This window comes from Bos javanicus, chromosome 2, assembly GCF_032452875.1.
Source record: "Bos javanicus breed banteng chromosome 2, ARS-OSU_banteng_1.0, whole genome shotgun sequence".
Taxonomy (NCBI): domain Eukaryota; kingdom Metazoa; phylum Chordata; class Mammalia; order Artiodactyla; family Bovidae; genus Bos; species Bos javanicus.
The window spans coordinates 133,158,648-133,390,378 of NC_083869.1; the positions used below are offsets into that span (position 1 = coordinate 133,158,648).

At 53.7% G+C, this 231,731-nt stretch overlaps 3 protein-coding genes and 1 long non-coding RNA gene across 11 annotated transcripts; 2 read left to right on the forward strand and 2 right to left on the reverse strand.

The window, feature by feature from the left end:
- The first annotated feature begins 48,173 nt into the window (after positions 1–48,173).
- Positions 48,174–188,178, forward strand: CAPZB (capping actin protein of muscle Z-line subunit beta). 4 transcript variants are annotated; one of them, XM_061395012.1, is made up of 10 exons: positions 48,174–48,405; positions 115,876–115,965; positions 148,483–148,604; positions 153,946–154,059; positions 170,470–170,611; positions 170,941–171,057; positions 182,989–183,054; positions 183,451–183,527; positions 184,795–184,907; positions 187,354–187,442. In XM_061395012.1, the coding sequence occupies exons 1-9, from the start codon at positions 48,403–48,405 to the stop codon at positions 184,895–184,897; spliced, it is 834 nt and encodes a 277-aa protein (XP_061250996.1). In that variant the 5' UTR covers positions 48,174–48,402; the 3' UTR covers positions 184,898–184,907; positions 187,354–187,442. The 4 variants fall into 4 exon arrangements, with proteins under 4 accessions (XP_061250996.1, XP_061251005.1, XP_061250977.1 ...); XM_061394993.1 differs by lacking the exon at positions 48,174–48,405 and adding an exon at positions 49,594–49,721; XM_061395021.1 differs by lacking the exon at positions 184,795–184,907 and having other exon boundaries at positions 187,354–188,178.
- A 6,189-nt stretch (positions 188,179–194,367) lies between these two features.
- On the reverse strand, positions 194,368–212,163 carry SLC66A1 (solute carrier family 66 member 1). 5 transcript variants are annotated; one of them, XM_061394964.1, is made up of 9 exons: positions 212,070–212,163; positions 211,172–211,231; positions 206,376–206,590; positions 199,287–199,416; positions 198,560–198,647; positions 197,846–197,988; positions 197,603–197,695; positions 196,839–197,024; positions 194,368–195,337 (listed from the first exon to the last, which is right to left on the reverse strand). In XM_061394964.1, exons 3-9 carry the CDS (start codon positions 206,537–206,539, stop codon positions 195,266–195,268), a joined length of 876 nt encoding a protein of 291 aa, XP_061250948.1. In that variant the 5' UTR covers positions 206,540–206,590; positions 211,172–211,231; positions 212,070–212,163; the 3' UTR covers positions 194,368–195,265. The 5 variants fall into 5 exon arrangements, with proteins under 5 accessions (XP_061250948.1, XP_061250930.1, XP_061250957.1 ...); XM_061394946.1 differs by having other exon boundaries at positions 197,399–197,695; XM_061394973.1 differs by lacking the exon at positions 197,846–197,988.
- A 29-nt stretch (positions 212,164–212,192) lies between these two features.
- LOC133234424 (aflatoxin B1 aldehyde reductase member 4) lies at positions 212,193–218,703 on the forward strand. Its single transcript, XM_061394935.1, has 7 exons — positions 212,193–212,664; positions 215,110–215,297; positions 215,466–215,570; positions 216,419–216,515; positions 216,733–216,832; positions 217,402–217,531; positions 218,319–218,703. The coding sequence occupies exons 1-7, from the start codon at positions 212,208–212,210 to the stop codon at positions 218,478–218,480; spliced, it is 1,239 nt and encodes a 412-aa protein (XP_061250919.1). The 5' UTR covers positions 212,193–212,207; the 3' UTR covers positions 218,481–218,703.
- A 3,260-nt stretch (positions 218,704–221,963) lies between these two features.
- On the reverse strand, positions 221,964–226,674 carry LOC133234465 (uncharacterized). The gene is made up of 2 exons (XR_009732144.1): positions 225,389–226,674; positions 221,964–224,004 (listed from the first exon to the last, which is right to left on the reverse strand). It is a non-coding gene; the product is annotated as an uncharacterized LOC133234465 (long non-coding RNA).
- Between the last annotated feature and the right edge of the window lie 5,057 nt (positions 226,675–231,731).

Consider the following 231,731-nt stretch of genomic DNA (forward strand, 5'->3'; position numbering starts at 1 on the left):
AGTACATGCTGGGATATCCACCAGACCATCAACTGTCATCTCGAGACAGCCCAAGACTGACATAGCCTCCTGATTTTCTTTCCTCTTTTGGCCGCGTGGGGTCTTCGTTGCTGTGTGTGGGCTTTCTCTGGTTGCGGAGAGTGGCAGCTCTAGCTGTGGCTCAGGGGCTCGGTTACCCTGCAGCCTGTGGATTCTTCCTGGACAGGGATGGAACCCACGTCTCCTGAGCTGGCAGGCGGATTCTTATCCACTCCACCACCAGGCTCTTTCACATATCCTCTTTAATATATTCCTATAATGTCTTATTCTTCTAAGACTTAAAATTGGAAAATGATCCAAGTTGGGGCATCCCTAGTGGCTCGGTGGTAAAGACTCCGCCTGCCAGTGGAGGAGCCCCGGGTTCCCTCCCTGGTCCAGGAAGATCCCACACGCTGTGGAGCAACTGAGCCCGTGCACCACTAGTACTGAGCCCCGGGGGCTGCAACTGCTTAGGCCCAAGCGCCTAGAGCCAGTGCCCACAGGACAAGGCACCGCAGTGAGAAGCCACCACACCACAGCTGGACAGGAGCCCCCGCTCCCCTGCTGCAACGAGAGAAGTGCTCTTGCAGCCACGAAGACCCAGCACAGACCAAAATAAAGAAATAAAACTTTTTTTTAATTAAAGAAAAAAAGAAAAAGAAGCACCCAGACTGTCACCCTTAAAAAAAAAACTAATAAAAAAATAATAGATGATTAAAATTAAATGCTTTTAAAGTATATATATGTATCTAATGCCATTTTTTAGCATTATAAGTAAAAAATAGCTCTAAATGCTTTAAAAACAATGACATCATTTTAATAGATTAATAGGAAGTTGTGCAAATATCTTGGCAAATGTATTCAGGGTCCTTCTGTCTCAACTCTGCACATTTGTAAGACTTCAGTCAAATTCTAATAAGTCTAATAAGTTCTAAGGAGAGCGTGAGAATTAGGCCCTTTGACATTAACAGAGCTCTGATATTAGCAGATCAAAAGTTAGAAGTTCTGTCTTCATGTTGACAACATCCAAATGTTTGGACACATGAGGAAAATAGACTGACCTTCCCCCTGCTGGATCCAATTGTTTTGGCTTTGAGCAGGAAGTGCTTTTGCATCCATTTCAGGGTTTAATATCTGACCTAGAGCTATAACTCCTATTAACAGAAGAGGAGTTAGAGGAAATTAATGAACAGTAAGTTGGGAGGGAAGACTGAATAAAAAAGTAAAGATCCTGTGGTTGCAAGTAACAGAATGTTCTACTTAACTGGATTAGGCAACGTGTATCTGAAAATTGTTCTAGCTTCAGGTATGGCTGGATCCAGGGGCTCAAACGTACCAAGAGTAGTCTCTATCTCTTTATTGTGGAACTTTATGTAGGAAGAGTCCACCCACATTGTGGCACTTTCACCAGCAGCTCCAGGGTTACACCCTGTCCTGTCTTAAAACCCACAGGGAAGATGATGCTCTCTTTCCTTGACAGTCCCATTGACTTGAATTGGTCCCAATTTCCTCTTGTCTGAATGGGGTCACATTCAAAGCAGTCACTGTGGCCAGAGGGATGAAACAGACTGACCAGTGTAGGTCTAGTTAACATGCCTATTCCAGGAGCTGGGGTGACAGTTATGCCAATCAAGTCATATGGACCCAGAGTCGGGGAAAGGTGGTGTCCTCAAAGGAAAATCAGAAGAGAGGGAAAGTTTCAGAAAGAACAGATATAAAATGCAGGAATAGTCAAGTGACACGATGGGGCTTCAGGTCCGTTTCAAATAGTGGCAAATGCTATGAAGACAAGCAGAGCAGGGTCACGGAGACAAGAGAAGGAAAACACCCTTTCCCTGCCCTTGGGCATTTTGGGGGTTAATAGGTCAATGCCATCAGCACTGTGCTCTGTAGTCTGGAGATTCCTTGGGTGTAAAGTGAGGGAATTCAGGATCAACATTCCGGGCGTGGTGAAAGAGGTTCATTTTCCCACGATAGGGGGCTCCTGGGTCCTGAGCTTCCCAGGGGCTTCAGTGAAGCCATATCCTGGGTCAGGATTCTTCCATTTCACATTATCCATCCAGTGCCTACTTGGCTTCAGGCAAAGCTCACAGTGATACCGCAGCCCTCACAGAGTTCACTCAATACGATGAGGCATAGACAAGGAATAAGTCAACAGACTTTAGAATATGTTTGGTGATGGAAAACGACAGACAATAAAGCCGGGTGGGGAAAAAGAGGGTCACGAGGTGGTCAAGGAAGTGCTCTCTATTGAGAAGTCATTTGAACAGAGACAGAAGGACTTGATGGAGACAGCCATGCAACGCTCTGGGGGAGTAGAGTTCTGAGCAGAGGGAAGGGCAAGAGCAAAAGCTTTGAGGCCAGAGGGGCTTGTGTTATTGGAAAAACAGCCTGTAGGCTGGTGTGGCTGGAACAAAGAGAGCAAAGGGAAGAATGTAGGAGGTCAGATGAGAGAGGCAACGGAAGGACAGATCACACCCTGGGAGGCCATGGTGACAGCTTTGGCTTCCACCCTGAGTTAGACAGGGAGCCACTGGACAGCGTGAGCAGAGGTGTAGCATGATCTGACTTCAGGTCTTAAAGAATCATCCCACCCACCAATCGACCCACAGCAGAAGGAGTACTCCGACAGCTATGTGGAGAACAGACTGCATTAAGGAAGGCTGGAAGCAGAGAGGGGGGTCAGGCATCTGCTGCAATAATGCAAGTAAGAGGCGATGCTGGCCTGGACTGAGGTAGCCACAGTGCCCGTAGTGAAAAGTGGCCCCAGTCTGGATGTGGGCAAGACAATGACTGAGCCAAGCAGGTGTACCTTGAAGGGCCATATGACAATGATGGGGATATTTGTAATTATTCAGGAGAATATTCATAGACTTTTGCCAAACGGTATCCAACTCCCACCTCCTCCTATTAATACACCAAGCCCCCTCTGTTGGAACTCACTTGGCATCTTACAGGAGGGGTTATTCCTGACAGCCTTACTCACACTTACAAATGAAGCTTAGAGGGCTGGATCCTTCCACCCTCTGTCCCTTAGGGGTGGGTCCATGACATAAGCTCAGCCAATGGACTCTCCAAACACAAAAGAGTGGAGAAGGGGCTGGAAAGCCCAGGGTCATCACAGAGGCCGCACGGCCCGTCTGGAGCACAGCCTTTGCTGTTGGTCCTGTTGCCCAGCCTTCCTCAGACAAGGCCATAAGTGCATCACACAACTCCAGGGCAAGAGGCGCCATTTCTCGCTCTTCTGTCTTAGTCTAGGGTAGGAGTCCGCAAACTTTACCCACAAATGTTTGAGGTTTTGTGAGCCATATCATCTCTATGACAGCTACTCAACTGTGCTGTCACAGAGCAAAGGGGGCCACAGACAACATGCAAAGTGGTGAGCGTTCTGGGGGCAGTTGTTCTACCCGCCCTAAGGGAACAAACCAGCAATGTTGTAGAAAGAGGTCGCTCCCATAGAACTTTATTTGTAAGAACGTATGTTTGTCTCTCTGCTGCTGCTAAGTCGCTTCAGTCATGTCCAGCTCTTTGCGACCACATGGACTGTAGCCCACCAGGCTCCTCTGTCCTGGGGATTCTCCAGGCAAGAATACTGGCGTGGGTTGCCATGCTCTCCTCCAGGGGATCTTCCCAACTCAGGGACTGAACCCAGGTCTCCCATATTACAGGCGGATTCTTTACCAGCTGAGCCACCAGGGAAGCCCAGGAATACTGGAGTGGGTAGCCTATCCCTTCTCCAGGGGGTCTTCCCGACCCAGGAAGCTAACTGGGGTCTGTTGTGTTGCAGGTGGATTCTTTCCCAGCTGAGCTACCCGGGGAGCCTATAAGAGCATAAAGAAAGCGAGAATTCTGGCTGGTGGGTCACAGTTTGCTGACTCCTGGTCAAAGTGAGTGTCTTCCGCCCCAAGAATTGTACAAAGCTGACTGTTACGTCTTCAGAGGTCCTTTTGTTCCTGGCTTTCCAAGCTGGCCCCATAGCTTCCTTCTGATTCTATGAATCCCCATATCCCTGGTCTTAGTCAACTCAGGCTGCCATAGCAAAATATCATCATCTGGGTGGCTTGAACAACTGAGATTTATTTCCTCGCAGTTCTGGAGGCCACAGAGTCCAGTGTCAAGGTGCTTTCGAGATAGGGTTCATTCTTTTTTTTTAATAAGTGACCTTTTCTTTATTTCTGGCTGTGCTGGCCCTTGGTGGCTGCACACGAGCTTTCTCGAGTTGGAGTGGGCGGGGGCTACTCTTCGTCGCAGGGCACAGGCTTCTCGTTGCTGTGGCTTCTCTTGCTGCCAGGCATGGCTCTAGGGCACACAGGCTTCCGTAGTCGTGGTTCCCGGGCTCTAGAGCCTAGGCACATGGGCTTAGTGGCCCCACGGCACGTAGGATCGTCCTGGCTCAGGGACTGAACCTCTGTCTCCTGCACTGGCAGGCAGATCCTTTACCACGGAGCCACCAGGGAAGCCCGAGGTGAGGTTCCTTCTGAGGCCTCTTCTCTTGGCTTGTAGGTAGCCTCCATCCTGCTGTGGGCTCCCACGACCTCTTCCTGATGTGTGCTGAGGGTGAGGGGAGAGAGAGAGCTAGCTCTCTGGCGTCTCCCTTTATAAGGTCACTAATAAGGGCACTAATCCCACGGTGAGGGCCCCACCCTCAAGGCTCACCCTGTCCTGATTATCCCCCAAAGCCCCCAGCACCAAAATAGTACCACACTGGGGAACAGGCCTTCAACATGTGGACTTAGGAGAGACATAAACATTCAGTCCATAACACCCTTGCTGTGTATTTTGGTTTTGCTCAAGGTAGAGTCATTTTCTGTAGCTTGCACCCAAGAACTTTAATTGATGCAACACTTACTCAATTTCATTTAATTCTATGTGGCTCTTAGGAAAGAAAAGAAGAAGGGATTGGGACTTCCCTGGTGATCCAATGGCTAAGACTCCACACTCCCAATTCAGGTGGTCTGGGTTTGATCCCTGGTCAGGGAGCTAGATCACCCATGCTCCAACTAAGATTGAAGATCCCCTGTGATGCAATTAAGACTTGGTGCAACCAAATAAATAGATGCTAAGGAAAAAAAAAGAAGGGAGCATGAGGACAACTCAAAGTCCCTCATTCTCACTTCTGGAGAAACAGCCCAAAGCAGATTACCACAAACAAAAGTCATTAGTGTCATTTTGATTTATGATGCATCCATGTGTTTAAGAGTTTCCGCACTGCATAGTTGTAACTTCTACCTCTTTCCTAGAAGGTTCAATCAGGCCTGCAGTGAACAATAACTGCCTCCGGAACTAGTTCATTCATGATCCCAGGCTTCCTCCCTCCTCCTCGCCTCATCAACTGCTTGGCTGTTAGAGCCGTATGTTTCCTGTTTACAAAGAGATATGAAATATATTAATTGAAGAGTCTGCCCCTAATGTTTCATTGCTTCCTTCTGCCTCACAAGATGAATTTCACTTGGCCCTGGAGCTGTATTTGTCTTTGGAAGTAATGGATTTGATGATGTTTAGAAATTCATGTCAGTAGACGACCAAATCTGTAAGGCATTCATTCATGTTACCCGTTTGTGTTTTCTTTTTTTAAATAGTCCGTCATGTTCCAAAGAGGATTGACTTGATTCGGGCTGTGCGGAGGACTTTTTTTTAAAGTAAGCAATGGGAACTTCCCTGGCCGTCCAGTCAAGACTTCACTTTCCAATGCAGGGGGTGAGGGTTTGATCCCTGGTTGAGAAGCTAAGATCCCACAGGCCTCGCAGCCAGAAAACCAAAACATACAACAGACGAAATACTGTAACAAACTCAATAAAGACTTTAAACACGGTCTACATTAAAAAATGTTAAAAAGTAAAGGGAGCGGAGAGGGGGACTTCCTTGGTGGCCCAGTGGTTAAGACTTCACCTTCCAAAGCAAAGGGTGCAGGTCTGATTCCTGTAGGGGAACTAAGATCCCACATGCTGTGTAGTGTGGCCAAACAGAAAATACAAGCGACAAAACGCAACGCCATTTACATTGGGACTTCCCTGTGGCTCAGATGGCAAAGAATCTGCCTGCCATGCAGGAGACTGGGGTTCGATCCCTGAGTGGGGAAGATTCTCTGCAGAAGAAAATAGCAACCCACTCCAGTATCCTCACCTGGAGAATTCTATAGACAGAGGAGCCTGGAGGGCTACAGTCTATGGGGTCACAAAGAGTCCGACATGACTAAGCAGCTAACACATACTCATTTACATTAGGACTCCCTAAAATGAAATACTTAGGTATAAAATCTAACAAAATATGTAGAAGATTCATATGAGGCAAACTACAAAACTCTGATGAAAGAAATCAAATAACAACAAAATAAAGGAATATTCTTTGTTCATGGATAGGAACACTTTTGTTAAGATTGGTTCTTCCCAACTCAATCTATAGATTCACTCCAATCCCAATAAAAATCCCAGCAAGTTATTTTGTGGATATTGACAAACTGAGTTTACATGGAGAAGCAAAAGTTCTAAACAGCCAGCGCAACATCAAAGAACAAAGTCAGAGGACTGACACAACCCAACTCCAAGATTTACTATAAAGATACAGTAATCAAGACGTGTGGCATTAAAGGAGTAGACTGATCAATGGAACAGAATAGAGAGCCCAAAATTAGACCCACACAAATATGGTCAAAGGGTCTTTTATAAAAGAACAAAGGCAATTCAATAACGAAACGATAGTCTTTTCAACATATGATGCTGAAACAGCTAGGCATCCACATGCAATAAACATGAATCTAGCTACTGACCTTACACCTTTCACAAAGTGGATCATAGCTAAAAGGAAAACACAAACCATAACACTGCTGTGTACTTCCTGGGTGGTCCTAGGGGACTCTGTGCCCCCGACGTAGGGGGCCTGGATTTGATCCCTGACTGGGGAACTAGATCCCACACGCTGCAACTAAGACCCAGCACAAGCAAGTAAATAAAAAACTAAAACTAAAAAGCAAATTAAAAAAAATCAATAAAATCATATTCAAAAAGACCCATACAATTCTAGAAAGGAAAATACAGGAGCAAAGCTAGCTGATTTTAGGTTTGCTGCTGCTGCTGCTAAGTCACTTCAGTCGTGTACGACTGTGTGCAACCCCATAGACGGCAGCCCACCAGGCTCCCCCGTCCCTGGGATTCTCCAGGCAAGAACACTGGAGTGGGTTGCCATTTCCTTCTCCAATGCATGAAAGTGAAAAGTGAAAGTGAAGTCGCTCAGTTGTGTCCGACTCTTCGTGACCCCATGGACTGCAGCCCACCAGGCTCCTCCATCCATGGGATTTTCCAGGCAACAGTACTGGAGTGGGGTGCCATTGCCTTCTCCATTTTAGGTTTGCCAATAAGTTTTTTATTATTATTATTTAAATTGAAGTACAGTTGGTGTATAATATTATATAAGTTACAGGTGTACAATGTAGTAATTCACAATTTTTAAAGGCTATGCTCCAGTTATGGTTATTATAAAATACCAGCTATATTTTCCATGTTGTACAATATATCCTTATAGCTAATTTTGTACATAACAGTTTGTACCTGTTAATCCCTTGCCCCCATAGGACAATGAGTTTTTAGACACAATACTGAAAGCACGAACTGTGAAAGAAAAAATTGATAAGTTGATCTTAATTAAAACTAAAAATTTATCTGTGAAAGACACAGTTAAGACAATGAAAAGGGAAGCCACAGGCTTGGACAAAATTTTTGCAAAACACATATCTGAAGAAGGACTTGTATCCAAAACATACAAAGAACTTTTAAAATTCTACAGTCAGAAATCAAGCATACCAGTTAAAAAGTAGGCAAAAGATCTAAACAGACATCTCACCAAAGAAGATACACATGTGGCAAATAAGCATATGAAAAGTTGTTCAATATCATAGGTCACTAAGGAATTGCAGACTAAGACCCCAATATGATACAACCACGATATTCGTCTATTAAAATGGCTAAAATCCAAAGCACTGATCACGTCGGATGCTGGCAAGGATATGCAACAAGAGGAAGTCCCATTCAGTGCTGGCAGGGATTCAAAATGGTGCAGCCACTTTGGAAGACAGTTTGATAATTTTTTTTTTAACAAAATTAAATAAAGTCTTACAGTAAGATTCAGTAATTTTCATCCCCGCAATTGTATTTGTATTCACTCAAAGGAAGTGAAAAATTATATCCATGCAAAACCCAGCACATGAGTATTTATAGCGGCTTTATTTATAATTGCCAAAAATTAGAAGGAACCAAGATGTTCTTCAGCAGATTGGGTGGATAAACATACGGTGATATATGCAGACAATGGAATATTATTCGGTGCTAAAAGGAAATGAGTTCATCCAGACATGAAAAGACATGGAGGAAACTTAACTGCGTATCGCTGAACGAAAGAAGCCATTCGGAGAAGGCTGACTACTGCATGATTCCACCTCTGTGACCTTCTGGAAAAGGTAGAACCATAGAGATGGTGGGGTTCTCAGGTGGTGCTAGTGATAAAGAACCCACTTGCCATTGAAGGAGACCTAAGAGACACAGGTTTGATCCCTGGGTCGGGAAGATCACCTGGAGGAGGGCATGGCAACCCACTGCAGTGTTCTTGCCTGGAGCATCTCATGGACAGAGGGGCCTGGCGGGTTACAGTCGATAGGATCACAAAGAGTCAGGCGTGAATGAAGCGACTTAGCACGCACATAGAAGTGAAGTGAAGCCATCAGAGTGAAGCCATCAGTGAAGCCATCAGAGGCTCAGGGAGCATGGATGGTGGGGAGGAACGAATAGGTGGAGCACCAGGGATTTTAAGGCCGTGAGACTATTGCATATGACACCATAATCATGGACACAGGACACTATGCTCTTCTTAAAACGCAAGCGGTTGTGTGGGGGGAGTTTTTTGGTCTCACCTCACGGCTTTCGAGATTTTCATTTCCCTGACCAGGGATGGAACTCCATGCCCCCTGTAGAGGAGTCTTAATCGCTGGACCACCAAGACAGTCCCTCGAAGAATTAACACAAAAAGTGAACCCTACTGTAAACTATGGACTTTTGTTAACAGTAATGTATCAATTGATGATGAAAGTGAAAGAGGAGAGTGAAAAAGTTGGCTTAAAGCTCAACATTCAGAAAACTAAGATCATGGCATCCGGTTCCATCACTTCATGGGAAATAGATGGGGAAACAGTGGAAACAGTGTCAGACTTTATTTTTTGGGGCTCCAAAATCACTGTAGATGGTGACTGGAGCCATGAAATTAAAAGACGCTTACTCTTTGGAAGGAAAGTTATGACCAACCTAGATAGCATATTCAAAAGCAGAGACATTACTTTGCCAACAAAGGTCCGTCTAGTCAAGGCTATGGTTTTTCCTGTGGTCATGTATGGATGTGAGAGTTGGACTGTGAAGAAAGCTGAGCACCGAAGAATTGATGCTTTAGAACTGTGGTGTTGGAGAAGACTCCTGAGAGTCCCTTGAACTGCAAGGAGATCCAACTAGTCCATTCTGAGGGAGATCAGCCCTGGGTGTTCTTTGGAGGGAATGATGCTAAAGCTGAAACTCCAGTACTTTGGCCACCTCATGCGAAGAGTTGACTCATTGGAAAAGACTCTGATGCTGGGAGGGATTGGGGGCAGGAGGAGAAGGGGACGACAGAGGATGAGATGGCTGGATGGCATCTCTGACTTGATGGACATGAGTCTCAGTGAACTCTGGGAGTTGGTGATAGACAAGGAAGCCTGGCGTGCTGCGATTCATGGGGTTGCAAAGAGTCGGACACGACTGAACGACTGAACTGAACTGACTGAGTGGAGGGAGATGTGAAGTGTGAAGTGTTAGTCGCTCAGTCGTGTCTGACTCTTTGTGACCCCATGGACTGTAGCCCGCCAGGTTCCTCTGTCCATGGAATTCTCCAGGCAAGAATACTGGAGTGGGTAGCGATTTTCTTATTCAGGGGATCTTCCTGACCCAGGGATCAAACCCAGGTCTCCTGAATCATAGGCACATTCTTTACTGTCTAAGCCACAAACGGGGAGATGGGGTATGTGAAAACTCTCCGTAGTTTCCGCCCAATTTTTCTGTCAACCTGAAACTGCTCTAAATGATCCCTGGTGACTCAGACAGTGAAGAATCTGCCTGCGATGTGGGAGACCTAGTTCAATCCCTGGGTTGGGAGGATCCCCTGGAGAAGGGCATGGCAACCCACTCCAGTGTTCTTGCCTGGAGAATCCCATGGACAGAGGAGCCTGGTGGGCCATAGTCCATGGGGTTGCAAAGAGTCGGACATGACTGAGCAGCTAAGTACAGCATCAATTTAAAAAAATATTTATGTATTTACCTGTTTGGCTTTGCTGGTCTTCGTTGCAGCACGCAGGATCTTTAGTGGAAGCATTCAGACTCTTAGTTGTGACGTGTGATGTCCATCTATTATAGTTCTCTGAAGAGGAATGGCACCTGAGCCCCCTGCATTGGCAGCTTGGGGTCTTAGCCACCGGACCACTTGGGAAGTCCCTAAAGTCTATTAATCTTTAACAGTGTGAAAGGTATTGTGGCTAAGACAATGCTATGTGTCTTCCTGAGAAGATCACATTTCCCAGCTCCCGTGGAGTTATGCTGGGCCCAGGTGACTGGGGCCTGAGCAGAGGAGCGTGGGTACAAACGGTGGGAGTCATCTCCAGGCCTGGCCCTTCAGAATACCCCCTTCACCCTCCAGTGTGTCCTTCCTTTTGCAATGACCTTGATCTAGACGATGAGAAAACAAAGTTAAGAGGGCTGCCCAGCCCACATTGGATTCTTGTATGAATGAGGGGAAAAATACAAAACAACTTGCTATTCTCATAAGCTGCTGAGATATCCAGGATTTATTTGTTAGCTCAGCATAGCACATGCGGCCTGATCGAAACAAGTACAGAAGGCTCAGGACGAAAGCAGACAGAATGAAAAGGCAGTTCCCTCACCCGGGGCTGCCCTGCCGGCTGACGGTAAAGCGTCTGCCTGCAGCGGGGAGGCCCAGGTTCGATCCCTGGGTTGGAAGATCCCCTGGAGGAGGCAATGGCAACCCACTCCAGTACTCTTGCCTGGAGAATCCCATGGACCGAGGAGCCGGGGAGGCTATGGTCCGTGGAGACGCAGAGTCAGACACGACTGAGCAACTTCACTTCCCTTCCCTTGCCTGACCTCTCTTCACTTTTTAGTCTTATTCCCCAGAGGACCACTTTCAGTATTTTAGTAGCTTCTTTGGGCATTGATGTCTCTATTTCTACATATGATCTTTAAATTTTATTATTTATTTATTTGACTTATCCAGGTCTTTTTTGTGGCCTGTGAATACTCAGTTGTGTCAGGCGGGAGCTTGGTTCCTGGGCTGAGGACGGAACCCAGGCCCCCTGCATCAGGAATGTGGAGTTTTAGCCACTAGATCACCAGGGAAGTCGCTCTACGTACAATTCTACTTCTAATTTTTTGTGTATCAATTTTAGGCATTATCTACTGACGTCCCATTACGGAAGATGATTTTTTTTTAGCATTCTTACACAACCCAAGTACCCTGATTCTGTTCCTTGCAGTGTCACCGGGTAATAAACATGAAATTCGGGGAACTAAATCCACACTCGGTCTTGATGTTGTTCAGAATATGCAAATGCAGAACCCTCACGAGCCAGGGTACACTACCCTTGTGTTTCCTTTCTGAACACTTTTTATTTTTAGTCTCTGTTTCTACTTGTTTTTATTTTTTATTTCATTTTGCTTAGTTTTTTGTGCTGTTTCCTTTTGTTTTAGTCTATGCATGACCACTTCTTTCCATACTTTGAGAGCGGATATTTGTCATTCTTCCTGGCTGCCCAGATCTTAAACCCTTCTGTGTTTGAGAAATCGTCCCTAATGAGACTTTGTGGAACTTCCAGCACAGAAGAGGAAGATTCTAGAAGCTCACTTTCCCAGCCTGTTGCAGTTTAGGTCATGGGCACTTGGCTTGGGCTCCACCCATCCGATGCACACATTTCTTCTGACTTAGAATAGATAACTAACGACTGGAGAAGCAGAAAATTCAAGAAACCCTTTTTGGATAGAAGAAGTTGCCTCGGGGCTGCAGTGCGAGGCAATAGCATTGAACCATGCCCAGGGACCCAGCAGGATCAGATCTGCAAGATGCGGTGCCTGGTACTCGGGGAGAGCTCTGGCATCACCCTCACTGTACCACTTTAGAGACCACTTGGAGAAGCTTTTCTAGTAGGGTACATATTAACAGGGTTCTCTAACCCTCTTGGGATTTTATGGACCATCTGACATTCTTTGAATAAAGTCTCTTTCTCCGTAAGTCAACTGGAGTTGGTTTCTCTTGGACTGCACGTAGGAACGGCTATCGTTATAGTTTTTCACAAGGTCACATGCAAGGCCGACTTCCTGGGCTTTTACCATCTTGAAATTCTTTTCCGTGGGTCTGCCATACCACGAGGCATGAGGGATCCTAGCTCCTCAACCAGGAACCGAAGCTGCACACCCTGCCGTGGAAGCTTGGATTCTTAGCCGCTGGACCACCAGGGAAGTCCCACCATCCTGAAATTCTTAGTAATTTTCAAGCAAGAGGCCTTGCCTCTTCAGTTTGACTTTGCGCCAGGCTTTGCGAACGACAAGGCGATCCTGGGCGCCTGCAGCAGATGATGTGTGAATTTCCCTGTTTTTCAGGCGATCTCTGCCTTCCCGTACCCATCTGGACTGAGCTGTCTGCACGGCAGTCGTGCCGAGGCTTCCATTTACCATCAGTGTGGGAGTATCCCTCGCCTCTGGCCTGGGTCGGAGCCACTGTCTCCTGGATACTGGTCTTTGTCTTGTGTTTTTCTCTCTCTTACGGGTGGAGTTCATCATCAATCATTTGCTAAGGAAAAGGGCATTAGAGGTAAAAGTTTTGAGAGCTTGCGTGTCTGCAGCTATGTATTCTACCTCCCATCTGATTGACAGATTGGCTAGATGTAGAATTCTTTGTTAACAGCATTTTTCACTTAGTATTTTGAAGATTTTGTCCCTTTGCTTTCTAGCGCCTATGTAATTTATTATTTAGAAGTTGAAGGCCCTTCTAGTTTCCAAGTCCATAAATGTGGCATGTTTCTGGTTTTTCTTTCCTCAGTCTCTCTCCGTCTGAAAGCTTTTTGACCTCCAGGCTAATGCCCACAAGTCTCCTGGGGATGCTCTTCCAAGGTCAAAACGTATTTCCTCATATCCCATAGGGCTCAAACTGAGAATAATAATTACAGATTCTCCATTTCTTTCATTCAGCAAATGATTTCTTGAGCTCGCACTGGGTGCCGGACAGTCTGCTAAGTGTGGGTTTGCAGCGGTCAACAGGGCAACTAGAACTCTTGCCCTCGGTGGAGCTTGGGGACGGTGAACAGAGAAGGGTGTGGAACTGGATCGTACAATCGCATGTAATGAAGAAGAGAGGGTGTTGCAATGGTGACGAATGAGGGTGATCAAGGAAAGTCTCTCTGAGTTCTGAAAGATGGGAAGGGGCCAGCGTGTGAAGAGCTGCGGTGGAATGTTCCAGGCAGAGGTTTCCACAGATGATGAACTTCCTGTGCTAGCCTGTCAGACTTACTTGACCGGGATTCCTGTTTCTTCTTTCATTCTTTTTGACCGCGAAACAGCGTGTGGGATATTACTTCCCTGACCAGGGGTTGAACCTATGCCCCCTACAATGGAAGTACACCGGGGAATTCACACATCCTGGTTACTTCTTGAATCTCACCTCTGACTCTCATCTCTGGCATCCTTGCTGTTCTGTGAACATACGGGGCACGCCCCAGCTTCAGGGACTTGGAGCTCATCACTGCCTCAGCCCCACAATCCTGCCTGGATTGTTACCTCAAGCTGCTTCAAGTATCAAATGTCACCTTCTCATTGAGACCATCCTTGGCTGCCGTGTTGAAAAGGCCACTCCTCAGCCTCTCTGACTTCCTCTCAGCTTTATTGCTTTTCCCTTAATGCTGATTCTCATCCAGTTCACTTCAGTTCAGTTAGTGGCTCAGTCATGTCTTATTCTTTGTGACCCCATGGACTGCAGCATGCCAGGCCTGCGTGCCTGTCCATCACCAACTCCCGGAGTTTACTCAAACTCATGTCGATCGAGTTGGTGATCCCATCCAACAATCTCATTCTCTGTCATCCCCTGCTCCCCCCACCTTCAATCTTTCCCAGCATCAAGGTCTTTTCTAAGGAGTCAGTTCTTCTCATGAGGTAGCCAAAGTATTGAAGCTTCAGCTTCACCATCAGTCCTTCCAATGAGTATTCAGGACTGATCTCCTTTAGGATGGACTGGTTGGACCTCCTTGCAGTCCAAGGGACTCTCAAGAGTCTTCTCCAACACCACAGTTCAAAAGCATCAATTCTTCAGTGCTCAGCTTTCTTTATAGTCCAACTCTCACATCCATACCTGACCACTGGAAAAACCATAGCTTTGACTAGATGGACCTTTGTTGGCAAAGTAATGTCTCTGCTTTTTAACATGCTGTCTAGGTTGGTCATAGCTATTCTTCCAAGGAGCAAGCCTCTTTTAATTTCATGGCTGCAGTCACCATCTGCAGTGATTTTGGAGCCCAAGAAAATAAAGTCTCTCACTGTTTGCATTGTTTCCCATCTATTTGCCATGAAGTGGTGGGACCAAATGCCATGATCTTAGTTTTCTAAATGTTGAGTTTTAAGCCAGCTTTTTCATTTTTTCCTTTCACCTTCATCAAGAGGCTCTTTAGTTCCTCTTCACTTTCTGCCATAAAGGTGGTATCTTGACTCCAGCTTGTGCTTCATCCAGCCCAGCATTTCTCATGATGTACTCTGCATATAAGTCAAATAAACAGGGTGACAATATCCGTACGTCAAGAACCTTGACGTACTCTTTTCCCAATTTGGAACCAGTCTGCTGTCCCATGTCTGGTTCTAACTGTTGCTTCTTGACGTGCACACAGATTTTTCATGAGGCAGATCAGGTGGTCTGGTATTCCCATCTCTTGAAGAATTTTCCACAGTTTGTTGTGATCCACACAGTCAAAGGCTTTGGTATAGTCGATAAAGCAGAAGTAGATGTTTTTCTGGAACTCTGTTGTTTTTTCTATGATCCAACAGATGTTGGCAATTTGATCTCTGCTTCCTCTGCCTTTTCTAAATCCAGCTGGAACATCTGGAAGTTCTCGTTCACATACTGTTGAAGCCTGGCTTGGAGAATTTTGAGCATGACTTTGCTAGCGTGTGAGATGAATGTAATTGTGCTGTAGTTTGAAAATTCTTTGAAGTGAAGTCGCTCAGTCGTGTCCGACTCTTTGTGACCCCATGGACTGTAGCCTACCAGGCTCCTCAGTCCATGGGAGTTTCCAGGCAAGAATACTGGAGTGGGTTGCCATTTCCTTCTCCGGGGGATCTTCCTGACCCAGGGATCAAACCCAGGTCTCCCACATAGTAGGCAGATGCTTTACCATCTGAGCTTTTGGCATTGCCTTTTTTGGGACTGAAATGAAAACTGACCTCTTCCAGTCCTGTGGCCACTGATGAATTCTCCAAATTTGCTGGCATACTGAGTGCAACACTTTCACAGCATCCTCTTTTAGGATTTGAAAGAACTCAGCTGGAATTCTATCACCTCCACTAGCTTTGTTCATAGTGATGCTTCCTAAGACCCACTTGACTTCACATTCCAGGATGTCTGGCTCTCGGTGAGTGATCACACCATCGTGATTATCTGGGTCATGAAGATCTTTTTTGTACAGTTCTTCTGTGTATTCTTGCCACCTCTTCTTAATATCCTCTGCTTCTGTTAGGTCCATACCATTTCTGTCCTTTATTGAGCCCATCTTTACATGAAATGTTCCCTTGGTATCTCTAATTTTCTTGAAGAGGTTTCTAGTCTTTCCCATTCTATTGTTTTCCTCTATTTCTTTGCATTGGTCACTGAGGAAGGCTTTCTTATCTCTCCTTGCTATTCTTTGGAACTCTGCATTCAAATGGGTATATCTTTCCCTTTTCTCCTTTGCTTTTCGCTTCTCTTCTTTTCACAGCTATTTGTAAGGCCTCCTCAGACAATCATTTTGACTTTTTGCATTTCTTTTTCTTGGGAATGGTCTTGATCCCTGCCTCCTGTACAATGCCATGAACCTCTGTCCATAGTTCTTCTGGCCCTCTGTCTATCAGATCAAATCCCTTGAATCTATTTGTCACTTCCACTGTATAATCTCATCCAACAAGGTACTTCTTGATGTGTCTTATTTACAGTCTGTCTACCCTTACTAAAATGTAAACTCCCCAAGGGCAATGATTTGTTTGCATTTTGTTCCCTGCCAAGGACAGTGCCAAAGACGATGTCTGGCACATAGAAGGCGATTGATAAATACGTCTGAGTGAGTGAATGGCTCTGAGAGTGAAAAAGCTTGGTATATTTGGGCAACAGAAGGCCAGTGCATGGGACAGGGTGAGCACATGAGGCAGGATGGGAGAGGAGATTGGAAAAGTGGGCAGAAGGCAGACACAGGGGCCCGATGGGGCACAGAAAGGAGGGCGGGTTTTATCCAAAGAGTAACAGAAGGCCTTTGAAGGGTTTTAAATAGGGGAATGGACTTATCCAATCAGCAAATCTTGAGGGATCGTGGTAGCTGCCATGAGGGGCCTGGATTCGGAATGCACGTGTGGGTGCTCAGTCTCTAAGTCGTGTCCAGCTCTTTGCGACCCCATGGACTATAGACTGCCAGGCTCCTCTGTCCCTGGGATTCTCCAGGCAAGAATGCTGGAGTGGGTTGCCATGCCCTCCTCCAGGGGATCTTCCCCACCCAGGGATGGAACCCATGTCTCCTGCGTCTCCTGCATTGCAGATGGATTCTTAACTGCTGAGCCACCTGTGAAGCCTGGATTTAGAGCAGGGAGTAGAAATGTGGAGAAGAGTTACAGTGGCTTCAGCAGTAGTCCAAGCATGAGGCAGTGTGGATGGGCCGAGTAAACAGATTCCAGATCTGATAAGAAATCTGCGCTCAATCCTTCTCAGGATCCTTGATAAAATTCTACCTCTTTTTGTGAGATTTGCCTTCAAATTTCAAAGTGGGTTTGGTGGTTAATGACCCAACTAGACGCTAAAAGAGATAGGAAGAGGATAAATTAAATCCTGCCAACCCTGAGAAGTTATGACCAAGAACTCAGAGGAATCCTTGCCTTAACCTTCACAGCCCTTGGCATGGGCCTTCCTCCGCTCTGCTTGGCCCATGGCTGGTCATTCTTCTCAGGACCCCCTGAATCCGCCCTGCCCTGTCCATCCCCGAGGAATGAACCCTCCCTTGATCTCTCCTGCTCCCAGTTCACTGTGTATAGATCAATCTATGCTTACTGCTCTTTTAAAACAAAACAAAAACTATCTATTTATTTGGCTGCTCCACGTCTTAGTTGCAGCACGTGGTATCTTCAATTTTTCTTGAGGCATGCGAGATCTTTTTAGTTGCAAAGTGTGGGAAACAATGAGAGACTTTATTCTGGGGGGCTCCAAAATCACTACAGATGGTGACTGCAGCCATGAATTAAAAGATGCAGGCTTCTTGGAAGAAAAGCTATGACCAGCCTAGACAGCATGTTAAAAAGCAGAGACATTATTTTGCCAACAAAAGTCCATCTAGTCAAAGCTATGGCTTTTCCAGTAGTCATGTATGGATGTGAGAGTTGGACTATAAAGAAAGCTGAGTGCTGAAGAATTGATGCTTTTGAACTGTGGTGTTGGAGAAGACTCTTGAGAGTCCCTCGGACAGCAAGGAGATCCAACCAGTCCATCCTAAAGGAAATCAGTTGCTGAAGCTGAAACTCCAATACTTTGGCCACCTGATGCAAAGAACTGACTCATTGGAAAAGACCCTGATGCTTGGAAAGATTGAAGGCGGGAGGAGAAGGGGATGACAGAGGATGAGATGGTTGGATGGCATCACCGATTCAATGGACACGAGTTTGAGCAAGCTCTGGGAGATGGTGATGGACAGGGAGGCCTGGCGTGCTGCAGTCCATGGGGTCGCAAAGAGTTGGACATGACTAAGCGACTGAACTGAACTGAACTAAACTGGTGAGATCTAGTTCCCTGAACAAGGATCAAATCCTAGCCCCTTGCACAGGGAGTGTGGCGTCTAGCCACGGGACCCCCAGGGACGTCTTCTCTGCTTACTGCTCTGAACTAAAATTATTCACTGATCTGCCTGTCTTCCCACCTAGACCATGAAGTCTTTGAGGACGAGGACCTTGTCTGTTCATCGTTGTGTCCTGGCTTGTCTGCAGTGTCTCACTGGCACATAGCAGGTGCTCAGTCAGACTACTGAACTTGACCACCACAGCCCACCCTGGCCACGTCCTCATCAGGAGATAACAGAAGCTGGCTTGTCTTTTTCGGCCCCAAGCCTTCAATCTGATCAGGCCCGGATACTCTTTCCAGGCTCTTTTCCACATTGGGCAGACACTCCCCAGGGGCAAAGCCTCAGAGAATTCTCTCCAGTGAGCACTGAGACTTGGCTAGGCAGGGAAAGGATTCTGAAGCTCTCTCCAAATAAGCTGAAAGGATTAGCTCCTGTTGAAACAGCATGGGAGTTGTCAGTAAGGAAATAGTCTTTCTGAGGTGAACCCTCCTGAAATTGATAATAGAATGCTTTCAAATATGAGCTACTGACAGGACAGAAGCCTGCTTGCCACCGAGCCTGACACCCCCTTGCAGGTCAGGGATCTAGTCATGCCGATCCCACTAATGGTGGGTGTACAGCAGAGGTCAAGACGCAGCCCCCATGAGATCTCGGAGCAGCAGTGGTGAGGGGGGGCCCTTAACTGGTTAGCAGGCATGGTCTAATAACAGTAACGTCACAAGGAAAGTATGGATTCAGGTTTTCTGAATAGAGTTCAAACATTATGTAGAATGAACAGTCAGAAGCCTCCACGAGCCAGGTAAGATTGGAAAAGACTTCATTTCAAATTTTTATCAAGAATATTCATACAGGGCTTCCTTGATGGTCCAGTGGTTGAGAATGCACCTGTCCACACAGGGGACACAGGTTTGATCCCTGGTCTGGGATGATCCCACATGCCAAGGGGCAACCAAGCTGGCACGCCACAACTGCTGGAGCCCACATGCCCTAGAGCCAGTGCTCTGCAGCAGGAGAAGACACCGCAGCCAGAAGTCTGCACCCCACTGGTGCAGCTAGAGAAAGCCCCGTTCAGCAGCGAGGACCCAGAGCATGAAGAAGGGTGTTGGATCAAAAGGGATGGTGAGTTTGTTTCATCCGTTTGTTTATCTATTCATTCCGCAGCTACCCATTAAGCACCTACTGTGTGGAGTTGGGAATTTGGACCATATGCTAAAGGGCTCTTAAAGAGACACAATTATAAAGTGACACAATTATAAAGCTGACCTTCATAGAGCTCTTACTGTGTGCCCTGCTGCAAAGAACTTTAATTATCTCATCAAATCCTCCTGATTTAACCCTTCAAGTTGAGACTATTATTGTTCCCCATTTCACAAATGAGAGACTTAGATTTGGAAAAGGGAAGCCAGGTACTGTCAAGAGGCAGAAGCCTTGATTTGAACGGAAGGACTCTGACCCCAGTGCCTTACACTCCTCCTCCTCCTACTGGTCACATGCATTATTCCTACTTTAATTCTGTGTTCCCGTTATTCGATGAAGGCCCAGAGAGGTTGCGTGACTTATCCAAGCTAGTCTTGGCAGCACTGGGCTGCAAAGCCAATTCCCGAGAGCTCCAAGTCTGGGCTCTCTCCTCCACTTGCATCAAACCGAGTTCTTTTTGTCCTGCTTCCTGCAGAAGTGGAGCTAAGATGAGAAAGGGCCCCAGGGAGCTGGGGGTGGGGTGGGGGTGCGGGGAATGATTGCCCAGGCCTGGAAGCTTTTATACACTCAGATCTCCCCTTGTTGGTGGAAGAACTCATCAGCATATTCCCCGAGACTGCTGCGGAGATGCTGTGGCATTTCTGGTGTGCCTGACGAGGTGTTGCTCCGCCGGGGCCCTCGGCCAGCTGGCCTCTCCCGGAGCCCCTGTGGGGTCTGGACGCTCCCAGACCCTGTGCTGTGGGGAGAGAGACGTCAGACGCGGCGCATCATTCCGGAGCCCTCACTCAGCTTCAGGCACGTAGCTGAGACGTTGCGCGCGGACATTCAGAGCATCAGGGCACCCTCATGGCCGGAGACGAGTCCACACTCGTTATGAATTCCGTTTTACAGAGGAGGAGCTGCGGCACGGACAGGGTGACTTGTCTGAGTCTAACAGGCATCCAAGTTTAAAGTAGGTTCTCTGGGGTTCGGAGAGGGGCTGAGCCATAAATAGTTGAAGTCCAGGGGCCTGGAGTAAGGGCATCTGGAGTGGGAGGGCCTGATTCGTGGGCCCCAGGCACTCCTGTCTGTGCGCCTTTTCTTCCATAAAAAAAAATATTAAATATATTTTATGGCTCTGTTGGAATAAAGACAAATCGAATCCAGACTAAATGTATTATTTATTCATTATAATTAGATTCGTTTTTTTTTTCCCTCCTGACTTTAAAGTAAATGAAAAGTAAAACAACGTGGGGTCCCCTAAAGGTTTCGTGGATCCTATTCGATGAGCCTCTCGTGCCTAATGGAGAAGCCGCCTGCCAGGGGTCCTGATGCCCTGCCTGCTGACCCTATGGCCTTGGCAGGGTCACCTGACTTCTCTGTGCCTCACTCTCTCTCCCTGGAGAATGGGAATAAGTGACAGACTATATGGAAATGATGATAATGAGGAAGACGTGAGTAATACATGTAAAATGCTCAGCACAGTGTCTGCCCACACTGCAGACGGAACTCATCAGCCTCCATAACTGTGAGGCTCAGTCCCTCATAACCAGACAGATGAGTGAATCCATCCTACCGCTTCTGTTTCTGTGGAGAAACCTGGAGAACATGATACACTGCCAGGATAAAATTTTGATTAAAATGTTTTCTCCCATAAAATAAAAAAAAATACTTGCATATTAATACAAATTCACCAAGACAACCTTTTGCTAATATTTGGATATATTTTCTTCCACCTTTTATTTTGTTACCCTGCTTATTTAACTTACGTGCAGAGTTCAGCATGTGAAATACCGGACTGGACGAATCACAAGCTGGAATTAAGATTGTCAAGAGCAATATCACCAACCTCAGATACGCAGATAATACCTCCGTAATGGCAGAAAGCAGGGAGAAACTAAAGAGCCTCTTGATGAAGGTGAAAGAGGAGAGTGAAAAAGCTGGCTTAAAACACAACATTCAAAAAACAAAGTTCATGGCATCCGATCCCATCACTTTATGGCAAATAGATGGGGAAAAGTGGAAACAGTGACAGATTTTATTTTCTTGGTCTCCAAAGTCATTGTGGACAGTGACTGCAGCCACAAAATTAAAAGACACCTGATCCTTGAAAGAAAAGCTATGGGAAACCTAGTATTAAAAAGCCAAGACATTACTTTGCCAACAAAGGTCCGTCTAGTCAAAGCTATGACTTTTCCAGGAGTCGTGTACGGATGTGAGAGTTGGATCATAAAGAAGGTTGCACACCAAAGAATTAATGCTTTCGAATTTTGATGCTGGAGAAGACTCTTGAGAGACCCTTGGATAGCAAAGAGATCAAACCAGTCAATCCTAAAGGAAATCAACAGTGAGGCTCCAATACTTTGGCCACCTGATGTGAAGAGCTGACTCATTGGAAAAGACCCTGATGCTGGGAAAGATTGAGGGCAGGAGGAGAAGGGGATGACAGAGGATGAGATGGTTGGATGGCATCACCGACTCAGTGGACATGAATTTGAGCAAGCTCCAGGAGATGGTGAAGGACAGGGAGGCCTGGCATGCTGCAGTCCATGGGGTCACAAAGAGCTGGACACAACTTAGCAGCTGAACAAAAGCCTTTTATTTACTTGGCTACATCAGGTCTTAGTTGCAGGATGCGGGGTCTTTGTTGCATCATGTGGGACCTTTGGCTCTGGTGGGTGGGCTCAGGAGTTGCAGTATGCAGGCTTAGCTACTGCTTGATATATGTGAGCCCCCAGTTCCCTGACCAGGGATCAGACACACATCCCCTGCATCGCAAGGTGGATTCTTAACCACTGGACCACCAGGCAAGTCCCTCCTTTCACTTTTTCAATAAAAGTTTTTAACACTGTTGAGATGTCTCACTATAATTTTGTTTTCTTCTTTAAAAATTTAGCATTATGACAAATTACATCTCCTCATACTATTACACGCCTTGGAAACACATTCTTTTCTGACAGTAGAACAGAAGTGAAAGGGAAAAGAAAGTGAAAGTCGCTCAGTCGTGTCCGACTCTTTGCGACCCCGAGGACTGTACAGTCCATGGCACTCTCCAGGCCAGAATACTGGAGTGGGCAGCCTTTCCCTTCTCCAGGGGATCTTCCCAACCCAGGGATCGAGCCCTGCTCTCCCACACTGCTGGCATATTCTTTACCAAGGGAAGCCTAGCATAAAAGTGGTACATGCCTATTGTAGGGGCTTCCAGATGGCTCAACGGTAAAGATTCTGCCTGCAACGCAGGAGACACGGGTTGGATCCCTGCGTCAGGAAGACACCCTGGAGGAGAAAACGGAAGCCCTTTCCAGTGTTCTTGTCGGGATAATCCTGTGGACCGAGAGGAGCGGCGGGCTATGGTTCAGGGGTTTGCAAGGAGTCGGATGAGACTGAGCAGGCATGCATGCATACTTATTGTAGAACATTTGAAAAATACAGAATAGTGTAAAAATGAATGAGAAACAAACAAGAATGAAGGGTTTCCTACAATCCTACCAAGCATTATTAGCGTGTGTCTGTGATACATTCCAGTCTGTTCTCTCCTCACGGAAATCATTATAATAATAGATTTGCCCTACTTTTTCATATTACAATCTCATGAAATAATCTTCAAAATCTTATTTTTCAATGGCTTCATGATTGTTACATGAATGTACCATGGGATTTTTTGGTATACATATCACCTCATTTGTGGTTTTGCTTTTTGTTTCACCCCGATTGTGAACTGTAAAATATAATCTTAAACTGTAGGTTAAATGTCATAGGCAGAGGCTCCATAAATCACTTCACTATTCCCTCTGGTTGGACGTTTAGGAAGACTCAGCATATATTAGAAACACTAGATCAGATCTCCTTCCCACCAGCGTTCTGCAAAACTGGTGCATTCATCCACTTTACGCCCAGCCTCTTTTCTTCTAATTCAGTACCCCTCACTCACTTACGTACACGTGCCTCTGTGTGTAGGATGTATGAAGGGTCACAGTGGTGAGAAGTTGACTGCTCGCCAGAGGATCTCGGATCTTGGACTTTCTTTTATAGGCAACAAGGAATGAGCAAAGACTTAAATAACGGAAGGCCCTGAGCACATCAGATCTGTTTTCCAGAAAGATCAGTCTGGTAGGAAAGGCGCCATAGGTGCAGAAGGGAAATGATAAAGGTAGGAAGTCTAGGTAAGAAGGTTTTCCACTGAGAGGTGAGGAATAGAGCGCTGGAAATAGAAATGAGAACGATGAGAGAAAGACCTTACAGATGAAGGGTGAGGCATTGGACTTGTCTGGCTTTGGGTTTTGTGTTTCCACTGCTGGAGGCTCCCGTTCCATCTTGGACATGGAACTAAGATCCTACATGCCTCTCAGCCAAAACAAACAAACAAAAAAGCATAAAAAAATAAAAAGGAAGAAATGAGGCTTGGTAATCAAAGAGGAGGGAGGAACGTGGTAGAGAGGCCACTGATAATTTTGAGGATGATGAAGCCTTGTAAGTAAAACCCTGCCCTTATGCCCACCAACTTCTGGAAGGGCAAGCAGACAGACCCCACTCCCAGAAAGTTCCCCATCTGATTACAGCCAACCAGTCACAGACATCCTCAAAGTCAAGAAGGTGACGTCAAACATCTTTGCCATCCTGTGCTCTCTGCTTCGGCACCCTTTCTCCCAATTTGCGTTCTCTTCCATCTTCTACCCCCAGCCTCCCCCAGGGCCTCTGGCTTCACGTAGCTACAACCCCTTGTGGTTGAGGCTAAAGAGACTTACTTGTTTTTTCTTTTTTTCTAAAGAAACTTATTTCTATCTTACCAATATTAATAGGTTCTTGAAGACGTTTGCGACATTATCACAATAAAAGATCTGCCTTCTTGGGACTTCCCTGGCAGTCCAGTGATTAAGACTCTGCCTTCCAATGCAGGGGGCACAAGTTCCATCCCTGGTTGGAGAACCAAGATCCCACATGCCATGGAGTGGGTGCAACCAAAAATTGAAAAAGAGATCCGCCTTCTCATCTCCTTGGTGGATTGAGAATGACAAGGCGAAGAGAGAGTGCAGAACCCAGGGAAACCCATCCTGCCGCACATGCAAGAGAGGAGACACAAAAAAGATCAGGGTCAAACTCGGGTTGCCAATTTCCGTTCGATGCATTCTCTTTTGGTAACACAGGTCTTGTCTGCCAATGTCAAGGGGGCGGGGAGCGGGTTTGTTGGGCAGAGGGTGGCATGCTCTTGGCAGACGATGTTGATTGTGGTTATTGGAGCAACGCTTTTGAGTCACAATTTTTCTACCTCTAATGTGGCCCAAGTATTACCAGTGTGGTTGCAGCTATGCCTGAAGGGAAACTTTCCCTTCAAGAGGAAGCTCCACTTCCTGATTCAAGCAGTGGTCACCTTCTCTGCCAGGAGGCTGTGTCTGGGGTTCCTTGACCAGGTCGTCACTTTGCCTTATCCTTCATCAAATTGTCTCTTGCTGACCAATCTCCTTTTCTCTGGCTTCATGTTCTCATGTGGCAGGAAGTCCATCGCAGGAACAGGTCAGCGGCTTTTGGTTCCTTCTCGTATTGCTGCCCATAGGAGGAGGGGTGACGATCTGATTGCCGGGTTTGGGAGAAGGAACAGGCATGCTCAGTTCAGGGCCTTCTTCCTTCCTCTCCAGCAACACACGTCTCTGCTCCTCCAAGCCTTCGGTCCAGCAGGAGCAGGCTCTACCCCTGAAGCAGGGGTAGAATGGGGTCTACTGCCATCTCAAACTGAGTGGCTCAGTCTAATTCTAAGGTGAGGAATTAGAAGGCCCCTTCGTCAGGCACCAAAAGCCAACGTTCCCTTATCAGTTTTATTGGTCATAAAAGGTTTTCATCTCTACCTACTTGATTCTGTGTTTTCCCTTCATTTTATTCCAAATTCAAGCAGGAAAAAAGTGTCATGTTATTTATCGGGCTTTCTCCCAACCCTAATACTCCCAGAAGAGCACACCTAAGACGCTTATAATAAAATCACAGAATTGGATCTCCCAATACATAGAAATAAGACATCATTCATCTTAAGACTAACAACAGAGATGACACGTAATTCATTTTAAGTCTAGCAACAAAGCGATGGGATTTTTTTTTTCTTTTAAAGTTGTGTTCTTCCAATCTGTAGCTAAAATATTTACACGGGACTTTGGTGATATGCAGGCAGTGGTTTACAGAGCACAGCCTGTTCAAACCAAACAGTTGCTCTGTTCCCAATTTTGGAAACTCGTCAAGGAATCAGTGTTTACTTAGACAACTTGGGCCCCAAGCGGCCCTTGTGTAGGCTGGATTCAATCCAAGGGAAGCCACGGCCCGGGAACATTCCTCCTTCTCCCCTGACCATTAAATCACAGACCTCTTGGCTCTCCAGGGCCCCCTGGAGGGCAGCGGGTCCAGCCTCTAGTCTACTGTCCGGTCCCCGGCTAGACTACGGAGACTAGGTTCTTGTTTAGAATTGGCTCTGTGGCGCCAACCCAATGAGTAATCCTGTGTGCGAACGTCTTACTCATTTAACTCCCAAAGAGAGAGTGTAGGCTTGAGGGCAGAGGATTTAATGTGTAATACGTGGATGTCTTGGATTAGTTCAGAGCATCATGCAAGGGGTGGGCCAGTGGTGGGAAACAGACCATGGAAAACCTAGGAAGGTCAAGTCTGAGTGTCCAGGAAATGAGATCTGCGACTTGTACCCAAAATTAGAAAACAAGCCCAACATCATTGAAGAACAATATATATGAGCGTGAGGATCAAGAATAACACACGGAGAAAGCATGTGCCGTGGTACCTAGGCTCTCAAGAAGAGATAGTAGTTATTGTCATTACTGTTCTCTCTGAGATGATTTTGAAAAATAATGAGGGACTTCCCTGGTGGCCCAGGGGCTAAGACTCTGTGCTCCCAATGCAGGGGGCCTGAGTTTGATCCCTGATCAGGGAACTAAATCCCACATGCCACAACTAAAGATTCTGCGTGCTTCACTGAGATCAAACACCCCATATGCTGCAACTAGAACCCAGTGTAGCCACATTCATAAATACTAAAAACTAAAAATGAGATCAGCACACAGGTAAGCCCAGCGAGAGCAACAGCGGGGTTAAAGCAGTGAGTGCCGTCGTTTCTGTCAGCTCCGTCGTTTTTTTATGTGGCTGGTGACTGTCTTTTCCTGATCCCGGATGGTTCTAACAGCACCATCAGTCACGGCCTCGTCGGAACAGTGGTGGAGAGTGACTTCAGTTCAGTTCAGTTCAGTTCAGTCGCTCAGTCGTGTCCGACTCTTTGCGACCCCATGAACCGCAGCACGCCAGGCCTCCCTGTCCATCACCAACTCCGGGAGTCCACCCAAACCCATGTCCATTGAGTCGGTGATGCCATCCAACCACCTCATCCTCTGTCGTCCCCTTCTCCTCCTGCCCCCAGTCTTTCCTAGCATCGGGGTCTTTTCAAATGAGTCAGCTCTTCGCATCAGGTGGCCAAACTATTGGAGTTTCAGCTTCAACATCAGTCCTTTCAGTGAACACCCAGGACTGATCTCCTTTAGGATGGACTGGTTGGATCTCCTTGCAGTCCAAGGGACTCTCAAGAGTCTTCTCCAACACCACAGTTCAAAAGCATCAATTCTTCGGCACTCAGCTTTCTTCACAGTCCAACTCTCACATCCATACATGACCACAGGAAAAACCATAGCCTTGACTAGACGGACCTTTGTTGGCAAAGTAATGTCTCTGCTTTTGAATAGCTATCTAGGTTGGTCATAACTTTCCTTCCAAAGAGTAAGCGTCTTTTAATTTCATGGCTGCAGTCACCATCTGCAGTGATTTTGGAGCCCCCAGAAATAAAGTCTGACACTATTTCCACTGTTTCTCCATTTATTTGCCATGAAGTGATGGGACCAGATGCCGTGATCTTAGTTTTCTGAATGTTGAGCTTTAAGCCAACTTTTTAACTCTCCTCTTTCACTTTCATCAAGAGGCTTTTTAGGATAGTGACTTAGGCCTGGCTAATATTTCTTCCAGTGTGATTGGTCCCAGGATGGGGTTGTTACCCAAGTGGGCCAATCAGATCCTTCTGTGAGATTTGTAATTTCCCCACCATGAGGAACGTTGCTGTAATAGAAAGAGTATGATCTTCGGCATCCATAGGTGTGGATTCTGGCTCATGAATCTGGGCAAGTTTCTTTACTTCTTTGAGTCTCAGTGTCTTCATCATGGCTTCCCTGGTGGTTCAGATGGTAAAGCGTCTGCCTGCAAGGAGGAAGACCTGGGTTCGATCCCTGGGTCAGGCAGATCCTCTGGAGAAGGAAATGGCAACCCACTCCAGTACTCTTGCCTGGAAAATTCCATGGATGGAGGAGCCTGGTGGCCTACAGTCCATGGGGTTGCAGAGTCAGACACAACTGAGCGACTTCTGTGGTTCACTGGGTCTTCATCATAGCACACAATGGAGTCAAACTGATCCTTCAGGGTTGTGAGGATTAATAGATACAATATAAACAGTGCTTGGACATAGTAGACGTCAATCAATGGCTTCTGTTGATAATATTTATATTAAAAGAAAAAAAACCCTCTAATTAATTCTCCCCCTTCGCCCACTTTGCCTAATCAATCTTCACTCTGTGAAGCATTTTTAATTAACAATAATTGGGAAGCCTCTACCTTGTAGTAGAGAAGGCTCATCTTTAATTTTCCCTTACCCTTGAGGTCTCAGGAACATAGAAATAGGATGAGAGAGTAAACTCTTAGAACGTAAAAGGCATTGTCTGCTCAACCCACTGATGGTAAGTGGCCAGGAAATCCTTATCCCAGGGTTTAAGAAGTTGTCTTCAGTCGAGATGCTGGAGCAGTACTGCTGATAGAACTTTCTGTTCTGATAGGAACATTCTATGCCTACGCTGTCCAGTACAATAACCACTAGCTGCATGTGGCTATCGACCACTTGGAATATGGTCACTAGACTGAAGAGCTCAACTATGTGTTCACTTAAATTAATTTAAATTTAAATATCCACTTGTGGCAATGGCTCCCCTACTGGATGCAGCAGCTCTAGACCAGAGTGTGGTGTGAGTGCAGATGTGGGTGAGGATCATACTCAGAGCTGGCTCGGCCAGGAAGGCGTGCAGGAAGGGCTATAATCCGCAAGTGGCTGGGGTCATGGGGCCTTTGGGATTGGAGCAATTGGTCAAGGAAAGTCATCTAGTTGGCAACTTAAAACAATTATGCTGGGACTTCCCTGGTAGTTCAGTGGTAAAAGATGCGCCTGCCAGTTCTGGGGGCATTGGTTTGATCCCTGATCTGGGAAGATTTCACGTGCTGAGGGGCAACTAAGCCCATGCACCACCATTACTGAAGCCCACGTGGTCTAGCGTCTGATTCACAGCGAGAAGCCACCCATAAGAAGCCTGTGTGCCGCAACTCAAGAGAAGCCCCTGCTAGCCACACCTAGAGAAAGCCTGTGCACTGCAATGCAGACCCAGAGCTGCCAGAAATGAATAAAAATAAACTAAAAAGAAAATGTATGCTGAGGGACCTAGAAATGGTCATACCAAGTGAAGTAAGTCAGAGAAAGACAAATAGCATGTGATGTCATTTGTATGTGGAGTCTGAAAAAACAATGATACAAAGGAAGCTATTTTAAAAAGCAGAAATAGGCTCACAGACATAGAAAACAAACTTACTGTTATCGGTGGGGAAGGGAGGGGAAGGGATAAATTGGGGATTTGGGATTAACAGATACATACTATCATATATAAAATAGATAAACAGCAAGGACCTATTGCATAGCACAGGGAACTATATTCAGTATCTTGTAATAACCTGTAATGGAAAAGAATCTGAACAAGAATATATATATGTTTATATACATACAGGTATAAATACAACTGAATCACCTTGCTGTACATCTCAAACATTGTTAATTAACTATACTTCAACAACAAAAGAATCCCCCACAATGCATGCTGATTCAGCTACTCTGTGGCAAAGTGAAGACCATCTTAGAATTTGCTTTTAAATTTGTAAATTGCAAAGTAAGTTAACAAGTTGCAGAAAGATTAGTAACCAGAAGTCAGAAAAATCCTTCCAAATTCCACTACAGAATTGTGATCATATTTATATATTTCCTTTCAGTCTTTCACATAGGTTTGTTTATAATTCACAGGCATATTTATGTAGTGGACATACATTTTCAATTATAATCTCCATGGAGATACATTGTATACCCTACATTTTTCATTTAGCATAAGTATTAATATTTTTCTGTTTCATCAGATTCTGTATATAATTTTTAATAATTGAAAAATATTTTACTCGCTACATTCCCTATATATAATTCATATAGCCATCTACTGACTTTTGCATTTCTTTAGGATATTTTCAATTTTCTTCAGAGGGTTGCTGGGACAGGTGTCCTAAGGCACACTACTGACTCCACCCCTCTGAATCTTTTTATTTTTGTGTACCACCCCTCTGAATCTTTTTACTTTTGTGTAGCAGAAGGAGATTTGAATGTAGACAGACCTGGATTTAAATCTGGGGCCTTCATCACTTAGTAGCTCCATAACCTCTGAGGAGATCCTTCATCCTTGAGCTTCAGTTTTTTTCATCTGTAAAATGGGAATAATAATATCTGCCTTTTTGGTTGTCATCAGGTATTTGTAAATTTCCACCCATACTGTCTGAAACCAAGAAGAAGCTCATGAATTATAACACTATTATAAATATTTTAAAGTTATAACTATTTTTATTTTTCAAACTATTTTATTATCCTTATTGTTACCTTATTTTATTTTTTTGGCTGTGTGGCTTGTGGGATCTTAGTTCCCTGAGCAGGGATTGAACCCGCAACCCCTGCATTGGGAACACAGAGTCTTAACCACTGAAATGCCAGGGAATTCCCTTTAAAATTATAATCAGTTTTAGAAAGTTGAGTTTCTAGTAGTGTTTATAATCTGAGTACCTCTCAATTGCAAGAAATATCCTGATTTATGCTAATGAGTCTCATGGCCTATCCCATCGGATTGAACCAGAATCCCCATCAACTTAGATGCTGGAGGCAGAGGGATCCTAAAGCTTAGAGAAATGGGTGCTACAAGGAAACTCGGTGGGGGGCGGGCACCGAGGGAAGCGGCAGAATGGGCGGGGCGGGGAGGGCCGAGGGGGATTTGCCTCTCACCTACTAATGAACTAGGCTTCCCTGAAAGCACAGCTGGTAAAGAATCCGCCTGCAATGTGGGAGGCCTGAGTTCGATCCGTGGGTTGGGAAGATCCCCTGGAGAAGGGACAGGCTACCCACTCCAGTATTCTGGCCTGGGGAATTGCATGGACTGCGTAGTCCACGGGGTCGCAAAAGTTGGACACGACTGAGCGACTTTCGCTTACTAACCAACTGCACAAACTTCCCCTTTGGCTTGCTTCTCTCCACGGCTCTCCTTTTCCCACAGCGGTGGGTGGGGTGATGCACTGCAAACGAGGAATGTCAAAACGGAGGCGGAGGAGCAGAGAAGAGGACGCACAGGAGGCAGTGCTGCCAGAGCCGGCCGCCCTAGGGGGACAGGCAGGGCGCTGCACGTGGGATTCTGTCCCGCTGGGGTGCTCGAGTCCTGCCTGAGCCTCTGTGAGCAAACTCCTAAGACCCTGCGAGCTGGGTTTTCCTTGTGGGTTAAAATGGGGATGATGATAATAATAATGTCCACATGAAATTGAGAAGCTCCAATAATAAAGAAACCGCAGGGCTCAGCCTTCGAGTGTGGAGCACCAGGTCCTGGGGCGGGGGGCGGCGGGGCAGCTCGCACCCATTCCCTTTTCCAATGGACAAATGGTCCCCAAAGGCTGGTAACGTTATGTCCACTTTACAAGAAGGAAACCAGACCCCTGAGAGATGAGGGTTTGTGCTCAACCCGGTGCACCTCCCTGCTTTGCACACTGTAAAGCTCTGGATGGTCATAATCTGTCGTGATGACCCTCTGGAGTTCTTCCTTTTTTTTTTTTTGGCCATGCTGCACAGCACTTGGGATCTTTGTTTCCCAACTACGGGAAGTTGAACCCACGGCCCCTGCTTTGGAAGCACAGAATCTTAACCACCAGACCGCCAGGGAAGTCCTGGGGCTCTTCTTAACGCGTTCCCTGGAGAGTTTTGCTGGAAAGTTCTTCTAGAGGCTTGCAGAGTACACTGAAAAACCTGATTTGAAATATACATAAGGGACTTCCCGGCTGGTCTGGTGGCCGGGACTCTGCCCTTGCGCTGCAGGGGGCAGGGTTCCGTCCCTGTTCAAGGAGCTCCCACAAGCTGCGTGGCACAGCCGAAAAACCCCACCCCACACAAACAAGCATATATTATGCCTTGTGATGCTAAGTTCTGGGAAGAAGAATCAAACAGGGACGGGTGATTTTATACCCAACGGTCAGAGAAGGCTCTGTGATGACAGCTGTGTTCACCCTCAGATACTGAGGTCTACAAGAGCATCCTCTCCGTAAGAACAGAGCCCTGGGATCTTGCTGGTCCCTGTAGCCCCAGTCCCCAGCAGAAGTTCTGCTTCTCAGGAAGTGCTGAATAAACAGTGGTTGAACGAGTGAATAAGCAAACAGCCATCGTTTCAGAAACCTCCGCATCAGGGTAGGCACAGGGTTTTGGATTCACATGCTATCAGCTGACTCTTATGGAGAACCTTTTGAGTGCCAGCCTCCATGGCCGCAGAACAGCCCTTTCCTCTGAAGATCTTCGCTAAAGATGAGGGTGGTGGTGGTGGTGTTAATCAGCAAGTCATGACGGTCTCTTTTGCAACCCCATGGACTGCAGCCACCAGATTTCTCTGTCCATGGGATCTCCCCAGGCAAGAATACTGGAGTGGGTTCCATTTTCTTCTTCAGTGAATCTTCCTGATCCAGGGATCAAAACCCATGTCTCCTGCATCGGGAGGCAGATTCTTTACCCACTGAGCCACCACGGAAGCCCCCCAAATAAGAGTACATGCATGCTAAGTCGCTTCAGTCATGTCTGACTCTTTGCAACTCCATTATAGCCCACCAGGCTCCTCTGTCCATGGGGATTCTCCTGGCAAGAATACTGGAGTGGGTTGCCATTTCCTTCTCCAGGGGGATCTTCCCGGCCCAGAGATTGAACCCAGGTCTCGTAAGTCTCCTGCATCGGCAGGTGGGTTCTTTACCAGTAGCGACACCACCTCGCAATCTAACAGCTGAGAAGAGAGCAAAGAGAACAAGGGAAGAGCAAGGGGTTAAGTGCAGAGAGTAAGAGTTTCAGGGTCAGGAAGGAGTTCAGCAAGTGTATTGCCTGACTTTTTTTTTTTTTTTTGATGCAAAAATAGCTAGTTCTGCTTTTTGGACTGGGGCTCGCTGAGTCAGGGGTTCAAAGAGAAGACCATGAGGGTGGGAGTGGCCGATGTCATCCACAGCAGATGGTGATGCCCCAGAGACAGGCTGTGGCCTCCACCCTCTCTGGCCCAGGAATCAAGGCCAGGGCAGACAGCTAAGCTCAGCTCCCTGGGGATCCCCTCTCTGCCTCTCCACCAGGCCAGCCCATCCCGAGAACATCATCCTTGTTCCACCCTCGGACTCCACATCGGCTCAGGAGAGTCTCAGAGGCCAGGGGTGTGAGAGGAGCCGTTCCAGCGTCTGTTATGAACCGCTGTTTCCATTCCTTTGGCGCGGTTCCTCCCGAGCCCTGAAGGCACTGGGTCAGCGCTGCTTTTGGCCTCACAAAAGGGGATGATTAGCAAAAGAACAGACGTTGCATTCCATATTTACCCCAGATGACACTGCCTTGATCCCTAAAATAACTCCAGACCTCCTGGATAGAACTTGCTGGTTCTTTTTCATCTTGCTCTTATGCAACTGTTTATGGAGAACATCACCATAGTGATATTATCAAAGCAGGTCAAGTGAAACGCCAACCCCTTGGGTGGTTATTGGTTTCCCTTTGTAACTTGAAACATGACTTTTTCACCCCAGACCTACTCTTTCATTTCTTCTAAGCACGTCAGTTCTCAGCTCCAAGTCAACAGCAGTACTTTCTGATTGATTCCCAGCCGTTAAAACCACAGAGGTGGTCCACACTGGGGCGAGCGATGGAAGTACTTGGGCTGAGTTTCCAAACTGGAAACTGTATTTACCAGAAATCTTTCCTTCAGATAAAACTTGGGTCAAAGTCTCCGAGTGTTGAAAGAGGCACTAAATAAACGAAAAGTCTACAGAACCTTCAGTGCTCGCTCCAAGGAACATGACTATAGAGTTCAACAAATAAACACAGCTGGCGTGGGGAGAGCCTTTAGCAAATACTTATCTTCTTGATTATTTATTTTTTTTCATAATCATCATCTTGGCCAACAGCCCTTATTATAGCATTCTCATACACTGCTGGTGGGAGTGTGAATTTACAGGACTTTTCTAATAGAAAACTTGGCAATGGGTAGGACAAGCCTTGACAGGGTGCTCTTTCTGTGAAGCAAACGTCTGTTCATGGGTTCTGAGAAAATCATTAGGAATGTGAGCGGAGAAATTCATACAAAGGTATTCATTGCTAATAGTGGTGGAAGAATGGAAAAAGTCAAACTATACAACACAAGAGCAATGTTTTAAAAGAATCACTATCTATCCATTCGATAGATACTAAGCCAGCATTACAAATCACACCACAGGAGAATCTTTAATAACATGTAATACATTCATGATGTGTTCTCATGTAGGAAAAAAGCAGGTAACAAAAATGTGCATGCAATATGATCCCATTTTTGCAAAACATGTATGCACATGGAAAGGAAAAAGATTAGAAAGATAGGTTCTAAAAAGATGAGCAGTGATTATTCCTTGGGTAATTTTCTGGTTTGGGTGTTGTATCTATAATTTTTACAATGAGCATGTAATTCTGTAGTCAGATGTTTAAAAAGCTATTTTAAAGAATAATAAGCTGCCATGCCTTTTAAAATCACCTCTGATGGACTTTATGGGCAGAAACAGACTCTTATTCCAAGACCTTCCTTGTATAAATCTCATAGGATACAAAGTGCTCAACGATCTCTTATTGTGGTCGAAGATAATGAACGAACTGTGTGGTACATGGGGCCAATAGATATGAAGCAACCATGGGTTTCTGCCTATTTAGAGTTTAACATCAAAGGTGTACAAGGCTGGGTCTTCCCAGGGGCTAAGATTCCACACTCCCGATGCAGGAGGCCTTGGTTCAATCCCTGGTCAGGGAACTAAATCCCACATGCTGCAACTAAAGATCCTGCGTACCTCAACTAAGACCCAGCACAGCCAAATACATAAATAAATATTTTAAAAATATATACAAGGCTGACATAACCACATATAAAGCATACGATCGATGTAATAGGGCCGGCAAATGTGTTTTCAAAATACCATGACTCATTTCATATTCAGTAACAACAGTGAGGATTGCTGGGGGCAAGAGAAGGGATCATGCATAAAATCAAATACCACATGTGCCACCAGCTTATTGCCTATCTTATTTAAATCTCATGACAATTGTATGTGGCATGTATCGCATGGGCTTCCCGGGTGGCACAGGGGTAAAGAGTTCGCCTGCCAATGCAGGAGACTCAGAAGACTTGGGGTCAATAAGATGCCCTAGCGTAGGAAATGGTAACACATTCCAGTATTCTTGCCTGTAAAATTCCATGAACAGAGGAGCCTGGGGTTGCAAAGAGTCAGACACGACTGAGCATGCACGCCACACCCGATAACAACAACTCAAGGTATCACATACTCATTTTACAGAAGTGGAAACTAGGATGTGGAGGTTAGGTCACCTTCTCCCTCACCACTGCAGGGAGAAAGAAGATGCAATTATTCAAGGAGAAGAGGTATGGAGCCCAGTTGATGACAGAAATGGTTGAGATAGGAAGGGAGGGGCAGAAGAAGGAAGAGTTAGGTACCTCTGTGGCATGGTCCCCAAAATCTTTTACCAGACTGGTAAACATTTAGGTTGATCCTGCAGAAAATAATAATTTTAGTTGCCCTCCTCTGAGTACCTGGGGATGATGTTGATATAAAAATGAGGATTACAGGGTGTCATTACAGCCAACCTCACTGGTTCATGGAAAGTGGTAGACATGCTGCCGGAATATGTAGCACAAATGTGCCACGGAGTAAATTACACAGAAGCCTAGAGTCTGTCATCATGTGCTCATCACTCAAAACATCTAAACACCTCTTCGTTCAGGGTTATGTGAAAAAGGGGGTGAGAAAAGCATAGTACTTCTTTAAAGCTTAAAACTGCAAGACAGAATCAGATCAGAATGAAAAAAGTGTAGGCTTTTTGGATCAGACAACTCTGTTCACATCCTGGCTCACCTTTCTGTAGTTATGGGACCTTTGTTCATCTTCACTGACTCTACTTGAGGTATCCTGCTTAACACATTCATGGAAATCCTGCTTATAAATATATCATCCCAATCATTTCCTGCTATGTTGGAAGCTGTCATGAGTAGCTTTTTAGACCGTTATTAGTCAGGGGAGTGCTGGCTGCTGAAACAACCGTCAGTTCTTAGTGGCTTACTACAATAAACGTTTTTTTTTTCCCTTTGACATAATCTGTATGTTTCCAGTAGACTCTCCTGGATGGAATGCAAGCTTGCTCTGTCTTGGAGTCCTCTCTTGTATGCCCTGCATTCAGCTGGCTGATGAACAGAGAGAGGGAGGGAACAGGGCAGGTCCCAAGGGGCAAACCTGGAGATGCCCATATCACTTCCCCCCGCATTTCATTTGTTAAAGCCCAATCACATGACCACAGCCTAAGTCAAGGGAGGCCAGGAAATGTAGACAGCTCTTGTGCCCAGGAAGAGGAAATGGAAAAGGTGAATCTGTAGCCTGGCAGTGCCACGTATCTACAGCAGTCGTAAGTAGTGTGGGGCGGAGAACAAATAAAGATCAAGATAAAAGCTCAGAGGAACTGCCATGCCAGTTGTCCAGGCAGTGGTGCCTGACGAAGAGAACCCCTTGGTGATCAGAGTTTTCTCACGTAGGCTGCTTTTTTATTTATTTGGCTGTGCAGGGTCTTCAAGGCCACACAGGCTCTTCTCCAGTTGCAGTGAGCAGGGGATCCTCTCTTAGCGTCTCAGGGCAGTGGCTTCTGTAGCTGCGGAGCACAGGCTCTAGAGCATTGGGCCTCAAGAGCTGCAGCTCCCGGGCTGCAGAGCAGATTCAGCAGTTGTGCTGCACGGGCTTACTTGCTCCATGGGGTCCTCCTGGACCAGGGATCAAACCTGTGTCTCCTCCACTGGCAGGCCGATTCTTTACCACTGTGTCTCCGGGGGAGCCCTAGGTTTTTTTTAACGTATTTTTAAATAAAATATTTATTTATTTGACTCTGCTTGGTCTTAGCTGTGGCATGCAGTATCTTTAGTCAGGGCATTTGGGACCTGGTTCCCTGGCCAGGGATCAAACGTGGGCCCCGTGCATTGGGAGGGCAGGATCTTAGCCACTGGACCACCAGGGAATTCCTTCTCAGGTTGGTTTTAAGCCAGGCCACGCCTTACAAGATCTTAGCTCAAGTACGTCTGACCCTCCCCGGCAGCCTTAAGTTATAAGAAGGCGGCACGATGGATACTAGAAACGGGTCCCTCGCTAGCGTCGTTCCAGGCCTCTGTCTAAATCACCCTGCTGCACCATGCCCTTCGTTTTCCCCTTCACGTTTGACTCTCAGTCTGCCTACCTTTACACCTGGTGATTCGTTTTCTCCACTTGTGAGCTCAGTCGCTTCAGTCGTGTCTGACTCTGTGCGACTCTGTGAACTGTAGCTCGCCAGGCTTCTCTGTCTGTGGGGTTTCCTGAGCAAGAACACTGGAGCGGGTTGCTGTGCCTTCCTCCAGGGGTTATTCCCAACCCAGGGATCGAGCCCGTGTCTTTTAGGTCTCCCGCACTGGGAGGCGAGTTCTTTACCACTGGCGCCGCTTACAGTCGCTTTACCTACCAGACCACATGTTTACCACCGCTTCTCTGCCTTGGCCTTTGCTTTCCTTTTTGGCCAAAATGTGGAGTCTCTCTGACCACAGTGGTATTGTCTGCCTTACATAAATAGGTCACTATGTCTAGCCTGGGCCTAACAGTTAATGACCTCAACCAAGGTCCTCTCATGCTCTGCATGCCATTGGTTCACTAGAACAAAAAATAAAGCTGATACGTGTGTTTATTTACTTAGAAAGGTTCAAGCTTCTGCAGTGGAGAGAATACTATTTTCTTTCCAAAATTTTTAAAAAATCCTACATGAATTTAAATAATGCTTCACAGGGCTCTCAAATCCTTTTTTTAAAAACGTTATTTCGGAAAAACAGAATTTTCTTATTTTGACCAAATTAAATTTATCAATTTATTTTCTTTTTTTAGCTTGCACTTTCTGTATCCTAAAAAAACCTTGGTCTATGCAATGTGGAGAAGATTTTCTCTCACATTTTCTTCTAGGAGCTTGATGGTTTTAGTTTTTATGTTGATGTCTGTGATCCATTTTGTGTTAATATTTATGTGCAGTAAGGGTCAAGACTTATTTCTAGCACCATTTGTTTAAAATGCTGCTATTTCCCCAGAAACTACATTGGCCCTGTTGTCAAAAATCTTTTAACTGTTAGCAATTCCCTGGCAGTCTACTGATTAGGACTCCATGGTTTCACTGCTGAGGACCTGGGTTCAATTCCTGGTCAGGGAACTAAGATCCTGCAAGCTTCCCAGCATGGCCAAAAACAAGAAAGAAAAAAACTGACTGTCTATACACAGGTCTATTTTGGGACTAGTCTGTTCCATTGATCTATGTGTCTATGCTTATGCTAATGCCACACTGTTCTGATTTCTGCAGCTTTATGGTAAGTCATGAAATCAGATAATATAGGTCCTTTAATGTATTTCTTCCTTTTTCAAGATTCTAAGATCTTTGCATTTCCATATGCATTTTAAAATCAACTTGTTCATTTCTAAAGAAAAAAAAAACTTGCTGGAATTTTGAATTGGATTGCAATGAATCTATGGATTATTTGGGGGAGAATGAACATCGTAACAATATTTTCTTCCAATGCATGAATAGGGTATCAGTTCAGTTCACTTCAGTCGCTCAGTTGTGTCCGACTCTTTGCGACCCCATGAATCGAAGCACACCAGGCCTCCCTGTCCATCACCAACTCCCGAAGTTCACTCAAACTCACCTCCAAGGGACTCTCAAGAGTCTTCTCCAACACCACAGTTCAAAACCATTAATTCTTAGGCGCTCAATATCTATTTATTTAGATCTTTAATTTCCCTCTGGACTTCCCTAGTAGCTCAGCTGGTAAGGAATCCTCCTGCAATGCTAGAGACCTGGGTTTGATCCCTGGATTGGGAAGATCCCCTGGAGAAGGGAGTAGCTGACCACTCCAGTGTTCTGGCCTGGAGAATCCCATGAACTGTATACTCCATGGGGTCGCAAAGAGTTGGACGCAACTGAGCGACTTTCACTTTCACTTAATTTCCCGCAGCAATGTTTCCTAGTTTCCAGAGTACCCAGAATTTGCAGATCTTTCATTAAATATATCCCTAAGTGTTTCGTGTTTTGTGTTATGGTAAGTGAAAGTGGAGAGTGAAAAAGTTGGCTTAAAGCTCAATATTCAGAAAACTAAGACCATGGCATCTGGTCCCATCACTTCATGGAAAATAGATGGGGAAACAGGGGGAACAGTGTCAGACTATATTTTAGGCTCCAAAATCACTGCTGGTGATTGTAGCCATGAAATTAAAAGACGTTTACTCCTTGGAAGGAAAGTTATGACCAACCTAGATAGCATATTCAAAAGCAGAAACATTACCTTGCCAACAAAGGTCCATCTAGTCAAGGCTATGGTTTTTCCTGTGGTCACGTATGGATGTGAGAGTTGGACTGTGAAGAAAGCTGAGTGCCGAAGAATTGATGCTTTTGAACTGTGGTGTTGGAGAAGACTCTTGGGAGTCCCTTGGACTGCAAGGAGATCCAACCAGTCCATTCTGAAGGAGATCAGTCCTGGGTATTCTTTGGAAGGACTGATGCTAAAGCTGAAGCTCCAATACTTTGGCCACCTCATGCGAAGAGTTGACTCATTGGAAAAGAGTCTGATGCTGGGAGGGATTGTAGGCAGGAGGAGAAGGGGACGACAGAGGATGAGATGGCTGGATGGCATCACTGACTCGATGGACGTGAGTTTGAGTGAACTTCGGGAGTTGGTGATGGACAGCGAGGCCTGGCGTGCTGCGATTCATGGGGTCGCAAATAGTCGGACACAACTGAGCAACTGAACTGAACTGAACTGAACTGAAACAGTATTTTAAAATATTTTACTCCCAATCGGTTGTGGCTCTGGTCTTTTGATCTAGCTGGTGGGCTGCAGTCCATGGGGTCACTAAGAGTCGGACACAACTGAGTGACTTCACTTTCACTTTTCACTTTCATGCATTGGAGAGGGAAATGGCAACCCACTCCAGTGTTCTTGCCTGGAAAATCCCAGGGACGGGGAGCCTGGTGGCTGCCGTCTATGGGGTCACACAGAGTCGGACACAAATGAAGTGACTTAGCAGCAGCAGCAGGGATCTGTGATCCCCAGGCCATGGACTGGTACCGGTCCATGGTCCCTTAAGAACCAGGCTGAATGGCAGGAGGTGAGCAGTGGATGAGTGAGCGAAACTTCACCTGTATTTACAGCCGCTCCCCACTGCCTCCAGATGGGACCATCTAGTTGCAGGAAAACAATCTCAGGGCTCCTACTGATCTGCATGATGGTGAGCTGTATACTATTTCATTGTATATCACAATATAGTAATAATACAAATAAAGTGCACGATAAACGCAGTGCGCTTGAATCATCCTGAAACCATCCGCCCACTCGGGTCCATGGAAAAATTGTCTTCCACAAAACTGGTCCCTGGGGCCAAAAAGGTTGGGGACTGCTGATCTAGCCTTTCACTCGACTGGTTTTCACATGAAAAAGTCTTGCCCTTTTTTTCAGCTCCTACATCAGCTCTGCAGCTGGTTTAGTTTCATTGAGAACATTTTGTGCCTGACTGGAATGAGGGATGAGTGCCTTGGAAGAGTTGTGGGGGACCCAGGTTTCCTGGCTTCGCACTTGACGGGCACCATATTCCAGATCTGTTCTGTGATGTGAGCCATGGTCCCTGCCTCAGGCAGCCCGGAGAGTAGTAGGGGAAGATTACAAACCAAAAGGTGTCCTAAGAACAGAGTTTCCATGGGAACACAGAGAAGGAGGTCCCCAAACGCAGCTTTCGAGGTGATCGGCAAAACACGAAGGAGGAGGTGACCATTCTTCTGGGTTTGAAGAGTTAGCCTTAGGTGCACTGTTGAGGACATCCCAAGCCTGGTGGGTGGCTGGCTGGCCAGTTTAATAAACAAAACATGAATTCTCCCAACTATGCATGTATCAATAAAAACTCCAACAGCTGGCCCACATGTGCCTTGCTCTAACTCTGAGCAAGACCCCACAGATGGTCAGGATACAAATAGTTCTGCTCTAGCAGAAGGCAGCTGTGAGTTCTCCCAGGTACCTATTAGAAAAGCAAAAACAAAAGCCCCGAGAAGGTGATGTCTAATCCTCTGACAGAGCATCCCCACAGTGCTGAAGACTTGGGGGTGTGTTTAAGAGAACCAGAGTGCTAGTGGTCTGTCTACCTCCCGCCCCCCACCCGCCCCCACCGCTGCTTCTTGCTATGTACTTTCAAGCTGCTGAGGGCTGGAAGAAGTTGATCTAAGCGGTTTAGCCAAGACTGCCGCCCCTACAAACCACGTAATGTTCTGTCTACAAAGGAAATCAGCATTTGGGGGACCTCTAATCAGTCCTGCTTAGGATTCCAATGATAAGAAATTTATGAGACCTAAAAGGGGCCTGTTTTGATCATTTGCATGAGCTTACCCCAGAATGCATGCTTGTCGTGACCGTCTGGTCTTTTGCGTTTCTACTCTTCAGCATCCTTTCTTCTTCTTTTGGTAATAGTACCCTGGTCCCCCCTCATTACATTGAAACAGTCCCCCCCACTCCATTATGGGGTCCCTATCCTGCCAGCCCCAGGGGTGGGCTCATGACTGAGGCCTGCTGGCAACTCAGGCCATGGGTGTGGTGAGATTGCCTAAGGAGAAGCTGCAAGGTCAGAGGAGGCGAGAACCCCATCACTTAGAGGGTAGAGAGTCTGCAAAGAACAGTGAAGGAGCAGTCAGAGAGGTGCGACTGAGACCAGGAGAGTTACCTGATATCAGGGAAGCCTGTGGACCAGAGTGCTTCAAGAAGGAAGAAGTGGGAATTCCCTGGTGGCCCAATAGTTGGGCCTCTGTGCCTTCACCACTGGGTCATGGGTTCAGTTCCTGGTCAGGGAACTGAGATTCTGCAAGCTGTGTGGTGTGGCGAAAAAAAAAGAGGAAGCAGTGACTGACCAGTTCAGGTCAGTTCAGTTCAGTTGCTCAGTCGTGTCAGACTCTCTGTGACCCCATGGACTGCAGCACGCCAGGCTTCCCTGTCCATCACCAACTCCCGGAGTTCACTCAAACTCATGTCCATTGAGTCGGTGATGCCATCCATCTCATCCTCTGTCGTCCCCTTCTCCTCCTGCCTTCAGTTTTTCCCAGCATCAGGGTCTTTTCCAATGAGTCAGATCTTCCTATCAGGTGGCCGAAGTATTGGAGTTTCAGCTTTAGCATCAGTCCTTCCAATGAGTATTCAGGACTGATTTCCTTTAGGATGGACTGGTTGGATCTCCTTGCAGTCCAAGAGACTCTCAAGAGTCTTCTCCAACACCACAGTTCAAAAGCATCAATTCTTTGGCGCTCAGCTTTCTTTATAGTCCAACTCTCACATCCATACATAACTACTAGAAAAACCATAGCTTTGACTAGACGGACCTTTGTTGGCAAAGTGATGTCTCTGCTTTTTAATATGCTTTCTAGGTTTCTAGGTTTTAATATGCTTTCATAGCTTTCCTTCCTTAAAAAGGAGCAAGCGTCTTTTAATTTTTTAAATGACCAATAGTGTCGATTATTACTGGGCAGTCCAAGGAGCTGAGGACTGAAACACATCCATGTGTGATTCGACAAGGAGGGGTGACCTGAGGGTCATTTCTGTGCAGGAGTGACGGACTGGAAGGGAAGGGAGGAGACAGGACATACTGTCTTTCTCTGTAGCTGAGAAAGACAGGAGACAGGGTGGTGGGCTAGAGGCATCCATGCAGGCTTTTCCTCTTTTTTTAACATATGAGACATTTGGGCATGTTTAGAACCACAGTCATCCTCTAGTTGAGAGGGAATCATTCAACAATCTAGGGAGGGCGTCCCTGGTGATGCAGTGGTAAAAATAATCTGCCTGACAATGCAGGAGACACAGGTTGGATCCTTGATCCAGGAAGATCCCACAGGCCAAGGAGCAACTAAGCCGGTGAACAACCACAACCGCTGAGCTCTAGAGCCCGGGGCCACAGCCACTGAAACCCATGCACCCTAGAGCCTGCGCGGCAACAGGAGAAGCCGCTGCGATGAGAAACCTGTGACCGCAGTGAAGAGTAGCCCCCAAACGCCGCAGTTAGAGAAAAGCCTGTGCAGCAACAAAGACCCCGCACAGCCGTAAATAATAAATAATTTTTAAAATTTTTTAGAATTTTAATTTGAAAATTAAAAAATAAAAACCTATCTGGGGGGAGATGGAATAACTGAGGTTCTTAAAAAAAAGAGACTCCCCCAAGCAGGAATCTTTTTTTCTACATTTCTCAAATTTACCTGATGAGCCATCCCCTGGCTTCACTCAGTGTAGTGTTCTGCGGGGAGCATTGTGCTCCAAATTAGGTCAAGGGCCTAGCCCTAAACCCAGGCTACGTTTTGGCTTCAGCCAATCAGGCTCCTGTCCTCGGGAGCTGGGGATGGGCTCCACTCCACCCAAACTAAATGTCTGAAGAAGAATTGAGCGCTAGAAAAGACCACTAAGTCAGCTGAGTGATGGGGAAATGGAAATGCCAGGTGGTATTGCTTCCCTCCTGGGACTCTTGGTAACAAAGATCCTTGAACTGAATCCCACTGAACCTTCAATATATGGAGTTAGGATGTTCAAGGCATATGGTGTAAACTCCTTGTCTGCAGAACTCAGAGAAGTGAGGGCTTAAAAGCTGGCTAATTATAGGGTTCTCTTATATCTCCAAAAGACACAGTAAAACATCTATAACCACTTTTAGTAATGAGAAGATCCCCAACTCAGGAAGCAGGCTCTAGCCTGTTAAAATCAGAGGTGATTTTATTTTATTTTTATTTATTTATTTATTTTTTTTCAGAGGTGATTTTAAACAAGTCTCAGCTCTTGCATCAACTGTGCATTTATTAACCCGACAGTTCCAGCTGTGGAGACTTAATTGAAGGAAGAAAGAAACCACGTTGGCACATTTCTGGGTAACGCCCTTTTTGTGCGTCTTATATTCTTCACTGTTTGCTCAGCTGATCAGTCATGTCCAACTCTTTGCGGCCCCACGGACTGTAGCTGGCCAGGTTCCTCTGCCCATGGAATTTTCCAGGCAAGAATACTGGCATGGGTTACCATTTCCTCCTCCAGGGGATCTTCCCAAACAGGGATCGAACCCATTTCTCCTGCAAGTTTCCTATATTGCAGGTGGATTCTTTACCGTTGAGGAAAGCCCCAATATATATATATGTATCTGTATATGTATAGATATATGTATATATGTAGATAGATATAAAACTGGATCACTTTGCTGTATACCTGAAACTAACACAATACTGTAAATCAACTATATGTCAATAAAATAAATAAAGCAAACAAAAAAATATTTGGGGAAAAAAGGCAAAAGGACCTAGAACTATATTCAATAACCTGTGATAAACCATAAGGGAAAAGAATATGAAAAAGGGTGTGTGTGTATGTGTGTGTATATATATATACACACATATATACATCTGAGTCACTTTGCAGTAGAGCAATAATTAAGACAACACTGTGAAGCAACTATACTTAAATGAATTTTTTAAAAAGCACTCGGAACCATATTCAATACCTTGTACTAACCTATAAAAGAAAAGAATTGAAAAAACGCATATATAATAAATCACCTTGCTGTGTACCTGACACTAAAAATATGTCTTGTTGTTGTTGTTTTTTGTTTTTGACCATGTTGCATGGCTTCTGGTATCTTAGTTCCCTGACTAGGGATTGAACTCAAACCCCCTGCAGTAGAAGTGCAGAGTCCTAACCCCCAGGCCACCAGAATATTTCCCTAATACAATATTGTAAATCAACTGTTGCTGTTCAGTCGCTCAGTTGTGTCTGCAGCACGCCAAGCTTCCCTGTCCTTCGCTGTCTCTCAGGGTATGCTCGGACTCATGTCCACTGAGTTGGTGATGTCAGCCAACCATCTCATCCTTTCTTGCCCCCTTCTCCTGTCCTCAATCTTTCACGACATCAGAGTCTTTCCAATGAGTCGGTTCTTCGCATCAGGTGGCCAAAGTATTGGAGGTTCAGCTTCAGCATCAGTCCTTCTAATGAATATTCAGGGTTGATTTCCTTTAGGATTGACTGGGTTGATCTTCTTGAAGTCCAAGGGACTCTCAAGAGTCTTCTCCAGCACCACCATTCAAAAGCATCAATTTTTCAGGGCTCAGCCTTTTTTATGGGCCAAATGTCACATCTGTACATCACTACTGGGAAAACCCACAGCTTTGACTATATGGACCTTTGTTAGTAAAGTTATGTCTCTGCTTTTTAATGCACTGTCTAGCTTTGTCATAGTTTTTCTTCCAAGAAACAACTTCAATTTAAAAATCAGGGAAGGAAGAGAACATGGGGAAGGTGCAGAATTGTTGGTAGAGGAGAAGGTTTCTGTCTAACTCCATCATGTCTGTGAAGTAAGACACCAGCTCATCTGCTTAGAATGAAAGATGAGAAAGGGACAAAGAAAGAAGACTGAAAAATCGTCCTCGTGGAGTGTGGGAACTGAATACAGCAGGAAAATACAGTAGGAAGGCTAGGCAGGTTTGAGGGCTCATTTGAAACTAGTGGACATCAACTTAAAATGATGGCTGTCACTTTTAATTTTCCATCAGTGTTCAGATATTCTGATGCAGGCAGAGAGGAGGGGAAGAGCTGAGTTTAACCAGGGTTGGCCAAGAAGAAAAGAGAGGGGTAAAGGAGGTATGGCAGGTGGAAGACTATGACACGAGGTTGGGCTTTGGACAGAGGAAAGAAGAAACAGTACCAAAAGTAATGATGGAATTTGCCTCCTACCCACAGCCCCTCAAAAGTAGCTGCTTAATGCCTCATGCCCCCATGTTCATAGCAACAGATGACTGGTTAACGGGCGGGCTCTGATCTGTGGGCAGCCAGTCTGTGGAGCCGGCCAGTGACCTGCCCAACGAACTGTCATTATTAAAAGATGAGATGAGTTGACTGGATTCTGTCTTAGGAGCTAAGCTATGAAACACAAAAGAATCTGCCAGTTAATAGGACTAACTGATGCAGAGAATAAGAGGGACAAAGGTCAGCAGGATGACTCCCAGGCAGGCTGAAATGTGGAGGGAATAGGGCTACAGGCAAACTGAGGACGCCAGACAGTCAAGAACGCAGCGGAAATGGGGCCACACCAGAGGGATGGACTAGCCCGTCCCTGAGTTCTGGGTTGGTTTCCAGGCCCTCTTATTATGAGTGAACTTAACTTTCAAAGGTTTTTGAGCAGGAGAGTGATGTGATCAGACCTGGGGTCATGAGTGTAGACTCACTCCGTTCTCTCTATGCTCACCTCCTAAGTCAGCTCACCTAGGTGTTTTATGCATTTAAGTACCTCAAAATATCATTTATTAGCTGACACTTCTCATCAATTTATCACCAACTCCAAACTTTCATATCTGACTACTTGACATCTCTATTTAAACCTCTGAAAGGCAACTCAAACATAACTTACCCCAAACTGATTCTTACTAGCCAACCCCTCAAAAAAAAAAAAAAAAAAAAGAAAACCAAAATACTCAGACTTCTGCTCCACCGCCCCCGCAACCTTCCACAGATCAATAAATGGCAAATCCTTCTGGTGCTGATCAAGCTGAAAATCTTAGCATCATCCTGACTCCTTTCTTCTCATGCCCAGAGTTGCATCTCTCTGCTGTGTGACCTAGGGTTTATCTCCCCAGGCCTCTGTTATGAGGATTAAATGTTATTATTTGTAGAGTGCATAAGAGTGCCCATCACACAGGAAGTCCCATATAAGTGCTTTTGAAATAAATAACAAATGCCTTTCATACAGAAAGGGCTTTCCAATGGCCCTAGTCCCCCTACAGTCCATTCAGAACACAGCAGTCTCCCCATCCCTTGAAAGGCCAGGCCAGATCCTGTCCCTGCCCTGCACCTCTCTGACCTCACTCCGCTCCTGCCTCTCTCCGCGTGTTCAATCTGAGCCACCCATTTCCACCTCCTTGTGCCACAAACACACCAGGGACTGTCCTCATTCGGACTTTGCCCTTGCTGTTCCTTCTACCTCCCTCTGATCAAATGTTAGGCCTTCCAGAAATCCAAAAGAGAAGAGATATATGTATACGTATAGCTGATTAACTTTGCTGTACAGTATAAACTAACACAACATTGTAAAGCAACTATGAAGGGTTAGTCGCTCAGTCTTATCTGACTCTTTGTGACCCCACGGACTGTAGCCCACCTCTGTCCATGGGATTCTCCAGGCAAGAATACTGGAGTGGGTAGCCATTCCCTTCTCCAGGGGATCTTCCTCACCCAAGGATCCAACCCAGGTCTCTTGCAATAAAAATTAGTTTTAAAACAAGTTAGGCCTTCCTTGGCCCCACTTTTGCTAATCTGAGGCTGGTTCCCTCACTCTGATTTTCCTCCACATCTCCATTTTTATTTAGTACCTAGTTGTCTCCCCTCCCTTGTTTAAACTCTGCAACAGGGAACGTCTTGTCCATTGCTCTATGCTTAAGAGCCTAGAGCAGGGCTTGGTAGACAGTAGATGCTCAATAAATAGCAAGAGAAAATTCCTAAACGCCACGCCCTTGTCTGAATCCTCTTAATACAGGTCTGAATCATTCTTGGGGGACTTATCTGGGTCACTTTCAATGCCAGTGGTGGTTTTTACTTGACTGTGAGCTATACCTGAGGACGGGGCGGGCTGTCATGGCCTGGCTGGTGGAGCCCATTCCTGTCATTTGTACAATGTTCTGTAGTTTACAATCCCCTCACCAGTGGCCTGATTTGCATCTGACAAAAGAGAGAGAGAGAGGGCAAGCTAGGGAAGACAGTTATTACTAGCGGGGCTAGCGTCCCAGGCCTCCTGACTTCTAGATCAAGCGTAAATACTTGTTGAGCGAAGAGAAAAGAACATTTGAGTCCCTGCGCGGAATGAAGCAGCCCCCCTGGGCAAATGGGCGGGCGCTCCTCTTAACATGTGACGTTTCTCGTTCCGGATTTTCTCATTTCTGCCTGGGTGGTGCTGACAGCATCCTCGGAGCAGGGGAAAGATCGTTATGTCCCTTTCATCCCTGCGATCTTCGGGGCCGCACCCCACGCTCGGTGTGTGCTGGCTGCTCAGAGAGGAACGTGGCCCGAGGCCCAGTTTTCGCAGCGACTGGCTGCGATGTTCACACGCAGCAAAAATCGGCAGTGCGGGGGTTGCACTCCGGGATCGCTCGCCCCGCCGTGTCTCCCGGCTGGCCGCACCAGTTCCCGGCGCGCCGCAGGGGCGAGCGCGTGCAGGGGAGTGGGGGTGGCGGCTGACCGCTCCGGGTCCCAGCGCCTTCCGCATCCCCGCCCGCAGGACCCGCCCCTCAACAGGCCCCGCCCCTCGCAGCCCCGCCCCTCGCTTCCGGGTTTGGGGCCCCGCCCCCCCTCGCCGCGCTCCATACTTGGCGATAGCCGAGGCCTTGCGCGCTCATTGGCCGACAGCCGGCTGCGTGGGGGGCGGGCCCAGGCCGGGCAGGGGCGGGGAAGGAAGGAAGGCGGCGGCGGCGGCGGCTCGGCGCGGGGGGAGGGGGCGCTGACCCGGATGTTCACTCTCGGGCACCCGGGGAAGTGGAAGCGCCGGGCCCTGCTGCGGGGGGGAGAGCCACAGACGCCGGGACCGGGAGCGCCGCCGCCGCCGCCGCCGCCATGGTAAAGGCCTGATGGCCCCCGCCCCGGCCCGGGGCCCCGCCGGGGCTCGGACCCCTCCCGCCGCCCGGCCCGGCCCGCTGAGGGTGGGCTCCCCGGGTGGGGGAGGGGCGCGCCCGGAGCCCGGGGGGACCCCCTCCGGCTCTCGGGAGGGGGCCCGGCTGGGGGCGACCCCGGCCCCCGCCCCTGCTTCCAGCTGGACTCCACGTCCGAGTCCAGGCTGCCCTCTCCCGTAGCCCGGGCCAGACCCTTCTGGACCCGTGGTCCCGGCCGGGCACCCCCTTCGGAGACCCAGGCGTGGTCCCTCTTCCCCCCGGACCGGCCCGGCCTAGGCCCCCATACCCTGTCCCTCCGGCCCAGGCTGGGCTGTCGCTTCTTCCTCTTCCAGCCCAGGCTAGGCCTCTGTCCCCGTGCCCCCTTCTCCATGGCCTCAGTCCTCCGTCCTCCCTTCTCCGTGGCCTCTGTCCGGACCCCCAATTCTCCCCTTCTCCATGGCCTCTGCCTCCTTCTCAATGGCCTCTGTCCCCCGTCCCCCCTTTTCCATGGCCTCTGTCCCCGTCTTTCCCCCTTCTCCATGGCCTCAGTCCGGACCCCCGTTCGCCCCTTCTCCATGGCTCTAGCCCACATTTGCTCCCCTCCGTTTCGCGGCCTCAGCCTGGCTCGTCTCCTCCCTCCGCGGTCTCAAGTCTGGACCGCACTCCTGCGCTCCGGGCCCTCGCCCGGACGTCACCCCCTCCGCGCCCGCCGTCCCCCTTCCCCGGACTTCTCACCGCCCGGCCTGCGTCGGCCCCACTCTGTCCTGGGCTTGGGCCCCTCTCCCCCGCCCGGGGGCCCCCGACCCAGGTGGTCCTCTCACCTCCTCCCGGGGCGCGCCCTCCTTGCCGCCAGTGGGAAACGAAGGGCGCCCCCCGGCCCTGGTGGGGACGCGATCCCGGGGTTGCGCGGTGCTCCGGGCAGCGAGCGGGCGAGGGCAGGGCGGGCATCAGTGTGTCCGGAAGGCAGCGCGGCGCCCCGCGGGCCCTCCCCCGCGACCGCCGCCTGGGCGCCGGGGGGCGCGGGACTAGCGGAGCGCTCTGTCGGGGTCCGCAGGGCGCCTGGGGTGTGCGCGCGAGCCGAGGGGTGAGGGCGGGGGAGCCGCGGGGCCGGGGATGAGCGCACAATCGCCCTTGTGAGGCCGCCGCCTTTGGGGGGCCCCCCGGGCTCCGAGGCCAGCAGACGGCCCGGACACGATGCACCCCTGCAGACGCAGCCTCCCTTTCCCCCTCAACTGTCAACTCGTGAAGGTTGGAACTGCAGATTATGGAGGTGCCTCGGACCAGGTGAGCCGCCGCTGGCTCCGCTCTGCTGTTTGTTTTGGTAATGAAGGCAGCTGCTCGGCGCTGCCGAGGTTTCACCTAGGCCCCCCATCGGCCAGCCCTCCACTTTTGGAACCTTCTTGCCGGGCAGGCCCAGCACCCAGATTGGAAGGGCCAGAGGGCTTCTGCCTCAAGTGGCCAAGGAGCCTTGGGCGAGTGGACTGAGTGTTCAGGCTGGGGGCAGGCAGATGTTTGCATGTGGACTTTGGGCCCCAAAGGGTTTTGAGCTCTCGGTTCCTTGTTTAAGGAAGAGATGTTGCTGCTGAACTAGGGTGACTAATTCAGAGCAGCTCGGTTTTTTCTTAACGCCTTCCTGTATGGTGATGATGAAAAACGTGGTCCTTGTGATTGGCCTTCTCTGATAGCATCGGTGGAGAACTGACTGCAGGGGAGGTGGCCCAACCCCAGGCCTGGGTGGGGAAGGACTTCTCCAGGACAGTTCTGGGTGAGGACTCAGAGGGAGGTTTTGTACATTTGCTGTTAGGGCAGAGGCGGGGAGGAGGGTTGGCGTGGCCAGTGGACCTGCTCATGGCAGCATCTCTGGCTGTTTGGGGGTCGGGTGCAGTTGGGAGCAGCTTGCCTTGGCCTGAGCCCCAGAGGTGATGGAAGGATGTCTGTAATGACCCAGAAGGGACCGGATGATACTTGAGGCTCCTGAGCATCCTGTATTTGGGTTTTACTTAGATAATCTGAAAGGATCATGGGAGGAGTGGTGGGAAAAGGCCTTTTCTGGAAGGGTGGGTGGGGCTACTAGGTGCCAGGCCCTTAACCCGCCCAGGGCCTTGTGAGGCAGTTACTGTCCCCATTTTACATGGGAAGAAGCTGGGGTTCAGACAGTGGGATAACTTAAGTAAAGATGCTGTTTAGTTGACAGAGGGCTCTGACTGCATCCTTCCCATTGTCCCAGGCTGCTTGTGTGTTGAGGATGTGAAGGACACTGTTTAGAAAACAGTGAGGATGGTCATTCAGATATGGGGAGGGGGGAGCAGCACTGACTGGCTACTGACGCGGTCCTGGTCGTTTGCACAGGGATATCGTTTCATAGTGAAACAGTGATGATGTGATGCAGGCTTACTTGACGTGAACTCTCTCAGGGCAGGGAGTTTTGTCTTTTGTTTTGCCTGTCTATATCCCTGGGGCCTAGAACAGTACCTGGCACTGAAGGAAATAGCTCGCAGTGTTCCCTTTTGGGGCGTGTCTTGAACTTAGCCATTTGGATTTCATTCTCATGGTCTTAATAACTTGTTCTTAGTATCCCCCTAGGCTTGTAAGTAATTTCTGACTGCTTATTGTTCAGTTTCTTCCCTGCTTGAATATTCTGACTAATAAACCAACATAGACCAGTTGGGATAGGGCAGAAATGGTGGTGTAGGGTTGCATAATAGGTAAATTAATTAAGACCATTGTGTTTTTTATTTTCAGTAGGTTTGATGGTAGAGAAACCAGCTAGTTCTCAGTTATCTAACTTAGAAGGAAATAGCAGTTTGAGAATCAAATACTTTGGACTTTGGAGAAAATGCCATGATTTTTGTTGGCATCAGTTATAAATGCATAGGCAAATAGAATTTCTTTGCATTCTCTTAGCAGGTAATAATCTCACTATTGTAAGTGCTTTATAGTTACAGAGCACTTTTCCTTGCCCAGCTCTAACTTCTAATGTAGGAATTAATGTTAATTTAGAATTATGATTCTGGTGCTGGGTGGTGGGGCTGCAGCATGCAGGGATGGGCCGGGCCCCCTCTGGAGTTGTCCCTCCAGCTCCCACATGGTTTGGCCTGACAGGAGAGGAGAGGAGAAGCCTGTTGTACTGTGACAAGGGGAAACCATACTGTTGGTGTCTTGGCTGGTCTCCTGTAGGTGAGACACACAGCTCAGACCCCACATGTATATACAGCCTTGTTCATTTCAACCCAGCTGGATGTTCTTTGGTGGAATCCTTCAAAAAAGTGGCCCACGGTTGATCAGTTGGCTTGAGATGAAGGAGATGCTAAACCATCTGACTGAAGCAGATATTCCTGTTTATAACCCAGAACTCCTATTCTTTTATGTCCCCTGGGGGAGGGGAGGGGACAGATGACTGGCGCACAGGGAAATGGTGGCTGGGCAGGTCCTTTGAACATTGAGACTCTTGCTTCTTAGGGAAATGCATGCCATCAAGCAGAGTGGGGTGTGAGGGGGTGCTGGGAGCTAACAGGTAAGATTAATACACTGTACGCAGCATGCGTATGAGGGGCTTTCTGTGTGCTGGTCTGTGTACTGGGGACAGGATCATACAGTGAACAAGACAGACAGGTCCATGCCTTCACAGCTTGCGTTACTTGGCCGGGAGGCATGTCACTCTTACCTGAAGTTTAAGGAAGCAGAGCCTTGATTAATATAGCTGCGAACACACTTGCATGAGGTGATGTGGGAGACTTAAGAGAAGGTTGGAGCTTGTGCCAGGCTTCAGCCCTGGCCTTGGGATGTGCACCCGCCCTTGAGATGGCACTGGCCCCACAGTCTGTCCCCTGCAGACCGGAAGCTCTCCCAGCGGGCAAGGTAACCTTGTGCCCTGGAAATCCAGCCCTTCTCTTCTGGGTAGTGACCACTGATTGAGGATCTGCCGTCATCCAAGAAACCTGACTTAGGTCTTGCCTCATCCCCGGATGGACGCTGGAGAGGCTGAGTGACTGGTGTGAGTGCTGGATCTGGGACTCAGGTGTGGGTCCACCCATCCCCTGTGCTGAACATTCACTCAGTTCCTAAGAAACTACGAGCAGCAGGGACCCCAGTACAGACTCTGGTCCCGTTTTTCCTTGTGGTGGATCCTGCCAGTGAGAGAGTGGGGCGTGGACGTCCAAAGTGTGCAGAATCTCCCACGAGCACACTTGCATAAGAGCGGCGAGGGGCTTGGCTGGTGTCCGGGGCTAAGACTCCACGCTCCCAAGGCAGGGGGCCTGGGTTCCATCCCTGGTCAGGTAGATCCCACGAGCTGCAGCTAAGAGATAGTGAAGTGAAAGTCGCTCAGTTGTATCAGATTCTTTGCATCCATGGAATTAACCAGGCCAGAATACTGGAGTAGGTATCCTTTTTCCTTCTCCAGGGGATTTTCCCAACCCAGGGATCGAACCCAGGTCTCCCGCATTGCAGGTGGATTCTTTTCCAGCTGAGCCACAACGCCGCAACCAAAGATCCCGCACACTGCAACAAAGATTCAGGATCCCAAGAGCTGCAGCTAGGATCCCGGTGCAGCCAAATTAAAAAAAAAAGATCAGTAAGAGCCATGCCGTTTTTGAATCTAGGCTTTTAGAGATCAGGTCTCTGGGGTGAGGAGGTGGAGGCTTGCCTGCTGCGGGAGCTCTGGCCCTCTTGCAGCAGCCCCACTAGGAAGGTCCATCCAGCCTTAGGAGGGAGGCAGCATCGCATGCAGACTTAGGAGCCAGACAGCCTTTGGGATAACAGTACCTCCTCATAGGGCTTTTATGAGGATTAAATGAGATAATACTCTTCAAATGCTTTCCGGCACATAATTAACATGCATCATGACTATTGCTGTCGCCATTTAACAGATGGGCGTCAGAGGGGTGAGCGGTTCGTCTGTCTAGCTACTAAGTGGAGGAACCAAGTTTTCTGGTTTCCGAGGTAGACCCCTTTCCTCTACTCTTTCCAGCCTGGTGAAGGCAGATATGAAGTTTGTTTGGCTTTGGGCTGTGTCTTGAACAAAGCACGTCGCTGGCAGGGTCTGAGGCTCTGCTCCACCACAGTGGACCAGGCGCTGTGTGCTCCAGATACCACATGGTGCCGTGGCCTGATGCTGTGTCTCGGGCTCTAGATACCTGGTCTGTGCCCGGTGGAGCCCCCCGTGAATGGAGTCCGTGCCTTCTGCCACACCTGTGAGCCTGTGAGCTCCTCGAGGGCAGACACCTTGTCTGTTTGGGTCCCACCAAGAACCCACACTTCCCATGGTGCTCCTGGCACTTGGTGAGCGCCTCATAGATGCAGAATGAGCAAGTGGTGGTTGCTGAGAGGGGGCTGCTCCCCAGGACATGGGCTCTGAGGTTTGGCAGATGGGTGAGGAGTCCTGTTTCTGCAACTCAGTATGTGACCAAAGCGAGGATCGTACTCTCCTTCGACAGGCAGAGCGAGAGCCGCATTTTATAGGGATCCGGGGAGAAAGAGGTGGACATTGTAACGTGCTTAACCCATGCTTGGCGCACAGCGCATGGTCGCCGTGCTTCTCGTTTGCTTTGTCCTGTGCCCTCCACATAAGGATGTGAATTGCCCTGATCCCCATGCTCGGGTCCAGTAGGGGAGGCCAAGTGCACCCAGAGAGCTAAGTGCCGCCGGAAGGAAGCAGTGAGAGGAGAGGCTCAGCGGGCCCCGCGTCTGTCCGTCCCTGCGGGCTTGCCTTGCAGTCCGCTGCCTGCTCCACACCCTGCTGACCACACCAGGCAGCCTTGGTGGGGACGGGGTGGGCTGAGGCCCGGAGAGACCATGACCAGGTGGAGAAGAAGGGGTGGGGTGCAGGGGCCTGGAACAAGAGCAGAGGTCAGGGTGACAGTCACCTGGCGAGTTTGGGGACCAACTGCAGAGTGCACGGCCGGGGTGGGGGAGCCTCTGTCTCAGGAGGGAGTTGTGGAGCGCCTGAGTTGCTAAGCTAAGGAGTTTGCATTTGATCTGGGACAGCATGGAGCCAAGTTAGAGTTTTGACAGGGCAGGTGGAAATTGGAGGAGGCTGGCAGAGTCGTGGTATTTTAGGAAGAGGCATCTGGTGGTGGTGTGCAGCCGGGAGGGAGGCGTTTACAAGCATCACCCTGCAAGGTTCTCAGGGTCCCGGCTGCCGAGTGGCTGCGGGGAGGAAAAAGGAAGGGGTGGGGTGAGAAAGATGAAGATAGGAAAGCTGTGAGCCGTCGTGATTGATCATGTCTGGGCTGCGGGAAACCTGTCCTGGAGCTGCCCTGTTCAAGCATTTGGACAGGATGCTTTATCACTGACCCAACAGCTATTTCTGGGCAGTTTAAATCCTAGATAGTGGTGTCTGCAAAACCTTGATATCCTCCTCATGCCTGAACTGGGGTTTCGGTCTGGTTAGCCTGGGGACCCAACCGCCCAGCCCTCTCTGCCTCTGTGGTGGCACCGAGTCCCACTCAGGCTGTGCGACCCTCACGTCCCCTGCATCACCTGGCCCACCAGCCCCTGGGGCCTGAGCTCTGGGTACCAGGCGCCTCTGTCACTCGTGACTTTTTCCACAGGGTCATTCATTCCCTGGATGCTTACCCAATAGTCAGACCTATAGAAGGTGACTCCTAAGCAGAGGAGGCAGATAAAAACAGGCTGGTCTGAGATTGTGCCTGACTGGGTCATCACCTGGTCCCTCTCCCCCCCCACCCCCCGATTTCAGACAGCTCTGAACACCTCTGAGAGGAACCTTCCTCTGCAACTACTTCTTCCAAGGCCGCAGCAGCCCTGGCTGTTTGTCCACCTGCCTCGTGGCGGTTATTGTGAGGACTGAGTGAGTTTACACGTGGAGAGGGTAGAAGGTGCCCAGTACTCTGTCGGTACAGCAGGACTGATTACGTTACTAACATCGATGGTTGAGAGGTGTTTTACGTAACCTCCAGGCCGCCTGGGGGCTAAGTGGTAGTGGCCTCGGTTCTCTTGAGACCCCGGAGAGGCAGAGGCCCTCGCCGTCGCCTGGCGATTGGAAGGGCTTCCAGCCCCGTGCTTTCTGCCCTCGAAGCTCCCACCGCACCGCAGGTCGCGAGCGCGTGTCCACTGGCTCGGCCCGACCGTCTCCACCCACTGCTTAAGCCGCTCTGCAAAGCTTCCTCTTCTGGCGTGGAACTTGGCGGGCCCTTCAGAGTTAGGATCTGCTCGGAAATCCGTATTAGATTAGTGTTACCTGGACTTAGCATCTCAGAGGTTTCCCTAAGATTTGGGCGGAGGACTCACTGTAGGTACTAAGTGAAGTATCTTCAGTGTAAAAAGTGAGGGTCTGTCAAGATGCTTTTGCGCGCGCCCTTTCTGCCGGGGTCCGTGACAAGCAGCGTCCCCTTGGGAGGTACCAGGGGCTCTCCCCCTTGTCGGCGGCGGCGAGAGAGGCAGACAGGTCGGGTGTGGCTTGTTCACAGGGCCTGCTGCCGCTTGAGGCGTCTCCCTGAGTCTGCGGCCCTGAAGAGGCTTGTCTGATTCCGCGGGGACGGGCGTCCCACGAGCTGTCCTGGGCCCAGGAGCTCGGAGGACGAGCTTTTTACCTGCTGCACGCTCCTGCGGAGAAGTCTGATCTAAGACCCTGTGGCCCCCGAAGGAGCTCCTTTTGGGTTTGTCTCGGTCTGACCCGAGGCTTCATTTTTTTATCAGCCCCTCGCTTCTCTGCTGAGCATGGCTTGGTCAGCGCGCGGTTCCTGGAGCTGGATGCAAATGCAGCAGCGGCCGGGCTGGCCCGCTTCAGGCGCTTGGCTCTGTGAGAGTTTCTTTTCTTTTTGCCACATCACACGGCAAAGGCGGAATCTCAGTTTCCTGACCGGGGCTGGAACCTGTGTCCCCTGCATTGGAAGGCAGTCTTAACCTGGACCACCAGGGAAGTCTCGCTCAGATTTTCTGACGTGCGCCGTCTTTGCTTCCTTCTGTCCCCTCCTCCGGACAACTCTTGTCTCAAGATCTCTTGCAGCCATAGGGGGTGTGGAGCCCCAATAGTCCGGGGTTTTGAGGCCTCTGACTTGGTCTCGAGGAACAGGAAACGGAGGTGCAGCATCCCTCCGGTGCATTATCAGGTCTCCCTCCCAGACTCTCAGTCACAGAACCGCCTCCCTTCTGCCCTGGTTTCTTCTGGGTGCACAGTCACTCTCTAACTCTCTCAGCCCCAGCCCTGTGAGGTCTGTTTCCTCATCCTGCAGATAAAGCTCAGAAAGGTTTAGTAATTTGCCTAAGGGGCCCGGCCAGTTAGTGCCAGAGCCAGCGTTCAGATCCAGCCGTCCCGCTCCTGTCGGGTCAGTTCTGTGGTCCTGCCTGCTCATGCGTGGACCCACCACGTTTATCTTCTAGATGAGGAACCCGGGGCCGCGGGGCTCACTGCGGGTCCTGCCACGGTGGCTGAAGAAGTCTGAGTTTAGGTTAGAAGTTCAGAGGGTTGGGACTTCCCTGGTGGCTAACAGTCTGCCTTGCAATGCGGGGGATTTGGATTCAAGCCCTGGGGGGTGGGGGGAGGTGCGGGGGCAAGATCCCACATGCTACTGAGCTTGAGCACCGCAACTGGAGTCTGGGCACTGCGGTGGAAGATCCCACGTGACGCGTCTGGTGAATCCGAGTGCTGCTACTCAGAGCTACATACCGAATAAGTAAATACTTTAAAAAAAAAAATGTTAGGAGGGCTCTTTGGTGCAGGGTATAGAAAATGAAAGCAGCTGGAAGCTCCTGAGCCATGGTCTGCTTCCAGAAAGATGCCTGCTGAGCCTGCAGGTTAGGTGTGTCTCATCTGCCCTCCTTAGGGGGCACCTGGGCATTCCGGGCAGCACTGCTGTTCTTCGTGCTCGAGGTGAGCACATCCTGGTCGCTGTGGGGCCCCTGGGCTCTTCCCTGTGAAGCCCGTCCTAGCCTGGGCACCACAGACTGGGTCAGGGTGCCTGGGAACCTGCGGGGAGAGACCATACTGTTTTAGTAGTTGTATGACTTTGAGCAGGGTGAGCTGGTCACCTTCACAATGCCTGATACCTTCTGTTTCTTGTCCTCGGGAGAGAAGACAGATGCCAGTTCCGCACTCAGCTCAGAGCTATGTGTGGTTGCCATGGTCCACTGTCTCTGGCACATGGGCCATGCTTTCATGTTGAATGCGTGAATGTCTGCTGCTGCTGCTAAGTCGCTTCAGTCGTGTCCAACTCAGTGCGACCCCATGGATGGCAGCCCACCAGGCTTCCCCGTCCCTGGATTCTCCAGGCAAGGACACTGGAGTGGGTTGCCATTTCCTTCTCCGATGCATGAAAGTGAAAAGTGAAAGTGAAGTCGCTCAGTTGTGTCCGACTCTTTGTGACCCCATGGACTGTAGCCTACCAGGCTCCTCTGTCCATGGGATTTTCTAGGCAAGAATACTGGAGTGGGGTGCCATTGCCTTCTCCGGAGTGAATGTCTAGTAGGTCCTAAATGAACGTAAGTGCCATCTCCCCGTTGACTTGACGCGTGTGCCTGCGTGCTCAGTCGCATCAGACTATGCATCCTATGAACTGTAGCCCGCCAGGCTCCTCTGTCCATGGGATTCTCCAGGCAAGAACACTAGAGTCGGTTGTTGGGCCCTCCTCCAGGGGATCTTCCCCACCCAGGAATCAAACCCACATCTCCTGCGTCTCCTGCATTGCAGGCAGGTTCTTTACTCTCTGGGCCACCTGGGAAGCCCGTTTGAACTACATGCGTGCTCAGGTCACTCCGTCGTGTCAGACTTTGCTTTCCTGTGAGCTGTAGCCCACCAGGCTCCTCTGCCCATGGAACTCTCCAGGCAGTCATACTGGAATGGATTGCCATTTCCTCCTCCAGGGGATCTTCCCGACCCAGGGATTGAACCTGTGTCTCTTGCATCTCCTGCATTGCCAGAGAGGTGCTTTACCACTGTGCCACCTGGGAACTTGCCATTCTCCTAGGTCAGAAATGGCCAAATACACACATTTCACGTGGTTCAGCCTATAACAGACCAAACAAGAGGGCCGGGCACTTCCAGAGGGAGGCTTTCGAGCACGTGTCCAGGTCTCCTGTGGGACCTAAGCCCTTGGCCACACCTGGCTTCTCAGGACAGCAGCGTTGGGCTCCTAGTCGGTCAGTGTCACTTCAGGTGGGAATGACGGGAGTGGAAGGAGCCGAGCGGGGTCTGCCCGTGGGGTTGGGTCTCCTGGTGCTGAAGACTGTCTGGAGGGTCCGGTGGTGGGGATCGGGGCCGTGTGGGAAGGCGCCCTAATGCTGCCGGCATTCGCTGCGGCTCTGCGCGTGGGGGGCGCTGAGCACTTGGCCGGGTCACACAGCTGACCGTCCTTGGAGTTGGAGGCAGGCTTGATTCCCTGGAGTGGAATCTTGACCTGGTCCTTGAATCCAGGTCATCAAGGGGCAGGTTCTGGAGCTGGACTGCTAAGGTCCTGGTCCGAACCTGCAGCCTTGGGCAGCTTCCTTCACTCTCTGCCTCAGTTTCTTTGCCTCACAGTGAAATTGTGGGAATAAGAGTATTTCTGATGGGTTTTATGAGGATTACATGAGTTAATGCGTGTAAAGCCAGACGCAGGATGGCATTAACTACTATTACTAATAATACTGCATTATTATCAGTGACATGGATTTTTGGCGTGCTGTTAGAGCCGAAAGAGACTTGAAATGTGGAAACTCCCTCTGCTTTGTGTTGGAAGAAGTTTGGACTCTGTGTTTTTGTTAGTTTCCCAGAGAAGGCGTTCCTTCTCCCAGAGCTCACTGGAAACACACCCTTGTAAGCACGGGCCTTACAGGCATGCACCTGCCTCTCCATGAGCAGGTTGCTGGAAATGATCCTTTTGTTTCAGGTTATAATATAAGTCACTCCTCTGGAAAATGGCTTAATTTTTTTTTTTCTTTCTCGGCATGAGTGGCCAAGTCTGGGGTGCCAGTTACACAGAGCGTCCAGAGCCTCCAAGGGGAGCAGGGCAGGGTACTAATCAGTGGGACTCGTCGCCCCGCCCCCCATGCCCCTGGATGTTCTGGTCATTTTCTCCTTTTCTGAAGGTGGCAGGTTTTCGCAGGGGCTCTCAGCTGCCACTAAGCAGTGTTGCATTTGTGAACTTCTGCAGACCTGCCAGACGTCACTGCCTCAGGGATTTCATGTTTGATTTTTAAGGACGTGTGTTTGATTTTAAGGTGTGTGGAGTGTTGGGGTTTAGGACTATAAGAAGGAGGCACAATAAAAGAAAATGGAAGGAAAAATGATCATTGGAAGGCAGTCTGGTGTAGTATAGTGGAAGGGAGACCCCTGAATCTTGTCTTCTCAGGGACGGTGTGAGCTCGAACTACCTACTTACTCTCTGGGCCTCAACTTTTCCTCATCAGTGAAGTGGACATAATGTCCTGCTCTTCTCAGAGGAATAAATAAGAATAACACGTCGCTGAAGCTCAGGCCTCGAACGATGCCGCCTTGTTATGCATAGGAATCTCAGCTTTTGTTTTGCAAATTAGCGCCGCTCCACTGGGAAGAGAATTGCATGGCTCTAGAAATCCCTGTACTAAGGAATACCCTAAATCTAAGACGCTGGTGTCCTCATGATCCTGAGGCGAGTCCTGACCTCCAGCGTCCCCAGGGCTGGCTCTGGCTGGGCAGTCCTCCGTACGCTGGCTTAGATAGAGGATTTATTGCGCGCAGGGAGCTGCGTGAGGCCAGCCTCTCTGCGCTGAGCGTTGCGGGCACCGCCTTCTGTCACGCATGCCCGGGCCCTGGTCCTGCCCCTGTTGTGCAGTTGTGAAGGTGGAGGCCTCAGTGGTTAATGAACCTCGTACAGGATCACACAGCTAGTCGGGCAGGGGTGGCCTTTAAACTCCATCCTTCTGATGACAGCATCCTGCCCCCAGTGCGCACTGCAGGCTGGCCCAAGGGTGCCTTTTCACGTACGGGTTTTCTCCTCTGAAGATCTACCAAGTGTTCTTCAGCAGTTTTTGCCTTCTGCAGCTCAAGGCAGACTGTTAGCCAGCCGCCCCCAGTTTGGCCCATCCGCGCCATCGGCCCTGGAGCCTTGGGTGAGCGTGCAGTAGCTGCAGTCCTTCGTTTGCAGGGAGCCTCACGTCCTGCTGGGAACTGCTGGCCCACGGAAGGTGTGGCCTCCGTTTTGAGGCCCCGGGCACCGCACCCTCTGTTCCTCCCTGCACCGTCTCCTCATCCCTGTGCATGTCTAGATGGCTCTGAGATGATGCACCTGTCGTAAGCAAACTGGCATGGGGACTCAGAGCCAGCCCACCCCTGGCTGTGCCACCCTGCAGCGGGGGCCGGAGATGAGAAATGTGCTGTAACAACAGCAGTGCTCCTAGATATCCTGCGACGGCTGGGCGTGCCAGCCACGAGAGGTAAACCCGAACGTGGCTACTGAGCGAGGCTCCTGTCCTCAGAGAGCTTCGAGCGCTGGGCTGTGCTGTCAGCACCTGTCCGTCCACAGAGTGGGCAGGGTCTCCGTGACTTCGGTCATCTCATCAGGCACTAGATGATATTCCTGGGAATAGGTCCCATCTTCCAATTCCTTATCCACCGTGATCTCTTCATTCCTGCCTTTAAATAACCTCCTCCAAGGGCATTTATGTCACAGCCCGCTAGAGCAGCCTTGTCCTCTTCTGCTGCTGCTAAGTCACTTCAGTCGTGTCCGACTCTGTGCGACCCCATAGATGGCAGCCCACCAGACTTCCCCATCCCTGGGATTCTCCAGGCAAGAACACTGGAGTGGGTTGCCATTTCCTTCTCCAATGCGTGAAAGTGAAAAGTGAAAGTGAAGTCGCTCAGTTGTGTCCGACTCTTAGGGACCCCATGGACTGCTGCCCACCAGGCTCCTCCGTCCATGGGATTTTTTTTTTTTTTTTTTTTTAAGAAGGAGATTGAGCTTTTATTTTTTTTAAATCAAAGTACAATTGTCAGACAACATCTATTAGTATCAAGTGTACAACATAATGATTGAGTGTTTGCATATGGCGGACTGTGGTTTCTGAACTTGCTGAATTCCAGATGGAGAGCACGCAGCAGCTCCTTGGGACTTTACTCCGGGATCCTGCTTTTATTTTCATTCCATGGAATCTGCTTGGTGCACATTGATTGTTGAGGAAGCGTTTCTTGAAATAACAGACAAGAACTTGTTGCTGTGGTCCCCAAGGAAGGGCCCGCCCATCGGTGACTAATTACCAGAACATGGACATAGAAGTAGCATTGGACCTTTGTATGGTGAGCTCAGAGTGCTCTGTGAGGCTAGGCTCCTACTCGCACATCCTTGTGAAGCATTGGATTAACTGCTGACACTCTGTAAGTTGAATTCCATCACATGGCAGAATCTCTAAGGAAAGGAAGAAAAACAAAAAACAAGATTTCTAAGCCTCAAGTGATGGGCTGTGTATTGAAACAAGTGCAGCCAGATTCCAGGTCAGCTGAAGCATTGAGCAGGCCCTCAGAGTGAGTAAGGAAACGGTGGCAGGAACAGCTGTCACTTACGCACTTTACTTAGCGCTTGACATGCATTATCCTGTTAGTTCCCCGAATTTTCCTTAATCACAAGGTCCTGGGAATTTAGGACTTTAGGTAAGCTGTGCTGCTGCTGCTGCTAAGTTGCTTTAGTTGTGCCTGACTCTGTGCAACCCCATAGACAGCAGCCCACCAGGCTCCGCCATCCCTGGGATTCTCCAGGCAAGAATATTGGAGTGGGTTGCCATTTCGTTCTCCAGTGCATGAAAGTGAAAAGTGAAAGTGAAGTCACTCAGTCGTGTTCAACTCCTAGCGACCCCATGGATTGCAGCCCACCAGGCTCCTCTGTCCATGGGATTTTCCAGGCAAGAGTACTGGAGTGGGGTGCCATTGCCTTCTCCTTAAGTAAGTTATACGTTGTATAAATTTAGATTCTACAGATGGCTAATCAGTGGCAGAGTCCAGACTTGCACCCAGCTGCTGTGCAGTTAAAGCCGCTGGCCTTCATCTCTGCTGTGTCATGGAGTGTCATCCTTCACTCGGCGCTGGTGGCTTGTCTGGATCCCACCGTGAGTCCCCAGGCACTGGGACTAGGGTCCTCCGTCTGAACGCTCTAGAATCGACTCCACGCCCTGGAGCAGGCCATTGTCTTTTCTACCACATGAACTCAGGCCCATTTGAAAACTCACCTTTGAACGTGCTTGTCCAGTGACGCATGGAAAGACCACACTTTTCAACATGACCTTGTTGAGTTCCTGTTGTTTAGTCACTTAATTGTGTCCGACTCTTTGCGACCCCACGGACTGTAGCCCACCAGGCTCCTCTGTCTGTGGGATTCTCCAGGCAAGAATACTGGAGTGGGTTGCCATGCCCTCTTCCAGGGGATCTTCCTGATCCAGAGATGGAATCCAAGTCTCCTGTGTTGCAGGCAGACTTTTTACCACTGAGCCACCTGGGGAGCCCCAGAAAGTCAGTTAAAGAGTTGAAGAGATCTGTGGGCAGATGCAGGTTCAAACCCGGGGCCTTTTGAGACTTTCTGTTGTGTTGCAGTGTACACAGGAGATGTGAATTGCAGTGACAAAACGCTGGAGAAAATGTAGATTGAAAGATAGGAAGTAGAAAGTATTGTAGGTAGAGAGATTGAAAAACGGTGGTGTGTCTCTTCAGTGGGACGTGATGTTTATCTACACACACACGTATGTGTGTTGTATGTATTTGTCTCCCCTCCTTTTGAGTCACTTACGCTAACTCCTCAGGAGTGCGACCACAGGGCTGAAGAGGACCCACGTTTTCCTCTGCACCCAGCCTTCCCGGCACTTCGCTGTGGGAGCTGCCGTAGCTTCTGCCTCCCTGGCTGGCCCTTGGGGCCCTCTGATCTGACCGGTTGAGAGTGCTCTTTGCTTTCCTGCAGAGTAGCCCAATCTAGTGTTTGCCTTCTAGATGGTGTTGCTACCTCTCTCTCCATGTAGAACTGTTCAGTTTCCTTTGAGTTGCCTCATCTTTTCAACTTGAATTATTTAAGCGGAAGGATTTCCCTGGTGGTCCAGTGGCTAAGATTCCGTGCTCCCAATGCGGGGGCCAGAGTTCGATCCCTGGTCAGGGAACTAGATCCCACATGCTGCAACTAAAGGTCCCAGGTGCCACAACTGAGACTGGGCACAGCCAAATAAATGAATATTTTTAAAGAAAGACAAAAAAAGGAGTTATTTAAGGGGAAGCTTTGTCCTTACGTAAGTGGAAGACTAATATTAATTGCCCTGAGTAGAAAGTGCACGTTAAACAAACCTGAGTGACTGTGGTGTGGGGGGTGCAGCATCTGTAGACCAGCTGGGTTGGTGCCCACCGGTGTCCGGTGCCTTCCTGGCTCTGGGCCTCCGAAGACCCTGGGGGAGGGAAGATGGTGGCGGGCAGGGGTGTGTGCAGGGGCCCTGAAGGAGGTGTTCGGCTGGGAGCCGTCAGGGCAGGGGCCCCCGGGGAGAGGTCCAGGAAGAGAGTTCTCCTTTGCCAGAAGGACAGGGGGGCAGGTCCAGAGGACAGCAGGTGCCGGGACGCGGAAGTCACGTTCAGAGACCCCGACAGCAGCACCACGTCCCCGGAGCCAGGAGGGTGGGCGAGCTCGGCGCAGAGGCCGGGCGCCCTGTAGGGCAGGCCTGCGCGTGAGGGGGGCTCGGGGTGCCCCGTCCCTTTTAGCACCCTTTGTAGCCTGACCGGACGGCAGCCCAGCAGTCGGCTTGCTTTCCTTGGGCGTCATTTGCTGCCGGCTCCCTCCCACCCCCGCCACCCCTCAACCCAGCCTTCCGGGCGCTGGGTGCTGGGGTGGGCCCGGGGCTCAGGGCGGAGAGACAGGCGGGCCCAGCCCAAGCTGCCCGTGGGCTAGCGGAGGAGAGGGGGCCGTCTGGATGGCCATGGGCACCAGCGGCAGGGGCCCCGGGAGGCGTCCCCTCCGCTCGACATCCCTTTGGAACCTGGCATCACTGTGAAAGATTTTTTGTCCTGTTTTCTCTTTTGTATGAAAGGAACACGTTTGGGGTCCCCCTCGGGGCCCCTGTGCTGAGGACTTGGCACTTTGATTGCTGTGGACCCCTCAGTTCAGTCCCTGGTCAGGGACCAAGATCCCACAAGCTGGATGGCACGGCCAAATAAATAATGTGCTCATTACAGAAAAGCTGGAAAACAGAAAAGGAGGGAAAAATGTGCCCATAATCTTACTTGCCAACAGCTACTCCTCACCTTTTGGTATGTCCGTTCAGCAGCTTTGTCTCTGTACAGGTTAAAGGTTTTTCCTGTGATTGAGTTCATACTGGTCTGTGATATGTTTCTACAATGTCTGTTTGATTTGTGACCGTGTCGGTTCTTAGTTGTCGCATGTGGAATCTTTGCTGTGACACGGGGCTTGTCTCGAGTTGGCCTCTCACGGGCTCCAGGGCGCCAGGGTCAGCAGCTGTGGCTCACAAGCTTAGCTGTCCCAGAGCACGTGGGGGCCTTAGTTCCCTGACCAGGGTTTGAACTCGTGTCCCCTGTATTGGCAGGCAGATTCTTAACCACTGGACCATCAGGAGTTCCCCTGGGTTAATTTTATATTCTGCTTTTTTCCTTATAAGATTTTCTTGTTTATGAACCCTTCAAGAACATTTTAAATGACTAATATTTTGACTGGTTGATACAGTCATTTGGTTAACCATTACCCTAGAGTTGGACTTCCCTGGTGGCTCAGCTGGTAAAGAATCCACCTGCAGTGCAGGAGACCTGGGTTCGATCCCTGGGTTGGGAAGATCCCCTGCAGAAGGGAAAGGCACTCCAGTATCCTGGCCTGGAGAATTCCATGGACTGGATAGTTCATGGCGTCGCAAAGAGTCAGACGCGACTGAGCGACTTTCACTCTTAAGAGTCGGACACTTGGGGGTTCTAGGTTTTCTCTGTGTGTCGCTCTGCGCTGAGGGTCTTTGTCCATCTCTGTTGTTTTTCCTGCTCTGTTCTGACTGCTCCAGTAGCCTGTGTCTGAAGGTGTGGACCAGCTCTCCTTGCCCGAGTGTATACAGTGTTCTTGTTGCTTTGGGCTTTCATTCTGTAAAGTCACCACCAACACTGACTAAGCAAATCCTGAACCGTTGCTCCCAGGGGAGCACGGTAAGGTTCCTGGGATGCTCTGGTGAAATTTTTGTCGTCTGATCGTTACATAACTGGGGAAGACAAATATTGCGTAGTATCACTTATATGGGGAGTCTTAAAAGAAAAATCAGATTCCTAGAAACAGAGTAGAAAGTTGGTTGTCATGGGTCAGGAGTCGGGGAAAGTAGGGAGAGGTGGGTAAAAAGGATTTGAGTTTCAGCTCTGAGATGAGGCGCTAATGTGAAACATTAAAAATATTTTTTTTCCCCTGATTTTTGTGTGTTTCTGCTTAAGGACACCTTACTTCATATATATTGCTGACTCATCACTGAAGCCAGGGCCGACAGCTTGTCCATTGCACGTTTTCTCTGTAAGCACATCTCAGCCCTTCTATCCTTGGGACGCTGGACAGTTTAAAAACTGCGCGGGGCCGTTTTTAAACAACAGAGTCCACAACGAGGCGGAAAGTGTGCGCGGAAAGGTGTGAGAAGCGCTGCGTTTACAGCGGAGAGCTGCACCTAGAAGGGCAGAGGTCGCCTCGTTCACACTTGGCTGGGTCGGGCGCGTTGGGGGTCTGGGATTCTTCTCCACTCTGCGTGTGTCTGGGTGACCCCACCAGTGGCCCCAAGGGTTCATTTGGGGGTTCCGCATACATTTTAGCCAGTGGGTAAATTTGCAGGATGGAACTTGAGCTAAAAACAATCGCCGATTCCTGCCAGCTGCCCAGCGAGCCTGGGCTGTGGCCCGTGTTGTACCTGCCTGGGGAGGGAGATGTAGTTACAGTGAGGAGGCTTTAAAAATAAGACTTTAGTAGAGTTCTTCCACATGTTTTGATTTTTTTTTTTTTTGGTTGGTGGGTGGTGTGGAGGGAAGAATAATCCCTATGAGTATTTGATACTTATTTTTCTGCTTAATCAGTGAGTCTCAAAGTCTGATAAGATCTGATGAGACTTTGCTAGTCACCCTGTTCCCTGTCTTAGAACAGGTGTGCTCTTGTCTTAGAGGAGGCCCGGCTACCGCGTGACCGTGAGGCCCTTTGTGTCGGTTGTATTTATTTATCGATTTGCCTCTGTTGGGTCTTAGTTGCATTTGGGGTCTTAGTTCCTGAACCAGGGATTTAACCCACAGCCCCTATACTGGAAGGTGGGTTCTTAGCCACTGGATCACCAGGGAAGTCCCTCCCTGGTGATTTCAGGCGAGACCCCCACTCGTCAGACCCACGGGTGGGGGACAGATGGCACTCCAGGGCCGCCGCTGCCCTGCAGTGTTTCTGGCTGCACTGCTGAGCCTCTGGTGCTGATGTGGAGACGTGTGATCCGAATTGTCCTTTAGACCAAAGCAGCCTGGTAATTCGGGCTTTCCTAGCAGAAGAGAAAGGAGAGTCATTGAGGTGAGGAAAGGGCTCAGACACTGACAGCTGGCCCTGGGGTAGGGAGCAGAGGGCGGTCACCTTGACAGTAGTCTCTTGAGTTGGGGGGTCCATAGGATGCAGGACCTTGACTCCCCCGACTGGGCTGACACTTGATGTTTGGGGTGGCTCGACAGGAGTTGGGGGATGAGACGGGAGGAGCGGGGCACTTTGTCCTCCGCTGCAGGGCCCTGGGTCCTGGTGCAGGAGCCGGGTCACCTGTGGGGACCACAGCAGGACTCCGCACCTCTGCTGTTCCTCTGGCTTCCTCCATTTTCCCTTCTTTCTGTTTCTTCCTTTCCTTTTATTCTTGCTTGCTTTAATCTGCCCCCGGATGAGCCCAGGATGGTGGAGACGTGTTCCCCTCCTTGACTGTCTACCAGCGCAGTTTAGTATCTCTGTAATGTTTTTCTTTAAATTGTCTTGAGCCTAACACCTCAGTCAACTTGAAGCAGAAACATCTATGAAATCACACTTTTGATGTGCTTAGTTATATTTTTCCCATGCATATTAAAAATAGGTAAACCACTAAACTGCATTGGTCCGTATCCCTTCTGACACACCTTTCTCAAACCCCGCTGACCTGTATACCATGCTCTGGAAAGTGCTGGAGTGGCAGAAAGAGCACTTGCTCCGGGAGTCTGGAACCCTGACTGCATCTTGGCTCCTGACCCACTGTGTGATGTTGACCTGTTCCCCTCCTGCCTCCTGGCCTCATTTGCTTCCCATTGGACTCAAGAGCCCGGGTGCCTCCGGGCTCAGGAGTTGAAAGGATGCAGGTCAGTGGTGCCGCCGTGGTTTCCTAGCCCCTCTGACAGCAGCTCAGGACTCTGACGTGGTCATGTAATTGATTTGTTCAAAGAAGTAGAGACTTCTAAAACACTGGAGTTCGGGAACAGTTTGTCTTCAAACGGGCTTCCTGTTTTTATTTGGGTTTCGGTGGTCACTGCTCGGTAGCAGGGAGGAAGGAAGCAGCTTGTTCAAGGGTGCAGAGGGAGGGTTGTGACCCTTCCATCCTTCTGGCTCCACCTCCCTGATGTGGGAATCTAAGACCCTCCTGGCAGGGCTCTCGCTGCAGAGGAGGCCAGATGCATCGAGCCGTGTGGTGTCTGATGTGGGTTCCCTGCCCGCCCTCAGCCCACGTGGTGTAGACCTCAGTGTTGCCTCTGTCCTGGGAGCAGAGTGGTTCTTGGACAGCCGTGTAAAGCTTGGCTTCTGGAGCCGGACTGCCTGGGTTTCGGTTCTCGCTGCTCCACTTTTAGCTGTGCTGCTCGGGGCTTCGTGTGACTCTCTGGGACTAGTTCCTCATCACGGGGTCTTTTGGAGACACTTTGGTACCTAGCAGGCAGTGAGGGCTCCGTTCATGCTGTTGATTTACCCTAATGGGACGATGCTGTCCAATTGAGGAGCAGCAGCTGGGATACAGGAAGTGCCCGGGAAATGGTGGCTGTGGCTTTCTAACCTGTGGCAGGAGGCCTGGTGTTCCACCCCCGACTCCTGTTGGGTGAGACCTTTCCTCCTCCCCACCCCTACCTGCTCTAAGCCTTTCGTGTCTGTAACCCTCCAACAGGAGCCCCATGTTAGACCCACCGGCGCATCTGAGCCTGCGCACAAAGCCCTTCTCTACATTTGGCTGGAAAAGAATTGTAACTCAGTTTTGGAAAGGGCAGTACAGTCATAACCTCCAGAAATAAAAATACGTGGCTAAAACGTTGTGTGGTGAAAAATCTCACTCTTGTTCTCCTCCAGCTTGCCCCTCCCTTCCTAAATCCTTGAGCCCTGGGTAACACTGCTAATATTTCTAGGGTCTCTTGAAGGCATTATTTACATACAGTAAAACTCACCAGTTTTAAGTGTCCATCTTAATGAGTTTCATTAATAATTCCATAACCACTCCCACAGTCAAGTTACAGAACAGTCCCCCACCCCAAAAAGTTCTCTCAAAAAGCTCACACCCTCCCCCCTTCCCTGGGCAACTCTGTTCTGCCTTTTCTGTAATTTCATAGAAATGGAATCATAGTACATAGACTTGTGCTTGATCGATTTCACTTAGCATGGTTTTTCTTTTTTGAAAAATTTCCGTGTTGTTGCATATATTGCTGTTTTGTTCCTTTTTAGAGCTGTATGGGACTCTGTAGTATCCCAAAACGAAAGTGAAGTCGCTCACTCGTGTCCGAGTCTTTGTGACCCCATGGGCTGTAACCTACCAGGCTCCTCTCTGTCCATGGCATTTTCCAGACGAGTTCTGGAGTGGGTTGCCATTTCCTTCTCCAGGGGATCTTCCCGACCCAGGGATCGAACCAGGGTCTCCTGCGTTGCAGGTGGACGCTTTCCGTCTGAGCCACGGGTGGGAACCAGCAGTGCCCCGGGGTTGGGTAAGTCAGTGTGCCCGTTCACCAGTTGGTGGACGTTAGGTGGTGTTTCCAGGTTTGGGATGTTATGAATAGTTCTGTTATAAATCTTCAGGGGTGAGTTTTTGTGTAGCTATGTTTTTTTTTCTGTCCTTGTGTTTTTCAGCATGACAAATACGAATAAATTCTGTTCCTCCCCCACTTTTTATGTAAAGGGTGAACTATTCTAAAGACACTTCTGGCGCCCTGTGTTTCTTGAATGGGCCCAAATACCACGTGGGGAGATCCCTGTCCAGTCTCTGATTTGTCCTGTGTGCTGGTGTCCTCGGAACTAAGGCCGCAGAGCTGTCTTCCTGCCTCCTGGGTGGGGTGGCGGCCTGGCCTGCTGGGAGCTCGGTGGGTGTGGCTGCAGAGAGGGTGACCGTGAGGTTCTGCTGGGCCTCAACGGGGTCACGTGAGTGCTTTGGCATCAGAATTGTGAAGGAAATTAGCTTGTGCACCAATCACATCCTGTTGCAAAACCACAGATGGTTAGCAGAGGTAATGCCCACCCTTTTTTTCTGTGTAAGTGAGGCTAGATGAGGGGCTGGTGGACCTGTTTTAAAGAAAGTTCCGTTTACTAATATGGAGGACAGTGGTGCAAATTATGTGTTTGTTCGGGACTCCTTTTACTAAAGACACAGTTTCACTTGTTCCTGGTCCCCACTGCTTTCCGGACTTCAGCATCCCTCCTTCCCCCAAGGATATACTGTTGTGATTTTTCTGAGGGAGATTAGGCTCCATGGAATGTGCAGATTTGCATAAAAAAAGAAGGCTGTTGAGGTCTTTCCCTTCTTAATTTCTGGTAGTGTTGTTAGTAGACAACAGGATTTAAGAAACTAAATCCACTGTTTAAGTAAAGGTATATATTGCCAAGAAGTCTTCTGCAGCTGTATTGACAACGAGAAGTGCATCAGGGTGGTGCTGAAAGTGTTCTTTGTCTGGGTGGTGGTGGTTGTTCAGTTCCTAAGTTGTGTCTGACTCTTTGTGACCCCATGAAGTGCAGCACGCCAGGCTTCCCTGTCCTTCACCATCTCCCGGAGTTTGCTCAGAATGTCTTTGTGCTGTCCTCTAATTACTAGCCACATGTGGCTCTTGGGGCTTTCCTGATGGCTCAGCTGGTAAAGAGTCCGCCTGCAGTGCGGGAGATCTGGGTTTGATCCCTGGGTTGGGAAGATCCCCTGGAGAAGAGAAAGGCTACCCACTCTGGTATTCTGGCCAGGAGAATTCCATGAACTATATAGTCTACAAGGTTGCAAAGAGTTGGACACGACTGAGTGGCTTTTACTTTGTGGCTCTAGAGCCCTTGAAATATGTCTAGTGTGATTGGGGACTGAATATTTAATTTTTAATTTAATTTTAATGAAAACTTAAACTTCAGTAACCTCATGTGGATGCTGGCTGCTGTATAGGTCAGCATGGGTCCAGAGGAATATTGATTTCCAGTGTTAAATTTTCTTTAATTAAAAAATTTATTCTAGATAGAAATCATAGAGAATACCGTTACACTGCATCTGCTTTAAGTGATTTTTAAGCAGATTAGATGGCTACGTCATTTCATTTGGGGTGTTATTTATATCACTTCAGTTCAGTCGCTCAGTCATATCCAGCTGTTTGCGATCCCATGGACTGCAACAACGCCAGGCTTCCCTGTCTATCATCAACTCCTGCAGCTTGCTAAAACTTGTGTCCATCAAGTCAGTGATGCCGTCCAACCATCTCGTCCTCTGACGTCCCCTTCTCCTCCTGCCTTCAGTCTTTCCCAGCATCAGGGTCTTTTTCAGTGAGTCAGTTCTTTGCATCAGGTGGCCAAAGTATTGGAGCTTTAGCTTCAGCATCAGTCCTTCCAGTGAATATTCAGGACTGATTTCCTTTAGGATTGACTGGTTTGATCTTGCAGTCCAAAGGACTCTCAAGAGTCTTCTCACACCACAGTTTAAAGGCATCAATTCTTCGGCACTCAGCTTTTTCTTTATGGTCCAACTCTCACATCCATACATGACTACTGGAAAAACCATAGCTTTGACTAGACGGACTTTTGTTGGCAAAGTGATGTCTCTGCTTTTCAGTATACAGTCTAGGTTTGTCATAGCTTTTCTTCCAAGGAGCAAGCATCTTTTAATTGCATGGCTACAGTCACCATCTGCAGTGATTTTGGAGCCCCCAGAAAATAGTCTCTCAGTGTTTCCATTGTTTCCCCATCTATTTGCCATGAAGTGATGGGACCGGATGCCATGATCTTAGTTTTCTGGATGTTGAGTTTTAAGCCAACTTTTTCACTCCCCTCTTTCACTTTCATCAAGAGGCTCTTTGGCTCTTCGCTTTCTGCAATAAAGGTGGTGTCATCTGCATATCTGAGGTTATTGGTATTTCTCCCCGCAATCTTGATTCCAGCTTGTGCTTCATCCAGTCTGGCGTTTCACATGATGTATTCTGCGTATAAGTTAAATAAGCAGGGTGACAATATACAGCCATGATGTGTTCCTTTCCTAATTTTGAACCATCCGTTGTTCCATGTCCGGTTCCAAATGTTGCTTCTTGACCTACATACAGGTTTCGCAGGAGGTAGGTAAGGTGTTCTGCTATTTCCATCTCTTTAAGAATTTTCCACAGTTTGTTGTGATTCACACAAAGGCTTTAGCGTAGTCAGTGAAGCAAAAGTAGATGTTTTTCTGGAATTCTCGTTATTTATAGAGTACTCACCTTGGTAAGTGCTGTGTTGGATAATCAGAAGTTATCTAAGTCACTTACCCTCCTTGGGCCTCAGTGTCCCGTCTGTAATGAGCATATTGGACCAGATGGGCTTTTTAAAGTTCTTCGTGTGCAGTCAGGTTTATGGTTTGTCATTAATGGCAATAAGACTTGTTTTTTGCACACCGCTGTGTGCCAGCAGTTGTACCCAGGACAGTAAGTAAGTGTGTTATCTCATTTAAATGGAGTGATCTAAGCCTGTGGCCCCAGGGGAGGAGGAGTCCTAGCCTCGCAGATGAGAGCACCGGGCTCTGCAGGGTTCCACAGTTCACCTGGAGTTCGTTTTTTGGCAGTTCACTGTGGAATTCAGAATTCCACTTGGGTCTGCCTCATTCTCAACTAATTTTCAGTTAAATCTTTATGCAATGGCTGTTTTGAAAATAGATCACTTCCTTAAACATTTACAACTCTTAAGTAAAAATTCAATCAGGTTTTGTTTTGTTTTTTAAATAGTAGTGCTCGTGTTGGGAGTTTAGGAATGAGGTGAGCGGGTGGTGTGGCACAGGCCAGCTCACGTGGCATGCTTACGTGCCCCTCCACGCACCTCCATGAAAGGCCCGCCTTGAACCCCCCTCTGGATGCCCCCCCTGGTGGGGAGGGGAAGACGGCGACCTCGGTCGTGAAACATCTTGTTCCCCTGTGCCCCCGAGCAGGAGCGGCCGAGGACAGGCTGACAGACTGGAGCCGGAGCTCGGCCTGGTCTGCCACCTGCCTACTGGCTGGGCAGTGCCTCGTGCCTATCACGCCCCGTCTCTGAGCCTGGAGCTTCCCTCCCGCCTGCGCCAGCTGTACTGCTCGCGACTCTCCTGTGCGCCAGAGGGCAAGAGAGCCCGTGCCTTCGTGAAGCCTCGTTCTTTCAAAAATTGGATTGAATTTTTAAATTCACTTTTGGCTGCACTGGGTCTCCGTGGCTGCGTGTGGCTTTCTCTGGATGCGGTGCTCAGGCTCCTCTGGTCGTGGGGCGCGGGCTCTAGGCATTTGGGCTCAGGAGTTGCGGCTCCTGGGCTCAGTGGCTCTGCGGCCTGTGGGATCTTCCCGAACCAGGGATCGCTCCTGTGTCCCCGGCATTGGCAGGCGGATTCCTAGCCACCATGCCACCAGGGAGGGCCTGTGAAGTTTCATTCCGATTGCTCCATTTCCCATCCTCAATACAGGGCCGTGGATCTCGGGGACCTGCCTTTGGGGTTGTTCTGGCGAGTTAAGGAGACACCTGGTTAGCCCGGCTCCGGTGCCCCTCCGCAGAGCTGCCTGGGTTGGCCCCCGAGGCCGGTGCCCTGTGGCACCAAGTGCGTCTTTGGTCAGAGTCCTGAGCTGCCATAGGCGGCCCTGCGCTCAAGGCTGTTCCGAAGGGGCTGGGCGCCCCAGCTCAGCAGAAGCCACACCGGCGCAGGACGCTCCGCGCGCAGTGCCCCGCCCTGGTGGTCTCTGTTACAAGGCATGTCTTTTCCGAACCCCCCTTTTCCCTCTTTTTGAATCGAGAAATCCTGCCACGTGGGAACGGTGAAGTAGGGGCTGGCAGGCTGAGCAAGGAGTGATAAGTCAGTCAAAACATCTCCCATTCTCTCTCTTTTCCTTAGTGTTTTTCTGACTGCAAAAGTAATCCCTTATCTATCTGAACATAGACATGTGTAACTTGGAAAGTGAAAGCGGCCTTATTCCCCCCACCCCACAGATTTTGATAGACACACTTGTCTGAATATTTTCAACATGTGTGCTTATACGTAAAAAAACAAACGGCCCCACCCTCTGTAGATGGACTTTCCCTCTGCCTCCTTCACTGTGAGCCTTCCTGCCCTGCAGATCTTGTCTCTTGGGCACAAGGAATCAGGGTACTTCGCAGAATAAATCAGCCTTGTCCTGAGGCCAGAAAAGGGAAGCAGACGTCCTCTCAGCCGCTGGCCTGAGAAGCTGGTCGGTGAAAGGGCAGGCAGAGAGGGGAAATCAGGAGGGGACGGACTCCTCGCCCCCACCACACCCTCCTGCAAAGAATCGCTCCAGTGTTTGCTTTTACCTTCTGGCTTTCCTGAGCCGGTGAAGGCTCTCTGCCAGTTGTTTGAATTTATGGCATAGAAGTCCCATAACGGTAGTGGGTTCAGAACCTGGCCGCGTCGTTCAGAACTGGGCTTAAATATGGTGAAACTTGCTTTAGCTGTTTTTTCTATTAGCTGTTTCATATTCTTTTAGAAGGGTTTCTTTACTTTTTTTTGGATTATACAATTCTAAAGGTGGATTTTAGGCCCATCAACCCATTTACCCATGTGTTTGGAAATGTTTCTTTATATTAATATTAAAGAGTGGGTGGTGGTATGGAATCAAGATAAACATTGCAAATGTCTGACGTTATTAAAAGTTACTTGAATTATACAACTATTGGCTTGAACCGTATGAAATTGCGCTTCTTGTAGGCCAGAAATGGGTGATCATCAGCCACTTCATGTGGTTCAACACAAGCTTCAGTGGGGGACGTTTGGATCCTAGAAGAAAAAAGGCTTGTAACAAGTTGGGTTTTTTTTTTTTTTTATTTTGTGTAAGTCCGTCCTTTTTGTGTATATCTATGGTTTATGATTACTTGTAGGCTCCATATAATTTTTTATCTTCCTTTTTAAAAATCAGTATGACCAAACAGTGAGATACTACTGTATAGCTGTTCAGTTCAGTTCAGTTGCTCAGTCACATCTGCTCTTGGTGACCCCATGGACCGCAGCACGCCAGGCGTCCCTGTCCATCGCCAGCTCCCGGAGTCACTCAGACTCAGGTCCATTGAGTTGGGGATTCCACGTCCAAGGCCAAAGGAGAAGCCCCAGCAAGACGGCAGGAGGGCGCAGCCACGGCGGAAGTCAGACCCCGCACCTGCCAGAGACGTCAGAGGGCGCACACAAGCCTTGTGCGCACCAGGACCCAGAGACCCCAGAGACGGAGACGGAGCTGTGTGAGTGTCTCCCGAGGAGGTAGGGTCAGCAGTGGCCTGCCGCAGGGACAGGGGCTCTGGGTGCCGCAGACCTGGGTGTGGCACAAGCCCTCTTGGAGGAGGTCGCCAGCAACCCCGCCATAGAGCTGCCAGGACTTACACAGGACTGGGGACACAGACTCTCGGAGGGCACACACAGAACTTTGTGTGCACCAGGACCCAGGAGAAAGGAGCGGCGACCCCACAAGAGACTGACCCAGACTTGCCCGGGAGTGCCCAGGAGTCTCCGGCGGAGGCGTGGGTGGCGGTGGCTGCTGCAGGGTCGGGGGCCCTGAGTGCAGCAGTGCCTCTGTGGGGCCTTCTGAAGGAGCCGCCTGTATCTTCACTGTCCCCACCATAGTTTGGCCTCAGATCAAATGACAGGGAGGGAACACAGCCCCGCCCATCAACAGAAAATTGGATTAAAGATTTACTGAGCATGGCCCCGCCCATCAGAACAAGACCCAGTTTCCCTCACAGTCTCTCCCATCAGGAAGCTTCTTATCCTTCTCGATCAGAGGGCAGACGGACTGAAAACCACAATCACGGAAAACCAATTTGATCACATGGACCACAGCCTCGTCTAACTCAATGAAACTATGAGCCATGCCGTGTAGGGCCACCCAAGACGGATGGGTCATGGTGGAGAGTTCTGACAAAACGTGGTCCACTGGAGAAGGGAATGGCAAACCACTTCAGTATTCTTGCCTTGAGAACCCCATGAACGTTATAGCTGTTAGAATGACCAAAATCCAGAACTCTGACACCACCCGAAGCGGCAAGGATGGAACGACAGGCGCTTCTGTTCCTCGCTGCTGGGAATGCCCAATGGTGCGGCCACAAAGACAGCTTGATGGTTTCTTACAAAACAAAATACTATTAACCAAACAGGTGATCTAGCAACTGTGCTCTTTGGTATTTACCCAGAGGAGTCAAAAACTTATATTTACATGCTAACCTTGCACGCTTAACATTTGTAAAGCAACTTTCCACTCCAGAACGGCCACTCTAAATGTCTGAAAACCCCACCTGCCAAAACTTGGAAGCAACCAAGATGTCCTTCACCAGGTTGAATGGATAAACAAACTCTGGTACATCTAGACAATGCTGTATTAAGCGGCCAAGCCCTGAAAAGTCATGGAAGAACCTTCAGTGCGTATTATTAAGTGAAAGAAGCCCATCCGAAAAGGCTGTGCACTGTGGTTCCAACTGTGCAACATTCTGGAGAGACCGCACCGTGGAGAAAGGAAGAAGATGACTGCTTGCCAGAGGTCAGGGGAGGGGGAGGGACGGGCGGAGCGCAGGGGGTTCCGGGCAGCAGAGCCTGTGCTGCCGTGCGTGGTGCACGCGTGTCACTGTGCGTTCGTCCACACACAGGCTGTAAGTAACCAAGGGTGGGCGTGGAACCGAGTGATGTAAACCGTGGGCTTTTGGGGGTGACAACCAGGGGACCGCTCAGAGTGGCGGTGGGGGGTGGGCGGTGATTAATGGGGGAGATTATGCATAAGTGGGGGAGGAGTTATATGGGAACTCACGTTTTGTGAGATTTTGCTCTGAATGTAAAATGCCTCTAAAAAAATCTGTCAAAATGAATATCACTTAGGACTTTTTCTACATTATTAGGAAGACTTCGTAACCATGATTCCTTAGTGGCTGCTCAGTACTCAGAGGGGAGCAGACACAGCAGCAGCTTCTGGAACGCTCCGCCTTTAGGTCGCTTCTGGGTTTTGCGTTATAAGCAGTGATTCGGTGTCTGTGGCTCTTTTTGCAGTTTTCTTTGTATTTGGATCCTTGCGTAGGATGAACTCCCAGGAGCAGCGTTACCACGTCACGGTGTGAACACATTCACAGTTGTTGACAAACACTGCCCAGTCGTTCTCCCAGCAGTGGCGAGCCGTGTCACAAGGCCGCCAGCAGCGTGACTGTTAGCGTACTGCTTCATTGTCAGCCTGGGGCGTTTGTCTCCCTTGGTTCTGGTTTAATAAGCCAAAGGTGGTACCTTGTGTCTCTGGTGGGTGAACAGGTGTGAGTGTTTTGCCCACGCACGTGTTTGCTGGGCACCTTCATTCAGTGTCATTTCTCCCCACCTTTGAGTGGTGTGTGCTCTCTGGAGGTGGGCGTGGCACGGGAGATGACAGTGCTCTGAGCCACTGCTGGGAAACGAGGGGTGCCCAGGGAGTGTGGGTCCGGGCTGGGGGCGAGCGCCTCAGGCCTCGTGTGCAGTCCCTGGGGCCTTCAGTCCATCTCCGTGCCATCTCTCACCTGCGGCTGCTCGTGTGCCCAGCTGAAATCTGATCACATTACAGTGTGGCCTTGGAGAGAGGTCGCTCAGTCGTGTCTGACTCTGTGACTCCGTGGACTGTAGCCCCCCAGGCTCCTCCGTCCATGGGATTTTTCAGGCAAGAGTACTGGAGTGGGTTGCCATTTCCTCCAGAGGATCGTCCCAACCCAGGGGTTGAACCCAGGTCTCCCACTTTGCAGGCAGACGCTTTATCATCTAAGCCACCAGGGAAGCCTTCAGTATGGCTGAAGGGCCTAATTAGCTGTAAACCTCCGGAAATTCGAAAATTAAAGAGTCCATTAATCCCATGGCCCCTCGTCTTGTTACCAGCTCTAATTCCCCTTGGGTTTGCTTGATTCTCCTGCTGTGCTTTAGTTCCCACAAGACTCGGGTAGGATGACAGCCTTTCTGCTGGGACTTCTGCCTTTCTGGGGTTAAATGTAACCCTTTAAGCCTCCCCTCTCGCCTCCCCCCACCTCTGAGCTAATCTCCGAGTTAATAGTCTGGAATGCTGGTCATTATTTCATTTCCTGGATGAAAATCCTCCAGGGCCTTAAGGTGCCTGTAATGACCCTTAATCGTGCCTCTTCCCACCTGGTGACCTGGGTGGTGGCACCTCTTACGGACGTCGCTGTCAGAACGAAGCTGGTCCGCCTTTCCTCTCCCCTTAAATTGCCGGCGGGCTTGTGCAGGGCTCTGTCTGGCTTCCTGTGGTCTGAGCAGGAATTAGAGCAGTCAGCCCACCGCGCTCCCCCTTCCCTTCCCACACAGACTGCAGGGGCAGGTCACATTGTTTGGGGCTGTCCCAGGTTGGAGGGGCCGGGACTGAGAGATGGGGCTGGGGGTGGGGAGTGCCTGCCTTTCGGTGCAGTCGTGCCAGGGTGGGGGCAGTTCTGCACCCCTTCTGAAGCCGTGTATTTATGAGCCGAGGGGACCTGCATTTAACATTTAAGGGAACTCACGACGGGGGTCTTGAGGCTGGTGGAGTTGGAAAGATGTTCCTGTATGCCAGGCTCTGTGGAATCATATCTGTAATGTGTGTGTGTGTGTGTGTGTGTACACATGTGTACTAGCATCCTACAGAATACCCGATCCTGGCTTGGATTTGCAGCAGATCCTCTTCTGAGAGGTTTTATTAGCATTCAAAAATTAGTTTTGTATTTCTTTCATCTATTTCTTGAAGCTTTCACTTTTCTCTGTAACTCATTCCATTTACTATATCCGTTCTTTTTAAAATTATGAGCATTGTATATAAGAACCCTGTGAAATGCAGGAGAATGGGTTTTTTTAATTTTTCTTGCATCAATAGCTGGCTCTGATGCTGTGACCTCTTCATAGCTCAGAGTGTCTGGTCATCTGCGTGGTGCTAGATGTGGCTGGGGCCGTGGGCCCCTGTGCCTGCCTGCCCTTTGGGAAGAATTTCAGATGACCAGCACGTTCGGGCCTTGGGGCTGTTTTCTGTCTGTAGGGCCTCGGCGACTTTTGTAGAACAGGATTGCAAATCCAAAGGGCCACGTTGGTGAGTGGATGTCAGTGAGCTGGCCTGGCCGGAGAGACCCCAGAAGTGGCAGGGCCACGATAGATACGGCCTGGATGTCCTGCTTATCCTAAACCACCAGTGTGTCTGTGGGATACTCCAGGCAAGAATAGTGGAGTGGGATGCCGTGCTCTCCTCCAGGGGATCTTCCCGACCCGGGGACAGAACCCATGTCTCTTGTATATCCTGCCTTGGCAGGCAGGCTCTTTACCTCTGGAGCCACCTGGGAAACCCCCAGTGTGTTACAGGATAGATTAAATCATGAGCAAAGACCAGTGGTCCCAGGCCAGATCTTGAGGACCAGGCAGGGATTCCTGCTTGTCTGGACGTCTTGTTGCTGGGTAGGTCCATCAGGTGGGCATGCAGAGGCCCTCCTGAATTTTGGTCTCTCTTTAAACTTTTCTTCTCAGTTTTGCATTTATTTTATAACTGCAGGTTTGTATCTTTTGACTACCTTTGTCTGATCTCCACCTTCCCTCACCTCCACCTCTGCTGCTAAGTCGCTTCAGTCGTGTCTGGCTCTGTGCGACCCCAGAGACGGCAGCCCCCCAGGCTCCCCGGTCCCTGGGATTCTCCAGGCAAGAACATCGGAGTGGGTTGCCATTTCCTTCTCCAGTGCATGAAAGTGAAAAGTGAAAGGGAAGTCGCTCAGTCGTGTCCGACTCTTAGCGACCCCATGGACTGCAGCCCACCAGGCTCCTCGGTCCATGGGATTTTCCAGGCGAGAGGACTGGAGTGGGGTGCCATCGCCTTCTCACCTCCACCTCTGGCAGCCATAAGCACAATGTCTCTTTCCATGGGTGAGTTTGCGTTTGAAGTGCAGGAGACCTAAGGGCTGTGTTATTTCCTGCGCACAGCACAGCGCCCTGGCGTCTCTGTGCATCTCAAAACGGCCCGTGACGGCGGCAGGTCCTCCTGTCATCCTCAGCACGCACATGCACCTGGTGGTTGCTGGCTGTATGCGCCACTCTGTTAACTTCCTGTCTTTGACTTTTTGTTGCTGTTACTGCAGGATTTTTAAAAATTGGAGTTGATTTACACTCTTGGTCAGTGTGGATGCCTCTTGTTACCGGAAAGTTGCTGTTTCTTACTGTCCCGCACCTCTCTGTCCTTTCCCCAGGTAGACCGCCCTGTTTTAGAGCAGAGCTTGAGATAGGAAGTAGGGATGGGGAGTCCTGCATGCGCTTGGCGGCAGTGCTCCCCCGGCAGGCCACACGCCCCTTCGCCCGCGCTCAGCTCACCTTTGACCTCTCGTGCTTCTCAGAGGGCCGCCTTTGTTTCCTCTTGGTGGGGGCACCTGTCTCCACCTGCCGCTCCTTCCACGGTGCTCCTTCCACGGTCGGGCTGCCCTTGATTTGAGGGGGAGGGTGGTGGTCGGGCTGCCTGTGATTTGAGGGGGAGGGTGGTTGGCTGCCTGTGATTTGAGGGGAGGGTGGTGGTCGGGCTGCCTGTGATTTGACGGGGAGGGTCGTGGTCCAGCTGCCTGTGATTTGAGGGGGAGGGTGGTGGTCGGGCTGCCTGTGATTTGAGGGGGAGGGTGGTCGGCTGCCTGTGATTTGAGGGGAGGGTGGTGGTCCGGCTGCCTGTGATTTGAGGGGGAGGGTCATGGTCTGGCTGCCTGTGATTTGAGGGGAGGGTAGTGGTTGGCCGCCTGTGATTTGAGGGGAGGGTCGTGGTCCGGCCGCTTGTGATTTGAGGGGAGGGTGGTGGTCGGGCTGCCTGTCTTGGCCCGGGCTCTCTGCATCTCAGCCGCTGGGTCTGCAGTTTGGCTTCCTCCTTGCAGGCTGATTTCTTGAGTTGAATCTGCCGTTTGTACTGCCCCGAGCAGCGCCCTCCTGCTTCCCCTCCCCAGGAGCTTGGCTCTCCTCAAGGCTTCCTGCCGATGCTGGTGGCTTTTGGTCCAGGGAGCGTGCAGCTGCGGTGGGGCGCGCAGGGATCAAGTGGGAGAGCCGGGCTCCACTCGCAAGGGCTCCGGCCGGGCCTTCCCGCTTCCAAGCTCTGCTGCTTCCGCGAGTGCTTCCGGGTCACTTGGAGAAAATCGCAGCACGTTGCTGAAGCGCATGCTCGAAGCTTTCGGTGTCGTGGTGAAGAATGCACGGTTGCAGTCTGACAGCCTGGACTTCCACCCACCTGCTCTGGGGTCTGGACCATGTTCACTCCACCGTGGAGCCTCCCGGTCAGTCGGGACGATCTTGTGAGCCTCGCAGGGTTTAAGGAAGTGGAGATGGTGTGTTCGTGTGCAATGTGTACGAGACAATTCGTGGTAGCTGCTAGTAAGTGTGTGTAACTTTCCGACCGGAGCAGTAGGAACCTCTCGCAGATGTTATTTGCTTGGACAAGCAGATGTCCATTTTCTGTGGAAAGGTTTTTAAAAACCAGGGTGTACGTATTTAAGGGTGAAACAAGTGGCCTCATGGGACGGACTTGCCTTCAGAGGATCCGTCGTAGCGGCTGGCACCTCGGTGCCCCAAGGGGCTGCCTCTTCCTTGAGGGTGGGCGGGAGAGGGCTAGGCTGCCCGCCTGGCTGGGCCTTGGGGTTGCTGCCCCAACCCTGCAGTTTCTCCTAAGCTTTTTTCCAGGACCACCTGGGAGAGGCCGGGCTCGGGAGCATTCCGCGGAACGGGGGTGCCTGCGCGGTCCTGGAGCACGGGGTCAACCCCCGGGGTGGGGTCCGCGCTGCGGGGCTGGAGCTGCTCCCTGTGTCCCTTGCCCTTCTCACCCTGAGAGGGGCCGAGCTTCCAGTCTTGGGCTCCTCTCACTGCCCGGACCCCGGGAAGGCCTCGGGGTCGTGTGCGTCAGGCTCTATTCCGAGGGCGACAGCAGGCCGAGGTGCTCAGCAGGAGGACGCTGTGGTCTCATGAAGTAGGTCGTTCTGATGGCTACGAGAGGCCAGGGAGGGCGCAGAGGGAGTTGTTAAGGCATCCAGGGAGGGAGAAGTTGGAGGCGGATAGCACTGGGGCTTGCTCAGAATCACAGGACTTGGCGGTGGACATCGATTCCTATTGGGCGGCCCCTGGGTTTGTCTGGGTTGAGTGATGGACGCCTGCAGGTCCGGGCACCCTGGGCCTCCCCGTGCGCTCACGAAGACTGTCCTCCTCACAGCTCCCTGCTGCACCCACGTGGGAGCGGAGGGCCCTGCAGGACGGGGGCTCAGGCAGAGGACAGAGCCCCCAGTCTGCCCTGTGAATATTGATTCACCGTGTGTGTGTGTGCTCAGTCGCTCAGTTGCGTCCAGCTATTTTGCGACCCCATGGACTGTAACCCACCAGGTTCCTCTGTCCATGGGATTCTCCAGGCAAGAATACTGGAGCGGGTTGCCATGCCCTCCTCCAGGGGATCTTCCTGACCCAGGGATCAAACCTGCATCTGCTGCATTTCCTGCATCGGCAGGTGGGTTCTTTACCATTGAGCCACCTGGGAAGCCATTTATTCACTGACCATGAGTTAAACTCCGTGCCAGGCCAGGGTGATACTGAGGTGACCAAGAAGGACATCACCCTCACTCTCCTGAACCTGTAGCCTCGTGGGGGAGATGTGATATGTGAAAGTCAGTCAGTCGTGTCCGACTCTTTGCGACCCCATGGACTGTCCATGGGATTCTCCAGGCCAGGATACTGGAGGGGGTAGCTGTTCCCTCCTCCAGGGGATCTTCCCAACCCAGGGATCCAGCCCCGATCTCCCGCATTGCAGGCAGATTCTTTATTGTCTGAGCTATCAGGGAAGCACAGGTGGAGATGGACACCAGCAGATGGTCACTGTGCCCAGCGAGGCTTGCTGCCACGGGGCAGCGACAGTCAGGGAGGGTGGGGCTTGAGCTGAAGGAATAGCCTCCCAGGTGGAAGGAAGAGCGCGTTTAAAGGAAGGAGCAGAGAGGGCTGGCGGCTCTGTCTGTATCCCAGGGACCCTTGAAGGGTGCAGTCAGTGAGGGGTGGTAAGCTTGAGTCTGGAAAGCCGTGGAGAAGGGAGGGAGCTGGCACAGGAAACACATGGGGCAGGTGAGCCCCAGGAGTGGCTTGTGGCGGGGGTTGGTATGGGGCTGGAGAGAGATAATAATAAAATGATAATTACGGTAAGTAATAAGTTTAAATGCTTTGCAGCATTACTGACACAATAAAAGTAAAATGCTCAGTAAGCGTTAGCTGTTATTTACATGATAATCACAGGCTTTGGTAGGGGAGAACCCTGAGGTTCGCTTCACATAAATTGAGGCAGTTTCGAGTCATCCCGAGAGCAGTGGAGGCAGTGCAGTCAGGCGCACCCTTGCTGATGTTTCCGGGCTGTCCTGTGCAGAGGTGTGCTCACGCCCAGCCCCAGCCTTGTCACGGGTGGCCGTGCGGCCCTGGGCGCCGACCCCCCGGCCCGCGCCCTCCTGTGTGGAGCGGGGCTGCCGCCGCCTGCCCTGCCGCTCTGTCTGAGGGTCCAGGAACCCTGCTGGGGGCGCTGCAGGCCCTTGGGTGCTGCTCGCCTGCAGGCTAGGGTATCCTTTGATTTGGTCCTCTCCACCCTTCCCAACACGGGATTCGGGTTGTCACCACGCATAGGATTGTCACCCTGCTCTTCAAGGCTGCCGCCTGCCGCCTCGTTCAGGAGATCCTTTTTCTCTCGGCTGTAGTCCTCCTTTACCTGGCTGTCGTTCTCTCCGCCCCACCACCTGTTTCTGCCTCTGCCCCTGCCAGTCCCCTTCCTGGTGCCCTAATCCACCCAGACCCCTGTGGTGGATTCTCCTTGGGAACTCGCCAATTCCGTGAGCATTTCTAAGCAGTTCGGTGGCTGGAGGTTGATGAGCTTGGATGACAGCGCCCTTAAGGCCTTCAAGCAGAGGAGGAACAGCTGGTAATAATGAGAGGCACAGTAACAGTTGCTCCACAAGCTGACTTGCTGCCTATCATGTATCAGGCAATGATAATTGTTACAAACTTTGTAATTCGGCAGTCTTTGCTTGTTGCCAGATGAGAGCATTCCTGGCATGCAGGAATGAGTCATATAATAGCAGAGAGAATTCCTACAAATAATACACATCCCTTTCTGTAATTCCGTAGACAGGCATGTGCCGATGGTGCCAGGGAGGCTCTTCGTAACCTCTTGTGGACTCCCGGCTTGTCTTTCCCAGTCATATGTGGCGAGTGTCTGCATTTTAGTTACTTTTCCCTCCCTGGCCCCATTATCCTTCAGACCTACGAGATTTCCCAACACAGGCCTAGATATCAGCTGACGCTGCAGAAGTGTAAAAGGGTAGTTTTTGAGGGCTTTTGCTTCCACGGGGTCTTGGGCCAGCTTCTGTCGTGTTGGGTCCAGTGTTCTGGTTTGTGGGGTGATGGGGTGAACTGTGATCCTCTCCAGGCACTGTCCCCCCTCCTGCGTCAGCAGATGATCTCGGCGCCTGGCCTTTGCTCCTAGATTGTAGGGACACTCTGGAAGTGGACAGTCAGTAACACTGACTTTTTGTATGTCGGACACACCGTTAGGGTTGATATAACGAACTTTAAAAAAATTAATATTTTTTTTTAAGTGAAAAATTCTTCTGCCATATGTGGTTATTCTTGGCAGGAGGTCTCGGGGGGTGGGGGACTCTGGGAAAGGACTGGAATGCTCACCTGTTTGGTTTCCTAAATCAGGGTTCCCCCTGCCCCCACGCCAGCGGGTCAGGAAGCAACATCAGAGCCTGGCCGTGTGGCTTACTGTTCCCTCTTTGAAGGTGCCTCTTGGGAAGCTCTCCAATGTCTGGTTTTGCAAGTGGACACTTGTTCTCCACTGGTCCAGACCATAATCCACAGCAGTGGCGTTTCTGTTACCCATCCAGGCCTCCTGAGACTGAGCTTTTTGTTCTGATAGGGTGACCTGGGCAGGGCTAGTGTCGGAAGGCCAACTGTATATTAAAAGACCACCACATGACTCTGACCTAGAGTTCAAAGTACCGAACGGCAGCTAATCTTTCCGCCTGAATTCAGAGCTGCTCCTAGGTACAGCTTTTAAGAGGCAAGGGCCGAAGTGCACTCCCAAGACTTAACCAGCATCAGCCTGTCTATGAACTTGGACTGACGTAAGGATCGTTGGGGGATAATTCAACCGAGGGGTCCCGAGACCTGCATTGTAATCGTGTTAGCGTGAGGCGTGCACTCTGCTCCCTGGGTCCTAAGGAGCCTGAAATGGTTGAAAAGAGAGCAGTGGTGATGAGAAGCCCATGGTGGTGGTGGCCGCCTGTCCATTTTCACCTGGAACTTGCCTTGGAAGGAGAAGGAGATGGAAGGGGAGGGGGCCTGCAGTTGGGCAGACGTGACCTGAATCTTGGTCAGCTTCTTCCAGGCACCATGGCTCCAGGCAAGTTCCTGGACTTCATTTACTTCTTTGATGCCCTAGAGAATGAGGAAGAGTTGACTAGGCATGTATGTTACATGCCCAGTAGGGTGGGCATCAAGAAGTGGCAGCTGTTAGTAACATTTTGGGCCCCCAGGAAAGGATGTCATGATTTATGCCAGGAGCTCTTCCTGTGCTCCAGTTTCAATCCCAACAAGTCTCTGATGTTGGGAAGTGTCCTCCCATTTCATAGGTTAAGAAACGTGTGCTAGTTGGGTGGGAAGTTCAGTAACCAGCTGAGGGTTTCATTAGACTTGCTGGGACCGATTACTGGCAGTCCCTAGTGCTGGCAAACTGAGTATCTTTTTCTTTTTTTTAAGGACATATGAATGATAATAGTCACATTCTCCTCCTAATTTTGTAAATTGTAGAAAGTTAGAAATAGAGTAGAAGATGAATTAACATTACCTTATTCCCACTACTTAGACAACCCGGTTGTTACTTGGAGTGTTTCTCTCTGGTCTTTTCTTGTCACTGGATTGCTTGGAGGGTGTATCCGTAGATGCTAGAACGCCTGTGTTACACTGTGGGCGGCAGTGTTCCATGAGTCAGAAACGTGGCCTCTGGACTCCGGTTGCCTGGGTTCACATTCCAGCCCTGCCGCTTACTAGCTTTGTGATCTTTGACAAGCTCCTTAGCCTCTCTGTTCCTCAGTCCTCTTGTCTGTAAAATAAGGTGAACAGCAGAGGCTGTCTCAGGCAGGTTGTGAGGACCAAGTGAGCTAACACGTGTAAATAAAGGACTTAGAACAGGGTCTGGCCCGCAGAAGTCCCTTGGTCAGTGTAACTTATAATCACAGTTTTTGTAGCGCATCAGCTTTTCTTCTTAAGCCCGATTTTTGCTGTTTGGTGATACCGTGTTGTGTAGACATGTCGTGATGCGCGTTGAAGACCCGCTTATTCCCTCTCTCTGTGGGTGTGTTGGCAGGACAGAGATGAGGCCCCGTCCCCAGCGTGGGCAGCGTGTCAGCAGCGTGGCCATCCTGGAGCCCTCTCTCTGTGTCCATGGTCCAAGCCCGGCCTTGGAGGCAGCCTCGTCACACCAGTGCCTTGCTCTTTCTTGGCTGCGGTCAGAATTTTCAAGCACCCAGGCCCTGCTCTGTTCCTCTACCCTCCGGCTCCGGCCCTGGGATGCGTGGTCTTGCAGGCCCCTTGGTGATAGGCTGGCCCGCTCTGTGCCTGTCAGGCATTATGGCGACGCCAGGATCCGGGGCCGGTGGCCTTAGCCACCAGGGCTCCATCTGTGCCTGAAAACCGCCTGGCCAGCCGCATGGCCCAGACGGAAGCCAGGTGGAGACGTCAGAAGGGGCACTGTGCTGGGGCCTGGAGCAGTGTCTGGTGTCCTGGCCTTCTTCCGCTGCCCTGGTCTCTCCAGCTGCAGAGGGTAGCCGGTGGCCCTCACCTCCTCCACCCTCCAGATGGTTCCAGGGTATGGCGCTCTCCCGCCCAGGCCCTGGGCAGCCTAGAGGATCTGACCCAGCACCTGGAGAAGGGGCCCAGTCTCAGAGCTGGTGGAGAGGGGGCGGGTGGCTGGCTGCAGGGCTGTGAGGGTGGACGTGCTCACCACCCTGGCGAAGGAAGCTGGCAGGAAAGGGAACTGCAGAGTTACTGGGGTCCATGCGGCTCGTGGGTGGGAGAGAGGTTCCGGTGTGAGCATGGCTACGCTAGCAGACCCCGAAAACAACGGTGTCCCCTTCCCATCCCCCATCTTCTGTTGGCCAACCAGGGAGTAAAGTTGGTCAGGTCACCGGGCAGCTTGTAATGTGAGTCATCTGCAGCTGAACATAGAATGAAAAGCAGCTATCGGAAGTAGGAGACGTGAGACGCTTTGCATCTTTGTTTGATCAGTTGTCACAGGGGCCCCCAGGTTTCGATTCATGGTTCAGAGAGGAAAAGTTTGTGAGCTTTTAACCTCTGGGCTTTGTGGGTTAAGGAGGGTGCTGGAGTGGGGAAATAATGTATTTATTTCAGGCTCTGAACACCCTTCATTTTGAGCAACAAGAGTAGGAGAATATTCATCAGATGCGCCAGAGGGTGGGAGGGAGGAGGAGAGGAGAGGACACTTTCAGATTGATTGACTGCGAGGAGTCAGATTTGCTTGGACCGGGCCCCTCCCAGGGAGAAAGTGCCAGCAGAAAGGAGGCTCTCTGTGCGTTTGCTGTCGCCCCTGGGGCAGCCCCTGCGGTCCTGTCTGTGCTGGCGACTCATCCCCACCAGGGCACACTCCTCCCTTAAAAACGGCAGGCGTGCAGCCTCGATCTTAGGTTTGATCACTTGGAGACGGGAGACTTCCCATCCCTCTATAGACTGTGGCCCCCAAACACTCAGTTGGCTGATAGGTGGGTTGGCCCTTAACCCCATCCAAAGTCCCACCCAGCCCACAGCAGAGGCTCGGGTTTGCCAAGTACCACCCCCCACTCAGGGGCTTCCCAGGCGGCTCAGTGCAGGAGCCCCAGGAGACGTGGGTTTGATCCTTGAGTCCTGGCTTGGGACGATGGCTTGAGGAGGGTGTGGCAACCTAGCCCGCGTTCTTGCCTGGAGAAGCCCACGGACAGGGGAGCCTGCCGGGCTGCAGTCGCAGAGTGGGCGCATCTGAGCGCGCACACACACCCTCCCCCTTAGCTCTGTCTCCCACATCGAAGAAAGCTCATTAGCATACCGGTGAGAGGGTCCTGATTAGAGAGCAGACCTGGGGTCTGCTCTAGTTCCTTTTGTTTGTTCGTTTGCCTGCGCTGGGCCTTGCGGTAGCGGGGACTCTGGGCTTCGGTCGCGGGCGAGCACTGGCTTGGCTGCCGGGGCGTCTCTCTGGACCAGGGGCCCAATCTTTGTCCCCTGTGTTGGCAGGCAGGCTCCTGACCCCTGGACCACCAGACACGTCCTCTAGTTCTTAAATGTGAGTACACTTTGTCCTTTTACTGCAGTTCCTGGCAGATAGCTCGGGCGGCCGTGGGGCAGCCCTGGCATGGAGACTGCCCGGCGGAGGGGCAGGAGGGGCAGGAAGCGAGCCCCCACGGCCTCCAGTTGTCAGCTGAACTGCCTCTGACCCTGAACCTGGGGTGGCATCCTTGGGGCACGTCTATGAGACTCACTCAGCTGGATTGTTGTGTCCGCAGAAGACTCTTAGGAGGGCAGAAAGAGCGTGTGGTTCCAACTTCCTTCTCGGTGACGCGAGATTCCCTCAAGGATTCTGTCCGGTCCTGACCAGAGACTGTTTGGTTTTAAATTTGTCAGTATTTTTTTCTCTCGCATAAAACAAAGCAACAACTGCTACAAAATCCTTATTTCAAAAGAAAGTGACGTGAAAGTTGCTCAGTTGTGTCCGACTTTTGCGACCCCGTGGACAGTACAGTCCATGGAATTCTCCAGGCCAGGATACTGGAGTGGGTAGCCTGTCCCTTCTCCAGGGGATCTTCCCAGCCCAGGGATCGAACCCAGGTCTCCCGCATTGCAGGTGAATTCTTTACCAGCTGAGCCACCAGGGAAGCCCTGTTTCCCAAAGGATGATAGAAATTTTGTAAGTTTTATATGCTCCTAATAGAGATTATTCGAGGTGGGCTGGCCAGGTAGCACTGCTCGGAGGGCTCACGGTCATCGTGTGTGTGGCCATCAGTTTTCAATCAGTGGGGCTGTAATTTGAGAGAGCGCATTCAGGATTAGAATTTTATGTCTGGAAAACAAAGCATAATTTCTACACAGTACAAACCCTAGAGGGTAAAGTTAACAGAATCCAATTGGCAGGTGGATCATAGACTTTTTAGAGATTGAGAAATACTTTTATAAAAAATTTGGAAAGTTCTGAAAAATAGATAAAAGGAGAAAAAGAATCTCTTAATCTCCCTACCCAAAGAAAAACACTGCTGACGTTTTCACTTACTGTTTCTCTCCAGGATTTGGACATCTTTTTCTTAGTTGAAAAAGAAACTAAGAACTTTTTCTTAGTTGAAAAGCTTCCCTTGTGGCTTAGCTGGTAAAGAATCTGCCTGCAATGCGGGAGATCTGGGTTTGATCCCTGGGTTGGGAAGATCCCCTGGAGAAGGGAAAGGACTGTATAGTCCATGGGGTCACAAAGAGTTGGGCACGACTGAGCAACTTTCACTCACTTCTTAGTTGAGGTTAAATTTTTATATCCGACTTTGCTAATTTAACATAAGATAATTGCCCCATGTTTTTAAGAATGCCCTGGGCTTCTGTGATAGTTGGTAAAGACTCTGCCTGCAATGCAGGAGACCCCAGTACAGTTCCTGGGTTGGGAAGATCCTCTGGAGAAGGGAAAGTATTCTGGTCTGGAGAACTCCATGGACTGTAGAATCCACGGGGTCACAAAGAGTCAGACGTGACTGAGCAGCTTTCACTTTCACTTAAGGACGCTCTTCACAGACATGGCGATAATACATACTATTTGATCATTTTCCTGTTGTTGGGAAGTTATTTCTCTTTTTTGGCAGCAAAATGGTGGGCGTATTTGTGCATAAATGTGAGTGGTTTCTTAGGTTAGATCCTAGAAGGGCATGAGCACTGCAGAAGCTTTGGATATGTAGTTGCCAGTTGCTGTCTCTGTGAAAGGGCCTCTCCTGCGCCCTCAGGCAGCCCGCTTGCCCTTCTCCAGTCTGTGGTCCTTGTGCCTTTTGCGTGCGCCTGGCCTCCACTCCCCTCTTCCGATGGCTTGCTGTCACGTTCCTCTTTGTAATGTTGGCCCGTCTCTTCTTAGCTCCAAGGACGCCCAGGGGGTGGCACCTTGTCGGGGCAGCTCGTGGCCTCTGCTGAATGAGAGCAGTGTTCCCAGCTGTCCTGCTCTGCAGCCTCCTGAGCCCCGTGGGGCACGTGGGCGGTCGGGCCAGGCCTCTGTCTCCTCGGCCGCTTGTCTGAGGCCAGCTGGCAGCTCCACCCGAGCCCCATGAGCCGCCTTTCAGGGGCCAGTGCTCTCCTGCATCCTGTGTACACTGGGCCTGAGACACACACACACGCACATACACACACACAGAGACACACACACAGACAGCCAGTGCTCTCGTGCATCCTGTGTGTACTGGGCCTGACACACACACACACACACACACACACACACACACAGTGCTTTTCTGCTTCCTTGTACACTGGGCCTCACACAACACGCACACACGCACACACACACACACACACACACACAGAGTGCTCTCCTGCTTCCTTGTACACTGGGCCTCACACAACACGCACGCCCTGTTACCTGCTCAGCCTCCCCGGGCAGGCTGCTTGTCCAGTGATCCTGAGAGGCCGCCAGCTTCCTGTGTTCCTGCTGCATGGTCTTGCCATGTGCTCCTGAGAGGAGCCGGGCATGGAGCCGGGCGGAGGCGGGGCAGCCCTGGGGCCTGCAGACCTGCTGGCTCTGGCGTGTGTGTGTTTTCTTTTCCAGCTGCTTCATAGAGGTGTGACTTCCATATCATAAAATGCCCTGGTTTTAAGCGAATCATTCAGTTTTCCAAATTTTTTTAGTACAGAGTCATGGCACCATCTTGCAGTCCAGGGGGTGGACAGTGTTTCTATCAGCCCAGAAAGTTCCCGCGTACCATGTGCGGCTGCTCCCGTGTCCCACCCCTGCCACCACAGACCTTTCTGGACCTTTCATACATGTGGCCTCATACGGATTATTCCTTTAAAAGGAGTTATATGATTATGAAGGTAATGCCTGTTGGGGAACATCTGGAAGAACGGACGCCAAGTCATCATTGGTAATGACCTTTGGGGAGTAGTTGCCTCTGGGTGGTGGGATTATGGGAGCCCTTTTCTCTTTTTAGCCTTTATTTATTTAAGTATTGGGCTGCGTTGGGGCTCAGCTGAGGCACGTGGCTCTTCCTTACGCCCCCAGGGATCTCTCTTTGGGAGCACGTGTTCTGTAATTGAGGCATGCTGGCTCAGTTGCTGCAGAGCATTGGCTGTAAGTTGCTCCAGAGCCTGTGGGATCTTAGTTCCCCCACCAGGGTTCGAACCCTCATCCCTTTATTGCAAGGCAGAGTCTTAACCACTGGACCACAAGGGCAGTCCCTGTAGGAGGAGTTTTCATTCTCTCTAATGCTTGAGTCTTTTTACAGCAAGCCAGTATTAATATTTGCAGTCAGAAGAAAAAGGTAAAGGGAAAACGGCGCATGCTTCACGTGTGGAAAATGCAGACACCAAAAAAGCATAAAGAGGATGAAAAATAACAGCCACTCAGAATTCCCCTCTCATGGAGAAAACCACCTTTTACTCCTTTGCGTTTTGCAGCTTTCTCTAAGCACATTTTAAAATACAGCTTTCATGTTTTAAACTTTGCGCCCTGCTTTTATCACAGAAGTCTTTCCCCACTTAACGTAAAACATCTTTGCAAAACTTCCTGTTAATGATTTTCAGTGGTTCTAGTCTTAATGGTTGTACCATAATTTACTTACACGGGGTGCTTTTTACTCTTTTGCTAATATAAATAATGCTAAATCAAATGTCTGTGAACAGCTTTGTCTAAGACCTCTGCCACATTCTGGGCCAAGGGTTTTGTACCCAAAGAAAAACTTTTTCTCCCATTTTGAAACTGCTCTTGCAAAATTGCTTTCCAGAGTTCTCTGAATTTCACCTGCTCCTTGAAATGACTGGCTTCGATCCCAGCATTTCCAGGAGGTGGCTCTTTATCACAGGGTGTGACGCAGGGCCGGAAGTGTCAGGGAAGTGAATGAAGAGCCGAGCCAGGACCCACAAAGGCTGGCAGTGCCCTTAGGAGCCAGGACATCGTCTGTGTCCACGAAATGTTATCATCTGGACCAGGTTTAGGCACGTTGTGTTTTCTGTAAATAGTTCTTTTAAAATTTGTCCTTGGCTTTCAGCAGAGGTTCTTTAAAGTCTGAACAGAGGGTTTAAGCCTGGGATGTTGGAGGGCGGGGGTTGGGAGGGAATCTGTGAAGCCACCAGGTACCTTACTCACTGTGGTCTGCACGTCCTTTCCTGGGGAGACGGCCTCTGACTCGTCACTGCTTTCACTGTGGCCTCACAGAGGGCAAGGCCCATGCGGCCCTGTGGGTTTGGGGTCTCCCTCCCCAGGGAAGGTCTGGTGCACCCTGACGCCGCAGCCGCCGCGTGTCCACGGCGTAGTCTTCGCCAGGTGACCCGGCCCCGCTGCGCTTCAGTGTCCATGTTTGTGAAGAGCTGGGCGCACTGGGGGCATCCCATTCACATGAAAACGATGACTTGAATTTTCCGGCTCATGAAGTTTTTAAAGGCCTCCAGAAGTTGCCCTGGGTAACCTCTCTCTCACAGCTGGGCCCTGAATGGCGCGGAGACAGTGTGGTTCTGATACACAATACCGTGTTTGTTTTAAAATCAGGGTTGGAGGGCCTTCCCTGGTGGTCCAGTGAGTTAGACTCTACTCCCGGCGTGGGGCATACGAGGAAGGTCCCACATGCCGTGTGAAGTGGCCGGAATATACATGTGTGTATAATAATGGACGGGTTTTAAAAAAAATCCTTTGATAAGAGACATGCTCGTTGTGTAGAAGGGTACAGTTATCAGTGTTGTGGGGCAGAGGAGGGGGTGAAATCAGTGCATTGCTACACACCTGTGTGTTTACCCATCTGAACGCTGATGGGGCGAACAGATAACGAAGCCTTCTTTTAATGCAGTTGGTGTGGAGTGAGTTACCCCAGCATGAAGGAACTGTGTCTTTATGGCAGCCAAACTAAAGCCAGAAGCAATGGAACTTTCCTAAAAACAAACCAGAGTTTGGAGATTCTGGAGTGTCTGGTGGCCTCTTCACAGGAAACCAGCGGAAGCACAGCTTTCCAGGCTGAAGGGGTTGGCGATTAGCGGAGACCCTGGTGTTTGCTCCTCGAAGCGCCTGGTCTGTAAAGCTTCGCTCGGTTTCCTCTCCTCCTCCCTCGTTAGGAGGGTCTCCCTGGACCAAGTGCACGCAAGAGAAGGTCGCCCCACGTCCAGTGACCGTTAGACGCAAGCCGGCTTTGACGCAGGCAAGAGCCTGGCCTCAATGGCCCCTGGGACTTCCTGCAGGGCAGTGGGGCCTGATTTAAATTCTTAAGACACTTTTTATTATGGAAAATTTCAAGCTTATTAAATAACGAGCCCCATTTACCTGATGCCATGGCCAGTCTTGTTCCTTCTATACCCGCCCACTCCACCCTCTCCCAGCTTAAATTAGTTTGAATCAGATTGTCTAGTTTCATTTCAACAAGCAATCTGGGCCCCTCCATCCTGAGAACAGAGTTCTCCTGCATGGTGTACCGCGGTCTCATCCACCAGAGTGATCGCTGGCTTTTGTTGTTTGAAAATTGTCAGTTTAAATACTTTTTTAGGCTTTGTTGTGATTTAAGAAAACCAATGCATGCCCATTACAATTGGCAATCCCAAAGGTTAAAGCTCTCAAGCCCTGAGTAGCTGCACCACCTGGAGACGCCCAGCGTGGTTCTGAAGGGGCCCTGTGGGTGTCTCGGGCCGTGACCCTCTCTCCCTTCTGCTCTTGCCCCCACCCCCGTCGCCCGGCATCCCCATTGCCGCTGCCTCTTGGAGCCAGGGAGGGTCTGACGTCCTGTCTGCAGTGGCAGTGAGTGGGTGACACGCCGGGTGCCTGTTGTTCCGAGTTGAGCACGCCCGTCACACCCTGCAGTTGATGGCTCGTTCTTCATATGCGTGGTCGATGCTCAAGGGAGGAAGTTAAACAGGGGTGCCGTACCCCCACTCCTCTGGGGCCAACAGGGCCTTCTGTTTCTGCCTTGAAACCCTTCTCTCCCGGAACTGGGTGGGCTGAGTCCCAGAGGACATGGCGTGCTCCCAAGGACACCCCCGCTCTCCCAGGAGAGTCCCCAGGCAGGTGCCCTCCTGGGGCGCTGAGGCAGGGACGGGCAGACCCGGGCTCCAGTCTGGACTCAAGCCGCACAGCCAAGAAACGCTTGACACGCCAGCTGGGATTCTCTTTTAGAGTTTGCAGCACCGAGTAGTGTTACGTGTGTTTTCTAATTTCACTGTTCTTTGAGAGTGTAGTTTGTAACGCACGATAGCCTGCCTTCAGGATGAGCTGGAGTGCGAGGAGACTGGCATGCAGGGATAGGTACCAGACACTCATTCTGAGTCACTCCGCCTCCGGGACCTTGGCTTGGATGTCCGCAGACTTCTTCTCCTGACCTCGCCCGTGGGGTGCGGCCCACACGTCCTAGCAGCGTGGCTTCGGATCCCGGGGTCGCCGTCTGGAGCAGTTGGCCTTGGGCTGGACCAGGATTTACCCTTGTGCTGTGAGGAGAGGTTGGACTGAGCAGCCAGGGCTGGATTTCAGGAGAAATACTTCATCTGCATAAGAGAGCAAGTTGTTTTGACGTCATCTTTCCCAGCATCATTTCTAACAAATGTTCATTACCAGTGGGTCTTGTATTAGTGTGTTCCTTGAATGCTTGTACCTCGAAGTACTTTCTGAGTAGCCTGTTGGATGTGGCTGATCTGTGTTTCACTTGAGCTGTTGGGAACTTTGGCAGCCACCCTGCCTGCTGTGCTCGGGTCCTGTGCTGCTCTCTTCTTTTCTTTTTCCTGGCGTATAATTGCTCTGCAGCATTGTTCGTTTCTGCCGTGCGGCAGTGTGCATCATCTCTGTGTACACGTGTGTCTCCTCCCTCGTGAACCATCCTGCTTGCTTATGCCTGGGCACAGGGTGTGAGGGCAGCCGGAGAAACTGCCGAGGAAGCACTCGATGTTAGGACCTTGAGTCCCTCAAAGAAACTAAAAAGCCCCCCAAAATAAACAAACCCACCACCAAAAAAAAGAAAAAAAAACACCCAAGCAGACTCCAGGGGCCGAATCTAACAGGAATAAGCTCCAGGATGAGTGGTACATGGTGAGCCCTCGGCGCATCAGTGGGATTGACCCCGGGGACCCCCTGAACTGTGTCACAGGCAGGGCACAGGCAGAACCCGGAGTGTGGCCAGGAGCTGAGGAAGGACATGGTGGCTTGCACCAGGGGTTTGAAGCAGTGCTGCTGACCCAGAAGTGGCGCGTTTTTGGATGCCCGGAGGACTGGGGGACGGGCGGCAGGTGGGGAGGGCAGGTGTGCGCCCAGCGCCGCCCTGGGACGTGGGGAGTCGGCCACCGCTGACACCGATCAGGCTGAACGACTGGGTGCTTCAGGGGTTTCCTAAGAGGGAAGTGGGCCTCTGAAGTCACAAAAACTCTTGAGATTCTCGATTCTTCAAGGACCTTTGACTCAAAGACTTCGGGAGTTGATAAGCATCTTCTCCTGGGTTAACGTGAAGGTGCATGGTGTGCTCTACAGGAAGGACGCGGGAGCTAAGATGGTTTTGAACCTTTTTTTCTGTACGTGCGGAACAGGAAAGGAGGTGGATTACAGGAAGGAGGTGGATTTGCACTTCATCTCATCTCTCCGTGATGGAAGCTTTGCAAATACCTTCCACGGGGCGTGTTGTTTGCTGACTGTGATGGGCTCATCTCTTGGCACCATCACCATGCTCCGTACCTCCTTGCTCTTATGTGGTCTCGGGTGGAGCCCGCTGATGCTCACATCGTGCAAGGAAGAGTCCTGACCCAAGAGGAAATCTGTTTTCCATCAGTGATTGGAAACAGATTCCTGCCCCTGCCCCCTTGCTCTGGATTTAATCCTCCTGTGAGCATCAGCGAAGCCATTTTCCTGACACCGACCAGCTGCCTGCCCTTGGCTATGGGGGAACCCTAAAGGAGGGTGGACAGCCCTTGCTGGTGACCTTGACGGCCCCTCAGAGCCCGTGAGCCTCCGGTGGGGAGTTAGGCACCTGTCCATGTAGACTGGGAACAGCTCCGTGCATCTGAGAGCGGGGACCCTGCCCCGGCCCTGGCTTCTATGCCGAGGCCCCCTAGGGAAGCCGCACAGGGAGGCGCAGGAAGTAGGGCAGACCTGGTCCGGATTCCAATTCCATGAGTAAAAGCTGGGACGAGGCCCCGGATCCCTCGGAGGGCGTGGGAAGCCCCCGGGCCGCCTTCCAGGGCACCTCGGGGTGCCGCTTGGCATGCTCTGGGTTGCCTCACCCTTGCTACCTAATTGAATTTTCTCATTCAAACCTGCGGCCCCTGAGCTCTCGGGCGGCACTACACTCCAGAGGGGGAGAGTAGCCGGCGCTTTGTTGCTCTTCTTTTCTCCCCCGGCTTTGCTGGGCTGTAACCGAAGCCCAGGGCGGCACGTATTTCAGGGGTGCACAGCGTGATCCTTGTCTGTTTGTTTTACGATAACGTGGAACATCTGCCTCCATGCGCCCCCGTCCTCCCCAGCCCATCAGGACGTGGCGATCCAGCTGGCGGCGCTGGGGCAAGTGTGTCCGTAAGCATTCCCACGATCCCTGAAGTGAGGAGCGTGACCTCGGAACTGTGTGCGCGGGCCCCTCCCCTGAACGGGGAGGAGGTGGGCGGTAAGAACAACGCAGGGATGGATGGTCCCCGCCTGGGGCTCTGCGGGGAAGCTGAGCGTTTGTGGGCCGTCCAAACACTGGCCCTCTCCTGGGATTCACGGGTTAGAGGGGAAAGTGAATTGATTTTTCCCTTCATGTTGGAGGCAGGAGCCTAGCAAAACAGCCCCCTCTGCTTTGTTAAGCTCTCTTGTGGCGCCTCCCGTTCGTTTCGGTCTCAGAACTTAGGAGTGAAATGTAAGGAAATTGGCCAAGTGCAGCAAACATGCCTTCTCTCTGTGCCCACGAGCTGCCCCACTGGTGGGTCGAGGCTGGCTTCACTGGGGTCCCTGGTAGACAGTGTGTTCAGTTTCCCTGGGCCGGTGGGAACCGGGGAAGACGCCTTGTGAGCCGTGGAGACCTCGAAGGCCGTCTTGCTGGGAGTTTCACTGCCCAGCGTGTCTGGCTCCTGATCGCTTTTCCAGTTGCACGGATTCTCCATTTCACATCAAGCCCTTCAGACCATGCAGAAGGGCTCTGAGCACCGTAGGCCAGCTGCCTCTGCCGTCTCTATTTATTCCTGTGACCAAGAGACAGGAAGTCATGGATGTTACCATTTATTTCCTGTATTGGAAATTTAGCAAGCATCCCACTCAAAAGCTTGTTTAGGAAAGCGTGTTGCGTGAGGCTCCGCTGTGTGCTGCCTGGCTCTGAGTGTCATCTTCCTCTGTGGATGAGGACTCTCCGAGCTGGAGGTGATGAGGGTGATAACATCCTGGCCCTTGAGTCATTCAACACCTGGTCCTCAGGTTTCTCCCCATGGTGCCCTCAGAAGCACGTCGAGAGGGCCTCTGCCCTGAGCCAGAGTGATGTTTCTTGTATTTGTGGAATACCCTTACTCACTGAAGGTCCCAAATTGCAAGACTGCTTTCAGTGAAAGTGACCAGTTAGTGGATATTTGTATCTGGATGAGATACGGTTTTATCTCCTGTGGAACAGGAGAACGCTGTTCTGAGAAGTCAAGTGTTCAAAGTCATAAAGAATTATAATAAAAGCCTTCCTTGAACTTTGGCTCCATAGAGGTGTATGCTGAAATAGGCTCAGCCCAAAGCGCTGAGCCTCGTCTGGCCCTTCTCTGATCAGACCCTCAGCCCGCGGGGCCCTGCTGTCCTGAGGCCTCGCTGGCGCTGAGTTGATGCATACAAGCCCAGCCCTGTTCCTAGCCCTTGGCAGAAAGCCAGCGAAGCCTTTGTTGTGAAATTCTAGGTTATATCCATCTACCTTTTCTTCCTTCCGCTTCCCTGTTGACTTTCCATGTAGAATGCCTGCAGTGACCGTGCCCCAGCTGTGTGCTCTGTGAGGACGCCCCCCACTTGATCCTTAAAATAACAGTATGTGACGTAGGTGCTGTTTAATTAATTGCCCGTGGGTTTTTTGCTGTCATTTTGGGGGGTTTTTTGGTTGTTTTTTGTTGTTGTTGTTGGTTTTTTGTTTTCCTTCTTTTTTAAGTGCAACATGCATCTTGTGGGATCTTAGTTCCTCTATCAGAGATCGAACCTTGAAGGCCTCTACCAGAGATTGCGCCTTCAGCAGTGAAAGCACAGGGTCCTGACCACCAGAATGCAGGGAGTTCCCTGATGACGCTTGGTTTGTAGATGAGGAGACCTAAGTGAGGCACGGAAGAGTGAGTCCCTCGTCCAGGGTCACACAGCTGAGACCTGGTGGGGTCAGGGTTTGAACGCAGACCTTTCTCTCAAGCCTGTACTGTCAGCTGGAGCACCATGTCGCCTCCCTCCCAGGCTGCTCAGCTGTGCAAGGATCTTAAAACTAGTCATTCTTTCCACTTCTTTTGGATTCTTGAAAACAAAGAGGTAGCCGCCGTGGTCCTTAGGACGAGGAGGGAGCACGGTGGCAGCAGGTGACTCGGCTGCCAGACAGCACAGGGCAGGCCTTGGGGTCAAAGGCAGGCTGAAGCCCGGCCCCACCACCGTTACCAGTGGAACCTCCCAGAGTCACGGTTTCCGCATCTGCGTCCTAGGGCTTGACGTCCTGGGACTGTTTTTGAGATTAGGTGAGACAGTGGCATTTAAAGCCCTTGGAGCGATGTTTTAATAAGTTCTAGCTGTTGTTTTTATTAGTGCGTTCTGAGCCCGTAAGTCTGGTCCTGCCGTGGAGTCGCTGCCCAGCGACAGGCTTTGGTGGTGGTGACGGTGGCGTTTGCTGGCGGGGCCTCCTTTGGACGGTAGAGGGAGAGGTGGTCCTCATGGTGCTATGCAGCGTTTGAGCTTAGTCTCTGGTTTCCTTTTCCTTCTCTCTTTTATTTTTTATACTCTGTGCCCCATGGGGCGTGTGAGACCCTAGTGCCCTGACCAGGGGTTGAGCCCACGCCCCCTGCACTGGAAGCACAGAGCCTAACCATTGGACCACCAGGGAAGATCCAGTTTCCAGTTTTCAAAAAGCTGCCTTGGTGTGGACACAGAAGGGGGAAGGAGAGGGTGGGGCAGATGGAGAGAGTGGCCCTGACATATATACGCTGTCCTGTGTAAAGCGGGCAGCTGGTGGGAAGCTGCTCTGTAGCAGAGGGAGCCCAGCCTGGTGCCCTGTGATGACCTAGAGGATTGGGCGGGAGCGGGAGGTGAGGGAGGTGCAAGAGGGATGGATGTGTACACAGTGGCGCTGACTTGCCCTGCTGTGCAGCAAAAGCCAACGCAACAGTGTGAAGCAGTTACCCTCCAGTTACAAAAATATCTTAGGGTTGGAACTTGTTGCTTCCCTTCGTTTAATTATTTTTACTCATTGAAGGACTTTTAAGCTCCTCACTCAGCCAGCAACCTTCTTTAGACATAGCACTCAATGTTCAGCGAAGGATGGAAAGAAGGTTTTGAGCTCGTGAAAGCGTCTTGTTGGTGAGCTGTTCTCTAAGGAAACCCGTCTTTTGAGAGAGGAGGGATGTTTTCACTCAGAAAGGTCAGTTTGCTCTGACCCAGAAGAGGTGGCCACGTCCGGTTTGATTTTTCAGCTCCTATCCCGTGGCTGCCCACCTGGCATGCCCTCAGGTAGTGTGAAGCACAGACATGGAGAGGTGTGTGTGTTAATGCCGCGTGGGAATGCTGGAGTCGTGCGCCCTGAAGCTAAATTCTGTGGAGGAGGTTGGTGGTAGTATCTGTTGTTTAACTGAGTACTTTGTACGTTCCGGAAACTCGGCTAATTTCTTTACACACACTTTATAATGTTCTCAAAACAAGGCTGCGGGATAGGTATTATGACTAGTTTTATTTAACAGATGAGGGAATTGAGACTCTGGAAGGTGAAGGACTTTCCCAGATCTCCATTTCTAGGAGGTGGCGTTGAAAGATTTGAACCCATGTCTGCCTGGCTGCCAGGGTCTTCCATGCCACTTGCAGCCTGGCAAGGGGATCTGTTTTAGGTTCCAGATACTGAAGCTGGGAGGACCTCGCCTTTAGGCATCTCCCCGTCTGGTGGGTCCTGACAGCTGGACGAGGAGAGCCTTGTAACAGGTCTTGGGTTGGATTTGCAAATCCGTCACAGGTTGGGGAAACGTTTCATTGTCCTTCGCCGTCACCAAAGGCAGTGGAAGCTGTGGGTTGTGTTTGGGAGCGCCAGAGGGCCTGGCGTTGTTGCGGGATTCCCTGTAGTGGGATGTGCTGTCCCCGGGGTTGGTGGTGGGGTGTGGCGCCGTACGAAGGAGCTGCCCTTGGCCTGGACGGGGCAGGCAGAGACGAAGGAGCTGCCCTTGGCCTGCGCGGGGCAGGCAGAGACGGGGCTTTCCGTGCTGATTCCCACTGGCATCGGAAATGAGAGGTCAGGGACCCAGGGAAGAAGTGGGCCAGCTGTTCGGGTGGATGTGTTAGCCCTGTGTTCCTCTTTTCCTCAAACCGCCCTTTGGATGCAGGTCAGAAGGCAGCACCGTCCTCTTCTCGATGAAGTACTCCGAAGGAGGCTTTATCTCGCTCACACCCTTACGTCTTCCAGCTTTCGCACCGTGACTTGTCCACCTGAGCCGTTGGCACTTTGGACCAGTCCCCTGGGAGCCGTGTGCGGTGTGTGCTGGCGGAAACCCGTGGCCAAAATGTTGCGAATTTCCTCCAGCCCGTCTTAGAAATCAGTTTAGAGGAAGGTTTATGTGAATTGGCTGCTTCTGCCATGAGAAAGGGAGTATCCTTTCCTCAGCCTTCGTCCGTGAACACATGGATGATGTTTCTCCCCCCCCAAAAAAATTCTTTTAACTCTTCTTTGGAATACAAGGGTGCTCTGTTCCAGTCACCTTTGACTTTGGTGAAAGGCTTCTTGGATTTCTTCTGCCATCAAGGTAGAAATGGACGGCACGCAAGGCATCCGTTGAAGACTCCTTGGGATCACCCCTGCCTGTGTCTTTAACAACCAGTTGACAAAGTGGAGGGATTAGTCTCGTTACGTGAAACCCGCCAGGACCCTGCAGAGGCAGCAGCCAAAGACTCTGTGAAACATCCGTGATCGGACAGTAGGTCATGGCACCTTTCAGATCTTCTGAGGAGTCCGGAAACCATCCACCAGAGAGACAGTCTGTACCGTGTTCGAGAAATCCACCCGTCACTGACAGTGTTGTGAGAGTGGAGTCTGTGGTGCAGGGGGACGGGTTTCAGAATTTGTTAGGAGGTAGAGCTGTCCCTCGTTTGCCCAGCCCAGAATCAGAGACTCGCGGCCCCTGTCTGATTTCTTGAGCTAGCAAGTTGTTCTCCCGTCACTTGAAGTTGATTTTCTTCTAGTTTGGGTTGTTAGCATTCTCTAGAGAGATGGTTAGATGGCATCACTGACTCAATGGACATGAATTTGAGCAAACTCTGGGAGACAGTGAAGGACAGAGAACCCTGGCATCCTGAAGTCCATGGAGTTGCAAAGAGTCTGATGCGATTTAGCAATGAAACACACACACACACACACACACTGTGTGTTCACAGGAGGCAGAACACGGATTTTGTTCTGTGTCCTTCTCTGTCATGCGTGCTCAGGATCCGGACCTTTCTGAGCCTCGGTTTACTGTCTGTAAAGCTGGGGGTGACAGTGCCCATCTCACGAAGCTGCTGTGAGGCTTTCCTCCGGTGGCCCAGAACGGAAGCCCGAGAAAAGACTGTGCCTTTAGGCTGAGTGCTGATTGCGACTGGAGTGCCCGCACGCAGGATGGTCGGCAGGCTCTCTGAAGTTGCGAGCCCGGGCCGATAGAGGTGGAGGGGGCCAGAGGAGGGCCCTTCTCTGCTTGCAGAGTACCCCTGCGCTGCGCGCCTCGCTCCCAGCAGCCTCGCTCCCAGCAGGGGCTCCGCCTGAGCAGGTAGCGTGCGCTGCGCCCTTCTGCCCCTTGCGGATCCCAGTTGCTGACTCCTGGTGGGGAGTTTTCAGTGTTCACCAAACTCACCACGCTAGCTAGCTTTGTCCCTGCAGAGGAGCTGTCCCCCGGCCTGCCGTTGAGAGATTTGGGGAATGTAAACCTTGGGTATCTGAAACCTTTCCCTTCCCCACCCCATAGCCGAGAGAGCGCTCCACCTCCTGAGCAATTCGTTGTGGGCCCTTCACTCCCTGCAGGATGTGTAAGGGAGAATGAGCCGATCGCTCTAGGCGTCGACACAGAGCCTGTATGGAGGTTGCTGGGTTTTGCTGCAGAATAAACATATCAGGGGGGAGAGGCACTTGGACATCCTCGTTGCTGGAGGGGAAGCTGAGGTAACTGGGGGTCTCTGCTAGGACCGTGGCACTTGTATGTTCCTGATGGCCTCAGCTGGCCTTGGGGACAGTGTTAGAGGCTCAGTCGTGTCTCTCTCTTTGCAACCCCTTGGACTGTAGTAGACCAGCCTGCCAGGCTCCTCCGTCCGTGGGATTCTCCGGGCAAGGGTAATGGAGTGGGTTGCCATTCCCTTCTGCAGGGGATCTTCCCGACCCAGGGATCGAACCTGGGTCTCCTGCTTTACAGGCAGATTCTTTACCTTCTGAGCCACCAGGGAAGCTGGCCTTGGGGAGTCCAGTAAACAGGGAGAAAAGCAAAATGGCAGGATTATGTCTTGGTACCGTTCTGGGCTGAAGAGATGGGCAGAGGATTGAGGAAAGAAAGCTGAACGGAACCCAGGAAGACAACGAGCAGGTCTGCTGTGGGTGAACGTGGACTGTGGTCATCTCTTTCTGTTGTTTTCTGCCCAGAAGGTCTGTGCCTTCTCCCATTCTGGTTTTAGGGGAGCCATGCACTCCTTACAAACCGGGAGGAGGGTGTTGGTGGGGTGGGAGTTGGGAAGTCTGCCATTTTTTGTTGGTACTTAATGACTTGGAAACTTGAAATAACACTCCACCTGCCTTTCTTGAGACTCCTGGCAGCCTAAATGGAAAACTTGTGTCAAGTGAGCAGAAAATGAGGGAGGAAAGGGCCCTGGAGCACCCAGAAACTATTGTGTAGAAGTCCTGGCAGATAAGCTGTGTGCTTCCCAGCCCGGGAGAGCGCCAGCACCCACGGAGGCCGGCCTGCGGGGACGCCCTGGGGGCCAGACTCAGCGGCGGGAGCGCCCGGAAGGATGGAGGATGAAGGGCTGACCTGCTTCATTCCCCACCCCCCTCCCTGCAGTAAAGGGGAAGAACCACAACACGCATACAACACACACACACCACACCACACACATATACACAAACACACACACACATCACACCACACACATCACACCACACACACCACACCACACCCACATATCACACCACACACACACACACACACACACACCACACCCATATACACAAACACACACACACCACACCACACACACACATCACACCACACCACACACACATCACACTACACACACACACCACACCATACACACACATCACCTCACACACACACCACACCACACCACACACATATACACACACACACACACACCACACCACACACACATCACACCACACACACACACCACACCATACACATATACACAAACACACACACACACATCACACCACACACACACACACACACACACACACACACACCCCACACCACACACACATCACACCACACCACACACACACACACACACCATACACATATACACACACACACACACACACATCACACCACACACACACATCACACACACACACACCACACCACACACATATACACACACACACACACCCCACACCACACACACATCACACCACACCACACACACACACACACACCATACACATATACACACACATACACATCACACCACACACACACATCACACCACACCCACACATCACACCACACCACACACACACATCACATCTCACACACACACACACACCACACCACACACATATACACACACATATACACACACACCACACCACACACACACACATCACACCACACACACACACACACACACCACACCATACACATATACACAAACACACACACACATCACACACACCACACCACACACATATACACACACACACACACACCCCCCACACCACACACACATCACACCACACCACACCCACACATCACACCACACCCACACATCACACCACACCCATATACACAAACACACACACACCACACCACACACACACATCACACCACACCACACACACATCACACTACACACACACACCACACCATACACACACATCACCTCACACACACACCACACCACACCACACACATATACACACACACACACACACCACACCACACACACATCACACCACACACACACACCACACCATACACATATACACAAACACACACACACACATCACACACACACACACACCACACCACACACATATACACACACACACACACCCCACACCACACACACATCACACCACACCACACACACACACACACACCATACACATATACACAAACACACACACACACATCACACCACACACACACATCACACACACACACACACCACACCACACACATATACACACACACACACACCCCACACCACACACACATCACACCACACCACACACACACACACACACCATACACATATACACAAACACACACACACATCACACCACACCCACACATCACACCACACCACACACACACATCACATCTCACACACACACACACACACCACACCACACACATATACACACACATATACACACACACCACACCACACACACACACATCACACCACACACACACACACACACACACACCACACCATACACATATACACAAACACACACACACATCACACACACCACACCACACACACATCACACCACACCACACCCACACATCACACCACATACACCACACCACACACAGCATACCACACCCACACATCACACCACACACACACACACACAATCACACCACACACACCACACCACACCCATACATCACACCATACCACACCACACACACACACACATACACCACATCAGACACACCATACCACACCGTGCGCACACACCACACTGCACACCACACACACACACACCACACCACACACACCATACCACACCATGCACACACACCACGCTGCACACACCACACACACTACACCACGCACACACACCCACACCACACACACACCATACACACCCACACCACACCACACCCACCACAGCACACTTAATCGCACACACACACACCGTACCACACACGCACCTGGCTTCATACGGTGTCAGAGTGCTCACAGACTCTGGGACAGTGACTCTGGACCCAAGTGTTTGAATCTGCGACTTGCTCCTCCTCTCACAGTTGGGTTTTTTTCCTGTTTGGTTTGTTTGCTTGTTTCGTTTGTTTGTTCTGATTTCACAGCCCATAGCAGGTGAGGGCAGGAGTGCAGCCGGCGGCCTGACAGGAGAGGTAGAGGAATTCGGGGTGCAGAGCCAGGCCGGTCCAGGAGCGGCCGCCGCGCGGCGTCCTCTGTGGGTGAAACGCACTGACCGGTTCACGCGTCGTCGTATAGAAGCATTTTAGAGGGAGTCCCTCCCAGGATTAACGGAGAGCTGGTTTGTTCACGCCTCGGGTTGGCCCCAGGAGCCGCTGCGGAGACCAGGGTCCGCGCTTTCGAGCTGCTCACACGGGAGGCCACGGAGCTACGTCGGGCGTCTGGAAGGGCCGGGGGAGTGCGATGCCGGGTCGCTCTGCAGGGGCGCGGCCCTTGCTGCCCGCGGCTCGCCTGGCCGGCGCGTGCGTTGGCTCACCAGCCCCTCTCGGGCAGGGACCGCGTCTCAGTCGTTCAGCTCGCGCGGCAATGCCTCCCGTCTTGTGGCGGTGGAGCAGGGCCAGAGTTGGGTGGAAAGAGGGCCCGGGTGGGGAGCACGCTCTCCCCATGCCGCCTGGGGCACGTGCTGCTTCTGCTGCTGACCGTGGGACCCTGCACAGCTTCCTCTGAGCCTCACCGTCTGTCTGTAAAACGAGGGGTCAGGCTTTAGATGAACTTGGAAGGCCCATCTGGATCTAAATCCCTGTGATCCTGGCAGGACTTTTATCATTTTTTAATTTTAATTTAGTTTTTTTTTTGGCACATGGGATCTTAGTTCCCCTCCCAGGGATCGAACTCGCACACCCACCCACCCCTTCCCACCACGCTGGAAGTGCAGAGCCTTAACCACTAACTAGTCTGCCAGGGAAGTCCTCTGGCAGAATTTTTTTTTTTTTTAAAGCAGAGGCTTGTGTTTTTGTTTTCATGGTGATCAAAACAACATTGTCCCAAGGCACTGAATTGCTTTCACCTTGAAATGGTTAATTTTATGTTGAAGATGACCTTGACCCAGCAGTGAAAATTCTCAGCAGAGGCTTGGTCCGCCAGATGGGCTTCCACTGTGGCTTTGCGGAGCTTGGTGTAGGGTTTTGGAATTTCCCCTGGGAAGGCATGCCATCCACAGGGACGGCCTGTGTGTGTCTGGTGGGCTGCCGCCCTCCGGCCGCTGTCATCCACACATCCCTCGCAGAAGATTCAACCAGAGGGCACTCAGTCAGGGCAAGGAAACACTTTTTCTTTTTGTTAATCCAAACTGTGCAGTTTCCCAGCGGCCTGCAGATGAGTGGTTGGCCGGGCCGCCCTGCAAATCTTCCCCACGTAGCCCCCGGCACACATTGTTCCCAGGCCACATGGCAGAAAACAGATTCAGCTTTTAAACAGAGTCGCCTGTTGGGTCACAGATTATACAAGACAAAAACCACGGTGCCTTTAGACTCCATAAACTTGTGATAAATCAGCCTGGGCTCCAGCGAAGTTGGCCTTTGTGCTGTCTGTGAAGTATTGGCTAAGCCTCTTGGGAATGTAAACGAGGGAAGGACTTGATGAATTTAAGAACAAACTATAAAGGCCTTGAAGCTTTGGCTGGTTGTTTATGTGTAGACAGATGCTGTTAAGTACAGATCGGCCTCAACCAGTCCCTGGAGCAGGCCAGGCGGGGCTTCTGCTCAGAGAGCAGAGCAGTTTGAAGTTCCTGTGTGTCCTTGAAATTACAGTCGCTGTTTTAAAAGGGCACACGCAGTCGTACACACGCCAGTGAGGCTGCGGCATCGTCTGGTGGGGGGCAGAGGGGCCCCACTGGAAAGCTCAGGCATCTCAGACCCTTCGTTTCTAGTAGGTTCCCTTGACCTGTCTGTCCTGCCTCTTAAAGTCTTTGGCCCTCTCGTCCTCTCCAGCCCCACCCCTGGTCACATGGGCTCCCCACAGGCGCCACGGGCCTCCTCCTGTGTCAGTTACTGTTGCCGTCTCAGAACCACTCCAGAACCTGGTGACTGCAAAGAGCCGCAGTCACATGTTATCTCCATTGGTTCCGGGGGCCGGACATTTAGGGGAGAGCCTCGGCCAGGTGGTTCTGGCTCAGGATCTTGGGCTGTTGAAGCCGGCAGCACCTGCAGGCTGGCCAGGGTTCTCCCTTCACCGTCCAGGCGTCTCTTCAGGTGGCCTTTCTTCATCAGGCGGCTCTTCCTCACAGCGTGGCTGCCTCAGGGCGGCTGCGCTGGGCTCAGGCCTGAGTGTTGAGCGGGCGAGGGGGAGGATGAATGATCTTTTATGGCTCAGAAGTGACCGAGGTCAGCCCTGCTGATTGTAGGAGTCAGAAAACTCCCTGTTCCAAGAAGGGGTGGGGGAACGTGGACTCCACCCCTCAGCGGGGCAATGGCCAGAGTCTCGCTGTAAGACGGGCGAGGGGTGGCGGAGCTTGTTCAGGCGGGATTTTGGAAACTAGTCTGCTTCATTCTCTACGACTTGACAGTACTCCTCTCAGTCCTCTGTGGAGAAATCTTTGGGGGCTCCTGATCGCTCCTGGAGAAGCAGGTTTTAGAGTTTAAAGGCCGAGCAGAATGGCACAGAAGCTGTACTTAAGAAGTTGACCAGCGCAAAGCTGCTGGGAGCACGGAGGTTCCGTTCCGTTCCCTGGAGCCTGCCGACAAAACCGCTGCCCTCTGGGGTTTGGGCTGAAGCCGGCCTTGCTCTGACCCCTCGCTCCTCCTGGGGCCAGGCCCCCGTCTTTCCCAGCCTCTCCGTCTTGCTGCACCCATGGTCTCTGCGTTGGCCTGGGGCACCCTTGCTCAGCCAGTAATAACGGGTCGTGGACCCTGTCCCCGCTTTCTGAGGATCTTTGGTGGTTCCCGGCACCACTCGTGCACATTTACTCCCAAGGTGTCTCATTTTTGTGGACAGAGGTGTTTACTGCATTAAGCTTTGAGCGTATCCCCGGCTAGGACGCGTCCTGCTCTCTGCTCCCCCGCCAGGAGATGGAGTCGCTGTTGTCGCTGATGATTCCGAGCTAGTCTTTGCCCTTGGAGTCCCTGCGGCCGGCCAGGCTCCACTGGGTGCCGACGCTTGCAGCACCACCCGGCGTCTGACAGTCCCGGAGCAGGTCTCTTCAGCTGTGGTGTTTTATTTGACTTTCTGTCCCGAAACAGTATTAGCAGTGGTTTTACTTGTCATCAGGTGATGTTAAGCAATTCATGTGTTTCTTCAAGCCACGTGAGAAACCAGCAGAGTGAAAACGTCCCCTCGCTGTTGATGTCCTGAAAACACAACCGCAGATCTGAACTGACGCCGTGAGCCTCACCAGCGCAGAGCGGGCTGGCTGTCCCCTCTGTATGCCGCACCCTAACAAGGGCTCCTCTGCAGTCTTTCCCTGTGTGGATTCTGACTGCTCCACGAGCTCCTGGAGACAGTGTCAGAACCAATGCTTGTCACCTTGGGAGCACTCAGATTATTCAACAGCTAATTGAACGGGTAGAGAATTCCAGAGTGACGCGAAACAGTCATTCTTGTCCTTTTTACCTTTCAGCCTGGAAAATGCCACCAGTAGGAAGGGGGAGCCGGGAAAGCTCCTTTGATGAAGGGCAAGTGTGTCTAGGACCAGTTAGGATTTCAAAGGAACCGTGTCGTGGAGACCCCTGGTCACGGGGTGACTGGACAAAATAAAGAGCCTGGAAAGCCTAGGGAAAGAATTGACTCACGACGAGGTGCGCATGCGTGCACGCGATGTACCCGGAGCTGCCCCGTCTGCAGCTCCCGTGTCCCCTCGTCAGGGACCTCACACTCACCTCAGGACCCTGTGCTCTTCTGTGGCTGGCTCCTCGAGTGTCGGGACTAGGTTTCCTTCCCTGCGCCCGATTCAGGGCGCTCAAGGCTCGGTGGTGGAGCTGAAGCCTAGTTGCGGGCCTGCAGGGGCTGTTGAAGGGCAGGACGGTGCAGCAGCTGCGTCTGCTCTTACCCTGGGGACGGTGCGCAGCCCACCAGGGGGAGTCTTAGCATCCTCTCCCCAGATCCCAGGCCGTGCGGCTAAGACCAAAGCAGAGCACTCCTGACCCCTCTAAGGGCTGGAGGCAAAAGCCCCAAGAGGCCTTGAGCTCCCTGCCCTGGGGGAAGATCTTAAAGGGTTGCAGAGCTCCCTGCCCGCTTCCTGCCAAGCTGCTGCGGTTACCCAGGTGGTGGTTGTGAAGGGGATCTCACTAGGCAAAGGCGAGGCTCTCAGCGCCCGGTCCTGGCGCTGGAGTCAGACGCGGGGTGGGGGTAGGTTCCACGCAAGAACACCTTCCTTCTTCCCCTCCTCAGGCTTTAGACTCGGAGCTCCTTGATCCCAGTGCCTGTCCTTGCTTGCTCTTGGTTTTTGGTTTTTTTTTTTTTCCATGTTACCTTTAAAAAATATTGAGTGAAGTGAAACAGTGACAATGAAAAAGAGAACTCAGAAATCAACCTGTGCGTATATGATCAATTCACTTTGGATAGAGGAGTCACGAATGAGTATACAGTGGGGACAGTCTCTTCACTGAATGGAGTTGGGGAAATTGGACAGCCACGTGTGAAAGTCTGAAACTGGACCCCCGTCGTACACGGCACACACATCAGCTCAGAAATATTTAGATCCCTGATAGCTGTAAAGGACCATGCTAACATATGTGTAAGTTTAAGCATCCTGATACCATGAATATCTCTGAGTCCATTATTTCACGCAGGACCTCGATGAATGTCGAGTTTTATATTTCCCTCGTGGCTCCTTGTCCCTCTTCTGAGTTTTGTGTTCGTCGTCCCCTCGTCTTGGCAAATGAGAAGGAAGGCCTTGCTGTGTCAGTGTAGAGTGTGTGTGCACAGTGTGTGGAGCTCAGGGCTGCTGGGCTGTGAGCTTCTGGAAGTGGCCGCGCCCTCTGTAGCCCTCTGGCACTCGCTTCCCCAGCCCCACTCATTCTGTTTCTGGGGCCACGCATGTTGCTTGTAGCTGTGCACCAGCCACGTTTTCTTCATCCTCCTGTGCTGTTTCCTGTTTGGACCTCTAAGGATTTGGGATGACTCCCAAGCAAAGGGCTCCAGTTAACTATAATTTAAAATATTTTTGCAAGCTGTCATTAAGTTTTCCCATGTTGCTTGGCTTTATGGGAAGCTTTTTAGTCATTTACTAATTTAACGACAGTTAGATATCCTTACTCCTTGGAAGGAAAGTTATGACCAACCTAGACAGCATATTAAAAAGCAGAGACATCACTCTGTCAGCAAAGGTCCGTCTAGTCAAGGCTATGGTTTTTCCAGTGGTCATGTATGGATGTGAGAATTGGACTATAAAGAAAACTGAGTGCCGAAGAATTGATGTTTTTGAACTGTGGTGCTGGAGAAGATTCTTGAGAGTCCCTTGGACTGCAAGGAGATCCAACCAGCCCATCCTAAAGGAGAGCAGTCCTGGGTGTTCATTGGAAGGACTGATGTGGAAGCTGAAACTCCATTGCTTTGGTGAAGAGCTGACTGATTTGAAAAGACCCTGATGCTGGGAAAGATTGAGGGCAGGAGAAGAGGGGACAACAGAGGATGAGATGGTTGGATGGCATCACCGACTCAATGGACATGGGTTTGGATGGACTCTGGGAGTTGGTGATGGACAGGGAGGCCTGGCGTGCTGTGGTTCATGGGGTCACACACAGTTGGACATGACTGAGCGACTGAACTGAAGACATCTTTAGCCTTAGAAATTTGTAGTGAGTGTTTCCTATTTAGATTATTAGGATTGATTCAAAATACAAGTTAGACCATTTTGCAGTAATATTTTAATGCTTTCAAACTCAATACAGTCAGAGGACTGTCCGGAAGGAAAGCCTGCATGCTGCTGGCGCTTTGGGGGTGAGGCCGTGGTCAGTGCGTTGGAGGTGGGGATCTGTGAACAGGCTCCTCGGAAGCATGGGAACAGTGTCTTTTCACGTGGACCTTTTCTGGTCAAGTTATGTTGTTCCTTTTTCTAAATACTGAGCTTCTGGTTAATCCCTTCCGAACTTCCCATTATGTCTGAGTTAAAGATTCAGTATAGCTAGGCTTCTTTTAAGAACTTTCCCTTGTTCTCAGGAGTATTGTTAACATCTAGTTGAGATTATTTCCAAAGACCAAACGTTTCAGGGTTACGGGTAGTCTGTGAGTTAGAATTGTACGTAAAATGCTCTGTGTGTGTGCAGTTTTCCGGATTCTTAGCTTTAACCAGAGTCTGGGAGTTTGGAATTCCCCAAAACAATTCTTTTAAGCCGAGGTTTCTCCAGCTTGGCTTTACTGCCCTGTTGGGTCAGGTTGTTGGGGTCCGTCCTGTTCATCGCAGGGTGTTTGTTCAGAAGCGTCCTGGGCGCCTTCGCACCGGGTCCTCTCCTGCACAGTGATGACAGCCGAAAATGTCTCCGTACGTTCCTCACGTCTCCTGGGGGCGCTGTGGGGAGGGCAGAATCAATCCCAGTTGAGAAACGCCTGTTTATTTTTTTAGAGTGGTTTTAGGTGTGCAGCAAAGGTGAGCAGAAGCTGCAGAGATGTCCCCTGCACCCTGGGCCTCTCCTGCTGTCGGCATCCCCCGCGAGCGTCAGAGGTGACGCACCTGCCCTGCATCCTCATCACTCAGAATCCATGGCTTTCATTCAGGCTCACTTTTGGTGGTTGTACATCCTGTGGATTTGGACAGATTTGAAACGACATATCCCCCTGATCCCTGCACACAGCACGACCAAGCAGGCAGGCGGGTCAGCCCGTGTGTGTGTGTGTGTGTGTGTGTGTGTGTGTGTGTTTTCACTGAGTCAGGTCCGACTGTTTGTGACCCCATGGACTCTAGCCCTCCAGGCTCCTCTGTCCATGGGATCTCCCAGGCAAGAACACTGGAGTGGGTTGCCAGTTCCTTCTCCAGGGGATCTTCCCAACCCAGGGATCAAACTCACATCTCCTGCCTTATAGGCAGATTCCTTACCACTTGAGCCACCAGGGAAGCCCTGAATGACACATGCCTGCCATTATCACCATTATATATAGTATTGTAATATAGTTTCACTGCCCTAAAATTCCTCTGTGCTGTGCTGTTCTCATCCCTCTCTCCCTTCCAACCCCTAGCAGTCACTGATTTTTTTTTTTTAGTTGTCTGTGTAGTTTTGTCTTTTCCGAAAGGTCGTAGCAGGATTCATACGGTATGTGCCCTCTTCAGATCAGCTTCTCCACTTGGTGGGCGTGCACAATTTGCCTCCTGCGTACCCTTTCATGGTGTCATAACACCCCATTGTCTGTGTTACCACAGCTTCTTTATCCACTCACCTACTGAAGCCATCTTGACTGCTTCCAAGTTTTGGCAATTATGAATAAAGCTGCCATAGACAGTTGAGGGCAGGCTTTCGTGAGAACATTTGTTTCCAGCGTGGTTGCTGGATTGTGTGGCAAGAGTATGTTGAGTTTTGGAAGAAACTGCCAAGCTGTCTTTGGAAGTGGCTAAATAGCAACCCACTCCAGTGTTCTCGCTTGGAGAATCCCAGGGATTGGGGAGCCTGGTGGGCTGCCATCTGTGGGGTCGCACGGAGTCGGATACGACTGAAGTGACTTAGCAGCAGCAGCGCCGTTATGCGCATCCTCCGACGGTGAATCGGAGTTACTGAGGTGCCACGTTCCTTTCAGCTTTTGATATTAACAGAATTCTGGGTTTCGTCCATTCTAATGGACGTGTAATAGTATCTCATTTTGCTTTGTATTTCTCTGGTGATGTGTGATGTTGAGCATCTTTTCAGATGGTGCTATTTACCGTCTGTGTATGTTTGATGAGACATCTGTTAAGGTCTTTGGCCCATTAGTTTATACTTTTCAAGTAGTTTGACTTGATTCATTTAGGGTTTTCTCTTCTTGCCTGGCCAAGGGAATACAGAGCTATTTACAGAGTTTTGAACAGCTAGCTTCTGTTGAGAGCAATAGGAGAGACTTCTGGGTTGCCTTGAGTGGGCAGATGTTATAAAATATTTATATTTTACAATATTTTTAAAAATTGAAATATGTACTTGTACTCCCAATCAAATATATACTAGTATGGATTATGCATTTCACAAGTATTCTCTAAATCATCCTGACGACTCTGTGAAGTAGATAGTATTCTCATTTTATGGATTATCAACCTTTAAAAGTAAAATAGCTGGTTATTTTACCAGCAAAATGGACTTATTTGGGAATTGCAAAGAATTACGGTTCAGGAAAAAATAGCAAAGTGTAGCAAACAAAGGGAAGGAACCTTACTTTATAGAGAAAAAGGAAGTTGAGAAGAGGTGCTTAGAAGGAATGGCCGCTGGAGGAAGGGGAGAATTCGGGGGTGCAGGTGGTGATGTCTTCCCGTGGGCTGGGCTTGCCGCTGGACAAGGAGAAAGCCTCTTTCCTCCTCCTGGAACTCAGGGTCCGCTCTTCCTGTTGGAGTGTGTAATTGGTGTTGTGTGTCGGTGCTTGAGAGCTCCCCCTTCTGGCCGCCCGGCTCCATTTTAAGTGTAGTTTCCTTTCTTCCCCTTCACAGGATGAGTAGATGTCCCTAGAGGTTACGAAATGTGCCCAAGTCCTAAGCTAATGAGTGGCAGAGCCCAGCACTGAACAGAAGCCGGCAGCAGCAAGTTAGTTTCCGTGTGTTCTTGACCCTAGAAGTACTAAAACGTCTTCATGTCAGTGGGCCGCGTCCCGTGGGCTTGGCTGGCACAGCAGGCCTGGCACACGTGGGGAATACCTGGCTGCTGGGAAATTCCACTAAGTGGAACAAGTGCTGTGAGGTTTCCGGAGTGTGCGTGTGTCTCTGCAGAGTGCAGCCTGTTTGTTGCTGAGGTTTCCGGAGTGTGCGTGTATCTCTGTAGAGCACAGCCTGTTTGTTGCGTCTCAGAATGAATTCTTGTTGATGGACAGGGGTTTTTGTTTTTGTTTCGTTTTTACAAACAGCCTGCTGTATATGCTGTATCGGCTACCTTCAGTTAGCATATGCGTTATGTCTCTGGGTGTATATAAAGCGGGTCTTTGTCCCATAGCCTGTTTGTGATTCATGTACACGGAAGTGCAGGTGGTCGGATTCAGAGTTTATGTTTTATTACTGTCAAATGTAGCATTTCCAGGATTACCTCGTGTAGTTTATAAAGCTTCTGGAGCTTGTTGATTCAGGGCTTTCAGAACTCCTGAGATGGGTCTGGGCAGAGCAGATTAAGGCTGCGAATCAGCCGGCGCCTCTGGCTGGGTGTGTAGGGCCCCGCCCGCCTCGTGCGCTTCCCAGCGTCGCACGTGGTGGTCTGCCCCGTCCTCCCAGGCCCGCCTGTGTCACCTTACTTCTGGCTGCTGCGCCGCAGCCCTGGCTTCCCTCTGCGTGAGAGCCCACTGCGCACTGAGTTAATACCTTGCAGTCTCCCAGTCTCGCCCCGATTCAGTTCCTGCCTGCCTCCCTCCGCGGTTTGTTGCGGTTACAGTGCCTGGCGGTGGCTCTCAGCGTGTTAATACCTTTCAGTCTCCCAGTCTCGCCCCGATTCAGTTCCTGCCTGCCTCCCTCCGTGGTTTGTTGCGGTTGCAGTGCCTGGCGGTGGCTCTCAGCGTGTGTCTACAGCATGAATGTTGTTTGTCTCTTTTGGCCGTGCCGGGCCTTCACTGCATGCGAGCTTCTCTCTCGTTGCAGAGCAGGGGCTGCTCCCTGGTTGTGGTGCATGGGCTTCTCATTGAGGTGGTCTCTGTTGTTGCGGAGCTCAGGCTCTGAGCGCAAGAACTTCATAGTTACGGCTCGTGGGCTCAGTAGTTGAGGCTCCTGGGCTCCAGAGCACAGGCTCAGTAGTTGTGGCTCACGGGCTTAGCTGCTGAGGCAGGCGGGATCTTCCTGGACCAGGGATCGAACCTGAGTCTCCTGCATTGGCAGGTGGATTCTTTACCAGTGGGCCATCAGGGAACCATGCAGTATGAATATTAAATGAAGAGATGAGTGTGAGAGGAGAGCAGTCTTTATCCTCCTGGCCCTGCAGAGCACCGACCCCAGTTTCCACCCTTGTCCTCCTGGCCACCGGGAGGGAGCTCTTGACTGGAACTGTTTCTGGTCTTGGTCTGTTTTGCAAGGGCCTGGCACCTGGGAAGGTAGGCCCAGCCTCGGATGAATGACTGCAGCCGGTACACGTTGGCGCGCGTCTTGTTCTTTGCCTTTTTTTTGTCCTTGGCTTGGAGCTCATCGGGCAGCCTCACCTGGTGACATGTCCTGACGGTCATGGCCCAGTGACAGCAGAGAACAAAGCCTGACTGCTCCTTGAGCCTTCTCACTGCAGAACCAGTTAGGAGTCCTACATTTGCCAGCCTATCGAGGTGGAGAAGGAAAGTGCATGAGACTTTGAGAGCAGGGCAGCTTTCCAAACTTCTCGGCCCCCTTCCACAAACGTAACTATCTTTTGAATCCTCCACTTGAGACAGATGCTGCCGTCCTGGGGGCCCGGCCGGTCTCCCCCGGGAGCCGTGGCAGCGGGCTCGCTGCAGGCCTGTCTGCTCTCAGGACACCTGCACAACCTGCCGCTGTCGGAGTGGCTTTGAAACAGGGGGTTTGGTGTTTCTATGGGCAGAATGACTCAGACACTCCTGTTTATCTTTTGGCAGAGTGATCAGCAGCTGGACTGTGCCTTGGACTTGATGAGGCGCCTGCCTCCACAGCAAATCGAGAAAAACCTCAGTGACCTGATTGATCTGGTAGGTGCCTTGGTTGTGCACTCGCATCTGGGGCTGCCTTATTCACCTGCTCCACGAGGAGTTCAGACCACACCAGACACCACCTCCCCAGCTGGACGCCACCGCTGCCTCACGGGGCTCCTCTGGAGAGGAGAGGAGCTTCCGCTGGCTGCCACTCCTCCTAAGCGGCTGTGCTCATAAAGCCAAAGACGGGGGCTCTGAAGCAAATGCTGCGCACCTTCCTCAGCTGTCTTGCTTCCACCCTCCAGACGCTTGCAGTTAGGCTTGGGGAGGCGGGGCCGCACACACACAGCAGGACCTGGCTCCGGCTATGCCAGTCTGCTGCTGTGGGCGTTTCTCCAGCCAAAGCAGGACAGAAATCCAGCCTCCCAAGTGCCTCAGTGGCTTCACTTCTAGCTTGAAATGGCACAAAGCACAGAACTGGGCTTTTAAAGAGCTCATTGCGTCTATTTCGAAAATATTTATTTGTATGAGAACAAATGATACAGAAGGGAATGTTTTAGACAGACACTTTCTGTATTAAAAAATCTCTCACTCTTCAGCATAGGAGACAATGCAGCTTCAACACGAGATCATCAAGAATGATTTCCCTGTGGTCCTCTGTGGAAACTTTTGGGATTTTGTGACAGTATTGATGGGAGTGAAATGCAGTTCTATTTAGATTTCTTCTTTGATTAGTAAAACTATTTTTAAAATATTATATGTATGCACTTAACTGAGATATCACAAAATGATTATTTTGTAATGAGATTTCAAGGTAAGTAAACACGTGTATCTTTTTAAAAAGCATTTGGTTATTCATGTATATATACATACATGGAGTGACTGGCCTCTGGTGCCAGAGAGTCACTGGCACCATAATGTTATTTGAAAATGTTTAAAGTGTTAAAAAAAAAACCGTATGAAACTGTGAGAAATCATGCAAAGAAGTCAGATAAGATCAAGAGACAGCTGAGGTACTAGATCATTTGGCCGGTGGGTTCTGGCCCTGGGTGGCGACCGGAGCCCACCCCGATCAGCCCCTATTCTTGTCACTGTGTCCCCCCGGCTTCTCAGAGGGATGATCAGTTGCCAGCTGTGGCTCATTAGTAGCTTAAAGATAGTAGCTTGAAAACTTGTTCATATGCTGTAGTGATATCTTTAGTTCCACTGTATGCATTCAGAACAGTTTTACTGGGGAAGAATGTTACTGCAGGAGATGTGGGTCACTCACAGCTGAAACTCTTGCCAGCAGTCCGCAGGGTCCATTGTGCAGCTGTCAGTCTACAGAGACACAGGCTCCAAGAGAGAGGCAGCTGTGTGGACAGAGGCAAGCTGGTGGATGGGACTGTGAGCTTGCTGCCTTTGCTGTGTAATAGTTCTGGAAGGAAGGAAGGGGAAGGGTTCTCCAGGAATAGATGAGAAAGCCCGCTCTGGGTGCTTGTGAGAGAAACGGGGCAAAGGTGGCTAGAAATGGCGGCAGGTCCTGGCCGGGCCGTGAGTCATTTCAGGTGTGAGGGAACAGAGGCTGAGTTGAGATGCACGAAACCCACCGTGTGCTCGGAACTGGGGATCCCACACCCTGCACCTGGCAAGGGCCAGCTCCAGGGCCTAAGTGGCCTTGGTGTGCTCATGAGGTCTGGCCAGCGTACCCTTTGCTCCTGTTGCTTCTTGCCCTGTGAGCTCTGATTCTCTGGGGCTTGTTTCCAGATTTCTCTGGGAGTGCCGTACATTGGGAGTTCTATGTGAAAGATCCTAATTTTTAAACATTGGCTCAGACATCGGATGGGCGTGTGAAATGTGAGTCAGAGAAACGATCTTTGTTGGGAAATGATGAAACATAAAGTTGGATGGGTGGGAGGTGTCCTTAGAAGTCATCAGGAGGGCTTGGATTTGACGTGGCGTCGTCACCATCGCCCCATCACCACCACAGCCTTCTGTTCCCTCACGCTCATCTGAAATGACTGCTGTCCCTCGTGGGCAGTACGTCGTGCTGAGCGCTTTCTCTGGGTGGCCTCGGTCACCTGTCAGCAGTCCCATCGGGTTGCAGCGTGAGAGGCGGGCTGGGCCGTGCTGCATGGCTTGTTTTCCTTGGAGAGCTCTAGCTGGCCAGCTGCGGCCCGGGGTAGGCAGAAGCCGAGGGTAGGATCAGGCCCCTCGGCTGGTCAGCTAGGAGGCCACGCTGCTGCTCCTCCGCTGGGCGTCACGGTGTGCCCGGCTGCGTGTCGGTTCAGCTCACCAGTTTAGTTATTACTGTGTTTTAGAGACAGACCAAACAGAGAAGTCAGAAGTGATGAGCAGATTTTTTCTCAGTGGAGTCTCCTTGGTGTTTCACAGGCTGTTTTGTTCTTATGGCAACGGAAGTGTTTTCCTACAGCTGTGTCCTGTCTCAGTGGCGCCCTCGTCCCTGTCGCAGGGATGTGTATGTAGCCGCTTTGGTGGAAACCTGGTCAGTGGGTTCCTAAGCTGCATGGGCCAGTTCTCCTTGGGCTCAGCAGGGACATCGCAGCGCTGACGGTGAATGAAGGAGTGAGTCACATGCCATCCTTCACCTTGGCCAGATAACAGCCTGCCTCGGGGGTCAGTTTGCAGGACAGCACTGGCCCAGGTGGGGTCCCATGCTGTGGGGCCCCTGATGGGCCATGGGGAGGAAGCGGCACCCCAGAGGTCGCTGTCAGGGGGCACTGTTCTCCCACCTCAGCGTAATCTGTAGAAAAATGACTGGAGAGGGGACGGAGGCAGGTGGAGGTGGGGGGTCAGCAGCTAGCGTTTGGTGAGCACGTGCTGCGTCCCCAGGACTGAGCTGGATACTAGTTGTGTTATTTCATCTAATTTTCCAAAAGGAAAAGGGGAGAAAAGGGGCAGTTTTAAAATTCAAACCGCTGGGAATGCTCCCTCAGCCAAACCTTACATATCATAAGCCTTCATCATCTGAGCAAGTGACTTGAGTGTGTTCCAACTGTTTGTAAACTCGAAACTGTATATCGTAGTACCTGGTTCATAACTAAGCTTCTAAGTAGAGTCGTGACATCTGTCGTTGGCCTCTTTATGTTTGCATACACATTATACGTGGGCTTCCCTGGTGACTCAGCAGGTAGGGAATCTGCCTACAAACAGGAGACCCTGCGGATGCAGGTTCATCAGGAAGACACCCTGGTGGAGGAAAATGGCGACACAGTCCGGGATTCTTGCCTGGAAAATCCCGCAGACAGAGGGGCCTGCAGGACCACAACCTGTGGGGTCTCAGAGAGGCAGACACTACTGATGCGCGCACACTGATTCTCACAATACCCCTCCCGTGTGTGTGGGATCACTCTCCTTTACTGGGTGACTTAAACTCTGAGAAGAAGCAGGTGGTGCTGGGTGCCTTGACCTCGTATCGCTGACACCCGCAGCTACAGATTAAATATGGTGCCTCTTCCTCGTCTGTCTGTCTTACCTATTCATAGGGGAAATGTTAAGTAATTAGTAATCTACGACATTTAAAACATAGACTGTAGTATGGAAAATCATTTAAACTTCACATAATGAAAAACAGCCAGAGACTTGAAAGCTGTTCCCTGCGGGCTGGCCACTTGGGATCCATAGCTCGCTCTGGCCCACTGCCTCACTGGGCACTGGGGGGGCGCCTCCGTCCCCTCGCCCAGCCGTGTGGGGCCAGCCTTTTATTTAAAAAAAGAAAATTTTTTTTTTGACGTGCACCACTTTTTAAGTTACCTGTTTGTTACAACATTGCTTCTGTTCTGTGCTTTGGTCTTTTGGCTTCAAGGCATGTGGGATCCTAGCTCCCGACCAGGGGGTCGAACCCCCCCCGCCTCCTGCAGTGGAAGGTGGAGGCCTGACCACTGGACCTCCAAGGAAGTCCCTCGCTCCTTTTTTAATTTGAAGTATGATGAGTGTCCAGATGGAAATGGAGCCTGACTCTGCACTGAGTTAGGGTCTGATGAGGCATGCCTCGTTAAAACTCTATGGACGTGCTTCAGAAACCCGCCCGAGGCCCCTGCTGTACGCTGTGATGGGTTCAGAGCATGTGGGCAGGTTTTGTGGGTCCTGGAAGTTACTTCTTTGAATGTTTATCTTTCATCACTGCTATTTTTCTTCCATTTTCCCTGGGCGTGACAGGTCTGTCTGTGTTTTGTTCTGGTTTTTGTTTTTGTTTTTTCTTTCCAACTGGATGAGCAGAATTCCTTCGTTCTTATTAGTCTATGCTATGGCCCTGAAGCTCACTTGCAGCTTTAGTTCCTCTTCAAACGGTAATTTGAGGAGACTCGCCCTGTCTTGAGCCCGTCTAGAAGCCGTGCGTCCAGGCCTTTGTTCCCTGTAATCTGGGATCAGGCAGATGTTCTCAGAGCCGCTATCGGCCCGGCCCCGGCGTTCATCACAGCCATTCCTCCCCAGCTTACCTGCCCCCAGTAATGGGAGGTGGTGCTGTTCTCAAGAAAAGCCTCCAGCTCTTAAGACTGAACGTTGGGATTTGCCAGCATTGCCCATGAAGGGAATGGCCTCGCTTAGATGTCGGAGCCAGGGAAGTGTGGGGAATCCTTCGGATCCACCGGCGGCCCCGTTCCCGAGGAGCATTAAAGAGACATGTGGAGGGTGCCTGGCAGTTTTGGGCCGAGGCAGCCCGATTTAGCATGCCAGGTCGGTGTGCTTTTTTCTTTCCTCCGTCTGAGCTTTTGCTGCCTGGGATTATGATGTGTGCTCTGATTGGTGGAAAATGACCTTCCTTTGCAGATGGCCAAAGCATCATTTTATTACTTATTAATCCCATTGTGCTCGAGTGAAGCCAGCCAAAAGCCATGGTTAAGCTGTTTCAGAAATACCCGCAGGTCCACGTGGGCCAAGAATCACATGACGTTAAGATGCTCCCTTGGCTTCCTCAACTTTGACCTTCTATGGCTTTACTCTGCACGCTGGCAGCGAGAGCCGAAACTTCTCCACTGGGGTGTATTTTGAGCCCTGAGCTGAGGAAGGAGTTTGTTTCTGCAAATTGGCACCCAGCAGGCCAGCCGTCCTTTGCCTTTTTAAGAGCAAACCAAAAATAGACCTAAATCTGTTTAACTAAGCAGAAACGTCTTTGCTTGCAAATGTCAGTCACTTCATTTTTTAATTCCTCCTCCCTCCTTTGCTTATCGTCACCCAAAGGTCCAGCTCTTGGGTGTCCCCAGACTTGATTTATTCCAGTGAGGGGTTAAAGCACCCAGGCCATGCCGCTTGGTCTGTGAGTTAGAGGTAAAAGGGCCTGATGCTCTGACCAGGGAGTTGAGAACTTGATCGGTTTTCATTTCAGCGTATTTCTTCTTAGCAGCCAGAATTGCCCTCCAGAAATAGAAGGGCAGCCTCAGCAGTACCTACACTTGGAGCAGCTCACAGAAACGGCCACTTGTAGATACGCAAGGTCTGCAGGGAGATCCCACTCGGCAGATAGAAGGCTGGCAGGCACAGGGCACACCTCAACATGGGCTCCGTGAGCCAGTGGGTGCAGACCTCCAGCTTGTGTTGGCCAGGACCCTGGAGCCACGCTCTCACACCTCTGTGATTAAAGTTGAGGCTGCTCTTATTATTTAACAGTCATTAACATCACTGATGATCTATCTGACCTCAGCCACATGTTGTTAGTTTTCAGTCTTTAGTAGTTGAACCCGTGAAATCTGGAGATGGTTTTCTCAGTGATAGCTGTGTGTCGTGAGAGCATCACACGCAAGCTCTGTCCCCAGGAGGTGAAGCTGAGCCTGCCTTGGGCCGGGCATGACCTGCCCCGTCTGTGGTCAGGACTGACCAGGCCTCCCGTGTTTTCTGCCTGCCTGGAGTCCCCATGACTGTCACTGTTTAAAGCAGTCTCGCGCCAGCATGCTTTCCTCCTTTGTCTCAAAGACGGCATTTAAACACGTCTTCTTTCTGAAGCACTCTTAGACCTAGTAGGTGAAGAGGGAATGGGTTCAGTCAGCGTTTCGTGAACACTCCCTGTGAGGCTCACACTGTGCAGCTCGGGGAGAAGTACTCCGCCTGTATTCCTCAGCTGCTCTGTCATGGGGAAGAAAAGACACAGGGATCCTAGAGCTGGGTCCGAAACAGGGACGGTTTCGGGCGGAGCTTCTCGCCTCTTTGGACTTGACCAGCTGATCAGCTCCGAGGACGCCTGTCCCGAGCTGCGGAGCCGAGTTATTCCCGTAAGCCTCTGACATCCTGGGTGCCAGACGCCGTTCTGGGTGCCGTGGGTGAGAGACGAAAGGCCTGGCTCCGAGGCGCCGACACTTAACGAGGACAGGAATTCAGGCGAGGTTTTCTGAAAGGAGGACCGCTTGGCCGCGCCAGCTTCGCTCCCTGTCTGTCACGCACCCCAGCAGGCAGGGTCGTTTGTCTTCGCTTCTGAGTAACAGCGTCCCGGCTCTTCAGGGAGCTTCGGCTCTCTTCTCCCTGGCTGTGGCCACTTCTCCCCCTGCCTCTCACCATCCCTTAGGTTCTTTTCCCAAAGTTTCCCCGACAAAGAATTCCTGAGGAGAGCAAATATTTACATACCTCTGGAGTTTTGAGGGCAAAGCCAAAAGTGGCCGCCTCTAGCAAAGAATTTTGTTTTGTCTTTAAAAAAAAAAAATTGCATTCCAGTTAATAACTTGCCCACATGCAAGACATTTTAACATAAGAAGAACGCTTTCTTCACCAAATCCTTGAGCCCAGTTGGTGTTCCGGGAAGTAGGACACCCCGGCCCCGGGCCCCCCCCCCACCCCCGCCGTGCTCAGGGACCCTGTTTGGAGATGTTCAGTGGGGCCTTGTGGCTGGGCCTCCCCACCGGCTGTAGGTTTATCTGCTGGCTGGGCGGGGGCCCACCCTGGAGCCAGGGCGCTGTAGCCCTGCAGGCGAGGAGAAGGCAGAGAGTCAGCCTCCACTCATGCCTTGGCAAGTGCCTTGTGGGTTTCTGTCGGAGGCGGGGGCGCACTCTTGCGTGTGACGTGGGGCCTATAGGAAGCGTTCTCTCCCCAGCCGGTGCTGTCTCTGGAGCCGGCCCTGGGGAAAGAATGGAAGCGTCGGTGCTCTTGCAGGGACCCCTCCACAGCCTGATGTTTCTGAGCTTATCCCGAGCTCTCCTACAGGCAACTGGTGCTGCAGTTCCGTTTTACAAGGGAAAGCATTCCTGCCAAGGGCCTCCAGCAGGATTTTAATGAGCTCCATTCCTTGGAAAGTTGTGGTGAGCCCTTTCATGCAAGTGTTTGTGCTCCTCGAATGGCCTGCAGCTGTAGTGACGAAAGCAAGGCTGAGGGAAAAAGCAGACCCCGGACTCTGGGTGCCGGGTTGGCCCTCTGTTCCCCCTCCAGACGGGGGTGGAGGTGGCCCTTCACGACTCCAGCCTGTTGCCGAGATGAGGACCCCGCCACCTGATGGTGATTGATGTCAGGATGAAATGGCGTGATTTGCTTAGAAAGAGGAAACAGGGCTTCCTGGGGGCGCTCCTCTGATCTCCCCTTAGGGATGGCTGGAAGTTGCTTGGAATTCTGATGAGTTCTGTTATGTGCAGACTACCAGACCCTCATTTGATCCAGTGCAGGATGGCCTGGATTGCCTCCTGATCATGCGGTCCAGAGCCTTAGAACTTGAAACCAATTAAAGGAGAGAAGCACGAGGCCCCGTGCTGTGTCGTGGGCGTGCTCGTAGGGAGCAGAGGGTCTGTCAGGAGCAGACTCCAGGGATGCGTCCTGAGCATCCTGGAGCAGTCGAGGAGGCTACCCGCTGTGGCCATGGGCTTGAAATTCTCCAGAGCTCGGTGGCTTGAAAGTTAGTGATCTCCCGTCCGCTTTGGTGCCAGCCTCTGAGTAGTATGCTTCTGTTAGACTATAAAGGGCAAGAGGGAAACTTTTTGGTTTGGTCTCAGATTGAGAATTTGACTCCCCTCTTTTCGTTCACCATAAGATCTTTTTCAGCGATGACAAAGGAGAATGAATCGCCACAGTGGAAATCCGTCAAGCGTCAGGATCGCTGGTGGAAGGGCCTCGCTGTTAATACGTCTCCCCCGTTACCGCACTTCGTCTCCACGGCCGCTCTGTGAAGCAGGTGGGAGGGACCGCCTTTTACGGACGAAACCGAGACTGTCCCAGCGCCCGCGAGCCCCGGGCCTGAGCCGTGACCGAGGGGAGGGCAGAGTCAGCCCCGCTGTTGATTCCAGTGTGCTGTCCTTTGAACTGCTGCCTTTAACAAGGAAAACACATCATTTCTGACACATCCCTGCTAAGGCCAGACCACCTTCTACAGTGAAACCATAAAAGATACTTGTGATAGGGGCAGAGACACACCACAGAACTTGTAAGGACCTCAGGAAAAAAAGACCCTTAGAATCTGTCTTCTGCTGTGAAGCCCCTTCAGACTTGGATGAGCAAGGAAACTGCTGCCCCATTCTGCCTGGGCTGGCTTCAGGGCCCACTGCGCCAAGGTGGACGCTTCCATAGGAGATGCCCTCATCACAACACACACACACAGATACACACACATACACACACACACACGCACACGCACACAGCTGTGCCAAGGTGGATGCTTCTTAGGAGACACCCCCATCCCAGCACACACACACACAGGTACACACACACACATACACACACAGATAGACCCCCACACACAGCTGTGCCAAGGTGGACGCTTCTTAGGAGACGCCCCCACCTCAACACACACAGACACACATATTCACACACACAGATAGACCCCCACACACAGCTGTGCCAAGGTGGACGCTTCTTAGGAGACGCCCCCACCTCAACACACAGACACACATATTCACACCCACAGATAGACCCCCACACACAGCTGTGACAAGGTGGACGCTTCTTAGGAGACGCCCCCACCTCAACACACACAGACACACATATTCACACACACAGATAGACCCCCACACACAGCTGCGCCAAGGTGGATGCTTCTTAGGAGACACCCCCACCCCAGCACACACACACAGCATTGTGTGCGTTGCAGACAGAGCACTCCTTAAGAAGGCATCCTGCCCAAACCCAAGTAGTAGGACCTTGTTCTTTCAGTTACTAAAGCAAATCTAAAATTTTTAGGAAAAGCAAATTCTTGCCCTGCAGGACTAAAGGGACAGGTCAGTAAAGCAACTGCCTTTAAATCAAAGCTACCAAAGTCTGCACCCACACTGGCAAAAACCGCTTAGAGTGTAGATGACACCAGGGGTGGGAGGGCAAGATCCCACCGGTGACAGCGGAACAGCATGGCACCCCAGAGCGGGCTCCCCGCGAGGCAGTGGGCGTGTGGACACGGCCCGGCAGCAAGGCCGGAGCAGAGGCCCCGGGACGTAGGAACGTAGTGTGTGTGACGCTTAGTCATAGTCACGCTTCACTGCGAGAAACAAGTTGATCGTTAAATAAAATTGCTGAAACAGCTAATAGTTTTGAAGGAAAACAAGCTAAGTATCTCTTACACAGCACGTCCTCACACTCCTGATGGACTAAGGAACAAGTATTGCATGAACACGAGAGAACCAGGGGGAACACAGCAGTGATGCTTGATGTTGGGAGTTGGGGGAAGGCCTTCACCAGGCATGGAAGCTCACGCCAGTGTGATGGGCTTGAAATGTGCAAATTTAATTTTAAAGTTTAAACAAAGTGAAGTTAAAAGGCGGAGAACAAACTCAAAGATAGCTTGTAGCTTCTGGCAGGGAATGTATCTCCTTAACTCTTCGGAAAACCTTTTCTGAGGTTGTTGGTCGTCCGTCCCCACCTGGGGGAAGCAGCAGCAGGGGCTGCGGCAGCTTGTCCAAGGTCAGCGGGTGGCAACAGAGGAGCCAGGCTGTGAGCCCAGGCAGCCCAGGGTCCTGCACTTCTGCGCCCCGTCTCCCCCAGCGGGGAGAACGCAGGGACAGCAAGATGCCCAGAGGAGGCCGGGCAGAGGCCTCGTCTGCAGACAAGACGCGGTGAGCTGGCTGGGAAGGCCCCTGCACCGCTGAGCCCTCTTCTGCTCAGGGCACAGCGCAACTTACGCCTGCCCCAGCTTTCGTGAGATTGCTCAGCGCCCTTTGGTGTTGAGTCTCTTGAGGAACAAAGACAACGAGCAGTTGGAGAAACATGGCGTACTCAATTACCTTCTAGAAGCTTCTCCTCCATATTGCCACATTTAAAGGTTCTGAGAAGTCCTACAGTTGGAAAAAGAAGAGCCCGCTCTCCTTTAGCCTGCCATCTCTCTAACTTAGCATCAGTGCACTCCAGTGTGGAGAACACGGGTCTCCTGGAGGGCTCGTGACCCGCGTGTGAGATGTGTACTCCGTCTCTTGGCCGCGTCCGGCTCTTCACGGCCGCGTGTACTGCAGCCCTCCAGGCTCTTCCGTCCCTGGGACTCTCCAGGCAGGAACACTGGAGTGGGCTGGCATGCCCTTCCCCAGCGTGGCAGACGACCTGGATTCCAGAGCCTTTTGGGCAGTGGCCCTACGCGTGGTGCTTGAGACTTTGACGGACGCGTGGTGCAGCGTCGTGGCTCCCCTTGTCATTGAATCCGTTTGGTGTGAGGGAGGCAGCCCTGTGCGTGGGGCAGCCCTGTTGGCCGCCAGGGCCTGCGCTGTGCCTTCCGGGGCCGCCAGCTTGCCCTGTGACCTGCAGGGGTCTCCGGCTCCCCCTCTGAAGTGGCAGCTGGCTGGTCTCAGCTGAGCACCTGGGCCGTGTCGCCCAGAACTAAAAGAGCATCCCCGTGGACACCCTTCAGTGGATGTCACTGCTTTCAGGGCCCCCCTCTGCCAGCAGAAGAGGCACCAACTTCCCTCAGCTCTGTGAGTCTGTAGCCTGCCCCACCCCGAAGGTTGGTTCTGTGGAGAGAGGCGAGCGATGTCCGCTGGTCACCCGCCGTCCGGCAGAGCCAGGCTGGCCAGACCTGGGGCCCGCCTTCCAGTTCCGAGACCTCAGGCAGCTTCCTTCGCCCCCAAGAGCTGCTTCCAGGATCCGAGGTGGCAGTAAGAGCCTGCATTCCTGGGGCCGTCGTGAGGACCTGGGAGTCTCCATGAAGCGCCGACACGTGCAGGAAAGGCAGGTGCTTGAAAAGTGCTCACTGAGGCTTTTTCTTCCTTCATGGGCTTCCTCGGACCCGCGTGCCGACCCCCGCGTCCTGCCTGCCTGGCGGCTGTGGCACCCACGTGCCAAGCAACCTGGCTGTTTTCACAGGTGGACATGGCCCAGACCTTGACCTTCAGGGGCAGGGGTGGGGGCAGGGTGTTAGGAGCCAGCAGCACCCAATCACAGGGACTTGGTTGGTCTCGTCTGGAGGGAGGAGGTGCCGTGGCCCCCGCGGAGGCACTGAGGCTGGGCTCACCCTGCCCCGCCTTCCCCAGGCTCCCATGTTGGGGTCCCTTCACAGAAAGCTGGGAAACGCCGCTGCCCACACCCCCACAGCCCATGGAGGGGGCTAGGGTCAGACCGTGGCTGAGTGGTTTCATGACTAGTGATAGTGTTTGTCATTCTGCAGAGATGGGGTAATCCGACAGCACGCGTGCTTCTCCGTCTGCCCTGGTCGGGGCTGGGGGAGGTTCCTGGATGGTTAGGTTTCTTCCACCCGCCTTGCTCATTGCTCTGGCCACCGTTCTTCCCCCTGTTCCAGTTCCCGGGACGCGTAACTGCTCCTGGTTGGTCATCGTTCGGAGTCCTTTGGAAGCCTGGGGGTGGGAACCCTAAACAGTTGTTGGATTGTCCAACAGGCAGAAGGGGTTTTAAGGTTGATCTCAGCATCCGGGGAGGATCCAGGTCGCTTGGCCTGTGGCCCGTGCTCCAGGGCAGCCGCCCAGGAGCCCACCTGGAGTAGCACCTGACCCGCGGGGCCGCCCGTGAGCGCCGAGCCCTCGGGGTCCCTTTGTGTCCAGTGTCCTGCTTTCTCCCGCCTTCACTTCCGTTCCCTGTGCGCTTGCAGCTCATCAGGACTGCTTGTCTCTTTCCCCTGGCTCGAACCCCTGTCTGACCTTGCTCTGCCTCGTCCATGTGGCCGGTGTGACCCCAGGCACCTGCTCTCCAGCCCGAGACCTCCGGTCCCACCCCTGAGGGTCTTTGGCAGTCAGCTGGCGGTGGTTCTCTGCTGCACGGTTGGTGGCCCCTCGGAGCCTCCTCTGAAGCTGCTGCTCGTGCTGGGGGGGCTCTTTTAGCCTCTCACTGACTCCTGCCTGTTCTTACCCCCTACACGTACGTCATCAGCCAAGGAGTGGCGTTTAGGGGGTGGGCTAGAAACAATGCCCATTTATTTTGCACTTTTCTTAGAGACAGGTTATTTAGTGGTTCCCTTCTCCCTGTGCCCCACCCACACCCCCATTTGCCAGGTTAATGTACCCTTTATTTTTTTTTTTTTGCATATACTTTGAGGTCAGGGTTCTGTAAAATCCTTGATTAGATGTTTTTAGGGCAGCTCCTAGTGTGAGCAGTGGGGTGTGAGTCAGTTTAGCTCCGTGTACTCTGAACGCCCAGCCACACTTGGCTCACACTCTGAAGGCCCAGCCACACTCCGCTCTCGTCTCCGTCACAGCTTAGTGGCGTGTCCTTAGAGTCTCGAGTTCCCTGTCTAGGAGACGAGTCTGACGACACGCATCTTGAGAACTGGAGATGGCGAATGGAAAGCTTTAGCGCAGTACGTGGCCTCAAGGGCCTGAGTGGGGTTCTAAGGTCCCCCCAGACTAGTATAATTGTGGCGTAGTCAAGTGCAAGCGAATAAACACCACGCCGAGTAAGCCGAGATGCTTTACTCCATAACCTTCAGATGCCAGAGGCGGCTCAAGATGCCTTTCCCAGTGACCACAAGGTCAGTCTTCTCTAGGCCCATTTTCAGTTCAGCTCAGTCGCTCAGTCGTGTCCAACTTTTTGTGATCCCATGAACCGCAGCACGCCAGCCTCCCTGTCCATCACCAACTCCCGGAGTCCACCCAAACCCATGTCCATTGAGTCGATGATGCCATCCAACCATCTCATCCTCTTGTCATCCCCCTCTCTTCCTGCCCTCAATCTTTTCCCAGCATCAGGGTCTTTTCAGATGAGTCAGTTCTTCGCATCAGGTAGCCAAAGTATTGGAGTTTCAGCTTCAGCATCAGTCCTTCCAGTGAACACCCAGGACTGATCTCCTTTAGGATGGACTGGTTGGATCTCCTTGCAATCCAAGGGACTCTCAAGAGTCTTCTCCAACACCACAAAAAAGAAAGCTGAGCGTTGAAGAACTGATGCCTTTGAACTGTGGTGTTGGAGCAGACTCTTGAGAGCCCCCTTTTACAGATGAAAAAACTGGAAGCTTTGCCGAGCTGGTCGGAACCTCGCGGCTGATCAGTAGGCAGCAGGGTTAGACGCGCCTCCCCGCCTGCTCTGTGTTCACGGCTCCCCCGAGCAGCCCTCTCCTGTCAGCGCAGGCCACCAGCAGACGCCGGACTGGACGCGACACCGGCACGGCTGTTAGCACCGGCAGGTGCTGGTCAGTCTTCACAGCGTGGCTCTCACCTCCCCGTGTTGAAAGGGCATCCAATTCGGGCTTCCATAGTTCTAAGCCGAGATGCGGTCAGAGGCGCAGGTGTCCGTGGCGACGCTCACGCGCTCCCCATGTCCAGGCTGCGCCCCCAGGGGCACCACTGCGCCCGTTGCTTCTGTTGGGGGGTGGCGGATGGGGGGCTCCTCGCGCTCGCATGAAGGAGTCAGAGCTTCAGAAACGGCGCGGGGCTGAGCAGGGACGCTGCCCTCCTCTTTTTGTGGGTCAGCGGCCCTCGTCAGGCCGGACACTTGTTATTCATTAGCCGGATGGTTTGTGGTCGCCCCTTTGCCACATCTGTTGCTGGCTTCCTGGGCCCGTCGCGCTCACAATTAAGGTTCATTAGAGACCCTGTCAGTCACAGACGCACAGAGCCTGCCCCTGAGAGGCCTCACGAGGGGGCCGTGCGGACCGTGCCCACCCCCAGCCACGGTCCCCACCAGCCGGCGGGGGTTTGGGGGACAGGAGGGCAGGTGTGCGCGGCTCTCCTGAGACTCCAGACTCGTGGAGTCTTGCGGTCCTCGTGGGCCTCGTCCCTTCTGTGTAACTGCGTCCTCCAAGCTAAGGGCAGACTGGACGGTACAGATGGTGGTGGGAGGAGTTACGGCAGATGGAGGCTTTGGAGTGAGTGTCCGACAGCAGGCCACTCGAGGTTCGAAGCCAAATGCAGAAGAGATTTAATTAGCGTTAGTCTCTGCGTCTGCTCTTTCTGGAATGTACAGGCACCCTTAATTACTGGTGACTGGAAGCTAAAGTACCACTCTGGGTTCGGAACAGAACCCTTTATGCGATTGGCCCCGGGCTGGAAACGCTTATCCTTCACACAAGTGGGCCTTTCTTCACACTTCACACGAGTGTCTTTCTGAGTGTATGTGGACGACGGCTGGGGGCAGGGGTGTGGCCCAGGCCCCCAGCGGTGCCCACCTGCCATGGTCCCCCCAGCATCTTCCTGCCTGTATGTTGGAGCTTCGTCGTCTCAGCCCCACATGTCAGGGAAGCCATGTCTCGCACGATAGGGCTTGGCCAAGAGCTCTCGCGGTCTATGGAGTGCTGTAAATTTGTGGTATTAGCACCCGGGGCCCTCTGGCTTGGAAGTGCCTGTGGGATGGAGCCGTGCTCACCCGTGTCCCAGACCCTGTGCCATGCCCGACCGCCCCGTCGGTGCTCAGTAGACACCGGTTAATGCGTGTGTGCATGCGTGCACGGAACCGCTTCAGTCGAGTCCGACTCTTTGTGACCCCATGGACTGTAGCCCACCAGGCTCCTCTGTCCCTGGGATTCTCCAGGCGAGAATCCTGAGTGGGCTGCCACGCCATTCTCCAGGGGATCTTCCCGACCCAGGGAGCCAACCCATGGTTCTTACATCTCCTGCATCAGCACGTGGGTTCTTTCCCGCTAGTGCCCCCGGGGAAGCCCTAACAAGGCCGTGATCTCACCCACCCCCAAGCTCTGCGAGGGGCAGGGACACGTGAGCCTCTTTCAGCGCTGCATCGTCCGAAGCCAAGACTTGCAGGGAGACCAAGGTGCCTCGTGAAGCTGACATAACTCGGGAGACCCCAGCCCCTCATCCTTAGGGTTGGTGCCCCCAGGCGGGGGCAGCCCATAGAAAGGCGGAAGTCACTGTGAGTTGTGAAGACTCTGGGGGCCTGACTCCGCAGCCTCCGGGTGTGCCCTGCATGTCTGGGTGACCTCAGGGAGGCGGCTTGAGTTCTCTGTGCCTCGGCTTCCCCGAGTGTGCCAGGAGGAGAAGGACGCCAGCCTCAGTCTCAGCAGGGGCAAGCAGCGAGCCACACGGGTCAGTGTCAGCCTGGGCTGCCGTGATCACAGGGCAGACCTTGCGGCCCCGAGGACAGCGGGCGGTGAGTGGAGGGGCGGGCAGTTCGCCCCTTGAGCTCTCGGCCCTGCCCGGGACTGTCCAGCGTCCTTCTAAGGAGGGGAAGGCCTGTGTCATCAGGTTCTGGAAGATGGCGCCTTCTCCCGGCAGGAGGCGGGGAAGCTTGCTCAGGACAGTGGAGTAAGCAGACATGTGACCACTGGGCGCCCAGGGCAGGGCAGGCCCCAGCGGCACTGGGCGCACCTCAGAACCCCCAGAGGCCAGTGGAGACATGTTCCACGAGCCCAGAATGGTGACTTTGAGAGAGCACCGCCACCTCCAGCCAGCCAGCCGGCCGAAGGGGTGTCTGTCCCCATGTGGAGCGGTCCCGGGAACCTCTCTTGTGCTGCGCCTCCGAGATCAGCGGTGACTCTGCCAGCCTTGGGCCCTCTGTGGCCGTGGTCCCCCACCTGCAGCCAGAGGAGCCCTAGCACATGCGGTGCTGACCGTGTGCGGCCCTTGCTGACTCCGGCCTGTCAGCAGGCTTGAGCCCAAATGGCAGTCTCGGTCTGAGAACACGTGACCTGGCCCCGTCCCCCCTCTCCTGCCCGCCCTGAGGCCCCCTGCTCCAGGGTCTCCCGCGGGCCCCACCCCAGCCTGGTGTTCCTGCCGCACTCCGCTTGGGCCTCACTCCCCCCACCTCCTCCAGCCACGGGGCTCGCCTGTGCTCTCAGCCCTCTGATGATGGGGAGCATGTCTGCTCTGTCCACCTTCGTGGGGCGCGTGACGGGCACTCTGGGAAGGCTTGTGTGAGCCCCTCCTGAGGGCTAGAGCCAAAGCCCTGGGGTCAGCAATTGCTCAGTGAGCTCTGTGTCCTTAAAAGCTCGTGCTCATGGAGGGAGCAGATGGCCAGGAGGCTCTTCTGCAAGGGTTCCTTTGAGAGCAAGGCAGAGTTCTGTGCAAGCGCTGCCCAGGACACCAAGCCCTCCCTGGGTGAGTGGGTTTCAGGGAAAGCCCTTCAGAGTAGGTGGTGCCTGGGACACCGCCCAGCGGGGTGGCAGGAAAGGAACTGGCGGGGCAGGGCAGGGGCCACGTGTTTCTGCCCCGGGTCCCACCCCTGAGCGTGGGCCCCGACTCGGGTCTCACGGCTCCCTGCCAGCACGTGGGTGATGGCTGCACATGCCAGCTTCGCCGAGGGCTAGCTGCTGGTCGCTGCTCAGACTTTCTCGGTGGATGAGGGAAGGGCCAATGATCAGTTGGCTCTGTGTAGTTTTTTAAGATTGGAGCCGGGAAATGGGCCCTTCCCTAAGGTGACTCCCCGTGCCTCTGCCTACACCGAGCCTTTCTGGGAGGCGCGGCCTTGCTGGCCCTTCTGAGCCCGTGTGCTTTTCGGAGCTGCCAGCTCCCCCTGCCTCTGTCCTGTCTGACCCGCAGCAACCCGGGATGTCCTGAATCCCGCCAGTCTGGTGCCCTGTCGAGGGCCTTCTTTGCAGCTCTGCTCAGTAACAGCTGCTGCCCCCGAGGGACCCCAGAGTCAACTTCTGACTTTCCATCTTTTCCTGAGCTCTTGGGTTTTGGTGGAGGAGAAGGGTGCAGAGGCTGCCTTGGGGACCCTTATTGAGGTTTGGTGGCTCTTCTCATAGCTGCTGGGCGCCCTCACACAGGGTGTCCTGAACAGCAGAGTCGAGTCCCCAGTGGCCCAGTGCCACCTGCATTGAGTGTCCTCACGTCCCGGAAGGAGAGGGTCAGTGTGGGCGTCGGCTCTGTGGGGACGGCCATCACTTCCGATCCGGCCCCTCGGGAGTCCAGGGTTCCCTCTGAACAGAGCAGGGGATCCCATTTTCCCATGTGACTGCAGACCATCTGCCCATGTGCAGGGTATTTAAGTCCGTTGGAAATAACTGTGAGAGCTGGTGGTACACGCAAAGGGAAAAACAGCCCCTAGGTCTGGGGGCTGGGCTGGGCGGGGCGGGGGGCGGGTAGTTTCCCCTTGATTTCTGTTTTTGCCTTTAGTCTCCTCGACAGAAAAGCTTTCCTGTGTGGTGTCTGTGGGAGGCACCCCTAGGAAGGAGAAGGTCCCGCCTGTCTTGCCCAAGACCTGGTAGTCCTCTTTGGTTGCTTTAAGGACCCCTGGGAACCCTGAAAGGCGGCCAGGGACCGGACCATGTGCCTCCTTCTCGGTGAGAGTGTCCAGCAGATTCGAACTTGTCAACTACCCCACCGCTGTACACATTCTTCCCATTCCGGAGACCAGGGGAGATCTGCCCGACGCTCCGCAGGCTGTGCAAATCTTTCCCTAATTAAAGGGCCTCCCAGCTGCGCGCATAGCTCTTCTGCCTCAAATCTCTGCCCTTTGGTGTTTGTGTTTAAAATTCCATCTTTCCAAAATGTTTGCCCCACTCAGCAAGTCTCCTTGAAAGCCCCCACTTTTGTTTGGGGGAAGGTTTTTTTTTTTTTTTATTTCTTTTTGGCGTTTATTCTGCCTCCGTACAGGAAATTTAAGTCTCTTTGGAATTCCATGTGCAGATGCTCTGGGCTTGTTCTGTTGTGGTCGTTACGTCTGTGTCAGCACGGCACTGGCAGCAGCCGCTGCTGCTGGTGGCCACGCTCCTGTAACCTCTGGGTGAGGGACTGCAGGATCGTGCTGGTCTCACTCTGGGTAAAATCAACACGAGAGCTGTGTCCTCGGGCGCTTCTGTTCAACGCGAGTGCCACGCCGGTTCGGGGACCGACTTCGGAAGGGTCTGGCCTCGGTAGGGGCCGGGGGGTCGGCAGGAGGCTACTCTATCCTCCCGCGCAGCCCCCCGAAGACCCCTGCCGTGGCCTTGCCCTGACAGTTGCTAGTCGGAGTCTGTCTGGCTCTCAGAGCATCTCGGGAGCTGTGTGGCAGGCACCCTGTTGCTGGGACCCAGCAACAGGGACCCTGACAGAGCAGGGCTTTGTGGCGTGCTCAGAGCATTTCATGAAGAGGGACAAGGAGTCTGGGTCAGACCCTGTCCTCTGGTTCATGGTGCAGGTGAGCTGGAGGGAGGTGCTGGGCCAGCAGAAGCAGAGAGCGTCTCCTTTCCGCGGGCCGTCAGGAGGCCCGGTGCCGGCCGCGGGCACTGGCCCTGGAGCAGGAGAGCCTGGATCGCCCCCTTAGGGCACATCTGGCTGGGGAGGCCAATTCACACCCTTGCCGAGAGCAGGGCCTGCCCGGCCTGGCATCCCGCCTTTGAAGCTGGCCGGGGACTGGGTCCTGCAGGCCTTCAGATCAGTGAGGGGGCTGTCCTTTATGTCCTGGATGCCGGCCTGACCGTGGGGAGCAGCAAGCCCGGGCATCCGGTTAGGGAGTAACTGAGGTGGGAGCTCTGGGGAAACCACTCCTGGGGGAGGAAAGGGGGGCGATGTGGGTTTTACAAATAGAGAACTTTCCTGAGAACTTTAAGTCTGAGCCGGAGTTCAGGGGAGTAATGTATCCCGCAGTCACAGGCTCTTCTTTCTTCCCCTGTCGTGGGTCTTTCCCACGTGGGCACCTCGGAGATGGGCCCGGAGCTTAGTTTTGGTATTTTGGGGTCTCACCCAGGACCTTCCTCAGTAGACATTTTGTTTTGAGGAAGAATGTCAAACTTTCTTCTTCTTTTTTTTTAGTAACATCACAACCTTTTTTCTTATAAAGTGAAAGTGACGTCGCTCAGTCGTGTCCGACTCTTTGCAACCCCATGGACTGTAGCCTACCAGGTTCCTCCGTCCATGGGATTTTCCAGGCAAGAGTACTGGAATGGGGTGCCATTGCCTTCTCCCGATCTTCCCGACCCAGGGATCGAACCCCGGTCTCCCACGTTGCAGGGAGGCGCTTTACCATCTGAGCCGCCATATCCTGAATGGTCATAGAGATAGTAAGTTAGTAAACTTAAGTCTTGTCCTGTGAAATTTTGTGGGATCGTAACACTGAAGTGATGCTTACTCATCTAGTTGAGTGTTTTTTTCCTTTTAAAAGCTAGTGGAGCCCTCCTTTCAAACTCAGTCTTTTGCCAAACTGGAACAAGACAGACAGAGGTGGGCCCAGACTTCCTCTCTTCCTCTTAACCACCCGGAGCCCCCACGTCTCCACCGGCACCCACCCGCCACTGACTGCCTCTTCTCTGCCTTGAAGAATCACAGCCCCGCCTTGTTCAGTTTGGGTCCTCAGGAGACTGAGGCCCAGGGCAGCTGCGGCTCAGCTGGTGATGCAGCCCCGCTTCTCTGAGGCCCGCCCCAGCCTCCAGGCGGTGCTGCGTCCCACCCCGAGCTGCGTGGATCTGTTGTGATGTAGAAGAGTGCAGGGCTGCAAGCTGCTGAGAAGAGACTCGCCTGAAGAGAAGGGTGACCCTGCTCCGGATGCCTCGTGCCTGGGGGTCACTTTTACTCACCGGAACTTAGGTCACCCAGCATCCCCTTACCTGCTGGAAACCCCAAGTGGTGGTTTTGTATTTTCACTGAACTTATAGTTCCCTGGGTATTCTTGTGCTGTCTGCTTGGAATATTCTCTTGATTGACTCTTTGAAAAAAAGAGAGACACATACTTGTGATTATGTAGATATAACCCATGTACTATAACCCCCCCTTAAAGTGTGCAGGGGTTTTTACAGAGTCGTGTGACCGTCTGTACTCGACACTCCGTGCCTCACTTCTCCGACCAGGTGGGCAGTCCTGCCGGCTTCTCCGTGGCCCACTCTGCATCTGTGGGCTGCAGTTTTTACGGCCGAGCGGAGGCATCAGCCCCTTGAGACCTGTTCCCCAGCCTCGCCCGCGCCTCCGCTGCCCCAGAGGTGCTCTGGGCAGTGCACCTCGTGTCTGCAGCATCCAGTCCTCCCCTTCCAGGGCCCAGAACACCTCCCCCGTGCACCGCTCTCCCCTCTGAGACTGTGAGCCTGGGGACGCTAATTTCACCTTTCACACACTTGGGCAGACTGTATCTGGCGGATTTGAGTTTTACTTCCTGATGAGCCAGAGTGGAAACACAGAGGCGCTCGTGCTCCGGGCACACACGGCCAGCACAGGGCACACGTCTGTTGCTCCCGAGTGGAGCCGTTTCCCCAGCAGGAGAGCTACAGCTTCACTTGGTGCGCGGTCATTTTCTCTGAGTGACTCAGTGAAATGAAAACAAAACCTTGCTGAGACATCCATCCAGTGGAAGGAATCCAGTGTGAAACGTTGTGGTCAGCCTGCCCGGATGATTTTTGTGCTAAGGGAGGGGAGAGGAAAAAAAAGAGCCACCAGCTTTCCCGGGTCTGTCTCCTGTAACGTGGCGTGCCCGTGCTGGCCCTCGCCGCCTCTCAGAAACACACATGCATACGTGGCGGCGGCAGCGTCGCTGGGTCCTGATGGGCTGGTGCACTGTCTGGGGTGTTCAGGAGGTGGTGGCCACGAGAGTTTGGAAGGAATGTGTGGTGGGCAGAGCCAGGACTGTGGCGTGTGACTCAGTGGTCGCGTGGCTCTGAGGCTCATGCGCTCCCTGGCCGCCCTGCAGGGCTCTGAGGGGCCCTGGGGTGGGAGTGGATGCGTTTCCTTCAGTTCTGACTGCCGCCTCCAAAGTGCGAGCTCAGCCTCTCTGTGCCTCTGTGTACTCCTCTGAAGCAGTGAGAAATTTGGCATAAACTGGTTTGTACAGGGTTGCCATGATTTTAAGATGAGGATATATGTATTCCGTGCTTAGAAGAGTGTTTCGTGTATAGCAGGCACTTAAGAAGAAAAGTTTGCAGTCTTTAGGATCTTCGCTTTAATACTGATGATATTAAAATAGTAAAATAAAACAGAGGGATCCTTTGTCCTGCCCATGAAATCGCACTCTCTTTGCAAAAAGACCATCTTATAAATGAGTTGTTTTTATGTATTTTTACCTGGTCTTTTTCCCAGAAAGGTGGGAGGTGATTTGTAAGAATGCAGCCAGCGCCTTAATAATGCTTTCTCACTCTCACGCTGAGAAGTAGGGCCGCGGGCCGCCTGGGAGGAGGTTTCTGCTCTGTCTCAGGAGCCTTCCTCACTAAGCGAGGCTGTGGGCACAGCTCCTGGGGGCACCTGCGTGGAGTGGTGGGGTGGGCAGAGCAGTTGGCATCCCCCCGAGAAGGGAGTGTGGAAGCTTGAGTCTGCGCCCGACTCGGGAGGTCACAGTGACGCGGCGCCTCCCCAGGCCACGGCCCTCCGTGTCCATCTCGCCCGCCCAGCCAGTCGCTGGTCCAGCTCGGAACGTTTGGAGGAGCTTCCCGCTGGGACAGACACAGGCTTCAGAAGGTCAGAACTCGGGGACTTCCCTGGTGGTCCAGCAGCCGAGACCCCGAGCTCGCCGTGCGGCGCCGGGGTCTGATCCCTGGTTGGGAAACCGGGTGTCACACGCGTCCACGAGGATCCCGTGTGTCAAAACAGCAGAAGAGATGCCGCGGGCCACGCCAAGACCCAGCGCAGCCAGAAGGAGATAAAAGAGGGGTCAGCGCTCCCCCGAGTGGCCCTGGTTTTCCCAGTTCAGAACAGTCCCACTGTCTGGACGTTTAGGAAGCCCTGCCAGTGTCCCACTTGGCCCGGGGCCGTGCAGACCTCCCTGCCCTGAGGAAAGAGCTCCCCACCCTGAATCTGGGGCCCCAGGCTGGGTCTGGTCCGGGGCGTCATGGGCACGGCCCGCAGACCATGGGTGATGGGATCGCCGTGGCTGAGGAAGCCTTGGGCGTGTGTGGAAGGGGACCTTGGAGGAGAAGTGGGGCCCTCCAGGTGGCACTGGGGGGACAGGTGATCCCGGCCGAGAGACGGGCGGGGGGACTGCAGGGGGGCTCGTGGGCGGGGCTGCAGCAGGAGGCTGGGCCCGGGCTGGGGGATGGCACCTCCGCCCGCCACCCCCCAGGCCGAGGCTGTGGCCGCCCTGTGCCCTGCAGCTCCTGACCGCGGCTCGGTGGCTGCGTGCAGCCCTCTGGACGCAGTCCGGGTAACGCGCGACACAGTGAGTCTCCGTTTCTGACTTCTTGAAGGTGCTTGTGTAGTGTGCCCAATCCCTGGGGGGCCAGCTCTTCCTTAGAGAGGCAGGCAGCTTGGGAACACCCTGGCCCCTCTGTGTGCACAGTGATGAGGTCACTGCGGGCCAGGGAACGGCGAATTTAATTAGGCGCCGAGCACCTGGTCCGCCGCTTTGGGAAGCGTAGGGTCACACGTGGAAAACGGGAGCCTGGTGTGTGCCCCGGGGTGGCCCGCGCACCCTGATTCTAATTTCTCTTTTCAGCCTGTCTCCTCTTTGTTCCGACCCTCCCTTAGAAAAACCCTCTGGCCTCTCATTCCAGGCTGCGCGCTTCCAGGAGGCTAAGCCCTGGGGGATGAGTGGCTGAAACCTAGCCCAGGAAGTCTGCCTTTGTTTATTATTTGGGGAGTTTTTAATTACCCCCATCTGGGGGTGGTTTGAGGCACCTGCCTAAGAGAAGGAGCGCGGGCTTATTGTTTGCTGAGAAAGCTCTCTGTTGTTAATGGCATGTGAAAAGTGGATCTCCGAGCAGAGTAAACTGTGTTGATCGGAACCGATTCCCGAACATTGGCAGCTGCACGTGTGTTAGACCCTTGGCGCCAGAACCCGGCGGGCAGTGCGTGCTGGTATGGCGCTCGAGCCGGGGCCCGGACGCAAGGGGCACAGCTCACGCCCGTTATAATGTTGCCGAAGTCGGGAAGTTGCTTCCTAATGCTCATCACGTGCAGTTCACGTTTTCCTTCCAAGTGGTGGTGGTGTTTAATCAGTAAGTCGTGTCCGCCTCTTGTGTGACTCCATGGACTGTGGCCCACCAGGCTCCTGTGTCCATGGGATTTCCCAGGCAGAGGCACTGGAGCAGGTTGCCATTTCCTCCTCCAGAGACTCTTCCCGACCCAGAGACTGAACCTGCGTCTCCTGCGTTGCAGGCATATTCTTTACCTCTGAGCCTCCTGGGAAGCCCTCCTTCAAAGAGCACTCTCAAAGTGCTCAGTCTTCAGATGAAGAATAGTCTGAACTTGCACTGAAAGAGCATTGCCCTGCAAGTCCTTCGATAGTTTCACTGGGAGACGGTCAGGACATGAGACCCGAGGAGGGCTGGCAGCCTTGGGGTCGGGCCGTGCTGGGTGGTGCGGGGATCCCAGCCCGCGGTGCGGCAGGAGCGAAGGAGGGCAGGCAGGGGCGTGCAGACCCCAGGTCCTCCCCAGCTCTCTTCCCTCCGGAGCCCCCAGAGGGGCGGTGGGAGCGGCAGCCCCTCGCTGTGTCCACCCGTCAGGGTCTGGGCTCTGGCGCCCCTGGGTTGGAGTCTGGGGCTCACGGCCCTGTCCCCCACCCCCTGCTGCTGGCTGGCTGTGTGAGCTGCTGCCTGCACTCGGGTCTCCCCCTCCATGGGGGCGGGGGTGTGGAGTCTTGGGGAGCCCAGCCTCGCCCCAGAGGAGGCGCTCGAGGGCATTCCATCCCGTGGTGACAGGGTTGAGGGCTCCTGGGATGAGCAGGGCCCTGGGTGTCCCCCTGCGCCCTCAGCAGACCCTCCCTACAGACTTACAGGGAGGGGTGCGGGCCCCCTGTTGGGGGCAGAGGCCAGTTCACTTGGAAACTTGGCTTCCAGGGCCCAGAGTGCTCTGGCAACAGCACTGCCGCCGGGCAGTCGTGGGAGGACTTGTGTCCTCCACCCTGAGCAGGAGGTTGGGGCGGGGGTCTCTTACCTCCCATGGGCTCTGGAGGCGCCCTGGGCCTGATTTCACAGATGGGTCCTCGAGTGTGTCCTTAAACCTGGGAGGCTGGCGGGGGTGGCGGTTTATAAGACAGTGCGAGGGCTGGAGTCACACTGACAGGGGCGCACAGGCTCTGCTCCCCCGGCCTAGGCCCCGCCCCAGCCCCCTGGACGCGTGTCTCCTCCAGGTCCTCGCCGAGGCCCCATGCCGGCTCCCCTCTCCCCAGGCAGCGCCTCCCCGCTCCTTCACTCCTGGTCCTCTCAGTCTGCCTCCCGGTCACTGACCCCTGCGGTCCCCTTCCCGTCACGGCCCTCAGCCCTTGGGGAGGCTCCTCCTGCCTTGCCTGTTTCCAGCGGCTGGAGAGCGCTTTGCAAGACCAGGGCTGCACCCGTCCACCTCGTCCGCCTCTGAATCCACGGCACCTCACGCGCCTGGTACTCAGGGTCATAGAGGCAGGCGCTGCAGACCCCAGGAAGTGGCAGACCAAGGATTTGAGCCTGGCTTTGATTTGGGGTTGGTGTTTTTCAGAATGCCACCCCATAGGGTGGATTTCTGACGCAGGTGTGTGTGTCATTAGAAACACTCTCATTTCTAAACTTTTATTAGGGAGAATCGGGGCAAGTTTGAGGCCCTGGAAAAAATAAAAGGAACAGGTTGTAAGCAGAGACCTCTGCCGGCCGCGGGCAGGGAGCTCCGGCATCTTGACCCGCTGCGCTCTGCCGGGGAGCGGGCCCGCCGCGCTCTGCCCAGCCGTGATTGCGGCCATGTCCCCAATCTGAGCGTGCAACCCAGCGAGCAGGGCCTGTTTTCGATTCTTATCTCTCTGGTGGCGGGCTCTCAGCCAGCGGGCAGATCAGAAGACAGAATGTGTTCATTTGGCCCTATTAAAAAAAAAAAACAAAAAGTGAGGTACGGGGCGCCATGAATTAGGTTATCCATGGAGTTGAGCTGGCCTGGCTTTTGTGCGTTTTTTTTTTAAAGGTTCATCTCGAGTTTCTCTTTCTGGTTGAGCAGTTTTTTTCAACATTAATAACTAATGGAGAAGGGGAAGAGACAAAGTAGAACCATATGGCGGCCCGAACACCAGCCTCGCTCGTGGCCGGAAGCTTCTGATTTGTATCTCTTCATGTGATCAGCTCTTGGGCTTGATAGTGGGAAAGTATGCCGTCCGGGGCAACGGCGAGAGGGGATGTAATTCCCGTTGTTGTTTTTTTTTTTAACCCAGATGCATCTCACGTGTCTTTTCTTAGACACTGGCTGGGAGCTGTGTGACTTGGGGCATGTGACTTCTCTAAGGCCCTTCTTTGGAAGAGGGACCATGACCGAGTCTGTATGCAGGGCTGTTCAGAGGATTCAAGGAGGCGACGCTGGCAGAGTTTGCAGAGTTTACAGTGTCCGGCAAGCCCCACCAGGCGCCGGCGGCTCCACCCTCCTCCTCTTGATTCTTCTCACGCTTACGGTGTCCCCTGAGACAGTGGATCGAGGCCTGCTGGCCCTTCCTGCCTTCCATCTTCTGGGCTTCTTACTGCCCCCGCCCGTGTCGCCCGTCTTTGCTGTGGCCCGTGGGCACCCGTGAGCTGGATGGGGGTTGGGTACCAGTGGTAGGGGCTGAACTTGACCGCCAGGAGGAGGGCGGGATGGCTGTCTTGGCCCAGGCAGCATTGTTTATTATTCCACGTCACTTGGAATTAGGCTTAAATCCCCCCCAACAGCTTGGATTGGTCTGACACCTTTGTGTTTTCTGGACATTGCTCTCAAAGGCCGTTAAGCAGATCGGATGGGCAGCCTGGACAGAAACCATCCGCCCTCGGGCGGTCGAGAGGCCTGCCTCGGCCCCGGGGCCGCAGAGGACAGCACACTGAAGGGGTCTCCCGGCTTTGTCTGGACCTGTCCTTCCGTTTAAATTGCTTGCAAGCTCGCGATCCCTGAGACTTAATGTGATTTCTTCCCCGTTGTAAGCATTTGACAAGAGGAGGAGGCAGGGTAGGGTTGGGATGAGTGCAGGGAGAGAGTTATTAACTGATTGACTGGATTTCAGAGATAAACCGTTTTTTTCTGCATCTGCCCTGTGGCCTCAGATCATAGGATTGACACCCACTTTCATGCGCACGCCGGAGCACCCGCCAGTGTGTGCGTCACTGGCTCGGGTCTGGGGGACCAGCCTCTAGGAGAACCGACTCAGGGCTCGGTGAAGAGTGCTAGGTGCAGAGGAAGGAGTAGCGTGGTAGCCAAGGCCAGTGTTAGCACAGCCATCCCTAGAGCGCCTGGGCTTCAGTTGACATCCATGTCACCGCAGGAATCCAAAGAATTTGGCATCTTGATACAGAAGTTGGGAGTTTCGGCTGATCCCTGCAGGGGTGGTAGGATCAATATCGTAGGATCAGTATTATTAGACATACTTATGATGAAGTTGGAGTGAAGTTGCTTAGTCGTGTCCAACTCTTCGCAACCCCATGAATGTAACCTACCAGGCTCCTCCATCTGGGATTTTCCAGGCAAGAGTACTGGAGTGGGTTGCCATTCCCTTCTCTAGGAGATCTTCCCCACCCAGGGATTGAACCCGGGTCTCCCGCATTGCAGGCAGACGCATTACCATCTGAGCCACCAGGGAAGCCAGGCATTCTTATACTAAAATATTATTCATTATGTATCTGAAATAAGAATGTAACTGACCAGTGCATTCCCTTATCCAGCAGCAGGGAGGGTTTTTAAGTGGAAGAACACGTGCTCAGACTTCTATGTCCTGGAACAGTGCGTAGGACAGGGTGGTTGTTTGCGAGGGCGCAGGTGGAAGTGGAGGGGAGGGGAGAGGGGATTAGGACGCATCCGACCTCGGGACTGCTGCGCCCTGGGGCAGCCGCGCTTGTGCAGATGTGGAGGCTCACCCTGAAGTCCACACTCCCCCTTCCCCGTGACAACAGTAAGGTTATTCTTACAGAGCATCTTATTTTTGATCAGAGAAACAGGACTGGTGGAGCGAAGTCATATGCAAGGATGTGGCCCAAGTTGAGAGTTTATCCGGGAGGCAGAAATTTTTTGTACCAGTGGGGTTGGAGAATCATTGGGGCGAGTCACCGCCAGGTGCTTCTCACCGTTGGGCGAGTCAGCCATCACTCACAAGTGCCCTGAATGTGTCTGTGCTCCACTGTGGCTTTGTGAGTGGCAGTTCAGATGTGTGTTTTCCTGAGGCGGGGTAGTTCCCGGCCACAGATTCTGAGAAGTCCAGGCACAGACCTTCCAGGTGGGCCAGATCCGGGCACTCAGGTACGGTCTCCACGGCTCTGCCATGCCCAGGAACGCAGGGAGGGGGTCTCCGGATGCCTGCTGCACCCCCGGCCCAGCTGCCCTGGCAGAGAGAAGGCAAGCCGTCCACCGCCCCCCGCGGCCCAGAAACACTCTTCCCGCATACAGCAGCGGCTGAGGCCCTCTGGTTGCCCATGGTGGGTGCTGGCAGCATGCAGATCAGCCCTGGCCGACCGTGTGGACGGAGGAGCCCTGTGACAGAGGAGTAGGAAAGGAGGCCGGGCGGGCAGCAGGCACGGCTGTTGCTGACGGCCGGTCCCACGGATCAGCCCCCTACCCTGTGCTTTAATCTGCTTTGTTCTTCGAAGGACTTGAGTCACAAAGTGGGGTGGCGGGGAGCGCTCCTACACCTTTATACCGACCTAGAAAGTACCCAGATCTGCTTGGGCCGCAGGGAGGACTGGATCCCACTCTGCAGAAAACTGGTTGCCTCGTTTTTTTTGCTTTAACCAGCCTAGAAACATTTAAAAAAGAGGAGGAGGAGGTCATTGGGTTGTGAACCTTTAAAACAAAACCCATCCTCTCATAAAATTTCAGACGTTTTAACACCCCCTGCCCCCCTGCAAAAAAATAAGGCATTCTCAAATAAAGGGTGAATACGTTTACCCATGCGAACAACGTAGCGTCGTTTTGACGAGAGTCTTTCTCTACCCGAATTGTCTGCACTGAAGCCGTGAGGCTCCTGCTGCAGCGCAGCAGCTGTCTGTGTCCAATGCAGCTCCCCTGCTGTTTGCCAGACAAACCGCCTCGGGCCCAGCCCGGGCCCACGTGGCGAGTCAGCAGCAGGCAGGGGCGCGAACCCAGGGCTCTAGGTTCTCAGTCTGCACTGTGGCTGTGCTCCTTGGGGTCATGTGGTAACAAACACACCCACACACCCAGGACTTCCACTAAGACTCCCGCATACAGACACACACACACACACACCCAGGACACACTCATACACCCACACCCCCAGGACACACACACCCAGGACTTCCACTAAGACTCCCGCATACAGACACATACACACACACACACCCGCACACACACCCCCAGGACACACCCCCCCAGGACTTCCACTAAGACTCCCGCGTACACACACCCACAACACACACATACACGCACACACCCAGGACTTGCGCTAAGACTCCCGCTGTCTCTGCTGCTCTGGAACCACATCACCGGCTTGCGTTTGAGATGCCTGGTTGGAGCCACACTGACATTGTCGTTGGTAACCATCAAAGTTTAGTTCTTGACCAGACACTCTGGGTGAAGATTCTTGTTGCTCGTCAAGTTATTAATGTAAAGCTACTTGACCTCTGGGAGGCCCCATGTTGTAAGAGGGGCTTCTAGATGGTGCTAGCACTGGAGAACCCGCCTGCCAGCGCAGGAGATGTGGGTTCACTCTCAGGGTCAGGAAGATCCCCTGGAGGAGGGCGTGGCATCCCACGGAGAGAGTCGGATTCGACTGGAACTACTTAGTGCGCACACACACACACACACCCACACACGTGCTGTGAAAGTCCTCCTTTTCTCCCCACCCCTGCCGAGTTTCAAGGGCTTGCTGTGTGCCATTCACTGTCCGGAGATCGAGGATTCAGTGGTGAACAGGATCAAAGTCCTTGCCCTGGAAAAACTTACCTTCTGGGGAGAGTAAAAAATCAGTGTTTAAAAAAAAATAAAAATGGTTTCAATGTTAGTATAAGTGCTTGGAAGAAATTACTGAAATACCTTTGTTCCACACATTAGCCTCTTGGATAGGAGTGAAGTCAAGCCTTTTTATACCAAATCCCATCATCTTGGGAGCGTCCTGTGTTGGAGACCTGGCTGCCCACGGCAGGCCTGGGGGGAGAGGGCAGTGTGGCTCTGGACAGAGCTGGCTCTCAGCGGTGCGTTTCCCTCCAGCACCTGGGGCGCTACAGTTCGTTCAGTTGTGATCTAGGCTGGAGCTACTGCTCCTGCCCAGGCTGGGACTGCTGCTGGGAACAGCATCAGCACACTCGCCCTCCACTGGGCGCTGCGCTGAGTCCCGAGTGAAGGTGTCACCCCCAGCTGGGTTGGTTCTTCTTTTCCCCACTCTGCAGGTGGTAAAGAAGTCCAGTGAGTTGCCCCAGGCCAAGAGGCCAGTGAGGAGTAGAATGAGGAAGTGTGACTTCAGAGCCTGTTTGCTTGGTCTTTACTATAATCCAGGGTCAATCAGGGCAGTGGCACCCCACTCCAGTACTCTGGCCTGGACGGAGGAGCCTGGTGGGCTGCAGTCCATGGGGTCACTAAGAGTCAGACACGACTGAGCGACTTTACTTTCACTTTTCACTTTCATGCATTGGAGAAGGAAATGGCAACCCGCTCCAATGTTCTTGCCTGGAAAGTCCCAGGAACAGTGGAGCCTAATGGACTGCTGTGATGGGGTCGCACAGAGTCGGACACAGCTAAAGCGACTTAGCAGTAGCAGTAGCGTCAGGGCCCAACAGGTAAGCCAAGATTCCAGCCCAGTGGAACAGTGACACCAGGGAGAGGCTATCACATGCTAGGCAGGCACACAGGTGCCCGGGGCCATTTCACGTGGCCACCAATAGGAAAGCAGGGCCACTTCAAATCCCAGCTGCCCTGGGCGGAAGCTACTAAAATCTTCCTCACCTTGATTTGGACTTTTCTAGGTGAAAGACTCTGTGGCCTTCCATAGCTGAGCCGTGGTGGGGTCATTTCCCAGCGGGCGTACCTTGGGCCCACTTGTTCAGTTGCTAAGTCGTGTCCTGCTCTTTGCAACCCCATGGACTACAGCACACCAGGCTCCTCTGTCCTCCTCCGTCTCCTGGAGTTTTCTCAGATTCATGTCTGTTGAGTAGTTGATACTATCTAACCATCTCATCCTCTGTCATCCCCTTCTCCTCCTGTCCTCGATCTTTCCCAGCATCAGGGTCTCTTCCAGTGAGTTGGCTCTTTCCGCTGAAAAGCGCTTAGTATTGGAGCTTCAGCATCAGTCCTTCCAATGAATATTCAGGGTTAGTTTCCTTTAGGATGGAGTGGTTTGATCTCCTTGCAGTCCAAGGGACTCTCAAGAGTCTTCTCCAACACCACAGTTCAAAAGCATCAATCCTTCAACACTCAGCCTTCTTTATAGTCCAACTCTCACATCTGTGGGCTTTCCTAGTAGCACAGTTGGTAAAGAATCTGCCTGCAATGCAGAAGACCCCTGTTCGATTCCTGGGTCAGGAAGATCCGCTGGAGAAGGGATAGGCTACCCACTCCAGTTTTCTTGGGCTTTCTTTGTGGCTCAGCTGGTAAAGAATCCACCTGCAATGCAGGAGTCCTGGGTTCAATCCCTGGGTTGGGAAGATCCCCTGGAGAAGGGAACAGCTACCCACTCCAGTATTCTGGCCTGGAGAATTTCATGGACTGTATAGTCCTTGGGGTCGCAAAGAGTCAGACACAACTGAGCAACTTTTACTTTTGCATCTGTACCTGACTACTGGAAAAACCACAGCTTTGACTGTATGAACCTTGGTTGACAAAGTGATGTCTCTATTTTTAATACACTATTGGGTTTGTCATAGTTTCCTTCCAAGGCGCGTCTTTTAATTTCATCACTACAGTCACTGTCTTCAGTGATTTTAGGGCCCAAGAAAATAAAATCTGCCCTTGCTTCTACTTTTTCCCCTTCTGTTTGCCATAAAGTGATGGGACTGGATGCCATGGTCTTAGTTTCTTTAATGTTGACGTCCTCCTTCCTCGTCGCTGTCTATTAAACCAGCGTTCCTGTCAGAGGGGAGACTCCTCCCTCCGCCGCTTTCTCCCTGTGTGGGCCTTGGGTGCACTAACGAGTGTGGGACGGGAATAATGCACCATGACCTCACAGGACGGTGTGAGCTTCCGGTGGGCAGGAGACCATCTGTGAAGGGCCCGGCCTGGGGCGTGATACACGACCACCGCTTGGTGATCTCAGCCCCAAAACGAACTGAAAGCAGCCCCGTCTTTGTTTGTGTGACTTTCTCGGGGAGGGAGTCGAGCACACAGGTGGGTTTTGCATCCAGAAGGAATTCTGACATAAGCGCATCATATAAGGGGGCTACTGGTGCGCGCGCGCGCGTGTGCATGTGTGTGTGTGTGCGCGCATGTGTGTGTACATGCGTGTGTGCATGCGTGCATGTGTCTAGGGTGCTGCCCAGTGTTTTGTTTACACAAAACAGCTGTGAGTCACAGGGCACGGTCCCCGCCTCCCGGGGGTGCCAGACAGTGCCTTCCGGGCTGAGTTTGGAAGCACCCCACAGTCAGCAGAGGTGCCTCGAGAAGCCCGTGGAGGCTGGTGGTCTCCGAGGTGGCGGCGACCCCTGTCCGTGTGTCTCTGGCCGCGGCGAGGGTCTTCCAGGGCGCCCAGGGACTGCGTGGCTGCCGCGCCTCTGCCGGGCGTCTGCCGCGCGATCTCGCTCTTCCATGTGGAAGGGTTGTTGGTACCATCGGTTGCCCACTTGTCTGGTAAACGATATGGCGGGGCCTCCGTTAACCCAAGCCCATGAAGCGAGTAAGTCAGCACGTAGAAAATACAGTGTGGAAGTGACTTAAGCCTGGAGGAATCCATTCCTGAGAACGCAGCCCTCCCTGCCTGGCGTATTTGGGTGGAAGTTGATGTCTGAGTTGGGAGGAAGAGGCCAGAGGCCTGGTTCCTAGCAGAGCTCTGGGTCCAGTTCAGCAGCGTTTGCCCTGGGATTCCGGGCCCCCCTCCTCAAGGAGGAGTCCCAGGAGGGTCAGCCTGGGCACAGCAGCTGGAGCTCGGCACGGGGGAAGCTGGCGGAGAGCTGCCTTTGCCGCAGGTAGGGCTGATGCTGCGCACTGACCGGCAATGCTTGGCCGGGGTCTGGAAAGAGCTGGAAACTCTACCCGGCATGGAGCCTGTGGAGCGCTCAGCACGGACAGCTCTTCTTCCCCCGAGTTCTCTGGGTTCCTGTGTGTGTGAGTGTTTCCCTTCTTCTCAGGACGCTCCCCAGAGACCGGCCCCGGCACACACGTACTTACGTGTGCTGGGCCACCCTGGCGGCCCCGTCATTAGAGCTGCACACAGGGTGGAGGGAAGGCCGTGTGGGAACTCACGCTCCACTGTAATCCAAGAACAGGTTTCTTTACAGCGGGATGCGGTTGGTGTCAGACACATATGGAAAAGAAAGGAACGGGCCCCTGATTCTGGCAGGGCACCAAGGGCCAGATGCTCAACATGCGGACCACGGGCCAGCTGCGGTGCCGCTAGCCAGCCGGGGCACGACGTGTGATCTTGACCCCGGCTCTGCCTTTTCCTCTCTCCCCGCAGGTGCCCAGCCTGTGTGAAGACCTCCTGTCCTCGGTTGACCAGCCACTGAAAATCGCCAGAGACAAGGTGGTGGGGAAGGACTACCTCCTGTGTGACTACAACAGGGACGGGGACTCCTACAGGTGAGCCCCTGCCCTGGCCGCCCACCGCCGCCGCTGGCAGCCAGCCTTCCTGCTTCTGTTCTGTCCATCCTTCCATCCGCCCATCTCAACCAGCCGGTGTCTGTGGAGCGCCTGCATGGGAGATGCAGCAGTAAACCCGCGTTCTCTGCCCTGGGGGCTCACAGTCTAACGGGAGAGAGATGTTGCTAAAAAACAGCTAGCTGCTTCATTAACATCTCATCAAATCCTGCAAAGGAGAAGGTCCAGGGTGTGCCCGTGACAGGGATCCCAAGTGCAGGAGGGCCTGTGTGCTTAAGGGCATGTGAGTGAAGCTTGTCAGACAGACAGGCAGCTCTCCCTTTGTTTCCCCATCACCCTTTCAGAGCCGTGAATTACTAAGTCAGTGTTCATCCCTGCCCCCGATGATCACTAGGCTAGAGCAGGAGACACACCAGGTCTGGTCACCTGTGACTTGATTGCTGCAGCCATGGCCAGGCTTATTTGAGGGTAGCATAGAGAAGGCCAAGGTTGACTCCAGGAGGACTTGCTGAAGAAGGTGATGTCTGAGCTAGGTTTTTAAAGGTGCATAGAAGTTCTTAAATATTAAAAAAAGATGAAAGTAAAAGTTGCTCGGTCACGTCTGGCTCTTTGTGACCCCAGGGACTATACAGTCCATGGAATTCTCCAGGCCAGAATCCTGGAGCGGGTAGCCTTTCCCTTCTCCAGGGATCTCCCTGACCCAGGAATCGAACCAGGGTCTCCTGCATTGCAGGTGGATTCTTTAGCAACTGAGCCATCAGGGAAGCCCTGATAAAGATGGAGTGGAGGGAAAGATGAGGAATCCTTAAACCTGTCCGGTATTCCTGGGATGGGTGGCGGTAATCAGTGCCTTGAAGGATGGTGGAGGAATGCCATCTGCCTTAGGTTTATGTAGAGGCTGCAGAACCTGAGCTAAGTCTTGATGCCTTGGCCTCGTGCTCTTTGGGGGACGGGTGGGCCCTAAGAAGTAAAAGCAGGAGAAAATGGCTGGAGGGAGCCGGCACGGGCTCCGGGGCAGCACTGCCTGCTGGAGCAGCTGGAACTCTGACGATCAGTCTCTGGTCTCTGGCTCTCTCGAGTGTCGGGTGGAGGGGACGGGGCTCACTCCTCTCACAGGACGCTCAGCAGCGCATCTGTGTGAGCAGGCACTCGTCCGCCAGGCACTTAGGCACTCTTCTGTGCGGCTTGTGTGTCCTGCTGAGGACTCCAGAGAGCAAGCAGATGTGGAAACCCTGGAGATTGTTGAAAAGCGGGAGAGGATAGGGAGGGGCGGGAGGGGCTGCAGGCCCCTGTGACGAGATGGTCAAGGCTGACGTGAGCCCTCAGGACGAGAAGGTTCCCTCCTGCGCAGGTCTGGGGCAGAGCATCCCTCGTGAAGGCCCTGGGTGGGACGCAGTGAGCCCGGCAGGGAGGGAGGGGAGCCTGGGGTGGAAGGGAGGCCGGAGGCCTTGCAGGCCAGGGAGGGGTGATGCAGGCTCAGTGCCGGGCACTTGGGGGTTAAGGGAAATAGTGCCCCTGAAGTGCCGCACAGCACAGAGAGCGAAGTGGCATGAAAGCTTCAGTCGCTCAGTCGTGTCCGACCCCGTGGGCTGTAGCCGCCCAGATGCTCTGTCTGTGAGGATTCTCCAGGCAAGAATTTTGGGATGGGTAGCCATTCTCCAGAACTTGGGGCAGAAATTACAAAGAACTAATGCTGCTTAAGAGAGACTGGACAGCTGTCCTACAGTGGTGTCTCTTTCCTAGCTTCATGTGGGAAGTTGGGTAAAGAATGTCCTTCAGCCTGATCCAGACTGGAGCCTAGAGCGGAGATGGGAAGAGGTGGTCAGGTTTGAGGTTGGTCTTAGATGTAGAGCCAGTGGAGTTTGCTGATGGAGGGGGTTGGGGAGGAGCAGCTGGAGAGGTGGCAGGGTCCCTGAGTGTGGAGGTGAGGAAGGCTCTGGGGGCGTCTTAAGCTCCAGATGCCCAGCGGATGGAAGTGGAGAGTCAGACAGCCTGTGTGTACTGGGTGGGGATGGATGTACAGAGGTGGGCGTCCGGCTCCAAGGTGGTGAGACTGCCTGAGGCAGGTCCAGCTCAGCCCGAGGGGGCTGGCCACGGCCCGGGTCGTGGGCAGGGGGCCGCGTCCCGTCCTCAGTGGGGGCGAGGCCCCAAGGGCGGTAAGTGGGCTGGCAGGCCAGGGAGCCCGTGACAAAAAGACGCCGCGAAGTGCATCATCAGACACGGGGTTCAGGGGGGCGTCCTGGAAGAGGGGCCCCAGGGCTGAGGCTTGCTAAGTCAACATCATCGTTACATTTCTTGTTTCCTCCTGAAAATTTGGGCTTGCTGTATGAGACGGCTGTTCCCCAGAGGCTGGTGGAAGGCTGGGGGCGTTTCCCACTCCAGGCCAGTTTGCCGGGCCTCCTGGGGACGTGGGACCCGCGGCCCCTCCAGGTCACCCTGCCGGCTCCCACCCGCATTCCTAGGGGCTCCCAGGGGGCTGTGGGGTCTTCGGCTGAAGACGAGCCCGGGCACAGGGCAGAGGGCTTTCATTTTTTCTCTTCTCGGGATACAACTTCAAGGTCTTCTGATTTCTCCACACGTTTCTGTGTAACTGTGTTTGACCGTTTGCTTAAATGAGATCCTTATGGTGTGACGGTCTGCCAGCAGCGCTGTTTGAAACCTGTTAGCTGAAACAAAAAGCATTCTCTGAGGGAAATGAAAGGCCTGACTTTGGAAATCTAAGCGTTCCTGTCCATCTGTCTTTTTTCAAATGGCCTCCATTTAAGCTCTTTAATGTGTTCTGAGTGCCCCTTCCACTCAGAATATTCTGGGTAATGTTATGATTTTTTTTCCCCCAGCTACAATTACCCCGGCTCCAGGACTAACGGCTGGAAATGCTGTCGTCTGTGAGCCAGGGGAGATGTGAGGTACAGGCTTCTTGAAAATTCCAGACTCCCAGTCAGCAAGAGAGATGGGCTGTGTCTCAGTTGGGTTGCCTTTAAACAAAAGCCGGCTGGGGCAGGTCTTCCAGCCCTGCCCCACCCCGGACAGCGGGGGACTCGTAGCCTCGAAGGGCAGGCTTCTGAGGGTGCCGGCCGGGCAGGCGAGGCGTGGAGGGTCTCACACTCGGCTTCCTTTCCACCCGCCTCGGTGAGCGGAGGTACGAAGCCTCCTGGTTTATGTATAAATAGTGGTGGTGACAGCCCTCTTCATCTTTGGGCCTGGTAAGAGGTCTTTATTGATTTTTTTTTTTAATTCTTAGGCATCCCCCAGCAGAAAGAGCAGAGAGTTGCTTCATCTCTGTTGGTTCGGAGGAGCACTTGCCAGAATGGCCGGGGGTCCTTTCCTCCCCGCCCCATGCTGGCAGGCTTCGGCCCGCAAGCTCCATGCTGGGCGCCGGGCCACGACGGCAGAGCGCGCCACGGGCTTCTACCCAGAGCACCCTTGCTGCCCAGGGCAAGGTCGGGAGGCCAGGCTGTGACTGTGGCAAGGGGGTGAGGGGACAGGTGGGGAAACGGTCTGTCCTGCTGCGTGTCAGGGTGGAGACGGGTGTACAGTGACGATTGCACTCTCCTACTTTGCTGCTGTTCTCGAGCACGTGGAGTGCCAGGCCCCCTTCCAGGTGGGGAGCAAACGGTGGGAAGCAGGACAGACATGACTCCTGCCCTCCGGGAGCTCAGCTTCTCAAGTTGACCGTCTAAACTAGTTTGCAGTTCAGTAAAGTTTTAGGATTCAACTCTGCAGCCACACCAGTGCTCAGGAACCACCTGAAGCTCCCGGCTACCGTTCTGGACGCACAGACGCAGAACACTGCCGTTGTCGGGGAAGTTGTGCCAGGCAGCACCGTTCTGAGGGGTGAACACAGTGAGAACGGCCCTGCCCGGGGAGGGAGAGTGGGGAGAGGCCCAGGGTGGGCCTCTCTTCTGCCCTCCAAGCAGGCAGGGCGCTTGCCAGTGGCCTGGGCACGGCCCAGTGTAACCCGCAGGCTGCCTGCTGGTCACGGAGCAGCAGGGGCATCTCAGGCCGTGTTGCACGTTCTCCTGACACGGGTGAGTGAGGTTGGGGGCTGGCGTGGAAAGAAGGGTGCCCAGGCACCTCCTGCTCTGAGGGACGCTGGTGCAGGGAGACTCTTGGGGACACCAGGCACAGTGACTCTGCCCTCACTTACCTGTGTGGACCCCCAGCCTCGAAAGGGGGGCCTCTGCCCGAGGGTGGCGTGGAGGTTGCCCGGCTGATGTGATGGATCTGCTGAAGTAGGAGCCAGGCGTCAGATACCAGGAAGAAAGATGTTTGTACACAGGACTCGTTAGGGGGACGGGGATGCCTTTTGCCCCTTACCCTCAATCCCAAATCAGTCAGCCCTGAGTCCTTCGCGACGTGAAGTGGTGTGGTCAGGCAGGGAAACAGGAAAGGCAGTGGGGTTTCTGACCATGGGCGCGTCTCGGTCTTTACAGCCCAGGGTGTGAAGGACTTTGTCCGGATTCCACGTTGCCCCGGCCGCCTCTCCTTTTCCCTCTCACCTTTGTAATCCCCTCTCTCTGTGCCCCCAGCCCTGTGAAGTCCACCTGCGGGAATTAACGAGTGAGTTTCCCTTACAACCGCCTTCCCAGCACTTTCTGTGGTTAAATGTTTTCCTGATGTGGCAAAATACATTTTTTAAAGCACAGCGAGTCTTTGGGCTGGAAAAAGCAAGACTGGTTCTCATTACTTGCAGTGTTCTGTGCGCACACAGCCCGTGCAGGCTGGAGGGCCCTCCTCTGCTACAGGGAGGGCTCCGTCCCCGCGGTGTCCTTACGTGTGATCTGCGGTCTCTTGCTGCCCTAACTGACAGCTCTCATTTTAATCCTTAATTGTCTGAGGCGATCTATGAGGAGAGTGACATTTTCTCCAGAATGGCTGGCAAGTCAGGAAGGACTGAGTGGTCTTTCTTCATCAATACAGTGGTGAGAACAAAGGAAGGTCTTTAAAAGATGAGTAAGAAGTGATGTTTGTTGCTGAACTGTATGCTAGTCTCTGGGCACTCGATGTCCTCGCCTCCTTTGCTCCTCGAAGCAGACCTGTGGGTAAAGAGTAGCCTCCGTTTACATACGAGGAAAACGAAGCTCAGAGAAGTCAAGACACGTGTTGGAAACACACAGCTAGTAAGAGCTGGGGCCTGGCAGTCACAGCCAGGTCTGACAGTCTGAGCCCTTGCTCTCCGAACCTCGAGAAAGAAGGCCTCATCTGTTGGCCAGGGCCTGTGGGTCGTGGCTGCTCCTCTGAAATCTCAGTAGCTGGGGCTGACGGGCTCAGCTGCCTCGCTCCCCCGGAATGAGTCGTGTGACCTTCTCCCTCTGCCCTGCAGGTCACCATGGAGTAACAAGTATGACCCTCCCCTGGAAGACGGGGCCATGCCTTCTGCTCGCCTGAGGAAGCTGGAGGTGGAAGCCAACAACGCCTTTGACCAGTACCGAGACCTGTGAGTTAAGGGGCTCCCCTGATACGTAGGTTGGAGAGGAGACATGACCGGCCCCATGGCAGGCCTGACCAGGGACAGCTCTGAGTGCCCTGCAGGACGCTGGGCGGGAGTGTGGTCCCCGGGCCCGTCCTGAGAGGCGGCTGGCACGTCCGGGCACTGCCCTGCGTCGTGAGCACCGCCTGCCTGCAGGACTCCAGGCCCGATGCCCCGTACCCTTCGTCTCAGATCTTCCCCAGCGTGGGTGCTGTTGTAGCCCCCATGTCTGCTGAGGAAGAAATCAGCTCAGAACAACTCATTGAATTGTGTCGGAGGCCAGAGGCAGAGCAAGGAGTCAGACCCGGGTCCGTCTGTCCGCAGAGACCCCGCTGGGTTTCATGGCACCGCCTGCCATGACGGTTCTCGCCTGGGGCCCAGGGCCCTGCTCCCAGACCAGTCTCCAAGGCCAGGGGGATCCGGGGGGAGGCAGAGGCGGGGGTCGGGGCTCCTCGGTACCCACAGCTCCCTCACGTCAGCGCTGCTGCCTCCGGGGTCGTCGGGGCCTCAGCCCTCACTGTGCTGCTGTGGCTTAGTCACTGAAGCGTATCTGACTCTTGTGCGACCCCGTGCGCTTGGCAAAGTGTTTTTGCTGCATCTGCTTAGATTTCTGCCTCCTGCCGCACCCCCAGAAAGGGCGGCCACTTGCTCCACCCACCGCGCACGGGAAGGCTCCAGAGAAGGTTATCTCCAAAGCATTTTTTTCTTAATAGGATCTCATTTTTAATTAAGCTCCATATTGAAAACATAGCAAACCTATAATATATGCAGTGCTACTTCAATACGGACCCAGTGATTCAGGGGAGGACTTGACATATATGTCTGTAAAGGGCCAGATAGTAAACACTTTAGACTTTGCAGCCACGTAAGTCCTGTCACTTTTTCTTTATTCTTTCTTTTTTATGTATAATTATCCTTCCCTCGTAGCTCAGTTGGTAAAGAATCTGCCTGCAGTGTAGGAGACCCGGGTTTAATTCCTGGTTTGGGAAGATCCCCTGGAGAAGGAAATGGCAACCCACTCCAGTACTCTTGGCTGGAAAATCCCATGAACAGAGGGGCCTGGTGGGCTACAGTCCATGGGGTCACAAGAGTCAGACACAACTGAGCAGCTAAGCACACATCCCATATCCTTTAAAAACATAAAGCCCTCTCTTGAGCCTAGAGGTAGGTGGCATTTGGCCTTCAGTCTAGAGTGTGCCCACCCTGAGCTGACCTAGGATGTAGGCGGGGAAAAAGAATGAGAGAAACAAAGCCTCCGACTGCTGCAGTGTCGTCGGGACGCGGCAGTGCCATCCTTGGAGAAGGAGCTCAGGCTCCTCCTTGCAGACAGCTGGCATGGTGGTCCAGGTTTTAGCAGATTTGGTATGTATAGTACATCATACAGAATTACCTGTGTCCATCTGACACGTGTCGACAAAAAGACCCACGACCCAGAAGCAAAAGCAGGGCTCTGAGGAAGCCGGGAGCGCTGGCCCGTAGCGTCTGAGCTGCCCCAGGTGCGTCGCTGTGCGAGTCAGCTTCATCTTCACTCTGCCACGTGCCGGTATTTTACATGCAGTATCTTTAATCCTTTCAAGAACCTCTGGAGCCGTTGATGTTCCCATTTTTACTGATGACACTGGGGTTCCCAGAGGCTAAATGAACCCCCCCACACACACACAGGACCTCGAGGTGAAGAGCTAGAGTTTGAGTCTGTATTTGCCTGATGTTTCCACATATTATTGAGTCTCACCATTAGAGTAAATTTCGGTGATTGAAGACTCGTGACATCGAGAACGTTGCCCTGTAGTAGAACAGCTCCTTCCCCAGTGAAGCCGAGAATTGGTCTTGTTGCTGGCATTTCTGGTTTATTCGTAGCTCTTCTTACCCAGCCGTGTGGCAAGAAGCCTGTCCAGCTGCTGAACGGGAATTCCCAAGTGGAGTCAGTGTTGTGGGTTAATGATATGCTGACAGTAAACCAGCAGTGCCGATAGCAGCGGTTACCAGCCAGTACCTGGCGAGCCTGGCGTCCGCTGCCTCTCTCGGTCTCACCAAATCTTCACGTCGGCCTGTGCAAGAGGGTTCTCCCCGTTCTACAGAGGAAGTGACAGATGCAGAGAGGTGAAGTCTCTCACCAGGTTCACCGAGCCAGGGGCATATTTCACATGTTCTATTCCGGTTTAAAACCATCCTTATCCAACTCAGAGTGCAAAACTTAACTCATTTACTTGACCAGCATTGGCCTGTTTGACACAAGCCAGATGCTCGCCAAGTCCTAGGGCTCCGGCCCTGAGTCCAGATGACCACATCCTTGCTTTCGTGGCGCGTCCACTGAGGATACACAGACGATAGAGCGAGAGTGGGTCGGTGCTGAGAGGGTGATGGGACAGAGAGTGCCCGGGGTTTGCGTGGCGGGGTCGGAGCACCTGTCCGGGAGCTGGCCTGGGCTCTGGTGCCCGGGCGGGAAGGGGCAGCCAGGCAGGGTGGCTTTCGGGTCCTTCGAGGAGCAGAACAAGGCCAGTTCTGATTGCTGGTAGGCGTGAGCGTTCGAGTGGTGACTTCCTGGGTACCGTGATCCGCATGTGCTGCTCCCCTCGTGCTGCCGTGGAGTGGGGGCGGGGCAGGCCTGGGAAGAGGCCCGTGTCCTCTCTGACTGCTCCCTCCTGCCTGCTGGCTCGCTGCTTCACGTGTATAATGACGTGCGGTCTGTTCGGCGTGTGCCTTCTGTGAGGCCTCGTTGGGCCTCATACGGTAGAGCATTTCCCCATCCCCCTTCACAAGGCTTCCCTGTCGGAACAGTGGCTCTGTAGGGTACGTGGGAGTTGTCTACCAGGCCATGAGGTCCCTGCTCAGGGAGGTCCTCTAGGCGGTTAAACCTCTGGGAATCTGCAGGAGCTGGGTTCATCCCCCAGGTCTAACTCTCCGCACCGCCTCCTGAGAAGGTTCCCCCGCCTGGGCAGAGTCCCCCGTGAAGGGGCTTTCCGCCTTGATGACCCGTATCTCTGTGGGCCTGTGCGCGTTGCCTGTGCTCCCCTCTGAAGGGGAGCTGACCTATGCGGAAGTGAGGAGGGGTGGCAGGGCAGCTTCCTGCACCCAGAGGGGACCTCACAGGACAAGCCGGCCCTGAGGTTCTGGGATGGTCTGGAGAGGTGGAATCTGGGCCCAGAGCTGCCGCCCCTGAGGTTCTTGGACGGTCTGGAGAGGTGGTGTCCCGGCCCAGAGCCGCCGCCCCTGAGGTTCTTGGACGGTCTGGAGAGGTGGTGTCCCAGCCCAGAGCCGCCCCTGGGGTTCTGGGAGGGTCTGGAGAGGTGGGGTCCGGGCCCGGAGCCGCCCCTGAGGTTCTGGGACGGTCTGTAGGGCTGGGGTCCGGGCCCGGAGGATGCTGCTCTGCCCCCAGTGAATCAGAGTGCTCTTCTGGCGGGAGGAGACGGTCCTTGGCCTCCAGGCGGCACCCACAGGGAAGGGTAGGGGGCCTTTCATTCCCTCGTATGTGGGGGCGGCCTGGTCATCCCATCACAGCAGTCCCAGGCCCCCGGAGGGACCGTGGTGGGAGTTGTCGTTGGGTGGCCAGAGTCTTCAGTGCTCTGGGACAACCACTCCTGAGGCCCATGTCAGGACCATTTCCCCAGTTGCTGAGCCAACCCATTTCTCGTTTAATAATTATGAATCCAAGTCTCCTTTTTCTTTCTTTCCTTCCTTTCCCCTCCTACCCCCCATCCCCTAGTATCTTGCCCACTTCCTGTTGTCAGAGTGCCCTGTGGGTTGTCAGATGTCACATTAGTGACCTTGAACTCTCCGCGCTGTGGTTCTGGGGCAGACAGAGATCAGCCCAGGGCTTGGAGGCCTCACCCCTGCCTTGGTCAGCGCAGGCCAGTGGTCACTGCAGGTTTCCTGGGGCCAGGGCCTCGCCTTTCATCCTGGCCTTCGTTCTTGCCCCTCCCTAGTCTAGGCCTCTCCCCACAGCAAGAAGACTCCTCTGCTGTCACCGTGGCGTTCTCGATAACAATCTGCCTGCCGTTGCAGGAGACGCGATAGACGTGGTTTCAGTCTTCAGTCCCTGGGTCTGGAAGATCCCCTGGAGGAGGAAATGGCAACCACTCCAGCATTCTTACCTGGAGAATCCCGTGGACAGAGGAGCCTGGCAGGCTACAGTCCATGGGGCTGCAAAGAGTTGGACACAACTGAGTGTGTGCACGCACACACGCACACACACACACACACACACACACAGTGAAGGAAACCACAGCACTCCTCCATGGAGCCTTCCACCTAACTTGCTTCAGTTCAGTTCAGTCGCTCAGTCGTGTCCGACCTTTTGGGACCCCATGAACCGCAGCACGCCAGGCCTCCCTGTCCATCACCAACTCCCGGGGTCCACCCAAACCCATGTCCATTGAGTTGGTGATGCCATCCAGCCATCTCAACCTCTGTCGTCCCCTTCTCCTCCTGCCGTCAATCTTTCCCAGCATCAAGGTCTTTTCTAATGAGTCATCTCTTCACACAAGGTGGCCAAAGTATTGGAGTTTCAGCTTCAACATTAGTCCTTCCAATGAACACTCAGGACTGATCTCCTTTAGGATGGCCTGGTTGGATCTCCTTGCAGTCCAAGGGACTCTCAAGAGTCTTCTCCAACACTTGCCTTCCTTACACGTCAGCAAACAGGCTCAGGCAGAAGGTCACTCTGAGGGGAGGCTCCCCCAACACTGCCTCGCGTCCGCTGGCTCTGTCGCTGAGCCACTGCCTGAGGGGCTGAGGAGATGGCCCGTGTCCTGGGCTTGCAGACAGGCACCTGGAGCCTTGGGCAGACCCAGAGGGAAGCGAGTGATTGCAGGGCTTCCGCCAGGAGAGGCTGGTGCCCGTGGCTCCAGGGGGTGGACTGCAGGCCTGTGCCCCTGGGGACTGAGGACCTCAACATGCAGGCACTCCACTGTGCTCACCCAGACTTTACCCCCTGCTGTTCCTGAATTCTGGGATCCTGGTGGGTCGCAAAACTAGAACTGGGTTTGCCTTGTGCTCTGGCCTCTCGACCACCACCCCCCACCCCCAAGGGACTGGACACTGCCCTCAGGCTTGGAACCCCTCGTGCTGTGAGGCGCCTCCAGGCGCTCCTTGTTCTGTGGCTCCCAGCAGGAAGGGCCCTCGTCTACACCAGGAAGGTGCACTGAACTCCACTCACAGAGGCTGGTCGTCATCTAAGGACTGGGGAATCAACCAAAGAAAAAAAAAACGGGCCAAAGGTGCCCTTCCCTGCCATTCCGCGCTCCGGGGCCCTCATCTGGCTTATGTCTTCAGCCTGAACCTGTGGCCGTGGAAGTGAAGACAGCTCCTGGTTCCCAGCCCCGGTCCCCCAGCCTTCTGCATCCTGGCGTTCTCCTAACAAGATGCGGGGAAGGAGACCGCAGTGAGCGTGGAGGTGGAGCTGAGCCACGGCCTGGCCAGGTGTCCTGGGCCCCAGCAGGCCGGCCTGCCTTCCTGGAGAGAGGGGCTCACCAGCCCCCAGAGGTGTCTCTCTGCTATGGGGGCTGGAGGCTCCTTACCGTCTTCCTGGAGGAAGGCCTTGGCTTTTGTGCTCGGGCTCCAGGCTTGCATCGCCTGGCCATCGAGGTTCTGACTCTGTAGGGATTAGGATGAGTCAGCGGCACGTCGAATTGTGATACGGTCTGAGTGAGAGGCCAGGCCGGGACCGGACTGACGAGCAGGCCCTCTGGCTTGCACCTCTGGGTACCCCCTCTCCACCTGTGGGAGGGGTTTCTGCAGCGTGGCTTAGAAGTGCCAGCAGCGGGAGCGTGCCTGCTTTCCCACAGCGGGCACGAGGTGCCTGGGGGCCCAGAGAGCCAAGCCGGGGTCCTGCCTGGTTCCCGTGAAGCCCAGTTCCTCGCTCCTCCTGGCTCCCTGCCGCCTTCTGTCCCTCCCATCCCTTCCACAGTTACTGCTTTGCTGCTTTGCTATCGCTAGTGACAGAGAGGGATCCTGGAGGGAAACTTTCCCAGGAGAGTAACTGTTGAGCAGCCGCTGATTGCACAGCTCTGATTTTAGATGGAACAGCTCATTTGCTGAAAACCGTCAGGAGATGACAGGCGGGCTTTGCTGGAGTGCTTGCACTGGGGGAGGCCATCGTCTGCTCGCCAGTCTGAAATGTCATCACTCCCCTTCCCAGGCCCTCCCACCCTGGCCACCAACATCCCAGCGGCTCCCAGTCTTCCCCACCATGCCCCCAGGTGGTCTCCAGCCCCAGCAGCCTCTGGGCGCCAGGAGAGGGAGCGGAAAGGGCCACCTCTCAGGCACCTGGCTCATGGGGATGCTGCTTTCCTGGCAGAGCCATCTCCGCTTTCTCAGGCCCGGGCCTGGGGTGGCCCAGTGAGCCATCTCCCTGAGGGAGGCCTAGCAGAGGTTGGCGCTTGCTGCTGCCAGAGAAGCATCTCTTTTGCGGTGTGAGCCACCAGCAGGCTGCCGCACACCCCACGGTCAGCGCTTTGCGTTCCCAGGTTCCCAGGGAAGAGGGGAACCTTCCCCGCTCTGGCTTCCACACTGGGCCCTCGGTCAGCCCGGGCTCTTCCGAGCCCAGATGTTGTAACCCAGGGCCTGGCACTGCTTTCTCTCAGACGTGATTGCTCCCATGTGTGCCAGACAGCTTGCCCCACGCTCTGCAATCCTCGGCTCTTGGCTCGCAGCAGATAATACCTTCGAACATGCGGTTGCAATTTATTGGCCTTATAAGTTAATTTTAGTGGGTGTGCAATTGATTGAAATCAAAGCTTAATGAAGGCCAGGGTCGGGGGTGCGGAGGCGCAGGGCGGGGGGGCACTTTGTGTTCTTCTTGCTTTGGGTCCGAGATAATCTTCAAACGCTTTAATTAGGTTTTCTAATCAGCCGCTCTTGTCTGGAAGAAGTTTACAGAGTGAAACGAGGCTGGCGCCCCCGTGGCAGGCGCGGGGCCCGCGAGCCTCTCGCGGCAGCGGCCGCGGTCCTCCGCCTCCTCTCGCTGCCCTGGGGCCCGCCTTATGGTTCTGGCTGTTTCCGTCCTTCCGGCCTCCCTTCCCTCCCCTGGGCCTCCGTCAGATGGTGCTTGAGCAGCACCAGCCGGCGAGTGCAAGGCGTCCAGGGGAAAGTCTGTTGCCCAGGTTTCTTGTGTCTTCAAAGCTGAGACCTCGCACCCTGGGCCCCAAGGGGCCACCTCTTCCTGGGACGTGAGCCTTGGGCCCGAGAGTTTGTGTCTGTCCCGACGGGACTCGTAGGTGGCAGCGGGAGGCTGGCTGCTGAAGCGGAAGTAGCAGAAGTGTGCGTGCGTGTGCTCACTCAGTCGTGTCCGACTCTGCGGCCCCACAGCTGTAGCCCGCCAGGCTCCTCTGTCCGTGGGATTCTCCAGGCAAGAATACTGGGGTGGGCTGCCATGCCCTCCTCCAGGGGCTCTTCCCGACCCGGGGGTCACACCTGCGTCTCGTCTCCTGCACTGGCGGGCCGGGTCTTTACCACTAGTGCCACCTGGGAAGCCCAGCAGAAGTCTGGGAAGCAGGCGACGGGGGTGGGTGCGCCTGGATACCTCCCAGGAGCTGGCTCTGACCCCACGACTGTGTCCGGGTCCGGCTGCAGAGCGGGGCGGAGCTGTGCTGTGGAGGAGGCCGGGCCTCAGTTCTCTGTTGTGTCCTTGCTCGCTGACGGTGGGCCAGGGGTCCACTTGCTGAGCCTCTGTTTCCTTGTCTCACTGAGCCGTGCCTGTCTTGGTGGGGTTGCTGTTCCCCTCCCAAGGCTCCCCTGTGTCCACTTGGCCCCTCGAGGGTAACGGAATCATCCTCGTTGGGCGGCAGTCCCATGTGGGGCGGTCTTAGGTCGGGTGGGTTTGCGGTTGTGGCCGTGGGGTGAGTGCACACGTGGTGGACAGCGGGCCGCGCTCAGGAGGCTGCAGGCTCCAGTGGGGCCCGGCCCCAGCGCTCAGTGAGGCCCCAAGGAGGTCTGCTTCAGCAGCAGGCTGCAGTGGTTGCCGTGTGCGGTGACGGGAGGCAGTCCTTGTGACCAAGCCTCCAGTGTTTCCCGAGACCCTCCGGTGCTCTCAGCGATGCGGGTGCCACGTGGGCGAGGGGTCCCCAGGGAACGGAGTGAACCGAGGCTCTAAGGACTCGCTTGGTAAGCGCTAAGAGAGACCGAAACGCAGGCGCTGCAGCGGGGAGAGCGCCCACAGCGGGGCTGTGGGGGCCCAGAGCGGCGTCCCTGTCGCGGGGGACGTCCCGGCATCACAAGCCGGAGGCCGTGCTTCCTGGGCTGGCCTCCGGGAACTCGGACTTGGGGGGCTTCCTATGCTCCCTGATAGGAATGGTCACGGTGCAGAGACTGTCATGTAGACACTGTGGTTTGTGCTGAGCTGCAGCCTCCCTCCCAGAGCCTGTGTACAAGGCAGAGGGTTCACCAGGAAGAGCAGTGGGCGTTGAGACTGGGGGGCTCCGCGGCCCATCGCTGGGACCTGAGGGCACCCCACGTGGCTCGGTGCCGGGAGCCAGGGGCGTCTTGGGAGCCCGCACCTGGTTCCCTCCATGACCTCTGCTTTCTCCTTTCCCTGGAGTGATGCGGGGCCACGAGCCTGGCTTTTCTGAGTCCAGTGAGTCCTCCTGGCGCATCGCGGAGCCTCAGGTGGTCGTGGTAGCCAGTCCAGGCTGTGTAACCAGAGCAGGAGGAGCGGGTGGGCTTCTCTGAGCCGAGGGGCTTGCTGCTGAGGCGGGAGAGCGTGGGCCGCCAGGACCGGACGGTGGTGAGAGCTGCAGAGGCCCTTGTGTGGCGTGGCCGGGTTGTCGTCCTCCGCACCTGGGGAAGGGGCTGCAGGTCCTGGAGTACATTGGACAGTGCTCACTGTATGACCTCCGCCGTCCCCCAAGGCTCTGCAGGCTGGAGCGGCAGACCCTGACCCAGGCTCCTCCTGGACTGACCGCGGCACCTGTGGCCTGAGGTTACCCTGTGTCCCCCTCCCCAGAGACGGCCGGTCCAAGCTCCCTAGGTCTCCAGAATGAGAGACCAGGTGGGAAACGGGTGAGAGCAGTGACCAGCGTGAGCTGAGGTCACAGAAGTGTTCAGAAACGTTCTCGGGAAGGTGAGGCCTGGACCGCCTGCCTCGGCCCTCACCCTCGCCGTCTGCCCCTTTGATTCGTCTGGGGGGTCCCTGCCCAGAGGTGGAGGGCCTCTCTGTATATGGAGGCCCTGCCACGCCTCCCCCTGCTGCAAATCCTGCGCTGTGGGGACAGAGGGCTGGAGAGGGGAAGTCACGTCTGGCTCTGAGCACGCTGGCAGCGTAGTTAGTGTTTGAGCTTCCATGTATATTCTTCGCATCTGCAGCCACGCGTCCATCGGAGGGCCTCTGAGAACCCGCCCTGCCTGTGGACTTGGGCTGGGGTGAGGGTGCAGGAAGCAGCTAAGGGAGAAAGTCAGGCTCGCCTCAGCTGCACTGCTCTGATCGTGTGGGAGGCAAGCGAGGAGAAGCCTGTCCGCCTGGGGGGGCGTTGAGTCGCTTCCTGCTCTCGTGCTGTAAGTTTCAGAGGCGGGGGCATCAGTGGAGGTGCCCCGAGGCCCTGCAGGCGGGGTCCAGACGGCCGCCCACTGCTCCCAGCCTGGAGCCCAGTGACAGCCCAGCCACTTGGTCTGCTTTGCCTGGTCCCCACGCCATGCCCAGGGCCTGCGTGCCTTGGCACTCATTGATTGTCCTCTGCTGGAAGAAAGTTAAACGGAAAACAGGAGCGTGCGGAAACAACTCCGTTTGCAGACAGATCCCCGTCAGCGTCAGGGACCGGCTCCTCCAGGGTCACGCGGCAGGCTTTGTGGCTGCACGTGTTGGGGTGAAGCGAGGATCTCCTCCCGCTGGCGGAGCTCCCTGGTCCTCCCGGGCTCCCCGGGAAGCAGTTCTGTGCAGGTGTCCAGGCCGGGGGTCTCACAGAGGCTCAGCCAGCAACCCCTGCTGCCCCCTGCAAGTGGAAGGCCCTCCTTTCCAGAGCTCCCTGTGTGGGGTGCCCAGCGCCGCCTGACTCCTGGAGACCCCTTCCTCCCTGCCCTGACTGCTCCTCCACCTTGAGGCAGCTGCGTGGGGCGGTGAGCTTACCTGAGTCCATCCTCACAGGCTGAACCTGGGCCAGCGGAACAGGCACGGTTCTGGGGCCTCCAGCTTCCCCTCCTCTGCTGTGTGACGAGTGCATTCCTTTCTCTCCCTGGGTGTCCGTGATTTTAGCTCTAAGATGACGTACGCAAAGCCTGTGACACAGCTGACAGCCTTCGCGCAGCGGCTCTGAAACTCAGGAAGACCTTGACTGTCCACGTCCCCTCAGGGAGGGCGGCATTTTCCCGGGCAGCCTAAAGTGACCGAAGGTGCTCGCGGGGGCACGGTCAGATACGAGGGCCGTTGTTCCCAGCGAGGCCTTCGTCATCCCTCTTCAAGGACAAAAGCAAAAGGCTTGCAAAGAGGCCGTAAAGCACCACAGGCACCGTGCAGATGTGCGCCGCTGAGCACACCCGGCCTTAAAGCGGCGTGTACCTGAGCCCGTGGCCCGTCGGCACCTGTGTGTGCTGGAGGCGTTCACACCGCAAACCTGCCCCGAGGCCGTGGGCAGGGGTTCTGAAAACCATGGCAGAACTGACTGTCCCTGGAGGCGTGTGAGCCGAGTCCCAGTGCATGCGACAAGGGGTTAGGAGGCTGCACGCAGCTCTCGGAGCCGCCCTCACACCAGCCCTCCCGCAGCCTCCAGATCCTGGAGCGTCGTCAGGGCCAGCGTTTCTACCTGAAGAATGAGAGCGCCGCACGGGCGCCCCACGCGTCCCCCTCCTTCCTCCCGGCTTTACTTAAGGACGCCAGCTTGAGCAGCGCTCAGCCCAGCACCTGGGGGCGGGGCCTTGTGCTGGCCCCTCCCCCGACCAGTCTGGGTCTGGGGGTGACCCACGTCCTCCGCCTCCGGGGTGGGGGGAGTCATCGCCCTGCCAGAGACCCACGGCCTCGCCCGCTCCCAGCTGAGGGCCCGCACGTTGGAGTGAAGCCACGAAGGGCCTGTGCCCACAGAGCTGTGCCGGCTGTGACTCTTGCGTGCGGGTCGTGGCGTGTGATTGTCACTTGCTGGGGCCTCTGCGTTAGAGCTGAGTCCAGCCCAGCTCCCAGGGGGCGATTTGACGGGAGGGAGGGAGGCCAGCCTCGAAGCCCATCCAGTCCTGCCTTTCCTGTTACACACGTGGCCCCATGTTGGCCAAGGTGGGTCACAGCCCAGATTCCTGAGCCGAGTTTCCATCCCCGTCTCCACGCACACCTCAGCCTCAAACACCCCATAAAGCTCAGGGAGTCAGAATAGTTGGTTATTTCTTATTCCTTTCTTTGATGAAGTAGATCATTTTGAGAGTGAAGTATTACATTTTTCTCTTTTTCTCTTCTCCTCCCCAGAAGTCCTGAGGTTGGAGACTTACAGTCATAGAACCTGTATGTGTGACCCTGACTCTGGCCCAGTGGAGGAGGGCATTTCAGGGGGAGGAATGGCTCTCTGGGGAGAATGGAGTCCGGACGCCCCGGGCGCCTCACTGACCCGGTGCAGGGGCTCACGGATGAAGAGGCCACCACCCAGGCGCTCCGCCGCGACTGGCTGTGCAGGTCAGCAGCCTGCCACCCGAGGGCTTGCCTGCGACTCCTAGCTCCTGGGGACTCGGCCTTTTTGAAGTTTATGAAACCTGGTTGTAGTCAGCATGGTGTTTTTCAGACGGTGGGACTTACAGAGCCAGCCCAGGTGCCCCTTGACTGTAGTCCCTGCTGTCTGAGCTCCGGATGGCTACGTTTGCCTTAAGAAATGTTCATCTCAGCCGGGGTGGTCTTGAAAGCCACCGAGACTGGGAGCCCGTGGTTGACGGAGCTCCCTCTCGAGGGGACTGCAAAGCCGCGTTTTCGTCTTGTTCCTGGGCTGGTCTGGGCTGCTCTCCCATCCCCTACTCCTGATGATCCTGGGATGTGAAGGACCCAGGGTTTCCTGGCTCATCCTTCCACGGCGGCTTCTTCACCATGTCCCCACCGACTGACTGAGCCTTACCACATGTGTGGGTTTCAGCCCTCACTCCCTGAAGGCCTGAGAGAAGCCCACGGGGTTCAGTTCGGGGCATCTGCATTTTAACGATGTTCCCCAGGTGGCCCACTTGACTGGGGACCGTTTCCGTTGCGCTCAGCTCAGCGGGGCCGTGGCCGCGATCCTGGGCCTGTCCACCCTCCCCGGTGACGGGGTCCCCGATGTCCCCGACGGAACCAGGTCAGAGCACAGGCCGCCGGGCGAACCCCATTCACGTCCCCAGCAATGGGGAGCCGCCTTATTGAAATGGCATGCTGGCGTTTAAACAATATTGATACTACTTGACTCGTTAAACACACAGAGGCGGCAAAGTGCTTCCACGTGTGCGCTGTTGGTGCTGGCGGCGGCTCCTCAGATGCTTTATGTGGTTTCAGACACATTTTAGCACATTCTTAAAATGCCCACAAAAGCCTTTATGTAAAGACTCATAAATGTGAACCACATAAAAATTATTTTTCCCCCCGTTTCATGTCATTATGATCAAAGTAAGGTAGGCAGGAATAAGTTTCCAAAAACCTGTTGAGGTCCCTTCTTTAATTAATGCGCGCGCAGAGCTGGGCCGTAAACCGTGGGACGCGGGCTGTCTGTGCCCCACAGGCACCTTGCCCCAGCGGCCAGCGTTGTGGGCGGTGCTGAGCCAGCCCTGCCTGCTCGCTCATCCCTGTGCCTTCTGTCTTGGAGCGTCAGGTCGAGGCTCGCAGCTACACAAGTCCCCGGAGGTCCCTTTAGGTGGAGTGGAACGCGAGTCCGCGCTTGAGCCCCTGGGGTGCAGCTGCCGCCATTGCGTTATTAAAAGTCAGGTGGACGGCAGATTCGGACACCACCCGCCGTAGTACCGTCCCCGCTGTTAAAACCAGTTCTGGCGATCACGTCGCCCCACGAAGGTGCGCGTGATTCCCGCCAAGTGGGGAAAAGCCAAGCCCAGCCCCGTCCCCTTGCTGTGCTTCCAGTTACATACAAAGCAAGCGTCTGGACATAGACCAGAGGGGAGTTTGGAAAAATGAGGTTTATGGAAACGTTGATTTATGGTGTTAGGGGCTAAATGTTAAATTTCTCTTTCATAGAACAACGTTGTAACGATTATTTTTTTTTAATTTGGAGGAAAGAATAGCAACCCCCATGAGACCAGACTCAAGCTTGTACCGCCCTCCTGTGTCCCCCAGGTCCTGAACCTAAAGGGCCCCGGCCAGGGTGGTCCACGGGGGAGTGCAGACGCCAGGGAGGCGCCGCCCCCACGGGGAGCCGGGAGCAGAAGCACCCGGTCCCGCCTTCTGTGTCAAACACCGCTGTGTGGTTTCTCTGGAAGAAAACAGGGATCCCAGGGAGCGGACTGAGGGGCTTGACCACAGACCACCTGGTGCTTCTGAAACGCTTGCTGGGTGATGTGGGTGGGGGCTATCGATCCGCCAGGCCCTCGGCCGGCTCCCTCCCAGCATGGCTTGCCCTGCCCTGCCTGAGCCCCAGCACGAACAGCACTCTGGTCTGGGGGGCAGGTGAGGCCAGAGCCTGTGCGCCGGAAAAGCTGCTTTTTAAAAGGTGTCGTTTTTTCCCTTTTGATGTGGGGCTGCTCTCCCGACTTGCAGACGAGAAGGGAAAACCATACGTTGGAAGCCGGCCACCTGTCCCGCCAGGACGGGTGTTGGCAGGTCTGCTGTGGGCTGCCCGCTCCTGCCCAGTGGCGCTGCTCTGCTTCCTGGTGGATGCAGGGAGGAGAGGGAGCAAAATCCAGGAGAGCGAGCAGGCAGGGCCCTGGAAAGAGTGGCTTCCGCTCGCCTGCATGAGGGCCCAGGGGGGCCCCGCGTGTGCCCAGCCCACTGCAGGCCAGGCCGGATCCAGGTGGCTCGTGGGCTGAGGGGGCGTCTCGGGCTCTGAGCCAGAAGCCTTACCCGCTTGGGGTTCGGAGAGAGATCTAGAATGAGGGAGAGAGCCGTCCTGAGCGGGGTCCCCGAGTGCCCGGTGCCGGCCGGTTTCCTGGAGGTCACTGGCCCCCCAGGCAGCTCTCTGCCTTCTCCCGCGCTTTCCCCGCACCACCGCCCTGGCCTGGAGCCGGAGTCTGCCCCCACCTTGGTCTTCTGACCGACATTTGGCCCGGGGGCCGGCACCCCAAATGTCCCCCTGCCGTCAGCCCTTCCTCACGGCCGGCTCGCCAGGGGACACGAAGCCGTGAGTCTCAGCTGTTACATGTGCGGGATGAGCAGCGCGGGCAGCCTGCCTGAGGGGCCCTGGCAGGGCGGGCTCTGGGAGCAGACCAAGTGTGGAGCTGCGGGCGCCCAGCCCAGGGGGCTGTGCTGGGCCCAAGCGGGGGAGCCCGGCTGCCCCGGGGCCTGCAGCTCAGCAGCCCGGGGGCACCTGCCTTTTCTGTCCTCTGGTCTCCTGGTTTCACCCTGGCGTGGATCGCACGCTGGGGCCTTTGTGCAAAAACTTAGTCTGAAAGTTTCAGATTTATAGCAAAGTTATCCAAACAAGAATACAAAGAATTGTTGCGCACCCATCACACGCGTTCTCTGAGGAGTACTATTTACCATTTATATTGTCATTGTGTAATACCATCATCGACGTATAGTTCACATAGATGTTTGTTTTTCTTCCTTGTCATGAAGATAACCCTTGGTCGGGTATCTTCTGTTAAGTGTGTGTTTTCGGTCGTGCGGGGTCTTGTCGCTGCCTCTGGGCTTTCTCTGGTCGCAGCACGCGGAGGCCTCTCTGCTCGTGCTGCTTCTCACTGCCCACAGGCTCCAGGGCCCGAGGGCTTGGTAGTTGGGTGCTCAGGCTTAGTTCCCCTGCAGCTCGTGGAGGAAGCCAGGTCATCTTCCTGGACCAGGAATCGAACCTGCGTCTCCTGTGTTGGCAGGTGGATTCTCACCCACGGGACCCCCAGGGAAGTCCTCCCATATTGTTTTTATCTCTGAACAGTCCTGTAAAGTAGACAGCGTCCCGGTGTCATAAGGAGACCGCAGCCGAGCTCGCACAGCTGTTGCTGTGGATGAGTCGTCGTTGGGCGAGTAGGCGCACAGCACGGGCAGGGGTGGGGCCCTGTCTGCCCGACGCCCCGCCCACGCGCTTCAGTGCCTGCCCTGCTGCTTGTGTCTGAGGCCGTGCGTGGCCCAGGCCCTGCTGGAGGGACCTGGAGTGTGCCTGCCGCACCATCCACACGGGGTTAGTTGGGGACAGAGAGGCCACAGACTTTCCGGTAGAGAATACTTGAGCCGCCAGAGGTGAGCTCTTCCCAGAGTCTTAGTTGGGAGTCGCTGCATGAAGTCTCCGCTGCCCGAGTCCCTCAGGCCTGCACGCACAGCCGCTGCCTGCTGCCCTTGGACTTGGGATCCTCTCCTGATTTTCTTGGCTTCTCTGGTTTTTTCTTAGCCTCTTGCATTTGAGCTGAATTAGGAGCTCTGATCGGAGAAGGCAATGGCAACCCACTCCAGTACTCTTGCCTGGAAAATCCCATGGACCGAGGAGCCTGGTAGGCTGCAGTCCATGGGGTCGCGAAGAGTTGGACACGACTGAGCGACTTCACTTTTACTCTTCACTTTCATGCATTGGAGAAGGAAATGGCAACCCACTCCAGCATTCTTGCCTGGAGAATCCCAGGGACGGGGGAGCCTGGTGGGCTGCCATCTATGGGGTCGCACAGAATTGGACACGACTGAAGCAACTTAGCAGCAGCAGCAGGAGCTCTGATTCAGTATTGCTGCAGACCTGCAGAGGAGGCTGAGTTCCAACCTCATTGTCGCAGCCGGTGCTCTGAAAGACCCATAGACCCCAGGGGTGTGCAGGCGCTGGAGCATCCCCGAGGGGAGGAGAGCCCTGTCTGCTCTCAGTGGGAGGAGTCTGGACCGTTGTTGCTGTGGGTGTTTTTTTTTTTCCCCCTCTTCTTTTTCACCTGTAAAGTAGCCATCCCAAAAGATAGGAATATCAGACTGTAACGATGACTCAATAGTAATGAGCCCCAATGAGTGTCTGTTACATGTCACACACGTTAGCAGATCCTTCCTCTGAAAGTGATGTGAAGCCTGGAGACGTTGAGCCAGCTTGGCAGAGGCTGCAGAGCTAGCGTCGGGGGCAGCTCAGGTTCAGAATCAGCTCAGGACTCCTCACTCTGTGCTCCTTCTGTGACCCACCCCCCGGCCCCAGAGGGTGCAGCGCCCTCTCCCCTGCCCAGCAGACGCGCAGGACACAGCCTCGAACCACCCGTGGCGCCCCCATAGGGAGGGCCTGTAAACCCAGATGGACATCCAGACGACTCTGGGCCACGCGCCCCCCCCCGGGACCTGGGGTGGTGATCTGCAGTTTGACGGGCTTAACGTTTAACAGGATGTGGGCCTGTTTGCTGCAGGTATTTTGAAGGTGGTGTCTCATCTGTCTACCTCTGGGATCTGGATCATGGTTTTGCTGGAGTGATCCTCATAAAGAAGGCTGGAGATGGATCAAAGAAGATCAAAGGCTGTTGGGACTCCATCCACGTGGTGGAGGTGCAGGTACGGCTCCCCGCAGCTGGCCCTGGGGTGCTGCTCGATGAGGCGATGTTGTGATGTGTAAAACCCTGCTGCTTCCTGTGAGTGCCCATAGCCATGTGGACAGAGATAAGTCGGGAGTGCAGTCGTCACTGATAAAAAAGATCCCCAGAGGATTGGGGTACACATGATTGCAGATTCACCCCTAAATTTAAAAACCGTTTGGGATTTTTACAAGGTCACGTCATGGTGAGGTCTTAGGAAGGGAATGCTCGAATGACCTGAATTCAGGGGCCCCTTGGGGCTTAGCTCAGGGTTACAGGCGAGGTTCTGATCTCTGTCTCGTCCTGCAGGAGAAGTCCAGTGGTCGCACCGCCCATTACAAGCTGACCTCCACGGTGATGCTGTGGCTGCAAACCAACAAGTCCGGCTCTGGCACCATGAACCTCGGAGGCAGCCTTACCAGACAGGTAGAGCGAGTGGGCAGTGCCCAGGCCAGCCCCAGCACTGGCCGTGTGTGGAGATGCGTGGGCAGCTGCCCCCACAGGGTCCAGGGGTGGCCTTGTGACTAGTGGGGTGCCCCGCAGGCCTGTGGGTGATTGCTGAGACTCAGTCATGGGAGACTTTTCCCTTGGGTCAAGGTGCTTACAGTAAGGTGCTCCTGTATGTTTGGGATGTGCTGCTGGTTACATTTTCAAGTGGATTCATCTGTTAATCGTGAGTCCTGCTCGCAGGTGGCCGAAGTAAAACTAACCAGCGTAAGCAAAAACGGACACAAGCCAGCTCACACACTTGCGAAGCCCCGTCGCCGTCAAGCCCAGCGGGGTCTCAGACGCACGTGATGTGGGCGGGACCCTGGACCTCTGCGTGGGGGCGCCTGGCGACCTCTGGCCATCCTGGGGGAGAGCGTCTCCCTGCTGCCTCGGGCTGATTGTCCAGAACAGAATCACTTCCGGGGGCCAGGGTCACGTGACTACCTGTGGGTCGAGTTAGACGAACAGGGGGTGTCAGTTTCCTGAAGTGAAATCGGGCAGCTTTTCTTAGTTTGGGGGGGTGGTCGATGTGGGCAGCGTGAGCAGTGATGGCAGCCAGGGGGTCTGAGCACCAGGCCGCTGGGGGTTGGCCATCAGAGTCCCCAGAAGGAGAGAACTGGCTGAGCTGGAAGCTGCAGGGCTTCAGAAGGAGGAGAGCCTGCTTCAGTCTCCGAGCCAGTTACCAGCCTCCCCCGGCAGCTGCCTGGTGGTCACGTCTGCTCTCTGCTCCACTCCCGGCCCCCCCACCCCCAGCAGCGCCCCAGGGACATGGGGTCACAAGGGAATGACAGTTACCAGCATCCTCCACTCTGCACCCAACCAGGGCACTCTCCAAACCCCAGAGTATCCGTTCATCTCATACAGAAAAAAAAAAAAAAACGAGTGTCTGGCTAAAGCTGTCCACAGCCTGTGTGAGGCACAGTGTCTGCACGTTGGAGGAGTGCAGAGGGCATCTCCCAACCCGACGGGATGCCCCGTGCTGCCCTCCTTCACGTCAGCCTCCGCAGGAAGTGGCATCAGGAGAGAACCTGCTCTCCAGGGTGGGTCCCCTGCCACTTGGCGGGCGCCCCGCAGGTGTGCGGTTGGCTGGGTTGGCACCCCGCCCCCTCCTCTTTCCTGTGAACTACTGACGGTCCAGGGATTTCCTGTTCTGTTTCTGTGTGGTTGATCTTTCTTAAAACGAGGTTTTCCCTGTGGACCCGCGTTTTGGGCTCTGTCCCTTCTGCCCGTGACAGATACGTTGAGTCTCGGTTTCCATCATCCCTGGGTTTGTTGTTCCTTCTGGCTTTGTTCCCGCGCATTAACTCAGACGAATGAGTCTTTGTAGTCATTCACAGCCAAGTTCAGAGCTCTCCGGCATGGCTGTCAGAGACTTCCGTAGAGGAAGTTGTAGGGCGCTGGTCTTCAGGGTGAGCTGGTTCAGTTCTCATTCACCACCTAAGCAGACTTCACATTTCCAAATAGATGCCGTTTGAGGTACCTGTGGCTGAATGCTGCCTGCCGTTTCCCAGCCAGCTCCCTGCTGTGCTGGGACCAGGTGGCTCCAGGCTCGGCCTCACCCTCGTCCTCAGGACTCAGCGCGTCTCTGCACCTCGGGCTCCTTTGATGTGGCGAGAAGCCTTGCTTTGCTGTTTCCTGTCACTGTGGTCCTGCAAGCCTGACGGGGCAGGCAGGCTCCCCGAGAGGCTCGTCCTCTGCAGCTCGGTGGCACCTTCCTGCCCACAGCCTGGTGCAGGAGGGCCCTGCATCAGTGCCGCACACCGCAGAGCTGCTCACAGATCCAGAGAGCGAGGGCCCCACCCTGACCTACCAAATTGAGACCCCAATTTCATAAAAGTCTCCAAGTAATTTATGTGCCCATTAACATTTGACAGACACTACTCTCCTGGGCGGGGGTGGGGGTAATGCCCTATGCCACCAACAGCAGTTTTGCGACCCCAGCAAGGGCGTCCTGCGCGTCACTCTACCTGGAGACAGTGTCAGGCTGCGTGTTCAGGGCTCATCCCAAACGGCTGCCTGCCCGCCTCCCCTGAGACACACCTTCAGACTCCAGGCGAGTCCAGGTTGTCACCTGCGCTTCTGACCTACTGGCTACACATCAGAGGTTCCCACGACCCCTTCCTTGGGGTCCATTAATTTACTAGAGCTGCTCGCCGAACCCAGAGAAACCCATTTACTCATTAGCCTGCAGGTTTATTGCAACGGACATTTAAACATCACAGATCAACAGCCAGATGAAGAGATCCGCAGGGTGAGGTCTCAAACAAGGCCTGCTGTCCTGGTGGAGTTTTGGGGCCCTGCACAGTGGCACCTGGAAGCTGGTTGGCTTCTCAACCTGGAAGCTCTCTGATTCCCATTTTTTGTGAGGTTTCACGGAGACTTCCTTGGGCTTCCTTGGTGGCTCAGATGGTAAAGAATCTGACTGCAATGCGGGAGACCAGGGTTTGATCCCTGGGTCGGGAAGATCCTAGAGAAGGGAATGACAATCCATGCCAGTATTCTTCCCAGGAGACTTCCACGGACAGAGGAGCCTGAGGGCTACAGTTCATGGGGTCACAAAGAGTCCGATACGACTGAGCAGCTAACACACGGAGACTTCCTGACAAAGGCGTGATTGATTAACTCACAGGTGATTGATTCGACCTCCAGCCCTTCTCCCTCCACCGCCTGGAAACCAGGAATTTGTGATTGGTGCTCCTGGCAGCCAGGCCCCATCCTGAAGTGGTTTCCAGAACTCACCTCGTTCACATGAACCCAGCCGTGGTGGAAAGAGCTTGTTGTGAGTGACAGGGCACTTGTTTCCCCTTATGGCCCTGAAGCGATTGATGTCAGGAAGCACAGATGAGACCGAATATCGTAAAAGATGCTGCTGTTGCTGCTCACTCTCAGGAAACTCCTAGGGTCTCGGGATCTGTGAGCCAGGAGCCATGGATGAAGACCAGAGGCACACGAGGGATGGGTGTGGGTCATCCAAATGACAAGCGCGTGTTCCTTACGAGCCACAGTTTCACAGCTGCTGTGTACCGTTGCCTTGCCGTCTTTGGCTCAGGTTATCATGAGCAGCTCGTCTCCAAGATCCCCTTCCAAGCATGTGTCAGGTGAACTGGGAGAGCTCAGACCACGAGGTGCCCCCTCTCCTAGAGCAGCCTTCACTTCCTACTTCATGTGCTACGTTAAGTTTCTAAGCAAGTTCAAGACCCTTGCTTAAGAGTCCACTCTTAGGGCTCGTCACAGGCTGTCCTTTGGGGAGGCCTTTGCCCTGGCCGGCGCGGGCCGGTGGTGCCTCTGTGTACCAGGAGGGGACCCGCAGGCCTCCGGGAAGCTGGGCTGGCAGCCCTGCAGCAGCCCTGAGGACGTCCATTCCCATCTTCAGCCTGAACTCCATGAGGATCCCTTTTAATATCAAGAGTTTTTTTTCAGTAAGATAATTGTATTTTAATAGCCATTGATTGTTTTTTAACGTGGCGGAAATTATCATTTGGGAGCTTGGTTATTTTTGGGGGGCTTCATTGCTGCACACGGGCTTTTCCAGCTGCGGCGAGCTGGGGCGGCTGCTCTTGGGGTGCACGGGCGTCCCGTGCGCCAGCCCCTCTCGCTGTGGCACGTGTCCTAGGCACTTGGGCTCCAGTCGTCGTGGCCCACGGCTTAGTAGCTCAGAGCACGTGGAGTCTTCCCGGACCAGGGATGGGGCCTGAGCACCCGACACTGCTGCGACCAGGGGAGTCCCGTAGTGACTCTTGTTTAATTTATTGAGTATATTTTACATCAGAGGATGATCACCAGCAACACTGCAACGGTTTCTTCCGTGTGTTTCTGTGTTAGTTGCTCAGTCGTGTCCAACTCTTTACAACCCCTTGAACTGTAGCCCTCCAGGCTCCTCTGTCCATGGGGTTCTCCAGGCAAGAATACTAGAGTAGGTTGCCGTTTCCTTTTCCGGCTTTCTTCCATACCTCACCACGAATCAGCCGTAGGTGTACGTGTGTCCCGTCACTCTTGACCTCCAGTTCAGTTCAGTCGCTCAGTCGTGTCTGATTCCCTGTGACCCCATGGACTGCAGCACGCCAGGCCTCCCTGTCCATCACCAACTCCCGGAGCTTGCTCAAACCCATGTCCATTGAGTCGGTGATGCCGTCCAGCCATCTCATCCTCTGCCGTCCCCTTCTCCTCCCGCCCTCAGTCTTTCCCAGCGTCAGGGTCTTCTCCAGTGAGTCAGCTCTCCACCTTGGTAACTCTTAACTGCATTTGTGTCGCAGTCTCAGAAGCGTCTCCAGGCTCTTGAACAGAAGTAGTGCAAGGCATGTCCCTGCACTGAGGGTTGGAGCCTCAGACTCTCCACGTAGAACCTGTCTGGAGCCACAGGGGGTCTCAGGGGTCCCCTTATCTGGCCTCGGGGCAGGGCTGTCTCCAAACCCTCCCAGAACCAAGGCGAGTGCTTGCTGGGCAGAGCCCATCCTTCCACAAGGAAATAGGCCCTTGCTTCCAGGAGGCACTGATGAGGCGGGGCAGTGGAACCCCCAGGCGGCTGGCTCCCCCGCCCCGCCACCCGAGGAGTGCTGGAAAATCCTAAATCCGTATCCGGAGACAGCTTCCTGCATCACTTACCGCTCTGAACTGTTTATAATTCCACCCAGTTTACAGTGACCTGGACAAATATTTAATCCCCAGCCTTCCTAATAGTTTAAATCAGAGCTGTCAGCCCACGGCCAGGGCCTGGTTCCGGCTTGCCGTGCACGGCGCCTGCTGCCAAGCCAAACGCCGGCCCGATGAGAGGCTGTCCTCAGTGCGCCGGCCTGGGCCGCGGGCCTGTGTGGGCTGCCTTGCGCTCTCGGCTCTAATGAGGAGACTCAGGCTTCTGTCATCCTCGCGGCCGGTCACATAACTCATCCGAGGCACGGTAAAGCCGGGGCTGGTTTCCAATGTAAGTAACTGCAGGAGGCGGGCCCGGGAAGCCACGAGGGTGACAGGTCTAAGTTAATGATGTGCAGCTTCTGCTCAAATGGGGAAACGAGGGCTGCGGGTTTCGCTGTTTGTCCCAGGTGGACCTTGGGGAAAACTCCTCTGCTTCTCTTGGACGGGAGGCCAGGGCGTTCCAGGAAAGCTGAGCGGATCAGTGATAGGGTGGACACGTGGGGTGGTGCGGGCTGTCTCCACAGGTCGGGTTGTGAACAGCATAGCGTCACTTAGCAGGTGAGGAAACTGGGGTTCCGGCTCTTCAGTGGTTTGCCCCGTGGTGACTTATCGAAGCGGCAGGCAGAGCTGGGATGTGGACCCAGATCTGTCCCTTAGGAGAATGAAAAAAGGCTGCGTTCCGCCACACTGCATTTTTTGGTCTTAATCTGTCCCCTGTGCCTGGCATTCGTGAGATGCTCGATAAGCACTTCCACAGATGTGAGCAGTCGGCTCAGTGTAGACAGGACGCTGCCCCGTGGGCGCCCGGGGACTCTCTGTGGGCAGTGGCCGTGGGCGAGTGGGCCACACCTGCAGAGGCCCGTGGAGGGGCCAGGCCTCCCTGCGCCGTGCTCAGCCGTGCTGCCCTTTGGGTGTCTCTTGTAGGAACCAGGTTGACCACAGGAGACGCCTTCCCTGCTGGAAGCAGTGAGGAGGGCTTCAAGATTTTTAAGTAGTCGACTGATCAGATGTGTGTCTTCAAAAGGTGGCTCTGTGTGTGGAGTGGAGGCCGGGTTGGCAGGAGGGGGCCGTTGAACCCGCCCAGGAGAGGGGTGGCCAGGACCCAGTGGGGCAGCCCCAGGGGCCGGGCATCTGGCCTGTGGCCAGCGGGTCAGTGAAGGGGCCTCAGGCAGGAAATACAAGGAAGGGCAGAGGCAGGAGGAGAGGAGGGGTGGGTTAGAGAATCTCGGGGTGACACCCAAGGTGTGTGCCCTGGGCTCAGAGGCTCTTCCCTGGCTTGAGTGCCTCCATGAGGCCGCAGCTGCTGACCCTGGGTGTGCGGAGGGAGGGCCCCGCTGCCCTGGCCACGCCACAGCCACAGCGGCCTGGGCCACCCTTCCTGGGGTGACCCCAGGCCCCCCCACGTTCCCGCTTCCCTCGCCTGTCTTGATTGACTGATGGCCGGGCCAGCTCCTAGTAGTGGGTGTGCAGTCTGTAGCTGGGGCATACGGGACCTAGCTCCCTGACGGGATCGAGCCCAGGTGCCTGTGCTGGGAGGTCAGAGTCTTAAGTCGCTGGTGCCTGGCCCCAGCTCGGGCTTGGCGGCATTTGCCGCCCCGCCCCATCCCCAAGGGCCCCTTTCCCTGGCTCCTCGGGCTTTGCCTCCGTGCCCTCCTTGCTCGGTGTGGACAGCGGGAGCTCGCACTGACTGTCTTTCCCCTCGGTGAGCGTGCCAGCGTGGCTGGCCCACCCGCGGTGGGAAGCTCAGACGGCGGCACCTTCCCCGCCGCCCACAGCCCTGCCCGTGTGCCCGCCTCACCAAAGGGCGCCCCTTAGGGACGTGCATCCGTGCAGGACAGAGTGGACACCGTGTTTCGGCAAGGCCCTGCAGCCCTGGGGCCGTGGGAGGCAAGTGGGGGTGGTCCTCACAGGGGCTCTCACAGCCCGACCTTGTGGGGGCGAGGGCGGACGCTGGCCCCCGGGGCCCCGCGGGAAGGCCGCCGGCCGAGCTCCAGCACGCCCGCGAGGACGCCGCGTCGCGAGGTCACTGCTGCGTCAGAGGGGCGTGGGAAAAGGCGGGACCCCGGGTCTCTGGAAGGAAACCCACGGGCCGGGCCCTGCAGATGTGCGTTTGATTTTTTTTTTCCCAGATTCTAAGGATTTAACAACAAAGGTGGAATGTCTCATGGGGAGGGGAGGGGAAGTGAGGCCGGTCCCTCGCCCCCCGCACGGCGTCTGCATGCAGTGAGGCTCCAGCCAGCACCCCTGCCTGCGGGTTGAGGCCGGGAAACCCGCTTCGACCCTTGCTGGGCAGTCAGGCCAGGCACTGTACTCGAGCTGGGCAGAGGCTTGTGGCCTCCCCTGCAGACGCAGGGAGGCCGGGTCCGCGCCAGGCTGGGGGTGGTTCAGGGAGGGCGTTCTCCTGGGGGAGGCCCAGCTGCAGCTGCTCCCTGTTCTCTGAGGCTCCTGGGTTTGGGGTGGAGAGGCTTCACGGTGTGGATTCTGGGGGCACCCCCGTACACGTCTGGTGACCTGGGGTGGAACGGCCCCGGCTTGGTCCAAGGGGCGAGCCAGGTCTAGGCTGCCGCCCTGTGCCGTGCCCCACCAGGAAGGTCGGGCAGGGCGGAGTGGAGATCCAAGGGAGGGCAGGGACGGAGCCGCTTGGAATGTCTGAGCTCTGCACTGTGGTCTGGCCTTGATTTTTCCGGTAAGGAGCGTGGATGAGATTGAGCAAACTGAGAAGTCTCCGGGAAGAAAACAGGTTTTGGAATCATCCAGGCCGTCGTTCCAATCCCAGCCCAGTCTCCTTCCAGCTGTGTGACCTGGACAAACCACTTCCCTTCTCTGAAGTTCAGCATTTTCACCAGCGAGCCCATAACACCCTTTTGGAAAAACTGTTAGAGCAGAAATAAAAGCTACCTTGAGGCACGGGTTCTGCCCGATAAATAAAATAGTAGCTTTTGCTGCTGGTACCATGTACCATGTAAGCTAGGCTCTATTAAATTTTTCCTGAACTGGGCAGATGGAAGCTCCGCTGAGAGGCTGTCCAACCACTATCTTCCGGCTTGCCAGTGCGCCAGGCCCTGGTCTCCAGCCCCACGCTGATCTGGAGCCGGCCTGAGGCAAGTCCCAGGAACAGTGCAGCCATGGAGCCCAGCACCACTCTGGGCCCGGGGCGGGTGTTGGCTCATCCCGAGTACGGCAGCAGCAAGGAGATGGAGGCCTTTCTGGGCCGAGGCCTGGCCCTGGGGCTGCAGTGTGGGAGCTGCCTGCTGGGCTGGCTTCCCGCAGGGCCCCGGAGAAGTGCCGCCCGGCCCTCTGCTCACGTTTTCCCTTTTGAGGAAAACAGTCTGATTTCTAAACAGGCCCACGTCCTCCGCATCCTCCGGGGTACCGGATGGGGGTGGGCAGGCTGGGCTCTGACTTCAGACTCGGCTGGAACCACCTTGTGGAACATCTGTGCGACCACAGCCCATAAAAATGTTTTCCTCTGGCAGCTGCTTTTATGAGATGTAATAATATCCGCGTTGCAAAAATAGTTCTGTTTTTGGTGGGTCAGCACTGCCAGCGAGCTGACCCTGACCAGGTGTGGAGGGAGTCGGCAGGGGGGCCGTGGAAACACGTCCGTGTGCCAGGCCCCTGCCCCCCTTCCAGCCCACCCTCTTCCTTCCCTCCCCTGGGGCCCTGCTGGGCCTTTGCCTTGGGGTCAGATTTCTGGCCTCGAACTTCGCACGCAGCCCCTTGGGTCCTCCCGGGGAGTCAGTCTGCTCCCAAAGAAGGCTCACGCCCCTGCCCAGGCCTCTCTGACCTCTGAGAGCCTGGCAGTGCCAGACTCTCCCTTTGTTGGAAGACAGCTCTGATTCTGAAGCAGAGATGATGCCCAAGCTGCCCGACACCCGATGGGGCTTCGCTGACCCCATGGCCCTGAGCCCTTTGCCTCTGGTCCTGGCCTCAGCTTTGGGTGATTGGTGCTCATTAAAGGTGGGATTCTGGTTGAGCTCACCGCCTCCGTGCTTCCCTGGGTGTGCCAGGGATCCACCGTCCATGTGGAGCTGGGGAAGAGGGGAAGCTGATTTGTGGGAGGACGTAATCCACTTGGGTCAGAGCCGCAGGCCTCTGCTTGCCCAGAAGAGCAGCCCTGAGCAGCCATCAGGCCAGGCACAGGAGCCTCCTCTCTGGGGGAGGAGAGAACCCTGGTGCCAGCATGTTGGTGTCCAGATTACCTTTCAGGATTGGGTGGGCAGCCTCCGTCCTTCTCTGTGGCAGGTGGGGTTCCCAGCCCGTTCAGCACGCGTGCGCTCCAGCCGTCAGGGCTGAGCGCGTCTCACAGATGCTGCAGCTCTGCCCGGTGGGGGCGCTTCTCATGCTGAAATGATGAAGTTCACAAGCTTGCGCTTCCCGTTTTGTGGGGACCCCTGAATCTCTGAAGATAGAGTCTCCCCGGGACCCTTGGCTAGAGTGCCTGGGGGGCTCAGGCCCCAGGGTTGGGGCGGAGCAGCAGGTCCTGCTGGCATCTTGCCCCCTCTCCGGCTCGGCCAGCCCTCCGCAGAGTGGTCTGCCCAGAGCCAGGCGTCTTCCCTTTCAGAGACTTGGTGTCCTGGCTTTGGAAGGCGAGGACTTGGGTTCCAGACCTTCACTCCACTCTGGTTCCCCCCCTTCCCCGGCTTGTAGCATCATGCCACAGGGCCGCCCGTTCCTCTGGGGACCCCTCCAGGGACCCGGGGCTCCTGGCTGTGTGCGCGGGCACTGTGACAGCTCCGCCATCGCTGGACTGCCCCGCCAGGCAGCAGGTTTCAGAGCGCGGCCACGGCCTCCCGCGTCCTTCTCCTTCCGGCCTGAGACGCCCACGTGCTTTCCCATTTCTTGGGCTCGGGGCATGCAGACCTTTGACGCAGAAGAGCGTGTCCATGGCTCTACTGAACCCAGCTGTGCTGATGGAGACGGGCCGAGAGGGGGCCCTGCAGCTCCATCAGGGAAGGGGCTGGGCACGCGGCCCCTGACCTGGGCACCAGGAGCAGCTTCATTTTGACCCTGAAAGGCACACGAACACTGTCCTAGCAGGCACCTCGCATTTCCTGTCAAGCGAAATCACCCAAACCCACAAGTCTCTCTGCTGGACCTGTTTCCCACGTTGTTGGTGGTGAGATTAACGTCTAAGCCAAAGTACGTGGTCTGCGTTTGCCCGGCTGCACGCAGTCACGCTGGAGCAGAAGTCCAGCAGGGCTGTTGTCTGGACAGGCTCTGTGACGTCTGCCTGCCTGTTTCCTCGGGTGCCTGGTGGTCCTGAGGAGGGGCAGGCAGACCGAGGCCCGAAGCTCTGTGCTCCACCGCCAACCCGTGCCTCTCTCCAGGAGTGACCCGTCCATCACCTGCACCCTTGACTCCAGTGGCGTCGCCCCACAAACCCTGTGCGCCTTCCCTTAGGTCCTGCACAAACAGACGGACCCAGGGCCCGGCAGGAAATCCTGCGGGCGGCCCCGGGGAACTGGCGGGCCGTGGTCCAGCCAGGGCCGCGGCATCCTAGGTGGGAAGCTGCCGCAGGGACGCGCTCTCGAGGAGCCTGTGTTCCTCAGCCCAGCATCCCCGTCACCACCGGAAACCAGAGACTCACGGCAGGTCGTGTCCACAGCCAGCCCGCGCTGGCTCCTAGAGCATCTGATTTGAAAACGCGCCGGCAGATGGCTTTTTTTTACCGGTCCTGTCAAAAGCTGTGGCCTGGATCAGCGTCAGGCCAGTGTTTTAACTTCCAACTCCAGTCTGCCTTCTGTCACGGAAGTGGGGTCAGCCTCCACCCTCTGCAGAGTTCTGGTACCTCTGAAGCGTGCTCTAGCTTTTCAGGGAGGTCTGTGTCATGGAGTCGGATTTGTTTGACACTGAAGCCTAATCATTTTAAATGATTTGTTTCTCTCCTATCACCACCTGCTTCCAGCTCTGTCTCCCTCTTATCTGGGTCTCTTGTACCTTTCCCAGTCTAAAAATCACCCTAAAATTCATTGGTAAGAGAGGTGAGGCGACGGAGGCCTTTAGCCTCTGAACGGACCGCCGTCCACTGCAGGTCTGCCCTGCCCTGTTCTTCCGGCTCTGAAGGTAGTTAGCCGTCCACCTTCGCTCTGCTCTTTTACTGATCTGAATTCATCCTGCGCTCCTGCCTTCCTGATCCGGCTCCTGTCTCCTCGTCCGTTTTTCTGTCGCTTCCAGAGTCTGTTTCCGCAGCAGCAGTGACTGCGGTCGGGCGCCAGTCGGGTTGGACGGCATCTTGCGCTCAGTGATCCGCTCGGCGCCTGTGAGTGTCACAGGCGCATCCGCCCTGAAGGGATGTGTGATCGTGGAGAGGATAAGCCCTAAACGTGGGGAGGAGTTGCGGGGAGAGCCATGGTGCCGTGTCGTGACTCAGCGTTCACATCAGGGGCCTCATTGCCTTCTCCTCCTTCCTGTCAGCCCTCAGAGGGCTCACCCCTGGGCAGAACCAACTCGCTGGGCACCCCTCCTCATCGTCCCTGCAGAACGCCCATCGTCCCTGCAGAAGGGCCGTCTATATTATTAAACACTAAAGAGACACGAGTTCAAAACAGTCATTGGACAATTTGAAAACTAGCGGAGCACCTTTGAGAGAGTTATTTGAGGAGAAGAAGAGGACTGAGATGAGCCACAGGAAGGCGGGAGCACAGAGCTGTGCCCCCTCGACGGGCGTGGCCCGAGGGAGGCAGGGGCTCGGCCGCCAGACGGCTAAGCGCAGGCTCTTGTGCAGCGCTTTCCTAGCCGTAGGTCGCGTGTAAGAGGCCGCCTGGGTGGATGGTGCGCATCCTTTTCTGGCCACGCACTCCCCAGGAGGAGCCGCACCTTCAGCGGGAGTAGACGGAACACAGGCTGGGAAGCGGGCAGACGTTGACGCGGGCTCTGCCTTCCCCGCCTGTGTGACCTTGGGCAAGTCACCACTTCGGCCTGAGCCTGGGGTCTCCTGTCTGACACCTGGGTTGTTGCCCGCCCCCCCCCCCCAACCCCTCCCTCTGTAGCTGCCAGGCACAGCCGCAGCTGGCAGGCGCCTTAGAGGCTCACCTGTGACATCACGGCCCGAAGCCACACGAGTGCCCTCCCGCCATGGGCCCAGGGAGGGCTGTGCTGTGGCACCGGAGATGCCCCTGGAGACAGGCCTGTGACCCTCGTGCCGGGCTTCCCACAGCCAGGACAGCAGGTTCTGTGCACCCCGGCAGCCGCCCCCACCCGGCGCCCTGACTCAGCCGTGTTCCTGTTCCCTTGCAGATGGAGAAGGATGAGACCGTGAGTGACTGCTCTCCACACATAGCCAACATCGGGCGCCTGGTCGAGGTGAGCGGCTGCCTCCCCCGGGGCCTCCCGGGCGGCTTCCCGCCAGCTTCCAGCGGCGCGGCGCCCATTTCTGGGCCCCGCCTGGTGTCTTCTGCACCTTCTGAGCCTAGCTCAGAGCCAGAGGCCCCTCCTCTGCGGCCCCCAGAGGACTCAGTGCAGGAAGCCCTCAGCTCTGACCCCCTCCACCGAGTGCGGGTGCAGACCGGAGCCACCCCTCGGCACCGCCCCTTCCCCACACCCTCCGGAAGAAAGGGGTGCTCTGCAGAGTGTCCCCCAGCCCGCACTAACGGCAGGCCAGGCCCTGGCCGGGGGCTCCCGTGCACCCCCGTGTGGCCGCCGCGGGGACTGCAGGGTGCCGGTGGGGCAGGCGCCCCTGACTGGCCACCTCCCTTCCAGGACATGGAGAATAAAATCAGAAGTACGTTGAACGAGATCTACTTCGGGAAGACAAAGGACATCGTCAACGGGCTGAGGTAACGTACCCAGGAGCACAGGCTATGGGACCCGGAAGATGGGGGTTGTGGGTCCGAGGTCACCGCTCAGCAGCTCCACTGCATGGGGCCTCAGTCTCCTCTGCAAACCAGGGCCGGAGTGCCCTCCTGACAGGGTCGTTAATGCAGGTTTTCGAGCTAAAGCCCCGTGCGCAGGACTTGTTCCCAGGGTAGACGTGCGTGCCAGGCTCCTCCATCTGTGTCTTCTGGGGACCGTCCGCCTTCACGGCCGTGGCGCCCTTCCTCCTGCAGCCACCTCTCGGTCCCGTGGGCCGAGTCCTGCCTGAAGATTCTCCGTGTACCTGCCGGTCCTGGGGCCTGAGGACCCCCGGGTCTGACCCTAAGATGCAGCGGGGAGCATGGCCCCCAGTTGGCCAGGTTTTGGGCAGCAGAGCATCCCCCAGAGAGAGCCCCGGCCCACTGCTTTCTGCAGAGGGCCCCACCCCTGGCCCCCCACGCCTTGTTCCCGCGGTTCTTCAGCGAAGGCCAAGGGAGGTGCAGGGGCTCCCCAAGTCCTCCCGGTCACGGAGGGTGGTGGAGGCCACGGGGGATAGAGAGCCCCGGCCTTGGAGTCCCAGCCTGGGGTCTCAGGCAGCCTCTGCCACCCCGAGCTCCGTGGTCTTTGAGCAGGGACTCCTCTCGGGGGCGTCTCGCCTGTCCAGGAGCTGGGGTGGGGGGCCCGAGGCAGGGAGGATGGGGTCTGAGTCTCATCGCCATCCCACCAGTTCAGGGGCTCGCACTCCGCCCATGGCCCCCGGCCCTGCAGGCCCCCTGTGGACAGACCCCTCTAGGCCAGGCAGGGGCAGGAAGTAGCCTGGGGCGGCCCTGGTTTAAGTCTGCCCAGAGAAGACGGTTTAGTCTCTCTCTCAAACAGCTGTCAGAGTGGCGCCCACTCTGGACTCGCCTTTCTGATCCCCCATCTGTGGGGAGCCTAGTCCAGCCCCTGGGCTTTACTCCCCGGCTTACCCCACGCAGCGCTGCTCTCCTTCGGCTGTTGAGCCTGGGGCCTGGGGAGTCCTCTCTGCTCAGAGCTTCCCAGCGTGGGGCTCCTGCATCATCAGACGCACCAGACACGCCTGTCGGCCTGCACCATCCCAGGCGATGGCCGGAAAACCAGGGGGAGCCGCAGAGAGCCTGCGGGCGGTGGGCGGGCCCCCGAGAACTACAGCTGCCCTCCCCCGAGCCCCACGGCCCCCGCTTCCTCCACGCCGGGCCCCCCCACGGCCCTCACTCTGCGTGCTCTCTGTAGATCTGTTGACGTTATCCCTGACAACCCCAAGTTCCTGCAGTTGCAGAGGGAGCTTTCCCAAGTGCTGACGCAGCGCCAGATCCACATCCAGCCCGATAACTAAGCTGCTCCAGGTACCCTGCCTGAGAGGCCTGAGCGCCGCCCCACTAAACAGGACTCACCAGCCCGCCGAGACCCCACCGGCCCCTTAAACACCACTAACCTGTGTCCGCCCGGCCGGGAGCCGCCCCGTAACTGCCGACTTCGCCCTGCGTAACGCCGGCCCGGGTCACGCGTGCTGTGTGTGCTTGGCACTCTGGGCAGGGCCGCGTGTGGGGCAGGCCGGCAGGCCAGGGTTGCGGTCACCCACGCCGCTCCCAGGGGCTGCCCGCTTGGCCGGAGGCTGAGGCGGCCTCTCCGTCTGCTCTGTGTGCAGCCGGAGCTTTGCCACCTTTCCACCAAGGACCCCAGAAGCTCAAGAAGATCCCTTTTCGGTGGGCAGTTGCCTGGAGTCAGCTGATCTGAGGTGTACTGCCCTGAGTCTAAGAGTCGAACACGGAGCTGGGTCTCTTAAGAGCCCTCTGTCGGTCGCTCAGTCGTGTCCGACTCTGCGACCCCGTGGATTGTAGCCTGTCAGGCTCCTCTGTCCATGGAATTCTCCAGGCAAGACTACTGGAGTGGGTAAAGATTCCCTCCTCCGGGGGTCTTGCCGACCCAGGGATGGAACCCGGCTGTCCCACATTGCAGGCAGGTTTTTAATGTCTGAGCCACCAGGGAAGCCCAGAGCGGGGCTGTAATGTCTGAGCCAGGCCTGGTGCCCCCAGACCAGGTGCCCCTGGAGCTGCCAGGACCCGCATCGCCCTCCGGCCCCGGTGAGCTGCAGCCATCCTCCTAAATGCCTCATGCTCAACAGAGGGGGATGTCTTGCTTGTGGACAACAGCCGAGAGCCACGACTTGAGCGTGTGATGAATATAGATGCACAGAAGCGGGCAGCTCCCGGAGAGGAGGCGGGAAACTGGGCTTCATATCAGGCATCTGGAGACCGAGCTGGGCAGGGCTGCAGAGCTCGGGATTAGGGGCTTCCTCCCAGGCCTGGGAGCTGGACACAGGGCCCCAACCCAAAAGAGGCTCAGAGGGCTGCTCTGCTGTGGCTGCAACCATCTGGTCTGGGTGCGCGCTGGCATCGGGCCTGGGGCGTCTCCCTGCCTTTAAAAGCGCTCCATACAGTACAGTTCCCCCCAGCCCCTCCGCTTCTAGGGTGGGTCTAGAATCTTCTGGACCCCTCCCCTCAGCCAGGTCCTGTTGGGACATAGGACGCCTGTGCCCCCATCCCCTGCTGCCCAGCCTGGCACCTTCTGTCTGGGACACACACACACCACCTCCTACAGACACTGGTTCCCAGTGGCTTGGCCGTGACCTTCCTGAGCGCCTTTCCCTGAACAAGCACTCTCCCCTCCCGCCTCCAGCTGCTCCAGCCTAACCTTCTGTCTCTTACCGGTCCTCCCTCTGGACATTTCTCCTTGTTGGGGCAGGGGGGGAGGGGCTGGGCACAGCCCAGGCCTGGCGTGCCCCTCCCAGAGGAGCCAGCACGCACTCAGGCCAGGGAGCCGTGGGAGCTGTCGCAGAGCAAGCACTTAGAAACGTGTGTTCTGCAGCATCAGCCAGAATGTCAGCATTTCTCACGGGAGGTTTTTAGTTGCACGTAGACTCTCTGAGGGTCTTGTCTCTGCCACCCTCTTTACCTTCTTGAGGGCGCTTCCCATGGTGTTCCCAGGACTCAGTAGCCAGCATTCCACGTGGATGCTCCTGGTCCTGCCTCGTTGTACTTAAGCCACATTTGGCGCTGGCTGAGGGGTTATTGTCTGGTCTCTCCTTCCCATGCGGCTTCACGGCCAGTGCGTGTCAAGCTTGAGGTTCCAGTGGCTCCACGGTGGTCCTGCCAGGCAGCCTGCCGCCCTTGCTCTCCGCTGCCTCGAGACCGTTACAAAGGCTGTACATAGTTTAATAAGCCCCTGGTTAGCCTGTACATTGGGAAACCTTGACCAGGATCACCAAGGTCATTGCCAGGTCATTGCATTTCTCAGAGCCTCAGTTTCCTCATCTGTAAATTGGGACTAATGCTCGGACTCCTCTGTGATGCTTGTGAGAGTGAAGTGTGCTTGGGAAGCACTTACGAATGACAGATGACACAGCGCCTACAGAGCTCAGCTGTGTCTGACCTGTGTGTCGGTGCGCTCGCGTGAGCGTTTCCCCACAAATCCAGGAGTTGACCCGGAAGCCACTTGTGGTTCAGGCCGATGTGTCGTGTGCCCGGAGTCCGGTCACAGCCAGCCTGGGGCAGAGCTGGGCCGTGGCCTCCCCTGCAGGGCCCGGCCAGGTGCTGAGGGGCCAGCCTCTGGCTCTGGGCCCCTCCGCACCCCCGACCTTCCCGCACGGCTTGCAGCTCTGTTGCTGGAGGCGACGTGGGTGGAGGGGCGCCCGGCCCCCCCACCCCGGACGCGCCGCATGGCAGCTCTCAGCCCCTTTTCCTTTCCTCTTCTGCCCGTTCATGACGATTCTTCCCCACCTCCACCCCACAGGTCTGTGCAGACTTTTGCAGACAAATCAAAACAAGAAGCTCTTAAGAACGACCTGGTGGAGGCTTTGAAGAGAAAGCAGCAGTGTTAAAAGCCTCTGCTTCCCACTGACCGGAGACGCCGTGCGCTGTTAGGCTCCTTTCTTAGACACTCGTTTCCTGCTCCCTCCTCGTCCCTTCCCTCCCCGACAGGTCACATAACAACTCGTCACATAACAACTCGCATCACCACCGCAGCGCCATCTCTCCCGAGAATAAACCTGGTAAAAACCCGGTAAACACCCCTGGTCTCGGAGGCCTCCTTCCCCCACCACGTTTTGCTATCACGACTTGGTATTCCCATAGAGACCGCGTTTTCTGTCCGCCCTGGCGCCACCCCCCCTGCCATTTATAGGCATAAAAACACACTGTCTGTCTGCCTCCCTCCCCTCCCACCTTTTTGTTACATTGGTGTAAAAAATGTAAAACAAAAAAATTTTATGAAATAACTGTGGTGTGTGAAAGATAGAAGAAAAACTGGAAATCTGATTCCATGTGTGTTTGGGAGTTGCTTGGGGTTGGGGGCCGGGCGGGGGACGGGGACAGCTCTGGGAGAAAGGAGAGGTGGCCCTCGGCTCGCGGTGGGGGGCGGGGACTGCGGACCGCCCTGCTCTTCTGGCCAGGTGCTTTTCTGTCAATTTTTATGGAATGCAAAAGGAGTTTTTGTTTTATTTTGTTTTTTTGTAAAGCTTAAAAAAAATCTACATCTTATACTTGAGCTTCCATACTTAAAAAAAAAAAAGAAAGAAAAAAAAAAACAAAAAAATAAATAAAAAGAAACTGGGACGCAGTTAGCCTTGTGTTCTTTCTCGCCTGCCCCACTTTCCCAGGACATGTGACTCTCTGGCTGCCCCGCTGGAGGGTTGACCCCAAGCAGGGGCGGGGGAACACGGTGGGGTGTCGGGTGGAGGGAGTGTGGAGCCCACACAGCAAATGAGCGGTGGGGGGGGGGGGTCCCTGCAGGACCCCAGCTGCTTCTCTGGACCCCTGCCTCTGCACAGACCCCGCCCTGCCTGTCCTGAAGAGCGTGATGGGGTGGGGCTCCCCAGCCTCATCCCCTTTCACTTCGGCAGACCTGGGCACAGGCATGACCTGTCCAGACCAGTCCCGGCTTCTTTGCACTGGGTCTGATGAGAAGGTTCCCAGATGGGGGCGCATCTCGAAATACAAAGCACCACAAAGATGGAGGCAGGGAGCCAGAGACCCTTGCGCGCAGCGCCTTTCAGGGACCTTCAGGTGGAGAAGAAGAGGGAGGTGGACAAGTGAAGGCGGGGCGCTGCCCGGCGGGTGGAGCCAGGACGGCCCCCAGGTGAGCCGCCAAGCTGACACCCTCACGGCGCCTGGGACAGAACGCCGGGCTCAGACAAGCCGGTTCACTGTTGGTAGGTGTTCAGTCCCGGGGTCAGGAGTGACACTTGAAAGCCAGAAGCTGTAACTCATGATGTATGAAGAGGCCTGATCCTACTAGTCTAGAATCTTCCGTCACTGGGAGGGCCATCGCTGCTGTTTGCTGGCGCTGAGTCAGACTGGTGTGATGAGGAACCATGGGCTCAGAGACCAGATGTCCCCGGCGAGGGGCAGCCTGAAGCAAGTGGCAGGAGAGCAGTGTGAGCCCCTGGCTGAGGGCCACCCCCGACCCTGCTCGCGCAGGGTGGGCACCGTGGCAGCCGGCAGGCCCCCAGCATTCTCCAGAGGGACGCTAGGCTGGGGGAGCCGTACACGGGCTGTGGGGGGTCAAGGGCTCTCTGGGTCCCCCTGCTGCGGGTGGCTGACTCCTGGGCTTCGAGGGCAGCATCGCATGCTCCCCTCCGGGGGCACACTAGGTGCTTGCTTGGCACTTGACGGATGATGGGAGGCCGCTGAGGTGAGGGAGGGGCAGCATGAGTCTGGTCTGGGCCCGGGGCTTCCGATCTTGCCCGCCTTCTGATCTCAGCCCCGCCGGAGTCGCCGTGGTGTGCCTGGCACCAGTGACGGTCTCCACTTCTAGAAGCATGAGGGCTCCAGCGGGTGACCGGGGATTCCTTGTGCACGGCCCTTCCACTGCCCTCTTGCTCCAACCTTAACAGGCCAGCCTCTCGGATGGAACCCTTCCTGAGCCCCAGATTCCAAGACTCTGTCTTCAAATCTTCATTCATTCAGATCCTGGAGCAAGCAGCCGCTGTGCTGCAGGGCAGGCCCGAGGGGACCCTTCCGCCTGGAGGGTATCCCAGGCCTGTGGACTTGCTCTGGGCTCCTCTGCGCTGCCGCCCCCTCCCCGCAGCCCTGGGGGGCCGGGGCAGCCTTTGCTCCAAGCCCTCAGCACTGGCAGAGGCAGGCAGCCCGCCCCAGGGTAGCCGGCCCCCTCGGCCCCCTCGCTCACCCTGCTCCCCTGGCTGGTGCCTCCGAGAGGGGACCTTTGTTTTCTCCTGACCAGTGATAGTTGCTTGTTACTTTAAGTATCTATGGCAAAATCTTACAAGACAGTATGTCTCACTCCAAACAGTATTATTAAACATGATAAATTACATATTAATTACAGAAGTTCAATATCATAAATTAAAAGGTGCCATCATTTTTTCTCAATGTAACTAAAACCTGTAAAACTTTCAGCAGGAAATCCAGATTATACTTAATCACACCACGTCAAGTCGATACTTCAGACAAAACTCCTATTTCACAACAGGTATTTTGCGTGAGAGCTTTCTTATTAATTCTGCAAGTTGCTTTTCAGCTGTTCACAAAACAGGTGGTCTGTTGATATTCTTTTAAAATTCATTGTTGAAATTTTTTCTTGTTTTATAAAAAGTTTGGACATAATTCCTGTCACTTCAACTCTAATTAGCTTCTAAAAAGATGGGAATTTCAGAATACAAATAGTTTTATATAAACTCATAATTTAAAGAAGTTTTCTGAAAGATATTTAAGTGTGGGGCAGTATTTTAAACATTTTTGTTTGAATTCCCTACTCTTATTTTCTTTAAAATAGTAATTTAAAATATTCAAATAATAAAATATTACTTCATGAACACACTCATGACCATTCTCTACTTTCCTTGTGAATGACTAAGTGATCTCTTGTGTGTGTGTGTACATGTGTGTGCATACACGTGTGTGTGTGTGTGTACCTCTGACAAGTCTAATGAATGAAATCCTTTACTCCTCCACACACCTAACTGACCACCCATTCCCCATGCATATTGGACATAGGTTATTTTGTAGTAACTATGTGTGAGGAGCAGTGTTGCAAGATACATTTTCATGACCCATAACTTGCCATTCAAGTTGTAAAAATAGCTGACATGATATTTATTCAGATAGATTTACTGAGATATAATTCACATTCACCTCACCCATTTAGTGTTCAAATGCAGGGACTTCCCTGGCGAGCCAGCGTTTAGGACTCCACACATCCTCTGCAGGGGACACAGTTTTGATCCCTGGTCAGTGTAGAAGTCAATGGCATCCCACTCCAGCACTCTTGCCTGGAAAATCCCATGGACGGAGGAGCCTGGTAGGCTGCAGTCCATGGGGTCGCTAAGGGTCGGACACGACTGAACGACTTCACTTTCACTTTTCACTTTCATGCATTGGAGAAGGAAATGGCAACCCACTCCAGTGTTCTTGCCTGGAGAATCCCAGGGACAGGGGAGCCTGGTGGCCTGCCGTCTATGGGGTCGCACAGTTGGACACGACTGAAGTGACTTAGCAGCAGGGAAGTAAGATCCCACATGCTGCTTGGCATAGCCGTAAAAAATAAAGTGTAGAAATCCATATGTTTAATGGAATCACTCTACTGTACACCTTAAACTAACACATTTTTAAATCAATTATACTTAGATAAGGAGGTTCCCTGGTGGCTCAGTGAAGAGTTTGCCTGCAGTGCATAAGACCTGGGTTTGATCCCTGGATCAGGAAGACCCCCCTGGAGAAGGGAATGGCAACCCACTCCAGTATGCTTGCCTGGAGACTTCCACGGACAGAGGAGCCTGGTGGGCTACAGTCGATGGAGTCACAAAGAGTCAGACACCACAGAGAGACTAACACTTTCATACTTAAATAAAATTTAAATAAATATATACAAAATAAACTGTACAAATCCCACAGCTGTGTGACGGTCACGTGCCCCTCTCTGTCTGACCGAGGCTCCTTGAGGGACTGTGTTTCAGGCATTCGCTTCACTCATTAGTTCACCACGGTCCTGGGGGCGTGATGGTCACAGGGGAGATTGGTATACAGTTTGGTGGAGGTAGGAGAATACTTGCCAACAAGTCTCTTGAGCACTCACGTGCACTGGGTGCAGAGCCTCTGGTGGGTGGCTGTGTCAGGGGTGGCACGGGGCTGGGGGACAGATTCGTAGTTATCCTCGGGATTGAGTTAATCACAGCACAAGGCATTCCCCACTCCCTTGTTCAGTCGCTCAGTTGTGTCCAACTCTGCGACCCCATGGACTGCAGCACGCCAGGCCTCCCTGTCCATCACCATCTCCTAGAGCTTGCTCAGACTCATGTCCATCAAGTCGGTGATGCCATCCAACCACCTCTTCCTCTGTCGTCCCCGTCTCCTCCTGCCTTCAATCTTTCCCAGCATCAGGGGCTTTTCCAATGAGTCGGGTCTTCGCATCAGGTGGCCAAAGTACTGGAACTTCAGCTTCAGCATCAGTCCTTCCACTAAGTATTTCCTTTAGGATTGACTGGTTTGATCTCCTTGCTGTCCAAGGGACTCTCAAGAGTCTTCTCCAACACCAGAGTTCAAAAGCATCAATTCTTCAGCACTCAACATATATGGTCCAATTCTCACATCCATACATGACTATTGAAAAAACCATAGTTTTGACTTGACTAACATTTGTTGGCAAAGTAATGTCTCTACTTTTTAATATGCTGTCTAGGTTGGTCATAGCTTTTCTTCCAAGGAGCAAGAGTCCTTTAATTTCATGACTGCAGTCACCACCTGCAGTGATTTTGGAGCCCAAGTAAATTCTTTCACTGTCTCCGTTGTTTCCCCAACTTATTTGCCACGGGACTGAATTTCATGATCTTAGCTTTTGAATGTTGAGTTGTAAGCCAGCTTTTTCCTCTTTCACCTTCATCAAGTGGCTCTTTAGCTCCTCCCCACTCCCTGCCATGGGGCTCACGCTAACTGATGAGGTTGATGCTTGGACATGCAGCTCCTCCTGTTTCAGGGAGCCCTGTGGTCCCACCATTCCTCTCCGATGAGAGCCAAGTGCAGCAGGAGGGGTGAAGAGAGGGGACTGTAGATTTCTGCTTTTTCTTAGCTGCAGGGACTGAAGGCCATGCAGCCAGGGGAGACAGGCAGTCCACCCGGGACCTTTCACCTCAGGGACCTCACCAGCCAGTGAGCACAACCCAGTCTGGGCAGCAGAACTGACTGATGGTCAGACTGGTCCGCCCACTTTGGGAGGAACCCAGGGCGTCCCCTGGGTGGACACGCTGATGAGCCTTCACCTGGCAGAGCTGCCTTGTGAGTCCAGTACCACGATGGCTTCCGTCAGACAGGGCATGCCGGTGTCTGCACCATCGCACTCGCTGATGAGCAAAGAACCAGAGCTCTCATTAGACGGGGTGGTGCCTGCAGGCAAGAGCCATCACCCCACCAGACGGGGTGTTCCCCAGAAGGAATGGATTGTGTCACCCCCCCAGGGCAGGGGTTGAGCTAGCTTGTGCCTCTTCCCCGCCCAGCTCGAGCCCAGGCCCGCACCTGGCTTCATGCTGAGCCCCCAGGTCCTCTGGCTGGGGGGCCGCCAGCCTGGCCACGGCCCTGGGTGGAGCCAGACCCTGGCTGCAAAGGGCACTGTGGCAGCTGGCACGTGGGCGTGGGAGGTGCTGCTCGGGACAGTGGGGAGGGGGCCTGAGCCCAACAGGGTGGTGCTGCCCCCACGGGCACGGCCTCTGACGGCCGCGGGGGGCGGTGTGTGCAGTGAGTGGCCTCAGGTGGATGCAACTGCTTCTGGCCCCAGGCCCCGGGCACGCGACTTAGCTCTTCCGAGCCTGTTTTCCCATCTGGAAAATGGCCACGATGGCCGCACCTCCCTCCGAGGGGGTTGTGGGGAGCAAGGGGGCACGGCCTGACCCCCCACACAACGTGTGCTCAGCAAACATCAGCTGCAGGCCCGTCCAGGATGGAGCTGAGGTGATGGGGCCCCCTAGCCCCAGCGCCCAGCTGAACCTCAGAAGGGGCTCCCCAGACCTCAGTTCCCTCCTCCTCTCCCCTCCACCACCACCCCCGCCAAATCCAGCGGCCTGTCACGAGCCTGGGCATCCGGCCCAGCCCCCACCACCGTCCTCACCCAGACTCCCACCCCCGGCCTTTGCACACACTGTTCCCTTGTCCGCTCCAGGGCCACTCCTCCAGGAAGCCTTCCCCGATTGCCTCTTCATTCCTCCATCAGTTTGTATCTTCTGGCCACATTCCTTCCCTCCAAGCCTGGCAACCATCTCCCCTCCTTGAGGGTGAGGACCAGAGTTGGTCCACCCCAGGTGCCCAGCACAGCGTGGGCCAGGGTGGAGAGGAGAACTGCCTTTGGCAAATATTTGTGGCACCAGACTGTGCTGGGCATCCTCTGAGGCTGGAGAAGGAAGATGCTGAGAGACAGGCTCACGCCGGGGCCCGCCTCCTCCCTACCAGCCTTCGCCCTCACCTGGCACCTCCCACCCCGATGGTTCCTGGGACCTGGGCGGGCCAGGGCGCGGTGTGTGGGGCCAGCACAGAGGGGAGCTTTGTCCCCAGGCCCCCGTGGGGTTGCAGCCAGGAGGAGGTGGACTCAGGTCAGGGTCTGGGAGACACACCGAGGCTGGGGCAGAGGGGCTAGAGCTCCGAGCTAAGCCCTGCCCTCCTCTCTACCCTTCCCGCCTGCAACACCCTTACTTCCCCAGGGTTATCTCCTGCTCACCCTTCTGCCGTGTCACCTCCTCCAGGAAGGTCTCCCCGATTTCCAGGAGAATCTGATTGTCATCCTCCGTCATAAAAAAATGACCAAAGCTAACCTTCATGGAGCTTTTACTGCCGCCAGACTTGGGGTAACTTCCATAACCACACCATTTTATTTACTCCTTAGAAGGACACATGAAGTGGTGGTACTATCGTCCCATTGCACAGATGAGGTAAGTGTGGCACAGGGAAGCTGAGATGCAGAACCAAGGTCTGAATCTTGACTGTCCTGCTTCTTGCTGAGCGCCGCAGAGCGGGGACCCCCTGTTGGAGGGTCTCTTCTTGCCACTGCGTCCTTACCACCAGGTATGGAGCCATCACGGAGGAAACAGGTTCAAGAACCCAGAGGCCCAGGAGGCTGAGCAGGGACAAGCCAGCAGATACAGCCCCCTGCGGCCTGGATCTCCCACACTCTGAGCCCTCAGGCCCACCTGGGGCCTGACTCCCATCCCTCCCTGTTCCCCAGAGCCTAGCATCTGGGGAAGGAAGACCTCCATAGGCCACCTGGGAGTACCGTTTACTAGGCCACATGCAGTGGACGGAGCAGGCCTGGGTGAGCCTGGGCCCCTTTTTGGGAGGTGGGGGGTGCCAAGGGGGTGACGGGCAGTGAGGTAGGTGAGTCGCGGGGCTCAGGGCCTCTGAGAGGTGAGTGTCCACTGCAGCCCGTCCCCGGGCTCCAGGGAGAGCGGCCTCCGGCCCCAAGGAGGACAAGTCCCAAGTGGGGGTGACCGGGCCAGGGGCCGTTTTCCTGGAAGAGGCAGTCAGCCAGGGCTTCAGCTCACGAGCCTTTGGGGGTACTGGGGGGCGGCTGGGCTGGCAGTTCTGGGCTCCCCGGCGCCTCCCTGGCCTAGACCGGGGCGAGCAGCGCCATCACTGCCCACTTCTCCCTTCCTGGGGCGTCGGGAGGCCCCGGGCACCGCCCCGCCCCCAGCCCGGGCTCGGCCGTCCGTTCAGCTGGGGAGGAGCGGCTGGCGCTCGGACGAGGGGGCGGCGTGCCGGTACAGGAAGAACTGCACGGAGATCTGGGGGTCGACGTCAAGGCCCAACACGCGGAGACGGGCTGGCCCCGCCCCGGGGGGCCTGTTCAGAGCTGCTCCCCTCCCCTCTGCCCTCTCTCCCTGCCCCGTGCGCTGCTGGCTGGGAAGGGTCAGCCTGGCCTCCCGGCCCCTGTTTTTCCCCCTCGCCAAACCCCATTCATCTGCCAAGCCCAGTGCTGGGGTCCTCCTACCCCAGGCAGCCTCCTCTGACCCCAGCCCCAACATCTGGCCTTCCTCCCCTCCTCCAACACCCTAGGGGGTCCCCCAAGTGGCGGTGGCAGCGGGCAGGGATCTGGGACACTAGAGCTTAGCTTTTCTTCATCTGTCTTTGCACCCACCCCGAATGCCACAGACATTGAAACAAGGGCCATGTTTACTTCCTCCCGAAGGAGATCAAAGTAACACCCTGCCCGGCCCCCCGCCTGCAAACCCTCACTGAGCATGTGCGGTGTGCGAGGGCCACTGCCGAGGACTTCCAGAGGCCTCAGCTCATGGGACTGCCCCGCGACCTGATGAGACGAGATGGGGACATACAGAGTGCTCCGCATCACACAGGACACAGGGGAGCCAGGACTGGAACTCAAGTTTTCCTGTCTAATTCTCGTGTGTCTCCGAAGGTGCAGCTTTCCTTTGTGTGGCCTGGGGGGCTGATTTACGCCCTGTTCCCCAGGGCCTGTGCGTAAACTGCTGCCACGAACATTCCTCCCTTGCCGTTGCCCCTGACTCTTCTCTTTCAGGGCACAGTTCAAATGGCGCTCATGGAGGCCTCTGCTGAGCTAAACCAGGACAGCCCCCTGGTCACACACACTTAAGTTTTTCTCCACAGTGCTCGGCACCGCAATGAATTACTTATGACTACATGTGTCCTGTCGGCCTCCCCACTGAGCTGTAAGCTCCCCGAGGCAAGGGCCATCTGTTCTTGCTCATGACTGGATCTGGTACCTACGGAGTGCCCAGCACATGGGAGGTTTGCCTCTTGAATGGGTGGACGGATGCATGGATGGACAGAAGGATGGATGGATGGGATGTGGATGGACAGAAGGATGGATGGGTGCACAGACGGATGGATGGACGGATGGGATGTGGATGGACAGAAGGACGGATGGATGCACAGATGGGTGGATGGACAGATGGGATGTGGATGGATAGAAGGATGGATGGATGCACAGATGGATGGATGGATGGATTGATGGATAGATGGGATATGTGGATAGATAGAAGGATCAATGGATAGATGGATGGATGGATGGATGGATGGAAGAACAGGTGGATGATGGATGGATGCATAGATGGATGGATGGATGGGATATGTGGATGGACAGAAGGATCAATGGATAGATGGATGGATGGAAGAACAGACGGATGCATGGATGGATGGAAGGACGGCTGGATGATGGATAGATGGATGCACGGACGCTGACACGGTGTGCAGGGGAGGGTGCTGCAGCCCCAGCCGCCCCACCCACCCTCACAGCCTGAAGGATACGATGGTGTCGAGCAGCAGGACGCCCAGGCTGCCCACGAGCCAGGGCAGGTGGTGCAGCACGTAGCTGCCCTCGCTCTGGCCCTCCTCGGGGTTTTTGAACAGCACGCTCAGTCCATACAGCGTGTTCCCCAGCATCACCAAGGCGAACAGCGAGTACGAGATCCCCTGGGTCGACTTCCGCAGGAACTGGAGGCGGGAAAGGAGAGGGTCAGAGACCTCCAACAGTGTTCCTGTCTCTCTGGACCACAACTGTCCGTGTGCCCGTCTGCCCTGTTACACTAAGCCGACTGCACAGGGTGTGACCAGCGCCCGACACAGGCCTGGGGCCCACACCGTCCCTTCCAGGGCCTGATTCCTCATCCCCGTTCCAACATCCTCGCCCAGGTCGGCAGGAGACTGGGGCTGTGCCACCCTGCCGGCCCCAAGCTGCCCGCTCCCCAGCCCCCTGCCAGCTCAGCTCAGCAAGCCCCCGTGGCCCTGGCTCCTCGTCTCCTCTTCTGCCTCAACCTCTCGCTCCCACCTGACCCCCTTCCTCCCCGGGGCACACAGGGGTCCTGTACCCTGGACAGCAGGCCGGCATCTCGTGTCCGTTTCCAGAGGCAGACACTGAGGCTTGGAGAACCGGATTCAGTTACCCAAGCCAACGGTGAGGGCGGGCCAGACCTGCTCCATGAAGACCCCGCACCCCCGTGCTCGTCCTTCACCCAGGGACCAAGCTGCCAGCCGGCCCTGCCCACGGCCCTGCCACCCTGCCCACAGCTCACGTTGGTGCGGATCTGAGGCAGCCGGGAGAACAGGTACAGCGCGCTGGACACGGAGCCGATGACAAAGCCAATGATCTCCTTTCTCGTGAAGGGCTGAGGGCGGGGGAGGCTGCTCGGTGCCCCGCAGAGGCCAAGGGTGAAGGGCGAGGGCCCCAAGCTCCCTTCTGGGGAGCGAGCCCCCCGACCACATGGCCACGCGTGGGCCCCCCAACCCCACTCCGCCCTCTCACGCGCGCGTCTCACCTTATTGCTCGGTCCCACAGACAAGAGTGTGCGCCCCTGGAAGGCCTCCCTCGGGGCAGCCACTGAGCCAGCGGCTCTCAGCAGCGGGGTGGTGCACGCCACGCCCAGGATGAACAAGAGCAGAGAGTTGATGGGGGCAGACCCTGGACGTGAGCAGGGGGACGCTGAGGTGAGGGGTCTGAGCGCGGGCAGATGGGGCTGAGTCCTGGCCTTACCCCTCAGTGGCTGTGAGACCTTGGGCAAGGGACCTAACTTCTCTGAGCTTTCATCCCTCATCCGCAGAATGGGTATGACGAAACTACCCTTCTCCTAGGGTTGTAAGGTGACTCGGTGAGGGCGATGGGGGCAGGAAGAGGGTTACAGAGTATGGACATGCTCATGAAGCCCCGCCCCACGGGCCTGGGTCGTTTCCTGTAAAGCCGGGGATCTGACCCTGGGGAACACTTCAGGGCAGCGACGGGCTGTGGGCCGGGTGCAGAAGAGCAGCCGACACTGCGCTCGCTGAAGGAGGCTGTGCGCACGACGGGGACGCCCGTGTTCCTGCCCGGGCGTGCTCACTGCCCTTGGTTCATCAGGGGATCAGGCCGCGGTGGTCAGATAAGGCCAGGGGAAGCCTTCCTGGGGTTCGCTGTGTCACCAGCAACGGGACACTGCCTCCTCCCAGCCTCCCAGGCCTCCCCCAGGCCCCCGACACCCGGGGCCCCCCGTACTCACACGGAGAGGGGCGCTTCTTAAACTTGTAATAGAAGTACAGCGAGAGCATCAGCAAGTCGGCCAGGACGTAGTACACGGCCGTGTAGGTCTGCAAGAGGGGGTGGGCCAGGGCGCTGGCGGCAGTCCCAGGCTCGGGGACCACACGCCAGCACCGGGCAGCTCGGCCTCATGCCGGCCGGGTGAGCCTGAGCTTCACTGCTCGGGACTTCCGTTTGCAGGTCCAGAACAGAGGGGGTCGCAATTCCTAACCTGGCAGAGCTATACATCAGGTAGGGGAGGGCCTGGCAGGTGCCCAGCCGGGCAGAGGGAGGGAACACTGGCAGGGATGACCGGGCAGCACAAATGGGAAGTGGAGGCTACAGTCCAGCCTGACCTGGAGCAGTTACTCACAGTCCCCTTTGGGAAGACAAGAGGTTCCTGATCTTGAGTCTCAGCTCCACCCAGTCACAGAGGGTGATAGCCAGGCTTCCCATGGGAAAAGCTTCCTCTTCCAGGGCCCCAGGCCCTGAAAGCTTCATCAGGATGTTAGCATCTCAGAGGTCAAAGACCCCAGCCATTCTCTGGTTTGATGTGCCCATTTTGTAGATGGGAAAACGAGGCCCACCAGAGGGCAGTGACCAGCCTGTTGTCATGTCAGGCAGCAGGCAGAGGGGGGCCCTCACTAGATGGAAGGATGCCTCTGCCATGGCTGTCCCTGGCAGCCCACCCTGCCGGGGGACCAGCCCACCTGCAGGGGCAGCTGGTCAGCGAGGAAGGAGCCAATGAGATTGCAGGAGTCTCCGCCGATCCAGCCCAGGAGGAACCACAGGGACAGGGCCTGGTCCATGTTGCCCGTCTTGCAGGCCTTGATGTACTGGCTGTGGGGGAGGAGGGAGACGTGGGTGGAGGAGGTAGACGAGGAGGAGGGGGTCGTGGGGGAGGAGGGGGTCATGGGGAGGAGGGGGGAGTCGGGGGGAGGAGGGGGGAGTCGCGGGGAGGAGGGAGTCAGGGAGGAGGAGGGAGTCATGGGGGAGGAGCAGGGAGTCGTGGGGGAGGAGGGAGTCGGGGGGGAGGAGGGAGCTGGGGAGGAGGAGGGAGTCGGGGGGGAGGAGGGAGTCAGGGAGGAGGAGGGAGTCGTGGGGGAGGAGGGAGTCGGGGGAGGAGGGAGCTGGGGAGGAGGAGGGAGTCGGGGGAGGAGGGAGCTGGGGAGGAGGAGGGAGTCGTGGGGGAGGAGGGAGTCAGGGAGGAGGATGGAGTCGGGGGGGAGGAGGGGGTCGTGGGGGAGGAGGGAGTCGTGGGGGAGGAAGGAGTCAGGGAGGAGGAGGGGTCGTGGGGGAGGAGGGAGCTGGAGAGGAGGAGGGAGTCAGGGAGGAGGAGGAGTCAGGGAGGAGGAGGGAGTCGTGGGGAGGAGGGGGTCGGGGAGGAGGAGTCAGGAGGAGGAGGGAGTCGTGGGGAGGAGGAGTCGGGGGAGGAGGAGCTGGGGAGGAGGAGGGGGTCGTGGGGGAGGAGGGAGCTGGGGAGGAGGAGGGAGTCAGGGAGGAGGAGGGAGTCAGGGAGGAGGAGGGAGTCGTGGGGGAGGAGGGAGTTGTGGGGGAGGAGGGAGTCAGGGAGGAGGAGGGAGTCGTGGGGGAGGAGGGAGTCGGGGGGAGGAGGGAGCTGGGGAGGAGGAGGGAGTCGTGGGGGAGGAGGGAGTCAGGGAGGAGGAGGGAGTCGTGGGGGAGGAGGGAGTCGGGGGGAGGAGGGAGCTGGGGAGGAGGAGGGAGTCGGGGGGAGGAGGGAGCTGGGGAGGAGGAGGGAGTCGTGGGGGAGGAGGGAGTCAGGGAGGAGGAGGGAGTCGGGGGGGAGGAGGGAGCTGGGGAGGAGGAGGGAGTCGGGGGGAGGAGGGAGCTGGGGAGGAGGAGGGAGTCGTGGGGGAGGAGGGAGTCAGGGAGGAGGAGGGAGTCGTGGGGGAGGAGGGAGTCGGGGGGAGGAGGGAGCTGGGGAGGAGGAGGGAGTCGGGGGGAGGAGGGAGCTGGGGAGGAGGAGGGAGTCAGGGGGAGGAGGGAGCTGGGGAGGAGGAGGGAGTCGTGGGGGAGGAGGGAGTCAGGGAGGAGGAGGGAGTCATGGGGGAGGAGGGAGTGGGGGGAGGAGGGAGCTGGGGAGGAGGAGGGAGTCGGGGGGAGGAGGGAGCTGGGGAGGAGGAGGGAGTCGTGGGGGAGGAGGGAGTCAGGGAGGAGGAGGGAGTCATGGGGGAGGAGGGAGTGGGGGGAGGAGGGAGCTGGGGAGGAGGAGGGAGTCGGGGGGAGGAGGGAGCTGGGGAGGAGGAGGGGGTCGTGGGGGAGGAGGGGGTAGTGGGGGAGGAAGGAGTCAGGGAGGAGGAGGGGTCGTGGGGGAGGAGGGGGTCGGGGGGGAGGAGGGGGTTGTGGGGGAGGAGGGAGTCGGGGAGGAGGAGGGAGACGTGGGGGAGGAGGGAGACGTGGGTGGAGGGGGGCGAGGAGGGAGATGGGGGTGGGGGGGAGGAGGGAGTCGCGGGGGAGGAGGGAGACGTGTGCTCAGAGCTGTGACACCGCGTGGGGGGTAAATGTGGGAGACCAGGGCTGGGGGGCACCGCACAGGGTTGATGGGGGACCGACCCCGCCTTGGGTGGCATCCTCATGGGCCTGTCTTCGCCCTTCCGGGCTTCTCACCGGGGAATCCCTTCCAGCCCAGCTCTCTGGGACGTGCACCCTGCTACAGTCAAGGTGGGGTACAGATTCCCCCCAGAGCAGGCTCTCACTGGGACCAGGGCTCAGAGGGTCCCGAAGCTTTGTGTCCCAGAGACCCGGGGTTCTCTCTTCTATGAAGGGGTCTGGGGTGGGGGGTGGCGTGAAGGAAGGATGGCTGTGGCCGCTGCCCTATCTGCAGGGAGATGGATGATAAGATGGGCCAGACCTCGCCTGTTATCATCAAGGGCAGCAGAGAAGGGGCGAGGCTGCGGCTCTGTCTCACTACAGATGCCAAGGAGTCAAGTCCCTGTCGCAGATGGGCCTCTCTGGGGGTGGAAAGTCCAGGAACCAGGATTCATACCCCAGATCCCGGGCTCCAGCCCTGCTCTGAGTCATTCCAGAAGGGCCACCTGCCGCTTACGTTTCTCTTTAGTCGTCTGCATGTATTTAAATTAGTAAAAGGGACCACCTAAACAGGACCTCATCCCAATCGCTGGAGACAGAAGGCAGGACAGCTGGGCCGGCCCTGGGCCTCCCCCGCGTCTCTTGCCGAGCGCCCCACCAGGCACCTCTGCGAGTCCGTGCCCCGCAGTTCCAGCCTCCCCCTCAAGGACCTTTCTTTTCTTTCTCTCTCATTTTTATTTATTTTCTTGGTCACACTGTGCGGCCTGTGGGATCTTAGTTCCCTGACCAGGGGTCGAACCCAGGCTTCCTGTGCTGGAAGACGGATCTTAACCACCAGACCGCCAGGGAAACCCTCGAGGATCTTCTGAAACCCCCATCTTGCCAAACTCTTTCAGAGCCTCCGACTGTCTTCGGCAAGGACTCCCGCCCTCCCGAGCACATCCTGACCGGCCCCCAGGCCCGCAGGCCCCCCGCCTCTGCACTCTCCTTCTCCAAACTTCGCCTCGGCAGACGGCCCGCCAGCCCTCCTCTGCATCCTTCAGGAAACTTCAGTTCCTCCTCAGGCCCTTCTCAGATGAGAGCGCTGCCGGTGCCGGCCACCTCCTGCCGGACTCAAGCCTGCTGAGGGACGGGACCGTGTCCAGCACAGGCCTGGCCCTGAGGAGGCCCATAAGTTTGACACGGACCCGAGTAAAGTCCCTCCCAGGACACAGTGACTTGAAGAGTCTCCATATGTCTCAGGGACAGCCATTCCGTCACTCTCACAAAAGGCTGAGCCGTAAGGAGAAGCAGGCAGGTGGCTGCCTTTCCATCCTTACCTGGGGCTTCTCCCAGGCCTCTGATGCCCCGTCCCTGGTTAAACAGCCAGGCACAGGGCTGGCATCAAGCCCTGCTGGAAAGGAGATGCCTTAGCCCGCTCCTCGTGGCTTTGGGGACGCCCTCACCCCAGGACAGGAAGCCCCACTCTTCCCTCCAGCGGTCACCCAGCTCCGGCCAGCTTGCCTCCTCAGGGCCACCGAGCCAGCCGCCCTGACCCCACCGCTTGCCGACACCTGGCACAGCCTCCAAGGCAGCCTCTCTGCCTCCAGGCTCTCCCCGGCCCTCTCACCCTCTTCCTCTAACGGGAGCTCTGCAGAGGCAAGGATGGGGTCGGTTCCAGCACATGTGGAGTGGCAGCTGGGACAAGGAGAGTCAGAAACACGTCAGGCTCCCAGCAGCATGCGGGACATAGGGTGCCGGTAGTCGTTTTAACACCTGAAGCTGGGACAACGGGGCGCCTCGTGCAGAGGAATGAGGTTGGACCCCTGCCTCACACCGCATACAAAATCCAGCTCAAGCTGAACCAAAGCTCTACGTCAAGAGCTGATTTGTGATACCGTGATTTATAACAAGAAAGATATATATTTGGTTTTCTTCCCTGCTCCCTACAAAGCTACTAATACCCCTGGAATGTCCTAAGGGTTGAGAGACAGAGAAAGAGAGAGAGGTGTCTTCTGTAGCGTTAACGAGGTGACTTTTGGAAAGCCTTTAGGTCGCCTGAGGATAAGGACCAACTGTGTGATCAGACGGTTAGGACCGTCTTTCAGGCTGGGGGCGGGGGCTGCCCTGCCCCCTTCACCACCTCCAGAGGGGGAAAGGCTGCAGAGTGAGCCCAGTCACTCATGACCAACGACCGTAATAAAGCCTCTATAAAGAGCACTTCGCTGAGTTCCGTGAGCCGCTCTAGCAAACTAATCGAACCTGAGGAGGGGTGGGGGAACCCCCGATCCACAGCGGGAGGTCCGAGCGCAGGGACAGCCTGGACTGGCCTCTGAAGTGGGGAGGAGAGAGCACTCTTCTGGGACTTGGAGGACTGGTCCTTAACCTGTGGGATCTGAAGCTGTCTTCAGGTGTAGACAGCGTAAGAGCTGACTGCTTGATTGTGTGGGGAAAAGACACACATCGGACTTGGTGTCAGACTTCGAGAAATCTATATAAAACTCTTAGAAGAAAAGATAAGGGTGAATCTTTTTTACCAGGATTAGGCCATCATTTTTTAGAAACTAGACCAAAAGCACCGTGGTGCTAGTGGATGAGAATCCGCCTGAGCGCAGGAAACAGAAGAGATGTGGGTCCAGTCCTGGGTGGGGAAGATCCCCTGGAGGAGGGCCTAGCAATCCACTCCAGTGTTCTTGCCTGGAGAATGCCCATGGGCAGAGGAGCCTGGTGGGCTGCAGTCCATGGGGTCGCACAGAGTCAGACAGCACTGAAGCAACAGCACACACATACACCTCAAAAGTATGAGCAATGAAAGGAAAACCAGACAAACTGGACATCATCAAATTTTTGAAATTCTGCACTTCATGTGATACCATCAAGAAAGTGAAAAGGCAACCCACAGAACAGGAGAAAATCTTTGCAAGGTATACCTAGAATATATAAAGAACTCTTAAAACTCAACCACAAAAAGACAAATAATCCAACCGAAAAGTGGGCAAAGAATCTGAATAGACCTTTTTCCAAAGACAACAGAAGGTGGTCAGTAAGTACATGGACAGCTACTTAACATCACCAGCCATCAGGCAAACACAAATCAGAACTACAGTGAGATACCACTTCACACCCCCTAGGATGACGATAATCAAAAAGACAGACAATAACAAGTGTCGATGGAGATTCAGAGGAACTGGAACCTTCATATGCTGCGGGCGGGAACGTATAATGGTGCGAGCACTTTGGAAACACAGTCTGGCAGTTCCTCAGAAGATTAGACAGGACTTCCCTGGTGATCCAGGAGTTAAGAACCCACCTGCCAATGCAGGAGATGCAGGTTTCGTCCCTGGGCCAGGAAGATCCCTCGTGCCGTGGGGTGATTAGGCCCGCACACTCTAACAAGAGAAGCCCTGCGATGAGACGTCCACGCACCTGGACTAGAGAGCAGCCCCGATCATGACAACTAGAGAAAGCCTGCACGCAGCGGCCAAGACCCAGCACAGCCGAAAACAAATCAAAAAGCATTTCACAGATGGAACACACTCACCAAGCGACCCAGTACACCCATATACTCGTAGGCATACACCCAAGAGAAGTAGACACACATGTCCCCACAAGAACCCATACGTGAACCTGCAGAGCGGCCTTAATCATACTGGCCAGAGCCAGAAATCACCCACGTGTCTATCAACGGACGAATGAACGAACAAAATGTATAGACGTACAACACACTACTGTTCAGACGAGAAACAGAATGAAGTGCTGGGGCTTCCCTGGTGGTTCAGGGGTTAAGGATCCGCTTTGCGATGCAGGGGATGCAGGTCTGACCCCTGGTCGGGCAGCTAAGCTCACGCATCACAACCAAGACCCAACACAGCCAATCAAACAAATTAAAAAAATAAAAATAAATATTTGTTAAAAAGGATGAAGTGCTGACACTCGCTACGTACAACGTGGAGAAACCCTGAAGGTGCGCTGAGCGAGAGAGGCCGGTCACAGAAGGCCACACCGCGGTACGAGCGCCTCACGCGAAGCGTCCAGAGCAGGTGCATCTACAGACAGATGTGGACCGGCGGCTGGGCCGGGAGCTTTAGAGGGAAACGAGGAGCGGCTCGTTTCTTTCCGGGTTTCTCTGCAGGGTGGTGAAAATGTTCTAAAACTGGCTGCGGTGATGGTGACGCAGCTCTGCAGATACTAAAACCGTGAACAGATACACGTAAGCGGGTGAACTCTACAGTGCACGAATGATCTCTCAGTTAAACCGCTTCTCTTTCTGCCAGAGGAGAAAGAGCATAAAACGTCCTGAAGGTGGAGAATGCTCTTACACTGCAGGGCCCTTGATGACCTTTCTGGCCTCACCTCTCCCTGCCCCCCTGCCCCCTTACTCCCTCGCACAGTGTGTAAAGGCCATGCTCATAGCAACCCTGTGAGGTAGGGAACAGTATTCTCATTTTACAAATGAGAAAACTGAGGCCCAGGGCAGTGAGCGGACTTACCGGTCCCGCCGGCTTGGTGTTCCCCAACCACAGCAGTGGCCACGCTGTTTTGTAATCGCGGCGTGCCCTTCCCCAGACGGTCTCAGGACAGAGGCCGAACTGATGCGCCCCAGCCCTCCACTCCTCTGCCTCCTCTCTGACTGGCTGTGCAACTCAGAGCCAGTTACTTAACCTCTCTGGGTTTCCAGTAAAGATCGGAAAGGAACTGTACGTATTTCACAGGGTGGTTATGGAGACTGTTGTTCAGTCGCTCAGTCGTGTCCAACTCTCTGCGACCCCATGGACTGCAGCACGCCAGGCCTCCCTGTCCATCACCAACTCCCGGAGCTCACTCAAACTCGTGTCTATAGAGTTGGTGATGCCATCCAACCATCTCATCCTCTGTTGTCCCCTTCTCCTCCTGCCTTCAATCTTTCCCAGCATTAGGGAAGACTCATCCAATGAGTGGGCTCATCACATTAGGTGGCCAAAGTATCGGAGCTTCAGCTTATGAGGATTAAATAGGGTGAAGATATGTCAGGTTCTTAGAAAAGAGCTGGGTACGGGGGGAACTCAGTGAACAGGTGGTATGATTATCATCTGCATGTCAGCATGGCTGAGCTCTGGGTGAGGCCTAGAGAGGGGCTTGCTGTGAGGCCCTCCGGGGGGGCTGGAAGTCAGTGAGGGGGGCTGGGGGGGCACACATGGTGTGAGTCTGGAGAGGCCCAGGGCCAGCCAGGCAGCCCCTCCTCGGGGCAGCCCCCTGCCCACCCCATGCCACCCAGCCCCAGCGCTACTCACGGGAAGGTGGATGCCGCAAAGCAGAGGATGGACAGCAAGCCCAGGCCCACACTGGCCTTGTCCCAGCCGTCCTGGGCGCACTCGCCGAGGACGTCCCATATCCACTGGCTGGAGCCGTTGGGGCAGCTGGAGAAGTTGGAGGAACCCAGCTTCACCCAGACCATGGCTTCGGAGGGACGAGGGGAGGGAGCCTTGTGCTGAGGCAGGAGATGGCTCTGTGGGAGAAGAGAGGGACCTTCAGCCTCAGGAGGTCCGGTCCTCGCTGTGGTCCTGCCACTCTAAGCCCACCCCAGGCTTCCTGCCTGGCCCTGACGGAGCCCCTGAACCCCAGGACACAGTCAGGACAGACATCAAAGTGGCCACACACTGGCTCTGCAGTCAGACAGGTGCGTGCGAGTCCCCGCTCTGCCCGTGAACGCCACGACTTCGGGCAAGCCGCTCCGCCTGGCCGCGCCTCAGTCTCCCCATCTGCAGGATGGGGTGATGACAATGCCTCCCCCACCCCATATACTCGTGAGGGTTCAGCGAGTTCATAGATCTAGCGGGAGGATGGAGCCCTCAGACAACGCCGCCTGTGTTCTAGCTCTTGAACGTTTCCATAGTTTCCAGCCTTTCCTTCTTGTAAATCGTGCTGCGAGGGTCTGCTGAGACCAGGTGCTCTAGACACAGCCTCTCGTTTAAGGTACGGCTAGGGACTTCCCCAGGGTCCCAGGGGCTAAGCCTCCATGCTTCCAGTGCAGGGGGCCCGGGTTTGATCCCTGGTCAGGGAAGTTCCACAAGCCACGTGGCCAGAAAAATTAAAAAGTACGACTGTCCTGGGACTTCCCTGTTGATCCAGTGGTTTAGGACTTGGTGCTGTCACTGCTGGGGCCAGGGTTTAATCCCTGGTTGGGGAACTATCCCACGAGCCACATGGTGGACCAAAAAGAAAAAGAAAGAGTATAGTTGTCCGCCTTATACTGGTCAGCTGAGGCAAGCAGCAAAGAAGGGCCAGGTGGGTCCAGGTCACACAGGTGGCTGGAACTCAAGTGTGGCGCTCCCAAGCCACATTCTCCCAGCAGCCCGCGTGTGGGGGGAATCTGCTGGCAAGGAGCCGGGAGCCACTTCCCTGTTTTCACCGCCACCAATGCCAGGAGCTGGCGGGCTGCAGGGCCGGGTAGGGAAGTCCCCTCCAGGTTTCTGTCCCAGAGCAGTCACTGCTTAAGTGACAGTCCCAGGGGAGGGAGAGGAGGTGGGGCTGCCGGAGCGTCTCTGCTGGGCAGGATCAACCCCTGGTCGCTGAGCAGTTCGCCAGCTCTGCGCTCAGCACCATGTAAGCTTTTCCGCAGTTTGCTGCACACCAACTTCCCTCGTGGCTCAGCGGGTCAAGAACCCGCCTGCCAATGCAGGAGACACAGGAGACACGGGTTCAATCCCTGGGTCGGGAAGATTCCCTGGGGGAGGAAATGGCAACCCACTCCAGTATTCTTCTCTGAAAAATCTCACGGAGAGAGGAGCCTGGCGGACTACAGCCCAAAGGGTCACAAAGAGTCATATGCAACTGAGTATACACACACACACACAACTCTGTGAAGCCGGGGCTACTGGTACGTCCATGAGGACCCAGGAGAGCGACTTGCGGCACCACACTTCTGTCCCTGGGCACAGCAGCACCCTCGTGCGGTCTGCCAGGGCTCCCCAGGGTCTCCTGCAGCCAAAGGCAGGCTTCCCCTTTTCTCACTGCACTCAGAGGGGCTTCCTCACCGAGGATGAGGCCTTCTCTAGTCACTTTCAGTTTCTGTTGGTGTCAGAAGGCCCAAGATCCTCATAAAACGACATCTGTAGACAAGGCTACAGACTCAATCCTACGTCCTTCCTGCCCCCAAGTTCGTGTGTTGAAACCTACCCTGCAGTACGATGGTGTTTTGAGATGCAGCCTTTGGGGAGTATTTAGGTCGTGAAGACAGAGCCCTTATGAATGGGATTAGTGCTCTTATTTAAAAAAAAGAAAAAAAGACCCCAGGGAGCTCCCTTGCCCCTTCTGCCAGCCGAGGACCCAGCGAGAAGACAGCCATCAGTGAACTAGGAAGTGGGTCCTCACCAGACACTGACTCTCCCAGCATGCTGACCTCGGACTTCCCAGGCTCCAGAACCATAAGAAATCAACATTTGTTTCTAAGCCACTCAGACCATGGTCCTTTGCTACAGCAGCCCGAATGGGCCGAGATACCCTGCTGGACCCTGGAACTGCTGAGGCCGCGGCGATCAGGGAGCAGCAGGCAGGGAAAGGAAGCAAGTTCGCTGCTTTTCTCGAGAGGCTCCAGGCTCTCAGCGCTAACGTGACTTGCCAGGGGGCCCTGGAGCTGGGGGTAAGGGCACTGCAGGTCACTGCCCGGCTGGTTCTCACCACAGTCCCCCTGGGGCCCCGCAAGGGGGGCTGAAAGCCTCGTCCCGTGCCTCAGTGGCCCACCTTGAGCTTCAACACAGCTGAGGTTGGAGCCGTCTATCTTACATCCAGCCACCAGTGCCTGCAAGGCCACCCAGGTTGACACCCAGTCCAGGTAGGAAGGGCAGCACCAAAGGCACCTCAAAATCAGTCCTTTTGCTCCCCAACCACCCTGCCCCTGGATCGCCTCCTCCACCCTCTTCTTGTACAGTAGAACCCACACACCACCGCAGGTCATCAGGGTAGGACACCGCCATCCTCATTAACTCCTCTGCAAGGGGAACACTGTCCTCATTTTAAAGATAAGGCTGAGTGGCCTTGCGCAAGTAACCGTCTGAGTCTGGGTATAAAATGAGGAAAACGATGCTCACGCTTTGGAGTTGCTGCACCGATAACACACACACAAAGCTCTTGGCCCAGGGCCTGATGCCACAGGACCGACAGAAAATGAGAGACTAGCCTCTCAGGCACCCCGAGGCCACTCTCACCCCGTCTTTTCACCAGGTGAGTGAAGAAAGAGGGGCCTCCCTGATGGCTCCGTTGGTAAAGAATCTGCCTGCAATGCAGGAGACCAGGGTTCAATTCCGGAGTCGGGAAATTCCGCTGGAAAAGGGATTGGCTATCCACTCCTAGAAAGAAAGAAGGCGGAGGGCTTCCCTGGGAGCTCAGTGGTAAAGAATCCACCTACCAATGCGGGAGACACGGGTTCGATCCCTGGGCCGGGAAGAGCCCGCATGCCGCAGACTAAGCCGTGCACAACTACTGAGCCTGAGTTTGGTTTGTTGCAATGAGAGACAGCCTCTGCGCAGCAGTGAAGACCCAGACCAGCCAGAGCTAAATAAGACAGACAATAAACTGAAAAAGAGGGGCCACTGCAGTGAGAAGCTCGAGCACCGAACTAGAGAGTGGCCCCCAATGGCCTAACAGTGAAGACCCAGCACAGCCAAAAATACAATAAAATTATTTTTTTAAAAAAAAGGTGGACACATGCCTGGTGAGGGTGGGGGGTGTCTTGAGGGATGTACTTGGGCTCACAGGGCCCAGGGCCCTGGGTGGGTGGTCCCCTGTCCATGCACGGGGCCGTGTGCAGCTCGAGGCTCAGGACACACACCTTTGAGACACACCTGAGCCCCGAACAGAAGGTGCTTTCCCCTGAGGGCCGCTGTGCATAGCGCCTGTCACTCACAGGTTCTGATCCAAGTAGGAAGCCAGCCTGGGCCTACCTTCTGGCCAACAGCACCGAGTGAATGGACGTCCAGGGTTGACACAAAAGTTGCCCAGGTCTGTAGGTGTGATGAGGACCACAATAGGATTTTTTTTTTTTTTTTAGAAGCTGTACTTCAGGGGTGCCTTATCGATGTTGGTGGTGCTTTTAATGTTATTGAAGCATAGCCGATCAGGGGTGCCTGTGAGCATGAAGGCCGCATGTTTGAACTTCAGGATCCGTGAGGCTGGGCTGGGGAGCAGGGATGTAAGAAGCTTCCCCAGCAGAGTCCGAGCCCTCGGATTCTGTGTACACGATCACACCTGAAGAACGGCGGCCCTGGAAAAGGCATCCCCTGCAACAGCCAAGCAACTCTTCCAGATCCCAATCTGAGCTGCTGGCCACTGAAGCTGCCTTTATCTACCAGATAAGTTCAAATGCCTTGAGACAGAGCTCCAGGGCACTCCAGATGCCCCTCCCCATCTCCTGTCCCTCCCTCTGGGCCTTCAGAGGCTCATCCCAGGTCTCCAGACTTATGTCTAGGCTGTCTGCTCCCCCAGGCTTCTCCCTCATCCTGAAGGGCATAATAAAAAGACACTAAGACCAGTTCTGGGACGTCCCTGGTGGCTCAGTAAAGAGTCTGCCTACAGTGCGGGAGACCTGGGTTCGATCCCTGGGTCAGGAAGATCCTCTGGAGAAGGAAATGGCAACCCACTCCAGTACTCTTGCCTGGAAAATCCCATGGACAGAGGAGCGTAGTAGGCTACAGTCCATGGGGTCGCAAAGAGTTGGACACGACTGAGCGACTTCACTTCAAGACCAGTTCTAAACTGTCCTCTCAGTACAGAGGGGCCTCACAGGAGTCGCTGGACAGCACCTGTCATCTCTTCCTCTGCCCTCCTCCACACGCCAGAAAAATGCTCATCAGAGTCCTCAGGGACCGCCGCTTTTAAGCTCACTCCTCTCTGTCATCCTAGTTGGGAAACTTATTCTTAGAACCTAGACACAACAGCTGCACAGTAAAGGTTCAAAAAACAGCAAGAGACAGTCAGAGAGGGAGGTGGGGGCAGAGAGAAAGGAAGGAAAGAAGGGAGGAGGGAGAGAAACGAAGGAAGAGAGACCTAATCGTCAGCTAACAGGTTGAGAAGAAAGCTCTCTGGAACTGACCTGCCTGAGGACCGCTAGAGTAGAATCCCTGGGCAAGCGACTGGGCCTCAGAGTTCCAACCTGTAAAACGGGGAATGATGTAAGTATCCACCTGGGAGGCTAGCTGCAGAGTTACATGAAATAATCCAGGCAGAGCGATCAGAATGGTGCCTGGCACAGATTAAGCACTCAGCAGAATATGGAGGGATGGTGTTATTCCCTTCTGGCTGAAGCATTCCCCTCCCCACCCCCCCACCCCCAGAGTCCCTGGCAAACAGCAGGCTTCAGCAAGCGCTGAATAGACAAGACCACGCTAGTCCTCATCCTTCCGAAGGCAGACTGCCCATGTAGGCACTTTGGAAACCTGTCCTAGGGATGGGGTAACAGGGAGCAATCTAGGCTCCCTGCAGACTTGGGGCGCATCTGAGCGGAGGAGCGTCCCGGCTAGGGGCTACCACCCATTCCAGCCTTCCAGGTCCTCGGTCACAATTCCCTTCGAGTGACTCAGCCCAGCACGGGGCCGCCTGTTTAGCGAAGATAATCATAGGGAAGCCGCTGGGATCAGCGCTCGTTCGCCACAAGGCCCTCTCCCCTGGCCCGCCCTCGGGGAAAAACAAAGCCGTCAGAACAGAAGGGGCCAGTCGGCCGGGATCGGGAGATAAACAACGGACCCAGACCCTAACTCTGTGCAAGGCTGGCCGGAGAGGTCGTGATGGTCGCTTCTGATGGGGGAGAGGGTGGGGAATTGGATCCCAATTCCAGTCCAGAAAGCCTGGCTCGAGGATCTCGCGCCCCAAGGTGGGGGCAGCAGCCCCCAGGGCCGTCCCAGAGCTGGAGGAAGGTGTTGGAAAGATGTGGCAGCGAAGGCCCGGGGTTCCTTCCCTGGCCCCTCGCAGCCCCAGCCTCAAATTCGGCTTACCGCGTCTAGATCGTCCGCACCGCCCGGCTTCTCGGTCCTCCGGCTTCTGTCTGGGTCAGCTGATCGGAGGCCCCGCCCCGTTCCGCCTCGCCCCGCCCCGCCCCGGAGCTGCGTGGCTCCGCCTCCCGAGCGGCGCTCATGGCGGGGGCGGTCCCTGGAGGCGTGACCAGCGAGCCGGGCGTGCGGATGGGGCGGGGTGACGCCGGGCCCCGCCCCAGCGGCGGGTGGGCGGGGCCGCAGGCGCCCCAGCGCGCAGGCGCCGGCCTGATGCTGAGGACCTTGACTCGCGCGGTGGGCCGCGCCGCTGCCCGCTGTTCTCGTAGCCCCCAGCAGCCCGGTGCGCGCACCGCCGCCGCCGCCAACGCCATGTCCCGGTCCCCGCGGGCCGCCTCTGGCTCCCCGGCCCGGCCCGCTACCGTGCTGGGCACCATGGAGATGGGGCGCCGCATGGACTCGCCCGCCAGCGCCGCGGCCGTGCGCGCCTTCCTGGAGCGCGGCCACGCTGAGCTGGACACGGCCTTCATGTACAGCGACGGCCGGTCCGAGAGCATCCTGGGCGGCCTGGGGCTCGGGCTGGGCGGCAGCGGCTGCACAGGTAACGCCCGGTGCCCCGACCGCCTGTCCTCACCCAGCCGCGTGCCGCGCGGACCTTTGCGCAGGACGCCCACCCGACCCAGCCATACCCCCGCAGCGGCCAGGGCCGGCACCCCCGTCCGCTCCCGGGGCGCCGACCTCCCCTCGCCGTCCCACAGCTTTGTGGATCCCCCGCTCGCTCTTCGAGCTCCGCGCGCATCCAGTCCGGATAGCAGAAAGCGCTTTATCCAGACCACCTTCCCCTCCGCTCTTCTGGGGTTGCAACTCGGTAGCCCCCGAGCCTTACCCGAGCCTAGTCTAGTCCTTGCCTTCCTATCTCTGTTGCTTTCTTGGTGCTCGTCTCTGCGGCACTGGTCTCCAGCGCTGTGCCCTAACCCGCCTCCTACCCTGCCAGTGGCGCATAACCGGTCCCCAGGCGCTCTGCCTACGCCCCTCTCCTCATTGCCTTCACTGCCGGTGCGCCCGCTCGAGCTCCCTTTTCTCTTCCCTTTTCTTTTCATCAGGACCTAGACTTCGTTCATTTGGCAGTACCCCTGGCTCTCCCACTGTGAGCTCCAGCATTGCTCCTGGCGAGGCTGGCAGAGCAGGGGTGGTGGGCTGAAGAGTGGGGAGGTGTGAGAGGGGGTAAGGGCTTTCTGTCCATTTCTGTAGCCCCGTGCCAGCTTCTTATGGAGGTATAACCCGCCTCCAGGGAGCTCGTCATCTAGTGGGGAAGACGGAAGCAAATGATGGCAGAGGAGCCTAGAAGAGGAAGCGCTTTTAAGGGAGGAAGGCATGAGGGGCCCAGGAGGAGGACCTCGGAAAGGCTCAGAATGCCCTGGAGCTGGACCATCGAGGACCAGTTGTAGTTTGCTGGGCAGAGAATGAGAGAAAGGGGCGTAAGAGGTGGAGGGCATAGCTGTGCCAGGCCTGGTGTGTGGAAGAGTGGCCTGGAGGCAAGTGTGGCTTGAGTGATGTGTGTGTGGACGGATGGTCCCTCATTGGCCTAATGCCATTGGACGTGCCTCCTGTTTCATCCTGAGGCTGTTCCTTCCCAGCCCTTGTGGGTGGTGCCCTCTGGGTTCTCCTTAGATTCACAGCTTGGTGGATCTGCAGGAACTGGGAATGAGCATCTCAGACCCACGCTGTAGCTCACCTGGCTGCCTCTCTTGGCTAATGAAAATCTGGTTCTTGAACTGTTTTTTCTCCCTCCGGCCCTTCCCCGCTTCCTTCTTTGAGGCCAGGTGCTCACTGAGTCCAAGTCCTCACGTTGGACCCAGGCAAAGTTCACACCAAGAATGCAGCAGGGGGAGTGACAGATGTGAGGATGGAGAAAATCTGGACTGGGAGCTGAGGGACTTGGTCCTCCCCTCTGAACCACCGAGTTGCCTTTGCCAAGTGTGGAAAGGACAGAATCCAGAGAGCTGGCATTCTTTTCATTTTCGTTGTTTGCTGCGTTGTGAGGCTGAGGCCTGGGTAGTTCCCAACCAGGGATCAAAACCCGTGCCCCCTGCAGTGGAGGCACAGAGTCCTACCCACTGGACCACCAGAGACGCCCCAGAGGGAAGGCATCCTTCACAGCACTTCCAAGCTGCTTGCGTGACAGAGCACTCCCTTGTTCTGCTGGGGGTGGGGGTGCCTCTACAGTGGGGGTGGGGTGCGTGCCTCCAGGAGTCTAGAAGGGAGAGGCCGCCGCCACTGCCTCTGCTCATCTCACCTTCCACCTCTCTCTCAAATGCACTGCCAGGGGCCATGTTCCACAGCTGCATCTCTTTCCCGAATTCTTGTCGCAGCTTGTATACTTGTTCCATCTCCAGGCGTGTCTGTCTGTATGGCCAGAGTGAACGCAGCTGACTAGTTCAGTCAGGGAACCTTTGAACGATGGATGGGAATTGAGAAAACCCTTTGGAATTGGGTCTGGCCCCCTTCTCTTGTCTCACGTCCCGGCGCTCCCTGCCTGGGGCTCACGCTCTTATAACTCAGTATTCAACCGACTGTGCTTTCTTGCCTTTGCCCCAGTTCCCACCCTCTGAAACGTGCTTCCCACCCTTCCTTGGTGGCTGGGACTCTTTAGAGACTCAACTTCGGGGGTCAGGAAGCTCTCCCTGGAATTCCTCAGTTGGACACGCAGGTCTGCTCTGGCCTCTACTGTGCTTTCCTGTTTAACATCAGCTTCTAGCCTGTGAGCGCCTTGAGGGCAGAGATGGGAGTGTGATTCGTTCATCTCTGCACACTTGGGCTCTGCCCCAGGCTCACCAGCCAGCAGTTGTGACTAATGGTGGCAGTGAACGTCAGGAGCTCACATGAGACCTTATTTAATCCTCATGCTGTCCTTACGAGGACAGATCCATTGTTATCACCCTCATGTTGTAGATTAGAGAATTGAAACTCAGAGAATTTAAGTAATTTCTCCAGGGTCATGTGGCTAGTAAGTGGTTACATTAACCAGGACATTCTTCCTGCAAAGCAAAAATTGCAACCAAAGCCAATCCCTGGGAGGGGAAGTCACTGAAGCCTGACAGCCTCCGGTCCCAGCTGGAGACGTCCCTCCAGCGGCTGCAGTGCCCCCGGGTCGACCTCTTTTATCTGCATGCGCCAGACCATGGCACCCCCGTGGAGGAGACGCTGCGCGCCTGCCACCAGCTGCACCAGGAGGTGAGGGCAGCCCCTGACTCCCCACCCTGGCCTGTCGGTGCCCAGAGAGCAGAGGCTCTGGGGCTGTCCCGGAGCAGAGCAGGGGACGGACCCCACGCCCAGGGTCCCAATCCCCAGGACTGGCGTTCTGGGCTGTGGGGGAGTCTGACCGTGGCCTCTCCCCCGCAGGGCAAGTTCGTGGAGCTCGGCCTGTCCAACTATGCCGCCTGGGAGGTGGCCGAGATCTGTACCCTGTGCAGGAGCAATGGCTGGATCCTGCCCACCGTGTACCAGGTGAGGCCCGGTCCGCAGAGGCCCGTCTCCAGGGCACCTGCGACCCCAGGTCCTCTTGTGCCCCCTGCCCTCTCCAGAGCAGCCACTCCCCTGCTCCCAGCCTGTAGACGACCCCCGGGGGCCATCTGGCTGGCCATGGGCGCCCGCCCTCAGGCCCTGGCCCCGCTTCCTGCCTGCTTCTGGCTCTGCGGTCAGCCCGAACTCGCCTCCCCCTTCCCCCTGGCAGGAGTGCCCGGGCGTCACTTAGATACCTCTTCCTCTGGAGGCCTTTCCCGACAGCCCAGTGGGTCCTCCAGTCTCCAGAGCCCACCTTTATGCATTGAGCGAGCATTTCTGAGAATCCGCCGTGATCACAGAAGCCGCCTCTATGTGATCATCTGTTCTGTCTTTTTTGTTTGTTTGTTTGGCTGCCTCGGATCTTAGCTGCCTCATACGGATCTTGCATTGTGTCCCACGGACTCTCTAGTTGCGGCTCTCAGGCTTAGTTGCCCGACCAGGGATCAGACTCGGGTCTCTTGCATTGCAAGGTGGATTCTTAACCACTGAACCATCAGAAGAGTCCACTCCGCTTTGTTTTTAACTCGACTCTGACATCTCTTGAAGCAGAGAGCTCACCAGATCCACGTGTGTTTGAGAGCTCAGGGTCCAGCCCACGGTTGGTGCCTGCAGATGTGTGTGGGATGGCAGAGCCAGGCCGCCGTCCCTTCCTGGGGCCCAGCACCATCTCCCCGTCCACCAGCAGTGACTTTGGAAACCATGTGGAGTCCTGGGGGTCTTGACCGAAGACTTTGAGAGCAGGCTGGGGCTCCCCGGCCAGGCCCCCGCTCAGCTGGCCCTTCTGCCCGCAGGGCATGTACAACGCCACCACCCGGCAGGTGGAGACGGAGCTCCTGCCCTGCCTCCGGCACTTCGGACTGCGGTTCTACGCCTACAACCCTCTGGCTGGTACGGGCTGTGCGGGCACAGGCTCCCCTGGGCGGGAGGGCCTTCCTGACCCCGTTTCTGCCCCTTCCTGACCCGGGAGAAGCCTGGCCCCAGACCTGGGAAGGGGAGGGCTTTGCCAGGACCTCTGCCCGTCCTGGTTCCCCCACCATCACCCCCACTTCCGGCCCAGCGGGCTCTGGGGGCAGTGCCTGGGGGTCTGACTGCAGCCTTCCCGCAGGAGGCCTGCTGACCGGCAGGTACCAGTATGAGGACAAGGACGGGAAACAGCCCTTGGGCCGCTTCTTTGGGAACAGCTGGGCAGAGGTCTACAGGAATCGGTGAGCTGGGGGCGTCAGGACGGGCGGGGCCGGAGGGTCCCCATAGTCTGAAAATGGGGAGTCCCTGGGGCTGCTTTCCTTTCAAGGCCTTCCCTTGCTGCCTGGACCTAGCTCTCTTGATTCCTGGAGGAATTAGGAAACCCTCTGTAAGGCTTCGTTTTGTTTTCTTGGGACCTCCGTGAAGAATGCCGACCCCTGGGCCTTATGGCCAACCTTCCAAATCGTAACTCATGCCTAAGAAGTGCTGATCACCTGCCAAGGGGGAAAGACAGGGCTCCGGGTGGAGGAACAGGAGGCCTGGGGCCGGGCTGTGCCCCTGTCCTGGCTTCCTGTTACTCCAGGTAAAGTAAGGGCAGGTTTGCATTCTTAAGAGTAGAGACATCCTTGAAGTCTCTGGTGAGGGAGCCAGCATCCTGGGTGGTTCTGTTGCCCAAAAAAGCAGGAGACCCCCTGCTTGAGGGGACCCTGGCCCCTCCGTGCTACAGGGGCTCCCTGGGTGGACTCTTAGGCAGTGGCCCCCTGTGTGACCCTGTGGTCCTGACCCCGTGCTACCATCCCCTCCTGTCCAGCTACTGGAAGGAGCACCACTTCAAGGGCATCGCCCTGGTGGAGAAGGCCCTTCAGGCTGCGTATGGCACCAGCGCCCCCAGCATGACCTCAGCCGCCCTCCGGTGGATGTACCACCATTCCCAGCTCCAGGTAACCTGTCCCCGCCCCTCCCCGTCCCCACCATCCCTGGACGCCCTGCCCCTGCTCTCTTTGAGGAGCCAGCATGATTTCTAAGTCGTTTTTCCCTCTGAAATCTCTCTCTGGTCCAGTTCTCAGGCAGCCTTCCTGTTCTTCTGGGTAGCTGCCGAAGAACCAGGCCCTGTCGTGAGGGCTTTACAAGCATGGATTGAACTATTGCTTAGGCCTGATGAAGTGGGATTGTTCCAGTTTTACCAATGAGCAAACAGCTGTGAACGGGAGAGAAAGTTATAGTCACGGACTTGATCTACATCCCGCTGGTCCTGCTCCTCTTGGGGTGTGGGGGTTCCCTGTCTTTGGTGTCCCCTGTCTTCCTGGCTAACACTTTTCTTCAGCTGCAGCTGTACACAGTTGCATAGTCCCTGGCATGTATACAGCAGGTTTTCAGTAAATGGGAGTTAGGTGCCTTGTGTAATTTCTCATTCCCATAAGCACAGTGAAAACTGAGATCTGAGTCTTGGGGGCTAAAAAGCTAAACCGAGTTTACTGCTGATGTCAGAACTGGACTCTAAACTGAGGTCTGAATGAGGGTGCACGTTGCGGCAGCAGGACAGAAGAAGGCAGGTTCGGGGTCACACAGTTAGGGTCCTTGAAGGCACCGTGAGTGCTTTGTACATCTGTGTAGGGTGTAAAGAGTATGCCCAAGCCCAGGCCTTGGCAGGGGCGGGGCTGGGCGGGGGTGTGTGACGGGGTCTCTGTGGGGCATCCGTGTGTGACGTCTGGCCGTCTCCCCTTGCAGGGCGCCCACGGGGACGCGGTCATCCTGGGCATGTCCAGCCTGGAGCAGCTGGAAGAGAACTTGGCGGCCACTGAGGAAGGGGCCCTGGAGCCGGCCGTCGTGCAGGCCTTTGACCAGGCCTGGCGCCTGGTCGCCCACGATTGTCCCAGCTACTTCCGCTAGGCTCCTACCCGGATCAGGCGCCGAAGGTTTCTTTTCTGTCGCCTCTTCTGCTCTCTCCCTGGCCGGTCTCTGCCTTAAGCTGATTTCGCGTGGTCTTTCTCCATCGTCTGGATCCACGGTTATTTTTCTAGACCCCTGCCTCACTCCCAGTTGCCTTCACGATGCGTAACGCCTTGGGCTGAGGCCCTTGGGCATTTCCCGTCTGAATAAAGCCAACACTAGACCTGCCTGTAGCCCAGTCATGAGCAGACCCCGCAGGCTTCTCTCCTCAGCTGTTGAGACTTGTCCCCTCCCTGCCTGGGCCTTCCTGCCTGAGGGGTGGACCCGCGAGCTGGAGCCACCACGGGGCAGAGGCGGCGGGGGTGGCTGCAGGCGGCCCTCACGTGCCCACGTGACAGAGGGAAAGAGGGCCGTCCACCCTGCGGTGGATTTTCTCTCTGAATTATCTCACTGAATACTCAGAAAGGGAGTAATTTGGACAAAAACCTTCCAAGAAGGATAAAAACCCCCAGGATGCTGCGGGGCATTTTAACGCACAGTCGCCTCATCAGCGACTCTCCTTTGCTCCCGCCTTCTGCTCACCCTCAGATTCTCCACTCTGCTGCTGGGTCTCCTTCTTGACGGGAGTGGCATTGGCAGTCAGGAACCCCACTTCCCTCAGCAAGTCCCTATTCCGCGTAGGAAGTACCCAAGACTGGAGAAGAAACGCAATCCCAGGCCTGGTGGCTGCTGTCTGAACATGCCCAGGGCAGAAAAATCACACCCTGGGCGAGGGGTGGGTCGTGGGCCAAGCAGCAGCAGGTGGTGAAAGGGGCTCAACTAGGAAATTCAGACGAACCCACCAGTCAAAGACTCTTTGTTGGACTTCCCTGGAGGCCCAGGGGTTAAGAATCCATCTGGCAGGGGACATGGGTTCAAGCCCTGGTCAGGAAGATTCCACAAGCTGTGGGGCAAGTAAGCCCATGTGTTACCCTTGTACCCTAGAGCCGTGCTCTGCAACAAGAGGAGTCACCCCTCTCCACACCTAGAGAGGGCCCGCGCGCAGCGCCAACTCCCGGCACTTAAAAAGGACGCATTTGAATCAGTTCTAATGAGCTGGATGAAACTGGAGCCTATTCTACAGAGCGAAGTAAATCAGAAAGAAAAGCACCAATACCATATACTAATGCATACATACAGAATTTAGAAAGATGGTAACGATGACCCTGTATGTGAGACAGCAAAAGAGACACAGAGGTAAAGAGCAGTCTTTTGGACTCTGGGAGAAGGCGAGGGTGGGGTGATCTGAGAGAATAGCACTGAAACATGGATATTACCATATGTGAAATAGATCGCCAGTCCAGGTTTGATGCATGAGACAGGGTGCTCAGGGCCGGTGCACTGGGACGACCCTGAGGGATGGGATGGGGAGGGAGGTGGGAGGGGGGTTCAGGATGGGGGACACACGTACACCCATGGCTGATTCATGTCGATGGATGGCAAAACCACCACAATATTGTAAAGTAATTAATCTCCAATTAAAAATAAAAAAGTTGAAAAATTGAAAAATAAAATTTTAAAAATGTGAAAAAAAAGGGACCCAGCACAACCATAAATAAATAAATTTTGAAAAGAGATTCTGTTCAAAGGAAGGTCCTACTCACAATCTATTAATGAAAGGAGACACACACCCTGCAGGTAAAGTCTTCCAACAAAGACACCCTCCTCTGTCTTCACCCATAATAAAATGGATGCTTCCCCAAGTGGGGGAATTGCCCTCCTCGTATTATTATTATTAACTATTTTGGTTCTACCAGTTTATTGCTACCAACCCATCTCCCTCCACCCTCACGCACACATGTTCAGTCATGTAGCCGCACGGACTGCAGCCCGCCAGGCTCCTCTGTCCACAGACTTTTCCAGGCAAGAATACTGGAGTGGGTTGCCGTTTCCTTCTCCACCTGCTCATATTAATCATAATATAAAAATTATTGTTGCACAGCAAACCACCCCAAAATTCTGTTGCTTAAGATGACAAAATCTGAAACACCTAAGAAGATTCAGTGCAATTTCTATCAAATATCTTAAAAAGATCAAGTACAAAACTATAGTCTATTTTTTAAGGAAGAATAATAGCTCTTCTGTGCTGATGCACCCCCTGCCTTAAGGGAGGAAACACAAAACCTGAGAGGTTTATGCTGAGGTGGAGGGAATGTTCTGTAAAATTCTGTGGCCTGTTGATAAAGGGATTGGTACTGTGACCTGAAACTGAACTCACCATGAGAACTTCAGAGGATGTCGTCTCCAAAGTGCAGTGGCCGTTCCCTGACTGAACTCCATAGTTTGATAAGTGCATGTGGAATCTGTTGAGGCAGTCTGAGCTCGGACTCAGACACAGAGTCCAGACACAGAGCATTTTGGAATGGAGTGAGCTTATTAAGAGCAAGGAGCAGAGATACCGAGGGCGCCGCGAACCCAGCAGGGCGGGTCGACCTCCTGACGGGCCAGGGAGAGCTGAGGGGCTGCTTCAGAACGCTGGGCTGGCTCAAGGGGGACCCGAGGCTGTTCCTGGAACCCACCTACAAAACCTCTGGCCAACTCAATACAGTAATAAACAACGAGGGTCACACACCCCGACTGGTTACATTTCATCCCAAGAATACAGTTTGCTTTATATTTGCAAATCAATCAATGCTGCAGTGACATCAATCAGTTCATGTTAGTCAACTCTATTGGTCAAAGGTTTTTGTAGGTAGGTTCATGAAGACTACTGGGGTTTTTTGCTGAGTCATGCAGTAAGTGCATTTTTAACTTTATAAAAACTCACTTATCTGTTTAAAAGGCTAAACATGAAAAAGGTTAAAAGTTATATTTATCCTCACATTTACCATTTCCAGCACTCTTCTTTTTGTGCGTGTGTAAATCCAACTTTTCTTCTGTCTAAAGAATTTTTCCAAATATTTGCTATAGTGAGAGCTGGCTACTATGCATTCTCCCCAACTTTGTCTGAACAAAGTCTTTAGTTTGCTTTCATTTCTGAAAGGTGTTTTTGCTTGAGTTCTTTCAGGACTTTAATACAAATGCTGGCTGGAGCTTTTGGCAAGTCCCAACAAGAAAACCACAGAGCTGAGTTCTGGGCCCTGCAAGGTGGCAGGAAAAGTAATCAATATAGTTGAGTGTGCTAACACCAGGGACTTCCCAGGCGGCGCAAGTGGTAAGGAACCTGCCTGCCAGTGCAGGAGACAAACAGGGGTTTGATCCCCGGGTTGGAAAGATCCCCTTGGAAAGATCCCCTGGAGGAGGGCACGGCAACCCACTCCTTTATTCTTGCAGAGAATCCCATGGAGGGAGGGCTCCTCCCTCCATGGGATTCTCTGCAAGACTGGACTATGGGCTACAGTCCATAGGATCCCAAAGAGTCAGACGTGGTTGAAGCAACTTAGCATGCACACATACTAGCATCAAAGAATAAAACCCTTATGATTATCTCAATAGATGCAGAAAAAGCATTTAACAAAGTTTAATACCCATTCATGAAGGAGAAAGAAAAAACCCTCAGCAAAATAAGAACAGGGAGTTTCCTCAAAATGAAAAAGGGCGTATTCAGAAAACATATAGCTGACATTATAGTTAATAGTGGAACAACTCTCCCTCTAAGATTGGTAACCAGGCAGGGATGTCTGCTCTTGAGGCAGCAGGTAGATGGGTCCCACCAGGACAAACCGATTAGACAGTCATTCCCTGTGAACCGAAACTCCAAGATGAGGAGAGCAGGACAGTGAAGAGAAGTAGCCGGACCCTGCCCGGACCACATACTTCTCATTCTCGAAGTCAGGGGACCTTCCCAACCGCACATGCGCAGAAGGGCTCCTTGGAGGTCAAAGCGGAGTGATATCAAGGGATACGCCACCCGTAGGCCTTTGCGGTAGACTCCGTCTTGGCTAAGAGGTGCGTGCGCCCACATGGAAGGATCCTGAGCGACACTAACTGGACTGTGAACCAGGCAAATCAAAAGGACTGGCCAAAGGAAGTCCGGAAGACAAGCCTGATAAAGTAATCCAAACCGCCACAGGGGGCCTCTCTCTCTGAGTCTGCCAGCCTATCTACCCACATGTACCGTACTCTTCTCCCACCTAAAAAATACCTGTTTCACTACTTTCCGTCTCTGTGGGAATCCTATTCTGCAAAACTGAAGGGCCAGGGCCCTTGTCCGTGACCGCCGGTCTAGTGGTTAGGATCTGGTGCTCTCAGCGCCGCAGCACGGCCTGAGTCTCTGACTGGGAACCCAAGCCCCGCTTCGAGCCATTGCAGGGCGAGGCTGCCAAGGTCACTCCCACCTCTCAGTCAGTACTGTGCTGGAGACGCTAGAGATGCCGATATATGCCAGTGTGCATGCGTTGCAACAGGCAACTTCTTACGTAACTACAAAGCCACGGTCACACTAAAAATAAACCAACAATTCTTTTGTGTCACTTAATACCACATCTATATTCAAATATCCCTGATTGTTTTTAAAAAGTTTCAGGTGGCTTCAGGACTTCCCTGGTGGTCCAGTGGTTAAGACTTTGTGTTTCCAATGCAGGAGATCAGAAATTTAAAAAAAAGAAGTTTCAGTTGGCTTCCATTAGGATAAGACATGGTTGACACATTACATTTGGTTGTTATGTTTCAAAAGTCTGGTTTAAACTTCAGCAGTCTCACGGCTTTTCATGCATCTGTTTATGGAAGAGACCCACCACTTGGCCTATAGAACATCTCACACTCTTTTTGCATAGTCATAGTTTCATTTAACTTGTTCCTCATATTTTGCACCAAATGGAAGTGCTAATGACTCGCTTATATTCTAGTTCAACTTTTTTTTTCCCCTGTTAAGAATGCTTCATCAGTGGTCCTGTGGACTTCCTAATGCGTACCATCAAGGAGATACGAACAGCGTGGGTGATCCGCTCCTAATGCTGCTGACGAGCAGTGGGCTGTGTGGTGCCAGCCTGCTCCCTCCACGTCGAGTTCCCGGTCGTTCATTTTAGGGTTCGTTGCAGGAAGGGCTACCCTATCCAGGGTCCGAGAACGAGCTCTTGTCTAACACCCGGGAATGAACTGTCCGAGGAGATACACATGCCCTCAGAGCAAGGGGCTTTACTGGGAAGGGGCATCTGGGTGGAGAGCAGGTCAGGGAACCCAGGAGGACTGCTCTGCCACGTGACTTGCAGTCTCGGGCTTTACAGTAATGGGAAGAGTTTCTGGGTTGTCTCTGGTCAATCATTCTGACGCCGGGTACTTCCTGGTGGCACATGCATTGCTCAGCCAAGATGGATTCCAACAAGGAAGATTCTGGGAAGTTGGTAGGACATACAGATTGGCCTCTCCTCTCTCCTTTTGACCTTGCCCAGATTTTTCTGGCTGGTGGTGGCTTGTTAGTTCCTTGTTTCTTACCAGCACCTTCTGTCCTAAAATAACTCTTGCAAATGCTCACTCTGGTGCCTGGTCCAAGGGTGTGGTTTCAGTCGTATCTCCCCTAACAGTTTCATCTACTGATGGTCTTTGCCTGAAATCAAGATAGAATTTTTAAGTCTCAGATTATGTTGCGTACATGCTAAAAACAGATCTTAGAAGTATAAGTTTAATATATATGACCTTCTGACGACAGTTGGCCCCTGAACAACATAGGTTTGAACTGGGCAGGTCCACGGATACACAGATATTTTATTCAGTAGTAGACACTTCAGTACTGCACAATCCAAGGTTTGCTGAACCCCAGGATGTGGAAGAGGGAACCACGGGTACTGAACAGCCTCACACGCAGAGGGCTGACTCTAAATGCAGATTTTCGACGGTGCAGGGGGTCAGCGCCCCTCACCTGGTTGTTCAAGGGTCAGTTGTACTTTGTTTTTTTTTCCCTTGCTGTACCATGTGGTCTGCGGGGTCTTAGTTCCCTGACCAAGGATTGAACCCGGGCCCAGGGCAGTGAAAGCAGAGTCCTAACCACTGGACTGCCAAGGAATTCCCCCAACCGTAATTTTAAATGAGAAGTAAAGTACAGGTGTTCTTTTTATAATTCAACTTTTTAATTTTTGAGAAAGTTTTAGATTTATATGCAGTTGTAACAAATAATACAGAAATGACTTGTACTTTTTCCCAGTCCCCCCAACATCCTGTAAAATTATACTACGCTGTCATAACCCAGATACTGGCATTGACACAGTCCGTACACGATCGTTGTTAAGTGGAGTATCCTATAAATGTTGATTAGATCCTGCTTTTGGTGACTCCTTTGAGTTCTTCTATGTCCTTGCTGATTTTTCTGAGTAGCTATTCTACCAGTTGTTGGGAGAGGGGTGCTGAAGCCTCCGATTATAGAGGCGGATTTGTCTCTCTTCATTTTCAGGTCTATCGGTTTTTGCTTCGCATACTTTGGCAGCTGTTTGGTGTTTAAATATTTAGGACAGCTGTTCCTCAGTGTGTTGAGCCTTTTCCTCATTACATAGTATCCCTCTCTGTCTCTGATAGTTTTCTTTGTTCTGAAGTCTGCTTTCTTAGACACTGCTATAGCCGTGTTGATCAAGCCATTGTTCTTGATCGATACTGTCACTGTATTTCTTTCTCCACCCTCTTACTTTCAGTTTGCCTGAATCATTATATTGTAAGTGACTTTCTGTAGAAAATCTGTAGTGAGGTCATTAGGCAATTTATTTACGTATTTGGCTGCACCCGTCCTCACTGCGCCTGTGAGACCCTGAGCTGAAGCACGTGAAGTCCTGGTTGTGGCATGCGGGGTCTGGTCCCTGACCAGTGATCGGACCCAGGCCCCTGCAGAGTTTTAGCCACTGGACCACCAGGGAAGTCCCAAGTTTTTGCTTCAACCATCAAGCGTAACTCAGGACACTTTTAAGAGAAGGAAAACCTATCGTATTTATCCATGTTTCGCTTACCATGTTTTTTCTTCCTTCGTGATGTTCCAGGATCCCTTCTTTCATCATTTTCTGTTTGTGTAGAGAATTTCCTTTACCGATTCACTAAGGATTGACCTGCCAGCAACAAAGTCATAATTTTTCTTTATCTGAGAATGTTTTGATTCCCCCTTCATTCCAGAAGGATATAGTGCTGGGTATAAGATTCTAGGTTGATGATTCTTTTCTTTCAGCACTTGAAAAATTGTTGCACCACTTCCATCTTTTCTCAGTATTTGGTTTCATGGGCTGTGCTGAGGGGATCACACGTTTCATTCTATGGTGTTTGTGGCATGCAGTAAGCGGTTATTGTCCAAAACGTTTCTGTCTTCCCAGGATGCCCCTTTCCTAGCTTTTGGCTAGAAAAAGCAGGCTTTTGTTGGGGCTTTTTCTATCTGTGTCAGTATTTTCAGGTTGTTGGCGTCTTCAGCTCTAAGTCTAGGATATAAGAGACAAAAAGAAAACTCAGGAAAATTATCTCGGTCATTCCTTGGGTTCTGAGGTCCCTAGCTAGTCTGACTTCTTCTTTCCACCTTTCAGAGTCTTCTTATATTTGTGTTACACATGGTGTCCAGGATTTTTATTTGTACTTAGTAGGAGAAATAAAAGGAAACATATGACTATTTTATCTTCCTGTAAGCAGAGGTCCTTTAGTTTTGCTAAAACTAAAGTTACAAATATAATTTTCGTATAATTTAGCAATCCCACTTCTATACATGTACCAAAGAGAAATGAAAACATATTTCAGGCACTTCCCTGGTGTCCAGGGGCCAGGACTCCAAGTTCCCGATGCAGGGGCCTGGGTTCAATCCCTGGTCAGGGAACTAGATCCCACACGCCACAACCAGGACCCAGCACAGCCAAATAAATAAATAAAAATAAATATTTTAAAAAACATATGTTCAAATTTATTGTTGTTTTGTTGCTCAGTTGTGTCCAACTCTTTTGCGACCCCATCATCTGTAGCTCACCAGGTTCCTCTGTCCATGGAATTACCCAGGCAAGAATACTGGAGTGGGTTGACATTTCCTTTTCTAGGAGATCTTCCCCACCCAGGGGTCAAACTTGTGTCTCCTGCGTTGGCAGGTGGATTCTTCACCACTGAGCCACCAGTGGGTGCTACGTCGCTTCTGTCGTGTCCGACTCTTTTGTGACCCCATGGACCGCAGCCCGCCAGACTCCTCTGTCCATGGGATTCTCCAGGCAAGAATACCGGAGTGGGTTTCGGTTTCCTCCTCCAGGGGATCTTCCCCACCCGGGGATGGAAACTGCAGCTATTAAGTCTCCTAGCAAGAATACTGGAGTGGGTTGCGGTTTCCTCCTCCAGGGGATCTTCCCCAGCCAGGGATGGAAACTGCAGCTATTAAGTCTCCCACGTTGGCGGGTGTGTTCTTTACCACTAGTGCCACCTGAGAAGAGAACCTCAGTACTCAAATACTTACACGTGAATGTTTACGTCAGTTCATTCACAAGAGCCCCAAATTGGAAACGACTAATTAACTTGTGGTACATTCATACAATGGAGTATGGTATCAGTTCAGTCAGTTCTGCAGACCCCACGGACTGCACCATGCCAGGCCCTCCTGTCCATCACCAAAACCCAGACTTTACTCAAACTCATGTCCATTGAGTCGGTGACACCATCCAACCATCTCATCCTCTTTCGTTCCTTTCTCCTCCTGCCCTCAATCTTTCCCAGTGTCAGGGTCTTTTCAAATGAGTCAGTTCTTTGCATTAGGTGGCCAAAGTATTGGAGCTTCAGCTTCAACATCAGTCCTTCCAATGAACACCCAACACTGATTTCCTTTAGGATGGACTGGTTGGATCTCCTTGCAGTCCAACAGACTCTCAAGACCCTTCTCCAACATCACAGTTCAAAAGCATCAATTCTTTGGCGCTCAGTTTTCCTTATAGTCCAACTCTCACAGCCATACATGACCACTGGGAAAACCATAGCCTTGACTAGATGGACTTTTGTTGGCAAAGTAATGTCTCTGCTTTTTAATATGCTGTCTAGGTTGGTCATAACTTTCCTTCCAAGGAGTAAGCGTCTTTTAATTTCATGGCTGCAGTCACCATCTGCAGTGATTTTAGAGCCCCCCAAAATAAAGTCTGTCACTGTTTCCACTGTTTCCCCATCTATTTGCCATGAAGTGATGGGACCGGATGCCATGATCTTCGTTTTCTGAATATTGTTTTAAGCCAACCTTTTCACTCTCCTCTTTCACTTTCATCAAGAGGCTCTTTGGCTCTTCTTCGATTTCTGCCATAAGGGTGGTGTCATCTGCGTATCTGAGGTTATTGATATTTCTCCCAGCAATCTTGATTGCAGCTTGTGCTTCTTCCAGCCCAGCATTTCACATGATACACTTCACATATACGTTAAATAAGCAGAGCGACAATATACAGCCTTGACGTACTTTTTTTCCTACTTGGAACCAGTCTCTTGTTCCATGTTCAGTTCTAACTGTTGGTTCCTGACCTGCATACAGATTTTTCAAGAGGCAGGTCAGGTGGTCTGATATTCCCATCTCTTATAGAATTTTCTACAGTTTATTGTGATCCACACACTCAAAGGCTTTGGCATAGTCAATAAAGAATGAGAATAGGTAAAATTAAAATAACTTTCAAAATCAACTAGTTTACCATCATGGTTGATGGCTACACTACTCCACTGTGCTGAATGATGCTTTCTTATCAGAGGACAAATCTTGTAGGCAAGATACATAGAGCCACTCATTTGGGTAAAGCAGAAGTTGAGATGTTCTCTTGTCTCTATAGGGTGAACAGCTACTTATTCATGAAAATAGCTGCTAGAGCCTTGGGGACCAGTCTCTGTCCTTGACTGAGTCTTCTAATATTATCACAATTCTTCTCTGGACACGACCCAACTTTGTTGCTGTTGTTCAGTAGCTAAGTTGTATCCAACTCTTTGTGATCTCATGGACTGCAGCACACCAGGCTTCCCTGGCACTTACCACCTCCTGGAGCTTGCGCAAACTCATGTCCATTGAGTTGGTGATGCCATCCAACCATCTCGTCCTCTGTTGTCCCCTTCTCCTGCCTTCTATCTTTCCCAGCATCAGGGTCTTTTCCAGTGAGTTGGCTCTTCGCATCCTAAGTACTGGAGTTTCAGCTTCACCATCAGTCCTTCCAGTGAATATTCAGGACTGATTTCCTTTAAGATGGAGTGGTTGGATCTCCTTGCAGTCCAAGGGACTCTCAAGAGTCTTCTCCAGCACCACAGTTTGAAAGCATCAATTCTTTGGCACTCAGCCTTCTTTAGGATCCAATCCTCACAGTTATACATGACTACTGGAAAAACCATAGCTTTGAGTAGATGGACCATTGTTGGCAAAGTAATGTCTCTACTTTTTAATATGCTGTCTAGGTTGGTCATAGCTTTCCTTCCAAAGAGCAAGTGTCTTTTAATTTCAAGGCTGTAATCACCATCCATAGTGATTTTGGAGATCAAGAAAATAAAATCTGCCACTGTGACCCAACTTACATGGTTTTGATTCAGAAAGAAGTTATTAAGGATGAGAATGTTGAACTGGAGAATTAGAGCTTCCTTCTAAATCAGACAATTTCTTACTAGAGTCTAGTAATAGATTAGCTCAAAGGGTATGCATGATTCAGCAGAAGGCTCAACTTCAAAGTTCAGGGAACAACAAACACCATCAGTATCTCAATGCCAAAGCCTCTAAGCAGTGATGACATTATTATGCTGCTGCTGCTGCTGCTAAGTCACTTCTGTCGTGTCCGACTCTGTGCGGCCCCATAGATGGCAGCCCACCAGGCTCCCCCGTTCCTGGGATTCTCCAGGCAAGAATACTGGAGTGGGTTGCCATTTCCTTCTTCAATGCATGAAAGTGAAAAGTGAAAGTGAAGTCACTCAGTCATGTCTGACTCTTCGCGACCCCACAGACTGCAGCCCACCAGGCTCCCCCGTCCATGGGATTTTCCAGGCAAGGGTAACGGAGTGGGTTGCCATTGCCTTCTCCAGAGATTATTTTAGTCACCTATAATTCTTTAGGGTTTGAATGAGATAGAAAGTAGAGCTTGATTTACTGCCATCTAGAACGCTTTCATAAGGGATTTGATTTAGGTCATACCTGAATGGTCTAGTGGTTTTCCCTACTTTCTTCAATTTAAGTCTGAATTTGGCAATAAGGAGTTCATGATCTGAGCCACAGTCAGCTCCTGGTCTTATTTTTGTTGACTGTATAGAGCCTCTCCATCTTTGGCTGGAAAGAATATAATCAATCTGATTTTGGTGTTGACCATCTGGTGATGTCCATGTGTAGAGTCTTCTCTTGTGTTGTTGGAAGAGGGTGTTTGCTATGACCAGTGCATTTTCTTGGCAAAACTCTATTAGTCTTTGCCCTGCTTCATTCCGTATTCCAAGGCCAAATTTGCCTGTTACTCCAGGTGTTTCTTGACTTCCAACTTTTGCATTCCAGTCCTCTATAATGAAAAGGACATATTTTTTGGGTGTTAGTTCTAGAAGGTCTTATAGGTCTTCATAGAACCGTTCAATTTCAGCTTCTTCAGCATTACTGGTTGGGTCAGAGACTTGGATTACCATGATATTGAATGGTTTGCCTTGGAAATGAACAGAGATCATTCTGTCGTTTTTGAGATTGCATCCAAGTACTGCATTTCAGACTCTTCTATTGACTATGATGGCTACTCCATTTCTTCTAAGGGATTCCTGCCCACAGTAGTAGATATAATGGTCATCTGAGTTAAATTCACCCATTCCAGTCCATTTCAGTTTGCTGATTCCTAGAATGTCGACATTCATTCTTGCCATCTCTTGTTTGACCACTTCCTATTTGCCTTGATTCATGGACCTGACATTCCAGGTTCCTATGCAATATTGCTCTTTACAGCATCGGACCTTGCTTCTATTACCAGTCCCATCCACAGCTGGGTATTCTTTTTGCTTTGGCTCCATCCCTTCATTCTTTCTGGAGTTATTTCTCCACTGATCTCCTGTAGCATGTTGGGCACCTACTGACCTGGGGAGTTCCTCTTTCAGTATCCTATCATTTTGCCTTTTCATACTGTTCATGGGGTTCTCAAGGCAAGAACAATGAAGTGGTTTGCCATTCCCTTCTCCAGTGGACCACATTCAGTCAGATCTCTCCACCATGAGCCGCCCGTCTTGGGTTGCCCAACAGGGCATGGCTTAGTTTCATTGAGTTAGACAAGGCTGTGGTCCTAGTGTGATTAGATTGACTAGTTTTCTGTGAGTATGGTTTCAGTGTGTCTGCCCTCTGATGCCCTCTTGCAACACCTACCGTCTTACTTGGGTTTCTCTTACCTTGGGCGTGGGGTATCTCTTCACGGCTGCTCCAGCAAAGCGCAGCCGCTGCTCCTTACCTTGGACGAGGGGTATCTCCTTACCGCCGCCCTTCCTGACCTTCAACGTGGGATAGCTCCTCTAGGCCCTCCTGCGCCCGCGCAGCCACCACTCCTTGGATGTGGGGTTGGTCCTCCCGGCCGCTGCCCCTGGTCTCCGGCATGGGGTTGCTCCTCCCGGCCGCCACCCCTGGCCTTGGGTGTGGGATAGCTCCTCTCAGCCGCCGCCCCTGACCTCGGATGCGGGGTAGCATAGAACCGTTCAAAACTTCAGCTTCTTCAGCATTACTGGTTGGGGCATAGGCTTGGATTACTGTGATATTGAATGGTTTGCCTTGGAAATGAACAGAGATCACTCTGTCTTTTTTGAGATTGCATCCAAGTACTGCATTTCGGGCTCTTTTGTTGACCATGATGGCGACTCCATTTCTTCTAAGGGATTCCTGCCCACAGTAGTAGATTTAATGGTCATCTGAGTTAAATTCACCCATTCTAGTCCATCTTAGTTTGCTGATTCCTAGAATGTCAACGTACACTCTTGCCATTTCCTGTTTGACCAATTCCAATTTGCCTTGATTCATGGACCTAACATTCCAGGTTCCTATGCAATATTGCTTTTTACAGCATCGGACCTTGCTTCTGTCACCAGTCACATCCACATCTGGGTATTGTTTTTGCTTTGGCTCCATCCCTTCATTCTTTCTGGAGTTATTTCTCCACTGATCTCCAGTAACATATTGGGCACTTAACGGAAAGATGATGCTGTGAAAGTGCTGCACTCAATATGCCAGCAAATTTGGAAAACTCAGCAGTGGCCACAGGACTGGAAAAGGTCAGTTTTCATTCCAATTCCAAAGAAAGGCAATGCCAAAGAATGCTCAAACTACCACACAATTGCACTCATCTCACATGTAGTAAGGTAATGCTCAAAATGCTCCAAGCCAGGCTTCAGCAGTAC

Coding starts and splice junctions, on each gene's coding strand:
- CAPZB (XM_061394993.1), top strand. CDS start 49,632: ATGCACCCCTGCAGACGCAGCCTCCCTTTCCCCCTCAACTGTCAACTC. Junction 154,060..170,469: donor TTTGACCAGTACCGAGACCT/GTGAGTTAAGGG, acceptor TGTTTGCTGCAG/GTATTTTGAAGGTGGTGTCT. Junction 183,528..184,794: donor GACATCGTCAACGGGCTGAG/GTAACGTACCCA, acceptor TGCTCTCTGTAG/ATCTGTTGACGTTATCCCTG.
- SLC66A1 (XM_061394946.1), bottom strand. CDS start 206,539: ATGGTCTGGGTGAAGCTGGGTTCCTCCAACTTCTCCAGCTGCCCCAAC. Junction 197,989..198,559: donor TAAGAAGCGCCCCTCTCCGT/GTGAGTACGGGG, acceptor GCTCACGTCCAG/GGTCTGCCCCCATCAACTCT. Junction 197,696..197,845: donor CTGTGGGACCGAGCAATAAG/GTGAGACGCGCG, acceptor CCCCGCCCTCAG/CCCTTCACGAGAAAGGAGAT.
- LOC133234424 (XM_061394935.1), top strand. CDS start 212,208: ATGGCGGGGGCGGTCCCTGGAGGCGTGACCAGCGAGCCGGGCGTGCGG. Junction 215,571..216,418: donor TCCTGCCCACCGTGTACCAG/GTGAGGCCCGGT, acceptor TTCTGCCCGCAG/GGCATGTACAACGCCACCAC. Junction 217,532..218,318: donor ACCACCATTCCCAGCTCCAG/GTAACCTGTCCC, acceptor CTCCCCTTGCAG/GGCGCCCACGGGGACGCGGT.